The sequence below is a fragment of the Thrips palmi genome, unplaced genomic scaffold (assembly GCF_012932325.1).
Source record: "Thrips palmi isolate BJ-2018 unplaced genomic scaffold, TpBJ-2018v1 HiC_scaffold_5, whole genome shotgun sequence".
NCBI lineage: Eukaryota > Metazoa > Arthropoda > Insecta > Thysanoptera > Thripidae > Thrips > Thrips palmi.
The window spans coordinates 11,407,994-11,639,798 of record NW_023144632.1 but is presented as its reverse complement, the minus strand read 5'-3'; the positions used below and the strand labels follow the sequence as shown (position 1 = coordinate 11,639,798).

General features: G+C 55.6%; 26 protein-coding genes and 1 non-coding gene across 47 annotated transcripts; 15 read left to right on the top strand and 12 right to left on the bottom strand.

Annotated features, from left to right (window-relative positions):
- Positions 1 to 21,484: 21,484 nt before the first annotated feature.
- LOC117651289 (cuticle protein 16.5-like) lies at positions 21,485 to 22,585 on the top strand. Its single transcript, XM_034395157.1, has 2 exons — positions 21,485 to 21,639; positions 21,748 to 22,585. The coding sequence occupies exons 1-2, from the start codon at positions 21,628 to 21,630 to the stop codon at positions 22,441 to 22,443; spliced, it is 708 nt and encodes a 235-aa protein (XP_034251048.1). The 5' UTR covers positions 21,485 to 21,627; the 3' UTR covers positions 22,444 to 22,585.
- A 708-nt stretch (positions 22,586 to 23,293) lies between these two features.
- On the bottom strand, positions 23,294 to 26,718 carry LOC117651171 (calphotin-like). The gene is made up of 3 exons (XM_034394977.1): positions 26,672 to 26,718; positions 25,877 to 26,563; positions 23,294 to 24,016 (listed from the first exon to the last, which is right to left on the bottom strand). The coding sequence occupies exons 1-3, from the start codon at positions 26,681 to 26,683 to the stop codon at positions 23,381 to 23,383; spliced, it is 1,335 nt and encodes a 444-aa protein (XP_034250868.1). The 5' UTR covers positions 26,684 to 26,718; the 3' UTR covers positions 23,294 to 23,380.
- A 544-nt stretch (positions 26,719 to 27,262) lies between these two features.
- LOC117651296 (cuticle protein 64-like) lies at positions 27,263 to 28,275 on the bottom strand. The gene is made up of 2 exons (XM_034395165.1): positions 28,239 to 28,275; positions 27,263 to 27,706 (listed from the first exon to the last, which is right to left on the bottom strand). Exons 1-2 carry the CDS (start codon positions 28,248 to 28,250, stop codon positions 27,377 to 27,379), a joined length of 342 nt encoding a protein of 113 aa, XP_034251056.1. The 5' UTR covers positions 28,251 to 28,275; the 3' UTR covers positions 27,263 to 27,376.
- Positions 28,276 to 31,023: 2,748 nt separating this feature from the next.
- LOC117651276 (protein tilB homolog) lies at positions 31,024 to 33,321 on the top strand. 2 transcript variants are annotated; one of them, XM_034395135.1, is made up of 9 exons: positions 31,025 to 31,265; positions 31,400 to 31,567; positions 31,659 to 31,833; positions 31,939 to 32,117; positions 32,216 to 32,306; positions 32,388 to 32,630; positions 32,710 to 32,875; positions 32,950 to 33,038; positions 33,120 to 33,321. In XM_034395135.1, the coding sequence occupies exons 1-9, from the start codon at positions 31,256 to 31,258 to the stop codon at positions 33,301 to 33,303; spliced, it is 1,305 nt and encodes a 434-aa protein (XP_034251026.1). In that variant the 5' UTR covers positions 31,025 to 31,255; the 3' UTR covers positions 33,304 to 33,321. The 2 variants fall into 2 exon arrangements, with proteins under 2 accessions (XP_034251025.1, XP_034251026.1); XM_034395134.1 differs by having other exon boundaries at positions 31,024 to 31,567.
- Positions 33,322 to 33,341: 20 nt separating this feature from the next.
- LOC117651291 (ras-related protein Rab-10) lies at positions 33,342 to 38,132 on the bottom strand. Its single transcript, XM_034395159.1, has 5 exons — positions 37,955 to 38,132; positions 37,216 to 37,276; positions 36,995 to 37,133; positions 36,762 to 36,851; positions 33,342 to 36,631 (listed from the first exon to the last, which is right to left on the bottom strand). Exons 1-5 carry the CDS (start codon positions 38,079 to 38,081, stop codon positions 36,443 to 36,445), a joined length of 606 nt encoding a protein of 201 aa, XP_034251050.1. The 5' UTR covers positions 38,082 to 38,132; the 3' UTR covers positions 33,342 to 36,442.
- Positions 38,133 to 38,343: 211 nt separating this feature from the next.
- LOC117651266 (RNA polymerase-associated protein LEO1) lies at positions 38,344 to 44,621 on the bottom strand. The gene is made up of 10 exons (XM_034395122.1): positions 44,031 to 44,621; positions 43,028 to 43,798; positions 42,768 to 42,911; positions 42,419 to 42,654; positions 42,190 to 42,342; positions 42,003 to 42,113; positions 41,755 to 41,920; positions 41,609 to 41,677; positions 40,866 to 41,099; positions 38,344 to 40,775 (listed from the first exon to the last, which is right to left on the bottom strand). The coding sequence occupies exons 1-10, from the start codon at positions 44,085 to 44,087 to the stop codon at positions 40,707 to 40,709; spliced, it is 2,010 nt and encodes a 669-aa protein (XP_034251013.1). The 5' UTR covers positions 44,088 to 44,621; the 3' UTR covers positions 38,344 to 40,706.
- Positions 44,622 to 44,642: 21 nt separating this feature from the next.
- On the top strand, positions 44,643 to 49,257 carry LOC117651265 (DNA replication factor Cdt1). Of its 5 annotated transcripts, none has more exons than XM_034395120.1 (10): positions 44,643 to 44,858; positions 44,949 to 45,463; positions 46,420 to 46,619; positions 46,705 to 46,950; positions 47,030 to 47,172; positions 47,245 to 47,348; positions 47,427 to 47,586; positions 47,698 to 47,894; positions 47,983 to 48,184; positions 48,259 to 49,257. In XM_034395120.1, exons 1-10 carry the CDS (start codon positions 44,792 to 44,794, stop codon positions 48,411 to 48,413), a joined length of 1,989 nt encoding a protein of 662 aa, XP_034251011.1. In that variant the 5' UTR covers positions 44,643 to 44,791; the 3' UTR covers positions 48,414 to 49,257. The 5 variants fall into 5 exon arrangements, with proteins under 5 accessions (XP_034251011.1, XP_034251009.1, XP_034251008.1 ...); XM_034395118.1 differs by having other exon boundaries at positions 44,643 to 44,867; XM_034395117.1 differs by having other exon boundaries at positions 44,643 to 45,463; positions 47,248 to 47,348.
- A 103-nt stretch (positions 49,258 to 49,360) lies between these two features.
- LOC117651278 (divergent protein kinase domain 1C) lies at positions 49,361 to 51,699 on the bottom strand. Of its 2 annotated transcripts, none has more exons than XM_034395142.1 (6): positions 51,586 to 51,699; positions 50,884 to 51,060; positions 50,676 to 50,810; positions 50,294 to 50,599; positions 50,009 to 50,215; positions 49,361 to 49,933 (listed from the first exon to the last, which is right to left on the bottom strand). In XM_034395142.1, the coding sequence occupies exons 2-6, from the start codon at positions 51,052 to 51,054 to the stop codon at positions 49,703 to 49,705; spliced, it is 1,050 nt and encodes a 349-aa protein (XP_034251033.1). In that variant the 5' UTR covers positions 51,055 to 51,060; positions 51,586 to 51,699; the 3' UTR covers positions 49,361 to 49,702. The 2 variants fall into 2 exon arrangements, with proteins under 2 accessions (XP_034251033.1, XP_034251032.1); XM_034395141.1 differs by having other exon boundaries at positions 51,167 to 51,615.
- Positions 51,700 to 51,831: 132 nt separating this feature from the next.
- Positions 51,832 to 66,050, top strand: LOC117651263 (glycogen-binding subunit 76A). 4 transcript variants are annotated; one of them, XM_034395114.1, is made up of 4 exons: positions 51,832 to 52,382; positions 61,720 to 62,835; positions 62,872 to 63,478; positions 63,574 to 66,050. In XM_034395114.1, the coding sequence occupies exons 2-4, from the start codon at positions 61,721 to 61,723 to the stop codon at positions 63,976 to 63,978; spliced, it is 2,127 nt and encodes a 708-aa protein (XP_034251005.1). In that variant the 5' UTR covers positions 51,832 to 52,382; position 61,720; the 3' UTR covers positions 63,979 to 66,050. The 4 variants fall into 4 exon arrangements, with proteins under 4 accessions (XP_034251005.1, XP_034251006.1, XP_034251004.1 ...); XM_034395115.1 differs by lacking the exon at positions 51,832 to 52,382 and adding an exon at positions 58,176 to 58,607; XM_034395113.1 differs by lacking the exon at positions 51,832 to 52,382 and adding an exon at positions 58,176 to 58,755 and having other exon boundaries at positions 62,881 to 63,478.
- Positions 66,051 to 66,950: 900 nt separating this feature from the next.
- Positions 66,951 to 80,378, bottom strand: LOC117651255 (TATA element modulatory factor). Of its 4 annotated transcripts, none has more exons than XM_034395089.1 (23): positions 79,969 to 80,378; positions 78,789 to 78,943; positions 78,528 to 78,707; positions 78,264 to 78,440; positions 77,940 to 78,175; positions 77,696 to 77,850; positions 77,378 to 77,622; positions 76,805 to 77,298; positions 76,530 to 76,731; positions 75,649 to 75,927; positions 72,041 to 72,120; positions 71,863 to 71,966; positions 71,653 to 71,791; positions 71,322 to 71,500; positions 71,033 to 71,245; positions 70,697 to 70,891; positions 70,434 to 70,612; positions 70,185 to 70,356; positions 69,953 to 70,097; positions 69,680 to 69,847; positions 69,485 to 69,605; positions 69,133 to 69,401; positions 66,951 to 69,047 (listed from the first exon to the last, which is right to left on the bottom strand). In XM_034395089.1, exons 2-23 carry the CDS (start codon positions 78,916 to 78,918, stop codon positions 68,964 to 68,966), a joined length of 4,146 nt encoding a protein of 1,381 aa, XP_034250980.1. In that variant the 5' UTR covers positions 78,919 to 78,943; positions 79,969 to 80,378; the 3' UTR covers positions 66,951 to 68,963. The 4 variants fall into 4 exon arrangements, with proteins under 4 accessions (XP_034250980.1, XP_034250981.1, XP_034250984.1 ...); XM_034395090.1 differs by having other exon boundaries at positions 78,528 to 78,701; XM_034395093.1 differs by lacking the exon at positions 75,649 to 75,927 and having other exon boundaries at positions 78,528 to 78,701; positions 79,969 to 80,377.
- Positions 80,379 to 80,801: 423 nt separating this feature from the next.
- On the top strand, positions 80,802 to 80,892 carry Trnai-uau. The gene is given in 2 exon segments: positions 80,802 to 80,839; positions 80,857 to 80,892. It is a non-coding gene; the product is annotated as a tRNA-Ile (tRNA).
- Positions 80,893 to 82,358: 1,466 nt separating this feature from the next.
- LOC117651170 lies at positions 82,359 to 146,612 on the top strand. Its single transcript, XM_034394976.1, has 30 exons — positions 82,359 to 82,488; positions 110,231 to 110,287; positions 128,788 to 128,915; positions 132,797 to 132,876; positions 133,101 to 133,315; positions 133,499 to 133,671; positions 134,684 to 134,810; positions 135,155 to 135,293; positions 136,669 to 136,825; positions 138,864 to 139,018; positions 139,195 to 139,420; positions 139,501 to 139,731; positions 139,815 to 140,062; positions 140,141 to 140,245; positions 140,309 to 140,360; positions 140,451 to 140,752; positions 140,839 to 140,995; positions 141,078 to 141,215; positions 141,288 to 141,405; positions 141,488 to 141,675; positions 141,811 to 142,013; positions 142,351 to 142,525; positions 142,594 to 142,994; positions 143,064 to 143,257; positions 143,345 to 143,706; positions 143,779 to 144,000; positions 144,149 to 144,345; positions 144,462 to 144,575; positions 144,667 to 144,739; positions 144,828 to 146,612. The coding sequence occupies exons 3-30, from the start codon at positions 128,810 to 128,812 to the stop codon at positions 144,833 to 144,835; spliced, it is 4,866 nt and encodes a 1,621-aa protein (XP_034250867.1). The 5' UTR covers positions 82,359 to 82,488; positions 110,231 to 110,287; positions 128,788 to 128,809; the 3' UTR covers positions 144,836 to 146,612.
- On the bottom strand, positions 146,603 to 147,627 carry LOC117651294 (pupal cuticle protein 36-like). The gene is made up of 2 exons (XM_034395163.1): positions 147,469 to 147,627; positions 146,603 to 147,388 (listed from the first exon to the last, which is right to left on the bottom strand). Exons 1-2 carry the CDS (start codon positions 147,478 to 147,480, stop codon positions 146,825 to 146,827), a joined length of 576 nt encoding a protein of 191 aa, XP_034251054.1. The 5' UTR covers positions 147,481 to 147,627; the 3' UTR covers positions 146,603 to 146,824.
- A 4,363-nt stretch (positions 147,628 to 151,990) lies between these two features.
- LOC117651292 (endocuticle structural glycoprotein SgAbd-2-like) lies at positions 151,991 to 153,513 on the top strand. The gene is made up of 4 exons (XM_034395161.1): positions 151,991 to 152,030; positions 152,193 to 152,309; positions 152,386 to 152,489; positions 153,076 to 153,513. The coding sequence occupies exons 1-4, from the start codon at positions 152,019 to 152,021 to the stop codon at positions 153,431 to 153,433; spliced, it is 591 nt and encodes a 196-aa protein (XP_034251052.1). The 5' UTR covers positions 151,991 to 152,018; the 3' UTR covers positions 153,434 to 153,513.
- LOC117651287 lies at positions 153,471 to 155,586 on the bottom strand. The gene is made up of 6 exons (XM_034395155.1): positions 155,303 to 155,586; positions 154,878 to 155,221; positions 154,456 to 154,740; positions 154,265 to 154,376; positions 154,067 to 154,187; positions 153,471 to 153,992 (listed from the first exon to the last, which is right to left on the bottom strand). The coding sequence occupies exons 3-6, from the start codon at positions 154,736 to 154,738 to the stop codon at positions 153,795 to 153,797; spliced, it is 714 nt and encodes a 237-aa protein (XP_034251046.1). The 5' UTR covers positions 154,739 to 154,740; positions 154,878 to 155,221; positions 155,303 to 155,586; the 3' UTR covers positions 153,471 to 153,794.
- Positions 155,587 to 155,834: 248 nt separating this feature from the next.
- Positions 155,835 to 157,250, bottom strand: LOC117651293. Its single transcript, XM_034395162.1, has 4 exons — positions 157,093 to 157,250; positions 156,847 to 156,932; positions 156,212 to 156,401; positions 155,835 to 156,140 (listed from the first exon to the last, which is right to left on the bottom strand). Exons 1-4 carry the CDS (start codon positions 157,141 to 157,143, stop codon positions 155,880 to 155,882), a joined length of 588 nt encoding a protein of 195 aa, XP_034251053.1. The 5' UTR covers positions 157,144 to 157,250; the 3' UTR covers positions 155,835 to 155,879.
- Positions 157,251 to 169,303: 12,053 nt separating this feature from the next.
- LOC117651273 (protein disulfide-isomerase-like) lies at positions 169,304 to 171,857 on the top strand. The gene is made up of 8 exons (XM_034395130.1): positions 169,304 to 169,571; positions 169,654 to 169,854; positions 170,134 to 170,267; positions 170,360 to 170,497; positions 170,572 to 170,811; positions 170,886 to 171,266; positions 171,406 to 171,615; positions 171,692 to 171,857. The coding sequence occupies exons 1-8, from the start codon at positions 169,343 to 169,345 to the stop codon at positions 171,749 to 171,751; spliced, it is 1,593 nt and encodes a 530-aa protein (XP_034251021.1). The 5' UTR covers positions 169,304 to 169,342; the 3' UTR covers positions 171,752 to 171,857.
- A 3,840-nt stretch (positions 171,858 to 175,697) lies between these two features.
- LOC117651272 (organic cation transporter protein-like) lies at positions 175,698 to 181,519 on the top strand. Its single transcript, XM_034395129.1, has 9 exons — positions 175,698 to 176,060; positions 177,304 to 177,487; positions 178,801 to 179,041; positions 179,221 to 179,488; positions 179,584 to 179,752; positions 179,842 to 179,992; positions 180,071 to 180,171; positions 180,247 to 180,461; positions 180,532 to 181,519. The coding sequence occupies exons 2-9, from the start codon at positions 177,342 to 177,344 to the stop codon at positions 180,948 to 180,950; spliced, it is 1,710 nt and encodes a 569-aa protein (XP_034251020.1). The 5' UTR covers positions 175,698 to 176,060; positions 177,304 to 177,341; the 3' UTR covers positions 180,951 to 181,519.
- A 359-nt stretch (positions 181,520 to 181,878) lies between these two features.
- On the top strand, positions 181,879 to 185,458 carry LOC117651270 (organic cation transporter protein-like). Of its 3 annotated transcripts, none has more exons than XM_034395126.1 (8): positions 181,879 to 182,014; positions 182,099 to 182,272; positions 182,371 to 182,632; positions 182,707 to 182,974; positions 183,986 to 184,154; positions 184,268 to 184,546; positions 184,615 to 184,832; positions 184,898 to 185,458. In XM_034395126.1, the coding sequence occupies exons 2-8, from the start codon at positions 182,124 to 182,126 to the stop codon at positions 185,275 to 185,277; spliced, it is 1,725 nt and encodes a 574-aa protein (XP_034251017.1). In that variant the 5' UTR covers positions 181,879 to 182,014; positions 182,099 to 182,123; the 3' UTR covers positions 185,278 to 185,458. The 3 variants fall into 3 exon arrangements, with proteins under 3 accessions (XP_034251017.1, XP_034251019.1, XP_034251018.1); XM_034395128.1 differs by having other exon boundaries at positions 181,883 to 182,014; positions 182,111 to 182,272; XM_034395127.1 differs by lacking the exon at positions 181,879 to 182,014 and having other exon boundaries at positions 182,021 to 182,272.
- Positions 185,459 to 185,629: 171 nt separating this feature from the next.
- Positions 185,630 to 189,402, top strand: LOC117651268 (sodium-coupled monocarboxylate transporter 1-like). Its single transcript, XM_034395124.1, has 12 exons — positions 185,630 to 185,980; positions 186,102 to 186,261; positions 186,348 to 186,413; positions 186,486 to 186,537; positions 186,757 to 186,824; positions 187,068 to 187,222; positions 187,318 to 187,458; positions 187,678 to 187,786; positions 187,866 to 187,975; positions 188,051 to 188,234; positions 188,342 to 188,553; positions 188,635 to 189,402. The coding sequence occupies exons 1-12, from the start codon at positions 185,775 to 185,777 to the stop codon at positions 188,978 to 188,980; spliced, it is 1,809 nt and encodes a 602-aa protein (XP_034251015.1). The 5' UTR covers positions 185,630 to 185,774; the 3' UTR covers positions 188,981 to 189,402.
- LOC117651275 (probable cytochrome P450 304a1) lies at positions 188,985 to 192,991 on the top strand. Its single transcript, XM_034395133.1, has 9 exons — positions 188,985 to 190,126; positions 190,698 to 190,946; positions 191,071 to 191,240; positions 191,323 to 191,595; positions 191,673 to 191,784; positions 191,876 to 192,056; positions 192,170 to 192,284; positions 192,464 to 192,608; positions 192,675 to 192,991. Exons 1-9 carry the CDS (start codon positions 190,036 to 190,038, stop codon positions 192,863 to 192,865), a joined length of 1,527 nt encoding a protein of 508 aa, XP_034251024.1. The 5' UTR covers positions 188,985 to 190,035; the 3' UTR covers positions 192,866 to 192,991.
- Positions 192,977 to 203,539, bottom strand: LOC117651269 (protein APCDD1-like). Its single transcript, XM_034395125.1, has 4 exons — positions 203,345 to 203,539; positions 201,611 to 201,767; positions 196,695 to 197,388; positions 192,977 to 195,377 (listed from the first exon to the last, which is right to left on the bottom strand). Exons 1-4 carry the CDS (start codon positions 203,400 to 203,402, stop codon positions 194,541 to 194,543), a joined length of 1,746 nt encoding a protein of 581 aa, XP_034251016.1. The 5' UTR covers positions 203,403 to 203,539; the 3' UTR covers positions 192,977 to 194,540.
- A 3,131-nt stretch (positions 203,540 to 206,670) lies between these two features.
- LOC117651286 (protein N-terminal asparagine amidohydrolase) lies at positions 206,671 to 211,635 on the bottom strand. Of its 4 annotated transcripts, none has more exons than XM_034395153.1 (8): positions 211,569 to 211,635; positions 209,973 to 210,160; positions 209,825 to 209,890; positions 209,564 to 209,746; positions 209,357 to 209,464; positions 209,111 to 209,211; positions 208,867 to 209,034; positions 206,671 to 208,567 (listed from the first exon to the last, which is right to left on the bottom strand). In XM_034395153.1, exons 2-8 carry the CDS (start codon positions 210,157 to 210,159, stop codon positions 208,442 to 208,444), a joined length of 939 nt encoding a protein of 312 aa, XP_034251044.1. In that variant the 5' UTR covers position 210,160; positions 211,569 to 211,635; the 3' UTR covers positions 206,671 to 208,441. The 4 variants fall into 4 exon arrangements, with proteins under 4 accessions (XP_034251044.1, XP_034251045.1, XP_034251041.1 ...); XM_034395154.1 differs by lacking the exon at positions 211,569 to 211,635 and adding an exon at positions 211,176 to 211,520 and having other exon boundaries at positions 208,867 to 209,028; XM_034395150.1 differs by lacking the exon at positions 211,569 to 211,635 and adding an exon at positions 211,176 to 211,518.
- Positions 211,636 to 211,650: 15 nt separating this feature from the next.
- Positions 211,651 to 213,465, top strand: LOC117651280 (nucleoside diphosphate-linked moiety X motif 19-like). Its single transcript, XM_034395144.1, has 5 exons — positions 211,651 to 211,729; positions 211,893 to 212,255; positions 212,336 to 212,698; positions 212,773 to 212,980; positions 213,057 to 213,465. The coding sequence occupies exons 2-5, from the start codon at positions 211,911 to 211,913 to the stop codon at positions 213,296 to 213,298; spliced, it is 1,158 nt and encodes a 385-aa protein (XP_034251035.1). The 5' UTR covers positions 211,651 to 211,729; positions 211,893 to 211,910; the 3' UTR covers positions 213,299 to 213,465.
- Positions 213,466 to 213,869: 404 nt separating this feature from the next.
- On the bottom strand, positions 213,870 to 220,472 carry LOC117651256 (mediator of RNA polymerase II transcription subunit 25). 4 transcript variants are annotated; one of them, XM_034395094.1, is made up of 17 exons: positions 220,304 to 220,472; positions 219,884 to 220,019; positions 219,773 to 219,815; positions 219,564 to 219,688; positions 219,268 to 219,487; positions 219,021 to 219,166; positions 218,598 to 218,931; positions 218,222 to 218,464; positions 218,020 to 218,149; positions 217,375 to 217,927; positions 217,121 to 217,283; positions 216,863 to 217,033; positions 216,149 to 216,748; positions 215,865 to 216,065; positions 215,583 to 215,651; positions 215,100 to 215,303; positions 213,870 to 214,996 (listed from the first exon to the last, which is right to left on the bottom strand). In XM_034395094.1, the coding sequence occupies exons 2-17, from the start codon at positions 220,000 to 220,002 to the stop codon at positions 214,868 to 214,870; spliced, it is 3,450 nt and encodes a 1,149-aa protein (XP_034250985.1). In that variant the 5' UTR covers positions 220,003 to 220,019; positions 220,304 to 220,472; the 3' UTR covers positions 213,870 to 214,867. The 4 variants fall into 4 exon arrangements, with proteins under 4 accessions (XP_034250985.1, XP_034250987.1, XP_034250986.1 ...); XM_034395096.1 differs by having other exon boundaries at positions 218,053 to 218,149; XM_034395095.1 differs by having other exon boundaries at positions 215,865 to 216,062; positions 220,304 to 220,471.
- Positions 220,473 to 221,361: 889 nt separating this feature from the next.
- Positions 221,362 to 226,814, top strand: LOC117651169. Its single transcript, XM_034394975.1, has 13 exons — positions 221,362 to 221,488; positions 223,055 to 223,263; positions 223,441 to 223,518; positions 223,691 to 223,785; positions 224,098 to 224,154; positions 224,575 to 224,715; positions 224,793 to 224,868; positions 224,955 to 225,142; positions 225,226 to 225,370; positions 225,479 to 225,697; positions 226,088 to 226,360; positions 226,547 to 226,719; positions 226,784 to 226,814. The coding sequence occupies exons 2-13, from the start codon at positions 223,072 to 223,074 to the stop codon at positions 226,812 to 226,814; spliced, it is 1,668 nt and encodes a 555-aa protein (XP_034250866.1). The 5' UTR covers positions 221,362 to 221,488; positions 223,055 to 223,071.
- A 1,536-nt stretch (positions 226,815 to 228,350) lies between these two features.
- Positions 228,351 to 229,892, top strand: LOC117650581. The gene is made up of 4 exons (XM_034394108.1): positions 228,351 to 228,466; positions 229,098 to 229,259; positions 229,381 to 229,539; positions 229,663 to 229,892. The coding sequence occupies exons 1-4, from the start codon at positions 228,365 to 228,367 to the stop codon at positions 229,825 to 229,827; spliced, it is 588 nt and encodes a 195-aa protein (XP_034249999.1). The 5' UTR covers positions 228,351 to 228,364; the 3' UTR covers positions 229,828 to 229,892.
- The last annotated feature ends 1,913 nt before the right edge of the window (positions 229,893 to 231,805 follow it).

Sequence of the window (231,805 nt, the reverse complement as noted above, 5' to 3'; positions counted from 1 at the left end):
GCCCGGGAGGCAAAAATTCTAAAGGGTTTTACCTTTGAACCCGAACGTGGAGGGGCTGTTCTTTAGACCTACCTCACAGTTGACATACCAATATATTTTTTAAATAAAAATAAAATAAATATTTAATAAAAATAGGGACTATAAAAAATAGTGTTATAAATTTTAACAAAAAAGGTTGACCTACCCCACGTTGACCCCCCTTATTTTTATTAAAAATTTTTTAAAGTATCGTCTACGTCACTGGGACACTGTCACGCTTCACCTGCCGCGACGTCACGCGCTTCCCCTGCCGCGCACTGTCGCCTTTTCCCCTGCCGCGACGTCGCGCTTCCCCTGCCGCGACCTCGCGCTTTTTCCCTTTCCCCTGCCGCGACCTGTCGCGCTTCCCCTGCCGCACCGTCGCGCTTCCCGCCCGAGGCCTCGCGCTTCCCCTGCCGCGACCGCGGCTTCCCTGGCGACCGTCGCGCTTCCCCTGCCGGACACTTCGCGCTTCCCCGCCGCGACCGTCGCGCTTCCCCTGCCGCGACCGTCGGCTTCCCCTCCGCGAACCGTCGGCTTCCTTGCCGCGACACTGTCGCGCCCCCCGCCGCGACCGTCGCGCTTCCCCTGCCGCGACACTGTCGCGCTTCCCCTGCCGCGACACTGTCGCGCTTCCTTTGCCGCAACTGTCGCGCTTCCCTGCCGCGGGCCGTCGCGCTTCCCCTGCCCGACCGTCGCGCTTCCTTTTCGCGGCCGTCGCGCTTCCCCTGCCGCGCACTGTCGCGCTTCCCCGCCGCGACCGTCGCGTTTCCCCCTCCGCGACACTGTCGCGCTTCCCCTGCCGCGACACTGTCGCGTTTCCCCTTGCCGCGACACTGTCGCGCTTCCCCGCCGCGACCTTTTGGGGTTCGCGCTTCCCCTGCCGCGACACGTCGCGCTTCCCCGCCGCGACCGTCGCGCTTCCCCTCCCGCGACCGTCGCGTTTCCCCCTGCCGGACCGTCGGCTTCCCCTGCCGCGGGGCCTCGCCTTCCCCTGCCGCGAGAAAGGGCGCCGGAAGTAGGGGGGGGGGGGGGGGGGGGGGGCCCCCCCCCAAAATCTGGGGGGGGGTCCCCCCCCCACTTTCAGACACTAAAGTGCCATTTTGAGCTGAAATAGAAGAAAAATATAGCAAGCCCAAAAATTTTTTGTTTTTTGGGCTTCTTGCTCGTTTCGCTCGGGGTTTTTTCTTAATTTTCCCCCTTTTTTGCCGTTTGCTCGCTTGCCCCACCAATAAAACGTGTGATTAAGCTCTAAAAAAGCAAAAATTGTGTTAAAGTCTAGAATTGTGTAATTTTTGCTTTTAAACTGCTTTCTCGCTGGATTTGGAACACTATTAGAGAATCTAAACCGTTTGGGGGTTCCCCTTAACGGAGGCAAACCCAAAAATTTTCATAAAAAATTTCCCCCCCCCCCCGAAAGACTTTGGGGGGCCCTGGACGCTGGCACAGCCCCGCTGTTTGACGCTGGCACAGCCTCGCTTTTGACGCTGGACAGCCTCGCTGTTTGACGCTGGCACAGCCTCGCTGTTGACGCTGGCACAGCCTCGCTGTTTGACGCTGGCACAGCCTCGCTGTTTGACGCTGCACGCCTCGCTGTTTGACGGCTGGCACAGCCTCGCGTTGACGGCTACACAGCCTCGCTGTTTGACGCTGGCACAGCCTCGCTGTTTGACGCTGGCACAGCTCGCTGTTTGACGCTGGCACAGCCTCGCTGTTGTGACAGCTGGCACAGCCTCGCTGTTTGACGCTGGCACAGCCTCGCTGTTGGACGCTGCTGCAGGGGGCTGACGCCTCGCTGTGTGAGGCTGGCCGACAGCTCGCGCTGTTTGACGCTGGCACAGCCTCGCTGTTTGACGCTCGCGAAAGGCACACCTCGCTGGGCTGGCGACCGGGCAAAGCCTCGCTGTTTGACGCTGGCACAGCCTCGCTGTTGAGGCTGGCACAGCCCGCTGTTTGACGCTGGCACAGCCTCGCTTTTGGACGCTGGCACAGCCTCGCTGTTTGACGCTGGCACAGCTCGCTTTTGACGGCTGGCACAGCCTCGCTGTGTGAGGCTGGCACAGCCTCGCTGTTGACGCTGGCACAGCCTCGCTGTTTGGACGCTGGCACAGCCTCGCTGTTTGACGCTGGCACAGCCTCGCTGTGTGGGCTGGCACAGCCTCGCTGTGTGAGGCTGGCACAGCCTCGCTGTTTGACGCTGGCACAGCCTCGCTGTTTGACGCTGGCCAGCCTCGCTGTGTGACGGCTGGCACAGCCTCGCTTTTGACGCTGGCACAGCCTCGTGTTTGACGCTGGCACAGCCCCTGTTTAGGCTGGCACAGCCTCGCTGTTTGGCACGCTGGCACGCCGCCCCGCTGTGTGAGCTGGCACAGCTCGCTGTTTGACGCTGGCACAGCCTCGCTGTTTGACGCTGGCACAGCCTCGCTGTTTGACGCTGGCACAGCCTCGCTGTTTGACGCTGGCACAGCCTCGCTGTGTGAGCTGGCACAGCCTCGCTGTTTGACGCTGCACAGCCTCGCTGTTTTTCGCTGGCACAGCCTCGCTGTTTGAAGCTGGCACAGCCTCGCTGTTTGACGCTGGCACAGCCTCGCTGTGTGGGCTGGCACAGCCCCGCTCGCGTTTGACGCTGGCACACGCCTCGCTGTGTGAGGCTGGCACAGCCTCGCTGTTTGACGCTGGCACAGCCTCGCTGTGTGAGCTGGCACAGCCTCGCTGTTTGCGCTGGCACGCCTCGCTGTTTGACGCTGGCACAGCCTCGCTGTGTGACGCTGGCACAGCCTCGCTGTTGACGCTGGCACAGCCTCGCTGTTGTGACGCTGGCAACAGCCTCGCTGTTTGACGCTGGCACAGCCTCGCTGTTTGACGCTGGCACAGCCTCGCGTTTTGACGCTGCACAGCCTCGCTGTTTGACGCTGGCACAGCCTCGCTGTTTGACGCTGGCAAAGCCTCGCTGTGTGAGGCTGGCACAGCCTCGCTGTTTCACTGGCACAGCCTCGCTGTTTGACGCTGGCACAGCCTCGCTTTTGTGGTAGCGCTGGCACAGCCTCGCTGTTTGACGCTGGCACAGCCTCGCTGTGTGACGCGGCACACCTCGCTGTGTGAGCTGGCACAGCCTCGCTGTTTGACGCTGGCACAGCCTCGCTGTGTGGGCTGGCACAGCCTCGCTGTTTGACGCTGGCACAGCCTCGCTGTTTGACGCTGGCACAGCCTCGCTGTTTGACGCTGGCACAGCCTCGCTGTGTGAGGCTGGCACAGCCTCGCTGTTTGAGGCTGGCACAGCCTCGCTGTGAGGCTGGCACAGCCTCGCTGTTTGACGCTGGCACAGGCCCGCTGTGTGAGGCTGGCACAGCCTCGCTGTTTTCAAGCTCCTCTAATGGCACAGCCTCGCTGTTTGGGCTGGCACAGCCTCGCTGTTTGACGCTGGCACAGCCTCGCGTTTTGACGCTGGCACAGCCTCGCTGTGTGAGGCTGGCACAGCCTCGCTGTGTGAGGCTGGCACCCTCGCCGTTTGACGCTGGCACAGCCTCGCTGTTGGCGGCCACAGCCTCGCTGTTTGACGCTGGCACAGCCTCGCTGTGTGAGGCTGGCACAGCCTCGCTGTGTGAGGCTGGCACAGCCTCGCTGTTTGACGCTGGCACAGCCTCGCTGTTTGACGCTGGCACAGCCTCGCTGTTTGACGCTGGCCAGCCTCGCTTTTTGACGCTGGCACAGCCTCGCTGTGTTGACGCTGGCACAGCCTCGCTGTTTGACGCTGGCACAGCCTCGCTGTTTGACGCTGGCACAGCCTCGCTGTGTGATGCTGGCACAGCCTCGCTGTTTGACGCTGGCACAGCCTCGCTTTTTGACGCTGGCACAGCCTCGCTGTTTGACGCTGGCACAGCCTCGCTGTTGTGACGCTGGCACAGCCTCGCTGTTTGACGCTGGCACAGCCTCGCTGTTTGACGCTGGCACAGCCTCGCTGTTTGACGCTGGCCCAGCCTCGCTGTGACGCTGGCACAGCCTCGCTGTGTGGGCGGGCAACAGCCTCGCTGTTTGAACGCTGGCACAGCCTCGCTGTTTGACGCTGGCACAGCCTCGCTGCTTGACGCTGGACAGCCTCGCTGTTTGACGCTGGCACAGCCTCGCTGTTTGACGCTGGCACAGCCTCGCTGTTTGACGCTGGCACAGCCCCCCCGCTGTTTGACGCTGGCACAGCCTCGCTGTTGGACGCTGGCACAGCTCGCTGTGTGAGGCTGCGCAGCCTCGCTGTTTGACGCTGGCACAGCCTCGCTGTTTGACGCTGGCACAGCCTCGCTGTTTTAAGCTGGCACGCCTCGCTTGTGACGCTGGCACAGCCGCTCCCTTTTACTCGCTGTTTGACGCTGGCACAGCCTCGCTGTGGAGGCTGGCACAGCCTCGCTGTTTGACGCTGGCACAGCCTCGCGCTGTTTGACGCTGGCACAGCCTCGCTGTGTGAGCTGGCACAGCCTCGCTGTTTGACGCTGGCACAGCCTCGCTTTTTGACGCTGGCACAGCCTCGCTGTGTGACGCTGGCACAGCCTCGCTGTTTGACGCTGGCACAGCCTCGCTGTGTGAGGCTGGCACAGCCTCGCTGTTTGACGCTGGCACAGCCTCGCTGTTTGACGCTGGCACAGCCTCGCTGTTTGACGCTGGCACAGCCTCGCTGTTTGACGCTGGCACAGCCTCGCTGTTGAGGCTGGCACAGCCTCGCTGGTGTGAGCTGGCACAGCCTCGCTGTTTGACGCTGGCACAGCCTCGCTGTTTGACGCTGGCACAGCCTCGCTGTTTGACGCTGGCACAGCCTCGCTGTGTCGCTGGCACAGCCTCGCTGTGTGAGGCTGGCACAGCCTCGCTGTTTGACGCTGGCACAGCCTCGCTGTTTGACGCTGGCACAGCCTCGCTGTTTGACGCTGGCACAGCCTCGCTGTTTGACGCTGGCACAGCCTCGCTGTTTGACGCTGGCACAGCCTCGCTGTTTGACGCTGGCACAGCCTCGCTGTGTGAGGCTGGCACAGCCTCGCTGTGTGAGGCTGGCACAGCCTCGCTGTGTGAGGCTGGCACAGCCTCGCTGTTTGACGCTGGCACAGCCTCGCTGTTGTGAGCTGGCACAGCCTCGCTGTGTGAGGCTGGCACAGCCTCGCTGTGTGAGGCTGGCACAGCCTCGCTGTTTGACGCTGGCACAGCCTCGCTGTTTGACGCTGGCACAGCCTCGCTGTTTGACGCTGGCACAGCCTCGCTGTTTGACGCTGGCACAGCCTCGCTGTTTGACGCTGGCACAGCCTCGCTGTGTGAGGCTGGGCCTCGCTGGACGGGCACAGCCTCGCTGTGTGAGGCTGGCACAGCCTCGCTGGTTTGAGGCTGGCACAGCCTCGCTGTTTGAGCTGGCACAGCCTCGCTGTGTGAGCTGGCACAGCCTCGCTGTGTGAGGCTGGCACAGCCTCGCTGTGTTGGCTGGCACAGCCTCGCTGTTTGACGCTGGCACAGCCTCGTGTTTGACGCTGGCACAGCCTCGCTGTTTGACGCTGGCACAGCCTCGCTGTTTGACGCTGGCACAGCCTCGCTGTTTGACGCTGGCACAGCCTCGCTGTGTGACGCTGGCACAGCCTCGCTGTTTGACGCTGGCACAGCCTCGCTGTTTGACGCTGGCACAGCCTCGCTGTTTGACGCTGGCACAGCCTCGCTGTTTGACGCTGGCAAGCCTCGCTGTTAGGCTGGCACAGCCTCGCTGTTTGACGCTGGCACAGCCTCGCTGTTTGACGCTGGCACAGCCTCGCTGTTTGACGCTGGCACAGCCTCGCTGTTTGACGCTGGCACAGCCTCGCTGTTTGACGCTGGCACAGCCTCGCTGTTTGAGCTGGCACAGCCTCGCTGTTTGACGCTGGCACAGCCTCGCTGTTTGACGCTGGCACAGCCTCGCTGTTTGACGCTGGCACAGCCTCGCTGTTTGACGCTGGCACAGCCTCGCTGTTTGACGCTGGCACAGCCTCGCTGTTTGACGCTGGCACAGCCTCGCTGTGTGAGCTGGCACAGCCTCGCTGTTGACGCTGGCACAGCCTCGCTGTTGACGCTGGCACAGCCTCGCTGTTTGACGCTGGCACAGCCTCGCTGTTTGACGCTGGCACAGCCTCGCTGTTTGACGCTGGCACAGCTCGCTGTGTGAGGCTGGCACAGCCTCGCTGCTTGACGCTGGACAGCCTCGCTGTTTGACGCTGGCACAGCCTCGCTGTTTGACGCTGGCACAGCCTCGCTGTTTGACGCTGGCACAGCCCCGCTGTTTGACGCTGGCACAGCCTCGCTGTTGACGCTGGCACAGCCTCGCTGTTTGACGCTGGCACAGCCTCGCTGTTTGACGCTGGCACAGCCTCGCTGTTTTGAGCTGGCACAGCCTCGCTGTTTGAGGCTGGCACAGCCTCGCTGTTTGACGCTGGCACAGCCTCGCTGTGTGACGCTGGCACAGCCTCGCTGTTTGACGCTGGCACAGCCTCGCTGTTTGACGCTGGCACAGCCTCGCTGTTGACGCTGGCACAGCCTCGCTGTTTGACGCTGGCACAGCCTCGCTGTGTGACGCTGGCACAGCCTCGCTGTTTGCGCTGGCACAGCCTCGCTGTTTGACGCTGGCACAGCCTCGCTGTTTGACGCTGGCACAGCCTCGCTGTTTGACGCTGGCACAGCCTCGCTGTTTTGACGCTGGCACAGCCTCGCTGTGTTGACGCTGCACAGCCTCGCTGTTTTGACGCTGGCACAGCCTCGCTGTGTGAGCTGGCACAGCCTCGCTGTTTGACGCTGGCACAGCCTCGCTGTTTGACGCTGGCACAGCCTCGCTGTTTGACGCTGGCACAGCCTCGCTGTTTGACGCGGCACAGCCTCGCTGTTTGACGCTGGCACAGCCTCGCTGTGTGAGCTGGCACAGCCTCGCTGTTTGACGCTGGCACAGCCTCGCTGTTTGACGCTGGCACAGCCTCGCTGTGTGAGGCTGGCACAGCCTCGCTGTTTGACGCTGGCACAGCCTCGCTGTTTGACGCTGGCACAGCCTCGCTGTTTGACGCTGGCACAGCCTCGCTGTTTGACGCTGGCACAGCCTCGCTGTTTGACGCTGGCACAGCCTCGCTGTTTGACGCTGGCACAGCCTCGCTGTTTGACGCTGGCACAGCCTCGCTGTGTGACGCTGGCACAGCCTCGCTGTGTGAGGCTGGCACAGCCTCGCTGTGTGAGGCTGGCACAGCCTCGCTGTTTGACGCTGGCACAGCCTCGCTGTTTGACGCTGGCACAGCCTCGCTGTTTGACGCTGGCACAGCCTCGCTGTTTGACGCTGGCACAGCCTCGCTGTGTGAGGCTGGCACAGCCTCGCTGTTTGGAGCTGGCACAGCCTCGCTGTTTGACGCTGGCACAGCCTCGCTGTTTGACGCTGGCACAGCCTCGCTTTGACGCTGGCACAGCCTCGCTGTTTGACGCTGGCACAGCCTCGCTGTTGCGAGGCTGGCACAGCCTCGCTGTTGAGCTGGCACAGCCTCGCTGTTGACGCTGGCACAGCCTCGCTGTTTGACGCTGGCACAGCCTCGCTGTTTGACGCTGGCACAGCCTCGCTGTTTGACGCTGGCACAGCCTCGCTGTTTGACGCTGGCACAGCCTCGCTGTTTGACGCTGGCACAGCCTCGCTGTGTGAGGCTGGCACAGCCTCGCTGTGTGAGGCTGGCACAGCCTCGCTGTTTGAGGCTGGCACAGCCTCGCTGTTTGACGCTGGCACAGCCTCGCTGTGTGACGCTGGCACAGCCTCGCTGTGTGAGGCTGGCACAGCCTCGCTGTTTGAGGCTGGCACAGCCTCGCTGTGTGAGGCTGGCACAGCCTCGCTGTTTGACGCTGGCACAGCCTCGCTGTTTGACGCTGGCACAGCCTCGCTGTTTGACGCTGGCACAGCCTCGCTGTTTGACGCTGGCACAGCCTCGCTGTTTGACGCTGGCACAGCCTCGCTGTGTGAGGCTGGCACAGCCTCGCTGTGTGAGCTGGCACAGCCTCGCTGTTTGACGCTGGCACAGCCTCGCTGTTGTGACGGCTGGCACAGCCTCGCTGTGTGAGGCTGGCACAGCCTCGCTGTGTGAGGCTGGCACAGCCTCGCTGTTTGACGCTGGCACAGCCTCGCTGTTTGACGCTGGCACAGCCTCGCTTTTTGACGCTGGCACAGCCTCGCTGTTTGACGCTGGCACAGCCTCGCTGTTTGACGCTGGCACAGCCTCGCTGTGTGAGGCTGGCACAGCCTCGCAGTTTTGACGCTGGCACAGCCTCGCTTTTGACGCTGGCACAGCCTCGCTGTTTGACGCTGGCACAGCCTCGCTGTTTGACGCTGGCACAGCCTCGCTGTTGTGAGGCTGGCACAGCCTCGCTGTGTGAGCTGGCACAGCCTCGCTGTTTGACGCTGGCACAGCCTCGCTGTTTGACGCTGGCACAGCCTCGCTGTTTGACGCTGGCACAGCCTCGCTGTTTGACGCTGGCACAGCCTCGCTGTGTGAGGCTGGCACCCTCGCTGTTTGACGCTGGCACAGCCTCGCTGTTTGACGCTGGCACAGCCTCGCTGTTTGACGCTGGCACAGCCTCGCTGTTTGACGCTGGCACAGCCTCGCTGTTTGACGCTGGCACAGCCCCGCTGTGTGAGGCTGGCACAGCCTCGCTGTTTGACGCTGGCACAGCCTCGCTGTTTGACGCTAGGACAGCCTCGCTGTTTGACGCTGGCACAGCCTCGCTGTTTGACGCTGGCACAGCCTCGCTGTTTGACGCTGGCACAGCCTCGCTGTTTGACGCTGGCACAGCTCGCTGTTTGGCTGGCACAGCCTCGCTGTTTGACGCTGGCACAGCCTCGCTGTTTGACGCTGGCACAGCCTCGCTGTTTGACGCTGGCACAGCCTCGCTGTGTGAGGCTGGCACAGCCTCGCTGTGTGACGCTGGCACAGCCTCGCTGTTTGACGCTGGCACAGCCTCGCTGTGTGAGGCTGGCACAGCCTCGCTGTTTGACGCTGGCACAGCCTCGCTTTTTGACGCTGGCACAGCCTCGCTGTTTGACGCTGGCACAGCCTCGCTGTTTGACGCTGGCACAGCCTCGCTGTGTGAGGCTGGCACAGCCTCGCTGTTTGACGCTGGCACAGCCTCGCTGTTTGACGCTGGCACAGCCTCGCTGTTTGACGCTGGCACAGCCTCGCTGTTTGACGCTGGCACAGCCTCGCTGTTTGACGCTGGCACAGCCTCGCTGTTTGACGCTGGCACAGCCTCGCTGTGTGGCTGGCACAGCCTCGCTGTTTGACGCTGGCACAGCCTCGCTGTTTGACGCTGGCACAGCCTCGCTGTTTGACGCTGGCACAGCCTCGCTGTGTGAGGCTGGCACAGCCTCGCTGTGTGACGCTGGCACAGCCTCGCTGTTTGACGCTGGCACAGCCTCGCTGTTTGACGCTGGCACAGCCTCGCTGTTTGACGCTGGCACAGCCTCGCTGTTTGACGCTGGCACAGCCTCGCTGTTTGACGCTGGCACAGCCTCGCTGTTTGACGCTGGCACAGCCTCGCTGTTTGACGCTGGCACAGCCTCGCTGTTTGACGCTGGCACAGCTCGCTGTTTGACGCTGGCACAGCCTCGCTGTTTGACGCTGGCACAGCCTCGCTGTTGACGCGGGCACAGCCTCGCTGTTTGACGCTGGCACAGCCTCGCTGTTTGACGCTGGCACAGCCTCGCTGTTGTGACGCTGGCACAGCCTCGCTGTTTGACGCTGGCACAGCCTCGCTGTGTGAGCTGGCACAGCCTCGCTGTTTGACGCTGGCACAGCCTCGCTGTTTGACGCTGGCACAGCCTCGCTGTTTGACGCTGGCACAGCCTCGCTGTTTGACGCTGGCACAGCCTCGCTGTTTGACGCTGGCACAGCCTCGCTGTTTGACGCTGGCACAGCCCGCTGTTTGACGCTGGCACAGCCTCGCTGTTTGACGCTGGCACAGCCTCGCTGTGTGACGCTGGCACAGCCTCGCTGTTTGACGCTGGCACAGCCTCGCTGTTTGACGCTGGCACAGCCTCGCTGTTGACGCTGGCACAGCCTCGCTGTGTGAGGCTGGCACAGCCTCGCTGTGTGAGGCTGGCACAGCCTCGCTGTGTGACGCTGGCACAGCCTCGCTGTTTGACGCTGGCACAGCCTCGCTGTTTGACGCTGGCACAGCCTCGCTGTTTGGAGGCTGGCACAACCACAGCCTCGCTGTTTGAGGCTGGCACAGCCTCGCTGTTTGACGCTGGCACAGCCTCGCTGTTTGACGCTGGCACAGCCTCGCTGTTTGACGCTGGCACAGCCTCGCTGTTTGAGCTGGCACAGCCTCGCTGTTTGACGCTGGCACAGCCTCGCTGTTTGACGCTGGCCCAGCCTCGCTGTTTGACGCTGGCACAGCCTCGCTGTGTGAGGCTGGCACAGCCTCGCTGTTTGACGCTGGCACAGCCTCGCTGTTTGACGCTGGCACAGCCTCGCTGTTTGACGCTGGCACAGCCTCGCTGTGTGAGGCTGGCACAGCCTCGCTGTGTGACGCTGGCACAGCCTCGCTGTTTGACGCTGGCACAGCCTCGCTGTTTGACGCTGGCACAGCCTCGCTGTTTGACGCTGGCACAGCCTCGCTGTTTGACGCTGGCACAGCCTCGCTGTTTGACGCTGGCACAGCCTCGCTGTTTGACGCTGGCACAGCCTCGCTGTTTGACGCTGGCACAGCCTCGCTGTGTGAGGCTGGCACAGCCTCGCTGTTTGACGCTGGCACAGCCTCGCTGTTTGACGCTGGCACAGCCTCGCTGTTTGACGCTGGCACAGCCTCGCTGTTTGACGCTGGCACAGCCTCGCTGTGTGAGGCTGGCACAGCCTCGCTGTGTGAGGCTGGCACAGCCTCGCTGTTTGACGCTGGCCAGCCTCGCTGTTTGACGCTGGCACAGCCCCGCTGTTTGACGCTGGCACAGCCTCGCTGTTTGACGCTGGCACAGCCTCGCTGTTTGACGCTGGCACAGCCTCGCTGTTTGACGCTGGCACAGCCTCGCTGTTTGACGCTGGCACAGCCTCGCTGTTTGACGCTGGCACAGCCTCGCTGTTTGACGCTGGCACAGCCTCGCTGTGTGAGGCTGGCACAGCCTCGCTGTTTGACGCTGGCACAGCCTCGCTGTTTGACGCTGGCACAGCCTCGCTGTTTGACGCTGGCACAGCCTCGCTGTTTGACGCTGGCACAGCCTCGCTGTTTGACGCTGGCACAGCCTCGCTGTGTGAGGCTGGCACAGCTTTGCTGTTGACGCTGGCACAGCCTCGCTGTTTGACGCTGGCACAGCCTCGCTGTGTGAGCTGGCACAGCCTCGCTGTTTGACGCTGGCAGCCTCGCTGTTTGACGCTGGCACAGCCTCGCTGTTTGACGCTGGCACAGCCTCGCTGTTTGACGCTGGCACAGCCTCGCTGTTTGACGCTGGCACAGCCTCGCTGTTTGACGCTGGCACAGCCCCGCTGTTTGACGCTGGCACAGCCCCGCTGTGTGAGGCTGGCACAGCCTCGCTGTTTGACGCTGGCACAGCCTCGCTGTTTGACGCTGGCACAGCCTCGCTGTTGACGCTGGCACAGCCTCGCTGTTTGACGCTGGCACAGCCTCGCTGTTTGACGCTGGCACAGCCTCGCTGTTTGACGCTGGCACAGCCTCGCTGTTTGACGCTGGCACAGCCTCGCTGTTTGACGCTGGCACCGCGCTGTTTGACGCTGGCACAGCCTCGCTGTTTGACGCTGGCACAGCCTCGCTGTTTGACGCTGCACAGCCTCGCTGTTTGACGCTGGCACAGCCTCGCTGTTTGACGCTGGCACAGCCTCGCTGTTTGACGCTGGCACAGCCTCGCTGTTTGACGCTGGCACAGCCTCGCTGTTTGACGCTGGCACACAGCCTCGCTTTTGAAGCTGGCACAGCCTCGCTGTTTGACGCTGGCACAGCCTCGCTGTTTGACGCTGGCACAGCCTCGCTGTTTGACGCTGGCACAGCCTCGCTGTTTGACGCTGGCACAGCCTCGCTGTGTGAGGCTGGCACAGCCTCGCTGTGTGAGGCTGGCACAGCCTCGCTGTGTGAGGCTGGCACAGCCTCGCTGTTTGACGCTGGCACAGCCTCGCTGTTTGACGCTGGCACAGCCTCGCTGTTCGACGCTGGCACAGCCTTGCTGTTTGACGCTGGCACAGCCTCGCTGTTTGACGCTGGCACAGCCTCGCTGTTTGGCATCGCCCCCCCCCCCACTTTCAGACACTAAAGTGCCATTTTGAGCTCGAAATAGAGAGAAAAATATAGCAATGTCGCAAATTCTTTGATTTTTGGCTTCTTGCTCGCTTCGCTCGCAGGTTTTCTTAATTTTCCTCCATTATTTTGCCGTTTGGCTCGCTTCGCCCACCAATAAAGCGTGTGATTAAGCTCTAAAAATGGCAAAAGTTGTGTTAAAGTCTAGAATTGTGTGAATTTTCGCTTTAAGCTTGCTTCGTTTGCTGGATTTGGAACACTATTAGAGAAGTTTAAACCGTATTGGGTGTTGCCCCTTAACGGTAGGCAACCCAACAATTTTTCATTAAAATTTCGCCCCCCCCCCACCAGAAAGTACTTCCGGCGGCCCTGGCCGCGAGGCCGTCGCGCTTCCCCTGCCGCGACACTGTCGCGCTTCCCCTGCCGCGACACTACCGCGCTTCTTTTGCCGCGACACTGTCGCGCTTCCCCTGCCGCGAGGCCGTCGCGCTTCCCCTGCCGCGACACTGTCGCGCTTCCCCTGCCGCGACACTGTCGCGCTTCCCCTGCCGCGATACTGTCGCGCTTCCCCTGCCGCGACACTGTCGCGGTTCTCCTGCTGCGAGGCCGTCGCGCTTCCCCTGCCGCGAGGCCGTCGCGCTTCCCCTGCCGCGACACTGTCGCGCTTCCCCTGCCGCGAGGCCGTCGCGCTTCCCCTGCCGCGAGGCCGTCGCGCTTCCCCTGCCGCGACACTGTCGCGCTTCCCCTGCCGCGACACTGTCGCGCTTCCCCTGCCGCGACACTGTCGCGCTTCCCCTGCCGCGACACTGTCGCGCTTCCCCTGCCGCGACACTGTCGCGCTTCCCCTGCCGCGACACTGTCGCGCTTCCCCTGCCGCGACACTATCGCGGTTCTCCTGCTGCGAGGCCGTCGCGCTTCCCCTGCCGCGAGGCCGTCGCGCTTCCCCTGCCGCGAAGCCGTCGCGCTTCCCCTGCCGCGAGGCCGTCGCGCTTCGTCGGTCAAGTCAAAAATATAGGGTAGGTCAACTCTGGGGTGGGTCAACTTTTTTTGGTAATATTGATATTACTCCTATTTATATTCCCCTATTTATATTCTAATATTTATATTAATATTTTTATTAATTAATATATAGGTAGGTCAACTTTGAGGTGGGTCAAGCTACATAGACTCGTAACAGATCTATAAAATAGGTTTAAATACTTTTGAAAGGAAAATAACGAGCTAGCAAGCTTTGAAATGATGTCGCACGTTTAGAGACCAGGACGCAGGTTTTGAAACGAGGTCGCGTTCAGACCGGACACCGGACTGTTGACTTGGGAGCCTTTGCAGGCCACCGTCAGCAACACACCAGTGTAAAGGCGGTACCGCCGGTAGCCCATCCAGCCCCTGCGAGCACATCAGGGGTAAGGTAGGCCACCGGTCTCCACGCCGGTTGATGGGTTGATGGGTTGATGGCCTACCTCAAAGGCGCTACAGGCGGCTGAGCTGTGAGCGAGGCGTACTGCTTGTGCCTTAGTGTCGATTGGGTTGCCTGTCCAAGGCGCTCGGACCGGACCGACCGGGTGGCGTGGCTGGTCGGCGGCCGATGACTCTGCAGGTGACTGAAGCCGCCCGGCAGGCAGGCCACCAGCGACAACGGCGTGTTCGGCGGCACGGCCTACGCCGCACTCCGCAGGCGCCAGGCCAGGCGCTCGTGCAGCCACCGCGCGCGCAGTGCGGAGCGCCCGAAGCGGCGTGACGGTGGAGGGAACTGGCGGGAACACTGTCGCCTCCGCCTCCGTCCGGGGCGGACGGTCAGGGCTTCCTCGTCAAGCTGCAGGCGCAGCAGAAAATCCATCGGAAGCTGGTCGCTCAACACTTGCCCCGCTATCTCACTCTCACACGCGGGTCAAAAGTACCTCGTTCCACTCGCAGATAGAATCTAAAACTTTAACTTCAAAGTTTATTTCCCCTGAACTTTCAAATTTTTATGCAGGCAATAGTTTGAACGCAGTCTCCTGGGCAAAATGAGGCACTTGTTGACAACATGACGTCTAAAATATCATGATGATCACATTCTCAGTTACGGTGGTGGCGGCGGCTGCTTCCTGGGCTGACGCTTGACCACTCTTCACCTTTTGCCGCTCACGGGAGGGACTTTCGATTTCAGCAGTTGGCACGCCCGTAACACTGACCGCGGCACCGCGGCCGCCGCCCAGCACCGTGGCACCCTGGTGGCACCGCGCCACGCCGGCCGAACCTGTTCTGAGTGACTCAGGCACGGCGACGGAGCCGAAGCCGAATCCGAAGCCGACGGAGCCGAAGGCACGCCGATCATTACACCTGACATTGAATTGTCTGAGCCGGCGGGACTGGCGGCCTGCAGCAGAACAGCCTAGGTCGACGCCCGTCATACGGCGGTCCATGTCGCTGCACCACGCGTGGCCGGGTGAATTCTCGCATTATGGTGCGCAGAAATTTTATAAAGTAAAAATATAATTAAATGCTGCATTGATGGCGCTGCGCGTGAACCTCATCTGGACGCTGGGGAACCCCTTTATGCTCTGTCATGAGATACAGTACCAACGACGTGTGCGTTGTTCGGGCGGGGCACGCAGAGGGGCACGCAGAGGGGCACGCCGCGCGGCAGCGCGGTGGGCACCATTGGCCTACATCTAGAGCCGTGACACGGCTGCCAACACTCGTACTCACACTCACGCACACACTCACACAGACGCACGCATTCTCATACACGCGCGCGCGTGCCCATAGTGCGTGGGGACTGCGGTGCCAATACACTAGACTGCCAATACACCTCGCCTGCTCCGCCTGCAGACCCGTGCAGACCGATTCCGAAAGAAGCTTTCGTCGCTCCTTCTCGCTCAACTTTCACGAGACGCTCCAAGAGTGTGACAGAGACTGAGCAACGAATGGATCCTTCGGAATCGGGTGGCCGCTCAGCCCGTTCCGCGCTCCGCTCAGCCCGTTCCGCGCTCCGCCCCGTGCGGCGGTAAACACACGTATAATAATTGCAGCCTCGGCACAAGGCGGCGGGACGGGGCGGGGCGGGGCGGCGGGGCGGGGCGGGGCGGCGGGGTGGGGCGGGGCGGCATGCACATCGAGTCTGCCGAGGCGAGGCGAGGCGAGGGCGCCCGATCGGGATGATTCTCTGCATTACGCCGCTGTTGTCCTGGAACGCCCACCAACCTGTTTTCGCTCGATCGCATGCGTCTGCAGACGCGCGGCGACTGGAGGCCGAACACTTTTCCACGAAATATTATTGATATGCTTCCTCGAGAGGTTCCTGCAAACACATCCGGGCACTCCCTCTATCTCTCTCTTAGCTTCTATCCTGCTCGTCGCAGGCAGCATAGCGCCTGACTTCGTCAGACCAGCCCAGTGGTGGGTGAGCAATGTAGTCAGCTTAGTTACTGGCCAGAAAACAAAGTCTCCGTGTCTCCACTGAACTGCATTGACTCGCCCTAAGTCGATGGTTAATAACTGTCTGAAGTGGAGCTTGTCGCGTCCTTCCGGGAGGATGTCCAGACAACGCAGACGACACTGCGCGCTGCGCGTCGTCGAGGGAGCGACGAAGACGCCCCGCGGATGCGATTGCAGCATTTCTTGAAAGCGCGTGACAAATCGCCCGATAGCCGAGGCGGTTGAGTGGCCATTATTTAATCGCTTCCTCTCCTCCGTCACCCACGCCGCGGTACGCTGAGGCCGCGTGACGTCACCGCGCACGTGTCCGCCGTCCACGTGACTAGGCGACCGCGCGAGGCCCTTGACCCCGGCCCGCCACGCCGAAGGAACAGATCGTTAAGGAAGCAGCGCAAACTGAGACAAATTAGAGCTGGCCGCTTGTCGCTTCCTGGCCCGGGCTGCCAGGCAGCCACGCAGCCCGCGTTGGCCCGCGGCAGCAAGCCATGCCCCTTTTGTGTTCGGCCGGCTTCGGCTTCGGCCGTCTTCGGCAGGGCGTCGCTCCGCTTACTCCGCTTCATCCATCGGAGCGCCGCGCCCGCCGCGCCCCTCCCCCTTTCTATGGCGCATCAAGGTCGTGCCATACTCGCGGCCACGCCCCCCACCACACCCCCACCAGCCCCACCCCGCGCCCTGCCCCGCCCCGCCACTGGACCGGTCAGGACAGTTTGCAGGTTCTCGTGCCGTCTGCAGGCGCCAAGGCCCGAGACGCACACGATGTGCACAGGCCTGGGGCCGTGGCGGCGCGCCGGGGCGGGCGGGGCGGGGCGAGGCGGGGTGGGCGGGGCGGGGCGGGGCGGCCTCGCAGGCTAACGAAGGAGCAGCCCCGCGCGCCCCGCCACAGTCGGTCCCGTTTATCGACCCATCTTGACGTCACCGCGAGTAAGCCAATCAATCGGCAGTATCTGGGATAGACCGGCGGCCCTCCTGCAGGCTGATTTCGAACAGTGCCTTTGTCGCCCTGTCTCTCACCTATGGGACGTCCCGTTGGGGTGCGAGAGAGACAGCGATGATGCACAGGGCCTGCTGCAAAGCGCGTGTGCATAGTGTGTCGGCTGTCCAGGCTGCGCCAGGCCCGCCTCGCCCGGCCCGCCTCGCCGAGAGCCGCCGAGTGCCGCCGAGTCCGAGAGCCGCCCTTGGGAGGCCGCGGGTCGTTGCCGCCGAAATGGTTTCGCCCGACGGCAAGCAATCCAAACTGGGCCGTGTTCCGGTGGACCGGCGCGACTTGGGCCCCTGACGGCGTTCGACGACCCACAGCCCACGCCGCGCTCCCAAAGGCAGACCACCAGCCAGGCCAACAGCCAGGCCCTTGGCCTGGACCGCTCCTGGACCGCCGCCCGGGCGGCCTTGTCGGCAAGTGCGCCGCAAGGAGGCGACGTCCTGCCTGCCCTGCCTGTCCCGACGCACCGTGTTCTTATTGGCCACTGACCGAGAGGGACGCGTGCAAAGCGAGGGCATGGCGAAGCATGGCCAGGGCAAAGCTGGTTCTGTGTCAGGCGGTTTTGGCGGTATTGGCAGTGTCTCATTTCCAGGATCACCCAATGGCAAAGCGGCTCGACGGCCCAAAGAGTCGCGATGGCGGCAAGGTGTCGGCTGCGGAAACTGATGCGGCGGCTCTAGTCCGAGCTTTTAGTCCAGCGGTTCCCAACCTTGGGGTCGCGAAAAAATTTCGAGGGGTCGCGGCGATGTGGCTGGGGTCGCCTGGGGTCGCGGTGGTTTCCCGGCTGGCCCACACGCCGAGTACTGGCTGCTTAAATGCCGCAAAGTTGATCAAAACGGTCACAAATGTCTGCGAAAAATCGTGTTTTGGGCTGACTTTAGGCATCCACTGCGTCTGATTCGAGGCGGTATTTCGTCCTCCCTCAACGGGCAATTGGACTTTGGACCTTCCTTTAGCATGCCTTTCTTACGGAGTGCGATTATCTGCCTTAGTTTGGGAGCAGTATTGCCGCAAAGTTGATCAAAACGGTCATAAATGTCTTTGAAAAATCGTGTTTTAAGCCGACTTTAAGCAGCCACTGCGTCTGATCCGAGGCGGTATTTCGTCCTCCCTCAGCGGGCAATTGGTCTTTGGACCTTCCATTAGTATGCCATTGTTACGGAGTGCGATTATCTGCCTTAGTTTGGGAGCACTTGAACGTATCGGCAGCAGTGCAGAGCATCGCGCGTCATGTTGGAGCCCCTCCTTAACACAAGTGGGGCCCTCGTCACACGGCGTACGTTTATGGACAGGCGCACTTTTTGGGTTCGCCACTTACGTCGCCCGCGATCGAAGCATCCGCGACCCGCGAACGCGGTCAAGGGCGAGCGGCGAACTTTGGGGTGGAAGCGGACGGCTCTCGCTCTGGCGCTCTGTCGCTCTGCCGCGCGTTCAGGTCTCCGCTCCGCTCTCCGCTCGAGGATCAGCGGCGGCAGCGGCAGCAGCAGTAGCAGCAGTAACAACAACAACAACAACAACAACAACAACAACCAAACAACAACAACACGTTGGCGAAGCACGCACCGATAAATCCGTCGGCCGTCATTCGCGTAGAGCGCAGCGCTCGGGCTGACATGGAGAAAAACCGCGGTGGCGGGGCGGGACCACACTCGCGGCCCAGGCAGAAACGAAGCCTGGGCATCCTCGCACCGTGATGAACTTCCTTTTCATTTTGCTCAGAACGCGGCGGCCTCGGTCTGCTCGCAGGGGCCGTCCCTTAACTACGTCGCGCCCTTTCGGCGAAGAAAAGGAGGGGGGAGGAGGGCCCTTTTGAACCCATGCAGTGCAACAAGCAGAGAAGTGGCAATCTCGTCCGTTTCGTCCGAGACTTCGGCCAATGACATGGTCTCCGTTTCCTGCTTGGAACGCAGGAGCTCCTTGCCCCGCATTGCCACGCCGCCACGCCGCCACGCCCCTGAGGCCGAAGTCCGCCGCGTCCCGCGAGTGGCGGCGGTGGCAGCGTGGCGGCGAATTGATGGTCGCGTTTTATGGATCCTTTCGACGCCGCCGCGGCGCGCCGCGTAGCCAGGCGTAGCCTAGGCCATTCCGGTGGTCGGACTTGAGTTATCGTGTGACAACAAGCATCTCGGCGCCAGTTAACTTAGGTTTCCTTTTATTGGGTTTCATTGGATCGTTTCACTAGGAACACTGAAAATTGAATGGCAAGACTGATGGCCAAAATTTGGTGAGACAAAAAAGTCTCGCCATTTTTTGGCGAGAAACTAAAGTCTCGCCATTTTTTGGCGAGAAACAAATGTCTCGCCAAAATATGGCAATAATTGCAACCCCACTCTATTTGATACTGGGAAATATATCCCAATCAAGATCACTCTGGTAAACACATCACTAACTACAGTCTTTCAATTACTCAAGTTGAAAATAATACAGGAAGCTATCACTTTCAGATATGAAAATATTAATGTTAGGTTATATGATGTGAATTTGGTTTGCGTCAGCAAAGCGTTGCCCAACTATTTACTTTTTTTTGTCATCGTTTAAAAAGACATTGGTCCAGTGGGAGGTCTCTTTCAGTGTCCATGTAGTTAGAGATAATGTCTTTAATAAGAGGCCTAAACAAAGCGACATCCATGATGACACAAGTTCTTACTCTCTCCTTTGACTTATTCCAATCCCCAGCTTAACCTTGCTGCACTTGGGCATTGTTGGAGGTTCCATGGACAGAACTCGGTTAATAAACTCGAGTTAAGAAAGTTCTGTGCACTATCTAGCACTCTCCGTTTCGCCGTCTCCACTGGACAAAATGCCAAAGTACAGCAGCAGCACTTTAAATCGCCAACACAGATATAATGAAGAAAACATATTAGTGCACAGACAAGCAACACAGCAACAGGACTGCCATGTTGAAATTCATTTGTTGTCCTCGTTGTGTCGTCTGCTACAGTAGCACTTGTTTTGCGGTAGTGCCAACCTGCACTGCCTTCCAAAAGTAATTTTACAAGTAACGAAAAAAATGTATAGGTTGGCACTACCGCAAAACAAATGCTACTGTAGCAGACGACACAACATGGCAGTCCTGTTGCTGTGTTGCTTGTCTGTGCACTAAAATGTTTTCTTTATTATATCTGTGTTGGCGATTTAAAGTGCTGCTGCTGTACTTTGGCATTTTGTCCAGTGGAGACGGCGAAACGGAGAGTGCTTGATAGTGCACAGAACTTTCTTAACTCGAGTTTATTAACCGAGTTCTGTCCATGGAACCTCCAACAATGCCCAAGTGCAGCAAGGTTAGCTGGGGATTGGAATAAGTCAAAGGAGAGAGTAAGAACTTGTGTCATCATGGATGTCGCTTTGTTTAGGCCTCTTATTAAAGACATTATCTTTAACTACATGGACACTGAAAGAAACCTTTTAGGATCTGACTCACTGGACCAATGTCTTTTTAAACGATGACAAAAAAGTAAATAGTTGGGCAACGCTTTGCTGACGCAAACCAAATTCACATCATATAACCTTACATTAATATTTTCATAACTGAAAGTGATAGCTTCCTGTATTATTTTCAACTTGAGTAATTGAAAGACTGTAGTTTTTGATGTGTTTACCGGAGTGATCTTGACTGGGATATATTTCCCAGTATCAAATAGAGTGGGGTTGCAATTATTGCCATATTTTGGTGAGACATTTGTTTCTCGCCAAAAAATGGCGAGACTTTAGTTTCTCGCCAAAAAAATGGCGAGACTTTTGTTTCTCGCCAAAAATTGGCGAGACTTTTTTTCTTTCCCCTAGGTTGGAATGAATTCTGACCTTTGACTTTTCAGTGAAGGGAAAAAAATACAATGAAACAGCACGGCAAAGCTTGGAAAACCAGCCTGTCGTCGTCTTCATTTTTTAAGGGAAATAGGGGAGGGGGGGTGGGCGGAACAGTGTCGATTGAGGAACGATCGCGCATGCGCGATTCAGAGGCGGCCTGGGAGAGGCAAAGTAGCACTTTTTGCCTACCTTTAAGGCGGCTATCTTGGTGCTTCCCGTCTGAGATCGCGAGGCTTCACGTCCCTGTCACACACACTGCGGCACGCACACACGCTCACTCACACACGTACTACGCACTCCTCCTGGCGCCGGCACCGGTTTCGGCTCGCGGCATTGGGTGCGGCCCTGCCATTGGCCCCTAAAGCGTGGCGCGCACATTCAAGCGCGCGCTCACACACACGCACACTCACACACATCGTGGCAGGTGTCGGTCCGTCAGTCACGGCGTGCCGCGCGCCTCCCCAACGCATCGTTGCACGTCGTTGCGTCACCGCGGCCGTCACGCCTCGTCACGCCGCCAGGCCGCCACCAACGACGCCCGGCCCGGCCTGGCCCGGCGCGTCGCGTCCAGTCGGCCCACGGGGTGCGCTTTGGCTGCTCTGGCTGCCAAGCTGACGGCTTAATTAAGACGTTTCGCGCCTAGGCCCTGGGCGCCCTGGGCCACGGCGGGCCAGGCCAGAGTGCACTCCGAATGGTTTCAAAACCCCAAAAGCACACGCGAGCCCAGACACGCAGAAACGCTTACCAACATTAAGCTTGCCACTTAAACAAAAGCCACACCGTTTGGTGGAAAAGTCGAGCCAGGTCGGGCCAAGTGCACGTCCAGGACACACCACTGCGGACAAGAAGAGACGCAGAAGAAATCCTGTTTGTAAGAGCATAAGGTGCGACCAATGGGGAACGACAGATGACCGGAGCAGGGAAAAAGGGGGGGGGGGATCTTGATCTTGAGACAGGCGGCGACCTCGGAAGGAAGACCAGACCGGCCCCTCACCGCCACGCCCCGCCCCGCCCCGCCACGCTCCGCGTCGTCTCGTCCCTTTGCTCCCCTCCTTTTGGCGATTCCCGAACCGTAAGCCCTGCTCTGGTATATATGCAGGCTGCCCGAGCCGGTCGTCACAGTTGTCCTGTCTGCAGCACAGAACTCCAGAACCATGTACAAGCTGGTGAGTCCGAGCGCTTTCGTCAACGTCTGGTTAATCCAGTGAGATTAAATATTTCACACATTTCCTCTTATGTTGACTTTAATGAGTGTCGTTTGTGGTTTTCTACAGGCCATCCTCCCCCTCTTCTTCGCCGCCGTCTCGGCTGGCTACCTGGGTGCCCCCGTGGCCTCAGTGGCGTACTCCGCCCCCGTGGCTGCCCCCGTGGCCTACGCCGCCGCCTCTCCCGTGGCCTACGCCGCCGCCCCCGTCGCCCCCGTTGCCTACGCCGCTGCTGCACCCGTTGTTAAGACCATCGCTGCCCCCGCAGTTGCTACCTACGCCGCTGCCCCCGCACTCTCCGTCCACCCCGCCCCCATCGTGAAGGCTGTGGCTCCCGCCCCCATCGCCTACGCTGCCGCTGCCCCCGTTGTTAAGACCATCGCTACCCCCGCTGTCGCCACCTACGCCGCTGCCCCCGCTGTGGCATACGCTGCTCCTGCTCCCATTGTTAAGAGCTTCGCCGCTCCCGCCGTCGCCACCTACGCCGCCGCCCCCGCCGTCGCCACCTACGCCGCCGCCCCCGCCGTCGCCACCTACGCCGCCGCCGCCCCCGCCGTCGCCACCTACGCCGCTGCCCCCGCTGTCGCATACGCTGCTCCTGCGCCCATTGTTAAGAGCTTCGCCGCTCCCGCCGTCGCCACCTACGCCGCTGCCCCCGCTGTGGCGTACGCTGCGCCTGCCCCCATTGTAAAGAGCTTCGCCGCTCCCGCCGTCGCCACCTACGCCGCTGCCCCCGCCATCGCCCACACCACCCTGGTCCACTAATTTATTTGCAACAATGTGATCCCCGTTAATTTATTTTCACCATCATGCACGCTGGTCGTGCACCTGCTCAAAGTTTCGACGACATGCCCCCCAAAATAAATACGCTCAATTTTAAACAGAAATTCTGAGAAAAATCGTGTTGCATGACTTGTTTTTTCATGTCCCTGCTAACAACACCAACAAAATTAGCTCTCGATTCCTAAGAAAAACAAGAGAGTAGCGAGCAATGCGACTTCTCGCAGCAGGCGCCGTTCATGGGGTGTGCCCTATGGGGTATGCTCGCCTCCCACTCAGTTTTTCGTAGTCGCATGATACTAATACATGATAGCTAATAAAGCAATCAAAATTCTCATTGCAATGAGCACCCTTCCTTGGCCTAAACCACCTGAACACTTATGGCATGGTGACAGGGCAGGGTGCACAATGGCGATACTTATGTGCCACACAATCCCATTCAGCCAGAACGATTGGCGTTTCTTATCACACATTTAAAAGTTTCTCCCAGTTCCATTGCCCCACCATGAAATATTTCAAGTGCGTTCTTTGAGATTTGCATTGGTTTCCGAGGAAGTCCCCGGGACAGCAGGCAAAGGCTTCAATTCTGATTGCGCGTGAACAGCTTAATAAGCAGAATTTGGAAAAGGAAAAGGCAAATGAGTCTCAACATTCTTTCCCGTGCAATGACAGAAAAGCCACCTTTGTTTATATGCATATCCTACAAGCTCTAATTCAAGTTCCTCTCAGGATGTTCTTATTTTTGGTACCCCATGTGATAAGGGGAAAGTTTCATATCAGTTTTTACTTGCGGCTCAGAGACGGTCAGATGGGAAGATAAGAAATACAGATGAAATACTTGGATCGGAATAATTTAATTTATTGTTTATGGCATCAAAACTAGACAGTAGGAACTTTTCTTTGGAACACTCATGACACCTTCTTAGTGCACGTAGGTGGCGTGGGCCAGAGGGGCAGCGGCGTAGGTGCTGTAGGCGGGAGCGGCGTAGCCGTAGCTCTTGACCACGGGGGCGGCAGCGGCGTAGGTGCTGTAGGCGACGGGGGCAGCGGCGTAGCTCTTAACCACGGTGGGGGCGGCCACGATGGGAGCGGCAGCGGCGTAGGTGGCGACGGGGGCGGCGTGCACAGCCACGGCGGAGCGGGAGATCTTGTAGGTGTTCTGGTAGGAGGTGGCGACGGCGGGCGCGTGGTGAACCACGGGGGCGGAGTAGGCAACAGCGGGGGCGACGGCCTTAACCACGGGGGTGGAGTAGGCGACGGCGGGGGCGGAGTAGGCGACCGCGGGGGCGGAGTGCACCACGGGAGCGGAGTAGGCGACGGCGGGGGCGGAGTGCACCACGGGGGCGGAGTAGGCGACGGCGGGGGCGACGGCCTTAACCACGGGGCTGGAGTAGGCGACCGCGGGGGCGGAGTAGGCAACAGCGGGGGCGGAGTGCACCACGGGGGCGGAGTAGGCGGAGTGCACCACCGGGGAGGAGTAGGCAGAGTACGCCACGGGGGCCACGGGGGCGCCCAGGTAGCCAGCCGAGACGGCGGCGAAGAAGAGGGGGAGGGCGATCTGAAACACACACAGGAGTCAAACTCTCGTCCGCATACACCCCATCCCATGCGTCTCCGAGGCTCCTCAGAGGCTCCTCTGGGTCGGCAGCTCAGAGGATCTACTCACCAGGGCGTTCATGTTGGATGCTTGGTGTCAGCTGAGTGATACTCCAGCCAAAACCGAACGTCGCTTTATACGAGTCTCGCTTTGGAGAAAAACGGGGGGCCTAGCCCGCACCACGCCCCGCCCGCCCCTCCACCCGCCGCTGCTTTTGCCGCCCCCCACCCTTCCGGCTCGTCGTTCCATGCAGCGCGCCCTTGCTTCTGGCTGTCGACAAATCAGCACCTTTCTGTATTCCAATTTGCACACGAAATAGTTTTTTGTCCTTTATGGGGCGAGTGCTGGACGCCTGTGATTAGGTGGCGAAGATGTCGTTTGTGTCCCTCGTATTCCATTCCGTATGTGACCGCACGTCTCACACCTTTTGCCAGAGAGCGCGTCCTCAAAGTCCAAGGCCACGGCCAAGGCCACGGCCATCACGCTGCCCGCCCTGGACGCGACAAGCCGGGTAAAGCGAATTGCGCGTGGTTGAAAATTTACATGGTAGTCCACGAACGGACCCCAGTGGGTTCCGTAGCTGTAGGCAGTCCCGCGCTGACCTAGCTCCCGTCGGCCCGTCGGCCGTTGCCGGGATTCGAATCCGCGGCGATGGCGCGTGAGACTCTGCTCCCAGTAGCCGTAGGACCAGATCACCTTGATGGTTCGCCTCACTTTCGGGCCTCCATTTTTGCACGAGTGAAAACCCATCCAAGGTGTCGTTTCCTTACACTACGCTGAAAGAGCAGGGAACATTTCAAAATCACTGGTCAACCCAGGGTAGTGTCATGTTCCATCAAAACGACAAAATGAGCAGCCTAGAGATGATTCGAACCCCAGACGTTACCCACCGCGCAGGAATGAACGAGGACCGCGGAGTGACGAGGCAGCAGTTGTGCTCAAGAAAATGTGAGTGGGAAATGGAAAGCAGAGTTCTGAGAAGTAGTTGACTCCATAGCTGGGTGCCCGCGGTGGCATAACGTCGTCGGTGCCGGTAGTCGATGCCAATTCAGTGACTGTGACAAGGTCCCCATTCCATGTGCTGTAAGCCACACGCTAAATCCTTTTGCACTTTTTGTGCGTGAGTTGTGCACTATTTCGCCCATGCGTAAGCTTCTGCATAATGTTATGCATTTCAACGCATGTGAAAAATAATACGCTAGGATTTAGTGTGTCAGCGACAGCGAACGCGAGCGTGAATGGCGACTTCGAGCACCGAGAATCGGTGTCCGAGTCTTCCTCTGACCCCTTTCACTTGCTCAGTCAGCAAACGGTACCTGGCGTCAACACCAATCTTCACCAGATTAGCCAGGGGCAACTGCGGTCGAAAACGTCGGGGTGTCGGTTTCCGAACTTGACGAAGTAGGGTTTGGCGCCCACGTGTCTCCCCAATTTTCTGGGCTCCGAGTGAATGGACATATTTTTTGTGTCGCCGGGTGCTTTGCTCGCGATGTTCATTGATTACCTCTGCAAAAGGTATCACAAAGTGTCGGTGTTATGCACTGTGCCACCAGTAAGGTCCGCAAGACTCCATTGTTTTGTCGTTTAAACGTGTTATTTACTTCTATAGTGTCGACGGAAATTCAGAAAATTGGTATGTAATGTCTGAGACGTTCCTCGTCGTAGGGGTATATTCACGCCTGTTCGGATTATTTCACCATATTTGACAGTAACACAGCAACAAAATACTTGGATCGGAATAATTTAATTTATTGTTTATGGCATCAAAACTAGACAGTAGGAACTTTTCTTTGGAACACTCATGACACCTTCTTAGTGCACGTAGGTGGCGTGGGCCAGAGGGGCAGCGGCGTAGGTGCTGTAGGCGGGAGCGGCGTAGCCGTAGCTCTTGACCACGGGGGCGGCAGCGGCGTAGGTGCTGTAGGCGGGGGCGGCGTAGCCGTAGCTCTTGACCACGGGGGCGGCAGCGGCGTAGGTGCTGTAGGCGACGGGGGCAGCGGCGTAGCTCTTAACCACGGTGGGGGCGGCCACGATGGGAGCGGCAGCGGCGTAGGTGGCGACGGGGGCGGCGTGCACAGCCACGGCGGAGCGGGAGATCTTGTAGGTGTTCTGGTAGGAGGTGGCGACGGCGGGCGCGTGGTGGACCACGGGGGCGGAGTAGGCAACAGCGGGGGCGACGGCCTTAACCACGGGGGTGGAGTAGGCGACGGCGGGGGCGGAGTAGGCGACCGCGGGGGCGGAGTGCACCACGGGAGCGGAGTAGGCGACGGCGGGGGCGGAGTGCACCACGGGGGTGGAGTAGGCGACGGCGGGGGCGACGGCCTTAACCACGGGGCTGGAGTAGGCGACCGCGGGGGCGGAGTAGGCAACAGCGGGGGCGGAGTGCACCACGGGGGCGGAGTAGGCGGAGTGCACCACCGGGGAGGAGTAGGCAGAGTACGCCACGGGGGCCACGGGGGCGCCCAGGTAGCCAGCCGAGACGGCGGCGAAGAAGAGGGGGAGGGCGATCTGAAACACACACAGGAGTCAAACTCTCGTCCGCATACACCCCATCCCATGCGTCTCCGAGGCTCCTCAGAGGCTCCTCTGGGTCGGCAGCTCAGTGGATCTACTCACCAGGGCGTTCATGTTGGATGCTTGGTGTCAGCTGAGTGATACTCCAGCCAAAACCGAACGTCGCTTTATACGAGTCTCGCTTTGGAGAAAAACGGGGGGCCTAGCCCGCACCACGCCCCGCCCGCCCCTCCACCCGCCGCCGCACCACGCCCTGCCTTGCCCCGCGTGCCCCCCTTGCCCCCACCCCTCAGCGTGGATTCGCCGAGCGTCCGGTCTCGTCCGGGTGAAGGGCGTCGTTCCTTGGCGGCGGCCCGGCGGCCCGGCGGCTCGTGGCCGAGGAAGCCAGGGAAGCCAGGGAAGCCAGGGTCATCACCGCGGCCAGAATAAGACTGTCGGTATGCGGGCTGCACTCCGGCGTTCCGAAAGGAATCTTTCTCAGGACGACCACCCGAGCAGTTTCGTGCAGTCCTGGAGCAATGCAGATTCGAGCTCTTTTGTTGTTGTTGTTGTTGTTGTTGTTGTTGAAAGAAACTTATCAGGGCCTTACGGCGTGATCCATGTGCTTTAAGTGTAGCATACTTGGTTGATGGAACATGATATGCAAGTCAATCATATGTTTGGAACATGGCATAAACATCAGAACACTGTTCATTTTTTTGGGTATCGCCTCGCATTTTATTTCATGGATTTGTCGATTGGTATAAATACACTGGAAGGTGATAAGGGTGATTTTTGTCAATTTTTGTTCGACCAAGGATTTGGCTTCTAGTAGTGGCCGGCGAGGGAGATGCCTCCGTGGCCGAGACCGTAGCCGCCGTAGCCGAGGGAGACGGGGGCAGCCACGGACTTGACGATGACGGGGGCGGGGGCGGCAACCACGCCGATGGTCCTGGAGATGAGGTTGGAGTTGGCGTACGAGGTGGCGACGGGGGCGTGGGCCACGGCGATGGGGGCGTGGGCCACGGCGATGGGTGCGTGGGCAACGGACACGGGGGCGGCGATGGCGACGCCGTGACCCAGGCCGCTCAGGCCATCGTAACCGCCCAGGTAACCGGGGGCGGCGCTGACGGCGGCCACCAGCATGGTGAAGGCGACCTGCAAGTGGAAAAGGATTTGTAGGAAAGCGCGCTGAGGCAGCCTTTGCCACGACCTCCCGGCGGCCCGGCTGCTCCTCGATCCCTGTCTGCTGCTGTTCGCGTGGTGACACCGTGACACCACCAAGGCACGCGCCTCACGCAATTTGCCCGGAACGCGAGGCCGCGAGCGTCCACCTCACTGTCTGCGAGTCGGTCACTCCATCTTTGAGGACACGCGCCAGCCCACCAGGAATAAATGGCAGCTAGTTGAGCGTTCGTCTGCCTCCCAGCGTCCTCATGGCCTCATGGCCCGGCAACGAGAGCACGACTGCAAGCAGCCAGGGCGCCAGCAAGGACGCTGCACTCCATGGCGCTGCCTTCGGCCGCCTCCCCGAGCAGGGCGTGCTCCCACACCACACCGATGACGATGACCAAACAGCGAATTCGCACAGGGAGCACCGCTTCCTACAGACACCCTCCGCGAGACCGGGTTCGCCCCGCCCTTCGCCCTTTTGGCCCACGAGGTTTCACCTCCTTCATGGCGTACTCACGATCTTGTACATGTTGACGGCGGTGGTGTTCTGTTCGCTGGTGAGCAGAGCTTGTCGCCGAGTGCGAGCGCTGCGCTTTTATACGCGTGCCGTACCGCCGCACCGGGCAGCTCCCTCCCCCCCCCTCCCCGCTGCACTGCGCTGCACTTGGCTGCACTGCGCTGCACCTACTCACCCCTGGCCTGCCTGCCCCTGGCCTGGCCTGCCCCTGCCGCGCGCCGCCTAGGGGCCCAAGGGGCCCTAGCCCCGCCCATCGCCAGCTTTACGCAGCCTCTTCGGCACGCCGGCACGCCCCTGCCCGCAGCAACAGGCACGGCCAGCATTCAATTTGATTTGTTTAGTCGCGATTTGGGTCAAGATTAGCCGTCACTGGGAAGAAAGAAGAAGCCGTCACTTCAAATTCAAAATGTCATTCGAAATTTCAGGCGATTTGTTGGGAACTGCATTCATTTGAGGCAGGCGCACTAATGGGGGCGAGGGAATGACCACTTGGATTTCGGCTGAAACCGTGACATCTTCTGTTGTTTTTGCTTTCTGGCAGCTCTGCTGCTCTCCCCGCGTACGCTGGCGCGCCTAAGCCTGTGCGGACACGGTAAAGGTGCCTAATGCCAACTGGGGCAACTTTGAAAATTCGCTCAAACGCCTTTGGAATAAATCTGAGGCGGCTTCTTGGATTCCGAAGCGGCACTTTTACCATGAAAGGTTCCAGTGCCACGAGAAGGCCCCAGGACTCTCGGCGCCTCGGTGACAACGACCAGCCTCACGGAGGCAGCCCGTCCTTGTCAGGCGCCCTAGGCCCTGCAGTTCTCGCCCTCGCGCTGGTCGCGCTGGTGCGCTGCGTTGGCACCATTCCCAACGGCAGCCTTCGGCAGCCTTGCTCCCCGTTGTTCGAGCGGGTCAATGGACAGGACAAACTGCTTAAACATGCAGTGCGCTGAAAAACTGCTTGAGCCGAGTGAGTGGGGCGTGGCTGCGTGGCGCGGCGCGCGCATGTGGTGGAGCGCGCCAATTGTGCGAGGGTCCGCGGTACGGCGGTGCGATGGGGACGCTTGAGCGCGCCAGAGCCACGCGGGGCAAGTGACTTGGCCACTAGAGCCACAGTTGGCTTGAGCGTTGTCTGCAAGTCGCCGGTGACGACTCCTAATCTCAGCCAACTCGATCAGAGTCACCCGTTCCCCTGAAGTCCGTTATCAAAAGAATCGGAGGCGTTTTCTGGCAGAGGCTGGCCGCTGTTTCCGTCCACCACCGCCTCGCAACGTAACGCCGGCAACGCCATGGCAACGCCCCACCCCCACCTCAACAAGGCTGCTTAAACGAGGCGCGGCGGTACTCCTGCTAGTCATACCACGCGTTCGGCGCCGGCCTTCGCCAACCAGTTCTCGTAACTATTAACGGAGCCTCGGACGAACAACAAGAAAAAAATAATATAATTAAACTCTTTTGTTATTTTTCATGGTATCAACTGTCCGATTAGTAGACATCACTCTGGCCTATTCAGTGAGCCACGCGCAAAATAATGGTCATTTGGACAGTTATAAATTTCATTCATTTCACTGAAAGGCGTTTCTGCGGGGAATTTTTAACAGAATGAATAGGTCATGAATGCTTTTATCTCCAGCTCGACAGGATTTCCATCCAGCCTATCGAAGCTCTTACCCTAATGGCAGATAATTTAGCCGTGAACTCACATCACATTTGCATCTAACCGTGGTCAACGACAAACTGACAGTGCTAATAGGAAGTAAGGGGAACCCGACGAGAGCAATTTTAAGACCCTAGCACGCAAGAAGACCTTTAGGAAAGTAAACTTTAAAGGGTAGTCCTTTATAAATTCTCAACTCAATAACCAGTAAATGTGCCATCGAAACTGAACGCCAAACATCCCCCTCCCCCACGTCGCGGGACACACAAGAGGCGGACGGACGGTCGAACGAACGAACAGACGGAGCGAAAGGCCATTCACAGCCTGCACTGTATGCCCCTCCACCCTCCACCGCTTCCCTCTACTACCGTCCAGCCCAGCCGGCCCCTGCCCCACCTGCCCCTGCCCCGCCCTGCCCGCCTCGCCCTGCCCCGCCACGCCCGATCAGAGCAAACTCGCTAGCCTAGGAGAGGAGGGGCAAGGAGGGGCCGTACTGCCACTCTGAGAGGATGTGGAATCCTCGTGCCGTGCACATGGCGTGCTCGCGATCCGAGTCGAGCACCACGCGGCGCGCACAGCCGAGGCGAGTCGAGAGGTCGCGCGAGAGGCGAGACGCGAGACGCGTGGAGCAAGCAGAGCAAGGGGCGGAAGTGCGGACCAAGTCCAGGGCCGCGGCGGCCGGCACACGACCGCGCCGCGCCGCGCCGCGCCACGCACACATGGCGCGACCCCAGCCTTGCACCAGTTGTAGCGCCATAATGGTCAGGGGGTGGCCGGGAACGGCATTGTCAAGGAAAAGGAAACGAGTGTGCCAGCATTTGTGAGCCCGGTGCTCGGCAGTCGGTGCCCGTCGAGTTGCCTGCTATCGCCATTATGCGGCGAGAAAGGAGTCACTCCAGCACAAAGCCGTCGCACGGCCACGCACGGCTTGCGGACCGTCATGCCGGCTCGGCGTTAGCCCGACGGGCGGGACATGGCGCCGGCGCCTGTGAAGTCCGGATAGGCAACACTGTACAAGCGCTTTGTGTAGCGGGCCTGCCTACCCTCTCCATGACAGGCGGCATGTATGACTTCCCCGGCGAGGGGGAGCTGCTAGTGCACTCAGCAGTGGGCACATCAGTGTTTCGGCAAAAGATGCATGCTTCCAAGATAATGTTTCAATTTTTTTCTAGGCAGATGTTTAGTTGGTATGATTGGGCGGATATGTTGCCATGAGAACGGTAACAGTTTCTGATAGTTCAATAAGGTTGAATGAATACACTTTGAAACCTCAAGCGTAACTACTCAGCAGACATTCTTGTACATCATTCCTGAATACACATAGAAAAGAAAGCTGAGTGCGAAGAATGTTTTCTTCGTTTTCAGTGTAACGAATATGGTTAGAAGTAAGTAGTTCGCTCAGTCAAAATGTTGATAACCGAGACACCTGCTCGACTTTTATTGTGTTCAGTGCATTGGGTATTAACAAGTGTAATTCAAACAAATTTTTGGCCCGTTCTGTTCCTAATAATGCCCCTAGTCACTGCGGAACTTGTCAAAAAGCGATCCGAACATAATGAAGGGGAGATATCAACGTTGGAAGAATTATCTCTTCACCAAGAAGATATTGAAAAAATCGAAAATCTTCAAAATTGGTGTCGTGAGTTGCGTATCCTCCTCCTGCAGTCCAATCTTATTTCAAAATTAGGTATGCATTTTCTGTTATTTATTTAATGTGCACAAAATTTGAAAATGTTTTCAAAGTTGAGTTTGTGAAAGTTTTGTTGTTGATGTCACAGAAAATTTGAATAAGATGAAAAGATTGGAGTATTTAAACCTTGCTCTTAATAATATAGAGCGCATAGAAAATCTAGAGAGATGTGAATCATTAGAAAAACTAGATTTGACCCTGAACTTCATTGGAGAACTAACAAGTGTTGCTTCACTGATAAGCAATGTACATCTCCATACCTTGTGAGTCGGAAATAATTCCATGGTTTTTTTTTTAAATTTGAAAAAGAAGAAAAAAAAAATCTCAACAAAGGTAATTGCTATGGTCACATTTTGGTTTTGTTTTAGACATTTAACAGGGAACCCATGTGCCGAGTTTAGTGGGTACAGAGATTATGTGGTAGCAACTTTGCCACAGTTACAAGTTCTTGACTCTGAGCCAATTTTGAGATCTGATCGTATAAAAGCAATCCAAAACTACCACAAGACCTCTGAATTGATAATACGACAACAAGATCAGTATGCTGGTACTGGTTTTATGTAACATAGTTCCATAGTGTTATTTGATTTAAGGAGATCCATTCACTTTAGCACATATCTCTTCATCACTTGCGAAAATTTACAGCAAAACGAGCAGCTCAAAAGCAAGAACATCATGAAAAAAAATTGAACAGCTGTGAAATACGACATTATGACGATCCTGAAGAAATGAAGAAGTAAGAAAAAGGACTTAATCTACACTTGAATAAAATTTCAAGGAAATATAAATATCAAATTTGTACCCTTTCCTATCACAGATATTGGGATGAAGTCTGTGACAATTCTCCTGAGACTCGAATTGAAATGGCAAGTTTAAGTAGAAAACAGAAAGCGTATGACAGACACCAGAAAGGTGAAAATGAATATGGAGAGCAAAAGCGGCCAGTTAAACTTTTTAAAGATGATGGGCAGCCTTTGAGCGTTAATGAGCCTCGGGTTCCATTTACACTGTCGGAGAATGACACTAATAATTGTTTAGTTCTTACCATTGAAGTGTACAGGTAAATTTAGGAAGTTTTTGTAAATTCACACTAAACCTAAGTCAATTGTTGATACATAAAGATTGATTACATTTTCTAGACACCTGGATATATCACACATCGATGCTAATGTTGAGCCTAGTTACGTAAGAGTTACCATAAAAGGGAAAATATTTCAAATAGTATTGCCAGAAGCTGTGCATCCAGATAAGTCAACAGCTCAACGCTCACAGACCACAGGACACCTCGTAATAAGCATGCCCATGGTTTGTGTAATTTTTAAAAGGAATCTAATGTGAATGTCAGAAATGAATAATAACAAAAATAATTATGTATGCAGGTTAAAGAAGTTAAATGCACTGATAAAAGTCTTTCTAAAACTGAAAAGACTTCAAAAACATCCCTTCTACCTTCAGGAACAAACTCAAAGTAAGGCAGTAAATCTAAATTAGTAATGTAAATGTAATTTGAAAAGTAAGTTTATAAGGCGTGTCTCTTTTTTTCTTCAAGGAGAGAGTACCTAGAAATCGGAAGAGGAGAAACTTCAATGGATTTTAGTCGCATTGGAGAAATGTTACCGAAACAAATGACTGGCAGTTGCCTCCTTGATGGTGTGAACAAAGTGAGGCAAATTCATGAAAAGCCAGTATCGGACCTCTTTCAAGAAAATACAGAAGTACCACCTCTAGAGTAAGACAGGATAAAGAAATACAAGAAAACAACAACAAAAGGTTGTTAAAGGCTGATCTTTATTTTAAAATGGACCATAGTGACAGGATAATAAGTATGGTAAGTATTCTGACCAAAGCAGCAATGGTCTTTGAATACTGACCTGACATCACTCTATCAGTTAACAATATTCCAAAGTAGTTGCAGAATAGTAGTGAAAGCATGAAACTTAAACAATTTTTTCAGTTCATTGGAGACAAAAAAACAACCAGCATCAGGTAACATGAGACATTAATTCACGAATTCCACTCTCTGAAAGGACTACACGGGAGTCAAGAGACACTGAACATGACTCTTACCTCAAAGATTTGACATGGATAAAAAGAGCAAAAGTGAATTAGAGCGCCACTCTATTAAACTTTCAACAGGCCAAGATTTTACAAATTTCAGTCTTCAAATATCATTTGTGCAATATGTGTATATTTCAAGGGTTGTAGAATAAGGTAGGGTTGGTTGTGCACCTTTTAGATGAAAGGGAGCAAAACCACACCTTAAACAATGAGAACAGTAGTTGTTATAATTGGTCAAGGCCCAATGCCATTTATAAAGATGTCTCTATCAAGAACCGGCATGTGTATATATATATATGAATAAAATACCACATCTCAAGAACAATTTATTCAAAAAAATGTTGGTTTGTGACATACCTTTTACCCCAAATCAGCATGACTTCTCAACATGATTGACTTCAGTGCTGAAAAAAATGCTACAAATGGTTATAAAACCAGGAGATACATATGTAATGCATGAGAGAAAATGTTTCATGTACAAAATCTTAGGAGCAGCCTTTTGTTTCCTGAGCAGAAATGCTTCTGTGAGCCCTGGCCCATAAAAAATCCTTCCATTAGTATAAACATGAAACTGAGTAATAAAGTAGAAAAGTCATTTTCATTATCTAAAACACCGTGATCAGTTACTTCGATTCATCTATTCATTTATTTTGAAATGTAAAAGTCTTTAAGTTCACTTAACTTTTGAACTTGGCACAATTGTAACACATCGGATACTTCTGTAAAGGACTAATCAAAGGGCAAATGTACTATGTGATTTGAAGGCTTTTTTAAAAGTAAAAACTTCAGGATGATCCTCTCAAGCTTGCCTAGCTTAAAAAACCTGATAATCTTTCCAAAATTTTATAAACCCAAGGGGTATAAAAAAGACAAAAAATAATGGAAACAAACCCCCTCCCCCCTTATGAGAACATGCTAAAGACTGTTGATAAGAAAAAAAAAGCACACCAAAATATCGATGCTTCACATATTCTAAAACATTCTTTGGAGTTAAGGCACAAATATCTTTAGTCAAAGACTGTTTACCCATAGACAGCTTGACTTGCATGAATACTCGACAGTACACTGCTTGCAATGAGAGTTAATTACAGCCATGATACTCCGCAATCAAATTTCAATAAAATATCATGCTGTTTCTCTTCGAAAACCATCAAAAGTTTTTCTTTTATTACAGGACAGACTCTCACGCCACTTTCAAGTATCACAATTCATTATTACATTGTGTTTGAAATCTAAACGCAAATAAAATGGAAAAAATTAAAAGAAACTCCAAAATTATTATTAAAAAAACACCATTTATACTAAAACAAAATCTGATTTAAAATAAACACAACATTGCAGGCAGGCGGGTTGCAGCACAAGAAGCTGTGATAAAACACCAACCAACAAGCAAATGGATTAACACAGCTCTAACAAAATGACAAAAATGCAGCTCAACAGGTCAGAATTTCCATTTAAATGAATAGCTACTAAAGCACTAATGATTCAATGTAAAGGTAACTTCACAACAATGAATGTTCTGAAATACCCAAGACAAAATTAAAAGAAAAATAAATTTGATCGCAAGTGGAAGCTTTCTATCACAGATCCAAATGGTTCATACTTCACTTCCACTAAAAACTACACAAATAATTAAATCAGTATTAATTGTGCATGTCCTGAACATATGAATCAACATAATATATATAAAGTATAAAGAAGCTGTACAGTAGAAACAAAAGATGCCACAATGGACCAGTTAGTAATCTAACAATAAATCAAATGCGAGGCCTGCAGAGCAAAATGCTACACTGCAGTGGCATTTACAATCTCCAGAAAAGGAGGGGCAAGGTTAGTTGCTCCCACTCGAGATTCTTGCCTCAAATTTGATTGAATATGCTTAGCACCCAGAGGTTGTGAAAATCTAAGCATCACATTGGATTTAAGATTTTGATGTTCAGGAAGATAGAATCCCAAAAGAAAAATAGAGCTAATCTTTGTTCACTTCTATGATGCAAGATGGACATTACTGTGACCACTCTTGATTTTTCACTACATGCACAAGCAATGCCGACACCAATCTTTCAGGTACCAGCTTTTACAAAACGTCAACTAGGGAACGGTAGCATGAGTCCATTCTCGATGTTGGGTCTTCCGACTAGAACCTAAGACGATTAGTAACATCCCGCATCTGCCATTTGCTTTTATTGGTTTATTAATTCAAAGGCAGCGCTGGTCGATACCTATTATAAAAGGGAATGCATTAACCATCACCAGAGAATGTGCTAACTGCTGAATACCTCTGGAACCCTAACTATAGCCATAAGTAGTCTAGAAATTAATAGATTATCTTCACAAAGGGCTTGGTGTTCATTAAAAGTTTCAAAAAGAAAAGCTGATATTGAATGTTGGACAACAAATTGTACAGGGTACATGGTAGATACAGTCAACAATCTCCCTGGATTCAGGACAAAAGGAAAGGACAAAGTCAATTCCTGGGATGTTGCTAAGCATTGACCTTATTGCCACACTTCATAAGTTTCCCCACCACATGACAGACTAAGACATTTAATTCTCCAGAACCATTTCACCATACCACTTCACAGCAAGGAACAGTTGGATTTATATGAGCTTTAACTTGTAGTTTAAGCAACCTCTAAACTGTTCTTAGAGAATCCATATGTCATGGTAACAGCCCCATTAGGCTACTTTAACACAATTTACCAACAATGGTACAAAGAAATTCAGTCACAACAAAGAGAAATAAATGTTGAATTTACTCCCATTCAATTGGTGGGTGCCTGAAATGGTGGCCTGTGGTATGAGTCATGCAACTTAGCAACAACTCCTTCGACTAGTGTCTCCTCTACGTGGATCAACCATGACTCTGTCAGGGGCATCGCCAGGTTCTTTGCCAGCATACTTATCCAGTATGGCTGTGGCTAGATCATTGAAAGCCTTGTCAATGTTGGTATTGGCCTTGGCTGATGTTTCCAAAAAAGGAACACCATACTCACGAGCGATCTGAAATTGAAGTGTCCAAATTACTCAATGTCATACTTAATATCAGATATAATCATCAATGGCTAAGACGATTTTAGTCATAAATACAGTAATTACATCAAGGAAATATGAACAATCTACAAGTACTTACAGCTTCACCCCTGTCCTTATTCACTGCTCTTTTGCCATCAATATCACACTTGTTACCCAAAATCATTTTTTCAACATCTTCATTTGCATGCTGCAAGGAAAGGAACATGCCAACCATCATTACAAGGGGGTACACATGCACATAATGCAGAGGATTTGGAACAAGATGACAATGTTTAGGGAATGCTCCAAACAAAAAACACAAGAAAATGCAGATTTAACAAAATTGCTTACCTCATCAATGTTTCTCAGCCATTTCACAATATTTTCAAAACTTCTTTCATCTGTAACATCATAGACTAGCATGATACCCATTGCTCCACGGTAATAAGATGTTGTAATGGTATGAAACCGCTCCTGTCCAGCTGTATCCCTGAAAATAACAAACCACGAAAGATGGTTAAACCTCGAAAGGAAACTAAAAGATGTAATTCTACATTTGATCTAAGACGAACCAGATTTGCAGCTTGATCTTTTTTCCTCGCAATTCAACAGTCTTAATTTTGAAATCAATGCCTGCAAATAGAAGGAACACGGTTATGACCACTTGACGAATTCAAAGCAAACACTTAATAATGTCAAAATCTTACACCAAGCGTAACAAACAAATTCGTCTTTGGTTTTTCAAGAAAATGACTCATAATTAGTGTTGACGTACACTCAATGAGAAAAAAAAGCTACCTTGGTATAACAAGTGGAGTGTCATCATAATGACTAATATTTGTAGTATCACAATACTGCAAAAGTTAACCACAATCTTGTCAATTTATGTAGTCGTCTTTGAGCACAATGAAATCATTGGACAAAGATCATGATTAATATTAAGAGATTGCATGGTTTCTGAGAGGGCTGACAATTATATAAGGATTGCGTGTTTTCCACTATGTTACTTTATTTTTTAAAAAAATATAGTGTTTTGCAGCTTTCTTCAGGGACATTCAACCTCCTCCTAGTTTTATTTTAAATATTTTGATACTCCAGCCAGGAGGACAATTCAGGGAAATTTGAAAAAGAAAAGAAAATTACGACAAGATTCAAAATTATATGAGAACTGTGTCAAATCGAAGTGGAACTATTTCCAAAGCAACATCACGTTGGAATGCTTTGATTAGTCAAATGAACCCACCCTTGACTCGGGAGGCTAACATTATTGTAATAGAATAGTCTTCTACAATAGAATGAGTACGTGCTTACCTATAGTTGAAATGAAGGTTGATGTAAAGGCGTCATCTGAAAACCTGAATAAAATACTTGTTTTCCCAACGCCTGAATCGCCAATTAAAAGCAATTTGAACAACAAGTCATACGTTTTCTTCGCCATCTTCGAGCTAGTTGGATGTGGATGATGACGTCACTTCTGTTGGAAGAACATCGTGGAAGAGCTTCTCGGAGAGGCCACCAGAGTGCTCTACTGTATACATCCCTCCCCCACCCTCCCCCCTCCCCTCCCGTTTCGAAACTTCAAACAAAACCTAGACCCTCCTGGAACCTCCCACCTATCCAACTCGGGAAAATTATTCCATCAAATTTGAGAAGTGTCGCATAAGGATGGGAAAATGTTATCATGAAATCAGTACACTGCGTCTGTTCTGTGGCTCTCCTTTATTTGAAAAGGGGCTTGGCAAGAAATCATGGGAAAATACAACATTGGACACTTGACATTTTCTGATATTTTGTGGTGTTAAACCCTTTTGTATTTATAAAAGGTACATAAAATAACATAAAACATAAGATCACACATATTAAAATACTGGTGAGAAGTCATGGATGTAATTTTCATAATACTGGCAAAATACATGATACACAGTGCAAGAGAACTGAAAGCCCGATCAAAATTGCTTCTTGGTATTATAAACAGACACTACAAATGAGAGGTGCGGGAACCTTCCAGAAGTAAAGAGCTACATGACAGATGTAGTATACTGGACTGGACAATCTAAGAAAACCCGCAATGACTGGATTCAACAACTTAAAATTGCATACAGATACACATCAGGTAGTTTTTGATCTACTTTGTACATACAGAAAAGTTACCAGTAAATTATTTCAAAGACTGCACCAATATCAAAAATAGTTTCAGGGGAGCTGATATATAGTACAGATATTTCAAATTACTAACGCACTTCCGAGGACAAGTCAAAAGTGGCTATGAAAGAGAATCAACGGTTAAAAGTGAAAGGAGTATAGCACAAACAGGACGCGAAAAACAATTTATTACTCAAAAGTCTTAGAGTGTCTCTTACTACTCCAGCCTAGATTGCCCTTCTTCTGCACAATTTCTGTATCAGCACAAAGAATTTGCTAAGTGGGAAGGCTGCAGACTGAGTAGAGGCTCCTCTGCACACTTAACTGCCCTAGTTACAGAATCCACAGCAAAACTATCATGATGCAAATAAGTGTGCAGTACAAAGATTGGAGAAAAAGATAAATGTTAATAAAACATTGGTACCCATTCACAAAATGGGTAAGATATGTTTCACAGAAGGTCTTATACATTGGTACAGTCTTCTGACTTACAACCTATGGTAAATTGAAATACTAGCATGGACTATTACAAACTGTTTGGCAGACCATGTTTGCTTGCATAAAATCATTTGACAGATTTAAAAATAATCATAATTACTAATGAATCTAACTGAGTTGAGTTTTGTTTGAAGTATTTCAGCTGAATTAAATTGCAATGGCCTTAAGTTTGCTAATGTACAGTGTACTAATTGAGATCATTTGTAACAAATCCAAAATTTTTAAAAAAGAGGAGATGGACGATATAAGATCCTAGTATGAAGAGAACTGACACCACGTTACCAAAGTTTGACCAACTGGGTTTGCAATAGATTAAAAATCATTGGGAAATTGAAAAATAACCCTTCACACACAGATACAAGAAAATTAAAAAGAGAGAGCACAAGCTTAAATCACAGATAATGATATTGCCAGCTCTAGTAGCTGACAAATTCAAAAGTTTGTTACAAAAAAAATAACTGTAAAGCATTGATGTTACAGTGTAGACAAGATGAAAAGAAACACAGAAATTACCCAAAAAGTACAACATTGAAAATTAACGTTCCTCAATACAAACACTTCAAGATTGAATAGCAGGCATAATAAAAGCAAAAAAAAAAAAAAAAAAAGGATTTTGCCTCGGTAGTTGATTTACATGATCATGGAATTTTTAAAATATCACGGACAGGCAACGCTTTGATTATCCTTATCTATAGTCAAACGAAAATTTAAAGGTAATTTATAGACAGAATTCAGTTTATAAAGCTCAGTCAATAGAACAACAACAAATTAATATCCTCAGTCAATATGGAAAAAAATTAATTAAATAATGAGACACAGCAAGAGCCTTTCAAGGACGTGCAATCAAATTAAAACTTGAAAAACTTTGGGGCAGATAATGTCTGCCTAAATGATTTGACTGAGTGTTTATGTACTGTTCGTATGTGATTTGAAAACAATTCTGAAATATTAATAAACTGTAAAAAAACCATCAATAACTAAAATAAATAAGACATGACCTGGCACAGCCTTCATATACGTCACTGAAAATACTTAATAATACAATTCAGGTAATAAACTATAATACCAAAAAGGGTATTTACAATCATAACAAAGTGTTAATAAGAATAAAATAAACATTACTAAAAAAAAGCCATTCATACCTCATCTACACCAGTTATGTACAAAGCACTACACATGACAAAAACAAAAACAGAACAAACATCTCACAGTAGATTAATAAGACACCGGAATGAAGAAAATAAAAATAAATGAAACCAGGTAAATAATTGAAGCTTTAGGTCTTTATCACTGTTAATGTAATTCCCTCTAATTCTTTAATATAATGGAGCGAACCAATTCATAACATTGCTGGCACATTGCTTGGTAAAAATCGAGATTTCTCCTCTATGCCATTAGTTGGTTCCACTGCAATTGTCAAGAATCAGTTAAAGTTGAAAGGAAATCCATCATACCCTCCAAGATGTGCATCTAGTTCACGGAAGATGTTATCCTGTAAAAAATAAGGAAAGCATATTAAATAGCTTATCAAAAGACTTTCTTTCACTTTTGTCTACCAATAGGATATCATCCTACTACATACATCATCGTCATCATCGTCTGGAGGTAAGGCTGGCCCTCCTACTTGATCGTCATCATCGTCATCATCATCATCAAGAGGTTTGCGACCATCCTCTTCCTCATCATCATCATCATCATCTTGTGCTCCACCAACTGCGTCGTCGTCGTCATCATCATCATCATCAACATTTTCTTCTTCCTCTTCATCATCATCTTCATCTTCCTCTTCATCTTTATCTTCCTCTTCATCTCCACCCTATCATGAAATCATAAAAGAAAGGACAAGAAACTATTATTATTTTATTATTATTATTTGCCCATCTGAAAAGTTTAACTATTTAAGGCCGAATTGTACTCAGTTTTCCTTACACTTTGATATGATTCTTAAGCTAACCAAAAATTCCATTGCAAGTTCTACAATGGGAGCATGAGAAGTGCACTTATGCTGTGACCATCCCTAACGCTGCCCTGACTGGTAGATGGTTATAAGATTTAAAACCCACCAGGATGGATTTTTCCTTGTGAGAAGCCCTAAACTTTGACAAATTTGCGGAGCGAGACACGGCAGATGTGAATCCAACCTAAGAGGAGCCCCATTCTGAGTCTTAGCATAAGCTTGAACATCATAGCCTAAGAATCACCACAAAAGGCCCATCATTTTGCCATAGCATACGACCATCGGAGGGAGGTAAAAATCTTGCAGTGGCGTAAGGAAATCTGAGTACAACCCCCCTTTTGAATACTCGTGACAGTAGATGGCATTACCTTAGGCTCCTTTTTAGTTTTATCATTTTTATTGTCTTCATCATTTTTCTTGGTATCAGCAGTTCGAACCTGCAAAATTCAGCATAGAACGTTGTTGCAATGTTTGACAGAGAAAACAGATAGGTGAGAATAATTCATGCACTTACATTGACTTTGGAAGGTTGTTGAGGTTTTGCTTCACCAGGAAGGTCTATTTGACCTTTCTGCCTTCTGAATCTTACAATAATGCTACGTGAATCGAGAACAAGATTGTGGTTTTCCTTATAGGCCTTAATAGCCTCATCAACAGAGTTAAATCTGATAAAAGCATACCTAAAGGAAAAAGTTTGATAAAACAATGCGTAAAATATGATTTAGTGCGAACTGCACTTCAAGAAACAGCAGAAATTCCAACCTTGTGTATCGCATTCGCTGAGCAAAACCAACATCAACTCTAGCTGCCTCTGGGAATTTTTCTTTAACTGTTTGAATATTGACATTTGTTGGAAGATTTCCAATGTATAACCTATAAAGAGCAGGGATACTGTGTTTAAAGTTTTTATAATAAGCAACAATATGTGTTGGATAAATCAAGAACTTACGTGTAAGGGTCAATAGATTCTGGTGATGCCTCTTCTTCTTGTTTAGTGCTTTTCTTCTCAACAGATAAATGGCCTGAACCAAATTTCACATTTTCCAACATTTTAATAACTTTTTCTGTGTTGGCATCAGGTGCTAGTTGAACAAAACAGTACCTAAGAAAATACAAGAAAATTTTGGCATTAAGAAGCAAACAAATATGCACTTTTAATTCTTGAGAGGCCCTCTTACCTGGGACCACTAGGGACCTGGAAATGGACATTTTGTATACTGGGATGATAGGTTTTGACAATGTCCCGTGAAAGTTCTGGATCAGGAAACCGAATAATTAAACTTTCATTTTTGAGGTTCAGGGTCGTCTCCAGTTCAACTTTTAGAGCCTTTTCAGCATCATCTCTATTCCATGGCCTGCTTGGGAAAGTTGGTAACACTGTTCGCTTCCTAGGCTTTAGAGGCTTATTATCAGGCTACAATAGTTTTTTTTTTTTAAATAAAAAACAAAAACAAAACATAAGGCATAGAAAAGAGAAGAGCACTTGTTTAGCATCAAAAGTTACAGAACAAATGGATATCAACGTACCGAAAGCAACACTCCTCCTTTAGCTTTTGAGGGAATAGTATTTGTATCAACACAATTAGAATCTTCTTGTCTTTTCTTGTTCTTAGATTTCTGGTGAGCTCCCATTTGATAGCCACCCTGGTTGCGTCCACCTAATTGATTCCCCTTTAAAATGGAAAATGATTCAATTGAGTCACACTGAACACGCTCATAGACAATGTTTTCTAGATGTAATCTTCCAATAAACAGTGCAGTCCATAGGCAACAAAAATTGAACCTACTTGATGGCCAAATAAAGGCATAGGCCTTGGTCCCCCATGACCTCCATAGCAACCTCGTGGTGGGTGAGGACCAAAAGGGGGTAGCAAGGGAGGCACAATGTGCCCTGGGTGACCCATGTGGGGGTGTCCCATGGGACCGGACGGGCCAGGGGGAGGGCCTTGGGGAGGCCACTGATTCCTCTGAAACCCATGCCCCCTCATGGGTGGTCTTCCTCGGGGATTCCAGCCTCGACCCGGCCCTCCCATGCCATTGAGTTGCCCATAACGGCCTGGGCCAGGTGGATAAGGAGAACCTTGGCGAATAGCTTGGTTGCTTGACTCCATCTTGTAGCTGTACTGCTGCATGGGCCCTTTACTATCAGCGTAATTGTAGTGATTGGGAGGTGGGCACATGCCGTCATACGAATACTGGTGATACTGCTTGAGGGATCCTGGTCCAGATACTTCTCTATGGTTTGAGTGGTTTACATTCATAATTTGCTTTGAGTTCATACTATCTGAATAATTATGCTGACTTGAAGATGCAGTTCTTGCTGATTGGCTTGAACTATCACCATAATTGTGTTGTTTTGCATGATCACCATAAGAAGCACCTCTGGAGGAAGAACTTAGCGAATCGTAGCTGTGTTGATTAATTTGAGTCGATCTAGATGGAACATTTAAATTGTCACCATAAAGATGCTTGCTTCTAGCTGCATTCAAATTTTCGCCATAATTATGTTGCTTAGCTGGCATTCCGTCAGGTGTATCATCACTCCCTCCGTTTTCAAGCTGCGACAAAACAAAACGAAACAAAATTCAAAATGGGACTTTTGAGTTTTAAGAGGATAGATTAAGAATCAAGAAATAGATTGATTGCTCAGTATGAACTAATTGATGTCCCATGGAAATGATGGGAAAGAAACGAGCTGACAAGAGAAAATGTGAGGCGTGAGGTGTGAAGGTAACCAAAGACTTGCTGGGGAAGCAAAGAAAGCGGCCGATACAGCACGCCGTGAATTACCTTGCGTTTTGGTGCGGATGCGGACGCAGAGGAAACCCTGCTTCCATTCGTATACATGGTGGCAGACGACTTAAGAATCTATTTGACCCGACTGTCAGCAAGTCAACAAGACAGCACACGCCGTGTCAATAGACACTTAGACAAGGGAACGACACAACCAAACCTTCAGCCGCTAATCTAGACAGAGCTTGTGATCGTGAAAGTCGAAAAACCATGAACATCCATTCAAATTACAACTTCCATCCGTACAAATACGACACCGACCGCTACATCGGTTTTCAATAACAAAACATACATGTACGAGAACGAGAGCAAGACGCGGAGGTGGTTGCCGAAAACAAGCGATGAATCCAAAAATGGCTACTCAGGGAAAGCCACTAACCAGTCACTTAGAGGATAAGTGAACTGTGAACCGATTGCTTGCCTATTTTAAAATAACAATAGAACATATTATTCTTTTTGATTTCCGAGAAGTTTAATCTCCTCTCTAGAACAAGCACCATTTTAATTCTACATTGAATGAAGATGTACATTGTTGGTGGTTGGCAGCCTGTGCCACCGCCTTTACACTACGGGAAAAATAGTTTCCAAACATTCACACAGCGCGTAAATTTGCCAAAAAGGCGCGAACTGTCTGGTGAATGGGGTGACGCTGTGACGCTGGAGGAGAGTGGAGCTGAGTCAGCTGACACGAACGCAATTTAGTTTCCCTCAAGCAACAGAAAGGAACGGAAATCACCACTTGAGTACCAATAGCGATTATGGCGCAGTCAACCATTGATACTTTCTTCGCGAACCGCAAGCGGCATGCAGCCGATGATCTGAAAGGCAAGAGCAGTAAGATCATCGCTTTAGAGTCTGACTCCATCACTGCAGGTTATGGTCATGCAAAGTCCAATGAAATTTCTGGTCAAACAGCTGCCCGCATTAAAGTGGAAGCCACGGTTGTCTTTCCTAATGACGACGCTGCCAAGCCAAAGCCTCAGCCTCCGCGAGTCGCGGCCTGCGCTCCAGCCACTCCGAAGGCCAGGACCCCCGTGAGGGCTCGAAGGGCCACGAAGGCCAAGGACTCCCAGCAAACGGACATGAAAAGTTTTCTCCGGAGTGTCGCGGACGCCAAGCCTGAATCTGAAACGAAGAGCCTACCTGCTGCTCCTGCTCCTGCTTCCACCTCCGTTCCTACTTCCGATGAAACCAAAGCCCAGGATGACGAGCTTGCCTCAGCTCCTGTCGAAGAGCCAACAGTCATTAAGGAGGAACCAAATCAAGAAGATAATAAAGGAATGGTCACTATTCCTCCAGCTGAAGTAGGCAGCCATGTTCAACCTGCAGCAGTGGTTCCGAATGATGATGTTAATGTTGATAAAATGGCTCTTGAGGCAGTCAATGTTAAGGCAGCGACCAAGGAGAGCAACATTCAAAAAGCTCGAAAGGTAAGCAGACTCCCACTGAGTCATTTTTGCAATATTTCTCCTTTCATCTTTCAATTCTTATTGGTGCTAATGAAATACCTTTTTAAGTTAAGCTTTATTTGCTGCTATCAGTTTTCGTACCTGGACAGAAATTCTCAGGCGGTTTGGTGAGGGCTCTATCTGGAAGAATATCTGTTGCTTGGTGATCAAGTGAGAGGATCGTTTAGAATTTTGATTCACCAGGGCCAGCCTATTCCCCACGCTGCTGTGCTGTCAACTGAGGTCTGAGTGGGGAACTTTAGTAGTGTCAGCACTTTTGCGCAGCATGTGCTGACCTTGCTTGTGCTCTAGCTCTGTAGTACTGTGTAGAGAGTTCTTTGCCCCTTGGCTTCCTCAGCCTGCCCTACTGCCTGCTTCAAATTAGAGATCCAATCATAGTTAAGATATTTGTCTGGGGGTGCCTTAATATGGCTTGTGATTCACTGACATGTTGGTGTGAGAATGATGAATGTTGGCATGCTGACGATGCTACTTCTGGTGTTATGGTTTGTATTTCCAAGTGCAAAGAAGGGCAAGAAAGTGACCATATGAGAGATTGTGATTGTCACTGATACAACTCTCGTATATAAAAGTCTTTTGTCACTGATTCCCTTATCAGGAGAACATCTCAAGTGTCCAAGGCTAGGAGCTACCTCTGGGGATACATTCCAAAGGCTTTGTCTTGTGAACAGACCCACAGAAACATGGTTAATCAGTGGAGAGAAAGAAAGTAGCACTCTGAAAGAAACAGGTTGTTGCTGATACAACTCTCCAATAATAAGATTCCAGAGAACATTCTCATGTGATTAAGGCCACTATTGAGACTACTTTTGGAATAACAATTAGTTTAGTTAATCTAAAATGGTTAATTAGGTTCTGGTTTTCTGCGGTTTTCTAATGTTTCTTTTTCTAATTTTTTGTCGTATCACTTGTTTTAGGAACTTTCTCTTGGGGACATCAAGTCAAAGTTGACGCGATCAGCACGTCTTGCTGAGTTGAAAGCGTCCTTAGCTCGCTTTGATGAAGGGCGGAATAAACTTGTTAAAATTGAGGAAGCAAAACAAACCTTGCTGGACTCAAACTCCACCAAACCACAGTTGGCCCAATTCAGCACCATTCAGCTAGAAGTGCCTTCAAGGTAGGTATTGTTTCCATTTTATTTAGGGCTTTGTAAGGATGTTTGACCTTGTTTAGCTTTAAACCAATACTGTGTCTTCTTTCAGCCCTTCAAAATCTCCCATGAAAAGTCCCATGAAAAGCCCTCAGAAATGCCTGGCCGGATCTAGAAGTCCTGCTTTTCAGCGTTACTCATCACTTGCCCAGTCTGAAAAGTTGCCTTTGCCTCACAACTATCGTCATTTAGCTGAGTTATTCCGCTGTATGGAGGGAGTTGTGTCAATGTACTTCAATCGCAAAGAAATAATTACATTCAGGAAATTGCAGCCATCTGTTCAAAATATGGGTCACAAGTATGTAACAAAATATTTCTGTTGGGTACAAAATGCCATCTTCAACTTGACATACCACTAATTACTTCTGTACATGCAGAAATTTCACCATTAACCACCTGGCGCAGATAGTTACAGTATTTCCTGAGGCATATTCTCTCAAACAAGAAAAGGTTCATAGTTTTGCCTCACCTACAAAACATGACAAGTATCACCTTGTCATTCTCCCAGTTCTTAAATCGGGTATGTCTTTCAATCAATTCCTTGAGCTTGTTACATAATTCCATCTTGTATCTAATTTTTTATCATTATTAGAAGATAACAATTTGGGAAAGCCATCAATGACTCCTTCTGAAATGAATGAGAGACAGCAGCGCTTTTTTAAAAACCTTCTCGACATAGTGAAAAAACACCATGAGGTTTGGCTTCAACAATTCACTGCTTTTGAATGTATTTTACACTTTGCGTGTATTTATTAGCATTTTCTTCAAACCCAGATTTTTCTTCAAACTCTCAATCCACCTATTGTCATCCCAGCTGGAATGTTGACTAGATGGCACCCTGAGTTTGCTGTTGATCAGGTGCCCGATTTACCAAGAGCTCCTCTTCCTCAGCCACCCAACCTGGAGAAGTGTTCTTCTGCCAAAGATGTTTTAGGTACCATTTCACATGCTTTTCTGCACTTTGTTCAAGTTTTATTTGGAACAAACTTTTCTTTTCTTAGTGGGTTCCTATGCCAATTTAATTTTTTGAACTTTTTTTTTCCAGCTAAGGCAAAGCAGCTCATCTCTTGCAACCCCCGCATGGAGAAAGCCTTGGCATCAGTTGCACAATCTAACACTGGTCTACCTCAGTCTACAACAGATAATATAACTGTAGATCCTCCTGCCCCAAATAATCCTCCAACCCCAGTGTTTAAGAACATGCAATTATTGAAGGGCATACCCAACTCTCTGCTTGAAAAGGTAACTTTAATTCAAACATGATTTGTGGAGGCTTTAAAAAATTGTATCACCTATTCTTTATCACTGGTCTTTTTCTGTTCACTTCTAGGTCCGAGCTAAACAAGCAGCTAAAGCAATGGAGGCTATGACTCGAACTAAAGAACAGGATAATGAAGCTATTCAATATGCAAGACTGCCTGAAATTGCTCGCATATTACGATGTGTGTTCGTCACTGAGAAGAAGGGTTCTTTACCATTAGAATTTGTTCTTGAAAAAGTGAATAATAGTTACCGCTCCTCATTGTCCCACAGTAAGTCCAAGCTTACACAAATGTGTCTGGAACTTGATTATGCACTTGTGATATAACTACTTTTGTTTTTCTAGGGGAACTGGAAGAGCACATTAAATTATTGGCAAAAGCAGTTCCTGGATGGGTAAGTTTTGATCATCTTCTGAAAACAGAGTATCTGAAGCTCTCGAAAAAGGGTGATATGAATCGAGTCATGAATCGACTGAACGAATTGGCAAGCAGCAAATAAGCTATTATAGTTTTCTTACATTGGGTTTGGAATTCTTAAATGTTTGAGTGTGTGTTCCAGAAACTTCTTAAATTATTTTATGTCACAATGAACTGTAGATACTCGGGTATTAACTTGACTGAAATGTTGCTTAAAGACTGACATCCATAGTAAGTAATGTTTTTTTAAATAAATTTGTTTGGTATTTATACATCAAGCTCGTCACTATTGTAGGATCGAAGCAGAAAACAGTTGATCTGAATTTTAATTGGTTGTCAACAACTACTCATTCTCACCAAAGCAAGTAGTGTAAATATGTATTTTACGTATAAGGAAGGAATTATTTTATTCAGGATAGGATTGCTTAAGAACTGTGAAATATTGATGTTGTCTTGCAGACAGTGAGCATCTGGGACTGCATATTCAATCGGTGGCCATGCCTTTTGCTAGCTCGTGGGTAAGCAGCCCCAGGTGGCAGGCTGTCTGGAGCATTTCTAGGCCATCCTACCCTGGGACGTCATGTACCAGGTCAAAGTCACTTTTAACTTACTGCAGAGTTCGTTTTAGGTTTTTGTCAAACGCTTTTGTTGCAGCCAGCCTCTGTATTACTATTTTACTGTGTTTTAGCATGTGTGTGTTTTCTTGTTTAAATCATAATTTATTATTGGCTCACTTAATGTTACTTAGGGAAGAAATTGCGGCTTTGATTGAACTAAGATGAATGCATGTTCTTCAAATTCTTTTAATCACATTGTTATAGAATAAAGTACATATGTACTGTAGTACATAGTATGTACCTCTTTTGTGAATTTTGTCTCTAAATTGTGCCCTTGAATGTTATTTAATAAATGCAGATTACATGGAATTGTGACGATTTTTCCCCTTTCTGAATATTTCACAACTGCTTTTGAGCTTTGCTCAAGGTGTGCTCAAGGTGTTGAGGGTTTAAAAGGATACTAACAAGCATATAAAATTTATGTTTTCTTTCAAACTTTAATATAATGTAGGTAATCTCATTATTGTAATATCTAAATATGGCACAGTTAACTGAGAAAGTGTTACAAGGTCTAATTAGCTAATTATGGCACAATTCTACTAACTTCTATTTTCTATTATTATTCAGCCTCTAGGTTACATAAATACTCAGTAATTGTAGGTTTGCTTTCAGAGAGCACTTGACATGCAGTGCAAAATCTATCAAACATATTGTAAAATGGGTCTTCTCAAATTCAAAGCTAATTCACATCATGGGTAAAGAGCTAAATTCTACAGAACTTGATCATAACTATACTATCTAATGCTGTATTAAATCAGTCAAGTAGGCTGAGAGAGCTGTACATCTCAGAAAGCATCATGTATAGTCTTCTCTTTGTGTGGGAAGATGCAGGAGATCTAGCAAGGTCATTTGTTTCTGAGTCTGGGTTAGAGCACAGCCTAAGAAGAGCTGAAAGTGCTGAAGATGTTCGTGGAGACATAAGTAGGCCAGGAACCACAACTGTGCCTGACAACGTCCATCCAACAAAAAGTTTTTCACAAACAATCTGAAAAGTAGATTTGACTGAATTATGCATTTCATATTCATAAGTGAAACAGGTTTGAACCTGTAGAGAGAATACCTGCAGATTATTGTTGGTAACTGGATTATCACATGTACCGCTGAGATCACCACATCGTGAACGACAGTCAAAGAAATCACAATCAGCATCTCTTTCGCATTGTCGCCCATCTCCAGTTATATGGTTTGCAAACCGGCGAGGTAAAACTGAATCCAAGTCTAGAAACTTAATCCTCTGTGCACCAGGTGTCATACCAAAATGGTCCATCTGCACAGAGAAAGTAAAATTTATCATGATAATTCATGACTAGTTTTGGGTGCCTATGTAAGTGACTAAAGTAATCACCTTTACATCACATAAGTGAAATGGCTCAGGAAGATCTCTTTCAAGTTGCTCCAGAAGCTCCAGTGTCATCACTGCCAGCTTTACTCTATCAGGCCAATCAGCATCTACTGGCAATGGTTCAAGATATTCAACAGCATAGTACTGTCCACAAACTCCAAGAAGACGAGGGAAAACCCCTCTGTCACCAAATACAGCAGAGCAGACAAACTCATGATCATGTGCAAATTGCCACAAATTTACAAGCTCTTCCCCATATTTTGGATGTGTGGATTCATGATGAATTACTGCCCTCATTAGGTTTGTCACCTGTAATTCAATTAATTAGGAATTATAGCAGCAGATGGCAACCTTTATGGATTTGTTCCAAATGAGAATTTTTTACCTGACTTTCTGTTACTGATACATTTAATTTGGCAACAAGAAGTTCTTGCAACATATATTTAAATTCTGCATCAGATGGAACTGATATTCTTCCAAAGCTGTCAGGCTGGAACATGGCCTCACCTAAAGCTGCGTCCTGCAAAATATTTTGTTATAATGAAGTAAGTCAGTATAGCATCATAAAATTGAATTTAAGTCCATGAAATTACCTTGGAATACTTTGCTGAGTACTTAAAAATAAGCTGAGAACTATCATCTTTTTCTGCTGAAAATATAGCTTCTTTGCCTCCTCGAAATGTGTGACAGGCAGGTGCTCGTATCTTTTTTTCTCTGCATAGTGCTGGACACAAATTTCCAACTATTTCACCTCTGTTGTACATGTCACACTGCAAAACAATATCAAACAATTTTTTTTTTGTTTTGGTTTTTGTTGATCTTTTTTACAAATACAGTACTATTTAGAAAAAAATTGTTAGAGAAACAAAACAGTACCAGTTTATTGACATGTCTGCCTACGAGGACATTGGAACACACGACACCCCAGTCCATGAGGAGGTATATGACCGTAACGAGGAATATACCCGTCAAAATGAACCCCATCGACACTTGCCGGTGGCGATACAGTAAACTGGGAAGTCTCCGTATGACCAACATGTTCAAACGAGTCACTACGGAACGTTCTGATCCAATTGGTGGACACCACAAACTCAAGACTTTTCCTGCATGTTAATTAGAGTGTCTCTCATCAACTCATCAGCTGATTGCACCGATATTGCACTTGGATGAGAGCGCATGAGGCTTCCCACGCGTGCTGCCGGACGCCGAGACGCGCCGATCGTGGCGCGGACGACGCGTCAGGGTTCCTTGAACTCGATTTCGGTTAGGCTCTCAGCCACACTCAAGCAGGTTACCCTCCTCCCCCATATTCTGTCAAAATGGGTTGAGAACGCGAGTCTGACGGGTCCTCTTCCTCCGACTTCCTACTCCTCTTCGATCGAGGCGCGCGCGCGCTTGCGCAGAGCGCGCCAACAGCGCTAGTGTCGCGTCGTCTGCTCAGCCTGCCTCAGCTGTCGTCTGCTTGGAACGCACGCGAGACTTTGGAAGGTGAATGTTCTTGTGATAAAATGTGCGCGTCGTCGGCCCCGCCTGCGAGGGCTGTGTCGGAGTGAGCCACGGAGGCGGCCGCAGCGTTCCGCGCCATGTCTTCCCCGCGGCACTCCGCTGGACCCGGGCGCTGGCCGGAAAACGGCGCCGCGAGGTTATGGGCGTATCGCCATCGTCGCGGCGGCACGTCGCGGTGCAGGGTGCCAGGTTAACGCAGAGAGGGGAGGCGGCGCGGGGCGCGGCCAGTGCGGCGGCCGACCTTCAGCCGTCCTTGCAGCGGTCCTGAGGCTCACTTGCCGACCAAGGGGACCAAGGGCCGGGCGGGAAACCGGCCTCTGCCTTTGGAGCCTGTGAACGCGGCCGCCGGTGCGACTCAGTGAATCGCTGTCAATCACTCAACGGCCGACAAGGCGCGGACATGTGTGGCGAGGCGGCGCGCGCGTGGGGTATCGCCCAAGTCTAGCCGCTATGGCCCTGGCTGGCCTGGCTGGCCTGGCCCCGCGAGTAGGGCCACCGTTCGGCTGAGTGCAGACGAGTGAACAGTGCCAATCACGGGTCATTTCGGTCACAGTGGAGCTGATAATCCTTCATCTATCGACGCCAGGTTAGTTCCCATTTCTTCAAAATCTCATAAGCCGTTTGTTTTGATTTTATTTTCTCCTTTTTGGTGATGTCGCTGCATTACTGATTAATGGGCGCACAAGTGAAGTGTGGTGATTTGGTATACCTGCGCTTTAATGGGGATGCGTTTAGCATGCATTAGGATGCATCAGCTAGTGAGTGGTAGCATGGCGACGTGATAATGTGCACTTGTGAAAAGTGTTGGAAGGGAGGGGGGAGGGGTTTGTTCCAATACATTCTGAAAATTCTTCAATGGTTTTCCCTTGCACGCTTTTCAATAAAACATGCCAGCCGTAGAAGGGCCGGCCCCGCCGTCGATCTGAGCTGGTCGCTGCATTCATTTGCGCGGGTCGATGCGCGTCATTGCGGCGCGCTTTGGCGGTCACTCTCAATTCGCACTTGAAGGCGCTGGGCTGCGCTGGGCGGGGGCGTTGTCCCTCTGCTCGAATCCCGGCCGCGCTGGCACGCTGGCCACGGCGTGGCAGGCCGAGGCCTGGGCGTTGTGGGCCGCTAGGCCCCGCCCAGCCCCGCCAGGGCCTCTGTCTGATAGGGTCATCGGGGGTCAGGGCCAGGAGCCACACGGCAACCCGTCGCGGAATTAGGCCGGGGACACTGCCACATCCCGGCCGACTCGGTGGCTCGACACAGCGGCGGCCACGCAGGATATGAACTCGGCCGGGCGTCCGCGGCCGTGGCGGCCGACGCACACTCAGCGACCCCGCCGACGTCGAGCAGAGCCTGCTGGTACTGAAGGGAGCGAGGGGTCATGTGGGCGAAAGTAACGGCCGGTGAACGGCCTGCTGTCCTGTTTGTTTACACGGCCTTGACCGCAGAGTCTTTGCCCCCTCCCCTCCCCCGGCGGTGCAGCCCGCACCCCTGCGACAGCAGGCAGCAATCCTCTCGCTCTCGCGGGAGGCTTTCTCCATTCCCATCCCGGCCCGTGGGTCGTCAAGGGTGATGCGGAAAGCAATAACCCGGATCGAGTCCAACCGAGGAGCAGCGCACCACCACCCCCTGACTTGTCCCTTTTTCTTTACTCCTCGTCGTGTTGTGGATTCAAAGTTGTGGCTACAAACAGCGACGTCGTTCTGGACGGCGATGGTCTCGGCGTTTGCGGCCGGCAGGGGACCGATGGGTCTCGGTAGCCCCTTCCCTCTCGTCTCCGTTTCGGCCACACTCGCTTCGATTCCCCTCCCTTCCCACTTTTTCCCCTCCGCAGTGTGATGGAGACGTGCCGCCGTGCCGTCGAGCGATAGGAAAGGGGCGCACCCTTTGCCGAAGCCCGCGTCGTGCATCTTCCTCTAAATATACCCCCGCTGACATTTCACGGGCGCGGTGGGTCGCCCGTCTGCTTTCGCAAGTGCCCGCCAATGGCTGGCCAGTGTAGGTGCTCTTGTCGAATTTTGGCAGTGCTGCCTCGGCTCACCTGTCCGCGCCGCGCCGTGCCGCGCCGCGCCCTGCAGCCCAGCCTCGCGAGCTGCATGAGTGGCATCGTTGGCTCGCCCCGCCAAGCTCCGCCAAGCTGCAGACTCATTCCGAACAGCGTGTCGCTCTCGCCCATACGGAACGCCCCATGAGTGCGAGAGAGGCAGATCGACGAAAGCGCTGTTTGGAATAGCTTGGCGGGCTGGCTGGTGTGGTGTCTGACGGCGGCGAGCCATGTCGCGTCGCCTTGTTAGCGCCGCGGAGGTAGGCAGTCGGTGGTGGGCCGGCGCAGGGGCGCGCGGCGGATGGCCTACCCCGGAAGACGCAGGCGCTCCCTGCCGCGCCGTGCCGTGCCGACAGAGTCCTTAAGTCTTTAGGACCCTAGTGCCGGGGTGGCGGGCGGTGGGACAATGGGCACCTTGGGCCTCGCGCGCCTCGCGTCCTTGTCGTCAACGAGGGGATAAAGTGTCGTCAGAAGCAGTGGAAGAAGTAGTGGACTGCACCACTATAAGGCAGCACCTTCCACTGCGTCCCGTGTGCCGTGGCTCTGCAGTGCGTGGCCGGGTGCCGGAAGGCGGAGTGTCTGCGTCGGCCCCGGGCGCATGGCACGACTGCATGCACTGTATGGCATCGAAAGGCCCCGAGCCGAGAGGCGATGCCGTCCGCTCTGAGGCACAGTGCGCCATTCCGTTCTCAGGACCCATTTTTGCGCCCTCTCCCCTCCCCCTCCCCCTGCCCCTCGTGGCCAGCAGACGATCCGATAGGGTGCGCGGCGCTGCGTCTCCTTATCGCTGGTCACGGCTGGGTTAACTGGCGGCCGCGTGGCGGCCGCGTGTCTGGTCACTCGTAAACGGAAGGGGTGACTGCGTTGAGTGACTCCATGGAGCACGCCGTACGAGGCCGTGCGCTGTTGTCACAGACTCGTCCCAGCAGTCTTAGCGTGCCGCAGCCTGTGGCGACCGTGGGCATCAAGATCGCACACCACTGTTGTGGCGTGTGTGTTAGCAGGTTTGGCAAGTGGCAGCGTCCGCGGTCCCTGGCTGTGCCACATCCCCGCTAATCCCCTCCCAGAAGTAAAATGGCACCGATGCACTTGGATTGGTCTCAATGGCGTCTGCAATCGGGCCCGTCCTTGGGAATGGCAAACAGTCGGGGCGATAACTGTGGCGAACGGGACGAAGACGACGACGCGGCCCCGCGCCTTTTGCGTTTTGCGGAGCTTCCCTCATAACAGTGGCCCCGCTGCCCGCTCCGCACTCCGCCCCTCGCAGCCCAGCGGCCCAGTGCTTGGTCCAGCGCTCGCCGGCCGGCCCGTCGCTGTGCTTTGATCGCGGCCTACTTCGAGGAGGCAGCGGTGAACGATACCGTGAGAGGAAAGCAAAACGATGGCCTATTCTAGCAGGGCTTCTCCCCGCCCCGGGCCGGCCCGGGCCGGCCAGCCCCGCCCCAGCAGCGCGTCACATGTTCGGCTCGTATTTGCTGCCCCCAGCCGAGCCGCTCGCCGTCACTGTCAATATTGACCAAAACTGACCGCCTCTGCCCGGCAAGTGGCTGCGGCTGGCAAAAAGCAGCCGCGCTGCCCAGCCTTCCACAAAACCGAGAACGACGGTGAGAACATGTGCCAAAAACTTTTGCTGTTGTCTTCCTTGCGAGGGCACGGCGACGCGCTTCGGTACGCCTGCTAGGCCCCCGGCAACAAGCGGGGGTGGCGCCGCGAGGCCGTGACCTGACGTCGAGTCGCGGTGGATCGCCCTCCCTCGGGACAGGAACGTCGTGCTCGGGGTGCGCACTGCGTTGCAGTTGGGCGGGGTCCTGATCCTGGCGGTAACTCGTGCCCTTGGCGAGGCCCTTGCGCCGCCTTGCGCCTTGCCCGTCCACCGCGAGCTGATTAGCGCTTCAAGTGTGCGTCGCCACATCTCGAGGCTCGGGTGGGGCGCCCTGCGCGTCAGCCCGCGGCCAGCCCGACCTACCTCAACGACTCGACGACACGGCTGCCGTGTCACAGCGCCGCGGCCCGCTGACCACCGTTCCAGCGCCCAGCCGCCCGGACCCCGGGCCGCGCTGACCGTCGTCCCGCCCGCCTCGTTTCACGCGCCAAGGTGACCAGCGCTCGCTCCTTTTCTCTTGGCAGCAAGACTTTTGTTTACCATCCGTAGACGTGGCTTTTCCCCACTCGTCCGCGCCTGCTCGCCCGCCCGTCTTCCCAGCCGCTGTGGTGCTGCTACGCTGCTGGCGCTGTTGGCTCAGTTTGGCCGAGATCCTCTTGGGGCGCCCGGCCCGGGGATGGGTTCGGCATGGACACGGGGCGGGGCGAGGCGGGGCGAGGCGGCCGTTGCGTTATCTACCCAAATTGTCGCTGGTTCCTCCTCAGGCGAGTGGCGTTTGACATTGTGAAGCCGTCGCCCAAGGAGCGAGCGAGGAGTCAGTGAACTTTGAAATGGCGTTCGGCCCGGGTGCCAAAGCGCGCGTCGATAAAAGAACAGAGAGGGAAAACAAGCAAATTGCCACCGCTCCGAATCGATAGCGTGTGCCTTGACGGCGAGCCGCATGCGACTGGCAGTCGCGAGGTTGGAGAAACCCTTCTTCGTGTCGTGGACCGCGCCGAGCGCATCGTGGAGGCAGAGGCCGAGACACACGAGTAGACACTCTTTCCGCTCGAAGACTCTGGACTCAGACCGGCTCGGGGGTCGAGGGCCAGGTCCAAGTCCTGGAGGCCGGGCCGCGCGATTGAAGGGCGCCCTGCCTCGCCCTGCCTGGCGAGTACTGCAGACACTGCAGCGCAGACGGCTTGCGCCACATTCCTCTTGAACGCGAGCAGCGAACAAACAGTGACATTGCTTGTGTGATCGGTTTTCTTCAAGTGGCCCTCTTCATCGGGCCGACATGATGGCGCACCGCCAGCATGAGACAGCCGCGGCGTCCATTGCCGCGCCCCGAGCAGCACGCGATGCTTGACCTGCTCCCTTCTGCTCGAGGCCCGGCTCGAGGGGCGACGCCAGCCCACTGGCACCCCTCGCGGTCGGCCCCGCCCCGCCCCGGCCCGGCCCGGTCCAGAACAGTGTACTTGTGCGCCGGAGTGGAGTGCGTCCGCCGCTGTGCCGCGCTGTGCCGCCACGGCCGTGGTGCGTTGCGTCGGCCGGTTGGCGGTACCCATCGGCAGATAGGGAAGGCCAGGCCCTTATCGCTGTGCGGTGCATTGATCCTCCCGGCCATGCCGCGGCATGCCGTGCACGGCAGACGGGCCACACTGGCCGCACTCGTCCCAGGTCACACAGGAAGAAACGCAGACGCGCAAATGTTTACCAAGAGGCATTCCACGCGGTACTCGTGGGCACTGGTAGCTCACGTCCAGGACACCCGCAGGTGCTGCGGGGCTATGGCCGCGCCACCGCGCCGCCAAAGCGACGACGGCGCAGAACGCGCAGAGCGGGGCACTGAGGGGCTCAGCAGCGAGGGAGCGACCCGACCTGCCCCACTGTGCGCTAGGCCGCTAGGCCCGCGCTAGGCCCGCTGTTTATAAACGCGGGCCGCCGGCCGGCGGGGTCGGGGCGGGGCGGGACGGGACGGAGGGACCACCTTGACCGCGAGGCGGCGCCGTGGCGGCGCGCTAGTCGTGCACGCAACGTGGTGCGCTCGACGTCGCGGCGGACGAGAGCGGCCGAGCAGCGTGGAACAGTCATGTCCTGCAGGACGAGGAGTTCCCCCTCGTCTACTTGGACGGCCACTTTCACGCCGCGGCGTTGTTCGGCTCGAGCAGCAAGGCGCAGTACTACGGCCACGGCCGGCCGCTGAAGGCTGCCTTGCGAGGGTGCCCTGCCAACCCCGTGCCAGCGCCGCTAGAAATAGCCGGGCCGGCCGCCGGTCGCCAGTGACACGTCCGGCCGCCAGTTAGCGCTGCGCTACCCTTCTCTCTTGCACACAAACACCCCCACACGGGCGCGCGCGCACACAGTGTGCCACACACACCAACGCAGGTAAACAAACCGCGTGCCGGTCTGATAATGGACCAGTCGGTTCGCTCTTGGTTCTGGGTTCGCCTCCTTGGCGGCGGCATGGCGGCGGGGAAGGGGACGACTGGCCGGGCCGCCCGGCGGCCGGGCCTGCCGCGTAGCAGCGCAGCACCGCGCCTCAACCGCCGCGGCCGCGACCTCCGCGCAATGCGGCCCCTCCCCTTCCTCCCCTCCTCCCCGTGGCCGTGCATCGTCTTGGCGTGGCCCGCGCATCTCCTCGGCACCCGCGCTCAGCGTGATCCGCTCGGCTTGGCCAGGCCTGGCCCGGCCCGGGCCTATCCCCAGGGCGCGGCGGCGCGCGGCGTCTGCAGGCCGTCTCGCCTCCACTCACTGGCCCGCGCTCAGCAGCTGCGCACTGCTCCACGCTCCGTCCGCACCGACAGCCCGGCCGCGCGCGATCTGCCGACTTCCCCGCCCGACCCGAACGAGAGCACGCGGGAAACACCTCGCCTCGAGAGTCTCGAGTGGGCCGAGGATCCCGATGCGGCGGCGTGCTCGCGCGTGCTCGGGCAGCGCAGCGGCGTGGCGGTGACGTGACCAGGTGACAGCGCGACGACATCGCGATGCCGGTCGGCCCGGCGCGGCCCCCTCCGCAGTCCTGGCAGTCCGCGAAGCGCCGTGCGCCGGCGAGGATGTGACGGTCGCTTGGCCTAGGACTACGCCGAGGACCCCGTCAAGACACCGCACCGACTGTGAACAGTGGCTTCTGCAGGGGCGGTGCGGAGTGACAGTGTGATGTGCGACAAACAGGCGGACGGACAGTGATACGAGCAGTGAGTAGAACAGTACAGTAAATCGATCTGTGCCCTACCCCCCCATCATGCCCTCGGAAGACACCTGCTGCGCCTGCCCCTGTGGGCCCTGCGTGACTTGCGCGCCTCTGCGGGACTCGAAGCCGCCGAAACAGCGAGGCCGACACGAGTGAGTAGCGCACAGCGCGCAGGTTAGGGCAGGTACCGCACGGCTTAGCTTTTATTTCGATACGTCGTCGACCCACGGCCCCACGGCCCACGCACTCGTTTCGGCGGTGATTTGGCGCTTTGGCGCGCTTTGCTGTGCTCTGCTGCTCAGGACTCACTAGTTATTTTTAGTTCCCCGGCGGCTCGAGTTGAAGCGAGGCGGCCTGCGCGGTGCGCGGCCAGGACCTCGACAACTCCAGCCGTGTTAGGGGGTTATGAGCCTGCTAGCGGCAAAACGAGACCCGGCTCGGCTCGGCTTGGCGCCAAAACCGGACGGGACGGGGAAGGCGCCGGGTGGCCCGAGCCAGCAGCGCCAGCAGGCAGCTCGGACGCGCGATTCGTTCTCGGCCGTTCCCGGCAACATGGCCAGGACACGTACGCGATGCTCGCGGTTGCCGATCCACCGAAGCGAAGCGAATAACCCAGTGACCACCCTGGACACGCCGAAGCCCCGCGCGCGCCAGTTTGGCGACGCCGCCAACGAGTGCAAGGTTCGGGTCGAGGCTCCCTGGGCACCGGTGCAGGGAGGTTGGACTGGAGCAGTGACGTCGACTCCTGCATGAATGGGCGATGGACGATCTCTCGCCTCTGCCGGCCGGCGCAGGGCAGCGCCGGGGCGCAGCGTGTCTCAAAAGCATTTGATTTCTGCAGAAAGAGAGTGGCCTTCCCTGCCGCCGGTGCCAGCGCCCCAGTGCCTCCCAGACTTAATTTGAGGCTGCTGTACGCCGCGCTGTATCGCCGGGAGAATGAATGGGTGACCCCGGCCCCGGTCTGCGGGGTCGTCTGGGTCTTCCGCGGCCCTTGGGCACCTCGGACTCACTCGCAGTGCCCGAGGCGTGTCATCGGTTCCCTCCCTTCCTTCGCCTAGCGGAGAGCGGGCGGGTGGGGGCACTGGGCCCCGCCACGGCGCGCCACCTCCTTCCATGCCCCAAGGAGACGATGGAAATAGGCTGCCGAGCGCTTTGGTCTTATCGCGGGAGATTTGTTATTATTATTGGCGCGCTGCCCTCCCCCTCCCCCTCCCTCGCAGCCATCACGTGCTCCCCACGCGGAGGTCGCCGTGGGGCCGCGTTCCGGGCGTGGCCGCGCAGGTGGCCGACGGTGATGGTGGCGCCCTAGGCCTGCCCGGCGTCCCTGCGTGACCCCAGCAGTGCCGGCACGCCCCGGGGGAGGGCTCCGAGGGTCGCTGACAGTCGCTGGACGGCATCCTGCACGGCATCCTGCAGGTCGCCGTAAACCGCAGCTAAAATTGCCACTGTGGGGAAGGCGCGGCGCGGAGGGGTCGACTTTTGCCCTCGCGACAATGACCCCAATAAAAAACGGGTCTGCTCGATAACAAGTGTGGCATAAGATTAGAGTCCCGGCATGGCGGCTACTTATACCCCTTCGTCCGGCCCGACCGCGGAGCGCCTCGTCCGGGGGCCGCTCGGCCGTTCGCTCTGTCGCCAAGGACCTCGGCGTCGAGGACCCCTCGACGGCCGGCTGGCTCCGACTGGCCAGTGCTGCAGTGGCCTGGACGAAGCGTGATGCAGTGGGGCGCGCGGCCAGGTTGCCGCGACACGGCGACACACAATGCCACCGCACCGCCTTGCGACATTGCCCTGCACTGCCCCCAGTTCAAATGACCACGCTATTGATGCTCGTACAACAGCGATAAAAATGGCCGCGGCGTGCATGCCGCCGCACTGTGAAAACGTATTATCGCTACGTACTCATCAAGTTTATTTTCGACTGTCTTGTTTGTTCCCGTCGGAAAGAGGCGAGACGTTTGTGAAAACGTAGTAACTGCGACAAAGCGCTCAGTTCGGTTGTATGACGAGGGAGAGGGGGGGAGAGAGGGAAGGACAGCAGGTTGATTCGCATTCGCATTTTTGACCTGCTGACCATAACTATTGGAGGTTCCGGCTGTATCCAGGACTCCGGAATGCTTCTGCGTCCCCCGAGTCCTGGCAGTGGTGATGGCACCACCGGGTGGGTAGGCGATGCCGCGTCGCGCGGCCGCGGGGGTGGTGGGCCAGCCTCGCCCTGCCTCGGCCACCCCGCGCACGTTCTGGCGGGGGCAGCAGCATGTGGCTTGGCGAGAGGCTTGGCGCCGCAGATGGCGCCAGATGGTGATACCGAAAGCAGCCGAAAGCCAAAGCACAATCTCGACCTATCGCCCGGCCGTGCGTTCTGGCTTGTGAGTCCGCCCTGTCGCCACGTGTCGCGAGGGGGGTGGTTTCAAAGTTTCCATTGAGCGTGGGGCGTTGCCCAAGTGCAAGTGGCAGCGGCGTGCTGCTGAGAGAAACGAGAACCTGTTGTCTCGCTGAGACTGGGCCGCGTCCTACTCCCCCCGTTTGTCCTGTCGCGTGGCCGGGATCGCGGTGTTTGTCCAAGGCTTCCCGCACGCGTCGCGCGTCGCGCGCGTCGAGGCCCTCCCTCCCTGCACCCTGTGCACCTGCTGTGATGCGCGGTGCGTTTGTTTGCCCCGGCCTCGTCCGTCGGCCGGTGCCACGGCCTTGGCCGCGGCGCGTCGCGACGCGATGCACCGGCGCGTTGGAAAAAGGGGGCGGGGGCCGAGGGCCGAGGCCGCGGCGCGCCAGGAGGCACCGGACGGGGTCATCGCACCCAACCCAAATTCTTGTATTCTCGCGCTTTGGCGGCCCCACGCCCCACGCGAAATAGCGGCGCGCGCCCCGCCGCCCACCCACTCGGGGCCAGGACGCCAAGGCGCGCGGCCGCCCCGCCAGGCTGCCAGCCGCTGCGGGGCCGCTGGGGCTGGGGGGCTAACTTTACATCGCGCATCGCGCGCGCCCAGTGACAAATGCGAGTGAGAATAAGGGCGAGCTAGAGCCTCGTATCACGCCTCTGATCGGAAGAGAGGCACATGGCTCATGTTGTCGCGGGGCGCTCGCTGAGCTCGCTGACGTTGTTGCGCGTGTTTCAGGATGACGACGGAGCAGCGGACCCCCTGCGGCCTGGCGGACACGGCCAAGGGCAGCAAAGGCGCGGCCGGGGCCGGGGGTTGCCGGGGCGTGGGCGTTGGCCGCGCCGAGGCGTTCGCCCGCAGCCTGCACCACAAGCTCCGCAGCCTTGGAGGCGCGTCCGCGTCCTCCACGTCCACCACCAGCATCTCCAGCGCCTCCAGCAATGGCGCGGCCGGGCACGACTCCGATGACATGGAGGACTCGTGGTCCAGCGCCCCCAGCGGGCCCAGCAGCCTCACCGCCCTGCGCACCCTCAGCACGTCCTCGGTGGACAGCGCCTCGGACATGTTCTACGACCTGGAGCTGGTGCCGCAGTCCCCCGAGGAAGAGGTGACCTCGCAGGAGCTGGCCCTCATGATGGCCGGTAGTGCGAACCGCGATGACCTCCACAGCAACGGCAACGGGCCGCAGTCCCCGCAGAGTGACTGCAGCTCGGACTACTTCGACACGGACTGCTACGAGGAGGAGCGCCGTGCGGCCCCTGCCGTAACGCAGGTGTCGCCGCTCGACGGGGACGCGGCCCTGTCCAACGGGGTGGCGCCGCCTCTCGTCAACGGCCACGGCCTCGCTAATGGCTCTACCAACGGCGTCGCCAACGGCCTAGCCAGCGGCCCAGCCAGCGGCCCGGCCAGCGAACTAGCCAGCGGCGCAACCAACGGCTCCGTCAACGGCGTAGCCAATGGTCCTGCCAAGCCCAAGCGGCCGTGGAACCGCGTCCCCCACCGCTTCAAGGCGGGCACGCCCGAGGCCATGTGCGAGGTGAGTCAGCTCGTCCTGGACGATCCTGACGATGACGACGAGGAGACGAAACCTTGCAGTAGGAAGACCGGCCTGGCAAAGCTCAGCTTCCCCAAGAGCTCGCAGACACTTCTGCAGGAAGGGCTCATCGAGCAGCTGAAGCAGGGCCACGACATCCCCGTGGAGCTCAAGAACGGCCTGTGCCCTGGTGACGCGGAAGACAGCTGTGGCGCCCCCGTGGCCGGCAGCAGGGGCCTGACCGCCATGAAGGAGAAGGCGCGCGCCCTGGACGCGCTCGCCACTCCGGAGGATACCCTTCGCCTGGACGCTCTGTGCCAGGACGCCGCGGACGCCGCGGACGCCGCGGACGCCGCGGACGCCGCGGACGCCGCGGACGCCGCGGACGCCGTCATCAAAGACGTCGTGGACAAGGACGCAGTGCAGAGGAAGGAGGCTGAGCTCGCCGCCAACGCCAGTGCCGCCAACAAGTGCAGGGCGTGCGGGCGGCAGCGAGTGCTGGACGAGTGCCCGGACTGCGCGGCGGACGACCGCGGCGACCTCTCGGACGGCGACAAGGCCGATCACGACGACGGCTCGCGCCCGCGCGTCCGGCGGTGCTCGTCCCTCAAGACGGGGAAGACGCCGCCGGGAACCCCCGGCCGCAAGAAGATCGTCCGTTTCGCCGACGTGCTGGGCCTGGACCTGGCGGACGTCCGGACGTTCCTGGACGAGATCCCTAAAGTGCCGACGTCAGCGTACAGTGACCTTCAGGACGTGGACCAGAGCGACGCGGTCGCCGCGGACGGCTGCCTGCCCAGCGGCCTGCCCAGCGGCTTGCCCCAGCTCGCGCTCGCCTTCAACGCGGTGCCCAGCACGGACCTGCCGCCCTTCGGCGCGCGGCCCGTGACGCGCGTCCTGGTGCCGCTGTTCCAGCAGCCCGGCGGCCTGGCCGACTTCCTGGACCGCGTGCGCGACAGACAGGCAAGAACGGTGGCTAGTCTGGCTAGTCGATCAGCTGGTGGGCGGAGCCGCAGTCTCACTTGCCTTTAACACTGCCCTTGTTGTTGCCCTTGCAGGTGTGCATGGAGAACGCGGTGGTGGCCGACGTGGCGCTGCTGTCCATCGCGGGCCAGGTGCGCGTCCGCAACCTGGACTTCCACAAGACGGTGCACCTGCGCTACACGACGGACGGCTGGCGCAGCTTCGCCGACCTGCAGGCCTCGTACGTCCCCAACTCGTGCGACGGCTTCTCCGACAAGTTCACCTTCACGCTGTTCGCGGGCCACACCATGTCGGTGGGCCAGCGCCTCGAGATCGCGGTGCGCTTCCAGTGCAAGGGCCAGCAGTACTGGGACAACAACGCGGGTGCCAACTACTGCTTCCAGTGCCTGCCGCCCTCGGGCGCGGCGCCCCTCATGCCGCTGCCCAGCCTGCATGCCCTCGGCAGTCCCTCGGACGACGGCTGGAAGTACCTCTTCTAGCTGACTGTGGTGTGGCCCCGGGCCATCAGACCTTTTCGGTTGTGCCTAGTGTACAGTACAAATCTTATCGAATCCTACAGAGATTTCCTGCACCCAGGGTGAGAAGGACTCGATGTTTCGTGAAGGACGTTTGCGTGTCTGTATGTATGTGTGTGTGCGCGCATGTGTGTGAAGGAGGTGTGTGCGTGAGTCAAGTAGTGAAAGAGATAGATCTAACTTATTTTATCGAATGATATTTGAAAGACTCGAATGAATCAGTTGAGAGCGATAGTTTTTTAGAACGCACCTCCTTTTCCCCTCCCCCCATAGTTGTGTGCCATTTTACTTGGTGGCTTTCCTAGCTGTCGTCGACGTTCCATTTCGAGGACTCCTTGTTGAGGAATAGAACCGCCCCGGCGTGTAGGAACGAAGTGTTGTACGAGTCGCATCGGCTGCCCGACAGCCGCCACGCGTAATGTGGCGGCTGTTTGACACAACGGGCATCGGTGCCGAGGCGCTGCGTTGGCAAGTGAGAAACAAAGATACGACTCTGCTCAGTTATGCAATATATTTTTTAAAATTGGTTTGAAAGAAGTTGCCAGATAGCGATATTTTACTGACAGTTTCGTTTTCATTAAATAACATATATCAATAGTTCCTTCATTTATCGTGAGTTGTACTCGGGATTACTATATCTTGGTATTTTAGACAGTAACTAAGACTGGTGCATTGTGATATATTTATGCTAAGGTCGTCGATGGTTTGGAAATACGTAGCCTTTTTTTTTATTGTTTTATTGTGTGCACTGTAAATTTAGGAATGTGACGTCACGTTCGTTAGATCGTAAATCGCTCCACGTTCGTTCGAATATTATTTCACATTTATCAATTATGGCATGCCCGGGGCCCACCTGATTCACCAGAATGCTAGTGCGAAATAGTTTAGAACGATTCACGTTCAAAAACGTGACGCCACATTCCTGGATTACAGTGCAGGTGCTGGGACTAGCTCGCCTTGCGGCGATTAGTCCTTTGCATCCGTCGTGAATCAATGTTTTTTTCAAAGCCAGGTAAAAATGAGAAATTTCGAGCCACCCTATTGTTTTTTATTGTCTGCCCCATTCGGTACATTTAATCGAATAGAGGGTAGCATTCGTTCGACACGGTGTGGCCGGACGGTCTAGGCAGAGGAGGTCTAGTCTCAGTTGACCGCCGCGCTGAGACACTGCTTCAAATGAATGTACGCGGTACATTCCGTTGACAAGCCAAAGGATCAGAGTCCCGGAGAATGTTTCCGGGGCTTCGCCTCTGTGCCTTGGGTGCTGAGGCTGCTTTAGGAGAGAGTTTGAGTCTGAGATCGGGAGGCGCCAATCCCTGCCAGGGCCGAATCCCTCCTCATACACTTCGAACATCCAATGCGCAACACCTGGTTTTGTAGATATACACGACTGCCCCTTTTTGTACAGTAGCTTGCTGTCGATGCTAGTCAATCTAAAGGCTGCCTGAGGCTGGCGGGACAGCGGAATCCCCGATGCCGGCCGAACATAGTGCTGCAGCATGGCTGCAGGCGCGACGGGCCTGCGTCTGCGTCGTATTGTGAAACCGATTCATTATTCCGTCGCTAAGTTTAAGATGTAGTGTGTGACTTATCAATGCCTTGAAATCAATCTTTGTTGACTGTGCCACAGATTTTCTTTCCAGTGGGAAAATCCATTTTTTGTCGTGTATTGTTACCATAACTTATTTGAGGCCTTTTGTGGAATTTGTCGTGCGATTACTTCAGTGCCAAACATGCCTTCGTGACGTGTTATGATATTAACTGTACATATTTATTGCTCTTGTATTCATATAGCTTTAAATGTTTTTAAATGTCATTGTTGTTATTATTGTTTATGTTATAAATTTTATAAACATTCTATCTTTTACTACTTATCTGTGGTTTATTTTCTTGTGAATTCAATATTGTCGCGTCAATTTGGGATTGAAATAGAAGAAAGACTGGGATTTGAAAGACACACGCGAGAGGACGAGTCGACGTCACAAAGTAAATGTTAAATTTATTTAAGGGAGTGCAATAAATTTTATAGATCATTATCTGAATTGTTTTTCTGGTTCGTTCCCCCTCTCTTTTGAATGTTTTTTTTAGCTACATAATTTATTTATTTCCATATGTTAAGGTAAAGGCAGGTAGAAACCGCGGCATCACTGGCTTTGCGTTTGAAGCAGGAAGTCTGAATTGATTTGAGAGAACTGAGTATCAAAGTAATGAGAAAGTAAGTGGAGGGAGAGAATGGTACGACAAATAGGCTGGCAGAGCTGTTTTCTGGAAGGCGCCGGCATACGATCATGTGTGGTCTGGCCCTTAATGGTAATGGGGAGGTAGGCAAACGACAGCGCTACGCTACGCGACAGTTCTGCCGGTTGCCTATCGTAGCTTCGCAGGCGCTCGAGAAGGCTCTCTAGACTGGTCTGGTCTCTCCCTTCCTCGGGGTGCGGTGGGTGTCTAAAAATCACGAGAAGACGTCACGAGATGCACGCGTCTCCCCGCCCCGCCGACTCTGGGCCCTGCTTCTGTTTTCAGAGAGGATTGCGAGCAGAAATAGCGGTGGGAGGGGGGCTGTCTCGGGCGGCACTGGGCGACGGGGCTTGGACGGCAAGGTCCCGTCTCGTGTTGGGGCAGTGCGGCCGCGGCCTCACATTGGGGGAGAAGACTGGCTGCGAGGCTTGCTGCCTCCCCTGTCTTATTTCTGTCCCAAATTTTGGTAACCATCCAAACAGCCCTCTACCATCCCCCCAACGCAATACACACACAAGGGTGGCAGGGTAGAGCGGACGGTCGATTTCTCATTAGCAGCATTCAACTTTCGTGCTACAGAAAAGAGGTCTGCAGCTCATCCCATGTCAGCCGAAGCTGGGAACTGGGAGCTGGGAAAAAGCCAAACATTGTGATTTTCTTCAGACTTTGTATTAAATTAAAATAATTTTTTTGTGAAATGATAAATTAGGTAACTATTTATTCAGACAAATTCAAATAGATATGAACTTCAAAACAGAACAATAAAGTTAATAACAGAAAAAAAATCACAGCAAATAATAATTGAGTCACCATTAACAAGCATTTTATGAAAAAGGAAAGGAAAACCCTTATTTTAAACAATATGTTTTTGACTTCTATCAATATACACTTGACTAAATGGTCCTCATTATTAAACAAGAAGGGAAGTGCCAAAAAAATGCTTCTAAGAGGAACAGCTGATCTAGCCTCTATGAATAGAAGTTGAGAAAAAAGAACTAAACTAACATTTGGCCCTCATCAAAAGATTTGTAAACTTGGATAAAGCATTTTAATGCAACCATGGAACATCTTGCAGAAGGCACATACTGACAGCAAAAACATGCCAAGCCATTTTTCTCTAAAGAGGTAAGCTGAAAATCAGCTTTAAATGTAACTTTGATAATATCAGAATGTACAGTGATACATGTTAAGCTCAATTGTTCAACAATACCTAAATTTTTTAACTAGCAGCAATTCCCAAAAGCCACAAAATCAGCTTTAAATGTAACTTCGATAATACGTATCAAAATGTACAGTGATACATGTTAAGGTCACATGTTCCACAATACCTAAATAACAAGCCTCAAATTTTACTGACAGTCATCAAATAATGTTGGATGCTCCTGTCATGCTCCTATCAATCACAGGATAAAGATGATGGACAAACAGTGATATTACTAATGAAGATATCATGTTTATTTAATCTATTGCTTTTAAATTTATGAGGGTTAATTCTAAGAAAACCTCTGCAAACTTTCCTCAGACTTTTGTCTTCCCAGTACCTGTCTGGTTAATGATAGGTGTGTGCAGCTTGAACAATATCAGACCATCCACCAAGACTCCATCGAGTCTTCTCAGTTGACTTTGATGATACATGGTCTTCCAAAGATCAAGATACCTACTTGATCAAGGAAAAAGTAACTAACAGCCCTTGTAGCCCTTGCATTGCAACATCCATCCTTAACTTTGTAATTAAAAAGAGATAGAATAAACAAGGGGAAGAAAAATCTAGAAACCCAACATACTAAAAGCCACTAAAAGCTTTTCCTCACAAAAAAAGAAGTTTAAAAGAAATACTGCTTGTTACCTTCCTACATGAAACAGAATTTTAAGCACCTTAAGATAAAACAATTGGATTTATAGAAGTTTCTCAAATATCACAATGTGAAAACCAGAAGCTTTAAGATGCACTTTGGAAAGTGTTTACCAAAACTTTTGTTTATAGTCAGTCTTGGTTGTGGGAGAAGATCACCACCATTGGGATGCGTCAGTTGCTTAATTAACAGCTAGAGAACACAACTCTGCTTGAAAATTTTGAATGACCTGCTTTCCAAGACAAGAACAGTGAACCTTCCCTCCTCCAATCACAGGATATAATCACATAATACTTATTCCACAAAAAGTATAGACCCTTTCATATTTTTAACAGCATTATCTAGGTGCTGATTCTTTGTAGATTTGAAACTTCTGTTTTTACATACCGGTATCACACTTACACATGAAATCTTCTCTCTCAGAAGAAATTAATTAACTTGGTGATAAGAAAGTATAATATAAATGCCACTTTGAGCAAACAAATTGAAAAACGCATTAAAAGGGGAAAATATACGTCATTCAATAAGAACACTTCAGTAGCACAACTAAAAATCAATATTGTACATGAAACATTAAATCCAACCAAAACAAATATTTCTTTCCACCTCTCACAGAACATACATCTCATCACATGCTTTTTGCTTACTTTTCAGACTAGAGCTATTTCATAGCAAGTTTATAGCTTTAGTTTAGTAAAGCATATTCTTACCCACAATTTAACGGTGATATGAGATAATATTTATCCCTCCCAACGAGAGCACTCCAAGCTTTAAGAGTGCACTACTTACTTAGTAATCATTAAAATCACAGAAGGCCAGTCTTTTGCTTTATCAACCAGTCTAGGGAAGAAAAAACAATTACATATCTTTAGGTTCCACACAAGTAGTTTCTTTCTTCCGTGATATTTGACCAAGTTCTTCTTTTTTTAAGAGTTGATCAATCTGTAACAAATATGAAATGGAGTCATGTAAAAGTAAGGAGAGCTTGGTAATTTTCATTGCGTTCATTTCAATTAATTTTATTCACCTGTGCTTTGTACATATCCTTGACATCTTGAAGATCCAAGCGAAGCTCTTGAGTCTCTTCTAATTTCTCTCCATACAGCTGAAGAAGGGCATCATATTCAGTTCTCAATGATGATAACTGAGAGGAGAGTTCCTCTTGTAAATGGATGCTTGAATTCAATCGAGTTTCTTGCTCCTCTGCACGTACAGAGAGTGTTGATAGTTCAGCTGTCAATGCACATCTTTGGGCTTCTCGTCTAGAGAGTTCCCATTGCAGTTGTTGCACTTCACCTACAATTTGAATGAATGAAGAAGTAAGCAAAATGGAGGCTTCCAATAGCTGATCCTAATGGACATGTGATGGACCTGTGTACCTTCACGAAGTTTCAATTGAGACTGTAGTCCTTCTAAGACTGAGGTAGTGTGATTTAAACGTACGCTTTCATAGACATTTCTTCCTGACATAGAAGTAGTTTCGAAACCTTCATCTGAAAACTGATGACAGCGAATCAGTAAATGGAACTGCTTTACATGCACTTCTGCAAAAAATGTTGTGGTAATTTACTTACGACTGGCCAAGCTACACTGGAAACAGATTCTGATATGGATTCACGGCCAAAACTAATGGTTGGAGAGGAATGGCCCGAAGCAACAACCAAGGGTGATTCCCTTTTCCCTAAGTCTGTATCTCTTTCTTTATCCTGATCTAGAGTCCTCTCACGATCAGTAAGTTGTTCCTGAAAAAATTTCGGGCATAGCAGCAAAACTTATACAGTATATAACAATTAAAAACAATTACACGCACATTAACACACCAAAAAGAAACAAACAAAGAAACTTACCTGCAATTGTATACACCTCCTCTTCTCAGCTTCAACAGCAGCTCTCTCAACACTTAATTGATGGTCCACTGAGGATAGCTGTCTTTTTAAGTCATTTACTTGGCTTTCAAGCACATTTCTGCTTTCTTCAGACAACTTAGTTGCTCTATCCAAAACAATTTGAAGATTTAATTAACAACTACTAAAATCAATTCATAAATAAAAGTTATGTTAAAAAACTAGAAACACAAACCTATCTAATTCTGACTGAAGTTGAGATGAGCGGTCTTGCATGGCTTGAGAGGTTTGGAGAGAAGCTGAGAGCTTGTTCTCTAATTTAGAAACTTTACTGCGTAGAGTAAGTAACTCTTCACGTGCTCCTCGCTCAGCTTCAGTCACTTGTTCAAGTTGAGATTGAGCTTCAGCTATTAACAGAAAACAAAGCATGAAAAACGAATGAAATGCAAACTTGTCTTTAGATCTCTGCTGACTTAGAAATTACCCAGAGCATCAGAGAGACTGCGTTCTTGTCTTTCCCATGCATCTTGCTGTGTTTTGCTGCTGGCCTGGAATGTTTGCAACTGCCTTAGCAATGGCCGGGTGGCTTCAGACAACTGTTGGGACAACTCCTCACTACGACGCTCTGCACTCTCAAGTCTTTGGAGAAGTTCGCCTTCTCTCCTGCAACAGAGAAACAGCGGTTTTCCGATAAATCTTTCTCTTTTCTTAAATGTATAATGGTAAGAATTCTGGAAAAGAACAAACCTGCTCTGTTGGGACTCAACTTGGGCAAGCTGCTCTCTCATAGTATCCATCTGAGCCATAATTTGACGCTTGTGTTGCTGTGCTGCAGACAGAGCAGCCTCAAGTTCAGCTCTTGCTGACTCTTCAACATTTTCTCTTGCTTCTTTGACTCTTTGATCAGCTCCTTCTTCACGAGCTCTAGCATCATCAAGTTCCCTATAACAATGTAAAGACAGGAGAAATAATATGACAAAGTCTGATCAATGTCTGGCAAAATAGATGTGATAGATATGAGATGGTATTGAGATTTTACTGCTTTTTATTGCTATATGTGTATGTTTGAAATAATATACCTACTTTTGAGTGCTGTCTAAAGTTCCCTGAGTGCTTTCGGCAAGTTTTTGAAAATGGTCTCGGACTTCTTTCATAGCCAGAATCTCTGCATCTTGCTTTTTCACTCGGGCTGTCAGTTGATGGACAGCTTCAATCTGTGAACGTTCTACATCTTCTTTTGCTGCTAATGATCGTTTTAGGCGTTCTATTTCACCAGTCAAATTGTCTACTTGCTCCCTGGAAATTAACACAAAAATAAAGGGAAGAAATCTTGAGCACATTATACACTTGTAAGGAGGAAATCCATGCACACCTGAGAGATTTAATAGTGGAATCGTTTTCTTTTTCTTTTGCTCTTAGTTTCTTGATAAGGTTGCTCTGTTGCAACTGTTGGCGTGATAACTTTTCTCCTTCCTCCCGTAACTCCTTAATAGTTTCATCTCGTTCTCCTACATGCTCAGTCAGTTCATGAGCCAATTCTGATTTAGATTGCTGCAGTGTGAAAATTGAAAGATGAAGGTCAGAAAGACAACTAGTGCACTTCAAAAATGGATATTTTATGAAATATTCACAAAACGTGAAACATAAAGCATGATTGTAATGAATGAATCAAATGTTGTTTTGATTTAAGTGTGCAATCAGACCTCAAGCTGTCTCTGTAGAATATCCTTATCCCTGATTGCCTGTTGGAACTTCCTCTCAAGCGCAGATAAGCGGCGCGTAAACTCTTCATTCAGACTTCGGGATTCTACTAGTCTGGACTGCTGGGCATTTTCTAGCTGACTGAAAGACACAATAAAACTTGTTTTGATGGGGTCTTATATCAATGTATTTTAGTGACCTCTGATCCTCACCTTCGCATTTCCTGGTAACTCTCTTGTAATTCCGCATGAGACCGACTTAAGACTAAAAGCTTTGTCTCTCTTGCCTCAAGCAACTCAGTCATTTCACTCAGCCTCTGCAAAAAGTTTGTTTTCATTTTTGATCAAGATTACATAACAGTGCCAGAAGATCGGCATAATATACACCCACCTTTAGCAGTCGGTCCATTTCAGAACTGTGGCTGTCATCAGATCCACCGCTGGATGCCTCAGATGGTTCCCTTTGATGACCTGTGAACAGGTGTTTTAATGTGATTGGGTAAAGATTGGCCAACAGATGTTACTGGAGGCACAGTTTATGAACAACTGGTTAAGGAGAGACAGAATATAGTCAATCAAAGAGTTATAATAATTTTCCAGTACAGTTTTCAAAAAGTAATTTAAGGCTGGTGCGTCAGTTTATTTGTGAAATAAGTTAACTGGCATGCAAAAGAATACAAAAAAGTGAAATGATTAAGGGTTGTCTTCTTGCAGTGTCCCAAAAGTTGTATGGAGGCAACACATTTTAGATAAGACTAATACAAAGAAAAATAGTTTATTTGGTCAATATATACCCTATGGCAATGGCAGAAGATTGCGGTCAACACAAAGATGGCGATCTACAACACATCAAACTGCCAGTAAAGATTCTGAAAACTGCCACTAAGGAACAAAATGTTGCCTCTTTGAAGTTTCCAGATCAATTTACACTAGCAATATAAAAGAGACACAGATGAAAATGTTCCAATAAACAAAAGTATTGTACGCACCAATTGTTAAAAGCAGTTCTTTTAAAAAAACATACAAAAAGTATTTATGCTTCATTTGTGGACAGAAGACTGAGTCACAAAATCAATAACATCTATAAATGGCCTCTGGAAGGGGGAAAAGTAATCTCTAGGAAAGTGATATACAAAGTCTCAAGGTACACGACGTCCATGGTTGAATAGCTTGGTCTAGCGAACTAGATAATACTGAAATTGTAATCCTCAGAGGGAGAAGTCCTATCTACAACATAACCAAAGAACTTAATACGGCAAAAAAGGAGATCATGAAAACATCATGAAACTTGTTACAAAGTACCTTACAGAACAATGCTGACTTTATTACAAACATTTAAGGAAATGAAACAAGATCAGATTCTCAAATAAAAATAAACCTTTAGAAGCTAGTTTGAATTGACAAGAGGGAAACATTTGGAAGCTTATAGAAGGTAGATTTTGAAAATAAGCCACTAAGAAATTCTTGGGTTAAAGATACACACAAAACATTTATAAAAACATGTAACATGAAATTAAACTGGCCAAAATTTACAAAGGGAGCTGAAATGAACATGTAAGCAAGCCAAATAAATGCAACCAAAACCATAAGGCAAAGTGTAGGTTGGAAAACATATTCAAGACACTTGATGTAGGGTCATAAGATTTCAAATATTAATAAAGTTTCAATGTGAGAAAAAAAAGTTATCCAAATTAAGGCAGATGTTATTTTACCCAGGGAATCTCCACATCAGTCTTTATTAACAGCCAACAAAGAGTCAAAGAAATCAATGTAATGTCAATGTACCAAAAAACTCATGAGATTTTCTTTTCAATCAGCATTTGAAACAGGGATGAGTAAAATGGCACATCACATCTCAGTTTCCAAATATAGCAAGTAGGTTTGTTTCATTAGTCTGAATCACTAGGTGCGTCAGATTAATGAATAACCAAACTTTAGGGTTTGACAAAACTTAGCAAGCAGCGATATGATAAATGATAATATAGCACATATTAAATAGCCCACGCCAAAAAAAAAAAAAAAAAAGATGAAACATAGAAGATGATGAGGGATAACAAGAAAAGGAAGGTAGACAAGGGAAGAATATGCAATAAATGTGGCACGTACGTTCTCTAACCATAACTTTGACTAGATATTAACAACATCTTAATCTAAAATTTTAACCATTACCATTAAACAACACTTTCCTCATAATCTGAAACTGAAGAAAACATAGCCATGCAACAACTCACATGTCTAGTTTTTCTTCATTTAATTCTATTTCCAGACTTATTATCACACTTGCAAAAATACTGTTCACAAAGAAACTGCTGTTCCCTTCCCATTCTAAATTTCTTTTCTTTTGCTTAAAAAAGGGTGACAATGCTGTCCGTGAAACAAGCCAATTAGAAATTAGGAGCCACTAAGGACCAATAAAAAAGACAAGCATCAACAGTTCAACATGATTTTGAGAAATTAAATAGGAATAATAAAAGATTCCAAAGCAAATATGAATAATCAACAATTTTAGTGTCACTAGTTTTCATTACACAGCGAATTAAAACAGCTGAGAGCTCTGGTATGGGATGTAGCATATGTTTCAAGCAAGGAGACAGCCTGGGACTAAAAAAGGGTCACATGGACTACAAAATGTTCTACAGATTCCAAAATAATTGAAAACTCATTTGAATCATGATTAAATGTCAATATGGAACCAAATAGCCCTAAATAAACGAACATTACCGGCGATACCTTACAATATACGTAGTACACAATTACTCCTTGAGGCAGGAATGCAGACAATTTCATCTACAAGCCTCATTGGAAAGATACCACATATGGGGAAACATATACCAATGTAATCATGAAAAGATATCTTGGCAATTGAAGCAGCATAGGATGATATCATTTTGATTGTGCTCCAAACACAGGCAATATATAGATATATATTTATGTATAAATATACGCAAGAGTAGTCAAAAACAACCAAAAAATGGAACCTCCCTACAAGTTCTAACAAGAGACAAGTGTGAGCACAGCCAACGGTTACCTAACTTAGTAATTGTTTTAAACTTAAACAATCAATAATGACAAATAGGTTTTCAATGATAATACGACCAAGTATGTCAATACATTTTGATGAAAATTTCAGGTCAAGTCTTTCTAGTAAGCTAAATCATCGACTGCACTGTGAATGTCATACAATTTTGCTCAGATGGCTCAGAATTAAATGAAGGGAGGGATGCACAACACAAGTTTCCCATATGTCAACACTTACAATTTACTCAAAGACATGGGAGTTTCAAAATTGAGTCAAATCCAATTTTACAATCAAGACCAGAAAATTTTTAAGGTAATGTGAAGCAACAATTTACACTTCAGAGTTTCAGACATTAAAACCACTCTATACCAGTAGAGTCTTTTAAGTCACACTCTGACAATTTGCTAACATAATCTAAATGCTCATTCTAATAGACTTCACAGTAAGAACCATACGTGACTCTTTAGAAATAGGAGCAATTATGGGTTTAAACAGTAAATCTAAAAAATACTGAGATTAGCATGAACGCTAGTATGAAAGCATTACCATAACAGTGGCATTGTTGAATTGCATGCCTCAATTTAGCCTTCCTTATTTGACTACACCAATACTCAGCCATGAAAAAATGATACCATTATAATTGTGCTTCCCAAGCCCTACAGAAATTCAGTCAACATTGCATATGAAATGACTGGGTCTACCCAGTTAGCTGTGTCACTCAAAGAAGCTCTGCTATGCTAAGCTGGTCAATTGAATGGACTCAGGACAGTCCTGGGTGACGGATCTCTTGTCAAATGGCCTTTGTTCACAAGAAAAGTTGTTGTTTTCTAGAAGTCTTCTTTGTCTTCGTCGTCGCATGTACACATACAATGAAACACACGCAATGAACGATAGGAATATGGCAACAGCAACACCTCCAGCAATGCCAGCTGTTTCAATAAGGTATGCTCTGTAGGTTCCATCAAGCATTTTATACTCACATCTGGTGCCCCAGAAACCATCAGCACAAGAACAACTATATACTTTTCTATCATGAGAGAATCGTATCTCAACACACTCTGCTCCATTAAGACAGAAGACCTCTGCTAATTGAGAAGGACAACTATAAAGTGCGTCATGCTCTGTTATGTTGGGACGTGGTGTTGAGGGTGGCCTTCGTGGAGGTGTTCGTGAAGAACATGCATCACAGTAGCTCAGCCTCAGGAGGAAGATGAAAAGCCATAGTAGAATTACACCAAACTCCAAGTCGCGAAAGTGAGCTGCAGAGAAAACCATGCCATGTTGGTATTGTATAGCTGCTATTGATGCCACAGTCCAATCAATAAGCTAGTGGAAAAAATCCAAAGGAGGAATTGACAATACATTGAAATTTCCATGCAAGTAGACAGAGGAAGCAAGAAATGAGTTCATCACCCTAGGGTCATTTAAAAAAAAAAACTGCCTCTCCAATGGAATTAGATCCAATCACTTAGAAGATTGAAATGTGCCTCTAGGCATGAGAAGCAAGTGCACAAAAAATTGATATTGATTCCATTCAGTTGTTCTTGTGCACATTGAGAAACCACATTATTTTTAACATGAAGGATCAAAAACAGAAAGAACATTTAAGTACTGTAAGTACCAATTAAGATCCGGATATTGGAACAATTAGATTAATAAGCAGGTTGCTCCTACTTCAGCCTCTAACAGCCAATAAGACGTTTGTTGAACATCTTTGATAATATATAATGGGTTAGATTACTGCAGAAAAACAAGCAAAGCACACAAGAAAACCAGATGAAATACAAATAATAATGGGAAAGCAAACAGAGTGCAGCCAAGCTAATCATGCTTTATAACAATTCCGCACACATCTACTTACCTTTAATCTTCCCAGAAAATTTAAGCATATCCACAGGACCCTGGGAAACTCTTTGTAGATGTTTTGCTGGACTCTGTCTAGAAGCAGTGCTGCTCCCATCTCCATTAGGGCTAGATATAATTTCTATATCAGATGAAGTTGTTGTTTCAAGCTCGTCACCAGAGGTATGACCACTTGTTTGTTCTGACCCCAACCTCAAACCCTGAAAACATGTCACAAGTTTAACTAAAAGTACTTTTTGTTACTAACTAATTCTATGACAATGAAAGCCTTACATCAGAGCGACTTTCAACAGATACAGGAGAATTGACTCTTATTTGGGCAGAATCATCTACCATGGCATCAGCAAGAAGATTCCTCACATATCCCGAGGTGCTTTGCTGAGACTGACTGTCACTTCCTGGGATAGTATCATCTGAGCTGCTTCCAACTAATGTCCCTTCACCACTGCTGTCTGTCAGAGTTAGTCCAGAACCTCCTCCGTCAACGTGTAAGTCAGAGCCTACATCGAGTGAAGATTGTTTTGGTTCTTTCTCAACTGCTCTGGGGGGGGAATCTTTTGGTTTGGTTGAGGTCTTCTTTGGACTTGCAGGCAGTTTCATTGAAATGTTTTCTAAGCTGCTTTCATGAGATTTAAATGCAGGACTTAGTCTCTCTGATGATTGCTGACTTGTGCTTGCCCAGGATGACTTTGAAGTTTGGGGGTATTCAGACCGAATAGTATCCGTGGAGGAGTCAAGTAAAGATGATACAGATGAATCAGTTTGTCCTAGGAAAGAAAAAGAAGGAAGACAATGGCAATGAATGGAACAGTGTTCACCTGACAGTGCAATTTTGAATGAACATACCAGAAATAGAACTAGTATTAAAGTCTGAATGCCCGGCTGAGTCAATGGGTTCCACATAACTTGTGGAGCTTTCCATGGTAGAACAGAGCAACCCATGAGGTTCAAGTATAGTTGCTTGGGTCATGGTGCTTTCTGATGCTGATGCAGAGGCATAGCTATCATCAGCAAAGCTTACATCATCATCTTCTTCTGGGACAATTTCAACACTATCTGGGGATGCGAGGTTGTCTGAACTAGGACATGGCCTGCAAGCAAGATGAAAAATATAGAATCACTCGCAACTGTGAAAATATCATCGTAAAATGACAGTGGACATACCTGTCTAATGGAGGCTCTAGTGGAGAACATAAGGATGTACTACTACTATGGCTCCCTAAGACTTCCACTGACGCACTATAACTTTCTGAACTTTCAGCTATGACTTCAACAGAATCTGGAGAGCCAATAGACACTGGCCTAAACCCAACAGATGACTAAAAGGAAAAATAAAAGCCCAAACAAGAATAAATAAAAACATTCAATTGAAGTGTTATAATAGATATAAGTACTGAAAATAACTTACAGCTAAAGAGGAAGCAGATAATGAAGTTGGCAAATCCGAGTCCGGGCTTGCAGTACAGCTTGTCGACCCAAGGATTTCGACACTATCGGAAGATCTGCGATCACTTTCAGAAGAAATGACTGAAAGTCGATTGTTGCTAAAACTGTTTCTATTCTGAGATCGCTCACAGTGCTTGTCTTTTCTCCTTCGTTCAACTTCATCAGAGAGTGGAATGGAGGTAGTATTACCACACTTATCTGAAAACAATCAAAGGCTTATTGTTAGAAAAATAGGAGTGTAGTTTTGTTGCAAACAAGAACTCTGGAAAAATTTAAGAAAGAGTACCATCATTAGGGGTAGATGATTCTACAACAAGTTGTGTTTTAGAAAATACATCCCGGACTGTTCCATCATCTTCTAAGGCTAGCTCAGTGTCAACATCTGTATCTATATGAGCTGCTAATAGCCTGGAAACTGCACTTCTCTTGGGTTGTTGTGAAATGGGGCTACTAGAACCCTCATCTGAATGAGTAAACAAGCGAAGTTGTTAATAAAGAAAAAACAAGAAAAACAACAAAAAACAAACTACAGTTTGAAAATCAAATTTACCTCCAGGGGACGGCAATGGTCTTGGATTTTCGAAGAAAGAGCCAGTGAAGGACCCCCAAAGACTAGAGGAAACTGTCTCTTGAGGTACAGAAAATGCTGGATTCTTATCTGGGGAACTATCAGCCTTAACACCCCAATTAGAGAAAAAACTGTCAGAGTCATCTTTGCCTAGAGCTGAAACTTAATAAAAAGTACTTATCAGTCAGATAAAATGCAATTAAAAACAAAAAGTAAAAATTAGAAATCAGTGATCTGGCTTACCAGGTACTTCAATTTTATCAACACTGTCCACCTCTTCTTTAATATCAAGGGCCTTATCTATGGCTTTTTGAGCACCTTTCACAGCTGATTTTGCTGCAGTGACAAGTTCAGTAGCCCCAAACCAATTCATGATTATTAGCTTTTACAAGTAAAACCTGTCCAAGGAAATAAAACATATTGTAAGTAAGAGTAACACATTAATGCCAAAAATGATGATCCAATGAGAAAAGAAGTCAGTAGAATCTTTGAAAAATACTTCTTAAAGACAAAATAGTGAAAAACTAAAATGAATAAGGTCACTTAATATTTTGAAATAATGTGTCACTCGGCCACACCTCTCAGATGATGTGCTACCCTTGGTAAAGCAAGATAACAGATAAGGCAGTGGTCCTCAACTAGAATGATAGATCTGAAGTAACATACCATGGAATGGACATGATAAAATAACATCGACGTAAAGTGTTTTAAAAATACCATAGAGTATCAATCTAATGAGAGGAATAAATCATACTAAGTGGACAAATTAGTGTTTATAAGTCATACAGACAATATACAAACAATTACACATTTTTTTTTTAAAAAAAGGACAAATTAAAGATGGCAGTTTAGAGAAAATTTTAATAATGAGATCACATGCAAGGAAAATTCTTCCTCGGTACAATTAACATGTAGTGGTCTCCAGAGTCTTTAATCTGAAAGTAGACTGTGTCCTAGTTGAGGTTATGTAAAATACTGATAGGGTTAAAGGTTCCTTAAAAGATTGTAGCTTAAGTTTGGGTAGAAGCATCCAGTGTGGAGCAATTTCAATGCAGATTTGGTGGTTCCTACGAGCATATTTTAGAGCTATTGACAGGTACACAGACAAAACATAACCCAAGATTCAATGATCCAGATTATATGAAATTCGTGATGTCACATTTATTTCTTTCAGTGAAAATATCAAAGTAAGTGTTAAAGTATCTGAAAACCAGAGAAAATTCAGTTTGAGAAGTGTATTTTTTGTTTATGTTTAAAACGAATGACAAGCCTACGTCAACGTCGCATCCACTAGTAATACATTAAAAAAAAAATACAACCCACAAACAATCGTAAGCACGCAACTATTCTGCGAAACTTTCTATGATTAATAATTTACGTCTTCGCGCGTCACATTGGCTTTGAACAGCCTCAATTAACTTACCATTACAAGAACGTCAAAGCAGAGGACATCAGATGCAAGTGCCAAAAACTTCTTCGGTTTCTGAATACATTTGCCGATTTCTTCCGGACAGATTTCATAAGATAATTTCCCCAAATAGATTGAAAGTGATAATAACATGATACCTAAAGTTACACATTAGCCAAAAATGTTCCCACAAAAATTTCCACAAGAAATAAGACGCGAGGACGTCCTTTGATGGGGCGTGTGTAACCACGAGTTGAGATCAACAAACTGAGTTCTGTTGTCAAGAACTTTCGATGTAAGTACGAGCTGTTTACAAGTGATAAAAATATTTCCAATTTAATTGATCTTTGACAGAATTAGGCCTGTGCATGTCTTGAAAATCATGCCACGTGCATTCAGGTAAACAATGACGATATGCATTGTTGGATTGGCAGCAATGATAATCCTACGCAGGCACCAACCTTCTCATAAAAATGGACAATACAAAATCCTCAACAAAGTATTTACATTGCAATAATGATTCTTAATTTTCAAAATATTATAAAAAAAATTCATGGAGCTAAACTGTGGCGAGTTTAGAAGATTGAAGGAAGGAGGTTTTTCCGTACAAAGCTTATTGGGTTTTAGGTTGGGAGCACTTTTCCCGTCGGACACGTCGCCATATTTTCCAGTTATTTTGCCGTATTTCCGTAATTTGTGTGATGTTTTGCTATACTCGTGAACGGAATCTGATCATTTCGTCTCAAGCACTTGCCGGAGTAGTCAAAGGGTGCCTCCACGTAGCGGGTTACAGCACGGGACAGGATGCTTAAAGGGTGCATGGTATTTGTCGACCCACATCGGCAGTTGCCCCAGTGGCGCAATCGGTTAGCGCACGGTACTTATAGACAGTGGTCGTGAGCAATGCCGGGGTTGTGAGTTCGAGCCTCACCTGGGGCATTTTTTTTCTGGGACATTTGTCGTGTTTCATTGACCTTGGGTTTACCTCGGTGTCCAAAAAGCTTGACCGGTACTTAGAAACGCCACGGAAACCTACACTATGCTTCCAAAAAACAGAATTGGAAAACCACACTTCAGCATGCATGTTTTGGAAAACTTTGTGATTGTCTAATTGAATATCCGTGACACTGTATCTTGACTGACATTCAGCCGAACAGCGTCAGAACAACAAACAATAAACCTTCAGCTTGTAATCTGGACACAAAATGTTAGTTTGGCTGTAAGTGATATAGATGATTCTTTAACTTTTTATGTAGGGCAAATAAAACAATATTACAAAATAATCTTGGTGAATAAGTTTACTTGCAAAATATTCTGGTAAAGACCAACTGAAAAACACAACATTAACAACAACAAAGCAAACAAAAATGCCTGTTCCGGGTCACAACAAATGGGACGGTACCAGCCCTATAATTTCGAGTTCAAAGTTGTGCAAATGTGCTAGTACTAGATTTCTTACAGTTTGACTGCTTACTGCCAAACGCGAACACTACGGCTGGTCACGGCGCTTGTCTGAAAGTTAACACCCCGCGTCGCTGTATTCCCTTTCTATTTGTTTTTCTCCATAAGTTACAGAGGCTACCATTTGCTTGGACTGGTTGGCACCGCCTTGGCGCCGCTGCCCTTCAGCATTGCCCGCAGACCGCGCGTGTATGACACGAACCTAGGGACCTAGGCCTGCCTGGCAGCTAGACGCCTCGCCCAGCCTGAGGCTGCCTGAGGCCCGAGTATGCGTGCTATGTACGGCCAGGTACGGCGTTGGGGCCACCCTACCTGTTGCTGGCGAGTGGGACGGCACTGGGGGCAGCATAGCATGCGCGATGGGGCAGCGGAGGGGCGTCGTGGAAAAGGGAAAGGGGGGGGGGGGAGTGGTGTCGCCCTGGCGTGTCTTGGCCTGGTCTAGCGTAGTCTAGCGTGGCCCGATGTGCCGGGTGCCTCCGGGGACTGGGAAGGGTACGTCATAGTGTCCCTTTGTCTGGCTACCTTCCGCACCAGCACACCACCAGTTCACAATGGAGGTGCCGCTCTCTCTCTCTCCCTCTCTCTCTCCCTCTCTCTCTCTCTCTCTCTCTCTCTCTCTCTCTCTCTCTCTCTCTCTCTCTCACACACACACACACACGCGCGCGCGTTTGTTGCTTTTCTCTAATGTTCCTTGACGTCGCTGAAGGTGGCTTTCAGTTCGTACCGATAGTACGGATACTACGTACTACGTTACCTACATTGTAATGACACCATTGGGAAGGCCGTCTGCCCAAATGCCTTTCCAGAGCCATTCTTGCCCTTCCCTCTCCCGCCCCCCGGGCCCCGGCTCCAACCTTGCGGAGGTCCACTCGCCCATCCCTCCCCCTGCGCCCCACGCTGCCGCCACCAGCCGCCGCCGCCGCGCCAGTCGGGTGTAAGCCTTGGTGGTGCGCGGGTGGCCTAGCTTGACGGCAGCGGGTGGGACTAGAGGGCGCGACGACGCAGCGGCGAAGAGAGCTCGCAGCGGCCAGCGTGCCCCCGGCGAGCGGGCCCACTGCCACCAGTCCTGCAGAGGTAAAGCCGACGCTTTTCTGGGAACGCTCTGTTTTGCTTGGCAGGGGGCTGCTTCGCGCCACCTTGCTGCTTTGCTAGTTGCCGCCGTGTTTGTGTTTGGCGACGGCCGCGGCGGGGGAAGTCCCAAACCAGGGTCGGTGGCCCGGCGGCCCTGCGGCCCTGCCGCCAGGACGGGTCGGAACTGCGTATAATGCGGACGACGGGCGAGCGAGTTTGGCCCCAATTGATCTTTAGTAACGCCATGGTGTGCCGCGGTGCCGCGGCGCGCCTCTCCTTGTCGTGGCGCGCCGCGCCTTGCCGCTTTGTTTGAATTGGGAAGAAGGCGAGAGGCGAGCCCTCCGGCCAGCACGCGGTAAGTGGATTGAACACAGCCGCGGAGGGGGCGGGGCGGGGTGCCAATTTTCATTTGCCTTGGTATGAATAGTTGATAAGGAGCGCTGCGCCCGACGGCCCGACTGCCCGACGCGTCGACCCGCGACGGCTGCCCGCGGCCCGCCCGCCGAGGCCTGGCGAGGCCTGGCGAGGCCCGCCCCTCAGCATCCCCGCCCCTGGCCTCGTCCAGGCCCCGTCCAGGCCTCGGCCCCACAGCGTGCGAAGTCTAATTCCAGAGGCGTGGCCGAGGCGGGCCGCGTCGGGCCGAGGCGGGCCAGGCTCGTCGCGCTCGTCGCGCGCTGCGAGCGAGGGTCGGCGAGGGTCGGCGAGGGCGCTGCCGCGGGATTAGGCGGCCTGTGACTACACCCCGTTCCAAGAGGAACTGAGCCTTCTCGTCGACGCAGAGCGACGACGGGGGACAGCGCCCACACTACCTGCAGGGCCTCCACGACACACCATGCGAAGGCTGTGGTCTGTGGTACCTGTAGGCCGTGCGGTTGGGGACACGTGTTGAGTGGGACATCCATCCCATCCCACCCCCATGGGCCCTTCGCTTCGCCCCTCGCACTTCTCTTCGCCCTTTGCCCTTAACTCTTCGCTTCGCCCTTCGCTTCGCCCTTCGCTTCGCTCTTCGCTTCGCCCTTCGCTTCGCTCTTCGCTTCGCTCTTCGCTTCGCCCTTCGCTTCGCTCTTCGCTTCGCCCTTCGCTTCGCCCTTCGCTCCGCCCCTCGCCCTCCCGCTGGGCTGTTGACTCGTCGAACCGCCGAACGGCAGCGCCGCAAGTGCAGGGCCACACCAACCTCCGGACCGCTGGAGGCGAGAAGCGAGAGGGGGAATGTTTGCAGCGCAGTGCGCCAGTCGAGGCAGTCGAAGCAGTTCCCCGTCGCGCAACTTAAGGCCGTTCACCACTAGACTAGAGAGACTCTATTCGCTACCGGCGGCGTTTTGGCGCCGATTGTGAAGAGAGGGTAGAAAGGCCGCTATCGCCGTCATCTTTACGACGACTGCCCGTTCACGGCCCGTTTTTCACCTTGCCTGCCTCGCCTGCCCGGCGATTCTTCTTGGCCCAGTCGGCCAGGGGCGGGGGCAAGGGGCAAGGGGCGGGGGCCAGGCTGTGAAAAAGGCGCATCGCTTACCTCTCTCTCGACCTCTCTGCCTCCTTCTCGTTTTTATTCGTCGCATGCGTGTCCAGTTCGGTCCAGTTGAATGGGAATTCCAGCGGGTCCCAACTTTTTCTGTCGGCTCACGTAACGCCATTTTTGGACAGGCGAACCCTCGTGTCACCTTACTTGCAAATGAAACCTCGCGGGTCATCGATCGGATACTGTACGCCCCTCCCCACAAAAAAACAAATGGAGAAACATTGCTTGGGCGAGAATTCGACCACTGAATCATAAATTGTGCGCAATTAAGTGTAGTGTGGGTTAGGCTGGGCGCGTACAATGAGTGCAAGAAGTGGCGGCAGACCCCTTGTGCTTGGACCACTTCGGGCCTTCGGGTGGGGCGTATGCCCGTCTGCGGCCAAGACCTCCGCCAGGCTCTACGCCAGGCCTGGCCCCTAGCCTCGCCCCTAGCCTCGCCCCTAGCCTCGCCCCCAGCCTCGCCCCCAGCCTCGCCCCCAGCATGGCCAGGCCGCCACGGGCTCAGCACAAAAAGGGCACTCCACCTGGCTCCCCTCACGACTGCGGTCGCACGTCGCACTGGGCTGACTGGGCCGGCGCAGAAAATCTCGTTTCAGATTGGGTGCGCCCTGCGCTGCGACAGCCCTGCAGCACGTGTACACACGGCCAGAAGGGACAACACCATTTGCGTAAAATAAAGACAAGAGAAAACGGAAACAAAATAAAGCCGTCGGATGTAGGGGGAGGTTTTCCTGAGGCTCGGAGCGACGTGCCACAACATCGCGCCCGTCGTCGGCGACGGTCGGACGGGGGCCCGTTACCATACGACGTCCTTCGCAGAGCGTCATGTATTTTCATCAAGATTGCACGAGGCGACGTTGCCTGGACGACACAGCGTTGTCTGCTTCCTCCGGGCAGCCATGCGCAAGGCCCTGGGCCACAGCGTGAAAACTTAATCGGCATCCGGGTGCTCGACATGTCGTGGAACGAATCGCGCCTGGCAGTCGGTGCTCCCCGCGCACGCCCCACGCGCCAGGCGCCACGCCGCACATTTCTGACGAGACCGAGACGAGGCGACCCGCATCGCACCGCCTCCTATTGTGGTGAGAGTGGTCGAGTCGTGAGGCACGCGGTGGTGGCGGGCTGGGGCTGGCTGGGGCTGCGGGGCACGTCGGCGTGGCGGTGGTTCGAGGAGCTTGATGGCCGTGGCGTCATGGTGGCGTGCCGTGCCTTGGCTGTGGCGTGGCTGTGCCGTGGGCTGGCTGCGAGCCTCCCATTCCCTCCCTTGTCAGGACGTCGGAAGTGTTTCCAGCACTGGGGCGGGGCTGGGGCGGGGCCGGGGTGGGGTCGCGGGCTGAGGCACGGCGGGCTGTGGTCCTCCCTAACCCCCTAGCTCAGCCCGCTCCAAGTCCCTCAAGTTCACCCCCCCCCCCCCCCCCGAGCTTTCCCTCCACCGTCTGCTACGGCCTCACATCCATCCAGCTGCCCTTTGCACTTACCGACCTTGCAAATAAAGCGACGCGAAAAAGGAGGTTGTGCTCTCGTCTCCGGAAATGATAGCGCCACGCCCCGCCTGCGCACTGCCCCGCCCGCCCCGCCTGCGCACTGCCCCGCCCGCCCCGCCCGCCCCGCCCGCCCCGCCCGCCCCGCCTGTCCGAGTGCGTGGACCGCGGGACAGGCGCGGCCTCGGAGTGCCTCGCGCTGCCTCGCGGCGACTTGCCCCTCCGCCCCCCTTTTCGCCTCCCGGTCCCCTGGCACGAAAACTTTGGAAACTGGCGTACAAAGGGGGATCGGCGGGCAGCCAGCGAGCCCCGCTGAATGCTCGGAGGAGTTCCGGACAGCCCCTAATGACGATTCGAGCAGAATGTTACGTCGCTGGAAAGCCTGGAAACACGGAGCTAATGCGATACTTCACGGCCGGGCGGCCACGACCCTCCACCATAGTGAGGCGGTCTGAACGCCAGCCTCGGCGGACAATCCCGCTCGGATATTCCTGTATTGATAATCACTTGGGGGAGTTTTCCATGTCACCTTTTTCACATTCTAGCGAAATGTGACGTCACATTCCAGCGATGCAGGTGAATATCAGAGTAGAAATTGGCTTGCCCTTGAAACCAGAAATCTATGGGGACCATTATGAGTTTTTTCGATTCCTATTTGGGGGCTTTCCTGATCAGGATGTGACCGGAGTCACTAGCAAACCGGGTCTCGCCGGTTGCTGAGGAGGGCCCGATTCGGTGGGTTCGCGTCGGTGGGTTCGCGTCGCGTCGCTGCGACAAACGCGTCCCCAACATTGAGAGCGGGGAGCGCGTGAGTTGGACCGCTGGTCCCGAAAAAGCAAACAGCACCCGTCCCCTGTTCGAGTTTAGCAAGCGAGTTGCCGCGTATATGTGGGGGGCAAACAAGGCTAACGCGGCGGCGCGGCGTGGGTGGACACAGGTTCTCGGGGCGCTGCGCCCGGAGCGCCGGCCGGCCAGGCCCCGCGGCGTGGCGGCGTGGCGGCTTGGTCGCGCGGGATCATTCGCCTTTTCCCGCCGCCAGGAAAACGCAAAGAGATCGCAGGCACTATGTCCGGGCATGTAGAGCATCGGTGCAGACAGCAGACTGTCTCCAAATCCAAATCTTCAAGTGGGCTGCTGCGAGTGCGCCTGAACTCTGGGAACCCGAAGCTAGTTTGGGAGCCGTCGCCTCACAAAGATAAAGAAAAAATGCGATTGAATCCTCAAAATTATGATTGTGATTGCGTCAGATTATGTTGTTGATCATTTCACTGATTACCAAAAAGGCGCACACTGATTATATCGAAGTGGTTACCCTTTGGTTTTCCATGTGCCACCGCACAGTGGCCGCACAGTGAGGCGGCGCGGGATTATCTTATCCGACTGATGAGGCCGGACGGGCTGGCCGGCAGATTGGCCGCGGGGTCGCGAGCTGCAGCTGGACGCGTTCGTCCACCAAGAAAAGGGATGATCTTCCTTCTAGGAGGGAAACATGAACGAAAGGGAGCATGCCATTTATTTGGCCGTTCCAATTGGAAAATCAGCCAAAGAAAAACGCGAATTAGGTTCGCGGCCATGTTTAAACTTTGAAATACAATACACGCGCTAACTCGGTGGTGGTTTTCTATCCATCACTCGAATTTCACCCCGCTTCCCGGCAGTCCCGGCAGGCCCGGCAGTCGGTGGGTGCCTCTTGGCGTTTCTGGATCACGCCGCGTTTCTGGATCACGCCGCGTTTCTGGCGCGTCCTGGCCGCCGTATCGAGCGGAGGCCGTGCCTCCCTGCGGCCCGGGGGGCCGGGGCCGCACATTATCTGGGCCCACTCTCGCGCACGCATGGACGGCATCATTCCGGAAATGTGCGGGAGGGGTGGGGGAGGGGTGGGGTGGGGAGAGGCGGGCTGCGGGGGGCGAGACGATGCCGGGCCGCTGGGCCATGGCTGGGCCATCCGCCTGCGTGCCGTGCGTGGCCGTGCGTGGCAAGGGTGCGAGGCGAGGCGCCTCGCGGGCCGTAGCGATGACTCACGCATCGCGCCAGTGATTCCCACGACTGGCGGCCAGGCCGCGGGCCAGGCCGACGCACGCACACGCACTCGCCGTAGATCGAACCTCGGCCCTGCCCGCCAACGGGCTCACTGCAAAATTCACGGCGACCTCTGTCTGGCGCCACGCCTTCCGTACACGGCATGCTGGATCCGGTCGATGAGGGTGGGACCAGGTTGGGCCTGGTCGGGCCTGGTCGGGCCTGGTTGGGCCTGGTCGGGCCTGGTCGGGCCTGGTCGGGCCTGGTCGGGCCTGGTCGGACGCATGCTGGACAGGTGGGACAGGACGTCCTAGCGCCACGTCCTGCCTGATGGCCCCACCCCACGGTGGCCGGGACTTTGGCAATTTCCACTTTAATTTACTTAGCTAAAGTCGCGCGCGTGTGGTGGCGCGTAGCGTGCGCCTAAAAGGGGAAACTGGTTCTCCCGAATGCAATCGGGAAAACTCCCCAAAGGCTCCTTCCGCGGCGTGAGAGCTGCTCGCGAGTTCGAGCGCCTCGCCGACGCCCCGCCGCTCTGCCGTGGGTGGGAGTTCGTTCGTCGAGCCAGTTTTGCTGAAGACGTGTCGAAGTGGCCGTTTTTTCTCACTAATTTGTCGGCCCCTTTTATTGTTTCAAAGCCTCGTTCAAGCCTCGTTCAAGCCTCATTTGTATTTTTGCGCGCGAAATCCCTGACCTCTTTCCCGGCCGTGCGCGGCGCGGCGCGGCGCGGAGCTAATTAGCAGCTGCTGTGCGCGGAGCGCGACCTTAGCGCGGCCCTTCGCCACGTGTGGCGAGGCGGGGTGAGGTGGGGCCACGCTGCAGCTGCGGCGATGAAGGCTTTCACCCGCTTTTGCCCGACCTTGCCCGCGCGCTGTTACTCACTCGCGCAGTTATTCACTTGCGCTCTCGACTCAGCCCCACCCTCATTACACGAACTACCCTTAAAAAGAAAAGGTAGAATAAAACATGGATCTTGAGCGACGTATATAATCAAGGCCGCCCCCTCCCGGGCCACTGCTGCTTCAGTGTGACTCGCGGCGCAACCGGAAACGGAAGCAGCCCCAGCTCGCGCATTTACGAGTCCTTTTCATTTTCGTCCCACTTTCTCTCTTTTCTTTCTCCCTGTCTGTCTTTCCATCCGCCTGCCTGTCTGCGGTCCGTCGCTTTCCCGACTGCAACATTGAGGCCCAGTGTTACCGAGCGTAGCAAGCGCTCTGTGACGGGGAGGCTGGGGGTAAGGGGGGTGGGGGGTGATCGGTCTGGGTGATCGGCAGTGATGGCTCAGTGAGCGCGCAGAGCCGCCGATAGCCGCCGATAGCCGCAGCGGGTGCGAGGCTTCACTGCACGACACTTGCCTCCGCGCCGCCCCCCTCGCCTCCAAACAGCGCCCAGCGCGCCCAGCGTCACGTGATTCACGGTCGCGGGGGAGGAGAGCGGAGAGGAGGATGGGGAGGCGGTGACAGGCGGCGGCGTAAACGTAAAACACAGCGCGGGCCCGAGGCGAGGCGCCTGTCAACGGGCGGGTAGGCCGGCCGCCGCGCGGCGCTGCGCGCGGCGCGCACGGGTTGCCTCGCCGCCGGGCGCTCTGCCGCCGCCGCCGCCTCCGCCTCCGGGCGTTCTACCGCCGCCACCGCCACCGCCGCCGCCACCGCCGCCGCGCACCGCCCACAGCGCCCGCCGCGCCAGCCCGTAAAACGGTGGAAACGTAAATAAGCAAACATAAAGGGGAAAATGAACCAGCCAGTCGGCCGTGCCGCAGGCGCTGCTGGCGGGGCTGGCGGCTGCGTAGTGGCGGATCCAGACCTTAATGGGGGCTTGCACTTTTCGCCTTATACTTTCAGGGCAAAATGTAAGTTTTTGACTGCCTTTCAGGCCGCTCAGCGGGCCGGGGAAGGGGGGAGGGGCAATTCTCTATTTTTTCGCCATATCCTATGGATTCGGTCTCGGGCGGCGGTGAAGGCGGTGCTGGCGGTGGCGGCGCCCCGGAGCACTCTTTGGCACTCTTTGGCTTCGATCCACGCCGCCCGTCGCGCTCCTGCTCTTGACTTGCCGCGTCTCGTCGGCGCGGTTCAATACTCCGTCTCTCGCTCTCGTTGTTAGACTCGCCCAGTGGTGGGTCCAGTCGCTCAAACAGGCGAGGCGATGTGTGATCGTGAAGTGGGCGAGTCTCCCAGCTCATACAGGTCTTCGTCACCCTCTCCGCCCTTTCTGACTTGGAAAACACGGGGGGTGAGGGCTGCCGGATCACCTTTCCGCCTCCCAGCCCTCACGCATATTCCGCACGCATTCCCCGCGACAGGTGAAGAATGCAGCGGCCCACGCTTTCAGGCTCACGCTTTGGGGGCGTCCGTGCCATCCCGGGCCATCCCACGCCATTTCAGGATATTCCAGGCCATTCCAGGCAATTCCAGGCCGTTCCAGGCCATTCCAGTCCATTCCAGGCAATTCCAGAGGCAGTCGTGTCCGATTCAGAGTGATGGCGCACCCGCCTTCCATCCGATCGAGGTATTCGAAGCCCCTTTCTTTGCAGTTCCGGACTTTTTCTCCCTTGACACTTCTTGTACTTGCTTTCGTCAAATCGTTACCGGGCTCTGTGAGGGAGTACGGCAGGTGTCACTCTCTGGTGCTATGTCACACGGAGAATAATAAATTCCATTTCAGAGCGTAATTCTTGTAGCTCAACATCGAAAAAATATTGTAGCTCCGGTCCTGTATATCGAGATGGGAACTCAGCTGTTAGTATTGACTCCAGCACCGACGCAACTTTTTACGTCAGTCCGCACAGAGGCACCTCCCCGGGGCTGAACGCGATCGGACCGAGCGGCCCGCCACAACGGACGTCATTTTCTCCCCGATGTGAAGCAATTGTTCCGTAAGCCGATGCCAATGCCAGCACCACCGGCATGTGTGCGATTTTCAGGCAGGAAAAAAGGGAAAATAAACGGACCAGATAAACTCTGCGCGCGTGGAGCCGCGCGTGTGGAACGGGAACGGGGAAGGGGAAAAGGAGGGGGGGCTGCCGCTTCGGAGGGATGAATCCGCTGGGCGCACCCACCGAACGTTTGAACTCGCGCTCCAGCAGCTCCAGCGCGCGGCCAGGCGCGGCCCTGGCCGGACAAAAGGTGGTCGTTGTATTTTGTGTCCAGCGCCGCGTCTGTGCTGTACCAGCACGACTGTACTAGGACGGCTGTAGCAGCACGGTGCTCTCGATGGCCACGATGGTGTCACAAAGTCAGTGGGGCGACGTGGACTGGAAGTTCCTTTCATGCCCCTTGCTTCTTGCGTCGATGCCTTTCGGACTCCCGAGGTTCAAACTACGTAGAGCGCGCCATGCCGTCCCAAATTCTCCTTCTTTGCTCACGAAAGGATACTCCCGATTCTTAAAACCCTCTCCTCTCAACTTTCGAGGAGCTTTGGAAGGCATGGCTGTGGAACTTCTCGGCAGGTCGTTCTCCTCGGCCCTTTTGCGATGATCTTGAGGGTGGTTCTCCGAGTCCTTCGGGTGTGCCGAGAAGGCCGCCGTGCTCGCTTGAGCGGCGAATATCAAGGCGGCCAAGCGATGAATTTAATCAACGCGCTGGGCGGCGGAGGCGGCCATGGCGGCGCGGGCGAAGGCGAAGGCGAAGGTCACCCCGCGGGCCCGCCCCACCTGTCCCACCTGTCCGCCCGCCCTCCGTCCTCCGCGCGCCATTTTTGGAATGTTGTTGGGGGGCCGTGGCCGGGGCGGCGCAGCGAGGCGTGGCCGTGTCCAGGGAACTGTTCGCGGTGCCGTCTCACCCGGCAGCCCCCTGCCTGGGCGGCATGCCCTGACGGCATCCGCCCCGCATTCATCTCGTGCCAACGGCCGCAGCGCCACGACAACCACGGCCCTGTTCCCCCCCCCCCCCCCCCCCCCCCCCCGCCTGCCCTGCCTGCCTCGACGGCCTGACCCTGCTCGTCATCCACGCGGACAGCCGCACTGGATGACGGCATGTGACGTCTCATTTCAATTCCAGCGACACCTTCTCTGGGCCGGGGCTTACTCTGTGTTCCCGCCAGGTGCGGAGTTCGTTCAGCCGTCCGTGCGTGTCGTGTCGAGTTCTGAAAGCGTCCGACGCCGTGTCCTCTGCCGCCGCCCCCGAGGCCCCCACGCCTCCCCGCGCCCCCCGCGGCAAAGTGGTGGCCGCGCAGCCTGGTGGGCGGGGTGGCGGCGGGGCCACTTCCCCCAATCCCCCCCCCCCTTTTCATATCGGAGGGCCCCATCCCGTTAGGCCCTTTGTTCCTGTGGCGCTCCCCAAATATGGTCTTCTTGGATTCGGTGCGCCTGGCCGGGCCTGAGCCGCCCCGCTGAGCCGGGCCGCCTGATGCGGGCAGGGGCGGCAGGGGCGGCAGGGGCTCTAAGGGAAGGCTGCCGCGGAGTTTGTTTGTCTGCGCGATACAAGGCGACTGCCTCGGCGCGCCACCAGCACCACCCTGCACAATGCACGGCGCCGCGCGGCGCGCATCGCTGCGTTTTCATCTCGTCCGTGGAGCACCGCGGCAGCGCGGCAGCACAGAAAGGCCGCGCCCGGCCAGGCCCGGCCAGGCCGCCAGGACGAGGCCACTACACCGTGCGGCTAAAAGGAAAGCAACCGGGGCGCGTTTGTTGGCCTGGGCCCGGATCGACTTCAGCCGCCTCCGTGTTTGAGGAAAGGGGATCTCGCCCCGCTCCGCCCCGTTCCGTCCCCGGTGCCTTCAATCCGGGTGATTGGCAGAGCGTTCCCCCGAGAAGCGCCGCTCGGATCGTCTCGCCGGCACCGCCCGCCCGCCAGGCCCCCCTGCAGCCGCGTGCGAGGGTGATCCGGCAAATAAGAGACACGGCACCGCGCTGACAGACGGGCGGGCGGACCGGCAGACGGACAGGCGGACGGACTAACTGACAGGCAGACTGACAGACAGACTGACGCACAGGCAGACAGACAGACGGACTGACAGACACAGAGGCACTCAGGAACAGAGACGCACCCACACACTGGCGCGCCATGGCGGGGCGCCGAGAGGCGGGGCGCCGAGAGCACACGGAGCACTCCAACTGCTCACACCCCGCCGCTTGTTTTGTCCGTACGGTGCCTGCCTCTGTCTGCCGCTGATGGCCACTGCCTGCCACCGGCCTGGAGCAGAGCCCCCTGGAGCCTGGCCCCCTGGAACCTGGTCCCCTGGAGTCCGAGGCCCGACGAGCCTGGAGCGGCGGGCAAACGGAAAGGCTCGGCTAACATCATTGTGGATGCAGTCATCCCGTAGTCCGCCTGGACCAGCTTGCAGCCGGGGCCTGTGGCTGTGGTGTTGCAACAGAATGCCGACCCGCTGACCGGCGTCGCCGGAATTGGTCGCCATTGTCCGCGGGGCGGGCCGGGGCGAGGGGGCAGGGGGGAGGGGGGGGGGCACAATGTCTCCCGCACAACGAGTTCGGTCCTCATAATGCCCCAATTATTGAGCATTATTACTATCATTGCGGCATTACAAAGGCATGTGGCTTTTGTCCGGGCGCCCGCCTCGCTGTCCGCCTCTGCCTGCCGCCCGCCTCTCTGCCTCTCTGTCTGTGTGGGTTGTTTGGTCTGTGTTGCCGCGCGCCTTCCGGACCGCAGGTGGCGACGGGAGGGGAGGGGGTTAGTTTGCCGAAGGAAGTGGGGCAGGGCGGAGCGAGGCCTGGAGTGCGGAAACCGGACAGAAATTAAGACAGAGACCCGAAGTGCCCGAAGGCTGTTTGGTCGTTTCGCCGCCCCTGGATACGTTACCGCTTCCTTCCCCGCGGCGGCGTGCACCCGCCCGGAATGCCGTCCTTTTGCCGGCCGCGGCCTGCGGGGCCTCCGGGGCCTCCTAGCCCGCGCCGCGCGCAAGGACGCGCTGCTTTCATTAGGACTCGCGGGGGGATGTCCCTTCAGCCCTCAAAACGCCGCCTCCATTTCCGTCCCCGAGCTCCCCAGCGGCGCCGAGCCCCGCGCCCCCCGTGGACCAGTGAGGCGGGTACATGCCGGGCGGGGCGGGGTGGGCAGGTGGCTAATCGAGTTATGGGGGAGGGTCCCGCCACGGTCCCGCCGCAAATCCATCGCATCTGACTTGCTAAAGATTCTTCCACGTGTATGAGGGTGCATGTGTGCATGTGTGCGAGCGTGTGTGCGACGGCGCGTCTTGCCGGCGCCCCTCCCCGTCCTGGTCCGGAGGCGCACCAACGTGTAACTTCATTAGGCTTGTGTGCGGCTTGCGGGGTCGGCCTAATGCGATGCCGACGTGCCGCAACGTGCCGCGAGTCCGATGGAAGTGGTGTGGCTTACGTGGCGGAGTGGCGCGCCGTGGCGGCTCCGACCCAATCCGTTCTCTTCTCCCTCCCTCCCCCTCTTTCTGTCTGCTGTCTGCTGTCTCTGTGTCTAGAGCTCCTTTTCTTTCCGCTTCTCGCCCTAATTTCTTTTCCTGGATCCCTGCCGGCCGCCCCGCCCCATCTATTCGCGTTTCCGGCGAATTCCCGCGTATTTCCGGAAGGCCACCCCTCATCACCGCCTTTCAGACCGCGACGGCCGAGGGCCGAGGGCACTGGAAAAGAAAAACATTCAATCAATTAGCGATGCTGCAATGGCTGGCCTCGTTTTTGATAAGACCGAGAAAAAGCGATTCAGTAAGCACTGCCTTGAGCAAGTTACCACCCGCATTCGCCACAAACTTCCGCGATGCCCACGATAGGTCTGCACGCGGCCGCCAAAGACTCGAAGAGACACTCCGGGCCGCGGCAGGCCCGACCCAGGGGGACGCCCGAACGCCCACATGCAATTCACTTAGGACCGCTAAACTGACTGGCAGGCATCGACGATCATCTATCAACAACGCGATGCGGCCCGAGGGAATCGAGAGACGGAGATGGGGAGGGTGGGGGGGAGGAGGAGGAGGAGGAGGAGGGGGAGGAGGAGGAGGAGGGGGAGGAGGAGGAGTCGCGCTGAGCTCTGGAGCCCGGCGGACGCGATGGGACGAGACACCCGCGCCGCCGTTGAAACGAAAACCCTGAATAGACTTTGGCGCGTCGCGAGGGCGCCCCGCGCCGTGACGTCCGTGACCTGACAGGCAGAAAACGAGGAGGGGGGGGGGACGTCGAGCTGGTGGACGTCGGGCAGAGGGTCTTGTCCCGTGGCGTGATCGCGCTCGCCTCCCTTTTTAGACCCTTATTCTCTTACGGCACGCGCTTGAGCGGCTGGCGGTTGAGCCTTGTCGGAATTTCAGGACGACATACGAGAAGCATCCCCGCCCATTCATTGTCGTGTCGGGTTTCGTTTTCTTTGCGTGCGTAGGAGGGACGGGTCGAGGCCGAGAAGCTTGTCGTCCGCGGCTCGTTCGGCTGGCTATTACAAAGCCATGGGGACCGAACAAAGACAAACGGGGGAAAATAATTTGTTTTGCTGAGAGGGGGATGGGTCGTGATTCTACGCTCAAGGAAAAAAGGTTTCTGGTTTTCTCGTGATTTCCAGGGAGTTCCTGGGAAAACCAGGAACCGTTTGCCGTGTCATGTTCTGATGGCTGAGCCAGCCGGACTCCCGCTGTTGTCTTTTCTTCAAAACATTTTCAAGTATTCAACGTTCCGTGCACACCGCTCGCTTCCTGAGCGGGGCCCACCCTCTGCGTTCCCATACGTCGCGTCCGTCGCATCCGTCGCGTCCGACGCGTCCATGCCGGTGCGGCTTGACAAATAGCACGCTTTAAATGACGTCACGCTTCTTTTTCTGTTGCGCTCTGTCGCGCCGATCGCAGCGCCATTAATCAAGGGCGCGCACGCGCGGCCCGACATGCTCATCAAACTGGCTGTCTTGTGAATCGCGTGCGGCGCGTGCGGGAAGTAGAATCCAGTCCGCGACACTCGCCTGCTTCACCTCGCCCCACCCCACCCCGCCTCGCCCCGCCTCACCCTGTCCGGGCCTGCCGCCCGGTAAGAGCGCTCCAAATAATTTATGAGGTGTCCGCTAGGCAAACGGAACGCAGCAAAAAGGGAAGGAAAAAAAATCCCCCGTGCAAACGCGTGGCGGGATAAGATCTTAATCGGCATGCAGCTCGGCCCTCGCGGTTCATAAACTTGCCGGCCGCCTGCGCGCATGTCGTGCATGCCGTACATGCCGGCGCTGGATCAATAGCGGCCGCCTCGTCACTAGTCGTCGGAAAATTACGAGGCTGTACCGGCCTTTACGCTGCCGGCAGGGAGCTCAGGGCGCGGGCCGGGGCGGGGCGGGGCGGTCAAGGCCCCTCTGGGTGCCTCCGGGCGTGCCGGCCCAAGTCCCTCCCCGTAGTACCTTCGTCCGCGTGGGCCAAGTCTTGCCGCCAAAGTAGGGTGACCTGAGCCCCTGGCGGCCCCTGGACCACAAATTCCTCGACTTGGGTCCTAAGAAGTGAACCGGAGCCCCCAGCCCCGGCCCTGCCGAGGCCTGCAGGCAAGGCGGGCTTGTCCCGGATTACTCTCCGCCGTGCCCCGCCGTGCTTCGCTCTTCGTTCCATCGGGCCGCTGCGCCGCTCCACAGATTTTCTTCAATTATTTCCAGCCGGTGCTCGCGACGTCGGCGACGACTGGCCAAACTTTGCCGCTGACGGCGCACTAGAGCGGCCGCGCCGCCCTCGGCCGTGTCGCCGTGTCGCCGTGTCACCGTGTCGCCGTGTCGCCGTGTCGCCGTGTCGCCGTGTCGCCGTGTCGCCGTGTCGCCGTGTCGCCGTGTCGCCGTGTCGCCGTGTCGCCGTGTCACCGTGTCGCCGTGTCGCCGTGTCGCCGTGTCGCCGTGTCGCCGTGTCGCCGTGTCGCCGTGTCGCCGTGTCGCCGTGTCGCCGTGTCGCCGTGTCGCCGTGTCGCCGTGTCGCCGTGTCGCCGTGTGCACTGCGGCCGGTAATTGGCCTGGCGATGGACCCTCATCACCTTCACGATGACCACCCGCATCGCCCTGGGGGCCCTTGTCGGGGCCCTGGTCGGGGCCTCGAGGGGGTGGACGTGAACCGAAACCGGACCACCGCCTGCCCCCGCGGAGGGCGGCGGGGAACGGGGAGAGAGTAAAAGCCTTGTTCCGTACACGGACGCTCAGTCTGCGCTCAGTAAAAAAGAGGCCGCAAAACACGGCGAAACAGGTGTCAAAGAAAAACAGAAATCACTACATAATTAAACGAAAAAAGAAGTACGTTCGTTTAAAGTCACTCAGTGTCAGGAGGAGAAGAGGGAAAAAGGGAGGGGGGGGGGGCCTCGAGGGCGACCTTTGAAGGACCACTCGAGGGGCCCAGCGGGGTCAGCAGCGCATGATACTCCAAAATAACGGGATGGAATTGACCAGTGAAGGAGACTCCGATGGGGAAAGGGGAGCCGCCAGGAGCATCGCTCTTCAAGCACTGGGCGGATTCGGAGAGTGGGAATCTTTCGACGGTGATGAACACTTAGTTCGCCAAATAAACTATCCTGTCCCTGACACACATCCATACACACACACACTCTCTCTCTCTCTCTCTCTCTCTCTCTCTCTCATACACACGCACACACATGCACGGCCTTCATCAATCAGCCGAACAATGATGTATGTGCATGCGTTGGCCCGGCTATAAAGTCAGAGAGAAAGCATCAATCAGCACAAATGATCCGCTCAATTCATTACTGAAAACCGGCGCGCGTTTCCCCGTTTCCGTGTTTCCGGTCGTCGAGAGGGATGTGACGTGTTGACGCACGCACTCACGCTGCACGGCCGCGCGCCGAGTCCATCAGAACCGGGAGCGTGTCCGCTGCACTCTCCGGCCAGCCAAGCTACGCCAAGCTACGCCAAGCTACGCCAAGCTACGCCAAGCTACGCCAAGCTACGCCAAGCTACGCCAGGATCAAAGCGTTCGGCCCTCACACTCGGCACACACGGCTTTGCGATCCGAATCAAGGAAAACACGGCGCACAGCTCGCCGATCGCGCCGCATGAACCACTGGGCGGCTGCCGGCTGCCTCAATCGACACTCTTGTAAATCTTGTCAGAATGTCAGAAACCTGTCTAAAACCGTATTGAAATTCACGCACCTCTGAAAGCTGAAAAACTTATTCTGACATTCTATATATAGAACTCAGGCCATCAATATCAGAATAATTGTCCAGAATTCCAACTTTCCAGAATTCCATTCAATTTACACGAGTGATCCTGTCTTCGCTCAGAGGATGCTGCGGATTCAAAGAGGCGTGGCACCGGCCCAAACCAACCCATCCTCTCATTTCAGGAGGAAGTTTGCCTGGGCCCTCACATGGCCCTCAGTAGTGTCCCCACCTCGATGTATGCTTTTAGCCCCATCGAGTTGGAGTAGGTTCGCGAAGAGAGCAGGGAAACTCGCTCTGCCCTCCCATCTCACGCACGTCCACACACCTACGCACACCTACACACACCTACACACACATACACACACCTACACACAGCCACGCACCCTCAGCCTCACTCATAGGTGGCCGGACTCGGTAACCACACCGAGGCCCCCGTACCCCCTCCCCCAGTGGGGCGCCGAGCGCGCGGGGAGATGTAATGGCCGTGCTCCCCGCGGCGCCTTGCTGTGTTGACCCTGTGGGCCTGTTCGCCCTGCTGGTCGACCTGGGCCTGTTTCCACGCTTGCCAACAATAATTAGTGTTTGGTGTGCCTTTGCTGTAAAAGTCCAACGGTCAGACTTCTCGCCACTCACGAGGCAAATAATAGTCTTGCCCCGACTCAACAAAGTTCGACAAGACCAAAAGTCTTATGGCAGGGTAGTGACCTCCCCTCGACCTGCGCCTCTCCGCTTTTCGCCCTCGAGGGTACTCAGTCTCCCGTGCGGACCGGCATCGGGCGGCAGACAGGCGTCGTCCTGGGGTGAGGGTGTCACCGTCACCCAGCACCAGGGCGTGGGTAACCCCGGCGTGATTTCCTGCTGCAGGAATCCGACTCCTCTCCGGGAAGAGGAGGGGAGGGGGACGAGAGAGCAATATCGGTGGTTCCGCGCCGCGCCGCGCTGACCGCCGCCAGCCCCATCGATATCCCGACCCAACAACGCACCGCGGTCCAATTAATGGTAAAGCAGGAAAAACCCTCCAATTGTTCGTATTTAGGGCCTCATTGCCACCACCCGAATCCCCTTGTAAATCTAAGTTGAACAGTCGCTTTAAAGAATTTTCAAAAGTACTGAAAGAAAATAATCGCGGTCACACGGTTGAATTTGCAAGGGGAAGCCAAAATGGTGTTCGGTCGACGAACACGCTGCAGGCTCGACGACGCGTTGTCGGATCGCGCAAAAAGAGGAGCGGGCAGTTCCAATCAAGCCATCCATCCTAGTGACCCTTCACCCCCAGCTAGATAACAACGGCCCGACCCGCGCGGACAAATTGAATCGTGATGGGGCAGCAGCGGCGGGAGGGCGGTGGGGCCAAAAAGAAAGCAAGTCCTCTTTTTGACGGCTCGCTCCATCGAAAGCCAGCGCGGTTTATTTTTTCGGTACGGGAGGGCCCAGAAACAAGAATCAATCGGGAATGGGGCGTTAATATTTGAGGCGGCTGTGCTGGCGGTGCTGGCTGCGCTGCGAGGGCTGCAGGGTATTATCCCTGGGGAACAAGCGGCAGCAGGCCGGGCTGGGCAGGGCTGGGCAGGGCTTGGACCAGCTGCCGGGCTTGAGGGCGGCGTGGCAGCGGGGCACGCGGGGTACGTTTTGCGATCGGACGGCCGATACCCGAGCGGAGAGCCGCAGAGCCGCTTACCCTGAGCAGAAGCGTCAAAGTTCCGGGCTGCGACTTCGGCCTGCTCGCCCTGCTCGCCCTGCTCGGCCCGCTCAGCCTGCCTCGGCCCGGGACGCCGGCAGCAGACAAAATCCGCACCTTTTCCTGCGTCGCTGGGCTGCCCAAGAGGCTGGCCGTACAAAAGGCTTGGTGGAGCGGGAAGTTGGTGCGCACTGGGGAATGTCCCGGGCCGGCTGCCAATCGCAAGAGTTGGCCGGAGTTTGTTCACTGCAACACCAACCCTCGATCGACTGAAATTTCGCCGCCATTCCAGTCCCCGCCACCTGGGGCCCCCGCGGCACGGCCTTGGGGCACCTATCCAGCCGCAGTCGCCCCGCTTGGCCGTGCTTGGCCGTGCTTGGCCGTGGCGTTGGGTCGTGGGTTGCAGCTTGCACCCTCAAGATAGGAGCCGCGGAATATTACCCCGGATTACCCTACTAAACTGGCAAGCTGTGACCCACGCCCCGTCTCGGGTTCGTTTTCTGCAAGCGAGGTTTGCGGTTCAATGGCGGGCGCGCGTGCTCTGCCAGACCCGATGGATCGCGGTGGATCCAGTTGGCGGCGCGGCTAGGGGAAGGCCGCTGGAGCCGCCAGTCCTTTCTGCTTAAAGCCACGTGAAATTGTTTTGATTGCTCGCCGGATTGGAGTGGATGTCATGCCGAGCCGGCCCGACCGCCGCCGCGCCGCCGCGCCAACGATTCGCAGAGGCAGTGAAACCACCGTGAACCGCACAGGCAGCATTAAGCGGACCGCGGTGTGCCGCTCGGTGTGAGCAATTATATATTTTTACTTTTCCCCTCTGCTCATGCAGACTCCTCTTGAGCGACATGGAGCGGGCCCTGGAAGCTAGTACCTTGGCCCGATCTGGGTCACATTGCTGCATGTTCGTAGGAGCGGAGCCGTAGTGTTCGCCGAAGCGACGCGATCTGTTCGTAGACCGGAAGAACCGGCTACACAGACCCCCCCCTTTCTCTCTCTCTCTCTCTCTCTCTCTCTCTCTCTCTCTCTCTCTCACTCACACACACACACACACAACACACACACACACACACACACGCGCACGTAAGCGGACACTTGTACTGTATTGTCTGCCCTGGGTTAGGAGCGGGACCCAGCTCGCCTGCAAGATGACGTTTCCCGGCTGTTGTGTTGGCCCTGCAGGCCGTGCTGGCCCTGCAGGCCATCTGCGGCTGCGCTGCGCGCACCGCGGCCACGGGGACCTGAATTATGCACGGGGCAATCGGGACGAGGCCGGGCGGGCCGCGGTCGGATTGCGGCGGCACTGGGACCGCAACGGGACGGTACCCAGTGCTACTTCTGCTCGGTACGGCCCAGTGGCGGAGGCCAGCAGACCACCGGGCGCCCCGCCCCATACCGCAGGGTGCCTGGCGGGACGCCTGTGGGGTAGGCCAGCCCGCCCGACTCAGAGCCTTGCCGGGTTGCCTACCCTCGACTCCACAGGCGCTCTGCGTGCAGTGTGTGGCCCATGATGGCTCATAGCTGCAGCAAATAACCAGATCGCATAAAAATCTATTTGCGCGCGCACTGTAAAAGAGGAAGTTTCGTTGCCCTTGGCAAAGGCTAACGTTGGAACCTGTAGTCAAAGTGCGCTTCTCGCCCCGAGTTTCTGGTGTCTGGCACTTGAACCCGGCCTCTGGTGTGCGGCCCCTGCCCCACCCTCTGCTCGGATTCGTTTCGCCAACAACACCCGCATAGCACTTAACTCAATCTCGCTGCTGCCCCTTCGGGCGGAGAGTCCAACAAACTCCACTCCCGCGTTTCCTTCACTACTTCAAGTTTCAAGTCAAGGCATCCGGACGGGGATAGGGGACACAAGCTTTCCGCCCCGCCGCGGAAGGTAGCCTCGTTGCCGCTCGTGCCCTCGAGACGAGCGGAAGTACGGAAGTGCGTGGCACGCCAGCGTCGCCTTCGTCGTCTTCGTCGCCGAGCGAGCTGTGGAGGATACATTCGCCGTGATTTGGCAACATCGCGCGGCTCGACTAGATAGGGCTGGGAGAGGTTCATCATTGCCGAGACTCGATCTCGTCCCCAGAGAGAGAGCGAGAGGGAGAGAGAGAAAGAGAGAGAGAGAGAGGGAGAGAGAGAGAGAAAGAGAGAGAGAGAGGGAGAGAGAGAGAGTGAGAGGGAGAGAGAGGGGAGGGGGAGAGAGAGGGGAGAGGAGAGAGAGAGAGAGAGAGAGGGGAGGGAGGGGAATTAATACGCCGCTACAACTTCCCTCAGATAATGCGTCCAGGAAACACCCCCAGCTCCCGCCTTTCTCCTATCTCTCTCTCCCCCTCTTCTCTGTCTGTCTGTCTGTCTGTCTGTCTGTCTGTCTGTCGGTCTTTCTGCCTGTCTGTTCTCTCTCTCTCTCTCTCTCTCTCTCTCTCTCTCTCTCTCTCTCTCTCTCTCTCTCTCTCTCTCTCTCTCTCACTGGGTGAGAATTATTCCCGGCTCTCCTGGAAATCCCTCTTGAAAACAAAAGATTACCGCCAAAATGTGCAGCGTCTTATTTTGCTATCGGCAGCCCCCCCCCCTCCCCATCCCCCCTCCCCCGCCCGGCTTTTAAGGGCCGCGGTTTTGATTGATTGAGGAGCTCGGGTGTCAGCGGGGGCCTCGCCAAAGTTGGCGACGGGGAGAAGGGGTGTTTAGTGACATTCAGCACGCGCCTCTCTTCGCCGTGAAATGCACACCGGGTGTATCAGTGAGCGCCGCGCAGCCCTGCCGAGCACGGCCCCCCTCCCCCCGCCCCCGCTCCTCCCACGGATTGGTGCAGCAGGCAGTGTATTGCCACGTGGCCGTGCCCGCCTTTCCCAGTTTTTCCTTCCGCCCGTCCCTGTCTCTCTCTTGTCCCTCGCCGCGCGACGGGCCTTGACGGGCCGGGCCGAGCCCAGGGCTTGGCGCTGCCTGGGACCGTGAAATTTCAATACGTCCCGCGGTCCCATCTCCCGACTGCTGTATCGGGCCCACTACAAACGAGGTCGGATAGGCAGCGGCCTCGGCAGCGGCCGGCAGCGGCGATCCTGCGCGGGCCAGCCTGCAGCCCGGGCGTGCCGCGTTCCTCCATCTTTTCGCGGGCCACTTGCAAAGCCAAACACACTAGTTTAAAAAATAACAATTCACCCCCTGGATCGAGCGTTAGCAAATTTGTGCGTTGTTTCGAGTGCAGCGGAGCGTCGGGGGCAGACCGTACCAGAGAAAACAGCCCGCCTGATGTGTGCCGGTGAATTGGATCCCCTTCCTGGAACACGGTGGCCGGACCTGCGGAAAAAGAAAGGGTAGCCAGGCTCCCTGGACCGCCAAACCAAAGGCGCCTCGGGACGTTCGCAGTGTACCTCGGTCGAGACGAGAGTGGCCGCAGCTCACTTCGCCGGGAGCGGCGACGGCGGACCGGGCGGCGGGGCGGTGCGGAGCGGAGTTGGCGGAGCACAGAAAGCGGAGTATGATGGCGAAAGTTGACTGGGCACCACTTCAGCGCCGCGGCGCTTTCCAAGAGGGAGACGGCGGCGCTGCTGGGGGTCGCGATTTATGAAATAGACTCTGAGCTTGTCGTTTGAAAGCGGACGAAGAGAAGACATCCATCCGTGCGGCGCTCTGCGCGCTCTGCGTGGCCAAGAGCGTCATGCCGCCCGTTTGCATCCGAGCCACGTCGCCGCCCTTGCCTTCCCCCTCCCCCGGGCCTCCCCGATCCGCCGGGCCCGCCAAATTGTGTTGCGCTGTGCGGCTGTGCACACCGTGCGGGCCAACCAAGCAAACAGTGGCCCACTCAATCCATCAATTACGGGCGGCCCTCGGCAGGCCCCGCCCCGCCCCGCGCCGACGGCTGCTGTCGGGCAGCTGGCTGCGGCTGGTCGCGGCTGCCCCGGTCTGGCCGGCCGCGCCGCGCCGCCTCCCCGTGTCACGTGCACCCCCCCCCCCCTTCCCGGGCTAGGCCCAGACCCTTGGAGGGTCGCCGTGGAGGTCGCCTTGTGCGCCGCGAGGGCAGGAAGAGCTCGCGTGGAGTCCGTTGGAAGTCCGTGACCAGGCTAAGCTGCGAGGTGGCGACAGAATGCCGCCAGCATACGCGCGTCCATGGCTCCCGTGAACAACGACAGATCTGCACCGGGTCGCGCCAACAAAGACAGATCTGCTTTTAGGCGCTTTTAGGCGCTTCTGCCTCTTTCTTCCTTTCTTCCGTAGTACATGTAACTGCCAAAGGTGGATTTTTCGATTAGATATTTGTGTTTGTGAATCTTCAAAGGATGAGAAAATATGCCGAAAATGAAAGCTCTAGCACCGTGGCTGAATATTGGGTTTAAAGTTTGGAAGCAGAAAGACTCCGAAAAGCAGATCTGTCTTTGTTTGCGCAACCTAGAACACTTCTGTCTTTGTCGGCGCGAAGCGACGCAAATCTATCTTTGTTCATAAGAGCTATGGGCGGACAGTCGGCCACACTGGGACTCGAGTCATCGGTCGGAGCTTGCTCTTACTCCTTGTATCCAGACCACCGTGCGTTCGGTTTGAGTGTGGGGCTTCGCTGCTAGAATGGTGTCCTCGGAACTAGTGTGTTCGGCGGCCCGTGCCAGGGACTGCCTCGGACGCTCACCTGATTAACCTCACGAGGAGATACTCGTGGCCACTGACCCACCCTGAAGCCGCTGGGGCCTTCCAGTGGACCCCCATCGCACATCGCACCAACCCCACTCGGGGCGGCGACTCGCACAAAGCTCGTGAGCGAGGGAAGCGGCCCTAAACCAAACCGCCCTATTTACTCCCGGCCCCAGTCCCTTCTGATGCGTTTAGTTCCTTTTTATTCTGGGTTTTCTCTTTTTCTCCTTTGCTCTCCCATCCCCAAGCCCCCAGACTCGGCTGCCTGCTTCGGCCTGGGGCTCAACCACGACCGCGGCCCTCCCTGTTTCCTACCGCGGGTCACGGATTCAGCGCCAGCTGCGCCACTGGGGTGCATCCGCAGCAGTCACTGCGCGTCTCCAGATTGATAAACCGCCCCCTCCCCCGCGTCCCCCACCCGCATTCGCCGACATGGTGTCCCGGTGCTGCTGCCGGCCGACAGCGCGTAAAGGCCGCCTTCGCAATCTTCGGGACGAATGCCAACGAGGCCGTCAGAGAGAGGAGCGGAGGGACACCGCCGAAGAGCGGATTGATTCGAGAAAAAGAGGGGACGACATCAATCGGAGATAAAACTCACTCGTGAAACGAATGAGGCGCCGCATTCGTTGAATGACAGTTGTTATTGCTGCCGAATAAGACTACGGCAACAGAAAAACTAACAACACGCAAAATGTATAGGAGGGGTGAAAGTTGCGAGCCTCTTGGCCCCAGGCGGGGCGCGCCTGGCTGTGAACGTGCCCGCCCTAGAGAGGCCCGTCCTAGAGGAGGCCCGCCCTCCCCCCAGGCTCGCCGCCGCTGGCGCAGCCTTCGGTCTTCCTGTTTCCACTTCCCTTTTCTGTTCTCTCTGAGCCTCCGCCATGAGGGGCTGAAGCGCGCGTGGTCCTGAGATGCGCAGCAGGCAGCGTGCGCATCAGCGGCGCCATGCGGCGCCACGCGGCGCCAGTGCGGGCACACTGTTGCGGCAATGTGATCTGTGCGATGAGATGCACTGCCGTTCGACGCCTGTCCGCCTGTCCGGCCAGCACTCGCCGCGCCACCAGCAGCAGTACGCTTAAACTGTAAATATGAAAAGTTCAAACTTTTGACTACCCTGGTTCCCGGTTTGCTGACGTGCGACAATGCGGCTGGTGGTTTCTCGATCGACACCGCCATGACAGGAATGCGGGCCTCGCCGGTCGCGGAATCCGTTTTCCGACATCGCCGGCAGCGAGGCGGCTGCAAGGCAGCAGCCCGGCTCGCTGAATGGGATCGGGATCAGCTGGGCTTGCCCGCGGCCCCGAGTCCCGAGTCCCCAGGCGGGCTGGCCGACTGGCCGGCCCGATGCGGCAGAGCGATGCCCTTGTTTATCCAGAGGGCTGGGACGAGCCGCCGGCCCTTGGCCCGGCCCTTGGCCGCACGCGCCGCGCCCTCTTTTCCCTTCACGTCCATCTCGTCTCCCGGCTGAAAAGCCAATTCTTAATTGGTTTCGTAGAAGTACCCCCTTTTTGACTCTGAAATGCACGCGACCCCGTTCCACCGCAATCCGCGCTGCCCGCGTTCCCTTGAACACCGCACCGCCTCAGAGCTCTTTCGTAACTAATTAATTTTCCGGCGCGCGTGCGGCTGGCGTCCGTCAGTCACTCCGGCTGCGGTTCGTCTCGTTGTCGGGGCCGTCCGGGCGCAGCGCACCGAGCGGCGCACCGAGCAGCCGACGGGGCGCCGCCGTCGCCGAGTTCCGCCTCACGGTAAAAACGGTTCCTGGTTTTCCCAGGAACTTTCTGGAAACCGCCTATGTCTCTACCACAGGCTTCCTGGGAAAACCAGGTTACGTTTTTACCGTGCTGTGATGGCTGCCTTCATATATATTTACCTCCCCCAAGGCACCAGGCACCGCCTTGTAATTCTCGCGGGGGATGTCGCCGCCAGCCGAAAGTTTTATTCACCTCTGCCCCCTCCGCGGAAGCAAGCCGCCTTCTTTCCGTTATTGGTCGGACGGGGAGGGGGGGGGGGGGGAAGGCCGGGGGCGAGGGCCACTCCACTCGGACTCGGAGCGCTGCCATTTTATTCATGAAGCCATTGACGGAAGCAATATACGGCGTCCCGACGACGGCCTGGCCACGGCCCGGCCGGCCCTTTCCAAGCGATGAATATGCCTTTCTTGTGCAAACAGGGGAAGGTGGGCTGCCCAGGCGGCCAGGCCCGAGGCGTCGGCGAGCGCTGCCATCAAGACGGGTAGGCACCCCGCCGCCGCGTCGCGCCGCGTCGCACCGCGCAACCCGAGCAGCCCCGCGGGGCCACTTGTTGCCGCCGTGGCGCCGTGGCACCGCCACCGTTAATCCGGACAACGGCGGCCGAAGGGCGGGGAGTAAAACACGGCCAAAAAGTACGTAGAGGGCATCAAAGGCGCGCCGGGCGAGGTTGGCGGGGCTGGCGGGGCTGGCGGGGCTGGCTGGGCTGGCCCTCGGGCCGGGTGGAGCGGCCAAGGGCAAAGGGCAGGGAGCGAGGCCCTTCCCTCGCCCCTAACGAGGGGCGTCTCGACCGGGCGAGGCCCTGCCTTGGCCCTGCATCCCCGAGCACCGTCCGCGCTTACAGCAGCCAGCTACAGTTTCCCCACTCGCCCGTGGGCTGGGCGAAACACTGTTGGCCTTACGTAAAATAACGTTTTCCTTTCGGCTAACTTGCATTAATTTTTTCGGCGGGATCGGTGGTCAATATACAGGCCGCTGTCAACATGAAAGATGAAAATGCAAGCTAGGTCGAGAGCTAACCCTAAACGTTTGTTATTGCTCGCTATTGTGGCCGTTTCTAGCACGTTGTGCTTTGAAGCCGCCATCGCCAACAGCGCGGACAACTGTGGCTGAAGCCTCAACCGCGGGCCCGGGCTGGGCCCGGACTGGGCCCGCACTGCGCTCGGACAGAGCCCGGCGGCCGCAGCCGTGCCAACTTTGTCTTTGTCGTTGCAGGGGTCGGTCCCAGCGCATCCCAGCGCCAACGACCGTGCCCCGGCGGGCCCAGATTTCCACAACGCAATCATAACAATCTCCGAGCCGAGCAAGCCACGCAGGCCACGCGGTCCAGGAGGAGAACGGGGCTGTTGGCGGCGGCAGTGGTGGTGGAGGTGGCGATTGTGTTGGTGGGTGGAGAGTCCAAGGGGAGAGGAAGGCCAGTGGGGCGGGCGGGTCGGGTCGGGCGGCCACGGGGGAGACACAAATACACATTCGCAGGCTCCGTGCCCCACCTTCCAGCACGACTCCAGCCAGGCTCCAGTGCCCCTGGCCGTAACGGTGGCGGCACCGTGTGGTATTGACCACACATCGCACCCTCCCAGGGCAGTCTGCATGGTGCCAGTGCGGGCCGTGCGGGCCAGCCATAGCGGGCCCGGAGGTCGTCCAACACCGAGCACCGCCAGTTTAGGCGGACAACACTGGGCACACACTCCAGGAAACAGAGGCAAAGAGACGTACACAGCGCCGATGGACCCTTCGTTCGGAAAGCAAACAATTGGCGTGATGGAAAATTCCCCCTAGTCTGTTACGAGGACAGGCCTTTCAAGGAGACCAGCGTTGTCCTCCTGACTTGGCCCGCAGGACCTGCGGCCAGAGGTGCAGCCAGCGACAACGACCAGTCGGGTGGCATCCTGGGCATCCTCTCGGGCAAGGGAGATGACGGAATGGCGGAGTTGTCGGAATGTGCACCGCTCGCCCGGCTGACTCTGCGACACGCCGCGCTCCCTCCGGAGAGTCATCAGCACTGCGAAGTGGCAATCCCAGCGCAGTTATGATTGCCTCAAACGCCCGCAGCATTGTCTTGCCGAGCCAGCCGAAGGCCGACTTGGCGGCGGCGGCACGGCCTCCTGGGGGAACTTGTAAATCGGTGCGGTGAACAAGGGAAGCCTTTTCTATTAGCCCCACCCCCGGCCATTTTTCCCACACTCCGAAAAAAAAAATACGACTACGGCTCCACTAGGGTACAGTGGCCACCTCAGACACCATCTCGCACAACATCCTCTTCATTCCTGGTTACTGTGGTCCTTTGTGTTGGCTGTCTTTCCAACCATTTGGGTGGAGAGAACGATAAGCCTTGTGGTGCTGCTCTCTTGGCTTGGAGCACCGCCAGCCAAGGTCGGCCCAGGTCGGCCCAGGTCGGCCCAGGTCGTCACCTGACTGCCTGGCGGAGTGCTGGGAGCGGAGACTCTTGGAGTGCCCGGCCCGACTGGGGCCAGCCGGCATACACCTCCGCTGTAAAAGCCGGGCAAGAAAGCACTAATCCGGCCCGGCCGTCGCAGCCTGGCAGGGGGTGGAGCTAAGGGTGGAGCAAAAGGTGGAGCGCAGGGTGGTGCTCAAAAACTGGCCGAGAAAGTTGCGGCGGGCTACGCCCGAGGCTACGCCGGGCATGCCCCGAGCAGCGCGCCGCAAATATTTCCAGGGCGTTTTATTTGTTGTTTTTCTTTCCCTGCCGGTGTAACTTTTAGGCCTTGATGATTTAGATGCAAGGCGTGTGTTTACTTTGCCAAGTTTGAGGGAAGCACGAAACTGCGCCGTTGTCTCCTCCGCAATATTGGGGTCCCGAGGAGGCCAAGTAGTTTGCCGCCGCCCCGCCGCCCATACTGGGATTACAAGTTGGTGACTGCTCTCTTCGCGCCGCGTTCGCACCGCGCAGACGCCCACCCCCTTCGTAACCACGACGAACGGGCTCAGTGAGGGCCGTAGTGGCCGCCTGGCCGCGCCGCACCGCGCACTCCACCAGGATTACGACCAAAATCAACACAAAGGCCGCCCCACCGGCGCAGCCCGCGCAGCCAGCGCTCCGAAAAGGCGGGTAGGATCCGGGCGGAGCGGGCGGGCTTCTTGGCCTCGGGGGACGTGGCGGCGGCAAGCTATATTGTGACGGACGGTGATCTGGGGACGCGCGTCGTGAGGACCCTCTTCTCTCTGCCTTTCACAGTTTTACGCGCGGCTCCCTGCCGGGCCGCGAGGCGAGCTCAGCGCGGCGCAGCGCGGCGCAGCGCGGCGAGGCGGAGGCCACGTGTAAATAACCGTCTCGTCGGATCTCGGCAAGCGGAGCGCGAATTACCGCAACGAACCAGCGACGTAACGAAACAGTGCGAAGAAAAAACATTGAGCGAGCACGCCGCGCTCCCTCCAAAAGTACGCACTTGCGACCACGCCCTGCACGCCGTTACGTTGCCCGCCTGTGGCTCTGCCCTCCCCTCCCGCCCCCTTCCGCCCCGCCGCTGTGTCCCTCCTAGTCATGAGCGAGCCATAAATCATCGAGAGCGGCGCTCCTCCCCGGCCCGCCCCGTCCCGCCCCGCCGCACGGTGCTGTACTACCCCGCCGAGAACCACGCCAGCCAGGCCGCCGGCCGCTCGCGGGGCTCCGCCTTGTCCGGCAGATGACGACAGGTTTTTAGTCGGCGCAGGTGCGGGCGTCTTGTCGCCGCGGAGGGCTGTGGAGGACGGCGATGGCGCAACAGCGCGACGCCCCGGGGCGCGGCGTACCTGCCAGAGCGGTCCGCGCGCGCGGCCCTATCTTGGAGAGTTATGCTCACACTGGGCTCGACTTGGCTCCACTGAATTGATGGCGCAGATAGAGCACGGAGTACTCCACGGCCTGGCTCGGCTCGGCTCGGGCTGCCGCCTCGCTGCCGCCACGCTGCGGCCACCCGGCAGCAGCAGGCGCAGCCTAGCCTCCCCTCCCGAGCCAGAGCGGCAGCGGCACGTTCTCCATGTGCGACAGACCCCCGCCCGCCGGCGTAAACTAATCTAAATGCCTGTCGCAAAGGCGCCCGTCTCGAGACAACGTATTTCATTCGAAAAGGTTTCCACCTAAAAGGAAAATGTCGTCGTGTGCCTTCTCTATTTCTCCGAATGCGTTTTGCCCTCTGGACCCTACGTCCTGTTTTGCTGCGCTGGGAGTCAGAGGGCCCGTTTCAGGTGGACAAAACTCTCGGCGCGGTGTGCGCCGTTTCCAAATGAAACACGAGTCTTTTGTGGGTCTCTTATTCGTTGGGCCTGAATCGCGTCACATGCGACCTATGTCCGTTTCGACGTGAACCAGCTGGGTTTGGGTTCGGCCTTAATCGAAATCTAATTTCCGGTGGAAAGAATGTGACACAATATAAAAACGAATGTCACATTTCTGGAATTATTGTGGTGCTTGCCCCCGGCAGCAACGGCGCTTGAAGCGGTAGCGAGTCGCCGTGAAACGGGCAGCTACTTGCGGCGGACGCTCGAATTAATTCATCTGCACCTGGTGCACCTAGTGCAAATAAATTCGTGGGAGTGCCCGCCGCGTCCAGCTGCTCTGCGGGGCGGCACAGCCCAGCCCAGCCCGGCGGCACTGCCTACACCCAGCGGAAAGCGGCAGACCTAAAAAAAAAAGCGAAACTAAATTCAAGCTTTCTCCTCTCTTTTCAGGCCGATGGGGCGCTAGGCCGAGCCCCGCACTTGCCAGACCTGCGAGCGTAGCGGCGGGTGAGTACTTTGAATTCTCTCCCTCCTCAAGCACGCTTCATGCAAAAACCCCACTTCTTTAGAATTCCGCGACGGAGCTAAATCCGTTGCGTCGCAATGGCTTTCATTCCCGTCGTCACACTGCAAATTTGACTGAAACATTCCACGATAAAAATCAACCAAAACAACCAGACCCGAAACTCTAATGTGCGGTATAGATGTAGAACTCGCTTCTATCAGAGGGAAGTTAGGCCAACGCAGATAAACCCCCTCCACCTCGCACACACCCGGACTCAGCACGCACGCTCCAAAACACACAACTAACAATGACAATCACATGAAAGGTTGACTTCAACCGTGCCAAAAACGCAATAACACCTTTTTCTGTGTGCCGCCTTCAACATGCCAAAAAGAACACTACCTTTGTCTGCGTCTGACGACTACGGCGAGGAAAAGATAAAATTACCTCAAATTACGTTTTTTTATTGTCGCGCGGCCGGCCACTCCCCGACTCGCCTTCTGCGCTCGCCGCACCGATTAGAGCATTGGAAAAGAAAAGGTCACGTAACGGGTGAAAAGAAACCCCCTTTGAAAGGCGGAAGCGGAGGCCCCGTCGCAGCCTTTGTCGTGTTTGGGGCCGTGACACAGGGCCCGGCCCCTGTCCGGACGTTGTCCGATTGAAGAACCTTGATTGCTGCAGGGCACTGCGATTGTCCCCGCTGCCCGGCCGGCCTCTCGGCCCCACTCGGCCGCGCCCCGTGTCCAGTGTCTCCACTTTCCTCTCCCTCCTCTGCTGTCGATGAAACCAACCGTCCCCGGGGCGTGGCGTGGCGTGGCGGCGGTGGCGCGGCGGGGCTTGGGGTCGCGTAAAGTACAAAATAGAATGTCAGGCGAGTTTCCGGCTCTGTATCCCTTGAATGGGGCTCGAACGAACCAACTCGCGGTGGTTGGACGGACGGGCAGTCCGTCGGCAAATGATGCAGAGAGGCATTGCGCAATAAAGGCCCTTCGTAACGAGCGTGACGCAACCAGGGCCTTCCCGCCCTTCCCGCCCTTTCCCGACAGTGCGCGGCTCGGTGTGGCTGACGAGGGTTTCAGTTTAGACAGGGGCTCCAGCGGTTTGGCGGGGTGGCGCGGTGGCAGGGGCCGAGGTACTGGCGGAGTGGAGATGCACTTTGACTGGCTTCCAGGACCAACAAGCCTCACTTGTTCCAGCGCGGCCCCGCTAAGCTAGTGATGCCTTCCAAATAGGGGCATTCCAAAGAGGAAGAAATAATCAAGCTCGCGCTGCTTCCCACGGCGCCGCTGCAGGGCGTATTCTCTGCGGGCCGTGAGCGCCGCGCAGACGCAGCCAGGGCACGGCTTGTCAAGCCTCCCCGCCCCGTGGCGCCTCTCCACTCCGACCGCGTTCCGACTGCTTCCGGCCGCCCGACAGGGACCCGGCCGGTGTGGAGAGGAGGCTGAGCGTGCTGGACAGGCCCGCCAGGCCGCCAGGCCATGCAGCCGGCATCGGCGATGCCTGTCCCGACCCTGACGCTCCGCTGGCTCAGCTCGCGCATTGTCGGCCACGTCATTATTTGGACCTCTGCGTTCGCGGCGTCGCCTCGTCGTCGGAGGAGGAGGGGGAGTCGTGGGAATGGGAGCATCGGGGGCACATGTAGGATGCAGCCTCGCCGCGGCGCGCCGCCTTGCCGCCGCCCCTCCACTGGGTTTGTTTGCCGGGCGGTGGAGGGCTGAAAGGCTGGAGAGGTGGGCCTCATTAGAAAGTCCCCCGTTCGAGCGGGCCTCGCTTTCGGCCTCGCTGCCGGCCTGGTGGGGCCTGGTGGGGCCTGGTGGGGCCTGGTGGGGCCCCCAATCCCATTTTCATTACTTCCGCTTGCTTCCGCCCGGCCGTCCTGCAAAGTTCCTCGCCAATCCGACGCGGCGGCGCGCGGATTCCAGATTATATTCGGTCCAAGTTGGGGCTGCCCGGCCGGCCCGGCTGGCCGTGGGGTCTAGTGGGGTCTAGTGGGGCCTGGCGGGGCTGCAGACGGCGGCGGAGTGTGTTGCCACTAATGGCCCTCCAGCCGCTCGCCATCGGCGAAGTTTCCAGCTGTCCCGGCTGGGGGATCAGCGACGTCAGCGCGGTCCAGTGGGCGTAAGCGCTCTTTAACGGTGCTCATAGTTTGTCCGATCTTTTTTCGTCCGACCGGGCCGAATTTCGCCCGCCCGTGAATCGGACGGGCCTTGTTGTGTCTGCCTTTTTTTTGTCCGACCTCTGTTTCGTCCGATCCATTTACACCGCCACAGTGCCAGGCTGCAGCAGGAGAAGAGATACTCGCTCCGTTGATCCAACCGAACAGCCGCGGCGTACTCTGTCAACCAAGACATGGCTGCAGGACAATTTTCCCAGAAACCTGTTGTATTGTTTTGATAACGTTTCTTCTTCTTTCAATAATTTCCAAACACATTTTAACCAAAGCAAAAATAGAGTTCCAGAAATCAAATCAACACGTTGAAGAAAAGAGGGCACCCCGGCGAACCGGCCCTCTTCCCTGCGGGAGTGGTGCTCACCAGACAGTTCCCCCATCTCATCACAGGGAGCAAACCTCAGAGTCAAACCGCAGTGGCCCCGTCATTGGTTACGCCATCTGTGGTGTGGAGGAGTCAACGCTCGGATGGGGCGTCACACATTATCAAAACAAATTAACAGGTTAGAGGAATCTGTCTGTCACGCCCCTTGTTTTCCCGAGTCACTTGACGCGACCCGGAAATCAGGCGCCTCCTTGACACGAAGCGTGGCACCCTCAGCCAGCCAGACCGAGCAGCCAGACCCAGCAGCCAGCCCACTAATGGTGCCCAAACCGCACACTCCAATAAGGGCCGCGTCGGCACTCGTTAGGGCAGCGGGCAACTTGCCTTCTCACACACACACACACACACACACTCGCATATTTGCGCAGCGCAAACGCCATGCGATGCCGACTGCTGCGTACATGTTTTCCCCAATCTCGGTGTAACGAGTGAAATACAAACCGCGGCGTCCCCATTGAATCGACTGAGGCCGTCCCTGTTTGCGGCACACGCGGGAAGGGTGACGCCGGAGGCGCCGCTTTCCGCTTCCCGCGCGTCCCCGGTGCCACGGGGCCCCACACTCGTGGATTTGAACTGATTCGCGCTTGGCGCTGCGCTCGCTTCTTTTCTGTCGCGTTGACAACTCTTTCGCGTGACGGATTCGCCCCGCCGTGCTCGTTAGGCGGTGCGGATCGAAGGATCGAGGAGCACACTGATCGCTCCGCGGGAATGTGGGCGGAAGCCCCGTAGCAGCAGCGGCCCGGATATTTGCAGTGCTGTGGCGGGGAGCCGTGAGCGCGCGTCTTGCCGAGAGCCGCCGGCGGGCGCTGGGGGGGCGAGGCGGGGGCAGCGGGCGGCAGGGGGCGGCAGGGGGCCGGACGGAGCTTGTCGCGAAATGAGTGAGTGTCTTCGTCCTCGCAGTCCTCGCAGTGCTCACGGGGCAGGCTAGGCTTCCCCTGTTTGGCAATTGGATTTGCTGCGCGCCGCTCCGCCAGATTTCATGGCCCATGAATTATATGACGCAGCGGGAAATCGGGTGGTGGAGAGCTTATTTCACAGAGCGCAGCCGGCTGCTGCCGCCCCCGCCGCCGCCCCCGCCGCCGCCGCCGCCCCCGCCCCTCCACAGTCCCGCCCTAAGTCCACCGCCGAGCAGAGAGAAGTGAGTGCCACTCCTTTTCGGCGGAAAACGATTTCCTCAAATCCTTATCGTCGTCTCGTGCGCGGGGCCGCCGCGAGGCGCGCTGCATCAACAAGTTTGCTCGGCTGTTGATCCGGGTCTCCGCGGTGCGGGGGAGGGAGGGGAGGAGTGGCGGTGCAGAGCGTGGTGCGGCGCGGGCACGGCACGGTGACGCAGACACACCCCTCTCGCCTCACCTGCCGGGCGAGGAACCAAGCCCTTTCAGGGAGCGCTGCGCTAATCCGAATCTAATGATCGAGATTGGAGCGTCCGACTGACTGGTGCTGCCCGGGCGTCCTCGGTGCGGCCCGGCGGCCCGACTCCTTCAGCCCAGCCCTCTCAACCCGCGCAGCCCCCGGCGCAACCCCCGGCGCAGCCCCCGGCGCAACCCCCGGCGCAACCCCCGGCGCAGCCCCCAGCGCAGCCCATTGAAATTCAAGTCCGCAGCGGGGGCCGACCCTCTTGATTCCAGTGGCCACCCGCCCCGCCCCACCCCAGCCCGAACCCCCCGGGGCCTCGATAAGGGAGTGTCTACTAACCAGCCCATTGTGGCGACTGGCAAAATGCCGCCGCAGCCACTCACAAGAGGGCCGGCACCACCGGGCGGCACGGCCACGCACCCTGGAGACGGAAGGGTCGTCTGGAATCGAACATGGCGGAGGTTCGCGCGCTTCGGGAATGCTCGAACGGAGGCGTGGCCTATGGCCCTTCGAAGCACTGGCATCGCCGCAGTGGCTTGGCCACGCACCTCGGTGCACTGCAGCCGTCAGAGTCGTCAGGGCGTTCACGACCCCAGGTTGAGAACCGCAAGGCCTAGTGCAGCCTAGTGCCTCACGCCGCTTCCCGTCGTGCCAGCCATTTCGCCCCGCGGAGGCTAATTATTCCGCTGCCGGAGTGCACCGCGTGCACTGTGTGCAGAGACGCGGTGCAGCCATTCGCGGCGCGACGCGGTGCGCGCTGCGGTGGCGAGGTGGGGAGGGGCTAAGCCCCGAACCACTCTGCGAAACGACAGCCACGCCCGGCCTGCCGCCTGCAGCGGATTGACGTGCGCGCTTGGTTTCCCATCTTTCTGTGGCTCTCTCCCATCACTTCTTTTGACATCAGTTGTATTTCACCGGAGGGTGTCACGCGGCGGCTGGCGGCCAGGCTGAACCTGTACGCCGAGCGACAAGAAGTTGTTTCAGGGTGGCACTCGAAAGAAAGGAAGGATTACACTAATTTGTGGGACATTCGGAACAAAAGTGGATGAAAAGTATGGTAAGACGCTTCTGAAAATTCGACATTACGACGCTTTCTTATCACGGCGTCGTGAGCGCGCCGTGCCCCCAATTGGCAGACACCCCCCCCCTCCCCCCTCCTCGTTTGCGCCGTTCCGCACCGGTTCGTTATTGTCGCGCAATTTCGCCCCTGCTGCTGGATTAGAGCGGGGCCGGGGGCTTTGCGCGTCGGTGTTGTTTTCAAGGCCAGGTGGCGCCGCGCTGCTGCCGCGCTGCCGAAATGATGGCGGTTATTAAGGCAGTGCGTGCGCGGGGGCAGCAAGTAGGGGTGCGCCCTACTGACACCTTGGCTGCCGACACCCCGGCTGCCGACACCCCGGCTGCCGACACCCCGGCTGCCGACACCCCGGCTGCCGACACCCGGCTGCCGACACCCCGGTTGACGACACCCCGGCTGCCGACACCCCGGCTGCCGACACCCGGCTGCCGACACCCCGGTTGACGACACCCCGGCTGCCGACACCCCGGCTGCCGACACCCGCCGGCTGCCGACACCCCGGTTGACGACACCCCGGCTGACGACACCCCGGCTGCCGACACCCCGGCTGCCGACACCCCGGCTGCCGACACCCCGGCTGCCGACTCCCCGGCTGCCGACACCCCGGCCCCTGTCCATCGCTTGCGGCATCCGGTCGTCACCCCTTCTCCTCGATGGCTCGCGCACACACACCTGCTGGCGGGCTCACCTCTTCCGAACGTAGATAATCAAGCCGCCGCAGCGTACACTGCAAAGTCCATCTGGGCCCAAGCCGCCAGCTCGTTCACCCGTCTCGCACACATTTTGTTATGTGTGTTTTGCTATGTTATGTTGCCGCGGAAAGTTGATGCGGGAAATGGGTGGCCCGGTGGCAGTAGAGGACTAGTTGCTTTTCCTTGCAGTGGAGCTTTTAGACGCCTACCCGCCACCTGTTGCCCCCCTCTCCCTCCGGTGCCCGCTCCATCCTCAGGCTCGCGGCGCCCGCTTCCCTCCGAGTCCATCACAGTGATCGGCAGATGTCACTGCCGGAGCGGCGGAGCACAACGCTAAGTGATGGGGTCCCTCGGGGCTCGCTCGCACGGCGTGTAGGCGTGCCGCTGGCAGGTGCGAACGCGCCAACGCGCCAAAGCGCCAACGCGCCAACGGCCGCCCTTTAGGGCCTGACTTTGGAGCGCGGAGCGCGGCAGACCAACTTGGTGGCGCCAAAGTTGAGGCTCTTGAGCAGCAGACCAATCTAATTATTCGTAACTAACTATGCCGGCGGGGCGACGGCCCGGCCCGGCCCGGCTCGGGGTTGCACTAGCGGCAGCAGTGTGCTGGATTTACTTTTGTCGCTTTCTGAAACCAACCGGGCGGAGCGCGCAGGCGAGACTCCGAGGATGCGTTGCTTCTCTCCTCCCGCGCATTGAAAAGCAGCAGACACGAAAACCTCGCCGCTGCAGCCGGGAAAGCCATGCCGAGCGCGCATTGCTTGCCGAGTAAAAAAAAACTCTGTTGCCTTCAGACTCCTACATTAAAGACCATGTACCACAGTCCTCTCAGCCATCAGGTCTTTTTGGTCGTCCCGTAACGAGACCTCAACATTTTTCTGAGAGACTGCTCCCAAAATCTAGCGAGATCTCATATTTAATCTTATTTGATTTCTTAAATCTTGAGAGATATCATGCTGAAGAGATCTTGCAGAGTGGTCTCTTTTCGGGTTTTTCGACCGGGTCCCGCACTGCCTCGGTGCCACGCTGCCGCGCTGCCTCTCTGCGGAGCGCTTCATAATAGGAGCGTTTCTTTCAGAGTGCCTCGAGCGCAACGCGTCGCCGCGCGTCGCGTGTCTGCAGCAGACGCCCAGCGGCTGTGTTCGCCCTGCTCCCTGCTCGCCTTGCTCGCACTGCTCACCCTATCCGCCATGTTCACCCTGTTTACCCTGCTCGCCCTCTTCGCCATGTTCACCCTGTCCACTTCACTCTGTTCACCCCTGCTCGCCCTGCTCGCCCTGCTCACCCTGCTTACCCTGCTCACCCTGCTCACCCTGCTCACCCTGCTCACCCTGCTCACCCTGCTCACCCTGCTCACCCTGCTTACCCTGCTCGCCCTGCTCGCCCCAGGGACGCCCTGTTGCCGACGGAGTGATGATCACCTTGGCGCTATCTCGTCGCCTCGGCGCACCCAAAGGGCAATGCGGCAGCTGCTTCTTGTAGCGTGGACAGCGCGTGGATTGTCATTGATCTTTGGAGGCACTTTCTCAAAAGGCAGTTCTTATGAATGTCCAGAAATAGCACGTAAGGAAGGGTGAGGCTGTTCCAGGAAGGGCCATGCAGGACGCAGCGCATAACAAGCTCCATTCAGAGGGTCGCCCTTGACGTCTGTCGACGTCATAGGTCAGCGGCAGCCAGCGGGGGCCGAGTGGCGCGTTTCACCTATTGGATGCACGGGTCCACGAAGGGTCTCGTAATGGAAATAGCAAGCAGAAGAAGCGCAGGCGGCCGCCCACCTTGCTCTCCCCACCAGCGGAGCAGCGCAGCGCTTTGCTCGTGCGTCTTCAAAAAGCTCCAAATCCGCTTTTAGCAAAACGCTGATTTTGCCGCGTTTGAAAGACAACTCCTTGCAACCTGTCAAAGATTAGCGCGACGGGAGCGTGGGGATCAGCGGATTTACGAAGCAGGTTTATGGCAGCGCACCCCGCTGCGTTCTGCGGGTCGTCCCCCCTCTCCCCCTCCCCCCCCCTCCCCTCTCCCCCTCTCCCCTCTCCCCCCATCCCGAGGTAAAAACTTTGTGTGGGATTGCGGGCTTAGCGCGTGCATTTTGCGTGCGTTTGCGTGCGCGGAAAGCGCTTCACCGCAAGGCCGCCCTCGGCCGCCCTGTCTCGTGCCGACGTTCCGACGTTTTTGCGGCGACCCGGTTTCGCGGCATTGAAATAAATACGGTCGCCGTGACTGCGGCGCCACATGGCCTGGGAGCGGAAACAGCAGACGGCGCTGCTCGAGATCAAGATTTATTCTCGCCCCCTTCCCCGTGCTCCACCACCCTTCTTGTCGTCGCGTGCGTTACGGAGCCAAGCGAGTCGGCGCCGCACCTCGCCGCACTGCCCAACTACGGCGCTGTCCACGTCAGCGTTTTCGCCGCCGCACCTGACACGCGCTGGCCGGGCTGGCCGGGCTTGGCTGGGCTGGGCCGGCACGCGCGAGGCCCGCGAGGCAGACGTGACATCATTACTTGGAGGGCTTGGCATTCCCCCCCCCCCCCCCCCTCCTCCTCCCTGTACCTCGACAGCCCCGTCCGCCCTGCTGGACAGGAGAGGGCCCGATACGCCACGTGGCTGCCCCCCTACGCCGGCTCCCGCGCCGCCCCCTGCACCGCCCCCACGCGGTTGGCCCCTGCGCCGGCTCCCCCGCCTCCCGGCCTGGCGGCGACAGGCAGGGCTTTATGCCATCCAGTGACCGTGACGGCTTGTTGCACCACCCCTGGCCTCGGCCCTGACTCGTATGCATCCGAAAATACCATCCCGACTATCTTTGTCCACACTGGGCAGCGGCGACGTGGACGCCCGGCGCACGCGGGGCTGTCCGAGTGTATTTCCCGCGGGATCCATGCGCGCTCGGGGCCACCTCGCCAGGTGTGGGGCCAGGCGTGGGGCCAATGTGGGGCCAGCAGGCCGTCAAGAGCCTCTTGCTGGCAGCGTGCCCGCCCGGCACGGCCCTGGAGGCCGGCCAGGGCTGGGCGGGGCGGCGGGCAGGCGCAGGCCGTCGGCAGCCACCAAATTCAATCATTCCGCTGCGTCCCATGACGCCGTGGCCTGGGAGGCGCCTGGGAGGCATGGTGAGAGTCGACGATGAAAGCGCCACTCACGCCGACCCGCTAATGCTCCAGACCACTGCAAAGCAGCACAAAGCATTGCGCCGCTTCCACCGCCACCTGCTGCCCGTACAGACGCTTGCTGGGGCCATCCGCCCCCGCCGCCCCCGCCGCCCCCGCCGCCCCCGCCTCGCACGGCTCCCGACGGGCCCAACCGCCTCGAGGAGGTCGCGTTAGAATGCGGGCCAAAGTTAGTTGCCTCGACTCACTGTGGTGCCTTTGATCGGCACGGCCTGTCCATTAGGATGTCGGCATCCTTCGCTCCGTTGGCCTCGCCTGCCTCGCCTGCTTCGCCTGCCTCGTATCATCGCCCGGCAGCGGCACTAACAAGGGAACAGGGCAAAGTCGATCTTATTTTCTTTTCCTCGAGTTGCTTCATATAAAAGATTAAGAATGCACCCCGAAGTTGGAGCTGAGAAAATATAACCACACCCTTTCCGATTTTTTGAAACCTAAAAAAACGGGGTTAAACTGGCCCTTGCGTATGTACTTTTTCGGGCATCAACGTGGAAAATGAGAAGTCAAGTTCTTCATCACATTCTATTTTGTTTGGTCTCCTAAAAACGATGAGAAAAAATTGTTGTTAAAGACCTTAATATTTTGTTCATCTTTGGTTAATCTGCGAAATAAAAGCCGAAAATCTGCAGTTACAACATAATTACATGGACCTTTTTTACTGCATTTTACTCTTTTCCCACTTCAAAAGATCACGAAAGGGTGTGAATATTATATATCTCAGCGCCTTTGGTGCTGGGGGGTTAATCCACTAAATTAATAAAGCTACTTTTATGAAAATGGAAAGAATTCGGAGTGTATGACCTGAGAATGTTCCCCTAAGCGACCCTCGTAACGCACGCGGCGAACCCGCCTGGCGGGTCAAGACGTGTGTCGCGGCGACGGATGGCCGAAACTTGGCAAGTAAATTTTCTGTCCCACACCGCGCGACGCAAGTTTTGTAAGCCTCCGCCCCCCCTTTCCGTCCCCCCAGCAACCGCCACCACACGCCGCGGCCCGCGCTCGCTGGGCAAGCCAAGGAAGGCGAGGCAGGGCGATGAGGGTAGAGGGTGACGCGTCTAACGTTATTTCAGAGTGTCAAAGTTATCCAGGCAACTTTTGACCAGTGCGGTGTCCGCCTCTGGCGCATTTTGGGGCTTTAGAGCGACGGAAAATCACGCGTCTCTGAAACTCCATAATTTCCGAGCAACAAAATCTACTTACAAAAGTAAAACTTACATGAAAATGAGGCGAAAACAAACATAACAGAAAGTTTAACCGAGCTCATGGCCCTGCCGCCAATTACGTCGTATTTTACGGCACCGATCAAATTCGAGCCCCCGGGCACGCGGGTTCTCTCCCTTGCGGATCTCGATTTATTTATGAGATTTGCGAGAGGCTCGAATCTAATTGAACTTTCCCCGATTCCATCTTTTTGCCGCGCGACTCGGAGGCGCTGCCGGTCGTCGTGTAATTGGAATTAATGGGCGCAACCCGTTGCCCCCTCCCCCTTTTTCCCATGATAAATCACGCCCCGGTCACAGCGACATTTTATCCGCTTTTTTCCCCGCAGCCAGCCAGCCAGCCAGCCTATTCCGCTACAAGGAATGGATTGAAACGCGTCGCGCCGCGCCTCCGCCGAAATGGAGACGCGACGCCGCCGCCGCCGTCGCATTCCGTGCAATCCGCGCAATCCGTGCCTGGAGTTCGTTTTACGGCCGATCGGCGCGCCGCGGCGTGGGAACAAAGCGACACACACAGACACACTCGCACCGTACTCACATGAATGCGCGCGCAAACACACACACACACACACACACACACACACACACACACAACCCACACACCCACCCACCCACACACACGCACATACACGCACATCCGCATGCGGACGCACCCACGCCATCATTCACAGTCCTCGCCGCTCATGATCGGCTTACAATTTGCTTCCCAGGGACGTTGTTCGAACGTGTCGCGCCGCAGCGCCGCGGCGCCCCGGGACTCGCACTCCCGCGATGACGAGTGGCCAGGCTAGTGCGAGGCTAGTGCGAGGCTAGTGGCCGCGAGGCTAGTGGCCGCGAGGCACTTCGTCGCCGCTGGGGCACGCCCGGCGTCGAGCCCCGTCCCGTGTGCGATGCGCGCTCAGCAGGTTGACAACGCTCTTCATTAAAAGCGTGTTCCGCGTCGTTTAGTTAACGCCGCGCGATGCAAAGCCTGCAAAGCGGCAAAGGCAGCCCGCCTAATCTCGCCGAGGCCGGCGCAGCGGACGCAGGCTGGCGGGACGGCTCGCTGTTTATTTCCCCTCGGGGTGAACAGGACGGCTTCTGCCTCGGCGCTCCGCGAAACAGGCGAAGCAGGCGAAGCAGCAGCGCCTCAAGTCTCTTTTTTCCCTCCTTTTTTCCCCATTTTCTTTTTTCCGGGTTCTGCCTTGTCAGCTTTGTTCGGATGCAGCCAGGCTCTAACGCCGCGCCGCGCCAGGCCGGCCGGGCCGGGCCGCCGTTTGCCGGCCCTTTTCAAGTGTTTATCGTTCCAGCCGAGCGGGGCGCTGCAGAGTTACGCCGAGGAAAAAAAACTACTTCTCTCGGCAAGAAAGTGGATTTTGTCGAACTAGATCTCGCGGCGCCCCGCGCCTCAACGAGTGTTTTCTTTCGGGTTGTCGAGCGACACGTTGGTGCTCCTGTGTGTCTTGGAACAGTCGCGGCGTGCATGGCATTCGGATTTTTTTAAAAAAAAAGCTGATCAAAATTTTATTCTAATAAGCAATTTACGAGATTCTGTAGTGAGTTCTGTAGTCAGTCCTGAGAGGGCTGCCCGAGGCCTGCCCGACCTGCTCTACCGTAAGAAGCAATGGAACTCTGGAGGCCGTGGGGAAGGGGGAGGTGTTTCAGCTCCGGAATCTGAAAGCATAGTACAGTTGTGGGACCCATTTCTTTCAGTTTTTTTTTCATTCCTTACACTTGTTTTTTTTTAAATCTGACTTTCTTTCATGAATATGATTAAAGTACACGGTTTGGTCGGGTAGGTCGGTGGTTTTAATGAATGACGTACGCTGAGTCACCGACAGGCTTTCACGATCTTTCTCGAGAGAGAGAAAACTGAGAGTGATAAAGCGAAAGAGGCGGAGGCAGGAAGGGGAGAGAGAGAGCGAGAGAGCGAGAGAGAGAGAGAGAGAGAGAGGAGAGAAAGAGAGAGAGAGAGAGAGAGAGAGAGAGAGAAGAGAGAGGCAGAAGATCTGAATACAGGTGCCTTGCCAGGCGGTAACGTGTGCGGCGTGGCGCGGCGTGGTGTGGCGTGGCGCGGCGTGGCGGGGGCGTTGGCGGGGCGTGGCGGGGCGCGGCGCAGCGTGGCGCGGCGCGGGTCGCGGCGGGGGGCAGGGCCGGGGAAGGGGGCGGATCAATACGACGTGGGGGAAGGGCGCCTGCACCGCCACCACGCCAGCCGCGCCGTGCCCGGCCCTTTGGAATTCCTCGCCGGCCCTGGCCCTGTCCTGGCCCGGCCCTGGCCCCGGCAGGGGAGCCTCCCAGACAAGCCTCGCGGCCCACGGCGGGGACACGCCTCCCCCCCCCCCCCCCCGGCAGCAACACCTTGACCCAGGTGGCGCGGCTACGCGGCCTAGGGAGAAAGCATCTCGGAGGCGTTTGCCCTAGTCTGCTTACACCCGCTCTATCCCCCCTCGAAATCCACCCCTCCCCCACTACCCCACCGACCCGCAGGCCCTGTCAGTCGTCACCGCACGCAGCGCCACGCAGCTCCCACGCAGCGCCACGCAGCTCCCACGCAGCTCCACTTTGCCTCGGGTGCGAAGGAAGAGTGAGGATTTCCTATCAAGCTTTTGTCAAGTTGAGATTTGAAGAAACAAAAAAACAAATCGCCTAGAGGAAGAGGGTTTTGACACCCCTCGAGCCTCAAGGCGGAAAATGTGACTTGAGCGATGCGATGGACGGAGTGGTGGAACTATCTCGGAACAGGAAAAGGCCCCGGGGAGATGGCGTAGAGCTGCTCCAAATAAACTCCAAAGTTGAGTAAATTGGCCGTACGGAACTTCCGTCTCAACTCGGTTCTATCAACTAATTTGTCGCGCCGCTGCGCCCCTCCCGCGGCAAGGTGCGCGTCGGAGGCCCCGTCGCACATGCTGCGAACCCACCTTGGTGCCGACCAGCGCGGCTATAGCTCCAAGGCCGCGCGATGGCGGCGGCGCGTCGCGGCGCGCCCGCTGGGCGTATTCATCCTCATCCGTCATCTTACGCGTTTGCCTATAAAAGTCGCCGGTGTGCGTGTGAGTGCGCGCGTGTGTGTGTCGCTGTGTGAGTGCGAGAGAGAGCGCCGCGCCGCGCCCCTGCGGGCCAACACCAAGCGGCGGCTGGTATTGACAGCCCCATGCAGATCGCGCACCGCTCGGCACCGCCGCACAAAGCAGCCGGCCTGTCGATGTGGTCGGCGCCGGTCTGCGGGCCTGCCGGGGCCTGCCGCCTGCCGCCTGCGCACCGCAGACAGGCAGAAATAATAATTAAACGGGCGGAGAGAAATGCGCGAGCGCCGAGCCCGTTCTACGGCCTTCCAGGGCCTCACCGCCTCACCGCTAGGGCCTCCTAGCTAGGGCCTCCGTCTCCGACACCTTGGACTTTTCACTGCCGCGGCCTCGGCATTGGAGGCCAATGTCACCTCGGCGCCTCGGCGTCTGCCCCTCCAAGCCGCGGCCGCCAAAGGGCTGCTTTGGGCTGCTTGCAGTGCCGACGGGGCGGACGGTGCTGACGGGCGGGAGTCCCAGCAAGGGGTGCCAGACCCATCAAACACGATTGTTTGAAGGCGGCCGATGGCGGGCGGGCGGGCAGGCGGGCGCACCCAGCCAAAGTTTGTCCCCGCCGTCTATAGAGACCGCAGTCTGTAAATCTTGGGATAACTCGCGGCGTGGCCGGGGCTGGGCCGGGGCCTTGGCCGGTGGCCGGACGGCCGACGCAGCCGACGCCTCGTCGGCAACTTGATGAGCAGGGCTAAGACGCCGCGACGAGCACCGCAAAGTTACTTCTCGCGGTGACCGCCCCCTCCCCTACTTCCCCTGGGCCTGGACACGGGCCGCGAGCCAGCTCTCCCCCTCTCCTCGAAGAAAGAAGCAGAGTTGGAGCTCCTGCCGTTTTATTAATGAGGAGGGACACATTGCGAACCAATTGCACTCCGTCAAGCCGCCAAGTTCTCGCACCGCCAAGCGCACGGCAGCAAGGCCCTGCAGCTCATTACCAAGTTAAGGCGGCCGGGTTAGCCCCCCTCCCCTCTCCCCCCTCCCTCATGCTTTTGACAAGCAGTGCCGTTTGGCATCTGGAGATAAGCACAACTAGAACTGTCTCTGGATCCTCGGGGGTAACGCGAGAGTTGTGCGTTGATTATTCCAATGCCATGCCCCACACTGTAAGGAAAAGTGTCAACATTACAACAGTGCGACGACGATAGTAAAATGTACAATCAGAACTAGTGCAACGGGGCCGGACTGAGATCGCACTAAGTCTGGTGAAAATTGAACGCCACTTTGTGCGTGCCTTTCGGGAAGAGCGTGCTGAGCCTGCCCAGCCACGCCGCTGGGACCTAGGACCATGACGGTAGTGCGGCATGTTTGGGACCCTGCGTCTCTGGCCGACCACTGCGTCATGCCTCGCCCTCGCGTGCCCTTGCCCACCGCCGTCGGAGTGGACCGCGCCACCGAGCGAAGCGAAGCATGACTCGGTGCAGTCGAGACGAATCGATTCGATGTTCGATCGGTCGTCGTGCCACTGCCAATCATCCACTTGTCGAAGTGACAGGGTCGTCGTTTCGGCGGCCCTGGCAGTCGCCTTGGTTTCGTCCGCACGAGGCAGCCCGGCACAGAGGCCCAGAAGGGCGGTGTTACGTAAAAAGCGGACGCATATCGGTTTTTCGCCCTATATCTTCGTTGTACGGAACTGAAGCAATCATGCCATGTAGATTGCCGCGCTGCTTGAACTGTGAGATGTCTTCTGGTGCCGCCGTGCGTGTGGTCTCGGTGCTGTGTACACTGCGTGTCCGGAGTCTCGTCCGACAAATCTGCGCGCTGGCCGCTGACGGACGGCCGCACGGGCGGCCACATAAATTAGGCGCGATGGATCGGCGGCAATCCGGGCGGGCAGCCGTCGTTATGAACGCCATTAGCCGCCAGGCGCGGCCGCCGCCCGCCCCGGTCGCCCGGCCGCCGAGCCGAGCCGCGGAACCGCGGTGGCGGGGATAAAAGTAGCGGCGAAGTTGGCGCTTGTTCTCTCCTCCCCTCCCCCTCCCCCCTCCCTCTCTCCCCGGATTAATCATGGTGCTGCCCGCTCCGCTCGCCGCCATTCGCCATTTGCGAGAAAGGAATTATACAAGGCACCTCCCTGTCCGGACAATACTTTTCTCGTTTCCCTGCACCCGCTTCCCGCGTCGTTTCTCCGCCAATCCGCGCCGCGACCGCGATTCGTGTGCCGCGCCCTCGGCAGCGGGTTGCGGCACCCTGGCGGCAGGGCAGGGCGCACACGTGGCCGCGGCGGGGCATGGCCGGGCATGGCAGTCCTCAACACGGCGACGGCCAACTTGGCCGTACTCACCGTCACCAGCCGCTCGTCCCGCTACCCGAGCGGCTGCTTTGTTTGCGACTATAACCTCCCGGAGCTGGGCGGGTCGGCCCCGTCGGCCGCTCCCCCATGGCTGCTTAGAGTTGCGCAGTTTACTCGAGACCTGTTGCCGCCGCCCCTCCGACCCCTCCCCCCTCCCCTTCCCCGCGCGGCCTGCCTGTCCCTTTGCTGGCTTTGCTGCCCTGCCTGCCGCCGCGCCGCACCCAGCGCCGCGGGACTTAAATCTTTGGGTCCGCTCGGCGGCATCTCAACCAGGCCTCGGTGCCGAGCCGAGCCGAGGCCGAGGCCGTGCCGACGGCGAGCGAGGGTGGGCCGTGACGTCGGCCTCGGCCCGAGCCGCCGCGAGCCGCGCCGTGTTTCCCTGCTCGTTTTAATTTTTAGATAACGCGCCTCGTTAACCAGCGCACAAAGGGAAACTTGGCGCCGTCGCCAAACCGAGATGGCCGCCGCGATAAGAGTAATAGTCGGTCTGTCTGCGCGGACGGCCGGGCGGACGGCCTGCCGCGGACGGCCGGGCGGTGGCCCGTTGGCTGGCTGGCCTGTTGGCTCGGTGGCTAGGTGGGGCGGCCCAGGTGTGGCACGCCCGGGCACAGCGCCCAGGGGTGCTTGGGGCTGCGGCCCAGCCACACGTGGCCTCCCATGGCGACACAGTCCACTTACCTCTCATGCATATTTGATTCACTGCCCGAGAAGGGGAGGGGGCTACGCAGAATGTGCGCCCTTAATTGCGGGTGTGGCACGGAGGGCTTCAAGACGGGGGAAGGGGGGCCGTGCCATGCCGTCGCCATGCCGTCGCCATGCCGTCGCCCGGGATAGCAGCTACGAGGGCACGTCGCGCCGCCGGAAGACTACCGCCCCGCGGGGGTATCCGGCTGGTCCTCCGGCCCCCCATGGCCCCCGGCCCTGCGGCCCTGCGGCACTGCGGCCCTGCGTCCCTGTCAGCATGGGCGCCTTTTCCCTCTTGACCCTTCGGGCTGTCGGGTGTGGCGGGGCGGGGCGGGGCGGGGCGGGGCCGGGCCGGGCGGGGCCCCTGGGGTGTGGCGGGGCGCGTCAAGTGAGGCGTGGCGGAAACTGAGCCCCGCCCGGCCCCGCCCCACGTTACCCACGTGGAGCCCCCGCGCCCCGTCGGCCCGCTCGTCAACTCGGGATTAGAATAGCGCCGAATTCGGGCAGAGAAGCGTCAGTGTGGAGGTAATCCGGGGGAGGGGGTGGAACTCAGGCCGCCGCCGCCGCGCTGCGAAAAGCGAGCCGGCATCATAGTCGGCTGGCTGGGCTGAAAGGTGAGTCCTCTCCACCTGCAGCGCGGCGCCGCGGCGCCGCAGGCTGACGCTGCCGTGGCTGATTGCATTCCTCGCTCGCTGTGCTCGCTGTGCTCGCTGTGCGGGCAACTTGGACCCCCAATGGGGCTCCGGAGCGAACGGCGCGCCGCATGCCGGTGGAGTGCCCCGGGGAAACCTCTGGCTCAATATTCAGTCTTGAATGAAGCCAGTGGATCAGTATCAGCAGCGTGCCCCATTCGAGGCCCCATTAAAACTAATACGAGTACGGAGTCTGCCTGTTCTTCTGGTCGCTTCTGGCTCGCGCATTGCCCCGGTCCGCCCCGCCTGCTGTGCGTCGCGTTTTGCAATGATTTGCAATGCAGGCAAGGCTTGTGCCCGCTTGCGCTGGTCCCGAAAGTGTCGTTCATTTGTAGTGGCGCACCCGTTTAAGTGAAGCCTAGCGCCTGCAGTCGGCCGGGTAGGCCACGCGGCGCGCTCGCCTGCGTTACGGGCCGGCCTACCTCGGCTCCTGCAGGCGCTCTCTCGGCTGCCGTACGCGCCGTAGCCGAACCTCTGGCGCTACCGCGGCGCTGCTCTCAAGCTGATTGCCGCAGCCGCGGCCCAACTTGGACGGCGCTGCGCGCTCTGTGACTGTTGTGCCGCTTTGCTGCTTTCAAGGCCCGCCTGCCGGCAGTGGCTGCGCGGGGCTGCGCGGGCCGCCAAGCCGGTGGAGCGGAGCGCGTCTCCAGCTCCGCCTGACAAAGTTTCATTATATTTGTTTGCGCTCGTCGCTCGTCCTCGTAGTTACCCGAGCGAGGCGTCTCCTCGGTGTCCCCGACCCCCCAGTTTGACGGCGGCCCCATTTATTGGTGCCGTGTCCGTGCCCCGCCCAGAATATCCATTTTGAGCGCGGCGCCGATCCGCTTTTATTTTGTTGTCGCGACGCGTCGCCGAGTGAAAATAATAATGGAGTTTAGCGCGCCGTGTCGCTTCCGCGCCGATGGGGGTTGAGCGACCGCTGCCACCCCCGCCGCGGGCACGGCGGCCAGGCAGGCAGGCAGACGGGCAGCCAGCCAGCCTGCGCGCCCCGCTGCCCCGCCGCGCCGCGCCTCGTCGTGACTGAGCACTCGGCTCACTCACAGTTTGGCAGCGGCCCCGCATTTACAATGGAGATGAGCGCAGCATTGTCGCCGTGGAGGTGGGGGCCGTGGGGCCGTGGGGCCGTGGGGCCGTGGGGGCGGGCAGGGCCGGCAGGGCGTGCCGCTCCATGATTCACGGCGACGGCCTCGCAGCGCCGTATGGACGCGGTGGAAAAACACGGCCGCGGTGAAAAGCGCCCTGCTTTCAAAGGGGGACTGTGAAGCCCCCCGTGGAATTGGAACACACTGAAATTCAAAGGGTGAGACATCTCACCAATTTTCGGCGATACAAAATGTATCACCGAAAAAAGGTCGTACACGAATGTATCACCGAAAAAATGGTCGTACACGCATGTATCACCGAAAAAAGGGTCGTACAAAAAAGTATCACCGAAAAAACGGTGAGACATCAGCGAGATTAGCCCTTGTTTTCCTGGGGAAGTATCACCCTTTTTTCGGTGATACATTAGTGTACGACCTTTTTTTCGGTGATACATGCGTGTACGACCAGTTTTTCGGTGATACATGCGTGTACGACTATTTTTTCGGTGATACATTTTAGTATCACCATTTTTTCGGTGAGACAGTTATGTCTCATCCCTCAGAGAGTGAGATGTATCACTATTTGATTTTCAGTGCACCTTTCATCTGACGGTGCTTATTCAGGGCAATGCCTTTCCTCTTGTTGCAGCGGCTGCAGCGGCGGCGGCAGCATGGCGACCGAGGAGGTGCTGGAGGTGCTGCGGGGGCGCACGCGGACCAGCAACGCCCTCCCCGCGCCCAAGCAGGTCAAGGTCTTCATCTGCTGCGACAAGGCCGGTGAGTGTTTGTTGGGCTTGGCGGTGATGAGGCCGGGCTGCCTGGCTTGGCCGGCTCGGCTCGTGGCCGCGGTTATGCAGGGGGAAGGAGCTTCGCGTAGACGACATGCTACTGCCCAGCAGACAGATTCCGAGAGTCGTTTTCGTCGCTCTGTCTCTCTCGCACCTATACGGGACGGCCCATAATGAGTGCGAGAGAGACAGAGCGACGAAAACGACTCTCGGAATGAGCCTGCGGGCGGCCCGGCTTGTCCCGGCTCCGGCTCCGTCGGCGTCGTGCCTGCTGTTGACGGGCGTGTGGGTCGGTCGGTGTGCGGGGGCGCAGCGGCGGGGAGGCGGCGGGGAGGCGGAAGGAGCCCCAGCCGAGGGGAGGGGCCGGAGGCCGGCGAGAGAAGAAGACTACTTGTAGGCGCTTGTAGGCCAAATTCACCGCCCCGAGGGCCCGGCCAGTGAGTTGGGGGAACTTTTTGTAACGAAGCGGGCGGACGTCCTCTTCGCCACAGAACCGCCGCAGGCATTCCGAAGTCGGCACATCGCAGAATTGTTCGCTCTTCGCTCTTTCGCTCTGCGGTAGATCACGGACCGATTCAATTGGCAAAAACGGAGAACTGACTGACGTCAGGGTGTCGATTCCAAACTCCGCAATTTCCGTTCCTTTCGAGACGGCTGCGGTGGGGCTCGCTGGCGTCCTCTCCTGTCAGAGGGGGAAACAGGCACCGAAACTGTGTACGCTTGTTCAACAACTCGATCTAAGTGTCAAAATTAAAATGTTGACCGAAATAATTCAAGTATCTTCCTCCCCCGGCCGTTACCGCTCGCTGTCTCATGCCCCCTTCCAGGCTCAGGATCCATGCCACCGATTCGTTTCCGCGAGCATTGAGCAGCCCTCCAAGACCTGCAGGCCCTGCAGGCCGCATGGCGTGCGACAGAGAGAGTTGGCACGCCGCGATGGCGCCCCGCCAGCCGAAGTAATCAATGATTGAGACGAGGAGCCGAGGAGGGTCTGGCAGCCCGCCCGCCCCGCCCCGCCCCGCCCCGCCCCGCCCCCCGCCCCGCCCCGCCCCGCCCCGCCCCGCCCGCCTGCGGGCCAATGCTGTCATCGGGCCTCGGCGTCAATTCTTAATCGATGTTAGGGAAGAGAAGGTCGTCACTGTGAGGGTCCGCAGGGGGTCCGCACCAGCTGCTCTTTCCAAGCGGAGTCCTTTCAATTTGATTCATTTCCAGCGGATAACAATGGGAGAGAACCTACCTTAGCGTTTGGATAACGATATTACCCATGTATTTTATTACGTACGCAAAGCCCGCGGCTCCGTTTTGAATTTTTTTTTTCCCTGTGTGGCGTATTATTAGGTTTGGCTGGAATAAAAGCGTCCTCGGCGAGGGGGTGGCGCGCGCGACGCGTGTAGCGGCCAGGACCCCGCCAGGGCCCCGCGAACGCCTGGGGCGGCACGCGTCCCGTGTCACGTATGGATTATGCTGGCAAAACTGTCGCTCTGCAATTCCCCCGTCATGTCGGTCATGTGGCGACAGCCCGGGCAGCCCGGGCAGCGCGCGTGGGTCCGAAAGTGACCCAGTTTGTAAATGCCCCTCTTGCGCCCCGCACGGCGTGCACCATACCATTTCACGGCTGGGTGTGTACACCGAGTGTGCCATCCTGGCCGGGCGGCTTGTCGCGCCACTCCCGGCGATCGACCTATAAAACTTGGCGCGGCGCGCCCGCAGGCGGCCGCCACTCCAGCAAACCGCCAAAAATAGAAACCAAAACAACAACAAAAACTCACGCGTAAAAGTGTAAGTTTTCCGTCTGTCCTTTAAAACAAATAAAAAAATTAAAAGGATTGGTCGGAAGTGAATGTAAATAGGACGCGAGGGCGTCTAAAAATATACCGGCGTTATCTATATACAGTCGTTATCCTCTCTAGCTGTTTTGCATTGCATTCGCATACAGTAAGAAAACACATAGAAACAACAAATAAAAGAGAAAAGCCGTTTTAAGTTAAATACGAACCGCGCGAGGGCTAGCTGACTTTTTCATAATGGAATAATTTTGGGAACAATCTTTCAGGCGGGCGTGAAAAGTGTCCCCAGCTAAAAATAAGAGAAATTCAGCTACTCCAGCGGCGGTAAATTCGTTGTCTGTTCAGAGCCAGCAAGGGCACTGCTGGCAGACAGACAGACAGACAGACAGACAGACAGACAGACAGACAGACAGACAGACAGACAGACAGACAGACAGACAGACAGACAGGCAGACAGGCAGGCAGACAGACAGGCGGACGCCCGGGCCACTCACGCCGCTCGGCTTCCTCCCTTTGCCACCGATAATCCCTCCCCTCGCGGCGCGTCGTCGTGTCGTGTCGCGTCGCGCCCTGGGTGTGTTCGATATCGGCTCAGACACCCCACGCGCTGCCGCGCTGCCCGCATGCACGCAGCGCTACCGGACGACCGGGACGACACCGCCAAAACTCGCGGTCGGTCCCCACTGCCTCCAGGCCACAACGCTGCCGACCCGGCGAACGGTCAATAGGGAGCAGAGTAAACAGTGGCCGTCACACTGCAGGCCTGTCAGAGCGCCATATACCGCCACTCGCTGCCATTGAGGGTCGAAGCAATTGAAGCGTCACTGCAATTAAATTACATTCTGAGTTCACAGAAACGGGACCGGGGTGTTTTTCCCACGACGTTCTCTTCGATCGAGTCAATTGAAACTGAAAGTTTTCAAAGTGGCGTGAATGGTTTCCGAGGGGCGCGCCTATCGCCGGCCGGGCCAGTGGCGCCACCCCTCCCCCGGGCGGCGTCGTCGCGTCCCCAAGGAATGCCGCAGTCCAGGGCCGCCGGGCCGGCGGGGGCCGGCGGGGGCCTCGGCCACAGGTGCGGCGGACTCTTCCCGAAGGCCTGCCTCGCTCCGCTCGCACCGCGCGGGAAGGATAGTTTTAATCAACGGGCCGGCGCTTCCCGGATGGTCCCGCTCTGAAGCGTTCTAGAGCGCTCTGGAGGGTCAATAGAAAAGGGAGGGTGGGGTTGATCCGCAGCCAGCCGGCCAGCCAGACAGCCAGCCCGGGCTGCCGGCGGCACTGGCGGGGCAGCCTGACGTGCGAAGACAGGGACGCCCATCGGACCAATCACCAATCAGCCGAAAGACCCCGCTGCTTCTCGGCGTCCCTGCTTCCCCCGAGCGTGTTATTGCCCGAGCTTAGGCGGACTGCTCCCAGGATTACTCCCAGGCTCGCCGTGCTCGCTGCCGAGCGGCCGAGCGGCGCGGCCTTTCCCTCCACGTTCTTCGTGCGCTTCCAATTTATTGACAGTGCGCTCATCCTGCGCCGAGCCACGGCCGAGCGCGCCGCGGCCTTGTGGCGCTAGGAGTGGGAGGTACCGTGGGGGTGGTCGTGTTTTTTTATTGTGCGGCCCGGCCGACCGTTGCCGGGAAGGATCATTATTCGGGAATGCAATCAAAAAGTAGCCTGCTTCGCCTTCATCCTGCATGCCAGAGTTGTTATTTCGCGTAGAGGCGCGGCCACCTTTGGCGACATGTCTGCCGCTGCTGCCACTGCCACAGTAATAATGAAATTCCCGGATTCCGAAACTGAGCGTCTCGGACGCAATAAGCCAAAGCAAGGCGTCTCGGTCTCTAGACCTAGAGGTGCAGAGTCGGTGCCTCGCTGTCAAGGCGCTCATATCAGTCACAGTACAATTCTCGGGGAATGATGTCTGTCTCAAACACTCATCAAATTCTTTCAGTATTCTGTAAAATTAAAAAAAAAATAGGCCGCCATCTGTCAAGAAATATTTGAAATTGTTGCAAAATTTATATACATTTTCCATGGATATTGAAGGGAAACTGGTACCTGGCTGCACCCTCACGGCGTGGCCTTGGTGTTGCAGAGTTCGCCGAGGAGCGTCGCATGCTGCTGGAGCAGGTGGGGCCCGACCTGCAGACGCAGTACGACAACTCTGGTTTCGAGGTAAGCCCCAAAGCCCCAAGCGGCGATCCCCAAGCGGCGAGCCCCAGGCCAGGCTGGCCGCGGTCGCGCGGCTTGACGCTTGATAACGGCCCCATGCCCCAGGCCGGGCCAGCCCAGGCGAGGCTGCCCGAGCCGACTCAGCAAAGCAGCAACAGCAAAGCCCCGGCAAAGCTGTCTGTAAACAAGCGGCTGCTAATCCAATCCCCACTGTTGCCGTCCTCTAGATCGAGTTGGTGGACATGCACTACGGCTCGGCGGACACGTGCGACCCGCTCCTCGACCCGCACATGTTCGACGACCACCTGGAGGACATCCGTGACAGCCACGCCGTCAACCAGCTCTGCTTCCTGCTGGTGCTGGTCGGCGACGAGGCACGCCCCGCTCCGCCGCCAGTGCTTCTGGACCAGCAGCTGTACCGCGAGCTGGAGGCCGCCGCCGAGCCGGACGGCAAGGTGCTGCTGCAGCGCTGGGTCGGCACGGCGGCGGACGGCAGGGCGCACATCAAGAACCCCAGGTAGGTGCTGCCGCCTAAAGTCCGCATTGGCCAGGGCCTTGGCCGGGGCCTCGGCCACCGCAGGGTGTTTGGCCCTTCAAGAGCGCCGTGTCTGTCTTCGCCTTCCAGGGAGCAGCAGCCCGCCAGCCGCGCGGACACGGCCGAGTTCCAGCGCTTCATGGCCGTGCTGCGGACCGGCGCCGAGCGCCTGGCGGCGGGGAAGGCGTCCTCCGAGGCCGTCCGGGAGCAAGCGGCCATCCTGCTGCAGTCGGGGCTGCTCCGACAGTTGCTGTTCGCCCTAAGTGAGACCATTACCGAGTCATAGATGCGGCTCGCGGCCGGCTGGCCTGGACAAAGTGCCCCCCACCCCACTCCACCCCGACCCCATCGAGGGGCCAGTGCGTTTGACGCGATCGCCATCCATCAGCTGGGCGGTGTGGTGGCATGGCGGCGTGCGGCATGGCGGCGTGCGGCGTGGCGGCCCGACCGGCCTGGCGTGCCTCGCTGATCGAAAACACGCGGCCCGGCCGGCTCCAGCGCGTGCACCAACATCCCCACCCCACCCCACCACCACACCGGCAGCCTGGCAGCGACATAGTAGGGGGTCACAACTCCCTTAGGGGAACCTTAACGCACAAATCAAATAAACGGCCGCCCGTCCCGTGCTGAGCACCCCCCCCCCTCTTTCCCGACCCGCACCCCACCCGCCCACTGCCCCCAACCTCACCCCCTCACCCACGCCCCCGATCCCGGCGCCACACACAACACGATCCCCACCCTCCAGCCATCTCTCTCTCGCGCGCGGGGCGCCATCGACGCCGTCAACGAAATTCAGGGCACCAAACGATGTTGGTGAAGCCAGTATATTTTGCTGAACCACAGTCGCCCGTCAGGCCGCTTCCCAGCGACCCGTTCACGCCGGAAAGCCCGGGCTGCGCGTCTCCAAGACAGATGCTCCCTACCTCCCGACCGCTTGCGTCGCTTGCCTGGCATGCTCTCTCCGGAAATGGGTGCCATTCATTGTCGCGCCATTTCCAGTGACTCGGCTAGAAAATCAGTCCTCGTCGAGCAGCACAGCAGCTTGGCAAGCTCAGCAGTCCCGTGCCCCTGCCTCGCCCTGCCTGCACGTCGACGTCGGACCGACCGATGAGGTCCTCGCGCTGAGGGCCACGCAGGGCGCATCCCCAACCCCACCACCCCCACCCCCTCCTCATCCTTCCCAGCACCAAGTCCTGGCCGCCTGCTGCGACGGCGTTCGTTCCTCGTAGCTATCTGGGTGTGTCGCAGCGAACTAAACAGCGAGTGTGTACGCAGGCCTGGACCCCGCCGCCAGCAAGGGCATCATGAGCATCAGCCGGCAGAGCGTGGTGGGGGCCTCGGCGCAGCCGCTGTGCCAGGCGCTGGCAGACCAACTGCCCCAGGAGAACAGGGGCAGCGTCAAGTGAGTCTTCAACAACCCTCCACCCCTTTCTCACACTCAGAAAGTTGGATAGCCTCTCCAGTCCAGACATGACCTTTTAACTTGATGCCGCACTCAAGTTTCATTCGATTCCTTAGCAAGACTCAGAGAGAATCTCCTTGAAAAGTATCATAATTTAAGGGGGAGGGTCGAATATGGCGTCAGAATACGTGTACACGTAAACAGCGTTGCCACCCCCTGTCGGGTCGAACTAAAAGTTGTTGGACAAACGGCACTCTCCCTTGCGTCCACGTGAGCAGGTCTTCCGGCTGCCCGGCCTAGTGTTTGACCCGCGCCGTTGCCGGCGTTGCCGGCGTTGCCCCCAGGCCCCCAGCGTCCGGCAACCACGACGACGAGGCCTACTCGGACAGCTTCCAGCTGCAGGCGCGCCTCGTGGTGGGCGGCGGCATGCGCAGGGCCATCAGTGCGCGCGTCGAGCCCAGCGTCAAGAACAAGTCCGTCATGGTGAGTGGCAAACCAAACCATTTTCTTTTTTCAACAAATTAATTGTGCGACTAGCGTTTCTGCGCGTATTCACGACGTGACGCAGTAAGTGAGACAAAGCGGCCTGCTCGCGGTTTCGCGGCCGCAGCGTGTCCCGAGCTGGGTCCCGCCCGAGGCGTGCAGCCCCCCCGGGGAATTACCGCACTGGCGGCGGCGGCGCCCCCTGTCGGCCGCGCGCTGAACTGCGGCAGCGCGGCCAACCACCGCGCCGGGGCGGGAAAATACAGATCGCTCGCGACGGCACCCCTCCGATGAAGATGGGGCGGAGCACGGGGGGAGGGGGCAGAGTGGCGCGGAAACGAATTCCTCGCTGGACAAAAACCCTGCAGCGCTTTGGGATGCAAATTCATTCCGGCAGCACGTGGCTCGCGGCACGGTCGAGGTGGGGCGGGGCCGGGCGGGGCACTCGGCCGAAGCACGCCGAAGGCGGAGGCCCGGTGAAGGCCGTTCCAGCGCGGGGGAAGCGGTGCGCCTGGAGCGGCCTGGAGCCCTCCTCAATGCGGAGAAAGAGAGAAGCCTTGTAGCCCTGCTGTGCCCCAGCCCCTGCTCCAGCCCGTGCTCCAGCATCCTGTGCAAACCTCTCGCTAAGCCGTGCCACCGAGAGGTCCAGGCAACGGGCAGGGGGTGGGGGAGGGGGGGAGAGAGTGAGCGAAGGCTTCTGCATGTGTAATAAAGACAGCCAGGTCCTCCCTCTCTCTCCCTCCACGTGTGGCGGATGCCGTCTGAATACATCCGTCTTCCCTCCAGACGGGTTTTATACGTTAGCCCTGCGAGAGGGCGGCGGGTGGCGGCGGGGACCGCGGGACGGTGTGCAAATAGCGAGCACGCGGCGACGCGACGAGGGCGCACAGGAAAGGCGTTCGCCTGCGAGGGATTCTGGAGATCCTACCCGGAATGACGCCAGGCCCGTGTGGAAACGACACACGTCCCGGGCGTCCTCGCGGCGTGGGGCTGAGCACAGAGCGGCACAGAGGGAGGCTGCCTTTCCGCCTCTCCGTCCGCTTCCACTCATCCCCGAGGCTTCAGGGCGCTCGGCTTGGCTCCGTCCGGCTCGGCTCCGCTCGCCTTGGCGCCGCCCCACTCGGCTCCGTCCGGCCGGGCTTTTTGGCTTAGCTCGACAGCCGCGCGCTTTTCTCGCGACCCATCGTGGCAGGGCGCGGGGAAGGTGACAGCCATGGTCGGCCTATGCATGGTCTCTGAGCCACTTCTCCCGTTGCAGGATATCTACCAGGAGGCGCTGTGTCACCTCGCGCTGTGCCAGCGGCTGGGCCCGGGGCCCGGCGAGGCGGCGGCGCTGCTGCAGGGCCCGCTGTGCGGCGCGCTGGCTGCCCTCAAGCAGCGCCTGCAGGCGCAACATGTGTCCAAGGAGCGCCACGCCCCGCTGCTGGTGGTGGGGCCGACGGGGGCGGGCAAGAGCACGCTGCTCAGCGCCGTGTACCGCCAGGCCGAGGACTGGCTGGGCGCGCCGCTCAACCGCATCGTGCGCCTTTGCGGTGAGTAGGCCCCTTCCCCCTATCCCCCCCTCCCCCCTCTCTCTGGCTCTCATTCGCCCCCAGGCGCCGTGCAGGTAGGCAGCCAGAGGGCAGCGCCGCGCGAGTGTGCGGCGGGCTGGGCTACCCGACGACCCATTACCAGTACCATTAAGGGCTAGACCACACATGATATCGTTTGCCATTTCGGGCCCGACACAAGCTCGCCAGCACTGCAAAACGAGACAGGGCTGTCCTTACTAAGGTGACACTTTATCCAGTCGGGGAAGAGCCTCGGGTGACTACAAGCTCCCACTCGCAGTATGACCAATCAGGGAGGTGTACAACCCCCCTGAGGGGCTTATGCAGGCCTCCACCCCGAACAGCCTCTTTGAGCACGACTGGCGGTGCCCCCTGCTTCGTCCAGGCGCTCGCGGCTACCTGCCCGAATGAACTCTGCGCGTTCGTCGCACTGGTAAACAGGAAGGCGTTGAACGAAGGAAACGCCATTCGCGATCCCCGTTGTTCGTGTAATACATCGCCAGCCACGCTACTGGGTGTAACCCACGAGTTGAATTCCCTCTCTGAGGAGCAGCGAGGCTTGTCCTACCCCTCGCGTCGCAGGACTGCAGGACTGCAGGGCGGCAGGGCGGCGGGGTGCGAGCACGCGGAATTTCTTATTTCGTCAGCAGGGCGGCAGGAAGCGCCGGAATCGTTTCATTTCGGTGGGAGGGCTGCCGCGGAAAGGGGGTGAGCGAAAAGGGGGAGGGGCTGGCACACGAGCAGTTGATATTTGCCGCGGGGAAAAACAGAGCGCACAGCGCGCTCTGCAGCCAGCGCGGTGCAGCCGAGCGATTTCCACGCAGCAGTGTCCTCGCTCTGTCTTTATCGCGGGGTGGCCCGCACGGGTGGGGCCGAAAGGCACTGTGAGAGAAGAGAAGAGGAGGGGGCGGGGTGGACTGCTGATTGCTGGGCGGCAGCATGGACGCTGGCTCGCTGCGGCAGCGGCCAGCTCGAATGTAAAGCGGACTGCCGTTTTGCGCGCCAGGAAAAAACAGCCAACGGCAGGAAAAAAAGAAATGTTTCTTTATGAAGTGGCTTGATGAGTCGTAAACTTTTGTTAGATTCGAGTTTGCACTGTGGACCGCAGTTGCCGGAGTGGGTACTTCCGCTCGCTCGCTTGCTCCACGGGTTTTGCTTTACCCTGCATCCCCCCTCTCGGCAAAGCGTCACACTTCCGGCGCGGTGGCGGCAGCGGCGGCATGCGCGGCTGTTTTTTTGCGTTCATCGCGCACGTGCGAGGAAGTGGGGCAGGGCGGGAGCTCAACAAATCAAAGAGTGTACATGGTATGCTCTAACTGGAGCATGCCTGCAAGCACGCTCTAGCTAGCGCATGCCTGCCAAGCATGCACTAACTAGTGCATACATGCCATGTACACGCTTCCTGATGCAGAAAACTCCCTATCCCTTATGCAGTAAATGTACGGTTCAGTTATCGTGTACATGGCATGTATGCACTAGTTAGTGCATGCTTGGCAGGCATGCGCTAGTTAGAGCGTGCTTGCAGGCATGCTCCAGTTAGAGCGTACCATGTACACTCTTTGATTTGTAGAGAGTGTATGAGTGAGAAAGTGGCTGCGTGCATGTGAGCAAGTGTTGTGCGTGAGAGAGAGAGAGAGAGAGAGAGAGAGAGAGAGAGAGAGAGAGAGAGAGAGAGAGAGAGAGAGAGAGAGAGAGAGAGAGAGAGAGAGAGAGAGAGAGAGAGAGAGGAGGAGGAGGAGAGAGAGAGAAAGAGGGAGGGAGGGCACACGCCTCTGCGAGTTGTGGGCAAGGCTTAGCGAATTATTTATAAGGGTGTGCCCCTTCCATCATTTACACAGAAACTAGATTCCAGCCGGACGCCGAACCCCCTCCCGCGGCGCCGAGGCCGTGCATAGTAGTTACGCCGCGTGTGGCCGGCGAGGATCCACGACCCAGGGCGGCGCTGCACAGCGAGGGGCAGTCATCCCCCCCCCCTTCCCCCCACTCCTTCCGGCCATTCACGGACCATGTTCTGCTGCAGGTGCCACGCCCCGCGCCTCCTACTCCCTGGAGCTGGTGCGCTTGTTGTGCCAGCAGTTCGCCGTGCTCACCAAGCAGTCCATCATCACGAAGGACGCCTCTCTGGAGCAGCCCTACGTGCAGGCGTGGTTCGAGCGACTCTCCAAACGCATCGAGGTGAGGCCTGTGACTCTGATGACGCGCGCCGTTCTGGCCGTACGTGACGTGCCTGGTTTGCGCTCTGCAAGATTGGCGTGGTCAGGACGGGCCTGAATCGGCTAACGATCATGCTGGTCCAGCCTATCAAGTTCATCAAGTTACTTGACGTGCTCGACGTGCTGCGTGTCGTGCAGGAGAGCGGCGAGACGATGCTGGTGCTGCTGGACGACCTGCCACGCATCAACCCGCTGGACCAGGAGCAAGGCCCCGCCGCGCTGTCCTGGCTGCCGATGCAGCTGCCGCGCAACATCCTGCTCGTGGCCACCAGCACGGCGGGCCCGGACACGCTGCGTCTCACCGCCACGCAGAAGGAACGCCTCCGCGCCGCGGACTGCGTCATCAGGCTGGCCGCCGCGCAGGGTAACGACTCGAACCTCTCAACCTCTCAACAGGTGGAACCTTGAGAAGCGTTCAACGAGCTGTGTTCCGTGCTCTTCCAGAACCGAGCCTGGAGCAGCAGGTGGAGCAGGAGCTGACGCGGATGGAGAAGGCCTGGGGGCGCGTGGCGGTGGGCCGCCTGGCGGGGTACCTGGCCTGCACGGAGTACGGCCTAAGCGAGACGGAGCTGCTGGAGCTACTCATGCCCACGGCGCAGTCCTCGCCCGCGCCGCTCCTGCTCGAGCACGGCCACTTCAACTTTTCCACCTTCTGCAGGGTGCGTCGCAGCCTAGGTAAGCCCCGGCGTCTACTATTATTTTTTTAAAGAAAGATAAACTTGAGTTGATTGTCTTTGGAACACTTTGTTGCGCCGCAGGTTCGCTGATCCAGTCCAAGGTGATGTCCGGCAAGGTGCTGCTCACCTGGCGCCACCACGCGATACGCCAGTGGTGCAAGAAGCGCTACCTCGGCGACCGCGACGCCCTGCCGTCGGCCCACGCCGCCATCGCCAGCCTCTTCTTCAGCGAGTTCATCGCGGAGGGCGACATCGCCGACCTGGCGCAGGGCGACGAGGCCCTCTTGCCACTGGCTAGCCGGCGAAGCAGCACGCCCCAGGCCGCCCAGGTACCCGCAGGCCAACCATCCACTAACCTAACTCGGGGTGCATACTTTAGAGGTGGCTAATCGGGGGCTTTGCTGCAGGAGGACCCGCTGGACCGGGAGATCATCAAAGAGGAAGAGGAGGAAGAGGAGGATGACTTCTCCGGGAACCTGATCCGGGAGGAGGAGGAGGACGACGAGGCCGTGGAGGCGGCGGAGCGGGCGGGGCAGCGCCGCGCCGAGCAGCGCCGCCTCCAGCAGCAACAGCAGCAGCAGAAGAAGAGCGACGACGAGGACAGCGCCAGCGACCAGGACAGCCAAGGTAACATGTAGTGGGCGGAGTGGTCGTCTGGCTGGGTTGGGCGGCAGCAAGAGCCTGGTCTGACGGTCTGACGCTTGCGCCCCTTTGCAGACGCGCCGTGCGACGTGTCGTACAGCCCGCGGCACGTCGAGGAGGCCTGGCTGCACCTCCTCGGCGCGGGCGACCACGTGCACCTGCTGCGCCACACCGTCTGCAGCTTCGACTTCCTGCTGGCCGCCGTGCAGACCGTGTCCGTGGGCTACCTGCGCTGCGTCCTGGAGCACGCGCGCTGCTTCCTGCTGGACCGCGCGCTCGAGCTCGTCTACTACACCCTGCGCAAGGCCGGCGACGTCCTGGTGCGCGACCCCCTGCAGCTCGCCGCGCAGCTCGTGTGCTGGCTGCGTCCCGCTCAGGTGGGTGAACATGCCATGGCCCGCAGCACTGTGAACTAGCGCATGGCGTCGAGAAGCTAGTTTGGTTCGTTGTTCATGTCCTACAGGAGCAGCCCAAGGACCGCGACTCGCTGCCGCAGCCGCTGCCCGACCTAGTGTCCCGCCTGCTGTCCGCGTCCATGGCGTGGTGCGACGGCTTCCACGGGCCCCTACTCGTGCCCCTCACCGGGTGGCTGCAGGCGCCGCTGCCGCTGCAGATCAGGAGTGAGGCCCGCTCCCTTTCTCCCTTTGCGAGCCTCCTCTGCCGTCCCTTTCGCTCACTCTGACGCCGTGCTCTTGTCGGCAGGCATGGTGTGCACCCACAGCGTGCGCCTGGTGGAGCCCACGCCGTGCGGCCAGCACGTCATCGTGGTCCCCAACGGCGTGCCCATCGACCCCCAGATGTGGCACATCATGAGCAACGCCCTCGTCACCACGTTCAAGGGTGAGCCGCCGTGCCGCCGCCTCTGCTGCTCATTTCGTCGCCCCCGTCCTGACGATGGTGTTTGTCTTGCAGGTCACAGCGCCCCCGTCACCTGCATGCACACCACGCCGACGCAGCTCATCACGGGCTCCGTGGACCTCCACGTCATCGTCTGGAGCCTCAAGACGTACGAGATCCTCACCAAGATCCAGTGAGTATTCGGGCAGGGAGCACTCAGCATTAGCTAGTCGCGCGGCGAAACCATGGCGTAACCCTCCCTGTCCGGTCCCCAGCGAGCACATCGCGGCCGTCCTCTGCATCACGCCCGCGCTGGGCGGCTCCGTGGTGGTGTCGGGCGGCGAGGACTCGAGCATCGTCGTGGCCAACATGACGACGGGCCGACGGGTGATGAAGGTGGACCACCACCGCGGCCCCGTCACCGCCCTCAAGATCAACGCCTTCGGCGACGTGCTCGTGTCCGGTGAGCGTCGCAACGGTCCAAGTTCCTAGCCCTTGAGTCTTCTCTGTGCTAGGCCTTACTGAGGTCGGAATCTACCGTTCAACTTTCCGACCTGTCGGAGTAACACTGACTCGGCCCCCTGCCCGGCCCCGACAGGCTCGACGGACCAGACGGTGTGCCTGTGGGCGCTGGACTCCTGCCAGCTGCTCAACACCATTAACGTGGCCACCGGCGTGTCGCTGATCGGGCTCTCGCCCGACTCCGTGTTCCTGCTGATCGTGCTGGACAACAACCAGCTCGTGCTGCACTCCACCGCCACGGGCACCGAGATCCACGCCCTCCGCGGCCACCGCGCCAAGGTAGGCCGTCGCGATGGCGCACCCCGAGAGGCTTCAATCGCTTATGTGAATATGAATATCCATTAATTATTTCGAATGCCAAGAATAGAACTGCTGTACACCAGGAAATGCCAAAGAGTACTGGCTAATAAGTGTGAATGTCTGATGAGAATGGCCTGAGAGCAGGGTTGCAGCTAAGTTAGACGGAACGCGACGGATGTCTCGCGATTTGAGACTGGCTTTGGGCAGCCACAGTCGCCAGGCCGACCCTGGCGTAGACGAATACCCTGCTCTTGGCCCACCCAGCCCACCCCGACGCCGCTCGCCTGACGAGGCCGTGGCGGCCGTTTGCTTGCAGGCGCGGTCGCTGTGCCTGGCCGCGGACAACCGGCGGGCCGTTTTGGGCGGCGAGGACGGCAAGGTGTACGTGTTCGACCTGCACTCGGGGTGGCTGGAGCGCACCCTGGACACCCACACCAACGCGGTGACGGGAGTGTGCTGCACGGAGCGCGACGACTTCCTCCTCACCGCGGGTACGTTCGCCTGCGCGCCCCGCCCACCTCGCTGGAACGCCATGACACCACGTTCGTGCTGATTGCAGGGGGCAACGTGGTGACGCTGTGGAGCTTCCGCCGCGACGAGGCGTCCGCGGCCGCGGGCGTGGCCGGGATGCCCGGCGTGGCCGAGGTGGCCGTGTCGCTGGGCCCCGTGGCGGCGCGCCACGCCAGGAAGATGTCGCGCAACAGCCAGGTGCACACGGCGCCCATCACGTGCATGGAGGTGTGCAGGGACGGCACCACCGCGGTCACCGGCTCGGTGGACAGCCTGGTCAACATCTGGCTGCTCAACCCCCCCGAGCTGCACGCCACGCTCGAGGGCCACATCGCCTCCGTGACGGCGGTGTCGTTCGCGCCCAACGGCCTGTTCTGCATCTCGGGCTCCGAGGACAAGACGGTGCGCGTGTGGGGACTGACGCTGGGCCAGTGCGTGGCCACCTTCAAGGTAGGCTGTCGGTCTGTTGGCCTGTGTGGCCTGCTGGTGGTGGGTGCTTGACCGTGGTTGCTGCTGCAGGGCCACCAGAACGCCGTGACGTCCGTGTGCGTGCTAGCGGACTCCCGCCGCGTCGTCTCCGGGGACCGCGCGGGGCTGCTCGCCGTGTGGGTGGCTGACGACGCGTCGCTGCTGCAGACTTGCAACGGCCCGGGCTCCAGCCTCGCCGTCACCCACGACATGAAGTTCGTCGTGTCTGGGGTGGACGACACAAGGTAACAGCACTGTGGGGGAGAGTAGATGCTAACTGGTGCTAACTGTTGCTAACTGGTGCTAAGTGGTGCTAACTGGTGCCTGCTCAGCCTGCGCATCTGGTCGCTGACGCGCGAGGACGAGCGCTTCTCCGTGAGCCACTCGCAGGAGGTGACGTGCCTGGCGCTGAGCTCCGACTCGTTGCACCTCATCACCGGCTCCAGGGACACCTCGCTCAAGGTGTGGCAGCTGGCGGGCGGCAAGCTGGCGCAGGTGCTGGTGGGCCACACGGACGACGTGACGTGCGTGTCCGTGTCCGTCACCAACAAGTCGCTCGTCGTGTCGGGCTCCAAGGACGCCAACCTCATCTGCTGGGACATCAACACGGGCAACGACGTGCAGACGCTGAGCGGACACCTGGGCTGCGTCACGTGCGTGCGGGTGTCGGGCGACGGCACGCTCGTCGTGTCGGGTGAGTGACTGTGACAGGCGGCTTGCTTGCCGGCACCCAGGACGCGGCCTGACCGCCAGCCTCTGCTTGCAGGGTCCGAGGACAGGACCATCATGGTGTGGGACGTGAACAAGGGGACGCCGCTGACCGCCCTGGTGCTGCATCAGCCTATCTTGGGGCTGGCCATGGCGTCGGACGCGTCGCGCATCGGCGTGCAGCTGCTGGACTCCCGCTCCATGCTCATCGTCTTCCTGCACAACACCCCCGCCACCTACGTGACGCTGCCCGCGTACGTCGCGCCCAAGGAGATGGAAGGTGCGTGACCGCGACCGCAGCCCTCAGCGGCCTTCAGCCCGAGCGGCAGGCCGTGCCGCCGCGCGCGGTGGACGCTGGGTGGCCTGCTGCCCAGGCGCTCGGCTCTCGGCGCGCTCCGCCTAACACTGAGTTCTGGTTCTGCCCACAGACCTGCGGCCCCCTCTGCCGAAGCGGGCGGGCCGGCGGCTGCTTAAGAAGGAGGTCTCGCTGGACACCTACACGTGGCAGAAGAAGTACGGCCAGCTGACGTCGTCCATCATGATGGCCGCCGTGGACGAGCGGCTCAAGCGCCGTTTCTCCGTGTCCGCGTCCATGGAGGAGATCTCCAAGTGCAAGGCCGCCGCGGTAAGCTTAAGAGCTAATTCAACTGCCCAATTTGGCCGTCTCCTGTATCCCACACTTGAGACGCAAACAAAGATGTGCCGAGCAACGGATTGTGTATACCTTTTTCCTGCTTACAGCCATCGTCCGGGATGCCGGGTCCTGAGCAGGCCGCGCTGGCGCAGTCCCAGCATTTTGATCAGTTGGAAGCCCTTTGGAACCAGCGCTCACCTCCTCAGCGACGGAAAAACCAGGTACACAGTCAGAACCAAAACCCTTGGCTTCCCGTACGGACAGATGGTGAACAGATGTGTAAAGTGCTCTTTTCGTTTCTATTGATTCCAGCTCAAGAAACAAACATCACTTTCAAGTTGTCGGGATATCCTAGATCAAGATACAGATATCACCTATGAAGAAGGTGAGCTACACAGTCAATGTTTCCAAAATGGTACATTTGTAAGTACTATTGTGTTGTACTATATGCGCCTGAACCTTGTTTGTTTCAGGTGATTGAAGAAACCCAGTCCTTCCTTGAAAACAAGAAATTTCACAATTTACGGTGCAAAACATTACACCGTCCAATCTAATATACCTTCCTATGTTCGTTAAAGAGAATATTAATGGCCAAATAATTTTAACATTGTTTGGAGTGGATGCAATTCCAACCCTTTTTTTGGAACTCCCATGTCCCTAGCCCTGGGATAGCAAATGTGATAAGACAACTTATTGAAGACTTGCAGAAAATATCACTATGCTTTGAAACGATTTTTCTCGTTGGTGATGCTATTGGTTGAATTATCAAATTATACAAATTGTTGCCTTTATTGTATTTTACCTTTTCTGTTTTATTTTGTTTAACTTTCTTCAGTGGTCTCAGAAAAGATACATAGCCATAAAATTAGATTGAAAATGTTTATCATAGATGTACATAGCTATTATATGAGTGATTGCACAAACACTGGAGAGGTAGGTCCTATAACTAATTGAACGCCATTTTTGCCTCTCTGATATTATGTTCAGTTTCGGGTAATGGCAGTGCCAGTTGTCTAAATGTACATAACTTTAATTTTTCTTGACAAAGTATTAGTATATCTTGAGCCCTTTATGGTACAACGTATTTCTCGTGCTGTGGTAACGCTTAATTCTGAGTTCCAACAAGAACCAGTATTATAGAGTTGTCACAGAAATTAAAGCCCAGTGTGTAAAGGGCACTGATCACTTTAGCTAGTTATTTCAATATCACTAAATAGAAACCTATTTATGAACTACTGACATAAAATTATTGTTGTTTTACCCTTCTAGATATTAGGTCCTTTTCTATAATGTTTGTATATCTTTGTCCCTCTTATTTTTATCTTCTTTCCCTCTTTAAGACTGATGAGACCAAAGAGAGCCCTTCCTTTTTGGTTTGATAATCTTTCCCTATTTTCCCTAACTCTGTCCTATTCTCCCCTATCCTAATGTAAATGTACTTATTTTGTGATCTGGACAAATTTTGGCAATCATATTTGTGATTGATGTCTCCTTTAATTTGCATTGTGCTTAAGATATTTAACTGTGTACCTGTGTTCTATCCCATTATAGCTGTGCACAAATAAAAACGTTGTTTCTTTTGTGTGACTGCACTACAGTTAAAAGTTTATGTAAATTTTTAAAATTATTTGCTATTAATTTCCTGACATGGTCTGTGATAGAGTGCCCAAAGTGTAGCAATAATTTAAAACATTACTTACTAACATTTCATAGATCCCTGTTCTAGAAATGTAAATCCCTGTGATGGATTTGTATCACTGTTGCCAATGCTTTTAGATCTCCCTGTCTCAGAAACTCTTTGTATCCTGTGTAGGGAAGTCACAAACTCTTTCTTACTTCACCCTTTAAGACTTTCAGTGGAATGGTAAATGTAAATGTAGTATAACTACTTTCCTCTAGATGTAAATATTCCTATATTCTTGTGAGGTATTTACAGTAGAAAATGGATGTCTAGAGTATTGCATTTATGTGATGTGAAACTGTTTCAAACTTCTTTATTTGGAATTTAATCTGTGTGCTTAATTTCGTGTGTAGCAAGAAGGAGGAGGAGCTGATACAAGCTCAGGGCTTCATCAAACAAAGGAATCCTCCATTTCTGTGATTCGATAACATTTCAGTTTTGAGAATACGTCGGCAATAATAATTATGTGTAAAACATTCCTATGTGTGAGTTTTAACTATCAGACAAGTTGTAATGTATTGTCATGTAGATATTTAGGAGAATTGACAATCAATAAAAATTGAAATATGGCCCTTGACTTGAAACATTTATTCAATAGTGCCATAAAAATGGCCTTTGCGTGATTATGAGGCGAGCGGTACATAATGAAAAGTCAATTTTCTTGAGAGAGCTGCCCTTCCCGCTCGGGAGGCGGTGAGCGGAAACGGTGAGCCATGTTCGTTGTGTTGCCTGCGTGGGCGCCAGAGTGGCCGCGGTGCGCGGCAGCCTACGGCAGCCCGGCTCCTCCGTTCAGTGCATCATCTTCTCGGCGTGGTACTTGCCGGCCATGTCCTCCTCGGGGTGGGCCGCGTTCCACTCGAGCGAGCGCAGGATGGCGACGGGCACCTGGGGCAGGTGCGCGCCGACGGGCCGGTAGCCCATCTCGTCGGCCACGTACTCCACCTTGTAGTTCTCGCCCTCGGGGCTCATCCACTCGTAGGCGCCCTGCACCTTGGCGGCGTCCTTGTCCATGGCGTACTGCTCCATCATGGCGATGCCGTTGTTGGTCCTGAAGCGGTACATGTAGCGGCCGGGCTCGCTCATGTCGACGGCGTGCTCCACGATCTCGGCGTTGGCCTCCCGGCCCATGGCCTGCGCGGGCTGTCCCCACCGGGCCTCAGCCATAGGCATGGCCTTGTGCATGTGCATGGGCATGGCCGAGTGCATGTGCACGGGCATGGCCGAGTACATGGGCATAGCCTTGTGCATGGGCATGGCCTGGTACATGTGCATGGGCATGGCCGAGTGCATGGGCATCACGGACATCATTGGCTGCACGGCGGCGTCGGCGACGAGCACCAGGGCGGCGACGATCTGGAAAGGCGAGGCGACTGAGTCTCTTCTGGACAATGGTAGGGCCGTAGAGTACCCGGGTCGCTGGGGGTTGCACTCACCACACACTTCATGGTGATGCTGAGTGGTTGCTGGTCACGGGGCGACTGTTGCCGGACGTCCGAATTCCGCTCCTTTTATATTACGCGCTATTTGGGTATTTGGGGGCGGTACTGTACTGTGCGGGTCGCAGAGGTGACCCTCCGGAGCACGACGTCCAGTGGCCCGCCGCTCGGCCCGCCGGGTTACCGCGGTGTCCTACGGCCGTCTGACCCCGTGGGGCGGGCGTGATGACCCGAGCACGGCTGGCGGCTGGCAGGGAGCCGAGGGGACATCCAAACCCATCACGCCTCATATGTAAACAGATTCTATAATGAAGGCAGAAGACAAGCACACCGGAAAAAACCGAGTTTTTGATGCAACGACGCTTTAAAAAGACACCGGTCCGGGTCAAAGACGTCGGGATTCAAACAAATTTCACAAAATTAAAATTGGATTTCAAAAGTAAGGTGGAGCAAGGCCAAATGTATGGGGTTACTCCGTAGCCACAGTGCACCCTTAAAGCGCGGGCGCTGGTTGGGCTGCCTACCCGCACGGCGCTGCGAGACCCAAGCTACCCAAGAAAGCAAGCTTGCAGCCGCTCGCTTCTGCTCGCACTTTTTCGTTCTTCCTTACGCAGCCGGGAACCGCAAATCGGCTCGTCTCCCCCCCACCCTTTCCGACCCTTTGTTTCAAACCTGTTTTAGAATTTCGGACTTTTGATCCTACGAATGTGTTTCAGGTGGCTCGATATTTTCCGTGGACATCTTTAACTGCACTTGTAACCGAGTTTGTGTTGTAATCAAGATACGCCTTTCCCGGCGCAAATAGATAAAGGGACACCGAAAGATCACTCAGAGAGTCTAGACGGATCTGGCGACGTAAGTGCGTGAGGATTCCGTCCGAAAAAAATGGCCCAATCCCCGTTTCTCGTCCTCCCACTCCACGACTCTCGGCGCCAGTGCGTCGGGCTCCAGGGCGCCGGGGCCAGAGTCCAGGCCGGCGGGGTCCGGCCGGGGTGCCTGCGGCCCGCGGAAAACAAAAGTCGTCCCACAAGTTCAAGGCCAACGGCTCCGGTGCGGTCACAGCCTCACAGCCGGAACGACGTAAATGGGCCGAAGAGCGTCGTCTGCTTTCCACCTCATTCTGCAGCCCGAGTGAATGGGAAACAAGGTGAGTCCGAGCTGGTCCTTGGTTAGGCTACGCGGATGGGTGTAAAAGTGCGCGGAAAGGCAGGGGAACGGTGCTGCGGTCTGCGGCGGGTTCCTCTCCTCGCTGGTGACACAGCTTTTCAAACTTATAGTAACGTCGCTCCGTCCCAGGGCCAGGGCCTCGCTCAGGGCTTCGGCCAGGGCTGCCAGTGGCCATCCTCCAACTTGGTCCTGTTCCGTGTTTCCGGGTCCTCGCAGCCGGCTCGCAGTCCGCGGCGGACCGCTAGACCGCCGCGCTGCAGCGTCGCGTCGCGTCGTCCCCGGACTCCACGCGCTGTGCCGGTGCACTCGCAGGTCCTCGCGAACATCCTCCGGGAACCGGTTCCCTCGGGATCCTCCGCGGGGGGCGTCGCGGGGAGGCGTCCGAGTCGGGGCCCCTGCGTGCCCGGCCAGTGGGAGAGGGACGGCTGTCTGGGCGACGCGGCGACGCGGCGACGCGCATGGCCAGCGAGCCCCGGGTGTTGCCAGGTTGGCACGCACGCTCGCACGCACGCTTACAGCCCTGCCAACACGCCAAGGCGCGTTCACACCCGCACGCGTGCACGCTCGGTTTGCCCGCGGCGCTCTGATAACGTCGTTCACCTTTCGTGACGTCACCGACTCCGGGAGCTGTTACGTGCAGTTCGGCTGCCTACCCGCTCGGGGTCTGGTCGAGGTACGTAGGTCGAAGTGCCCTGCTCGTCGAAGCCGGACCCATCCCAAGAAATTTTGGGATACTTCTGGAAGCGCCAGTGGATACCAGAGCCAGAGATTGGGGACTCAGGGACGTGGGGCAAAGAACCAAACCTGTTGACCCAACCAGGTGGATAGATCGATGCACTTTGAAGCGAGGTAGAAGATCTGTGTTTCGCGCAAATGAAGAATGCTGGAAAGGAAGCAGGAAGAGCCGCGCGTTGCACGCAGGGCACGCAGCGTCGCGGATCGACGCGTTTAGCGCATCGCGGGAGAGAGCTATCCCTCTCGCTCACGCACTCACACATGCGCAGTCGGACTCACGTGGCAACGCTGGCCGGTAGGTTACAGCATCTCACTCAACGAAACGTACGCGTTTGCTTTCAATGGTCCAGTTACCTGACACAATACGGCTTGGGGACCGGGCGGGTCCGCCGTGCGCGCCGTCTGCCCGGGAGGGCCAGCCCGGGCCAGCAGGAGCAGGGTTCCCCGGCGGCGGCCGCGTGGGCCCCAGTGGGAGTCAGCGACAGAGCGTGGCCTCCTCGGGCCATCCCGAGATCCCGCCATTTCTTTAATTTCTTTCTATCAATCTGAAAAGACAGGTCCCTCCTTGGACGGAGGTCGGGACTGCGAGCGCTGTTGGAGCCGTCTTTCCTCAGTTTTACAGTGACCAGTGAGTGACTCGATAATGGGGCGGCTCCGCTTGAGTTCCTTTTATTTCCCGCTTATGACAGGCACCCTTCATGTAAAACTTTATTGTGTACGTGTTCCCCCGCTCACGGTGTGTCAGCGTGTCAGTGACTGGCGGGGCGTGGCGGGGCGTGGCGGGGCGTGGCGGGGCGTGGCGGGGCAAGCGCTTCGCCCTGCATGCGGCTGCTGCCCGGCCCAGCTCGACCGGCCCGTCGTCGAGTCTTCATTCCCTTTCGACATGGAACTTCTCAAGGACAGCGTGGTCGTCCTTAATCTAATCATGTCAAGTATTTCCCTGCGTGCCACGCCGCCGTGCCGTGCCGTGCCGCGAACCGTGCGGCGGTGCGACGCGGGACGTCAGCAAGGTGCGTGGACGCGCGCCCACCGCCCTATTGTCCCCCCGGCGTGCTCGTCGAGGCTCTCGGGCTGCCCCCAGATGGCCCCGGCTGCCCCCGGCCCGGCCAGCACAGCACGGCCTGGAGGGCGACGAGAGTGGTGCGGAGCGCGTGGGCGCGACACAAATCGAAGCTAGACCGGGTCCCCCGGCACCTTGACGCGACTTGACGCGCACGTGTCTGTGGACGGGTGCCGAAAAATTGGCCCCGGATCATACACTGTGCCCGGCGGCCCGGCAGCCCGGCGACTGGGAAGGTGCCAACGTGCCGACCCGAAAGGCCAGATGCCGCCTCGCCGCGCTCCACCGCGCTCCTCCTCGCCCAGCCCGTCAGATTTACCGCCAGCGTCAGCGCCAATTTCGACACCGGGCGGCCCGGGCCCGAGCACGCCGATGCCGGGATGCCTATGGCACAGGAGGCGGCAGGGCGACAGGGCCGGGCAGGTTAAAGTTCCCGGACGATATTCGTCACTAACCGGCGTAGCGGCGTGCCGCGGCGTGCAGGCTAACTACTGCCAGGTTGTTGCTCTCGCCGTCCGCGCCGCCCCGCGCGCCGCCAAGCAGTGGCCGATGCTCGTGTCGCTCGTCGCACGCGTCATTACGGTGAAATCGGCACTGCAGGACGCTGGGAGGCCGTGGACTCCGCCCCGCCTCGCATGCACGCCTTTCTTTCCGAGGCGGCGGAAAAAAAGAATCTTTGTCGTCGTCGCTGCTTTTCGCACCGAGCCTGCAGCCTGCCTGGGCCAGCAGCCGTTATGTGGCATCCTCGTTGCGCAATTGGTTTGTTAATTTCCCGCTAGCTGCTTCGGTTGACAATGGCCCCCCTGTGGCGCCGCAGGGCCGCGAAGTATGAACGGCCACCTACACGGGGCGCTTGTCATGGTTCATTTCCATTCTTCCCTTCTTCGAACCTTGTCTTCATATTTTCAATATGTCTCGGCGAACAGACAAAAACGGAAGATGTGTCTTATCAAGACTTCCCAAAACTTTTGTCAGAACCGAGGGGGAAATCACTCGCGCAATAGTCGGGTCACCGACTCCAAGTATTACGCGTAATAGTAATAGCGTAATAGCCAAATTTCTTAAAATTTGCCCTGTTTAGGGTCCGATTTTAGCCTAAATCTGGATATTTTTGAGCGTAATAAGCCTTCTGTGATAGCGTAATAGAGCGTAATAGGGAGTAGTCGGGTCACAGGTTATAAGAGTGATTTCCCCCTCGGTAAGAACCCGGTGTTCTGGACCAAAAGATACAGGTGCATTAAGAGGGTATTGCCACCCTCGTCCATTGGGCGCACACGGCGCACCCCCACGCCGGCTTGGGGATGTCGCGGTTCCTGCGCTAATGTGCCGTCCCCGGCGGTCCCCGGTGGATCCGCCTCGTTCGCGGAGCCGCGCTGCCGCCTCCTGCTCATCTTATTTTCGGCGAAGCACTAAGCAGGGCAGGCGTGGAGGCCGCCCAGGGCCTGGCGGCCTGGCCCCTGCCGCGGCGTGGCGGCGTGGCGGCGTGGCGGCGCGCGCCCGCCGCAGTGGTGTTCGTATAAAAGCGGCCCGGAGGCGGAGCGGGGCACTCGACTCCAGTCCTCGCCGGCAGACGCGTCCCAGCAACATGAAGTCCCTTGTGAGTACCCACCAGCGCAGCAGCCCCCAAAGGAAAAGGCAATTTGACAAATCCAGGGACTTTACCTTGGATGGGGGATTTTCTTAAAGAGTGAATGTGCTGAGAGAGCAGCTAGCTGTCGACGCGCTTAAGGACTCACCACCGGCCACCCCCCATGCGCAGGTTTTCGCCGCCATGCTGGCCGTGGCCTCGGCTGCCCCCCAGTTCAACAACTACAACTCCGCCCAGAAGTCGGTGTACAGCAAGCAGCAGTACGAGGAGCCCGTCGTGCAGCAGAAGGTGAGGGCGATTCCGCACGCTTTGAGGGTGTAGAAGAAAGGGGAGTCGTAGCTGACGCGCGGTGTGTGCTCTGCAGGCGTCGGTGAGCCAGTACGTGCAGCCCAGCAAGCCCGTGCTGCCGCCCATCGCCATCACCAGCTTCGAGCGCAACGTGCAGCCCGCCGGCGACTACCAGTTCAGGTGAGTCACAGTCAGCCCGCCAGCATGCTGCCAGCAGGCACCGCCCCGGCCCGGCCGGCCGGCCAAAAGGTAACGCACGGCGGCCACGACATTACGCAATCCCTGGACCCCAGTCTCGATTCAAGACTTGAGGACGTGACGCATTTACCGCAAACAGGTCGTGAACCGAAGCAAATCGCCTTGTTTGGACTTGGATAATCGAGTCCGCTGCTTGTGCTGCCTGCCCGGCAATAAAAATAGAGAGCGAAAGGATTATTTCACTTCCTTTCGTGACCTGTCCTGTTTGGTCCTGATTATGGCATCCTTTACGGCCGTCCGCGGGGCGGCGGGGCGTCCTTGCCGGGTCAACAGGGACCGGCCGCGTCGTAGAATGGAACAGAAACTCGAATGCCAGAATAAGACCAGGAGGCTCCACACGCTCAGTACCGTGGAGTGAAGACCCCTGGATCTTTTTCAGTTTTGTTTCAATAATTATGTAATAGGACAGTGGCTGCTGTTTGACAAAAAAATGTATGCGAGGTGTGGTATTTGAACCGCTGACCTTGGACTCTTCGCCGAAACGCGCTGACCTTCTGCTCGCTTGCAGCTACGGCACCGAGCACGGCATCAACATCCAGGAGGACGCCAAGATCAAGGAGATCCGCGACGAGAAGAACGAGCCCCACCACGTGCCCGCCGTCACCGGCTCCTACTCGTACGTCGGCGACGACGGCCAGACCTACACCGTCAACTACATCGCCGACGAGTTCGGCTTCCGCGCGTCCGGCGCCCATCTGCCCAACCCGCCGGCCGTCCCCGCCGACATCGCCAAGGCCGTCAAGACCCTGCCCCCGCTGCCCAAGGACGAGCCCGTCCAGCAGGTGCAGCAGGTGCGCCAGCCCGCCTTCCAGCAGTACCAGCAGCAGCAGAGCCAGCAGAGGTACCAGCAGTACAAGCAGTTCTAAGTACCTGACACTCCCCCTTCCCCTCAACTGTCCTTTCTAATGTAAATAATTTATTAAAATAAAAACAGAAAACACGAAAATAGTGTTGAATTCTTGTAAGACGACCTCCTGAGATAAACTGCACAACAAGCCGGCACGCCACCAGCTTCCGTAGGTTCAACAAGTAGACGGCAGGCAGGGCGACCGTTCCGCGCCGGATGGGTTGCCTATCGCCACGGAGCACCGTTCGCGGAGATGCATCGGCCCGACTCGAGTCAGTCACTATCATCACTTCGGTCCAGAATCGAGCAACGAGGGGAATCTCGATGTTCCTAGCGGTCTGCACATATCCCATTTGTCTGTGCAATACTCGCGCGCACCGCTAGACGTGGATGCTTGGCGTGGAGTACACGACGTCTTCCAGGGTGGCCAGCAGCAGGTCCACGCCGGGCCTGGTGGCGGCGCGCAGCGATTCGTAGACGGTTTCGCCCGGAAGGGAGCGCTGCGGCTGCAGGGGTGGGGGCTGCGTCACGACGGGGACGACGCAGGGCGTCAGCAAGTCCACCAAGTCGTTGTCCTCCTGGAGGAGGGAGACTTGTGCATCACTTGAGCGGCGGTCGGGAGGGACCGAAGAAGGTAAGGAAAAGAGCTCACCTGGACCTGCACCAGGTTCTGGGGTCGGGGCTGGCTGTTGGCTGTCTGCTCTGCACTGCTCCCCACGTAAACGAAGGAGACCGCCTTCTCCACGCCCTGTTGGTCGTCCTTCGCCCTGCGACTGAAAGACCGAAGTCGAATTGTGGCGCTGTGCTTCCAAAGGCCCGCTGAGCAAGAGCAAACTTTGCGCGCCATTACCTGGAGCACCACTGTCTCAAGCCGAAGTACGCCAGGCCGAGGAGGATCTTGACCAGGGCCAGGATCACGAACCACGCGTACACCGGGATGCCGTCCTGGACCACCAGGAGCCCTGTGCACCGCGACAAGTTGTTAAGAGCGTCCACAGTTGCAGTCATGTGAGTCATGTTACGAGCTTTACTGACACGCACCTCCCGAGCCAGGGGCCTTGCTAGGGGCGTACAGGGGGTCCGCCTGGTCCAGCTGGGTAGGCTGGGTGGGCTGGATGGGCTGGATGGGCTGGATGGGCTGGATGGGCTGGATGCGCTGGATGCGCTGGACCCCCGGAGAGGCAGCGGGCACCACATCAGCTGACGACGCGACGGGGGCAGGGCGAGTCACCTCTCTTTCGCTCCCAGGATGCCAGCCCCTTGGTGGAGGAGTGGGCACTGCACTTGGAGTGGTCAACTTGGGGGGGACAGTGAATCTAGGCATATCTGTAGTCACAAACAAGTTATAAGCAAGGTTAACACCGCTGAGTATGAAGCCTCCAGCCGCAAAATTTGTGTGCTACGCTTCTAGACATGCATTTTGTTCCTCTTCATGCTTTGGGCAGGTTTTGCAAAGTCCTCGCCTTGTGCGCAGCCACTCTCGTCGCTGCCGTCATCGCAGTCCCAGAAGCCGTCGCAGCGTGCGCTAGGGTGCACGCAGCGCGCCCGCCCGCCCGAGCTCAAGCAGTGCGTCGCGCCGGCCCTGCACTGCCACGGCTTGGTGCAGCTATTCTCGTCCAAGCCACGCTTGCAGTCGACGCGGCCGTCGCACTGCAGGACGCCTCGACGCTTGACCGTCACCCCTGGCCGTTTCGGTGCCCCGCGTGGCCCCCGCGGCTGGCACTCCTCGAGGTCGCGGTCGTCGGGAACGCCCGGAGCGCAAGAGGACTCGTCCGCGCCGTCCCCGCAGTCCCTCACGCCGTCACACCTTGGTCACAGGAACAGCTGTTTGAATGCAACAAGGGCAGGCCACGGCCACGGCAGGTTCCGGGGGGGCTCGACGGCGTACCAGTAGGCGGCCAAGATGCACCGCCCGTCGCACTCCCTGGCGCCGCCCTGGCACCGGCCCCGGCAGTTTTCCTCATCCTGACCGTTCTGGCAGTCCTCGTAGCCGTCGCAGGTGAGGGACGGCGCCACGCAGTGGTACGAAAAGCCGTTGCGTTTCTGCGTCTTGCACTGGACGTGGTCCTCCGGACACTGCGGGTCCGCGTTCGCCACGACGCGCCGCGCCAACAAGCACACCGCGAGGCACGCCGCCAAGCCCGGGGCGGCCGCGCCTCCACCGCGGTGCGCTCGCAGCATTGCACTGTGCAAGATAGCGAGGCCCCCACCGCCACCGCGCCGCTCCAGCGATATCCGCGCGGCCGAGGCGGGGCCAGCTGCACCTTATCAACATGATTCAGGCGCAACATTTTTTCACTGCGCCAACTTCTATAAAGCAGGAACTCTTGGTTTGGTCCTTGGGTAGGGCGTGAATGATTCTTAGCCACATGTGTCAGCCAAAAACACCACTTTCTTAAGACATTAAAGAAAAGAGGGACTTATTTTGAACATTTATTGTTGATATCGACAATGGTGGTGAGACCCTAGGCAGAGAGGGGCTCGGCGAGAGCCGCGGTGATGCACTGCTGTGCTGCGGACACGACCGGGGCAGCGATGCTCTTGCCGTTCAGGCAGGGGATGATGAAGTCCACCAGGCTCTCCTTGGGGTAGCCCTCCCCAGCCTCGATGAGGGCGTTGTTGCGGCAGTCGGAGGCGGGGGTGTGATACTCGGTCTCCGGGATGGAGGTCAGGCACGCCCGGATGCGGCTGCTGATCTCGTCCAGCTGTTCAGCGGAGTAGTCGGACTGCAAACAGCACCAAACGTCAACTCCCAGAACAAGAAAAGATTGCATGCCACGGTGTCATTGAAACTGACCTCCTCCAGGGCGGGCTTGAGGTCCTTGGCGAGAGACTCGCGGAGGCACTTCTGGGCGGTGGCCACGATGCCGGCGTTGACACGCTGGCGGGCCAGGCATTTGGCGATGGAGCCGGAGAGGGACTCCTTGGTGTTGCCGTCGTCCAGGCTCCAGCGAGCCTTCATGATGCAATTCGCGGCCGGCGTGTAGTAGAGACCTAGAGGCTGACGGAGAAGCGCGGGCGCCGTCGCGCGCTGGCGGCCATTTTGTCTGGGCCGGCCCAGAGGGGAGCGGGGAGGGGACAGGGAGCGGAGCGGAGAGCGGTGCGGTAAGGTGGGGCCAGGCGGAGCGCAGCAGACAACCGGAACAGTTTTTCGGCCACAGCTCGAAAACCGTTCAAGTTAGAGTGGTACAGTAAGCGAGCCGATTGTAGCTTGTACAGAGACCTACAATCGGCTCGCTTACTATACCCCTCTATCTAGAACGGTTTGGAAGCTGTGACCGAAAAACCTTCTCTAGCCGTTAAGTGCGTGCGCCGCCATTTTGTCTGGAATATGAAACAGCTCTCCGGCCGCGCGCGAGGAGTATGAGAAACTGTTGGTGCGCTTATCGGCGCCCGCGCTTCTCCGTCAGTCTCTAGGTCTCTAGCGTGTAGAAGCTGGACGGGCTCTGGGGCACTGGGGCCAGGCACACGTTGAGCCGGGCCACGATCTCGTCCACCTGGTTGAAGGCATACTCGTCCTGCACAGAAAACGTGATGCATTAGGGACATTGCTCCCTCTACTTAGAAGTGAATTCAAAACGAGACTCAGTAGTTTTTTTGTGGTGTCCGCGTTGCACCCGGTTTCACCGAGGAAAAAAGGAAAGAAAAAATCCGCAAGTAATGTGGCACGCAGCTTACGGCGTAGGCAGTCGCCGCCAGGGCGAGGACGATGAACAGAGCACGAGCCATGGTTTTGCGGTGTCGACTGAGAGTAGACTGAGGAGTGGACCGGGCTACTCGCTATTTGAAGGAATCTGATAGGGTACTCAGGTGCTGTGGAACATCTGCCCGCTTAAAGTCAACAAGCCGCCTCGAAAGCAAAATACAGATAGCCGTCATTTCCACTTCACTTCATACTTCACTTTAAGGTGCACGGTCATTGGATCGCACTGTTAATTTCACGTCGTAGGCACCTTTGTGCGCACAAGAATGAGCACCTTTTTAAACAAATCTGGTCATGTTTGCCAGGAAGGCTTCTTTGCTTTGAAACTTGTTGTGATGAAGTAAGTTATGCGGCGCGCCTGTTCGACCGATTTTGTATACGTACTTGAACCGCTTTGGTGCGATGCTACCTGGGTCAAAATAGTTCCAACCAGCGGAGTGCCGAACCCCGAACTCTGATGTCGGGATCCGACGCCCTTCTGCTCGCGGCGACTGCGGTTCAAACTCTAGACAGTCAAATATATCCATAGACCAACTGCTTCATGCCCAGACGGCCAGCGATGTCTTACGCCGCTCCATGATTGGTCGGCACTGGGTCGGCACCTTTAAAACTCAGCGAATGTAAATTTTGGTGGCCTGATTTTATTCAGCCTATTAAAATCCATAGATCCGGCTCATACATGCTTGAGTAAAGCGTGTTGGTGTTAATACCAGGTGGAAAACAAACACTCAGTTGGCGACACAAATGTTGTCCTGTTAAACTTTTCCTAAGGGTCTAGAGACTTAAAGCTTGCCTTTAAAACCGAGCCGCCTGATTGCATTTCTCATGTATGTGTGCTTCTTTTCCATCCACTAAAAGCAGCTGAACATCGCCTGAAAGTGCTATAAACCTGGTCAACAGTTGTGGCGTCGACTGCATAAAGCTGCCTCGCCATGCGAACGCCGCGTCCTGGCTAGTCGAGGAGGCTCGAGCCTTCAAACTGCAAATTGTTTAGAGACCCTCTAAGTTTGTCTGGCCTGTATACAGGAAAGAGGAGAAGGAGGGGGAGGGGAAGGAAGGGGATGGACGGCGTGACACGCCAGACGAGTAAGCTACGAACAGTCCTACCCCCTCACCCCACGACTGGTTTAGGTTAGGTTTCGGGTCGTAGGACTGATTTTCGGTCGTACGACTGCTAAACGGCCGTACCACTGGTTTGAGGTGGTACGACTGGTTTTGGGTCGTACGACCGGTTTTGGGTTGTACGACTGGTTTGAGGTTGTACGACTGGTTTGGGGTCGTACGACTGGGTTGAGGTTAGGTTAGGTTGTAGTATGGGTTAGGTTAGGTTAGGTTAGGTCTGGGTACACATCTACAGATGCATTCTTGGATGATTACACGTCTACAGATGCATACTTGCAAGTACACACCTACAGATGCATACTTGGCTGAGTACACATCTACAGATGCATTCTTGGATGAGAACACGTCTACAGATGCGTACTTGGATACTCTGCCAAGAATGCATCTACAGGTGTGTACTTGCATCTGAAGACGCATACTGAGTGCACACTTCAGTTTGTTGAGTATGAAGCCAGGCAAGAGCAAGAAAATGGCGGGGCTTGAACAACCAACCTCGTTGTTTCGTGGTAACGCCTCTATGCTCTCGGCCCCCATCGGCTGTGAAGTGTGGCTGGTCAAGTAGGGAACTAGTCACATTGCACGGTGTTCCTATTTTGGTAATTTAAAATGGAATTCACGCGACTTTAATAATAATTTCGCAAATTTCCCATTTTGGTAATTTAAAATGGAATTCACACAATTTTAATGATAATTTCGCAAATTTCTCATTTTTTAATTTATGTATTATCTAATCTGGCAGCCTGAGCAACGCTTTCATTTTTTTTCTCAACCCAAATAATCCAAAGCACTTGGTGTTTTTTGACTGTCTACGCACTTGTATGAGTGCGATGACGCCCTTGAGGTAGTTCATCATATCAAGCCTGGGCTCTCAGGAACGACATGAAATGACACCATGACTCGGTATTCCTAATCACGTCCTCTGATTTCGTTCATGACTCATAAGTGGGTGACTTACACAAATTTACTTCTCTCCGACATTGATTCGCCGTCAATTAGTGTAACAACATACACTGTAAAAATTAATCTCTGGCATTTACGAAGGGGCCTTTGGCAAAAATGTGGCCGACTGCACCCTTGTAATTTTCCAAAGATTCTTGGTAATTTACGAAGGTCCTCGGTGATTTACAAAGATTCTTCTTGAAATCGTGAACATCGGTGAACATTCGTCGTGAATTCCCAATGATTCTTCGTTTCACACGAACAATCTTCGTGAATTTACAACTTTTTTGCCACATTTTCCTTTGTTAATTCCGAATTGATTTCTAACAGTGTATTTCTCTGTTTCGTTTCAGGAGTGGGCTAATGTTTTATTTAAATTTCTAAGTTAATTTATGGGCACCACCGCGTTACTTTGGGTCGTTTCGGCCCCTCAAAGTAATTTCGGTGATTTTGAACTTTTGACCTTCAAATGCCCTGCGGGACCACTTCCGGCGGTCCGATCGGATAAATATTTAAACCAAAATACATGTTTTTCGACGTATCACCCGATGAAAACTAAACTAAGTGAGATTTCTCCATTGTTTTTTTTTAATTCCCTCTAGCGTTAGAGTCTAAATCATTTCTCCTACCTAAATGTTCGCCTACCTGTCTATTTCGCCTACCTATATTTCGCCTACCTAATAAAAATATTGAATAAAAATATTCAATAAAATATTGCCATTTTTCGCCTACCTATAGTTCGCCTACCTAATAAAAAAATTAAATAAAAATATTCAACAAAAAAACGAAAAAATCGGCGGCATAAAGTGGCAATACGAAAGTCTCAAGGAGACCCGCCGATCAGCTTCGGTGTTCTTATGGGAACCGGGCCTTCATCCGGCGCTCCCTGCCGCGCAATTCGACAGATTAGTGGGTTCGTATTGGGCTGGCCCACCCGAAGTGCGCGCGGTTTCTGTGGTACAGTGAGAGTCCAGATTCAGAGGCCTTACCTCAGAGGGGTCACATTGGGTATTTGAACCCGCGACCCCGAGTGCCGAGTCTAGTCAACTCCTCTACCCTGACCGCTCAGCCACCGAACCAGCTTGTCGGCGGCGATGTCGCAACTCCTCTTGAGCTGCCGTTCGAGAAATCTGGTCCCGAAAAAATGGTACTTTGAGCGGTCTCGAACCCGGGACCTGCTGCTTCCCACATCATGCTCTTAACCACTGAGCCACCGGGACGCCATGGCACCCGCCCTGCCTGCGCTGGTACTCAATCTTCTCTGGATATACCTCCCCAAGCAATTGGTCGCCGAAAAAATTGTGTGTACTACCGGTCCCGAACCCGGGACCTGCCACTTCCCACAACGTGCTCGTAACCGCTGAGCCACCGGGACGCCATAGCACCCGCCCTGCCTGCGCTGGTACTCAACCTTCTCTGGATATACCTCCCCAAGCAATTGGTCGCCGAAAAAAATGTGTATACTACCGGTCCCGAACCCGGGACCTGCCGCTTCCCACATCATGCTCTTAACCGCTGAGCCACCGGGACGCCATGGCACCCGCCTTGCCAGCGCTGGTACTTATTCCTCTCTGGATAGACCTCGTCAAGAAGTCGGTTGCCTCCGGCGAAAAATATGCTCATGGCACTAGCCTCGAACCCGAGACCTGCCAGTCAGGAACGCAGCACCCTAACCACGGCGCTACCAGGTTGGTATGCACGCCACTAACCTAGCGCCAAACTTCAATAGCCACCCATCTTGCTTGATGCTGGACAAATAATAACTTCGGCGATGGGGTGAGCGCTGTGCGTAGCAACCAAGTAGCGCAGTGGTTAGAGTGCTGCGTTCCTGACTGGCAGGTCGGGTTCGAGACTAGTACCATGACCATATTTTTCGGCAGAGGCAACCGACTTCTTGACGAGGTTTATTCGGAGAGGATTGAGTACCAGCGCTGGCAGAGCGGGTGTCATGGCGTCCCGGTGGCTCAGCGGTTAAGAGCATGATGTGGGAAGCGGCAGGTCCCGGGTTCGGGACCGGTAGTATACGCAATTTTTTCGGCGACCAATTGCTTGGGGAGGTATATCCAGAGAAGATTGAGTACCAGCGCAGGCAGGGCGGGTGCCATGGCGTCCCGGTGGCTCAGTGGTTAAGAGCATGATGTGGGAAGCAGCAGGTCCCGGGTTCGGGACCGGTAGTACACACAATTTTTTCGGCGACCAATTGCTTGGGGAGGTATATCCAGAGAAGATTGAGTACCAGCGCAGGCAGGGCGGGTGCCATGGCGTCCCGGTGGCTCAGTGGTTAAGAGCATGATGTGGGAAGCAGCAGGTCCCGGGTTCGAGACCGCTCAAAGTACCATTTTTTCGGGACCAGATTTCTCGAACGGCAGCTCAAGAGGAGTTGCGACATCGCCGCCGACAAGCTGGTTCGGTGGCTGAGCGGTCAGGGTAGAGGAGTTGACTAGACTCGGCACTCGGGGTCGCGGGTTCAAATACCCAATGTGACCCCTCTGAGGTAAGGCCTCTGAATCTGGACTCTCACTGTACCACAGAAACCGCGCGCACTTCGGGTGGGCCAGCCTAATACGAACCCACTAATCTGTCGAATTGCGCGGCAGGGAGCGTCGGATGAAGGCCCGGTTCCCATAAGAACACCGAAGCTGATCGGCGGGTCTCCTTGAGACTTTCGTATTGCCACTTTTTGCCGCCGATTTTTAGCAGATGATACCTTCACACTTGAAACATACTTAAAACTACTATACACAAATGAAGGTGTCAGCGTGCTTTTACTCTCGAGTCCAGAAAAGCGCGTATCCTAACAATATAATAGGGGCTGGCGGCCGGGGCGGGCTGGTGCGTGTGGCTGGCTGGCTGGCTGGCAATGAGGCGCAGCCTGCGCGGAATTCGACAATCCCTCCTCGGTACAGCGCCAGCGGCACCGGGCGTAAACAATGGCACCCCTCCTTGCATTGACAATCCCTCCCCGCCTGCCACGGCGCGGAGTATATTGCGCAACAATGCCTTCCATTTCGGCCCGGCTCACTCGGGTCTATGTATTTTGTTTCATACACAATTTTAAATACTATCTTTGAAATGAGCCCGCATTCTATCCCGTATAAGAAAACCATAATCGAGTATCATCTGCTTTCATTAACGTTCGTTGAATGAGATGCAGACCAAAAGCCGTATACGGCAAACAAAAAACCGTATGCGGCAAATCAAAAACCGTATGAGGCAGACCAAAAGCCGTATGCGGCAAATCAAAACCCGTATGAGGCAGACCAAAAGCCGTATACGGCAAACAAAAAACCGTATGCGGAAAATCAAAAACCGTATGAGGCAGACCAAAAGCCGTATATGGCAAACAAAAAACCGTATGCGACAAATCAAAAACCGTATGAGGCAGACCAAAAGCCGTATATGGCAAACAAAAAACCGTATGCGGCAAATCAAAAACCGTATGAGGCAGACCAAAAGCCGTATATGGCAAACAAAAAACCGTATGCGGCAAATCAAAAACCGTATGAGGCAGACCAAAAGCCGTATATGGCAAACAAAAAACCGTATGCGGCAAATCAAAAACCGTATGAGGCAGACCAAAAGCCGTATATGGCAAACAAAAAACCGTATGCGGCAAATCAAAAACCGTATGAGGCAGACCAAAAGCCGTATATGGCAAACAAAAAACCGTATGCGGCAAATCAAAAACCGTATGAGGCAGACCAAAAGCCGTATATGGCAAACAAAAAACCGTATGCGGCAAATCAAAAACCGTATGAGGCAGACCAAAAGCCGTATATGGCAAACAAAAAACCGTATGCGGCAAATCAAAAACCGTATGAGGCAGACCAAAAGCCGTATATGGCAAACAAAAAACCGTATGCGGCAAATCAAAAACCGTATGAGGCAGACCAAAAGCCGTATATGGCAAACAAAAAACCGTATGCGGCAAATCAAAAACCGTATGAGGCAGACCAAAAGCCGTATATGGCAAACAAAAAACCGTATGCGGCAAATCAAAAACCGTATGAGGCAGACCAAAAGCCGTATGCGGCAAATCAAAACCCGTATGAGGCAGACCAAAAGCCGTATACGGCAAACAAAAAACCGTATGCGGCAAATCAAAAACCGTATGAGGCAGACCAAAAGCCGTATATGGCAAACAAAAAACCGTATGCGGCAAATCAAAAACCGTATGAGGCAGACCAAAAGCCGTATATGGCAAACAAAAAACCGTATGCGGCAAATCAAAAACCGTATGAGGCAGACCAAAAGCCGTATATGGCAAACAAAAAACCGTATGCGGCAAATCAAAAACCGGATGAGGCAGACCAAAAGCCGTATACGGCAAACAAAAAACCGTATGCCGATTTTTTCGTTTTTTTGTTGAATATTTTTATTTAATTTTTTTATTAGGTAGGCGAACTATAGGTAGGCGAAAAATGGCAATATTTTATTGAATATTTTTATTCAATATTTTTATTAGGTAGGCGAAATATAGGTAGGCGAAATAGACAGGTAGGCGAACATTTAGGTAGGAGAAATGAACAACTCGCTAGCGTTACTGGGCTTAAGCCAGGCGATGAGGCCGTTGTTCACCTGCGAGCTACGCAAACCATTCAGCCAGAGAGGAGACCTCCCCATCGACTCCCCCCCCCTTTTACACTGGGCGCCGCCAAGCATTTTGTGCGTCGCGAATAATGTTTACTTTGCGATAAGACGGAGCCTGTGTCCTCGTCCTCGAACGACATTGAACTAAGTCAGTAATTCTCCCATTATCCGATGTGCCAGATTTCACCGGCTTTCACGAACTTCCTCGCAATGACAATAGTTCGAAATCATGACTATTATTGACTTAGGAATAAAAAAAAACCGTCGGTCACTGTTCAACTCTAGCCACCCAAGGCTGCGTTGGCCGCCGAACCAAGAGAGCAACGACCGGGCCAGCTCGGGCGTCGTCGTTGTCACCACAGTCGGCAACCTCGCTGCAATCCGCCCTTCGGGGTCACAAAAACATCACCAGGTATATCTTCTGGCGTTCCCTCAAGACTGTCATTACCTGTCTATTTCGCCTACCTATATTTCGCCTACCTAATAAAAATATTGAATAAAAATATTCAATAAAATATTGCCATTTTTCGCCTACCTATAGTTCGCCTACCTAATAAAAAAATTAAATAAAAATATTCAACAAAAAAACGAAAAAATCGGCGGCATAAAGTGGCAATACGAAAGTCTCAAGGAGACCCGCCGATCAGCTTCGGTGTTCTTATGGGAACCGGGCCTTCATCCGGCGCTCCCTGCCGCGCAATTCGACAGATTAGTGGGTTCGTATTGGGCTGGCCCACCCGAAGTGCGCGCGGTTTCTGTGGTACAGTGAGAGTCCAGATTCAGAGGCCTTACCTCAGAGGGGTCACATTGGGTATTTGAACCCGCGACCCCGAGTGCCGAGTCTAGTCAACTCCTCTACCCTGACCGCTCAGCCACCGAACCAGCTTGTCGGCGGCGATGTCGCAACTCCTCTTGAGCTGCCGTTCGAGAAATCTGGTCCCGAAAAAATGGTACTTTGAGCGGTCTCGAACCCGGGACCTGCTGCTTCCCACATCATGCTCTTAACCACTGAGCCACCGGGACGCCATGGCACCCGCCCTGCCTGCGCTGGTACTCAATCTTCTCTGGATATACCTCCCCAAGCAATTGGTCGCCGAAAAAATTGTGTGTACTACCGGTCCCGAACCCGGGACCTGCCACTTCCCACAACGTGCTCGTAACCGCTGAGCCACCGGGACGCCATAGCACCCGCCCTGCCTGCGCTGGTACTCAACCTTCTCTGGATATACCTCCCCAAGCAATTGGTCGCCGAAAAAATGTGTATACTACCGGTCCCGAACCCGGGACCTGCCGCTTCCCACATCATGCTCTTAACCGCTGAGCCACCGGGACGCCATGGCACCCGCCTTGCCAGCGCTGGTACTTATTCCTCTCTGGATAGACCTCGTCAAGAAGTCGGTTGCCTCCGGCGAAAAATATGCTCATGGCACTAGCCTCGAACCCGAGACCTGCCAGTCAGGAACGCAGCACCCTAACCACGGCGCTACCAGGTTGGTATGCACGCCACTAACCTAGCGCCAAACTTCAATAGCCACCCATCTTGCTTGATGCTGGACAAATAATAACTTCGGCGATGGGGTGAGCGCTGTGCGTAGCAACCAAGTAGCGCAGTGGTTAGAGTGCTGCGTTCCTGACTGGCAGGTCGGGTTCGAGACTAGTACCATGACCATATTTTTCGGCAGAGGCAACCGACTTCTTGACGAGGTTTATTCGGAGAGGATTGAGTACCAGCGCTGGCAGAGCGGGTGTCATGGCGTCCCGGTGGCTCAGCGGTTAAGAGCATGATGTGGGAAGCGGCAGGTCCCGGGTTCGGGACCGGTAGTATACGCAATTTTTTCGGCGACCAATTGCTTGGGGAGGTATATCCAGAGAAGATTGAGTACCAGCGCAGGCAGGGCGGGTGCCATGGCGTCCCGGTGGCTCAGTGGTTAAGAGCATGATGTGGGAAGCAGCAGGTCCCGGGTTCGGGACCGGTAGTACACACAATTTTTTCGGCGACCAATTGCTTGGGGAGGTATATCCAGAGAAGATTGAGTACCAGCGCAGGCAGGGCGGGTGCCATGGCGTCCCGGTGGCTCAGTGGTTAAGAGCATGATGTGGGAAGCAGCAGGTCCCGGGTTCGAGACCGCTCAAAGTACCATTTTTTCGGGACCAGATTTCTCGAACGGCAGCTCAAGAGGAGTTGCGACATCGCCGCCGACAAGCTGGTTCGGTGGCTGAGCGGTCAGGGTAGAGGAGTTGACTAGACTCGGCACTCGGGGTCGCGGGTTCAAATACCCAATGTGACCCCTCTGAGGTAAGGCCTCTGAATCTGGACTCTCACTGTACCACAGAAACCGCGCGCACTTCGGGTGGGCCAGCCTAATACGAACCCACTAATCTGTCGAATTGCGCGGCAGGGAGCGTCGGATGAAGGCCCGGTTCCCATAAGAACACCGAAGCTGATCGGCGGGTCTCCTTGAGACTTTCGTATTGCCACTTTTTGCCGCCGATTTTTAGCAGATGATACCTTCACACTTGAAACATACTTAAAACTACTATACACAAATGAAGGTGTCAGCGTGCTTTTACTCTCGAGTCCAGAAAAGCGCGTATCCTAACAATATAATAGGGGCTGGCGGCCGGGGCGGGCTGGTGCGTGTGGCTGGCTGGCTGGCTGGCAATGAGGCGCAGCCTGCGCGGAATTCGACAATCCCTCCTCGGTACAGCGCCAGCGGCACCGGGCGTAAACAATGGCACCCCTCCTTGCATTGACAATCCCTCCCCGCCTGCCACGGCGCGGAGTATATTGCGCAACAATGCCTTCCATTTCGGCCCGGCTCACTCGGGTCTATGTATTTTGTTTCATACACAATTTTAAATACTATCTTTGAAATGAGCCCGCATTCTATCCCGTATAAGAAAACCATAATCGAGTATCATCTGCTTTCATTAACGTTCGTTGAATGAGATGCAGACCAAAACGATACTCCCCTGCAACAAGCAGCTATCTACCCTCACTGTCTCGATAACCGACTATCTACGGGCGCTCTCCCGACAACCGGCTATCTACATGGGCTGTCTGGATAACCGACTATCCAACATCGTAGCGAGGTTAGGGTTGTCGTATAACGAAGTATTTTTCTCCATGACACTTAAAGCGACCCGTTTAAACCATACTTAATCTAGCTTTGACAAACTTTTGACAAGTTTTGGTAAAGGTTTTGCGAGGGCAACTAAATTGGTTGGATAAATAAAAGCATTCAATCTCGCGAGGTGGAGAAAGCAGATAGACGGTTATCCAGACAGCTCGTGTAGATAGCCGGTTGTCGGGAGAGCGCGCGTAGATAGTCGGTTATCGAGACAGTGGGCGTAGATAGTTGCTTGTTGCAGGGGGGTATCGAAAAGCCGTATACGGCAAACAAAAAACCGTATGCGGCAAATCAAAAACCGTATGAGGCAGACCAAAAGCCGTATGCGGCAAATCAAAACCCGTATGAGGCAGACCAAAAGCCGTATACGGCAAACAAAAAACCGTATGCGGAAAATCAAAAACCGTATGAGGCAGACCAAAAGCCGTATATGGCAAACAAAAAACCGTATGCGACAAATCAAAAACCGTATGAGGCAGACCAAAAGCCGTATATGGCAAACAAAAAACCGTATGCGGCAAATCAAAAACCGTATGAGGCAGACCAAAAGCCGTATATGGCAAACAAAAAACCGTATGCGGCAAATCAAAAACCGTATGAGGCAGACCAAAAGCCGTATATGGCAAACAAAAAACCGTATGCGGCAAATCAAAAACCGTATGAGGCAGACCAAAAGCCGTATATGGCAAACAAAAAACCGTATGCGGCAAATCAAAAACCGTATGAGGCAGACCAAAAGCCGTATGCGGCAAATCAAAACCCGTATGAGGCAGACCAAAAGCCGTATACGGCAAACAAAAAACCGTATGCGGCAAATCAAAAACCGTATGAGGCAGACCAAAAGCCGTATATGGCAAACAAAAAACCGTATGCGGCAAATCAAAAACCGTATGAGGCAGACCAAAAGCCGTATATGGCAAACAAAAAACCGTATGCGGCAAATCAAAAACCGTATGAGGCAGACCAAAAGCCGTATATGGCAAACAAAAAACCGTATGCGGCAAATCAAAAACCGTATGAGGCAGACCAAAAGCCGTATATGGCAAACAAAAAACCGTATGCGGCAAATCAAAAACCGTATGAGGCAGACCAAAAGCCGTATATGGCAAACAAAAAACCGTATGCGGCAAATCAAAAACCGTATGAGGCAGACCAAAAGCCGTATATGGCAAACAAAAAACCGTATGCGGCAAATCAAAAACCGTATGAGGCAGACCAAAAGCCGTATATGGCAAACAAAAAACCGTATGCGGCAAATCAAAAACCGTATGAGGCAGACCAAAAGCCGTATATGGCAAACAAAAAACCGTATGCGGCAAATCAAAAACCGTATGAGGCAGACCAAAAGCCGTATATGGCAAACAAAAAACCGTATGCGGCAAATCAAAAACCGTATGAGGCAGACCAAAAGCCGTATGCGGCAAATCAAAACCCGTATGAGGCAGACCAAAAGCCGTATACGGCAAACAAAAAACCGTATGCGGCAAATCAAAAACCGTATGAGGCAGACCAAAAGCCGTATATGGCAAACAAAAAACCGTATGCGGCAAATCAAAAACCGTATGAGGCAGACCAAAAGCCGTATATGGCAAACAAAAAACCGTATGCGGCAAATCAAAAACCGTATGAGGCAGACCAAAAGCCGTATATGGCAAACAAAAAACCGTATGCGGCAAATCAAAAACCGGATGAGGCAGACCAAAAGCCGTATACGGCAAACAAAAAACCGTATGCCGATTTTTTCGTTTTTTTGTTGAATATTTTTATTTAATTTTTTTATTAGGTAGGCGAACTATAGGTAGGCGAAAAATGGCAATATTTTATTGAATATTTTTATTCAATATTTTTATTAGGTAGGCGAAATATAGGTAGGCGAAATAGACAGGTAGGCGAACATTTAGGTAGGAGAAATGAACAACTCGCTAGCGTTACTGGGCTTAAGCCAGGCGATGAGGCCGTTGTTCACCTGCGAGCTACGCAAACCATTCAGCCAGAGAGGAGACCTCCCCATCGACTCCCCCCCCCTTTTACACTGGGCGCCGCCAAGCATTTTGTGCGTCGCGAATAATGTTTACTTTGCGATAAGACGGAGCCTGTGTCCTCGTCCTCGAACGACATTGAACTAAGTCAGTAATTCTCCCATTATCCGATGTGCCAGATTTCACCGGCTTTCACGAACTTCCTCGCAATGACAATAGTTCGAAATCATGACTATTATTGACTTAGGAATAAAAAAAAACCGTCGGTCACTGTTCAACTCTAGCCACCCAAGGCTGCGTTGGCCGCCGAACCAAGAGAGCAACGACCGGGCCAGCTCGGGCGTCGTCGTTGTCACCACAGTCGGCAACCTCGCTGCAATCCGCCCTTCGGGGTCACAAAAACATCACCAGGTATATCTTCTGGCGTTCCCTCAAGACTGTCATTTGCCAAGACGAGCACCGCGATGGCGCCCCTCCGGCTCCGCTACGCCGCAACGCTGGCCGTCGTCTTGGCGGTGTCTGGGTTCGGTGGCCAGGTTGTGGGGACGAAACACGCCGACGAGGACGCCGACGTTGACGCTGACGCCGACGTTGACGCCGAGGACCAGGACCAGGCCGTCGACATCGTGGCCCTGACGACGGACACGTTCCTCGAGCAGGCGGAAAGCGGCGTGCCGCTGTTGGTGTACTACTGTAGGTTGCCTTTCCAGGGTATGAGCATGCATGGCTTTGGAGTCGTGACCGTCAAATATCACACTGTTTGGCATGTCGGCAGACGCGAAGTGGTGCAAGCACTGCGTGACCACCTGGCCGATGTTCGAGGCCCTCGCCGTCGTCCTGCGGGACCGTGACGACCTGGCCCTCACGGTGGCCAAGGTGGACGTGGAGGCGGAGATGCGCCTCGCCAAGGACCAGGGCGTCAGTGGGTTCCCCACCATCCGCATGTACCGGGACGGCCGCCACGACGACTTCTTCGGTGCGTGCATGGCGTGCTCAGCGAGCCGGGCGGGGCGGGCCCGAAAGGCAGACAATCATGTGGTCCAGCCATTAATCGCAATCGCAATCGCCTGGCGGAAGGCAGTCCCGGCACGCAGCCCTGCTTTACGGGCCAGCCTATCCCCGGCTCCGCAGGCGCTCGGACCTCGGCTCGGCGTCCTGGCTGGACTGGCCCGCAAAACACGCGAGTCGCGCGGGACCGGGTGCTTCTCATCTTCTCATTGGGCTAATCTGTTCTGAGCTGTTCCTTTGAACGCAGGAGAGCGGTCGGTGCCCAACCTAGTGCGCTGGCTGGAGCGCAAGATGGGCCTGGCCATGCACAAGCCCAAGTCTGTGACGGAGGCTCGGCAGCTCATCGACGCGCACCCCGTGGCCGTCGTTGGCTTCTTCGCGGTACGTTCTTCCCCCTCCCCCTCCCCCTCCGTCGCGGTCGCGCCGCTGCGCTGCCCGTCAGCATCCTTGCCTGACCAGCGCTCTGTACGCAGGACGTCGATTCGGAGGAGGCCGCCGTGTTCAAGGCCACGTCGGCCGCCGTGGACAAGGCTGTGTTCGCCCTCATAGACGACGAGGAGCTGTTCGCCGAGTTCAGCGCCGAGGACGGCGCCGTGGTGGTGTTCAAGAAGGTGCCGGGTGACGCCTCTTGGCTCCGGTCAAATGCAAATGACTGTCGACTGCAACGCCGCTCTCCTGTCCGCAGTTTGACGAGGGCCGCGTCGACTTGCGCCTGGAGCACTCCGTGGACACGCTGGCGAAGGCGCTGCAGCGCATGATGCGCCCGCTGGTGGCCGAATACCGCAGTGAGGAGGCGCACGAGTACTTCGGGGCGAGGGCCAACGCCAACAGGGCCATGTTCATCGCCTTCCTGTCCAGGCGGGCCGGCCACTTCGAGCTGCTGCACGACACGCTGCAGGCGGTGGCTCTGGAGAGCGTCAGCAACGTCAGACCTATTTTCTACGGAATGCTGCTCTACGTAAAACCATTCGAAATCCACCAACTAATATTGTGCTGCAGGTGTCCTTCCTGGCGGTGAATGTGGACAACGCCGACAACGCCGCGGTGCTGACCGCGTTCGGCATGACCAACTCCACCGCGATGCCCGCCATGAGGATGTACAGCTTCGCCTCGATGAAGCGGTACCAGCCGCGCACGGACAGGGTGAGCGCGGACGCCGTGCGGGACTTCATCGCCGGCGTGCAGAGCGGCGCCCTCCAGCCCATCGATGCAGTGCGGGAGGCGCCCGAACCCGAGGCCGTCGAGGCCGAGAACGGCGTCAGGGTGCTGACGAGCGCTACCTTCGACCAGGAGGTGTACGACGGCCGCCGCCACGCCCTGGTGATGTTCTACGCCGACTCGTGCAAGCACTGCGGCACTTTCAAGCCCATCTTCGAGGAGGTAAGGTCAGGCCGCCAGGCCGTCAAGCCGTCAGGCCATCACGCAGCCACCCGGGCAGCGGGCAGCGCCTAGCGGTGTAGGCAACTTATCGCGCGGCGGTGCCCGGCTAGTTGCTATCTTGCGTGTTGTCGCTGCGCAGGTCGCCGCGCAAGTCTCGGGGATGCCGTCGCTGCTGGTGGCCAAGATCGACATGGGCAAGTACAAGCCCAGGAGCGCTGGCGTCGACATCGTCGGCGTCCCCTACGTGGTGCTGTACCCGCGGTGCGGCAAGGAGAAGCCTGCCGTTTACGACGGAACCAGGAACGCCAAGACACTAGTCAAGTTCGTCAAGAAGCACACCGGCCTGGAGGTGAGCCCTTGCGTGCGTTGGCTTTTGTTGGGGCGGCTAACGGGTGATGTGACGGTTGGCGGTTGCTCTGTTGCAGGACCAGAAGCCCCGCAGAGCCAAGGGGAAGGCCGCGACAGAGGACCGCGAGGAGCTTTGACGCCGCACGACTTCTTTGCTTAGCACGCGGTGGTCTCCGTCAGCAACGTTGTACATAGGAAATAGAAAACCACTTTTTCACCGAAATACACCGAAACCCTAACGAATTCCTGTGGAGATGTTATTCAATGTCCCCGAAACTGCGCACTGCCATAGACGCGAAGAAGCAATCGCCTGTCTGCATTTCCGTCCGACCAGCGACAAGCGCTGCACTCGGGGCGTGGAGCGATAAGCCCGGCGCACCGCCACGGCGTGCACGGCTCGCCGCGGTACGGCCAGTCTAGAGTCTGCTGGCCTCTCCTCATCCAGGGACGTGACGAATGGGGGGGGGGGGGGCCGCCGATGACGCGCTCACGGCGAAATGAAAGAGCGTCTCGAAAATCGTGGCGGCACAACACGTGTGGAAAACCGTGGTGACATGGCAGCGAAGCGACGACAGCGTCGCAGATGACGTAACTGAGCTGCCCGTCGTGGCTTCGTTTCTGGAGCATAGGGTCACTGATGCCGGGCTTGTCTCGGCTTGAATGGGAAGTCACTGTTTGACTGGCGCCTCGCCGCGCCGCGCCCGCCAGAGCGTCGCCTTGTATATGCCATTCCCCCTCTCGTCCCCCCCCCCCTCTCTCTCTCTCTCTCTCTCTCTCTCTCTCTCTCTCTCTCTCTCTCTAAATAAACAATTAATCAATCAATCTAACCTAACCTAACCTAACCTAACCTCCCCCACAGGCAGGGCAGTGTATGCGGTCGCCCTCTATGCGTTCGCAGTTGGAGTGACCGCTGCCCGGACGACGGAGGCGGCCAGAGGCGGGTCCGAACTCCGAACGGGGCCACTCTGCTAATTCGGATCTTGTTCGGGAATGTGGCGACTCGGCGACACGACGCCCGATGACGGTCAAGTGCACGGCAGCCACCACCGTCCGAGCCGTTACGACTTGCATGCGCCAGTCTTCTTGTTGTTGTCTGTTTTTTTTTTTTTTGCCAGGCTGAGCGGTGTTGTTGATGCTGGCGCCACTGCATTTCGCGGCTAACTGGACCCCGAACTCAATACTGTCTTTTCATTAAAATCAGGATCAAATACATGCCACCCTTCGGTGGTCAGGCCAGGTCTTTTCGGCTCTGACTGCGACCTGCCTGCGACTGATCCTTTTTTTTTTCAGCAGATTTCCTCAGAAGCATACGATACTCTCAATACAAAGGTTTTTAGGGACCCGGGTATAGGATCCTTTCTTGATCATGCACTGGTAAAACTAAAGCGTAGTATTACCCTCTGTTTTCAAGCGTAATCAGTTTGCGCTTCAAATCAAGCGTAATAGGTTCATCCGCCAAGTTTCCCCCTATCTAAATGCTTAAGGGAATTTCCAGTGTATGCTTTATTTCAAGCGTAATGTCTTCAAGCGTATCTTTATGCACGCTTTAGTTTTACCAGTGTGCGATCGGTTGGAACGAATGCCTGAGTCCGGGGGAGACAACCTGACTTTTCGCGTCCGCGTCTTATCGTTCCACCCACCCGAACCAAAGCCAAACCCGTTAAAGGGCCGCCTCTGTCGCAGAGCGAATCTTGATCATTTTCGTGTGCGGTGTAGAAAGTGTCTGCGCCCGAGCGGCCCAAGCGGCAAACGCCGCTGTGTGCGGAGTCGTTTATAGCCGCGGAGCGTGGCTTTGGGGCGCACACACTGTGTACCACAGTGGAGGTGCACGGCGAGCGGCGTGGCTCAGGCTCGGCACGTCCACGTCAGCCCGCGCGGGCCGCGGCCGCCGCGCGATTGGCTGCCGCTGCCGCCGGATTGGTCCGCACTTATCTCGCGGCCGCCAAGGACGGCGACGGCGAAGTCCGCGAGGTCTCGGCGCCGCGACGCCGCTCTGACCTCTCTTCACCCCGGCCGCCGCCGCCGCCGCCGCCTGCAGCCCCACTGCAGCGCGCGGCGCCGGACGCGCCGGTCGCGCCACTGGAAACGCGGCGAGGCGGCAGCCTGGCAGCGCGGCGCTGCCTCTGCCTCGGGCCGTCCTGCAGCATCCACGCCATTTCACTCTGTTAAAAATAGAGTCACCTGGGTGTGGGTTGGCTATTAGGAGATGCATGGTTTGTTGACCTGCAGGACTGGTTTCTCGAGGAGGATGCAGCGGGGCGTGGCAGGGCGTTGCGTGGTCCGCCGGGAGGGGCGGGAGGGGGCGGAAGGGAGCACCGTCCTGGACGCGGTGTCGCGGTGGGATGGCATGGAAGACAGCGCGCTGCTGCAGCGGCAAAGGTGCTCTGCTACCAGTTGCACCGCGGTGCAACGAACGAGAGGCAAAACGCATGGAAAGTGTACTGTCTGCTAGCACTGGACAGAGGAGCGAGTTGGAGTGAAATCCTGGTTTTTAGGACTGGCGAAACGATGGGCAGTGGGATGGGTTGGGGAGCACAGTCGAATCTCAACGCCAAATCCAGCCTCCGCGCGGTGACCTGGATAGCCGGGAGGGGAGGCCCGGAGGATCCCGGTGGGACTCGATCGGGCCGATGCCGGGCCGATGCCGGGCCAAGCCCGGTCCATTGAAACGCCGATGCAACACGTCTCCCTGGTCCCTGTCTCTTGGCTTGCCTCTTGGCCTGTCCCGCGGCAATCCCGGCGGCCAAGTCTCTGCGCGTCCCTGCCCGTGCCCGTGCCCGTGCCCGTCCCCACCGGAGCCTGGCGGTGCCTGGTGCAGCCTCGCCCCGCGCCGCCCCGTCGCCCCGTCGCCCCGTCGCCCCGTCGCCCCGTCGCCCCGTCGCCCCGTCGCCCCGTCGCCCCGCGTCCAAAAGCCAAGGACACATCCAGCGAGCGGGGAAGGGGGAGGGGCAAGGGGAAGGGAAGACCCGTTACCTGCGCCGAATGTGTCCCTGCAGCGTGCAGCGACACACCGCAACGCCACCATCAAAAAAAGATGACTTTCTGCGAGTCCGCGGCCGAGGAAAAGTGTCCATTTGAGGCCCGCCGCCCTCCGCGTCTGCTTTCAACGCTGGCGCCACCTTGGTCGCGGCGGCCAGGCACCGCGAGGCGGCGACGGCACGGCGGCCTCCATCACCTACTTCCAGAGTATTTGCGCGGAATGCGCCTTCTCCTCCTCCCCCTCCAAAGCAGACGAGAGCGCGAATGCACATGCACCGCCGCCAGATTTTGTCACTTGATTAAGAGGTCGCCGACCCGCAGTTAGGCCCTGCAAGGTGTCCGGCGGCGAGGCGGGCCCCTCCCCCTCCCCCTTCCCCCTCGCCGACGTCCAATCTGCAGCAACGGCCGCCTAATGGGGCTTTTGGGTTTTTGGCGCTCCAGGGCGGCTGGCCGCGGCCAAGAACAGTGTCGCGGTGTTTGAACCCACTTCCAGAGTGCTGGCAGCGGATGGGACCCCAGGCCCCAGACCGGACTGTGACTCCGCGACGCGAGCGTCGTGAGCGCGGTGAGCGCGGTAAGCGCGGTGCAGCGCCTGGACTGCCGTGCTGCCGTGCCCCACCGCGGCCCGGCCCGCTCGTCCGCCGCGCCGACCGCCGCGCTGCAGGTTGCAGGTTGCAGGCTACGGGGGCTGCTCCACCAATAGTCTGGGCCGAGGCACTCCGGGTATCCGGTTGTTGCCAAGCGGAGTCCCTCCGCCGCGATCGCCCCGCCCGCCCCGCCCCGCCGCGCCATGCCACCCCGCCCCGCAGCGACCCACCGTCCCGCCCCCCGCCCCGCGTCATCTCGCGCGGGAGTCCAGCGACACTGGCCGCGGCCTGCCGGCCTGCCAGATCGCGGGTACTGCGCCTGGGTCGCGGAGGAACTGGTTCCCTCGAAACGTTAGGGGAGGGGATGGGGCTGTCCGGAGGGGAAGGGGAGGGGAGGGGTGGGGGTCGGTATTCGATTTTCTTCCTAATCGTTCGTACAGAGAGTTTGAGCAGCGTGCCGCAGCGGCCGCAGCGTGCCGGGGTTGGCTGAGGCGCGCGGCGTGGCTGCGGCGGCGTGGCACTGTGGAGCGCGGAGGGGCGCGCGGCGCGGTGCGGGGCTTCATCGCCGTCCTCAACGTCCTCATCCGGGCGTATTGTCGCGGCGTCGGACCATCGCGGCGGTCAGGCGGTCAGGTTCCGAGGTTCGCTCCTGTCCAGCGCGCGCCACGCCTGCTCCTGCTGTTGCAGCTGTTGCAGCTCGGCGCCAAATGAGTCCGGAGAGGGGCTCAGTGCGATAGGGTTGGGGGCGCCGCCAGCCCTGCCGAGCCGCCGTGCTGAGTGCAGCCAGCCAGACACCGCCAACACCGCCAACACCGCCAACACCGTCAACACCGCCACGCCGAACCGGGCCGAACCAGCAGCGAGCGACCTGCAACACCCTGTGAGTGCAACAAGTGTGCCGTGAATGTGTAAGGTGGCCGTGGGTGAGTGACTGTTGGTGTCAGTGACCCTGGACTGCCTGGACCGCCTGGACCGCCTGAACCGAGCGCGCCCAGCCGAGGCATTCCCCAAAGGAGCGTGTCATAGCGGTGGTGCACCAAGTGGTGCGTTCAAGTTTCCATTCTAGACGTTTCTATTAGAGACGGGGCAGCCCCTCGCGCGCTGCGCCGCGCTGCTGGGCCACCCCGGAACTCTGGCCGCGCGGGGCGGGCTAGCGGGCTAGCGGGCTAGCGGGCTGGCGGGCAGGCGGGCTGGCGGGCTTCCCTCCATGACGCGGACGCGGTGCGGGGCCGGGCTGGGAGGCTTCCACTCAAAATGCTGCCCGTAGGGTATAGTCGTCGCGTCGTGGGGCTGTACCCATCGATAGACAAAGATGGCGGCAATGCCATGGATGAGTGGGCGCCCCCAACTGCGTGTGCGCGTTTGTGTGTGCGCGCGCACGTGTGTGAACTGTGAATCTCTCAGTCCCAGACGCTCAGCCCGCCACGCCACACCTGCCATAGCGGTTCCGAATTTCCCTCCTTTACACAATCGCCTCCGGAACCTCTAGAGATAGAAACTGCGTCCTTTCACAATCGGAGCTCCGACCGCTATTTTTAGACACCCTTTCCCTTCCGGCTTCAATCTCTCTCTTTCTTTCTCTCTCTCTCTCTCTCTCTCTCTCTCTCTCTCTCTCTCTCTCTCTCTCTCTCTCTCTCTCTCTCTCTCGCGCGCGCGCGCGTGTGTGTGTGTGTGTGTGTGATGGGGAGAGAGAGAAAAAAATGGAGAGACTGACGGCGTGTGTCCGAGTGTCTCCCAGTGTCTGTCTGGAATGCCGCTGCTGCCGCTGCCGTTGTTTTCGACTAGGGGCCATAGGAGATGTCGCACGTCGATAATCGAAAACGCGGCAGAGTAACGTTTCAGGCTTCAGTCCCAGCAGCGCGGCCAAGTCTGAAATAAATAACAACCTGTCCTGGAAACTGTGCATTCCAGCTCCAGGCCCTGGCTGCCCTGGCCCCTGGCTCCCGGCTGTGCCTTCGTTTCATCCATTTCGCCTGTCAGGGACGTTCCGAGGACCCTTGGAGGGCCCCTGCACAGTTTGCCGGTTTCTCTACTCGCCCATTCCGCGCCCCTGCAGCCCCGCAGCCTTGCTGCAGGACGCGGCGACGCTTGGACTCACTCGCGTGTTGCTTCCCTGCTTCCAGGAACCCTTCAGAGCCGCGCTGTGAGCACCCCCGCCAAGATGGAGTTCGAGTCCGCCATGGAGGCGCTGAGCAAGCGCTTCGGACGCTTCCACCTGGTGACGCTCTCCCTCATCTCCATGATCTACATCTTCCAGGCCCTCTTCTACCTGTCCTACGTCTTCACCACGCTCAGATCGGACCACAGGTAGGAACCTCGGCGCCGCGCGGCGCGCACCTTGGAGTCTTGGAGTGGCGGGGCACTTGGCGAAAGAAACTGAGCCCTGCGAGGCGATGCTCCGGGCCGAGGTGACTTTCAGAGCTGGACGATGGGCAGTCTCTTGCGCATCACGTATCGACGAGCCAGTTTCTTTGGGAAGTGATTGTACAGTGGACCCGCAACAACGTTGCAGCGCTCTGCCCGGCTCTGCCGCACGTGCCGCTGGTGAGTCTGTGAGGGCCTTGTTTGCGACTGTTTGCGACTGTTTGCGACGGCAAGGAGGGTGACAAGACGGAGATTTATTGCGACTGCGGGTCAAACGCCAAACGCCGCGGCCATTGAGCGATCGGCTGGCTCGTGCGGCCGGTATTTGACACAGCGAGTCAGCATGGAGTCAGCGGAGTGGAGTAACCTTGAAAAATTCGCCCATTCGGTCGCTGGGCCGCTGAGAAGAGAGGCGACCCGAATAACGCCTCTCTCCCAGAGACAGTCTCTCTGTCTCTTTCTCGAAATGGGCCTCGCACTGACTGACCAGTGTGGTGGGGCGGGGCGTGGCGGGGCCGGGCGGCCCTTGGGCACGGTCACCTGCGCCAGCCGCGCCGCCGCGCCGCCGCGCCTCCCAAACCGGGACAACCAGAATCGGTCTTCGCGACGTCCCTAAAAAGTGATGATAAGTCACCGGACAGACGTATCTGCCATGGATTTACGATTGACATACTCCGCCCTGACTGGTGGCCATCGAAGCAAGCCGCGCCGCGCCTCGGTGCGGATCTTTGAAACTCCACCCGGGTGCCACTTTTGAAAAACAAATGAGAACAAATCAAAATTTTGTGTATCGAGCGCACTAACGCTTTTCGGTCCATGGCTCAACGCCACCAAGAGGGTTCATTTCATTTCATCATTTCAACATTTCATCATTTCAACATTTCATCCCTGTGAGAGTTGCAAATTGTCTTTAATTCCAATGTATGTAATTATCGATAGCCCATATGGGTAACCATTTCCTTTGTCGAAACGCAATAAGGGAAAAGGGTGACCAGTCACAAGGAAAATCAACTAATCAATACAGTCGAAACAAAATTCGGTTCTGCGGCAAGACGATGAGAACCTTGCTGACGCTCGCCGCCCGCGGACAGAGGCTGTCTCTCTCACCGGCTCGCGCAGCTGAGGCCGGCTGAGTGAAATCCATACAGTAATCTGCCGGGGGTAGAAAAGCCCGCTCCGCGTGAAGCCAAAGACTGGCAAATCGGACACTTACTGTGGCCCCGCTTGGGCTAACTGTGGCGCTGTTTGCTGCACAGGTGCCTGATTCCGGAGTGCGACCAGGATGGCGGGCAGCGCGCGGTGGCCGAGCTGCAGCCGTCGTGGCTGCCCCTGGCGGTTCCCCTGGCTGACGGCTCCCCCGACCCTTGCCGCCGCTTCGTGCCCGTCGTGCCCGTGGACATGGACAGCAGCACCTGCAGCGCCGAGGCCTTCAGCAACCTGACGCAGGAGTGCGCGCAGTGGGTGTACCCCAACAAGGAGCTGTCCATCATGACGGAGGTGAGCACTCGTCGCTCGCACTGTAAGCCGGCTGCATCTACTGCCGTGCCCGCCTTAGACACCGCTCTATGACTCGATGCCACTGCACCGCGTGCAGCGTGGCCCACCTCGCCCCTGACACTGTGCCCGTGCACCGGGCCCTGGCCGGCCTTGCCCCTGACACTGTGTACCCTGTGCAGTGGGACCTGACGCCGTGCGGGGCGGGCAGCGACTGGCAGCTCACGCTGGTCGGCACGATGAACAACATGGGCCGCGTGCTGGGGCTCCCGCTGTCCGGCTACCTGTCGGACAGGTTCGGGCGCAAGGCCATCCTCCTCGCCTCCCTGGCCGTGTCTGGTGTCATCGGCATCGTGCGCTCCGTCTCGCCCAACTATTGGTTCTACATCACGCTCGAGTTCATCGACCCCATGTTCTACGACGGCATGGGCAGCTCCGGGCTCATCATGGGTAAGCACCGAGTACTTGACGGCGACCACCGCCCACGCGAGGCGCGCCACCCTCACCGCCTCGTCGTCGTTCTCGTCGTTCTCGTTGTCCTGCAGGCATGGAGGTGCTGCCGTCCACGGCGCGCGGCGCGTGGAGCGTGGCCAGCCACGTGGTGTTCGCCATGGGGCAGGCGCTGCTGGGCGGCGTGGCCTGGGTGCTGCCGTACTGGCGGTGGCTGCTCCGGGTCATCTACAGCTCGGCACTGCTCACGCTGCCCCTCATGTGGTAAGCCCGCCGTCAGCCCCCGCAGCCCTCCACAAAGCTACTGCAGCTCTCGACGAATTTTTAACCTTCACAAATTCCTGTGCCCGCAGGCTCTTCCTTCCCGAGTCCATGCGGTGGCTGGTGTCCAAGGGCCGGGTGCGCGACGCGCAGAACATCATCCGGAAGGCCGCCAAGATGAACCGCTCCGAGTCCACGTGCCAAATAAACTTCGAGAAGGTTGAGCTGTCGGGCGCCACCCAGGTACGCGCCGACGCGATCCGTGCACTCTAGTACACGACACAGTGCCTCCCCGACGACGCTGACCCCGTGTGCTTCCAGGAGGGCCCCGGCAACGACAAGGGCAGCATCTCCGGCGAGCTGATGGCGCTGCTGCGGTCGCGCGTGCTCGCCTTCCGCCTCTTCAACTGCTGCTTCGCGTGGTGAGTGTGCCGCCCTTCCCTCCATGACCCCCGTCACGCGGTCGGAGGGCCACTAAGTCAAATGCCGTGTTCCAGGGTGGCCATCATGTTCGTGTACGACGGCCTGTCCATCAACTCGGTGACCATGGCCGGCAACCGCTACCTCAACTTCATCCTGGTCGTGCTCATCGAGATCCCCGGCGCGCTGCTCACCGCCAGGCTCATGAACATGTTCGGCCGGCGCGCCAGCCTGAGCGGCTCCTTCATCCTGGCAGCCGTCTGCTGCCTCACCTACCACTTCCTGCCCACAGGTGCGCTTCCGATCGCCGTGCAGCCAGTGCAGTCCCTCTGGGTGGTGTCTAACGTGTCTCCTCTGTGCAGCCGCGCCGTGGACGCGGACGGCGGCCGTGCTGCTGGCCAAGCTGTGCGTCACCATCTCCTTCACCGTCATCTACGTGCTGTCGGCCGAGCTGTTCCCGACGTCGGTGCGCGCCACGCTGTTCGCGACGTGCGCCACGATGGGCCGCGTGGGCTCGGTGCTGGCGCCGCAAACGCCCCTCCTCGGCCGCGTCCTGGACGCCCTGCCCATGCTCGTGTTCGGCGCCGCGGCGCTCGTCAGCGGCCTGCTCGCCCTCACGTTCCCCGACGTGGGCGACGAGAAGCTCCCCGACTCGGTGGAGGAGGCCGAGGCGCTGGGCCGGCGGCGGCGCAAGTCCACGTCCGTGGCCCCCGCGCCGCCCACGCACCCACCCGTGGAGGTGGCCCTCGCCATCCCGGACGTGTTCGTCACGCACCTCTAGTCACGCGACGACCGCCACGGCGCGCCACGTCCAGCCGCGCACTGGTGTACTTCCTTCAGTAGCCGCGCACTTGGTTCGTTCTGAACCCAAGTGTTTGATTGGGGCTAATTATTCTGGGATTGGCCAATGTAACGATGAATGTGTGGGAGGGGCGGTGAGGTCTGAGGCTTGCCTTGGGCTTGGCTTGCCTCGATGGGCACTCCCCCGATGTCGCCGTCGTGCTTCTGGAAGTGCTTCGAGGGCGCCAGCCACCAGGACGTCGAGCCGCGTCGAACAGTGCGGCCTGTTGCCGCGGTAGGCCACGGCGGCCGGGTCCAGGCCGAGGGCTCCGTGGCTGGGCCAGGGCTGGGCCCGATCGGCTCGAGCAGCAGCGCCGAGAGCAGCGCCCTCCCAGCGGCCGCGGCGGGCACCGCGCTCGTTGCGCGGCCTCTCGAGAACTGCGGTCAGCTAGTGATATAGGGATTCGCGAGTGCGTTCGTTTGAGGACTACTGTTGTCTTCTTTTGGCCCTTCGCTGGGGCTCACGTCAAGTTTTATTTATTCTGAAATAAAAAACCTGAACTGTTTGTGTCTTGTCGCGTTCTGCTTTCCGCCTGGCCAGTTGGCCACCCACCTGCATGCAAACCCCTTGGGCCTTCCCCTGCGCACGCCGCGCACCGAATCACGTGGCGGCGCGCCACTGCACCGCACGCTGCACTGGGCCGAGCCCGCCAGGCCCGCCAGGCCGGCCGGCGACAAACGCAAAGCAATGCCACGAGTTAGATGCGCGGCCCGCTGCTCTATTAAGAACCAATCATGTCGCCGCGCCGCGCTCGCCTCGCCGAGGCTGTCCAAGGCCCCGCAAGCCGCACTCGCTCCACAAGCAGCGCGAGCCGCGCGAGCCGCGCCAGCGAAACCAAGACGTCCACGACGGCCCCCTCGGGGCCCCGCCGCGTCCCGCGCGGCACCCCCGGCTCCCCCGAGGGCCCCAGAGGGCCCCAGACCATCGGCCGGCGAGGAAGGCGACAAGTGGCAAACTGCGTACCACCGGACCGAGTGAACGGAGTGAACAGACAGACGACGCCGGTAGGAAAGTGGCGGCATCGCCAGCTGGAAACTAGAATTTTAGCGGTGACTCTCGGCGGTGTCTGTTTCATTTCGTGCCGTCAGAGCCACATCTAGTCGTGGATGCAAGATGGACATCGACAAGGCCCTCGAGAAGACCATCGGCCGCAAATGGGGCCGCTACCAGAGCATCACCTTCCCGCTCATCTCGGTGCCGTACATCTTCCAAGCCCTCTTCTACCTATCCTACGTGTTCACCACGATGCGCTCCGAGCACAGGCAAGCAAGCAGTGGGCTGGGGCCGAGGCTGGGGCGCCTGCCCCCGGGCTGCCGCGCGGGCCGCCACCGACTCCGCGACGACCGACTCTGTGCCGCAGGTGCTACGTGCCCGAGTGCGAGACCCTGGACTCGACGGACATGGAGCCCGCGTGGCTGCGGGCCGCCATCCCGACCCTGGACAACAAGACTGACCCCTGCCGGCGGTTCGTCCCTATCATGCGCACCGGCACGGCGGCGTCCGCGGCGGTCGGCAGGGGACCAAAGCACTTGGGGGACGCGTGCACAGTGGCCTTCAGCAATGAGACGGAGGAGTGCACGCAGTACATGTACCCCAACAGGGATCTGTCCATCATGACTGAGGTAAGGTTTGCGACCACCCCTGCCGTCCGTTGTTTCATTTTGTCTCGATCGAGTCACGCCGCGTTCCGTTCCAGTGGGACTTGACGTCCTGCGCGGTGGACAACGCGTGGCGCCTCACCCTGGTGGGCACGCTCAACAACTTCGGCCGCATCATCGGCGTGCCCTTGTCGGGCTGCTTCTCGGACAAGTTCGGCCGGCGCACGCTCATGCTGGCCGGGCTCAGCGTGGCGGGCATCGTCGGCGTCATCATGTCCTTCTCGCCCAACTACTACATGTACACCGTGCTCGAGTTCTTCAACCCCATGTTCTACGACGGCGTCGCGGGCGCGGCGTTCATCATGGGTAAGGCTCTTACAGTCACTCCGCTTCGGCATTCTGTACCATACGTTCGGTCGTGGCTAAAAGCAAAGAGGCATCAGCTCACGACTCTTGGGTCGGTCGATCGATTCCTACTACATCTCTCTTCTTTTTGGCTGGATCTCCCTCTCCGGTCAGAGGTACGAGGTCAGATTTGAGGGGGGAGGTGGTCAGTTTGCTTGGTTGCCCGGGCTCGACACCACCCGTCCTCCAATAAGTGGATTTTCATAAACGAAATTAGAATTTTTTTTCAACGCGCCCGGGCTGGGCTATGGTCTGCTAGCGTATTACGAACGGAACGCCCTAAAAATACGATCTGACTCTGAGAAAAACGGCCGCCGCTGCGTGGAGTCGAACCGCAGTCTATCTTGAGTGAAGCTGGCACACCCACAGCGGTTGGAGCCCGTCACCTCGCTAGACGTACTCCACAGACCGTGGTGGCCGAGTGCGGAGATGCGTCGCGTCCCGACTTTCGAACCCGGGGTTCGACGCCCGCTTAGACCCGAATGTTTTTACCAAGCTTGCATAGCACGGAGGCGGTTCAAGTACACAAAATCGGCCGCTTGCCAGCGTGCCTCTCATAGCCCAGTGGTTCCGCTGCTGGGCAGGGTGACGCAGACTCCTGAGTACCAGTAGCATGGCCCCTGAGTGGGAAGGGGGCCGGGGATCGAAACCCAACTACTGAGAAAGGTGGCAGCCTGGCCTACTATGAGAGGACTCCTCCACATCACAGATGACGTGACCAATGACGGGGCCACTGCGGTTTAACTCTGAGGTTGCTCCTGTGATGAGATGGGGGAACTGTCTGGTGAGCACCACTCCCGCAGGGAAGAGGGCCGGTTCGCCGGGGTGCCCTCTTTCGCTGAAATTTTCTTTATCGTGTTGATTTCTGTAACTCTAAAAATACATTTTTGGATTATTTTAATTAATAAACAAGCACCGCCCTAGAGGTGCTCGCTCACTGACGCCGTGCTGACGCCGTGCTGTCGCTTACAGGGATGGAGCTGCTGCCCCCGAGGATGCGTGGAGGCTGGAGCGCGTACAGCCACGTCATCTGGGGCATCGGGCTGGCGGGGCTGGGCGGCCTGGCCTGGGCCATGCCCTACTGGCGGTGGCTGCTGCGCGTCAGCTACCTCCTCGCCCTGGCCAGCCTCTCCTTCCTCTGGTCAGTCATCTAGAGCATTTGAGGCTGGTGATTTGCACTTTGGTGCTGCGTTTCCAAGTTGCGTTGACACTTGGTACTATCACATCGGTGCTGCGTTGGTGTTGGTGCTGCAGGCTCATCCCCGAGTCGCTGCACTGGCTGGTGGCGCACGGCCGGTCCGAGGAGGCCTGCCAGATGATCCGCAAGGCGGCGCGCACCAACCGCCACGCGTCCGCCGAGCTGCAGCTGGACAAGCTGGAGCGCGAGCAGCTGGAGCAGGTGGAGAAGCGCGCCAAGGCCGTGGCGGAGGGCGGCGCCGACGAGCCCGTCAACAGGGCCTTCTCCGCGGAGCTCAAGGAGCTGCTGCGGACGCGCATCCTGGTCTTCAGGCTCATCAACTGCTGCATCTGCTGGTCGGTGCTTGCTCAACGGCGTGTCTTTCTTTCGGGTGCGACGCACTCACGCCACCCTTTTTGTCCAGGATCGTGAACCTGTTCGTGTACGAGGGACTGTCCATCTACTCGGTGTCCATGTCGGGCGACCGGTACCTCAACTTCGTGCTGGTGGTGCTAGTGGAGATCCCCGGCGCGCTGCTGGCTTGGCGGACCATGAACAGGTTCGGGCGCCGCATCACGCTGTGCGTGTTCCTGCTGCTCACGTCCGTGTGCTGCTTCACGTACCACTTCCTGCCCGAGGGGGGTAAGTCTCGCTCTCGCCTTGTGCTTCTCGCCCTGCGCAGCCTTCTCACGCCCGGCTGCACGCAGGCTCGCCCTGGCCGCACACCATGGTCGTGATGCTGGCCAAGCTGAGCGTCACCGTGTCCTTCACCGTCATCTACGTGGTGGCCGCCGAGATGTTCCCCACCAAGGTGCGGCACTCGCTGTACGCCTTCACGTCCACGCTGGGCCACTTGGGCTCCATGCTGGCGCCGCAGACGCCGCTCCTGGCGCGCTACATGCACTCCCTGCCCATGCTGGTGTTCGGCTGCGCCACGCTGGCCAACAGCGTGCTGGCCGTCTGCTTCCCCGAGACGAGCAACACGAGCCTCCCGGACACGGTGGAGGACGCGGCCGCGCTGGGCACGGAGCAGGCCAAGGTGTCCGTGCCAGACGGGGACGAGGAGGAGGCGACGCCAGGGAGCTAGGGCGTAGGCCGCGTAGGCCGCGTAGGCAGGGTGGAGACGAGGACGAGGACAACGTCGAGCCGGAGAGCTAAAATGCCAACTCAATCATCGGGCAGCCCGAGAGGTTTGTTCCAAGAAACGCCACCGAACACTTTTACGTACCACTGTACAACTGTGACATTAAAACACATCCTTTATAATACCTCTCGCGTTTCATTTGCTGCTACGTACTTTATCCTATCAGGCCTGAACCAGCCGTCCTATCAAAACACACAATGATTACTCATACCATCTGTTAAGAATCTTGAACAAGACATTATCAGTCTCGAGTTTGGAGCGGGTAAATACGGGTGATAAAAGCCCGCCGCTGCACCTAGTGACTAGCGCCTAGACCAGCGGCACTTTGTCGAGAGCGGCTTGCCACTGGGACCTCCGCAGGGACGCGCTACGCGCTGCGGATCGCTGTGCCGTGCTCACTCGCAGGGCGCGACCGCTAGACTCAGACTACGAGGGCAGCCATGGCTGACGGCTTGGAGCAAGTCGCGGCCGACGGGGCGCTGCGCTTCGGCGCGCTCGACTACTCCTCCTTCGTGGTCATGATGCTGGTGTCGGCGCTGGTGGGCGTGTACTACGGCTTCTTCAAGAAGCAGGAGTCCCTGGAGGACTACTTCCTGGGCGGCCGCAACATGGGCATCTTCCCCATCGCCATGTCCCTCATCGCCAGGTGGGTTGCGGTGGCGCGAGCCCGACACGGATCCACCCGCCTCCCACTGACCCGTTTTAGGGAGAATTGAACTCAAAACTCTGTCTCAGTGGGAAGGCATCTTGTTCTGCTGCTGTTCTAGTAACATTTCCGGAGTGACAATGTTGGCGGTGCCGGCCGACATTTACGCGTACGGCTTCCAAATCGGGCTGGTGTTGTTCCTTGGGGTGCCGGTGGTCATCCTCGTCGTCTACTTCTTCCTCCCCACCTTCTACAAGCTGCAGTACGAGTCATCGTACGAGGTAACGCTTCTTTGCCTTTCCACGCTCACACTCCCCCACGCGTTTCGTGTATTGTCGATCTACTCTACGATTCTCTTCGCCCGCAGTACCTGGAGCACCGCTTCTGCAAGAAACTCCGGACGATGTCGTCTGTCTTCTACATCCTGGGATCGGTACGCGGCGAGACGCTCTCTCGACGCTGGCGACCGTAATGCGTTTTTCAACAACCCCCTTTTGCTTTCCAGTACCTCATTATGTCCGTCATCATGTACGTGCCTTGCCTCGCCATGCACCAAGGTAGGTCCACGGTCAACACGGTCAGAGTCCGGGGCGGGGTAGTTGTCGATTTGTGTGATGTGAAAGCAAAGTGACCTAACCTCGACAACACGAAACATAGCGCCAAACACGAGCGAAATAGCTCGCACGTTGCACGCCCCGGACACTTCACGCTGCGCGCGTCGCGAGTGCGCCTTCTCCGAGAGCGCGTCCTACAGAGTCGCCCCGCTGTGTTTTCAGTGAGTGGCCTGGACGTCCAGATCATCAACCCCCTCACTTGCCTCGTGTGCGTCTTCTACACCTGCCTGGTGAGTGCTGCGCCCAGTCCACGCGGCCTCTGCCGCACCGCCCGGCGAGTAGGCAACCGCGTAGACACTCGTGCACATTCGGTCGCCTTCCGACGGCTGCTGTTTGATAAGAGCCCTTACATTGCCCCTTCGGGAATGTAGGGCTCTAGTACTGTACGACAGCCGAAAACCCGCAAGGAGGACCGGCCCCTCGGACTCCTTGGACTGGCTTGACTTGCCCGTATTCGTCTTGCCGCGTTGCAGGGCGGCATCCGTGCCGTGGTCTGGACCGACGCGCTGCAGCTCGTGAGCTTGGTAGTGGCGTCCTTCGTCGTGCTGGGGGCCAGCATGAGCCGCCTGGGCAGCTTTTCGGAGACGTGGAGTCGCCTGGCGGACGGCGGCAGGCTGGAGATGTTCAAGTCAGTTGATGCAGCTTGCGTGCGTAGCGTGCGTAGCGTGCGGCAGGCCCGCGCTCTAGCCGCCGATACCAAAGGCTGAAGGGTGCTGCTTTCAGCATGACCCTGGACCCGACCATCCGAGCCACCTTCTGGAACGTGCTGCTGGGCGAGGGCTTCTACTTCCTCAACTCGCTTGCAGTGTCCCCGTCGTCCGTGCAGCGGTACCTCGCGCTACCCACCCTGTCGGCCGCCAAAAGGTAAGCGCGCCAGTGGGCCGCGCGAGCAGCCGCACTGCCGCCGGGAGGGTAGGCCACCCATTCAACGCCTGTCTTCCCTCCAATATAGAAGCATTGGATTCAAATATTTCAGGAAATGTTTAGTCAAGACTTGAGATTAATCTGAATGAAAGCGAGTGAGACGTTGAGTGAGGTCGAATCCCTAATTTTAGTCCTGAGTGTCCTGTCGGTGTGCTGCAGGGCTGCGTGGATGCTGGCGCTGGGCTTCGTGGTGACACGCGGCCTGTCGTGTGTGACCGGCCTCGTCATGTACGCCGTGTACTACGACTGTGACCCCGTGGCGCGCAAGGTTGCCGTCCCGGCCCTTATCTTCGTACACTGTGTTGTCGGGGTGAGTTGCTGACGGCGGCCTCCGGTCCTGTCGACAGGTGGTGCCGCACTCGGACAACCTGGTGCCGCACTTCGTGATGGACGTGGCCGGCCACTGGCCAGGGCTGCCCGGCGTGTTCATCGCGGGCGTGTTCAGCGCGGCGCTCAGGTCAGGGAACACAGCACCGCAACCCGAGAACCACTCCGTGGATTGCGCAATGTACTCATCTTTTATTTGCGACAGCACGGTGTCATCTGTACTCAACACGCTGTCCGGGGTGATATACAAAGACTTCATCGAGACGCGGCTACGCAAGAAGCCCAGCGAGAAGAGGGCCTCTCTCATCCTCAAAGGGTTGACGCTGCTGCTGGGCGTGGGCGTGGTCCTGATGGTGTTCGTCGTCGAGCACCTGGGTGCGATCTTGGAGGTGAGCGCGCATCGTCGTGTCCCGGTGGCGGCGGCGGCGGTCGCCGTGTCGTCGTCGTGTCGTCGTCGTGTCGTCGTCGCGCTCCTCTGACGCGGTGCTGTCTGCAGGTGGCCCTGAGCGTGTCGGGCGTCACTACGGGGGCGACGTTCGGCCTGTTCCTGCTGGGCCTGTTCGTGCCCTGGGCCGAGACCGTGGGCGCCATGAGCGGAGCCGTGGCCAGCCTGAGCCTCATGACGATCGTGTGCATAGGCGGCCTGCACGCCAAGAAGTCCGGCGCCATCAAGTACCCACCGCTGCCGACCAGGACCGACGGCTGCGAGTAAGACGCGGAGGCCTCGCGTTCGCATTCAGCTGGTGAGTTGCAAACGGCAGTCCTAACACTGAGCCTCCGCATGCATAGCGCCACGGGTCTGTCCGGGACCACGACGCCGAGGCCACCCTTCCCTGCGAGAGGCCCCGCGGTGGTGTACGACGAGGACCTGTTCCCGTTGTTCCGCCTGTCGCCCTTCTACTACGTGGTGCTGGGCGTGACCACCACGGTGGTGGTGGGGGTCTTGGTGAGTGCCGCGGTGCGGGGCGCGCGCACGCGGCGCGGCCTCAAAGGAGGCTTCGACGACCTGCCCCACCCAGACCTGCTCTCACCGCCCGTCGCGCGCCTCGTGCATGGGAGGAGGCCACGCCACGCCGACGGCAGCGTCGAGATGTACCAGGCTGTGGCCACCGAGGCAGAGAAGATCAAGGGCTAGGACGGCGACGGCGCCGGCGACGCAGAGAGCAGTGGTTTCTTTTCCCGCGCGTGTAGTGCGGACGCGGACGCGGACGCGGACGCGGCGCCGCAGGGACTTTGGCTGGCAGCTGGCTCTATCTTTCGAGACCATCGGCGGGGCTCGGTGCAGGGCAGGAAGTTTGGTCGCTACGAATCAAACAAGTGTGCTCCAGTCTCGCGATTGTGAGGAGCGTGGCAGCCGCCACCCGAAATACCCAATTAAGCGACATGTAGCATGCGTCCGCGTTATGCGCATTGCTGCAACAGACATTATATTTTCCCTTGTTCCTCTGTTTCTGTGATAATAAAACTGGGTGACGCCCTGAGAGGCCAAACTCTTGATTTAAGGAGAATCTGTACCTGTACCGCCACAACATTATAAGTACAGCTGTTTTCAATGTTTGTTGACTTTCCGTCTTCATTTTCTGCTTATGCTTGAACGGGACCCTGGGGCTGGAACTCAGAACTTCTTGACTTATAAACGCGGTAAACGCGAGTAAATTCTAATTTTGGATTCCATTCATTCTTCATTGAGCACGCCTCTTCCCGTGCCTCCGCGCCTCGCGTCTGCGCACTCGTCGTCGCGCCTCGCCGCCTCGCCGGCTGGCCGTGCTCTTCTTTTTCCGCTTATCGCCGACAAGCTTCAAGCTTCTCCATGCCAACCCCCGAGCCAAGCCCCGCCGACTCCCTTAAGTAGCGGCGGCGAGTGCGGCTCGTGACACTGCTCGGCCATCCTCGTCGCCATCCTCGTCGCCATCCTCGTCGCTATCCTTGCCGCCATCCTTGCCGCCATCCTTGCCGCCATCCTTGCCGCCATCCTTGCCGCCATCCTTGCCGCCATCCTTGCCGCCATCCTCGTCACCATCCTCGTCGCCATCCTCGTCGCCATCCTCGTCGCTATCCGTGCCGCCATCCTTGCCGCCATCCTCGTCGCCATCCTCGCTGCCCCCTCGTCGCCATCCTCATCGCCATCCTCGCTGCCCCCTCGTCGCCACCCTCGCCGCACCGGCTCTCCTCGGGTCTTCCCGGCACACCATGTCCCCCATCCTCCTCGCCGTCTTCTTCATTGCCCTGGTGGCGTGCCTGCTGCGGCACGCGTTCAACAGGCCACCAAACTACCCGCCAGGTGAGTCCCACAGTCCCAGCCTCGCGGGTGTGTCCTGATGTGTCCAGAGTACACGCCCGAACATTTATTTCTTGTTTACATTTTGTTCTATCGGAAGTAAACCGACTCCGTGGCTGTTTTTCAAGGTCTGCAACTCAGTGTATTCACGAAATGAATCAGAATACAGTCGGTTGATAAGCGCTCGAATGAAGACTTTTTTATCTCTTGCGGCCGCGGCGGCGTGGTGAAGACATTTAGCGCTTGACATATTTGCGACGCCCTGGCCATGCCCTGACCTTCCTCACCCGCGCACCCCGTGCATCAGTCGCCGCGACCCCGATGCCCCATCATCGACGCCATCGACAGTGCAAAGACTCTCGCCTCGAGAAGAATGACGCGAGAAAAGGAAAACCAATCGCAACCCAATTCATTCCCGATTCCTCGAGACAGCTGTTTTCTTAGCGTGGCAAGTGTACGATATTCGGCAGGTCATCACTGGAGGTCAGGCGTCGGCCTCACCTTCTGGTCGCAGCAGTCCGTTGCCTCTTTCGAGGGCCGCCACCTTGAACCTGAAGACGCGTGTCTGCTGCAGGCCCGCCGCGACTGCCCCTGTGGGGCAACCTGTGGCAGGTGATGCTGCGCGACTACCGCAGCCCCCACAAGGCGCTGCTGGCCCTGTCCAAGGACTACTGCAGCGCGCTCATCAGCGTGTACGTGGGCGCCTTCCCCGTGGTGGTGGCCAACGACCACGAGACGGTGCACGCCATGCTGTCGCACCCCGCCTTCCAGGGCCGCCCGGACTGCTTCACGGCCAGGATCAGGTCCTTCAACCGCCTGCACGGTAAGATAGTACTGTACAGTACAGGCCCTGCTCTCCCGGGCGATCTGGTTTGGTTTCGTGACGAACCCGATTAGCCCTTTGCCCTGACGCCCCTGACGGCCTGACGGACGGCCTGGCACCGCAGGCATCTTCTTCACGGACGGCGACTACTGGGCGCAACAACGGCGCTTCTCCCTGCGGCACTTGCGCGACTACGGCTTCGGCCGGCGCTTCGACAAGCTGGAGGCCATGGTGCTGGAGGAGGTGCAGGGCATCGTCAACATCCTCAAGGGCAGCGTGTCGCCGTACGACAAGGTGAGTCGAGGTCAGGCCGCGACTAGGGAGTGCCGCTGGTAGTAACGCCGGGCCCTCGGCTACCCTGGGCTACCCTCGGCAGGACGTGGCGCGCGACGGCCGCGTGCTGCTGCCGGAGCTGTTCGCCGCGCACTCCACCAACACCGTGCTGGCCGTGCTGACGGGCACGCGCCTGCCGCCGGAGCAGTACCCACTGGCCCGCGACCTGTCCCGCCTCATCAAGGGCTTCCAGCGCGCCGGCAACGCGTCCGGCGGCGCCCTGGACGCCACGCCCTGGCTCCGCTTCCTCACCCCCAGCGGCTTCGGCTTCAAGGACTACAAGACCGGCAACGACGCCCTGCTCGACTTCATGTCGGTGCGTAGTGCCCTTTGTGTACCCCTCGTCTCTTAAAAGCGATCGGCGTTAACTTGTGTGTTTCTCACATCTGACAGCGACAAATAAGCGAACACAAGGGCTCCTTCGACGGGGAGGCCATCCGAGGGTTCTGCGACAAGTACCTGCTGGAGATGCAAGGACGCGCTGGGGAAAACTCGTCATTCACAGGTTCTGCATGTGCACAGTTCTGTCTGCAAACCGCTGGCCGCCGCTGGCCGTAGGGACGCAATAACAAATGACGATCGAATCGCTTTCACAGAGCTGCAGCTCCTGCTCACCCTGATGGACTACTTCTTCCCGGCGTCAACGGCCATCCCCAGCGCCTTGGCCTTCGCCGTCCTCAACAGCATCGCGCACCCGGACAAGGCGGACCGCGCGCACCAGGAGATCAAGGAGGTCGTCGGCTTGGACAGATTGCCAGACCTCAATGACCGCGTCAAGTAAGCAGAGACTGGCAGAGTTTACCTAGTTGAGGGCCCGGCTGCAACCGGCCACCGCCGTGCGGGCCGCGAGTAGGCCACCCAACGTACGCCTCTTGTGTCTTGACTCGCAGCCTCCCCTACACCGAGGCCTTCCTCCGAGAGACGCTGCGCATGACGGGGACCCCGCTGACGCTGATGCACCGCGCCACCGAGGACTCGTACTTCCGGGGCTTCTACGTGCCGAAGGTAGCCCATTGATTTGCGTGTAACCGACTGAGTGTTGTTCTCGTGGCTCTCGCTCTCGAGCCTCGCACGCTCTTATCGCGCGCGCGTGGCGAGTAGGCCAGCCAGCCGACAGCGGCGCGAGTTGGGTGGCCTACGTTGCCGGGCGCCTCCCGCTCCACTGACCGCCAATGTTCCCGCAGGACACGCTGCTCGTGCCCAACATGTGGGCGGCCCACCACGACCCGACCGTCTACGAGAAGCCGTTCGAGTTCATGCCGGAACGCTTCCTGCAGCACCACAGCGGCCAGCTCAAGAGGAAGGACACCAGCGTGCCCTTCGGACTGGGTTAGCAGTTGCCCTGTATGCGGCTCATCCAAGCTGGCCAGTGTTCATCATGGCCTTCTGTTCCAGGCAAGCGGCTCTGTGCCGGCGAGACTTTTGCCCGGCAGAACTCGTTCCTGTTCCTGGCCGCCCTCCTGCAAGGCTTCCGCTTCACCATGCCCGACGGCGCGGCCGTGCCCGAGACCGAGGAGGATGCGGTGTTCGGCTTCATCATGACGCCCCCCGACGACCTCTGGGTCCAGGTGGCCGAGAGAGTTTGACGCCACAACGCCATAACGGTCGTCAAGAAGCAGTATTTGATTTTCCTTGTAAATTATTGCGATAAACATTTCTGATTAGGTTCTACGCAGGAATAGAATAATGTAATGATGTATTGTAACAGTTCATAATTTTATTCAATAAATAACATGTATAAAAATAGAGAAATGTACAAATCACTGGTTATGGTTCATCCCTACCCATTATAATCATGGGTTTAAAGCTAAATATTTAACATCATTTACTTGAATAAATTCACAGAAATGACTATGTCGTTCTTACAAAGAAGAAACAATAATTCCTTTACAAAAGTATGATGCAGACTCAGAGTTAGACACATTGTATCTACTATTTACATTTTAAACACTTCAACTATATGTTACAGAAGCTAAAAATTATGCAATATGTACAATAAATCACTGGTGAGTTTGTTCAATTAAATCATGAATTACCCATTGCAAGTTTTTAAGTAGGAAAGTAGGCGCTCGTTCAGGTACTAACTTAGAAGGTAATGGAACAAAAAATTAAAAATGAACGAAAAGAGTAGATTGAGAAATGAAATGTGCCATATACCGGTGGTTTGGGTTTCTTGGATGTCCTACATTAAAATATAAGAGTGGATGACATCTTACAATTCTATGCTAACAGATATAATTTATTTAACCTAATATGATATTAAAAAATGAAATGAATCTTGTAGGTAACAAGAAGAAAATGTTCACTAGTACGCTTCCCTCGGCTCTTCTACATGAAAATAGAAGGATGGATGAAATATGAAATATAATGGTCGATTAAAGATTCAACAAAAAAAGTTACAAAAATAGGAAAGATCTGTGTCTTTCAACGCTACGATATAAAAATGTTTCTTACAGGAATTTACTCCAAACAGATGTGTTGAACATCTCATCTATAGTGACAGAAAACTATGGACCTACATTATTTTAGACAACATAACAAGAACAAATTCAGTACAGGGGTTTCCTCCCACAAGATCTTAACTTTCAGATCAATTGCGATAAACCTTAATTAAGTAAACTAAGTCAGGATTTACTCCCTTTTTACAGATTCAGTACAGGGGTTTCCTCCAGAAAGATCTGAATGATCAGATCAGTTGTGATGCCTTAATTAAAACAAATTACAGGGTTCACACTACCTTTTTTAAGGTTCACTAGTAAAAGGGGCTTCCTCTGGAAAGATCTGAATGATCAAATCAGTTATAGTGAACTGAAATTACAACAATTTACATAGAGTACTCCCTTATTTCAAAGGTCTGAAAAGACCCACCATCAGTATGGCAAAAAGAGAAGCTACTGTACAGGGGGTTGCTCCATAGTTTCAGGACCTGCTGGATCCATCAACAGATTTAAAGTTCATCAGGACAACAAGGCTGTTCTATGATAATAATCTACATAAACATTTACTTAAGGTAAGCATAACAGGAGTTTCTCCACAGTTAGTGGCACAAATATATGGCACACTGACGACTTAAATCAAAGTTTGACTGATCAGACAATTTCCCTGGGCAGAAGTAGAATTATACTTCACTAAAATACACACATACACACATGCGCGCCCGCCCGCACACACACACACACAAACAAACACACACACACAATCATTCACTCCACTGCACACTCTCACTGAAACACACACTCAATAAATCACAGATAACATCATCTACACTCGCGACATCCTTCTCAGCAGCGCCAGCCAGACGGTGAGGCCCGCGGCGACGAGTCTGGAGGCCGCGCAGTGGCTCCCCCTGGCGGCGGACACCGAGTAGTCCCGGTCGTCGGCCAGCCCGTTGGCGATGTCGTCCTCCTCCACGGCCAGGGCGTCCAGGGCCGGCAGGGCGTGGACAGGCGGGGGCAGCCCCCTACACCGCACCAGGGGCGGCTGGTAGGCTGTGGGCCTCTCCGACGGCCCCCCGCGCCTGTTCTCCGTGTCGGGTTGGCCCAGGTACAGCAGGGACTGCCCCCAGGTGTCCACGTCGACGCGAACCAGCTCGTAGCGGATGGCGGGCACCACCAGCCCGAGGGACGCGCAGCCGTGCGCCGCGGTGAGGTCGCGGGGCACTCCGACACGCCATTCCCCGAAGCCGAGGCCGCCGCCGCAGAGCGGGTCCGCCTGCAGGCTCGCCACCAGGTCGGCGTCCAGGACGGTGAGGGCGGCGCGCTCCACGTGGAAGTCCGCCTGCAGGGCGCCAAGGACCTGCGTGCTGAGCCCGCCCACGGTGTAGCGGCCCGCCTCGGTGGCCGTGAAGGTGGGCATGGTGCACAGGGGGTCCGAGTAGAACTCGTACTCGCCCTGCCACGCGTGCCAGCCCTCCAGCGACCCCGCCCCCGCGCGCACCCGCAGCCGGCGGCGCAGGAACAGCCCCAGGGGCCGCGTCTCGCAGCGGCTGCTCACCCAGTCGCCGCCCAGGTAGGGCGGCAGCCGCGGCTTGACGTGCAGGTTGGGCGGCGAGCGCTCCGAGGCGCGCGCCACGGCGTGGCAGACGTGGCAGCCGTGAGCCTGCAACAGGGAGGAAGGAGGGCGTGAGCGATCGTCAACACAACACCGCCGAATCATTTTCAATTTAGCCGGGCCGTCGCCGTCAGTCGCGAGTCAGGACTGCTGCGACCAGGTCGGGTCATGCTTTGCGGGACGGGCCCTGGAGTGGGTCGTTGGTCGTTACCATTTATTTAGCGAGGTAGTGGACGCCGTAACCTTCCCGCCAGACAGCCCTGGCGAGGCCCTGCCGTGGCCTGGCCGCCCTGTCTCATGTGCGACCCGGGACGGGCGTTGTCGTCGTTTTGCACTGGCGTGGGGAGCGGGGCCCACTGATTTACAATGCGGGCCACATGTATGCTCAAAGGGTTTCTACCGAATTCGCTCGAGCGACGGCGGCGAAGGGCACGGCGGGGGCAGCGGGGGGTTCAGGACTCCAGGACCGTCGAGTCGTCGCGTATTTATTCGTTCCGGACAAGATTTACATTTACGAGCCCAGGCACTGCAAGGCCTGCAAGGCACAGGCAGGGACGGCCGCACCACGGACACAGCACGGGGCCGCGGCGATGTGTGCCGGGCGTGCCGGGCTCGCAGCCGTGCACGGAGTTGCTGTCCGGCGAGCGGGCAACGTCGCCGTCAAGCCATCCTCCGAGGGCCCTGGCCCCAGCTCGGGGTGGCTTGGTGTGGCACACCGTCGCCGTCGTCCGCTCGGCGAGGAGCTCGTGACGGGCTAAACGGAGTTGCGGCGGAAAATTATCGGTCCAGGTATTACCGGATAAGGCATTGTGGCCCACCCCGCTTTGAGCGCGTTACTTTGATTACTTTGGACAGGGCGAGAAAAGGAGGCGGGGCCGGGCCGTGCGGGATGGGGTGGGGCTCGACGCGCGGCAGCCAGCGGCAGCCCGACGGCTCTATCGCCTCATCGGGGCGTGGCGGGGCGCGGCGCGCAATGTACAGACATGAGGATATTCTTTGGCGGGCGGCCGGACGGTCTACACTTGACGCGTAGACAAGATCAATCAATGCGGGCTGTCACCGCTGAGCCCAGCTGAGCTGCTGCCACGGGCTGCATGGGCTGCATCCGGGAGCCGAGGCGAGGTGAGGCGTGACGGGGTGCTATCCGCGGTGGCGGGCTGACGTGAATGTGTGATGGGACCGCGAGTGTCACCCGCGCATACAGATGCCCTGGGCCGGTGCCGGGGGGGCCGGGCACGCCTTGCGACGCGACGCACCGCGTGGGCCGCGCAGCACCGCGTTGGCCAGGGTGGCGGACAAAGGGACAAGGGACAGCCGCCGCACGTCACGGCGAAGCGGAAGTCCGAGGTTCGAAGCCAGACTCACCTGGTCAGCTTTGAGAAGAGGCACTTGGAAGGCCGTGGGCCGGTAGCTGCCGCGCTGGTCCGGCCGCGAGTGGACGTCCCCGAGCAGCAGCTCGTGGCGGGCGGGTGCCCCCGTCCTGGGGGCGGCCGGGGCGGCGCGAGGCTGCGGGCCTTGGGGGCGCCGCTGCGTCCGCACCAACTGCAGCTCGTGGAAGGCGGCGTGCAGCGCCGACAGGCAGTCCACGTCCGTGGTGGACATGAGCCTCACGGACCGCGCCCTGCCGAGGGCCCTGCCGAGGCCCCTGCCCTGGCCGGGGCCGTGCGACTCGCTGGGCGGCAGGTTGTTGCGCGGCGACTGCACGTCGGCGTCGTCGGCGTCGTCCTCGCTGATGCTCAGCACCACGTACTCCCGGTACGGCTTCCAGCGGCGGCGGACCTGCCCCGGGCAGGCGGCGTTCACCCGCGCGGCCAGCTCCTCCGCCACCTCGGCGCTCTGGGCCGTCACCGTAACGCGCGTCAGCGTGTACTCGGCCTCGGTGGCGGCGGGCGTGAGCCACGACCGGCCGCGCGCCCGGTACCGCCCCTTGGCCGCCACGGTGTACAGCGGCAGCGAGCACGACTCCTCGCCGTAGTGGAACTGCAGCAGGCGGAACGTGCCGTTGCGGTGGAAGGTGTAGGAGCGCAGCAGGAACTCCGGGCCGGGCCGCACCTCGCACCTGGAACAACAGCAGCACGCCATGAGCAAACGCGCAAAGCGCACGAGAACCGCGAAGGTGACACGAGGGGCGCGTTGTCGGGTCGCGCCTCGACGCCTTTGGGGTACTTGGGGCTCGGGGCCCCCCGAGGGGTCCGCGCCGAGCAGCGCCAGCAGCGCCAGCCCCAACGAGGCAAGACCAACGAGCGGCCGGAAGCAGGGGCGGGCAGACCCAGGCGCAGGCAGGCGGGAAAGCAGTGTGGCCACACCATGAGCCACGGTCCCATGAAAAATAAACTCCCCGAGAAGGGGAGAGGGGAGAGGGAAAAGCCCTTGCCTTGCCGCCTCTATGTGCTACACGCCTCACCACGGCGTCACAGCCAACGGGGCTACCAGCCCGACGCAGCGGAGGCGACACCATGAGACAGAAAGTTTGGAAGTAAATTTTAAGTCGACGGGTTAGAACTTTTATCTGTTCGGGCGGTACAACTAGATTTCCAAATTTCAGTCCACGCCTGAGACACACGCACACACACACACACACACACACACACACATTAGTATTTATAAATACACACACGGCATCACATGCGCACACATTCTGGCACAGCATCTGCTTCGTCCTGTTTTTGTTTCAACCTCGTTTTCGTTTTTTCCCCTCTGCGTGTCGCTGGAGCAGCCGGCAGGCGTGTTTACTCGTAGGTTTACGACCGCGAGGCGAGGCGTGGCGCGGGGTCGTCGTGTGCGTTCGCCGCGGTTCGGCAAAGTCCCTCCATCTTCGCGGTACTGTACTGTACGTTTACTGGCGCTGCCGCCGCCCCCGCGCCGCCCCCGCGCCGCCCCCGCGCCGCCCCCACCTCCTCCCCCTGCACAAGCCTTGCACCTAGTTAGGCCGCCAGGCCGCCGCCCCTTCCTTTCCGGCCTTCCAAAGTGACAGGGCTGACGCCGGCTGGCGGTAACACACGCGCGGGGCCCAAAAGGGTGGTGTTGTGTTGAGGGCGACACCCCTCCTCCCACTCCCTTCCTCGTCACACATCAGCCAGGAGGCCAGCAGCTGCAGTCCTCCAACCAAAAGCGCAGCCAGCCCCACAAGGTGTCAAGTCGAGCGCAAAATAGTCATTCTGGACGGGAGAAAGCGGCGAGGCGGGATGTTTGGCCTGGAAGGCCACCGGCCAGGCCGCAGTTCGATGAGCTCGACAGCTCGACGGCGTGAAATGCGAAAATGGCGACGTGCCTTTGTGGGCCCTTTGTGTGGTCGGGCACACTGCAGTGCACTGCAGTGCAGGAGTGCAGGGACAGGCAGACAGGGCAGGCAGCAGACTCCGGCAGCGAGATAAGAGGCGCTGAATCGATGTGCACGCCGGAGACGGCGAGACGGTGCCACCCGGCCCCACTGGCCCCACCACACCGCGCTGAGAAAGGCCACCCACCTGTGTTGGGGCCACTTCGGGCGGGCAAGGGCAAGGGCAAGGCAGGGTGTCAAGTCAAGCCCTTGCAGCCTGCTTGCAGCCTGCCGCCGCGAAAGCGGGAGCCGCGCCGCCTACGTACACGCAGGGCGCGACGCACAGCGCGACGCACAGCGCGACGCACAGCAAGAGCCAGCGGCACTCGACGTGCGTGCATGCGCTGCTTACGCTGCCAAGACCGAGGCCAGGACGCCGCGACCCTCGCTGCAAGCATGGCAAGCATGCACGAAGGCTGGTGTTTGCCCAAGGAATGCGCGCTGCGCCGGGGACTTGCCTCACGACGCGATGCGACGATGCGACGCGATGCGACGCGACGGACACCGCAGGGGCGTATCGTTTTACAACCAGCCCCGCCGTCCACTGGAAATCATGAGATGCCCGCTTGGTGTTCGGCGCGCCGAGGTGAGCCGAGCCAGCCGGCTCGAGTATTTTCTCACAGGGAACAATATTGTCCGACACCTGAGGGGACAGCGAGGGGACACACAGGGCCTGCGGGACGGGCAGCAGTCAGAGCGGTCATCTCAGAACGCCGTCGTCCCGTTGTAGTCGCCCGGTCACCCACTGGTCACCCACTGGTCACCCACTGGTCACCCACAGGTCACCCACTGGTCACCCACTGGTCACCCACTGGTCACCCACTGGTCACCCACTGGTCACCCACTGGTCACCCACTGGTCACCCACTGGTCACCCACTGGTCACCCACAGGTCACCCACAGGTCACCCACTGGTCACCCACTGGTCACCCACGACCCGGGCAAACATGGGCCCGCCGACGGTAAACATGTCCCAGAGCTCGACTCGGATAGGAGTAAATAACTAATGCTATTCCGAATCCCTTTCCATTCCGTAATGCATGCAGAGGGATCGAATAAACCAAACCGCAGAGCGAAATGGAGTCGAGCCCTTTGTTCCCCGCTGCGAGGCAGTCGAGCCGAGCCGAGTCCAGCCGAGCAAGCCAGCGGGGCCCACCAGGGCACAGCCGAGCCGGCCAGCCGACCCGATGAATACGTCATTTATTACTATTAATATGATAATGGGCGGCCGATGGCCTGCTGGCTAACCAGGTAGTCCCAGGCCCCCGGGGCCACCGCGGCCACCCCCAGCCGAGACGCATCGCGCTAGAAATAAATCCGCGTTTAAAAAAAAGTGAACTCATTAAAAGCAAAAATGCAGCAAAAATTTAACTTGAATATACATGTACAAAAGGTAAATCGAAAAAAAAAAACATCTCTCCGGACGTGGTCCTTATTCCCGCGCTTACACCCGTCCTAGGAAAAAAGAAGGCGAATTCCAGAAAAATAAAAAGAGACTTTGTGTTTTCTTTACGGAGCCGTGCAGCAGCCACTACGGAGACCTGTCACTTGGACAGAGACGAGGGTCACCTAACCTGACCGAGCGGAGCCCCCGTTGCCCCAAAACGGCGGGCGGGAGTGGGGGCGGGGGGCAGCCTACAGGGGGACACGGGGGAAAGGACTGGTGGGCCGATTCAGGGGGATGCAGCAGCAAAACAAAGGCGAGTTGTGACAGTGGACGCCTCGGGTTCACATTTTAATTGTATGAACACGGTCCGGGCGCGGCGCGGCGCAGTGTGCCCCCGACCTGATGCCGTGGTCCTCGCCCCGCATCGCGTCGTCCTGGGTGGCTGCACTGCATGCACTGCCGCAACCTGCGCGCCCGCACCACACGCTGCGCCTCGCAGAATCCAATCCCTCGTCTTCTGCTGCACTGGCCTCCGCTCTGAGGCTGGGCCGTGCATCTCCCTGGGTGGCGGGGGTGTACCGTACCGCAGTGCAGCCTGTGTGCAGACAAGGTGCAGCCACCACTCCAGCGACCGCCAGCGACTCCAGCACTCCATTGTCTGATTTTGGAGAAGCCAGGACAGTGTGTTCAGAGTAAACATTCACAGTCATGCACATGTACACACGCAGGCACTGCCGCACAGTAAAAAAAGATTCGCCGATTCGGTGACGTCTGGGCGCCAAAACGAGAATATTACAAGAACAGCGACACCCTCAAACTGTTCTGGCGGCCCTCTGTTCGTTTCGGCGACGCTCGGTCTAGTTTCGGTGGCGCTCGGTCCGTTCCGGAGCAGCCACCTCACCAGAACGGCACTGCAGTCACCCTCCCGCCAGCGACTTTTAATCGTCGTATTAATGTGAAATAGGACACAAAACAAGTCAGGGGCTGTCAGTAATCATTCGCGTGACTCATCAAAGCGTAACATTGCCGGCGGGCACGCACAAATATGCACAGACAGCTCAAAAACAATTGTTGTGGTCATCCTAACCTCTCTGGCGGAACACCACCTGGTGACGCAGGTCACCGTTTTGGTGACGGACCGTCGCCGGGCTTGTGGCGGTACCCGTTTCGGTGAGATTGGATATAGAACGACCACCAAAACAGCGAATCTTTTTTTACTGTGCGAGAATACATGAACCAGCAGGGCCGGTGGGGCCAGCACCGTGGGAGTAGAGTCCCGAAAGGAAGCACGGGATGAAAGGGGGAGCTGATGGCCTTGCCACTTGCCACCGAACTGCCATCTTTGAGCGTTTTCGTGCAATGGAGCTATGAATACCGATACTGCTCGGACGCGCTCGACGCAGCTTGGCCACGCTGCGGTGCGAATCAACGCCAGCCGGTCTCTCTCACTCACTCTCGGCACGCTAGTGCACGAACCCCTGACGCTGTGTGCTACCTACCTAACGAGCTTATGAAGCTCACGCAAATCCGCGCGACTATAGACCATGACTAGTAAGTAGACGTGCGAAACACTTACCCTTCGGAGACCCACTTGGCGGCCATCTTGGGCGGGTTGTCCACCACGGTGTTCTGGTCGGCGTCCGCCACGTCCTCGGCGAGGCGGTCGCAGCGCGCGTCGTCCCAGTCGCCCGCAAGCAGAGGGTCACGCAGGAGCAGCTCCGCCCGGCCGTGTCCTGCAACAGTGCGAGCGTTTAGATCTCCGGGACGTTTTGCCCCTGCAAGGGGATGAACGTCTAATTCCGCGTCGCCGCGCGCGCGCGCCAACATACATGGCGCCAGAGTGGGTACCTCTGTGTGTGCACGTGGACGTGTGGACACTTTCGAGGAGGAACCCCACGCATTATCAGTAGCAGACTAACTAAAAGCAATAGCTTGTCGATGAGGCCCGGACGTCTCTGCGGTTTTATACCTGCCGACGATGCCAGAGGGGGTGGGGCGCGGGGCGCGGCGTGGCACGACCTGGCCGGGGCTGGCCTAGCAGTACAGGGCGGGGCAGCCTTTCCCGAACTACTTCGCCAAAACGTTTCATCCGCGTGGCGAGGCGCGTTCGCCAAAGCCGACTGCTAATCCGGGGCAATAATCGCGCGCACCTGCCCAGCGAGTAACGAGCAGTCGCCGGAAACACTCCGCAATCTCTTCCTAGAGGCTAATTAATAAGGGCGACGGGGCTGGCGGGGCGGGGCGTGGCGGGGCTGGCGGCCTGACTCCTGGTTGACGGACCGGCCCCGAGGCCGCCAGCCCCGCAGTGCCCCGCAGCCCCGCCGTCACTTGTGCCTTGATTTACGGCGACATGTCAGTTCGAGGAAGCTGTGGGGTTGAGTCGGCCCGGGTCGCAGGGGGGGGGGGGGGAGGGGGCGTCAGCGGGGCGCCATACCGCACGCAGACTGCACGCAGAGCGACGCAGAGCCCGAACCCGCCCGCCCAAATTCAGCTTTTTAGCGGGCTTCAGCCGAAACCGAGATGCCCCCCCCCCGTGCTCTGAGGTATCTTATGTGTACTGTATATCATGGAAATACCTGGACAGATAGGGGGCGCGACATGGATCCATTTTTCACTGGTAACGCAACACGCAGGATGTTGGGTCCCTCGCTCCCTCCCTCTCTCTCTTTCGCTTTGACAGCCCGGGAGACACTCGAGCGCGGCGGGGCGAAGGCTGGAGTTTGGACTTCCTACTGTGAGCGCCGGCTCGAAGCGGTCCAAGTGCGGACCCCGGACCGAACAAGGGGGAAATTCAAATTGAATCCCGGACGATCTCTGATGTGTTTACGAGGGGCAGCAGGGGGCCGCCGTCATGCCGCCGTGCTGCGGGGCCGGACACTCCGGGCGGGGCACGGACGCACGGACGGCGGCATGACCAAAACAACATTTTTCTCCGTTTGCATAAAAAGGGGGAAAGCAGCGAGAGAGACGTGGACGGGAAAATTCACGCGCCGAGTCACGTACCGTACCGTGATCGGCAAGGAAATTCGGGAAACGGGAAAAGGGAGGCTGAGGCCGAAGCTCGAACAGAACCCACCCGGCATCGAACCCAAGCAATAGAGCACTAGACCATGGAGACAAGCTACTCCATGACTAGACGGAGCTGAAGCGATGGGGCAGCGCTGTCCTCCTACACTGTCAAGCAGCCGAGACCCGGCAGATACAAGGCGACGTCGCGAACAAGGTGCGTGTGCAAACCATGAGACCCTTCGTAAGGCAACGGCCGTCCGCAGTTTCAGCACCGCCAGCAAAACATCGCGGAACGACTTACCGATAGCCAGGATGACCAGCAGCCCAGCAATCCAGCGCATCTTGGAGAGGTCTTCCATGTCGGTCGCCTCACGTTCGGGCACGTGTTCGCGCGTTCCCGGGTGGCATATGTGCCCGTTGCTCACGTTGCGTCCAGCCTTCCCGGCGGCCTTTCCCGCTGAATGCTTCTCCACCACCACGTCCTCCCTCGGCAAGGATAAGCGCCAGACTGAGGACTTGACTGGACTGGGAGGGGGGAGGGGGAGGGAGGGGAGGAGGAGGCGCAGCGAAGCGAGCGCGGCGGGGCAGGGACCAGGACCAGGCCACCGCACACCGCAGCGCAGGGTTGGGGTGGGGGTGACAGGGTGACAGGGTGACACTGAAGAACACCCGCCCGGCCCGGCCGGCCGCCCCGCCTCCCGCCGCCTCTATTTCCAGTCTAGATCATCGATCATCGAGTCTTGCACGATCACCAGACATCACCAGTCGCAAAAGAATCCGACCCGCCTACCCCCTCTTCCCCCCTCCCCAAATACCCGACGTTTGAAGTGTTGCGGTCGCTCGGCAGTCGGACACCCGGTATTTCTAAAGTAGTTTTCGACTTGACTTGAAAGGCTAGACCACAACTGATCCTTTTCCTCGCTCTGTCTCTCTCGCACCTAGTGCAGCCCCCAGAACGAGGCGTCTGCAGGCGTCTTCGACATCTTTCTCGCATCTTTCCCTGCCCGCCGTATTGTCCCTTCTAGTGTCCCTGCGCCCTTCTCTCATGCCTGCACGCTGCCTACGAACAGTGCTTTCGTGGCTGTCTATCTCGCACCCATGCGGAACGGTCCAGTTGAGTGCGAGAGAGACAGAGTGACGAAACGAGTCTTCGGAATCGATCGCCTGCGCCGTGTGCCGTAGAGCCGATCGCACAACTCGGCGCTTTACAATTATCACATTTGGTTCATTTGCTTTTCGCCGAGAACACGACACTTTCCTGGAAGCGCGCCGCTGGGCCGCTACTGCCGCCACGCCGCCGCAGCACCGCTGCACCAACGACTCGGCGCAGCGGCGCGGCGCTCGGGGGCAGTTGGGCAGCCTTCCGTATCGCACTTTTTGCCTCCTTAGAAGCAGAAAGTTCTACAAATTGCCTACCCAGGTTGGTTTCCGAAATCTCCACTTCTCCCTGCCGCGATGTAGAGAACAGTTTTGCGCCTTACTGTCTCCTTACTTCCTCCTCCAAAAAATACATTTTCCTGGTTATATTCGGCTATTCTGATGCCCAGGGCAGCGACAGCCCCCCGACAAAAATCTGACCACGACGCGCGACGCAGGCAGACGCCTCGTCGTCGGTCAATGAATTGAAAGAAGACAGCACGCTATAATAGCGTTGCCATGCGTGGAGGGGCCGGTCTTTGTCTTTGCCAGAGTCGCCTCGGGTGTCACCCTGGTCACCCTCTGGACAAGGTGCGTCAGACAATGCACGGTGTGCACGGTGACCGTGGGGCGTGGGTCGTAAATCTCTCTTGAGTGGTGAATAAAACTCGCGGGACCACCCCCGCCCCTCCCCCTTTCCCCCTTCTATCCCTTCCTATTATAATACACAGCGGGCGTGAAGGCCAAAAGTGCGCCATCTCCGCTCTGGGTAGTGTCCAAATTTCCGACAAAATTCTGATCTTTGGCCTGTCCCGAAGGATTTGTCCGTCCGTTCGTCCGAGGACCTCCCGTGTTTCCAATCCTAGCCTCGGAGGCGCTGCTGGCAGCCCAGCCAGAAATGAACATTCGAAAAGAAGTCGATTCGACGTCTACGCAATCGACAATCCGGTGAGGTCGAAATAAGCATCGAAAATTCCCATATTTCGACACTGATTTTTGTCGACATTTTGCTAGTCAAAAATGTAATATCGAATCGATGTCGATTCGATATCGATTTCCGCTCAAACTTTCGTAATTAGTTCAGCATTATTAAAGCTCAAAGAATACGTCATACCATGGAATACTACAAACTCAAGAGTGTACATACATTTAAAGAGCCGTAAAACTGCTATTTCTTTCTTCTGAAGGATCATCCGCTAGATGGCGCTAGCATCGTTTTCATGGACTTACTTCTCGGTTGTGGCTACGGTTGGGAATAGCATTGGGCAAAGGTGCTGGCCGGTCATCAACGTCTTACCGATGAGCGGGGACATGCCTCCTCTGAGGGGGCTTAATTTTTGATTCGGTGGGTCATCCGTCCGGCCATTTAAGCCGGGGACCTTAAACAGCCAATAGCCACCACCGGCGTCCGGGAACATTCGAAACACTCATCGAAAATGCATCGATATGCGTCAAATTTAAGGCCACGAATAGGGGACCGTTATCGACGCTCAAACCGACCTCGATTTTACGACCATAATAACCTCGAATCGAGCAAAAATTTCGACTGATCATCGATATCCGGAGGCGACCTCGAATCGACCTCGTTTTGACTTTTCATTTCTGGCTGGGCAGGTGCCCCAGGTTCAAATCCCGTTAAAGGTTAAACACAGAAGAAGTTTAGGAATTTTAGGAGGCACGGAACGGGCCAAAGTTGCCGATTTTTATCGCCATGTCTGTTATTCTCGGCCGTGAGAGGCGCCCTCGAAAGGGATAGCCGCTTTCCCTGGGAGAACAAAAAGTCAACTTGATGTCCAAATGAGAGAAAAGGTAACGGCTAGGAACCATTTTTGAGGTCAGGTGGAGTGGAGGTGGTGACCCTGCAAGACCCTTCGCCTGCGTGCCGGCATGCCAGTATTATATACCTATGTATTATATACCTAGCAGAGCTTGGATCCTCCGCGATCCTCCGGGTCTGAGAGATGAGGATTTTGGGGCGTACTGCGTGTACCGTGTACCGCGACTAGAGGACGGGGAGCACGACGAGCGACAAGGCGCACCTGTTCGCGGAAACGACTAACGAAGCACTGCTCCACCAGGCGGGCGTGGCTCCCTGGCCCTGGAGGCCACCCGGGACTCTGGCACGCCATGGTCGTTGCAGGACAAAGAGGCACTGATCACCGAGCGCTAATCTTTTAATCCCACCCTCCTTGGCAGAAGTTCAGCGAGCGCTAATGGGATATGGGAAAAAGGGGGGGGAGGGGCGACGAGCCACTGGACACGTGTAGAGACAGTGCAGCCGGCCAACACCTCCAGCTGAGTGGGCAACCAGCATCACATGCCCCCTGTCGGTATACACAACCCCTTGGTCGGGAGTTCCGTAAATCGCATCTGCTGCAGCTCCGAAGCCACGCAAGCTCTGCTAGGTACCACTGATAATACTTCGCGCGAGCTCAGGTCAATCTAGCCAAGCGCGTATACTCGCAGCCTTGTTGCAGTAAACTACCAGTATTGTGTTCAACTTTCATTTATTTTGATTTCACAGTACAAGAACAATCTGAAACACATGTCAAAGGCACATATACACGTCTCGTAAAGAAGCTATGCAAACTACACAGAAATGTAGTTTTCCACTTCAACACAGACAATAGAGACAATAAGGAAATCAATTTTTATTTTATTCCTAAAACATACTCAACAAAGAAAAAACATTTTTTTAAAAAAAAGTTACACAACTATTGCTGATCACGTCCACATTTGGCAAAATTTATTAATGCCAGGTCAATGTGCATCAATGTCCACTAAAAAAATATATTTATGTGTATGTTATTTGCTAGACTCACTTCAATCCTGTACAATGCCATGTACTAAAATACATATAGTAAATATATGAAAGATTTACAAATTATGGCAGGATACATTTTGAAACATGGAAAAACCATTTATATAACATTAATGTTTCACCAACAAGGGTCACAACCACATCTTTAAAATAGGGTTCTATATAAGAAATATATGTTAACAAAGGTTCAAAAATAAATATTTCTCTTTTAAAAAATAAGGACAGTTCATAGCATTTGTATTTGGCACTCATACAAGCTGTATTTATATTTGCAGTGACTGACATCAAGATAGTTAAAATGCCTTTCTTTCAATTATTTTGAGATCCAAGCATTTGAAACTATCCTTGCTGGAAGTCACTTACAATATTCAACCACAAATATAAGAAACATTAAAATGTAACAGAAAAGAAAATTAACAACAATGTGCCTAGACCACATCAACAAAAATAATTTCTGAATCATCCAGAATTAGAAGATTGACAACTTTTAAAAACAGCATATGAAACACACTCACCCTTACCGGAAAGGGACAACAGATGTCATTAAAAGTACAAAGTCTTAGGGTAAGGAAACCTGACCTCTTTTTGAAACAACAAACGAAATACACCCATGTTTGCCCAACAGGGACAATAAGTATAACAGAACAATTTAAATAAATACATTAAATTTTTGTTTTGGAGATTCATTTGACTTGAAATATGTCAGATCCAGCCAACACAATGATGAGATAGATATCAGCTCTTCTTTCACATAACATAAAAAATAATTATGCAGTGCAAGTATCTCATAATATTAAAAATGCATTTACACACATCAAATTAGTCAGCAAGTTTGGCCAGTATGATTTCTCTTAAAACTATCCAATCACCTAAATAACAGTAAAAAGAGCTATGAGACATAAAACAAGGTTTCAAATAACAATATTTGTTCTTTGGACCTGCCACTTTTTTAACACAACTATGGTCCCGATTCGATTTTATTAAGTCACATCTTTGTTTGGTTCAGTCACTTGAGACATTTTGCTATGAACTATTTTCAACAAGCTGAGTGGGTAGTAAGCATCTTCAGAAAAGAGACAAAACAAACAAAAAATTACTCAGATCTTGACCATACATTAAAAGGAAGGTAAAATATAGCTCAGCTTGGTTGAAACAAAATAAAAAGTCCAGTAAGACAAAGAGCAAAGGGGAAATAAGAAATGAAACTGAGAATGCAGACAGTTAGAATTGTTGGGACTGAACTTACAATATAAAATCACATAGAGTACACTGGTTCGCAACAACTTTCAAAGATAAATTTGGCACATCTCTTAAACTGTGTAACATGAAAAAGTCTTTCTAATTTTAGAACATTTGTTCTTAAAGTTGAATGTTTATAGAAGACAACAATCCAACAATTTGAAGAGGTTGGTCAATCAATAGGTACAGAGGAACTCGTACTCAGAACCGAAAAGGCACCCAAAACCCAGTCATTTCATCTCGTTTGTAATAATGTGGTCTGTTGTCCCTGAACACAGTGACAGCAGGAAATGGGTGATCTTGAATGTATTTCAAAGTTTGACGAATCTACAACAGAAAGATTTAGCATTTTAAAGTAAAACAAAACATTTATGATATGAATTATGAACAGTACAGGGTGTCTATCCTAAATTGGTACAAATAAAGAGGGTGGATAGGAAACCCACAAAGGAGCATTTTGGGAGCATTTTTCACCCTAAGGGTGCAATTGACCCTGAACCCTACTCCTAAAAATGCTCCTTATGTAGGTCTCCTACCTACCTCTTTATTCATTCTAATTTGGTGTGGACATCTGGTAGTTCTTAGGTGTTCTGAGGAGTGAATGGTTCGAGAATAATTTTACATACCATGGACGAGAAATAGGGAGTTTCCACTTCGGGTGATGTAGATAAATGTTGGAGAATGAATTCATCTGACTGCTCAAGCCATAAATCAACACCACGCAGAGGTTCATAGTTGAAAGGTCCAATTCGATGCAAGCCCATACTACAGTCATACACATCCAAAACCTTTGCCAGTTGAGCGGAAAAACAAAACCAGGTTAAAGCACATGTAGAAATGACTTAAAAGTAACAAAAAATAGAAAGTCACCTGGTGTCCTCCAGTTAAATGACGAGCACAACGCAAACTCAGTTCTGGTCCTCGGTCAGGAAATGTTGCAGGGAAAATCTCCCCTGTTTTGATATTAACGCCTTAAACAAAAAGAAGATCATCAGAATTATACATATAGAATCTATTAAAAGCACAAGCACATCAAAATAATATTCAGAACTTTATAAGGTACAGTTCAGGACTGGAAGGCAGCCTAATCTACACATCAAGACTTATAAAACATACCAACACCACAAATAAAAGGCCAGCGAATTCCTTCTCTGACAGTTGTATTGGCTTCCCCCACACAGGCAAGGATGAGATCCACTTCCAAAGGCTGTTTGTGGAATGCATCTAGAGAAAAAATACATAAATAAGGCTACTGGGAGTGGGAGTAAAACAAGCAATAATTTTATAACACAAAGAAATACAAAAACTAGCAAAATTACTTACGCATTATGTTTTGGAAAACACCCTCAGAATAGTTGCGACTGTCTGCAAAACCTCCGATCAAATTAAGTTCAAGGCGCCCTTCAGGGAAACCTACAGAGAGTTCTCGTACCCTTTCAATGAGTGTCACTACTCCGTCTTCACTTCCAACGCTGTGTAAATGAGTGATGCCAACTGCACCTGATCCTGCAGTCAGAAAAACAGACATAAATTTGCATTACCGTGACTAAAAGAACATATTCAGAGAAATTTTCTCATGCTCACCAGTGTGACGAAGCACTACAATAATACAAGTTGTAGCATTATCAGAACCAAGAATGTTAACATTTTCTGAAAATAAAAGAAATTATTTATTAAACAAGGGTAAAATTGTCTCTGTTTAAAAACAATAAGCATGAAGCCAAGAACTCACTGTCTTGAGGAACAGTTGCAGCAAGTTCCCGTTCAATGACGTACAGAAGACCAGCAGGTCCAACTACTTTAGTTGGAATGGAAATTAGGAGGGCTGCAGAATCTCTATACCCAGGATGCATGTGAAACAGCGTAGCCATATCTGGGGGAGCCTCTTCAAGGGCCGATCTGTTGACGCAGAGTACCATTCTAAAACAAAGGAAAAGTAGTGTTGTCAAAATTATAAGAAAGAATGCTATCAAAAACTTTATCTGGCAATTATAAAAACAACCATAGAGATTGTGGGTCAATCTAAGAACCTTTATCATACCAGTGACATTTATTAAGAACCTATTTGGTTTCATACTGATTTGTTCTAATAAGGTTACATTAGAGTTCCCTAAAACATACGTGCAGCAGGAAAGTCTCTCCCTTCCCCCTCCCTCCCCCTATATCCATTCTGTGACAGCCTGCAGAGATAAGGGAAATAGTGATAAGCAGCAGCTCTAGAGGGAAATAGTGAAGGGGAGTCCAAGAAAAATGACACAAGGGGTCAAATTATTTGTCCATTCTTTAACAGGTTACCCTTTTCATCACATCACAGGAATTAGTAACAAGAAGACAGGAAAAAGTTGAGAAGTAACAAAAACTTCTAAGACTGCAGAAAAAAAACGAAAAAGATCTGAACAAAATTGATGTAACAAACTTAATCTTGAGTCAGTTTGAAAACAAAAATAATGTTACAAGATTCAACATGACACACTTATTAACTTCTTTTTAGAATAAGTTTTAGAACCAACAACTAGGGATGATTCTTTGATCAAGGAAAATGGGTCTCTCAGAAATATTTTTAAAGTTACAAGAAGAAAGGAAGTTCGTACGAAAAGAAATAATTGCAATAATACAGCTGTCAGCTATTTGACCTTCTTTTAAAACTATGGGATAAAATTTTTGTTGTAAAGTAAATGAATGAGGGAATGAATGAAGTAGACACGCAAATGAAATCAACAATAACTGAAGACTGTTACTCAATTACGGTCAAGCGCAAAAGTTTTACAGAGGGTTGCAGCTTGAGCCTGCTGACAGGTAGATCAACAGCAGTACGAGCAGAACGGGACGGGTACAAATGAGAGATAATGGCTATGTCAGATGCAGTGCAGCAGAGGAACTCAGCGGATAGAATTCAAATTCCACGAAACTTATCACGGCCGAAAGATGTACATACCTCAAAGACTGAAAGTTCAAAACTGTTGTATGGATAGTGAGGACAATGTTGTGAGGAGAAGTAAGTTTTAGCTACAAGGTTATATTTCTAGCTGAATTCAATACTTCAAGACTATAGGAGTACTTGCGCCACACACGTCAACATTTCCAAATACTCAAGATTTACCACAACATAAATAAAGTGTGTGGCATACTTCCTTCTTACGCTTCTTTTCTAACATTCGGTTCTGATTTTCTAAATTCCATCTTTACACTAGAGAGCCATTTCCAAACAAGCCAGGGGTTGGTTGAAGAAAAATAAATAAATATTTGATGATATTGGTGACACAATATGCCTGAGCACGAGTAATTGCCTCGTTCTTTGAATGGAAATATTTCTTAGAGATGATTTTACCTTAAAATGAACTGAAATACAAAATAGAGTGGGTGAAAGTTCGCGATTTTCGCACCAGCTCCAGCACAGCACCAACCTGTTGATTGTGGCGTGGCGGCTATTTCAAAACGGATAGTCGTTAAGTCCGTTTCAGCGCCGTCTGCTACGCATCACAACAACCTGTGTGTTTGACCTGAGCAAGCAAATCCACCAATATTTTGTTATTCGTTGCGGCAATCGTGCGGATGTGCTTTTTTAAAATATTGCAGTCTCTCGCATCTCGATACCTATTTTGTCCTTGTTACCATTGTTTGGGTTCAAAACAGTGTGCTCTTGCCGCTTTAGGTTATATTAGGTGAAATAATGCATTCGAAGGCGTGGAAAGTGTCAGCCAGCGTCCTTTTGGCGCTACGACCATCTGTTCTGCGCGATTCATTGCTTAAAGTGGAAAATACGAGAGCAATGCTGAGGAGTGATCAGAAACAACAAAATGACCAAGGTGGTGGCTTTCATATTCTAACGCTTCGTAGAGGAGAGACTGACAAACATCTGCCTGGGATTCATGTATTTCCGGGAGGACATTTGGATGAAGCTGACACTAGTCCTGCTTGGATTGATCTGTTCAGATCTTTAGGCTATGAAGAAAAGAGCTTCATGAGCTTGTCGACTGGAGGCTCAATCGAGCATTCACCAGAGTACAAAGAAGTCGTACGTTTACCAGTAAAACAGGTCTAGCCATGTCCTTAGTTCTTTGCTTTCATTTAATAGTTCCCTATTTTATTTTTAAGGATGGTGGTCACTTGCCTGGATGGATGTCCCTTCGACTGTGCGCAATTAGAGAAACCTTCGAAGAGAGTGGAATTCTGCTATGCCGTAGTGCTGGCAGCATAGAGCAAGGAATTGGCTTTACTTCTTTTTTTATTCTAAATGAGCTTGAAGCTTGGCAAAAGAGAGTGAGAGCAGATCCCCGTCAAATGATAGCTCTTTGTGAGTCTGCAGAATGTGTGCCTGACTTGTGGGGGCTCCATTTGTGGAGCAATTGGCTAACACCCACTCAACAACGAATTCGTCATAATTCAGTATTTTTCCTATCAGTGCTACAATCTTTACCACCCTATTCTTTAGATAGTTCAGAAATGGATGAGTTAAAGGTAGCTGTTACTAATATCTTTTAATCATTTTGGGAAAATGAAATAAAATTGATGACTGGTCTTCTTTTATTTAGTGCTGCAGTCCACTTGATCTCATCATTGGTGCTCAATCTGGAAAATTACGCCTGGCCAATCCTCAATTCTATGAGGCTGCAAGGCTATCTAACTTTTCGAATGCAGAGTCCCTTATTTCTTTTGCCTCCAATCGAGCCCAGCTTGGATGCTGCCGCACAATGCCAGTCCAAGAAAGGGCAAAGGATGGGATGCTTTTTCTTCTGCCAGGTAATTTTGCATTGCTTTAGGATGTTTCAATTTTGTGTCCTTTTACCATGTCCATTTATTTATTTTCTAATTTTAGGAGACTCCGCATATCCTAAAACTGTGGACTATGAAACGTCTGGACAGCTGACTAAACGAGAGGAATCATTAGAAGAACTTCGCAATGATGTAATGAAAAGTGGAGGAACTTTGCACAGGACTGAGGTACCAACTGGCAGCCCAAGTCAGAGAGTCATTGTTCATAACTATGTTCCTCCTTACGAACACATTTCACCACCTCATTTCAACAACAGGAGGAAGGAAATTTTGAGTACACTGTAGAACTATTTTGTCATCTAACTTAGATCCTTTTTCTAAAAAAAACTGCACGAGTGGCAGTTTTGAAATACTGAAACAAAATTAAATGTATTTATATTTTTTATAGTACGTATATATATATGCCTGTGATAACAGTTATAACAGAAATAAAGTTGTTTTAGTTAAGTCAAGTTTTAAGCCTGATACCTTATACCAGATACTTTAAACATGGTTAATTATATTTGTGGTCCAAACTTGGCCTTGATGTGAGCCAGTTCTGTATGGATGCACACCTTACTGTATCCTGATGGAAATCATTAGAATAAAGGGGAAGGAAGGATAATTTGACCGGCCCAAACTCCAACTGGGTTCTTTGCTCAACAAATTCCACTGTTGAAGATGAAAGTGATCACTAAATTAGGTGCTTGCATTACATTGATACATTATGAAACATAAATAGAGAGCAATCAATTTGAATGCAACTTTTCCCCATGCAATCAAGTTAGTCCCTTTCCTTTTGGGATAATGTATACATTCAGTAAACATGCATGAAATAGGTAGTCTGAGTTTTGAAGATCCTAAAATAATACTAAACTTTGAATTTAAATTTTTCTTTAATACACACACTTTGGAGAACAGTTCACAATATATAACAACACTGGATATAAAATTTAACCAATTAGACCAATTTTGTTCAGTGAATCTTCAAAAGACCAATACAATATGAAATTTAAAAAAAAAATGAAATGAGCAGATATTTGCTGCGCTACAAACTATTGACATATTGAGTTTACTATAGTTAAAGTCACATAATAGTTCTTCAGCGAAAAGATACTTCTATTTACTAGTACATAAGATAAAAATTAATTATACCCAAGTCAAATGTAGTGATTTGGCTTGATGCTAGAGGCAAAGCAACTGATGTCAGTTTCATGACTTTATTCTTCCTCCCTTCCCCAGCATGAGACTTCCCTGCCTTGGGCAATGTTCCATTATTGTCCTGGTTTTTTCTTAGCGCACCCCCATTGCAACCTTCCTCACAAGTGTCATTGTTGCCCAAGCTATATATTGAACCACCCTGTCAGTCTGCAGCTGAGGCTCACACCATAGACTTCCTTAGTCCCAATAAACCTCCAAACCATCCAAGTGTTGTCACTTGCCCGCCCTCCCACAGCCAAAACCATCACAAACAATCGGGCAAAAAAATAAATAAAAAAAATGATATGGATAAATCATAACATTAATTTTAAAAAATTGAAATATTCATAAACATCAGGTACATTTCAAGTATACAAATTTTGCACACATTTACAAATAATGGAACTCATTAATAAAAATTGGCAAATGACTTGAAAAAACATTTGCAAGATAAGTAAAACCTTATCATCAGAAAGCTGCGTTGCATTACTAATATCACAGCACGTTTGAAAGCATGCTAATATGATGTCAAGGTATGATGAATGGATTATTCAGGTACTGCGATGTGATGCACAATAAAGGTACCTTTAAATACAAAATTGGACCAGGAATTTACTCCTGTTTTCAAGAGAGCACAGTGAGCAGCTATCTAAATTTTGAGATGAAATTCGAGCCCTAATAATTTTCATATTCTGAGTCAAATTGCTGTTGCATTCCTCCTTGTTGGGATCCAGGCTGGCCCATGGGACCTCTCACCCCCATTTGTTGTTGCATCTGATTCATCATGGCAGGTCGGTATGTTTGCTGAAATCAAGAGTCAAATTATTACACAGACACTGTAGAAGCAAGGAATGCCAAATGTAGGTGATTTGAAAAGCCAGTCGGAAGGGTGAACTGCCTTGCCTACCTGTTGCAAAAGCATCCTCAATCCTGGATTGCTTGGACGCATCATACGCTGTTGATTAGGATTCTGGATGGGTTGCATTGCCTGTTGTTGTTGTTGTTGTTGTTGTTGTTGTTGTCTCTGCTGCATTCCTTGTGGACCCATTTGTCTTTGTTGCTGTTGTAATTGCTGTAACTGCAGCTGTGCTCTTAATTTGCCCGGGTCATTCTGCCACAAAAACAGCAAGAGAAATTAAGATATGGTTCAAGCAGAAAACAGTCACATATTTTCATCCATTACAGTAACCAGCCACACCCAAAAAAGCATTTAAATTTCTAATATTTGGTAGGTCTTCCAGAAGGAAAAGGGCATTAGTATATAGCAGCAAAACTCAATGCAGGCAAAGCTTTAATTCCCAGTCAAATCACAGATAAATGTGAAGTTGTTAGTAACAAATGGAACCCAGGTCTGTTAAGTGATTCTAGAGTTTTAAGTGTCTCCACTCACATCAAGTGGCTGTCGGCCCAAATCCATGGTGTGCTGCAGCTTCTGCTGCTGCACCTTCATGGTGACAAGCTGAAACCCCACAAGCACCACACTTGAAGACTTTCAAGGTTCCCACTCAATTTAAAATGAAAGTACTGAACTCTATGCATCAGATAATTTGAAACCCAGTAAAAGATGACATGGAAGCATTTTTCTTCAATGTTCATCTTTGCTTTTAAAGAAAATCATAGGAAAGGCCACTACAGCTAGGGCAAACAGGGCTGATACATTGCACAAACTTACCTCAAACTGTTTGAGCTGTTGCTCCATATCTTGTGCTCCACCTTGCATTTGAGGGTTCATATTCCTCTGCATTGCCATCATACCACCACGAACCATGAGGCCCCCTTGACCACCAGGTCCTCCTCCAGGTCCTTGCGGTTGTTGACTTTGAGACACATTGGGACCTGGCATTCGCATTCCCATGTTACCATCTACACCCTGCTTAACACACAAAGGGAACATTGGAAATAAAACAAAACGGTACATAAAGGGCCGCAATAAGCAGCACCAAAAATTTACTATACCTGCATTCCCATTGTGTTTGGAGGCCCACCCATGGACATCTGCCCACTTTGATTGGGAACTTGTTGGCCCATACCTTGAGCCTGTACCTGAATTCCAGAATTTCCTCCAGGCACACCAGGTCCTGCATTTGACGAGACAACATTTTGGGTGATCTGCCCGCCACCCATAGCCATCTGGTTTGTTTGGGACATCATCATTCCCTGTTGCCCCTGTCCCATATTTTGCTGCACAGATCCCATTCCTTGGGATCCTTGGCCCATCACAACTTGGCCCATTCCCTGAGGCCCTTGGCCCATTCCCTGAGGCCCTTGGCCCATTCCAAGGGGAACCTGGTTCATCCCTTGAGGACCCTGATTCATTCCCTGGGGTCCCTGATTCATTCCTGGAGGACCTTGACCCATTCCTTGAGGACCCTGATTCATTCCCTGGGGTCCCTGATTCATTCCCTGGGATCCCTGGTTCATTCCTGAAGGACCTTGACCCATTCCTTGAGGACCCTGATTCATTCCTTGAGGTCCTTGGGAGCCTTGACTCAGTCCTTGGGATCCCTGATTCATTCCTTGAGGGCCTTGAACCATTCCCTGTTGATTTTGTCCTTGCTACACTCCAATAATGCACAGAAAGAAACATTAACAAATGTTTTTAAATTAAAAAAATAAGTCAACAGCTCAAGTATAAGTAGCTTTGAAAGCTAGTGGTTGTTTAAAACTTACCCCACGATTACCCTGTTTCTGCTGTTGAATAACTTTTCGTAATCTATCAACAAATGCTTGTTGATCATTTGGTATGAATCCAATGAATGTTCTTTTGTCTGATGTATACAATAAAATTAATACTTTAATATCACATGCTGTGTTGTTACTGGTAAAGTGAACACATCCAGCCTGAAAAAATAAAAATGATATTTTAAAATAAGGTTTTCACTGCATGGTAAATAAACATTGGAATCCAGTAAAGATATGTATTCTCACATAGCCAGAACTCATAACTTGCACTAGAGTTTCGAGTGCTTCACATTGCTGGGGAAGGAAGAACACAGACTTGGAGTTTTTTAAAAATGTACCTCCAATGCTTCCAATTAATGTTTTTGGCATTAGCTGCATGAGTAACTTTTGAGGCCACGTCTCAGCTGACCTGTAAATTTAAGACAATGAAGTATTAGTTGGTGGTTAACTGAAGGAAAGAAAGAAAGAAAGCTTTAAAATCAAAGGTTTTAAAATATTACAGCTCTGGAGTGTCTTTAGAATTGGTTCCAACTTGGCACGGTACTTGTCTCGGAAGTTTAGGCTGATTGGATTGGGGCATTTTGACATTGTTCTTCTCAACCCATTCTAATATACCACTCCAAATAATCTGACGCTGAGATGGAGCCTGCTGAACTTGTTGCTGCCCCTGTTGCTGCGTTTGTTGCGCTTGTTGTTGAGCTTGTTGTTGAGCTTGCTGCTGGGCTTGCTGAGCTTGCTGCTGCGCCTGTTGCTGCTGCTGCTGCTGCTGTTGTTGCAATTGCTGCTGTTGCATCTGTTGCTGCTGTTGTAGTTGTAATTGTTGCTGCTGATGAAGCTGCTGTTGCTGCAACTGTTGTTGCTGCAATTGCTGCTGCTGCAATTGTTGTTGTACATTAGACCCTTGCTGGACTTGTTGGCCAGGCCCTTGAGAATTTTGTTGTCCTGGAGGGACTTGGGGCGCAACTTGTCCTTGACTTTGGCCCTGAGCTTGACCCTGTGGTCCCATCATGGGATTCATCCGCATCTGCTGTTGATTCAGATTGCCCGACCCACCTGAAACAGAAGGGGCAATACAGTGGAGGCTCTGAAGGGAAGGTCTTCAGCACTCAAGCATATGAAAGAGACTGTCAACTTGAAACCATTACCGAATTGAGACGGTAACTGTATCTGGCTCACACCTGGACCAATGTTTGTTGGGGGCTGTGTCAGCTGTGCAATGAGCGCAGAGCTCTGCTGCTGAGGAGCATTTCCTGGACCTGGGAAGCCCGCCTGTCCCTGTAAGAGAAATCATTTTATTTCAAAACCAGAATAAATGTTTAAGTTTGTAAAAATAAGCTTAATTCTAACCTGCATGAAAAGAGGACGAGTCTGATTTTGCATTCGCCACTGGGGTCTTCCTGCAGCACCTGCCATGGGGTTGTATCCTGGTGGCTGCTGAGGGGGGAAAGGTGGTCTGCCTCCTCCCATCATTCCTTGTTGATTTTGTTGCTGCTGCTGCTGAGCTTGTTGCTGGGCCTGCTGCTGTGCCTGCTGAGCCTGCTGCTGTGCTGCTTGCTGTTGCTGATTTTGAGCATTGTTACTCATCATACCCTGTACAAAAATAAATGAACAGTATGTTTGTGAGTTTATTCCATAAAGAGGAGGGAATCATAGGCAAGTTTAATTCTGGCACAAGATCAACAAATGCCAGAGAACAAATTATTGGAATATAATGTTTTCTTACGCTGGGTTGTTGTGCTTGTTGGTTTGCTCTATAGACACCCTGGTTTGAAATCATTTGCTGTTGTGCCGCTCCTGTTGGTCCTCCCTGCCCCGACACATTAGCAGGGCTGCCAATGCTTTGGAGTGGGCTGTGCATAGCACCTCCTGCTGAGGAAACAGTCTGCTGTTGGTTCTGTTGGACTGCATTTTGAGATGAGGTCTGAGGCGTTTGCTGAGGTTGCTGTGTCTGCGCAGTCTGTCCTGCTTGGTTTGGTGTTTGTTGAGAAGATTGCTGGTTGGTATTCGGGATCTGAGTTCCAACTGGAGGATTTGGACTGACTGGACGTTCCGTCAAACTGGGCACAAGGAGGAAAAATAAATATAGAAATGGTTCTCAAAAAGAAATAAAAAACAAACAAAATTTAAGAAAATAAAATTGTTAAACCTGAAGCCTTTTAGTAGTACTAGATGACGGGGATCTTTAGCATAGTTCTTGGTTTGAGATACTTGAAGATCACCGCCTGCTACTTCATATAATTTAAAAAGAGCAGGGATTTTTCGGGGTGAAAGTATTGATAAATTTATTCCTCGCTGTAAATAATGAGATGGTAAAAACAAAGATTGCATAGTTCCTTTGCGTTATAATAAATTAAAGCAAATAATGACATGAGAAGTTAAGAGCTGTCACCCACCTCTAAGAGGAATGAAGCAAGCTTATCAACTGAATGTCCATTTAAAGATGGGGCTTCCATCACAGGCAGTAGGTAAGGTGGAGAGTTACAGACAAGAATGCAGTGCTTTTGGACAGCTGACGCCCCATCTCTCTTAGACTGCAGGTCGTCAAAACATTGGAGGGCTGTTGCCATGCCCTCCGCAATATTTGCACAGGCCTCACCCTTTCCACCAGCCATTCTGCAAGAAAGGAGTATGAAAGCAAATGGCGGTGTTTAATACCTTATATAAAAAAAGACAAATAAATAAATCTTACTCGATGATATCCAGCATTGCAAGCAGTTTGAATGGACTGTAGAAGGGGCCATAGCTGTCACTACTTGGACAGGGAAGACAATCAGATGCATGGTAAATCACAAGACCGTACATGACACTTTGACTCTGTAAAACAAAGTAGTGAACTATTATCACGGAATAAACTAAATGAGAAGTCAGCCCACAAAACTGGAAAATACTCCTACAAACCTCATTGTAGTCTGTGTCATCTCCTTTAAATGGGGTAAAATACCTGGAGAAATAAAATCAAAATTAAAAGTTAATCAACGCAACAATTTTCTTAAGATAAGCGCCACTTACTTGAGCGTTGGAATGATATAGTTGGTTTTTAAATCATTTATGTAGGCACCGTTAACAGCTGTACCTTCTATGACAAAAACCACATCAGCTTGTGCATCCTCAATGGTGCCTGGGACCATTCTGGATACTCAGATGTCTAAAAGAGAAAACAGAGTGACAAATTTTTATGACAAGATACTAAGGTTTCCTGTTTTAAAGGGGGAAATACCATGGTAGAGAAGTACACCTTGATCGGGTTTAAAATCTTTAAATAATCGAGTATGGATACTCGCAAGTTCAAAAGTTCAAAAGAAAACTAAGTAGAGAGCGAAGCGCAAATGACACAAATAAGCTGAATCTGGCACAAATTTCAACAGACAAGGTTATTCTGCAACGAACATGGCTCAATGAAGCTGCTGGAACAAAACGAAGTGAACTAACCGCTTCAGTGTTTGATGTCTAACGACTAGTTCATCAACAGGGGCCGACAAACATTAAAATTCCAGCATCTTATACTAAATCACGACTAAATTGACGCAAAGGACGCTTTACGTCACTTTCATGTTTACGTTCGTGCCGGTGGGCGACTGCCGACTTCGGCCGCTAGGGGCGCCACCGGCAGACAAGCAGCAGAAAGGCGGCAGTTTTGGACCAGTCGCGTAGGTGGCTTCACTCTGATTGAGGTGGTTGTTTGTACTGGATGTATTGGTTCCCTAGATTTATACAGTGTGACGTACCAGTAACAGTAAGCACAGTAAGCACACTACGATAACTGACTAACTTGCTAAACAAATGCCTGGCTCCAGCGAAAGAGCACACGAGAGCACATTTCCGAGGAACGACACCAGGACAGTTTTCCCGAATGAGCAATTCGTCTTCTTACCACAAGTTTTCAAATTGATAATGATGGTTATCACTTCTACTTCACCTGAAGGAATATGATTTCCGGAGGTGGTATTCCCGTTGGTATCTCCAGCAACAAGGTCTTTCGACAATGTTTGAGAAATAGTTATTAAACGCCTCACAAATTTCACTTTCATTGTCAAAGGATTCCTTTTTACTCAAGTTTGAGTATAATTTTTTGCTTTTTACAGTATTTATTATTTCACAGTGCACTTTTTGAGGCTTTCCAGGCTCCCCTGGTGGACTGACCGGACTGTTTTTCAAAATACTTGTCCCGAAGCTCTCTTTCTTTTTTAGTAACCAGACTACAACAGTTGGATCCACGCCTGCCCAGAGCTGGCCGTGCTGGCCGTGCTGGCCGTGCTGGCCGTGCTCGCCGTGATGGGACCTCCGCCGGCCGAGCGGGGCCGAGACGGAGGTCGGAACTGGCCGGCAGCCCCAGGACTGGCCAGGACGACGCCAACGCCAGGCCAGAAGGCAGCTAGCCGGGACCAGACGATAAAGGGTGGGCATCGCAACGTGTTGCCACGTCGTATACCAAGCTCCCGGATATTAACATGGGGACGCTAGGTCCTCGCAGCGGCCGGGCGACGCTGGTGAGGCGTCGCAGCGTCGCAGCACACCTGCAAGTGCAGTCGGGGCGTGGCCGTCGCAGTGTCCGTGACCGCCGAGGACAAGGCCCCCGTCACCAGGACGGACGGGCTGCATAACCGCCAACTCCAGGTAAGCCTCCGTCTTTCAGAGATGCGCAATGGAGGAAACATGATGAAATCGGACAACGGCTTTGCTGCCTAGCAGCCCGGCAGGACGGCGCCGCGCCGCTCTAGCCGGAAAACTAAAAGCAATAACGCAGGAACTTGTCCTCCTATGCCTCGGAGCAATGAGAACAGCTCGCCGGGACCAAAGTCACAAAACTCGTCACAAAATTTAATATCACACACATTGCCGTCGACGCGGTGGTTGCCGATCGCAACGCGGCGCTGGCTTCAAAGCGAGGGCGAGACGAGAATATTCCCGACCCATGCTTTCTCCAATATCATCCACAGTGTTTGCAGTAGTCGGACTACTGTTGAGCGTAGGTCCCGTGATTGGACAGCTCTTTCTCGCGCACATAGGGAGTCCCATAGATGTAGGGTAGCTTTGTCCCGGTCATAGCCCGGTCTGGGTGCCCGCATCATCATCATCATCAGCGCTACTAGGCCTATACAGACCTTTAGCGGTTCGGGTCAGCAAGACACTTCGACCTCGCGCGACCTCGCCGCAACCTCAGATGCGGGAGGATTTCAGCATAGTCGAAGTGGCCGCTGCCCTACTGGGGAGCATGGGGTCAGTGCGCGCTAGGCAGGGATGGGTTTTTGAGAGCCCTCATTTAGGGGGTGTCTTTTTGCTTGCGGGCAAACTATGCTGTGAATTGTCTACTCATGATGAGGCATTCTGTGAAGGGCCTAGAAGGTCCATGAACTTCATGGCCCTTCCCCTCTCCCCAGTGTTCGTGCCTGCGAGACAGACAGACTGGCAGAGCGACGAAGTACTGCCCGAAATCACTCCGCTGGGTTGCGCTAGCGCTAGCTCAGGCTAGCTGCGGCCCGCCGGGGCGCGGTGTGGCGGTGCCGCGCGGTGCCACGCTGGCAACAGGGAAGGAGCCGCGGCGCCACCCTCACCCACCGACTTCAAACGGAAGCGAAAACGTTTTGCGCTTTGCACCCGTTCTTCCTTTTACGAACTCGCCATTGTCTTTTCTTTCCCTTTCTTCTGTGCTGAAGGAGAGCTATGCCTGCTCATCATCGTTCGAGCGTGCTGCGCGTGCTGCGCGCTGGCGTTGGCGTGACACCGCGCCACGGCCCACTGGCTGCCGCCGAAGCTGCAAAGCACTGCGAAGCTGCGGCCAAAGCAGCGGCGGCAGCGGCACGCCAATTTGGACCGCGCGGAGAGGCGCATTTAAAACGGCCGTGTGGGTGAACCTCGACAACCGGCCGCGACGGCCCGGACGTCAAGGGTTCATGTGTGGATGGCCATGACGGGCCATGACATGATTGTCACCATTATTTTTGGGACGCGCCCGGGAAAATGGACGGGGCGAGGGGAGGGAGGGCTTTCTGGATGGACCAACGAGGAACAGTTTATGACATTGAAATAGCATTGACCCCAAATCGATACTACAGAAGGCCTAACTGGCCTCTCGGCGTCTCTGTCTGACTCTCCGAAACCTCTACCGTCCGCGCGCGCGGCGAGAGCAGGCGAGAGCTTCTCTACGACTTTCTTGGCATGGTTGTGTCTGTTGTGTCGCAGGCAGTGCAGCCGGCGCCATGGCGGGCATGCTGTTCGTGGTGTGCGTGCCCACGGCCGAGCGGGAGTACGAGCTGGTGCACGGGCTGCCGCCCCCGGGGGGCAGGGGCCCCCTCATCAACCTGGACGGTCCCGCCGTGGCGCGCGTCGACCCCGTGCAGACCCGCGGCCCGCGCAAGACCGTCAACCCGGACTCGGTGCCCATGGAGCGGGTGAGTGGCACGGCCTTCCTTGGGCCCGGCGGACGCGACGGTGCCGCGGATTGCCTATGCCTGACTCGGCAGGCGGCCGGCCAGACGCACGCAACTACACTCTACAGAATGCAAAAAGAGTTATGAACTTTGACGAAAAGAAGCCTCATTTGTGCCTCCCACTTGACGCATCTGCAGGTGCTGGAGGGGCTGCTCAAGAAGCTGGAGATAGAGCACGTGGTTTGGTGCGCCGATAAGAAGAGCAGCTATTACCAGGTGAGGGCTTTTGTAGTTGTTGTTGATGATGACGATGATGTTGTTGCCCGGGGGAGGTCCCCAGGGCGCAAGGAGGCTTACGGGACAAGGTTGCATCCTGCCTTATCAGTGCCAAGGCCACGCCCCCCTCCCCCTCCCTCCGCGCGAGTTCGACTCATTCTCCTTCCTGCAGGTCTTCTTCCCCGTGGCGGCTGGCGACGACACCGAGAACTGCCTCCATTCCCTGACGGAGCTGAAAATAGGCAAGAAACACAACTCCGCAGTGAGGTGATGGCGCGCTCCAAAGTCGAGTCCGGGCGTCTCTGGTTGCCCATTCCCGTTCCGGCGCGTCCGGGACAGTCCCGGACAGTCCCGGAGCGGGAGGGAACGTAATTACTTGGCTGCGGCTCCGATCCGCTGTGCTGCAGATTGATTCCGAAGAGGAACCTTTCGTCGCTCTTTCTCTGTCGCACTCATGGGGCGTCCCTTTGGGGAAAGGGATAGAGCGACGAATCACGACTCTTCAGAATCAGTCGACGGGACAGTTCGGCCCCGAGCCGCCCCTTGTTCACCCCCTGACGTTTCCGCTTGTGCCCACAGCGTCGTGCCATGCAACGTATTTATGCAGGGCTTCGAGTCGGCGGAGGACGAGGAGGAGTGAGTATGAAGCGCGCTTTTAGCTTAGAGCAAGGACGGGCATTCTGTCAGCCCCCAGGTACCTGCCAAGTTTCTCATTTGTGGTTGGCCGGAGCCCCCCAGCTCCAGCCACAGCCCCTGGCTGGCTGGTGGGCTGGCTGGTGGGCTGGCTGGCCGGCGGGCTGGCTGGCGGGCTAGGTGGCTGGGTCGCTTCTAGTCAACTGCCCCTCGAGAGTGAGAGCCGCGAGAGCACCAGAGCGCAGAGCAGCGCGAGGCCGCCCCGCCGCGGGGGATGGCAGGAGACTGAGCGCCCTCTGCAAGCGTGTATTCCAAACAGATGTCTCAATGGCCGTTTGAAACGAGGCGCAGCGAATTGCACGCCCGTGCTTGGGGCCCCCTTTTTCTGACTGTCTTGTTTTACGACGAGCTTGACCTTGGTAGGGTGGACCCATCCGACAAGAAGGCGTGGGACAGCTTCGTGGACTCGGTGCGCGCCAAGCTCACCGTCAAGCAGGTGGTGGACGGCGTGCGCGGGGGCGCCACCCTCAGCTTCGACTACATCACGCTCATCCTCACCGCCGAGTGAGTACTGCCCGGCGGGGCATGCGAGGAAGTGGCGGAGAGGTCTTTTGGTTTACCCTCGTGCTCTTTGTCGACAGCATGGTCGCCGTGATCGGCCTCATGGAGAGCAGCGCCGTCAACATCGTCGCCGCCATGCTCATCTCGCCCCTCATGGTGAGCCCCTCATGTAACCTTTCCCCCTGTTGTTGTTGTCTCCCCCTTGTTGCTGACGCCGTCCTCGCCGCCCTTCGTGCTCGCAGGGCCCCGTCATGGCGCTGACCTTCGGCACGGCCATCGCGGACCGCAGCCTGCAGTGGGTGGGCGTCAAGGGGCTGCTGGCGGGCGCCAGCATCTCGCTCGTGTTCGGCTTCATCTTCGGGCTGCTCGTCGGCACCACGGACCATCCCTGGGGCTACGGCAACTGGCCCACGGACGAGATGATCGGCAGGTCGGAGCAGTCGCAGCTCAGAGGGGGCGCTCTAGCAAAATGACCAAGTGGCGTCGCCGATTTAATTTGCAGCTTTTTTTCAGAGGCTTCTACCGCTCGCTGTGGATCGGCGTGCTGTGGGCGCTCCCCTCCGGGACGGGTGTTGCCCTGGCACTGCTGCAGGGCATGGCCGGGCCCCTCATCGGCGTGGCTATCTCGGCCTCGCTGCTGCCGCCCATCGTCAACTGCGTGAGTACAGTGTACACCCCCCCCCCCCCCCCCCCGGTCAGCACGGAGGGGCAACTCCGGGACTTCTGCTGCCCCGTGCAGCTCCCAAATAAAAGCGCGTCTTTGCAGGGCTTGCTGTGGGGACTGACGTGCACCAAGCTCATCTACGGCGACAAGATGAAGATTCCCCACATAGCGGGCGAGTCCTTCACGAACATGACGACCAACTACCAGCCCATCTACTCGGACCACGTCCCCACCGAGCTCACCATCCTGGGCATCATCAGCTTTTGCCTGTTCCTGGTCAACGTCGGCTGCATCTTTATCACCGCCATGATCGTCTTGAAGGTAGATTTTGAAGATAGTGGTGTCGTGGTGGTGACTTGTGACGGGTTAATTACTTTCCAGTAACCGCCATGGTCGACGGTAGGATAACAAGCAACGCTGCCAGCGGCGCAAGCCTTGCCGCGCACCTGTCACAAGAGCTTTAGCCGCTTTAGCCCTTCCGACAAGCTGGCTCGGCGAGGCCTGGCGCGGCCGGGCGCGGCGTTTGGAGTTCTCGTGTAAACGCAAATGCAGTGAATCTCGGCATTGCCTTTCAAGAAACGAGGCGCCATGCCTCACGCGAAAAGATGCCGTTTCGTGAGGCGAAATTTAAAATACTCTTTCATGGGCTCGACTCGAGGGTACCGAATAAAAGAACACAGTAGATAATCAAGCCTCTCTGTAATGTTCCAGCTGAAGGAGGTGGCCGCGCCCTACACATCGGGACCTGACCTGCGGCGCTTCTGGGAGCACGACATCCCCATCGCGAGGGACAACAACCGCATGTCCATGCGGCAGAACAAGGGCCGGCGAGCCGCGCCCGCCTCCAGGCACAGCCGCGCCATGGAGTACAGCTCCATCCCGCAGGAGGAGATGGAGACCCTGGAGGTGGCCATGCGCGAAGCCATGGACGACGACGTGTTCCGGAGGGTGAAGCGCTGCAGCTACGCGCACAACGCGTCGGATGTAAGTCTCTGGGCGTTGTCTCGTGGAAGAATGGAGGGCTGGGCGATGAATCGATCGATCGACCCATCGATTCGTCTTATCGACCACCGTTCAAATTCTGAAAGAGATAGCGCTCAGTCTCTGAAGGGACTGAGGTAGCGCTGAGGTCGATTTATGGGGACTTGCTCCCGACGTCAACCCTTACAGCTCTCCGCCACGCTGGGCATCCACGCGCCCGTCGCGGCCAGCAGCCGCCCCGGCAGCGTCATCGGTGGCCTGCCTCCCGGCGCGGCCTCGGCCTCGGCCGGGCTGGACCCCGAGATCCTGGACCAGCTCATCACGTCGCTGCTCGGCGTGCAGGCCGCCAACAAGGCGGCCGGGTCGGCCTCCCAGTCCAACGCCGCGCAGGTGCGTATCGCTCCCAGCAGCCCCCGACCACGGCAGCCACGGCATGGCCACGGCATTGTCCCACTAACAAGGGCCCTGCCCTCGGCCCCCTCGGCTTGCAGGTGGCGGCGGGGCTCAGCCGGTTCCGGCCCTTGTCGCGGTCGCTGCGGCCAGGCTCCACGCGCTCCCGGGTCGGCAGCGTGCGCAGGACGGCCGGAGGCGGCGGGGGTGGGTCTGCAGCAGGTGGGGTAACGGTGCGCGTCCAACACCACGGTGCCCGACACCAAGGTGTCCCAACACCAAGCAGCACTCCGCCTCGACAACTCGCAGCCGGTCTGACTGTCCGCCGCTCTGTCCGCAGGGCATGCACAGCAGAACCAGCAGGGCGTAGGGGCCGCGTCGGCGCACAACGGCGACGCGCCACCCCCGGCGTCGTCGTCGCAGCCTGGGCAGGGCCACACCCCCGGCCACACCACACTGAGCGGCGTGCCGCAGCACGTGATGCACAACGTGCCGCTGGGGCTGCCCACCATCGAGGAGGGCCGGTCCAGGAGCATCCGCGAGCGGCCCATGTCGCTGACGGAGCGCGCCCTGAACGCGCCGGGCGTGCGCGCCGTGGTGCACGCCGTGCAGAGCGTGCAGGCGCCGCAGCGGATGGCCATGGCGGGGCTCACGGCGCTCGGCGGCAGCGGCGTCAGCGGCGGCGCCGAGGACCCACTCATCGAGGAGGCGCCCAGGAACTCCCGCCGGTTCGGCCGCAGGGGCTCGGCGACAGACACGCGCATGTGAACTGTAATCTTTAAATTTCATACTAAGTTGTTATAAATAAAATGGGCATAAAAATCTGCACGAGATCCGGGTTATTCTTGCACTTCAGCCGGGGAGGGAAGACCTGAAATGAATATCAGTCTGAAAAGGGCGTATGGACAGAACGAAGGCAGGAAGGGAGGCTGAAAGAGAGGGAGGGAGGGGTAACACACCCTAAAAAAAGCTCTCGTGTCTCTCGACTGAAGTCCCCCGGGACGAGGAGCACAACAGACACGGGGGGAGTGAAGCAGGAACTAGATTGAAACTGATGCATGTCTCCTCCTATTGTTGAGTGCCCTCGAAGCACCCTGCCCGTCTTGGCTATGGCAGTGGGTGCTGTCTGAAGGGTCTGTATGTCTGTCTGCCTGTCATTCTGTCTGTCTGTCTGTCTGTCTGTCTGTCTGTCTGTCTGTCTGTCGGCGACCCCACTCTGTGACCAAATCAGGAGAAAACAAAAGTATAACGTAGACACTAAATTGCATCAAAATCGGTCCGGTGTCGACGGACTATAACTCAGTAAAATTTCTTGACACCCATAAATGTGTTTACTCGCTTACTCTGACGACATGTAGAGTTATTTCCCAGTTGCACCAATTTGCATCAAACTGTGACGCTCCGCTGGCGCTGATGGCGCCTGTGTCGGCATCGGGGACGCTATCGCCCGGGGATCGAGAGATCGCGCTGAGCGCGCGGTAGCGGGGCGGGGCGGGGCGGCAGTTTGGAGCACGCGACGGGGCCAGGAGGGCTACACGGCACGCAGACTGCCTGCACGGCCAGCACCAGGCACCAGCGGTTCACTGCTAGTCCTCCCGGCGTTGCCAGCCAACGACCATGGACCGAGGCGCCGCCGCCGGGTCCAGCGCGCCGCTCGTGCTGGCGCTGCTGGCGCTCGCGCTGGGCGCAGTGGTGCTCGTCGCACCGGCACAGGCGGAGGTAGGGAAACGTGACCTTTCTGTTTCTGACAAACATGATACAGTATTCCTCGTAATCGGAAAGTTACCCAACAGTTGAGTCGCTAAAGGGTTTTAATGACAAAATTTATTTTGTCTATCATATTTTGATGCGTTGTTGTCTTGATAGTCTAAAACTCGACCAGACCAGAAGATGCACTGGGTGAGGCCCGCTTCTCAGACGCAGCAAACTTGAAGTAGACACCCCGTTCTGTTTTGATTTCGTATTTTATTTTAACAATAAGGACGAGACTTTTTGACCCTGATTTTTTGGCCCTATCGAGCTTGAAGTGTGCACTGTGTTCATTACGGCACGATGACACAACATACCGTGTCGACAAAGTTGCTTTTACTACTGACGTAAAACAAGCCATCAGGTGCACGGGGCAGTGCACAGGAAATGAGTGTATACTTCATTATGATACCGACTAGTCTGTTTTTGTTCGAGTTAGGTACGGTCTCAGCTTGAAAAGTGGCTTCCGAAACTCAATTTGGAGCGACAATGTTTTTGTTTTAAAGCCCGGAAGGAAACCCACTTGGAGCAAAAACCGTATACCAATATAAAAACAAAACGGAATATTTCTCCCACTAATTCTGTTGGCCGTTCGTTGTAGAGGTCGTACAGGCTGTTCGTGGAGGACGCCGCCGTCGAAGAGACGGACCCGGAGTGGTTCGGTGCCGAGAAGACGTGGATGAAGATGCGCACCGTCAACAAGACCATGAACGTGGTGGAGTGGGACCTGGACCTCCTCAAGGAGCTCACCACTGACGTGCAGGTGCGTCGCGTCGCTCCCCTCTTGCCCGGGAGCTGGGCGCCGCCACTGTTTGGGCCGGTTCGAGGTGCCGGACCACTCGCTCCAGTCTGCGTTCAACTCTTCTTTCTTTGCCCCCTGACAGTCCAAGTGGAACATGATGGAGAAGGTGGACGGCAACTACAAGGCCAGCAGCATCAAGGGCAGCGCCACGGTGTGCGACGACCTGCACAGCAAGCGGCCCTCCATCAAGGCGCTGGGCTACTCCCGGTCCTCGCTGCCCAAGGCCTGCCCCATCAAGGAGGTGCGCGCAGGCGTGTACGCCCGGGGCGGGGCGGGGTGGGGCGGGGCGGGGCGGTCACGCGGACCTGGACTGTTGAATAACGAGTGTCGTTACTGTCCTTCCGGCCGTCCCGGCCGTTCGCAGGGTCTGTACTCGCTGCGGAACCACATCCCCAACGAGAACTACTTCCCCGTCATCATCCCGGGCAACCAGTGGCGCCTGTCCAACACCTGGTCGGCGGACGGCAAGACCGTCATCAAGTTCCACATCGACATCAAGATCGACCGGACAAGGAAGCTGCAGGGGTGACGGCCCTGTGACGGCCGCGACACTGTGGCACTGTGACACTCGTGGTAATGAAGCCTTTTAATGACGCTGGCGTTGCCGTCGCCTCATCCACGGCCCATCCATGGCCCGTCCATGGCCATCCCAATCAAAGGCTTCTGTGTACAACGAGTACAGCAGGAATGAGGCACGGCGAGGGGGCAGCTGGAGCAGCCCTTGTAATCATTGAGGCCTTGGAAAGGAGACCAGGCCAGCGGGGAAGGGACAGGCAGGAGGGGAAGGGGTGCACTATTCCTCCGTGTCGCCGCGCGGACGCGCACAATCTAATTCTGCCCGCCTAAAACCAATTTTCTCTGCGGCATTATTCGCCAACATCTTGTTATAGAAACAATTTTGCTAACGTGGTTTGGCGCGGATTCGATTTTGCGCTGAGTTTGGCCGTGCCGTCTTAAGTAAAGGAGTCGGTCTCTGACGGCGAGGACGACGAGGGCGACGAAGACGCCGCAGTGATGGAGACTCGACTTGCGACAGGAGCCGTTTAGACAGACACACTTTGAGCAAAACAGTCTTTCAGTACGGTTTGGTGGTTACTCATATACATTGACAACATCATGTGTTTAATTGGACACCCATTTGACAACCCCTGCTCTGACCATACAGCCAGAACGGCTCTAGACGGGACAACGACCTGGACGCACTGGCCGAGAAGTGTGCATATTTCACAGCGGGTGCCTCCCTCGGGGCCTCCCAGGCGCGCCCCGCCGCCCCTCCCTGATTCATTAACTTTGGCTTCGTCCATCTCCGTCTTGAATTCAATTCCGTCCGGGCCGCTCCGGGTGTCTGGCGCTCATTACGACGTGCCGAAGCCGAAGCCGCCCGACAACACGACGGAAGGGAGGAGAGGGGGACTTTTAAAACTGCTTCACAAATTGGATTCTGTCGGCACCACCGTCATGTTATTGTCTTTTTGGCGGGGCCCCGAGCGTGGTTGGCGTGGTTGGCCAGTCGCTGGCTGCGCGTCTTCTTGCAGCCGGCGACTGCAAAACAGGCAGCAGACTGATTCCGTCGCTCTTTTCTCTCTCGCACCGATGGGGATCCCCTACGGGTGCGAGAGAGACACAGTGACGAAAAAGGGTCTCGGAATCAGGCTGCAGGCGAACGCCCAGCCCAGCCCAGCCCAGCCGCCCCCGTCTGGCTGTCTGGCGAAAACGAAAACGCGAAAACGTAAACGAAAACGACAACGAAAACGAAGGGGGCGGGGCATTTATCCCTGGATAAACACTCCCCTCGGTTACTTGACTTTATCCCGGGATAAATACTCTCCCTTCTGATGCCATATTAGGGGGAGCATTCATCCCGGGATAAATGCTCCCCCGGATGAATCGTCCGGGGGGAGACTTAATGCCCTCACACCGACCTGTGTAGCAGTGTGGCGGCTGGGCTGCCTACCCTGCCGGGGCCGAGCCGACAGGGCCGGGCCGTGGTGTTGTCTGGAGCAGTCTCGGCTCCGCACTGCTCCGCACACAGCACACCCAGCGCACCGGCCAACGCTGTGCTGAGCTGTGTGTGCAGGGAACACACCACTGTATGCTTGCTCTGCACGCGGCTGTGGCTGCGTGCGCGTCACACCCGTCTTTGCCACTCTGGATAGGCGACAATATGGAGGTGTACTACACTCCGCATGCACTAGCAACGAAGAAGAAGAGGAGGAGGAGGAGGAAAAAGAAGAAGAAGAAGGAGAAGCGCTGCCGTCATCGCGCGAGGTGTCGCAGGAGGGGGGAGGGGGGGGGGGAGGGCTCGACATCCTCCTCCGCCCTGATTAATCCTAGTGACGGTGATGGACTGTCTTATCTCACCCCCACCCCTCCCCCCTCCCTTCCACCGGGCGACACGTGCAACAGGTGGTGTGTGCAAGGCCGCCGTGAGGGTTCGAATCAGCTCCAGAAAATATAAAACCCTAGCGCGACGTTTGACCTTCCCTTTCAGGGGTGAAACTAGGGTA

Coding starts and splice junctions, on each gene's coding strand:
- LOC117651171 (XM_034394977.1), bottom strand. Junction 24,017..25,876: donor CTCTGGCCCACGCCACCTAC/GTGCACTAAGAA, acceptor TGTGTGTTTCAG/ATCGCCCTCCCCCTCTTCTT.
- LOC117651276 (XM_034395134.1), top strand. CDS start 31,288: ATGTTGATAACCGAGACACCTGCTCGACTTTTATTGTGTTCAGTGCAT. Junction 32,118..32,215: donor ACAACAAGATCAGTATGCTG/GTACTGGTTTTA, acceptor GAAAATTTACAG/CAAAACGAGCAGCTCAAAAG. Junction 32,876..32,949: donor TCGTAATAAGCATGCCCATG/GTTTGTGTAATT, acceptor TTATGTATGCAG/GTTAAAGAAGTTAAATGCAC.
- LOC117651291 (XM_034395159.1), bottom strand. CDS start 38,081: ATGGCGAAGAAAACGTATGACTTGTTGTTCAAATTGCTTTTAATTGGC. Junction 37,134..37,215: donor AAGATCAAGCTGCAAATCTG/GTTCGTCTTAGA, acceptor TGTTATTTTCAG/GGATACAGCTGGACAGGAGC. Junction 36,632..36,761: donor ATAAGGACAGGGGTGAAGCT/GTAAGTACTTGT, acceptor CTTCAATTTCAG/ATCGCTCGTGAGTATGGTGT.
- LOC117651266 (XM_034395122.1), bottom strand. CDS start 44,087: ATGTATACGAATGGAAGCAGGGTTTCCTCTGCGTCCGCATCCGCACCA. Junction 41,678..41,754: donor AACAACCTTCCAAAGTCAAT/GTAAGTGCATGA, acceptor TGAATTTTGCAG/GTTCGAACTGCTGATACCAA. Junction 40,776..40,865: donor CAGACGATGATGACGATGAT/GTATGTAGTAGG, acceptor TATTTTTTACAG/GATAACATCTTCCGTGAACT.
- LOC117651265 (XM_034395116.1), top strand. CDS start 44,792: ATGGCGCAGTCAACCATTGATACTTTCTTCGCGAACCGCAAGCGGCAT. Junction 47,173..47,244: donor TCTCCCAGTTCTTAAATCGG/GTATGTCTTTCA, acceptor TATCATTATTAG/AAGATAACAATTTGGGAAAG. Junction 48,185..48,258: donor CCGCTCCTCATTGTCCCACA/GTAAGTCCAAGC, acceptor TTGTTTTTCTAG/GGGAACTGGAAGAGCACATT.
- LOC117651278 (XM_034395141.1), bottom strand. CDS start 51,328: ATGTTGGTCATACGGAGACTTCCCAGTTTACTGTATCGCCACCGGCAA. Junction 50,811..50,883: donor ACTCAGCAAAGTATTCCAAG/GTAATTTCATGG, acceptor AATATTTTGCAG/GACGCAGCTTTAGGTGAGGC. Junction 50,216..50,293: donor TTCACTTATGTGATGTAAAG/GTGATTACTTTA, acceptor TTCTCTGTGCAG/ATGGACCATTTTGGTATGAC.
- LOC117651263 (XM_034395112.1), top strand. CDS start 58,655: ATGCCCTCGGAAGACACCTGCTGCGCCTGCCCCTGTGGGCCCTGCGTG. Junction 58,756..61,719: donor AAACAGCGAGGCCGACACGA/GTGAGTAGCGCA, acceptor CGCGTGTTTCAG/GATGACGACGGAGCAGCGGA. Junction 62,836..62,871: donor CGCCTGGACGCTCTGTGCCA/GGACGCCGCGGA, acceptor CGCGGACGCCGC/GGACGCCGCGGACGCCGCGG.
- LOC117651255 (XM_034395089.1), bottom strand. CDS start 78,918: ATGAATTGGTTTGGGGCTACTGAACTTGTCACTGCAGCAAAATCAGCT. Junction 78,708..78,788: donor TGATAAAATTGAAGTACCTG/GTAAGCCAGATC, acceptor CTTTTTATTAAG/TTTCAGCTCTAGGCAAAGAT. Junction 72,121..75,648: donor TGGTTTCTGGGGCACCAGAT/GTGAGTATAAAA, acceptor ACCTGTTCACAG/GTCATCAAAGGGAACCATCT.
- LOC117651170 (XM_034394976.1), top strand. CDS start 128,810: ATGGCGACCGAGGAGGTGCTGGAGGTGCTGCGGGGGCGCACGCGGACC. Junction 140,996..141,077: donor GCTGCCGCTGCAGATCAGGA/GTGAGGCCCGCT, acceptor TCTTGTCGGCAG/GCATGGTGTGCACCCACAGC. Junction 142,526..142,593: donor CGACTTCCTCCTCACCGCGG/GTACGTTCGCCT, acceptor TGCTGATTGCAG/GGGGCAACGTGGTGACGCTG.
- LOC117651292 (XM_034395161.1), top strand. Junction 152,310..152,385: donor AGCCCGTCGTGCAGCAGAAG/GTGAGGGCGATT, acceptor TGTGCTCTGCAG/GCGTCGGTGAGCCAGTACGT. Junction 152,490..153,075: donor GCCGGCGACTACCAGTTCAG/GTGAGTCACAGT, acceptor GCTCGCTTGCAG/CTACGGCACCGAGCACGGCA.
- LOC117651287 (XM_034395155.1), bottom strand. CDS start 154,738: ATGCCTAGATTCACTGTCCCCCCCAAGTTGACCACTCCAAGTGCAGTG. Junction 154,188..154,264: donor TTGAGACAGTGGTGCTCCAG/GTAATGGCGCGC, acceptor TCGGTCTTTCAG/TCGCAGGGCGAAGGACGACC. Junction 153,993..154,066: donor AGAACCTGGTGCAGGTCCAG/GTGAGCTCTTTT, acceptor TCCCTCCTCCAG/GAGGACAACGACTTGGTGGA.
- LOC117651293 (XM_034395162.1), bottom strand. CDS start 157,143: ATGGCTCGTGCTCTGTTCATCGTCCTCGCCCTGGCGGCGACTGCCTAC. Junction 156,402..156,846: donor CCCCAGAGCCCGTCCAGCTT/CTACACGCTAGA, acceptor TCTAGGTCTCTA/CTACACGCCGGCCGCGAATT. Junction 156,141..156,211: donor TCAAGCCCGCCCTGGAGGAG/GTCAGTTTCAAT, acceptor TGCTGTTTGCAG/TCCGACTACTCCGCTGAACA.
- LOC117651273 (XM_034395130.1), top strand. CDS start 169,343: ATGGCGCCCCTCCGGCTCCGCTACGCCGCAACGCTGGCCGTCGTCTTG. Junction 170,268..170,359: donor CCGTCGTTGGCTTCTTCGCG/GTACGTTCTTCC, acceptor CTCTGTACGCAG/GACGTCGATTCGGAGGAGGC. Junction 170,498..170,571: donor CCGTGGTGGTGTTCAAGAAG/GTGCCGGGTGAC, acceptor TCCTGTCCGCAG/TTTGACGAGGGCCGCGTCGA.
- LOC117651272 (XM_034395129.1), top strand. CDS start 177,342: ATGGAGTTCGAGTCCGCCATGGAGGCGCTGAGCAAGCGCTTCGGACGC. Junction 177,488..178,800: donor ACGCTCAGATCGGACCACAG/GTAGGAACCTCG, acceptor TTTGCTGCACAG/GTGCCTGATTCCGGAGTGCG. Junction 179,489..179,583: donor CAGCTCCGGGCTCATCATGG/GTAAGCACCGAG, acceptor GTTGTCCTGCAG/GCATGGAGGTGCTGCCGTCC.
- LOC117651270 (XM_034395126.1), top strand. CDS start 182,124: ATGGACATCGACAAGGCCCTCGAGAAGACCATCGGCCGCAAATGGGGC. Junction 182,975..183,985: donor GGGCGCGGCGTTCATCATGG/GTAAGGCTCTTA, acceptor TGTCGCTTACAG/GGATGGAGCTGCTGCCCCCG. Junction 184,833..184,897: donor CCACTTCCTGCCCGAGGGGG/GTAAGTCTCGCT, acceptor GGCTGCACGCAG/GCTCGCCCTGGCCGCACACC.
- LOC117651268 (XM_034395124.1), top strand. CDS start 185,775: ATGGCTGACGGCTTGGAGCAAGTCGCGGCCGACGGGGCGCTGCGCTTC. Junction 186,414..186,485: donor TCTTCTACATCCTGGGATCG/GTACGCGGCGAG, acceptor TTTGCTTTCCAG/TACCTCATTATGTCCGTCAT. Junction 186,825..187,067: donor GCGTCTTCTACACCTGCCTG/GTGAGTGCTGCG, acceptor GCCGCGTTGCAG/GGCGGCATCCGTGCCGTGGT.
- LOC117651275 (XM_034395133.1), top strand. CDS start 190,036: ATGTCCCCCATCCTCCTCGCCGTCTTCTTCATTGCCCTGGTGGCGTGC. Junction 190,947..191,070: donor GTCCTTCAACCGCCTGCACG/GTAAGATAGTAC, acceptor CTGGCACCGCAG/GCATCTTCTTCACGGACGGC. Junction 192,609..192,674: donor CAGCGTGCCCTTCGGACTGG/GTTAGCAGTTGC, acceptor CTTCTGTTCCAG/GCAAGCGGCTCTGTGCCGGC.
- LOC117651269 (XM_034395125.1), bottom strand. CDS start 203,402: ATGGAAGACCTCTCCAAGATGCGCTGGATTGCTGGGCTGCTGGTCATC. Junction 201,768..203,344: donor GCTGGTCATCCTGGCTATCG/GTAAGTCGTTCC, acceptor GCACTGTTGCAG/GACACGGCCGGGCGGAGCTG. Junction 195,378..196,694: donor CTCTTCTCAAAGCTGACCAG/GTGAGTCTGGCT, acceptor TCCCTGTTGCAG/GCTCACGGCTGCCACGTCTG.
- LOC117651286 (XM_034395153.1), bottom strand. CDS start 210,159: ATGGTACTCTGCGTCAACAGATCGGCCCTTGAAGAGGCTCCCCCAGAT. Junction 209,212..209,356: donor GCCTTTTATTTGTGGTGTTG/GTATGTTTTATA, acceptor TTTTTGTTTAAG/GCGTTAATATCAAAACAGGG. Junction 209,035..209,110: donor ATTTAACTGGAGGACACCAG/GTGACTTTCTAT, acceptor TCCGCTCAACTG/GCAAAGGTTTTGGATGTGTA.
- LOC117651280 (XM_034395144.1), top strand. CDS start 211,911: ATGCATTCGAAGGCGTGGAAAGTGTCAGCCAGCGTCCTTTTGGCGCTA. Junction 212,256..212,335: donor CACCAGAGTACAAAGAAGTC/GTACGTTTACCA, acceptor TTTATTTTTAAG/GATGGTGGTCACTTGCCTGG. Junction 212,699..212,772: donor CAGAAATGGATGAGTTAAAG/GTAGCTGTTACT, acceptor TCTTTTATTTAG/TGCTGCAGTCCACTTGATCT.
- LOC117651256 (XM_034395094.1), bottom strand. CDS start 220,002: ATGGTCCCAGGCACCATTGAGGATGCACAAGCTGATGTGGTTTTTGTC. Junction 218,932..219,020: donor GTACTACTAAAAGGCTTCAG/GTTTAACAATTT, acceptor CCTTGTGCCCAG/TTTGACGGAACGTCCAGTCA. Junction 218,150..218,221: donor CTCGTCCTCTTTTCATGCAG/GTTAGAATTAAG, acceptor TTTCTCTTACAG/GGACAGGCGGGCTTCCCAGG.
- LOC117651169 (XM_034394975.1), top strand. CDS start 223,072: ATGGCGGGCATGCTGTTCGTGGTGTGCGTGCCCACGGCCGAGCGGGAG. Junction 223,786..224,097: donor AAACACAACTCCGCAGTGAG/GTGATGGCGCGC, acceptor TTGTGCCCACAG/CGTCGTGCCATGCAACGTAT. Junction 224,155..224,574: donor TCGGCGGAGGACGAGGAGGA/GTGAGTATGAAG, acceptor TGACCTTGGTAG/GGTGGACCCATCCGACAAGA.
- LOC117650581 (XM_034394108.1), top strand. CDS start 228,365: ATGGACCGAGGCGCCGCCGCCGGGTCCAGCGCGCCGCTCGTGCTGGCG. Junction 229,260..229,380: donor AGCTCACCACTGACGTGCAG/GTGCGTCGCGTC, acceptor GCCCCCTGACAG/TCCAAGTGGAACATGATGGA. Junction 229,540..229,662: donor AGGCCTGCCCCATCAAGGAG/GTGCGCGCAGGC, acceptor GGCCGTTCGCAG/GGTCTGTACTCGCTGCGGAA.